Here is a 288,358-nt window from a genome sequence, read left to right on the forward strand (position 1 = left end):
CGCGCATTACTTGCTTTTAGAAATCTTAGTTGCAGCCTTGCAGGACCGCAGACTGTGTTCCTCAATAATTCAAATCCCTGGCCATTTCAGCCAAGGTTAAACGCTCTGAACCTTTCCATTCTTCAGTGAACAAAAGCAGTTTTATTGCTGCATTTGTGTACAGGGGAGTCCGGACTCCCTGTTAGAGCTCTATTCATATAAAGGCTTATGAAAAAGCTCACCTCAGCCCAGAAGGCCAAGAGGACTCAGTCTGCAGCCAGGAAAAGGAAGCAAATTCAATTAGAGATGTTATTCGCTGCACTAAGAGGACCAAGGAAGGGCTATCATGGGTGTGTCCCGCAAGGCTGAGGACTGATTTAACATCAGGGCTGAAATGACACCCGCTGGGGATGTCCAGCACTGAGGGGTTCATTTTGACAAATTGAGTTAAAGCGCTGAGTTGGTAATTATTTCCCAGCTCCTCTCCCCTCTGCCTTTTTGTGTAGAGGAATTAGATTGAATCCCCTAAGCTCTGGTGCACTTATTCTGCATGACGTCACAGCTGGGAGAAGAGTGGAACTGACTGCCCAGTAGGGGTAGCACAGTCTAGTTCAGTAGCCAGCTGATGAATCTCCACACTGTGGGCAGCTGTCAACCAGTTGAGGACAGTGTGGCAGATGCAAAATGCAGGAGGATAAGTGGTTTATTAGTGTGGAAAGCATTTCTACTGCAAACTCTGTAAGACTTTGCTGACATACTGTTCATAAGCCACAACCAGGGAACATTTGACTGACTTGCAAAATGACCAACCACAAATATTTTTATGTGCAAAAGCTTCAATAAAAACAGACTTGTAATAAAGACGTGTAATGAAGTGGTTGCACGGTTGGCAAACAAGCAAGCCTATCTTGGCCTGATTGTTGTCATGGTGTGCAGAGAGGGAAGTTGCATGCTCCTTGCTAGCATTTAGCTTGATAAATAATCATAGTGGTGCACAGAAGCCCACAATGAGAGGTGCGATGTCCCTTAGGAGGCCTGGGCTAAAAGGTTTGCTATGCTGTTTACATTTCAGAGCGGTCAGTGTCATAACTAAATAAATATAGGCATATTCTTGTAACGAGAATACAGATCTGGGAACAACCATTTTGGAATTTTGGTGGGAGATCTTTGGGATGCTGGGAGGAGTGAGGACACTGGGAGCAGGTTGTGGGGACACAGAGTTTTCCTTTTACTCTGAACACAACACAAATCACTCAGCTTTCCAGCCAGCATCCAAAATTAAAGAGCACATTCAGAGACTTTTCAGTCTTTGTTATTTCTCGAGCCACCACTGGTCTCCTTCTCTCTCTGGGCTCTGCCACCTACTGAGAAAAGACATGGCTATAAGTAGGCTGGCAGAAACAAGGCACAGGTGAATCTTATCAGCTATTCAGCCCGCTGGGTTGGCATGACTGGCTCTCCATCCTGCATGTGACGCTCAACCACGCCCCTTCCTCCACAGTTGACAGTCTAAGCTTGAAATGCCTAAACAATTCCAACCCCTCCTGAAAGTGGAGCTCAATGTAGAGAAAACAGTGTTTGTTGAAATGTCCACCTGACAACAGGCCTATATTTAGCACCCTGGATATGATATTTTGCCTGAAAGTCCCCCAAATAAGACTCCAATTAAGCATGTAGATGTTTTGCATCAGTGGAGAACATGTTAGCTGCAAGAGGTGCACTTTGGCCTCAGAAAACAGTGCTGGACAGGTTCTAAAAGTTAAAAGTGTGTCAGCAGTGGCTACATGTGGCCTCACAGTTGTGATGATAAGCCAGAGTAAATGTGATGGGAAAAGAACAGTCTGCTACAGTGCAAAAAATTATATTTCGGCAAGTAAAAATATCTTAAATCTAGTTAATATTTCTAATAATTATTAAGAGATAAGTTGTCAGAATATTATAATATATATTATATATTATATAATTTTTAATGTCTTATTCCACACAGATCATTTTGCTTGCTTCAGGCATTATTTCATGACACAAGTAAAATGCACTGCATTATTTCTTAAAACAAGTAAAATTATCTGCTAGTGGAATAAGACTAGATACAATTACTTAGTGAAAGTAACAAGTAAAAATGTCAAAAAAAGAGTGAATATTCTTATAATATTTTTACCAGTCTTATAATATTAGATAGATTAGATTAGATTGACTAAATGTAAGATGATTTTTTACCTTCTGAAGCCCTGTTTGGATGAGATTAGTTTTTTCATGGGGAGGTGAGGTAATGCCAGTTTACCTCAGCACATCTGTAGTGTTTCTGTGCGATTCGCACAGGATAAGAATTCTCATTATAAATGACAGCGATGGGAGCGGCTACGCAATTTACGAGCCACCTTCACTCCAAAAATAGAGGAAAAGATGTTAAAACATTTAATTTACCCTAATTACTTACCTTTCTGTCTGAATGCAGTGTATCATGAGCATCACAATTAACTAGGAATTCACAGCAAACAGTCAACTTCACAGCATAAAATCAAAGTTCATTTCTGTCATTTTTGCATGTTCTGAGTTGTACACATGAGACAGGACAATAAAGTTATATATCAACTTGATTTGTGCTTTTTCCAGTGCCTCCATACTTAAGAAACTCCATTTCCAATGTAACGGATATAGAGTATCCATACTGTAATGCATGCTAGGATAGCACAGTAGATTAATCTCTTTATGTCATCACTCTGTTTCCAGTATATATATAATTTTTTTTAAACGTGTTGGTGGGGCATGAAGACATACATGTGAGTGTGTGTGTGTATATATATATATATATATATATATATATATATATATATATATATATATATGTATATGGATGTATATACATCTTTGATTTTGTTGTGTCAGTTTTCCAACTGAGGTCAGATGGGTGGGAGGGAGATAGAGTTTGGGGGGAGCATTTATTTGTATTTTTATCTGTGTTTTTATCGTACATCTTGTACAGTATTAAAAATAAGAAGTAGATTTTCCGGTAGCGTTTGTACCGACATGATGATTCTGGATTAATATAACCTGAGGTTCTTTTTATGGCCCATTTTATAGAAGGTAAAAGGCACTGGAACTGGAGTCTGCAGTCCGTAAAAATGACTGACATGGTTGCATTCGGACGGGACTAAAATCTATTAAATACCCCACCTCTCCATATAAAACTAATCCTGTTCAAATAGGGCTTAAGATATCATTTTGTTCAGTGTACATTTGCAGACACTGTTTCACTATCTGGGGAGATGTTTTGCCTGTGTTTTTGGTTATACTTGGGCATTAAAACAGCAGAGACTGGAGGAATTTGAGGGCAGGATTAGAGGGAAAGCCTGTGGGCGTTGCCTTGTTAGCTGCACCATCCAGTATCAAAATAAGCGATCACGTCTGGTCCCATGAGAGCATGTTTACATAATTTTTCATATATATATATATATTTGATGTAATTATGATATGGTGTGTTTTTAAGAGCTGGAAAGAGGGCCTGCAGAGACTGTATTCACACAGAAATTTGTGGAAACATCTGCTTATTTTTGTGTATGTGGCTCTAACTGTCCTGGCCCGACCTAGTCCCACTGGTATAAACTGGTGGCAGCAATCTGCCCTAACCTAACCCCCCCTTTCCTCTCCTCTCTGTTCCAGTGGAGTGGTCAGGGAAATGCTGGTGGAAGTCAAGGCTCCTGCAATTCCCTCAAGACGCCTCCGTCGCCCTGAGTGTCCGAGCACCAGCCCAGAAGAAAGGAGCGGAGCCCGAGTCACAGCACTGGGGGAAAGCGAGGAGAAAAGTGAGACATCTCAGCGAAAGGTCACTCAAAACGTGTGCACACAATCGATCGAGCGGCACACACTCGGGACTTTTTCCATGAGAAAACGGAGAGCGTCTATTCTACTGCATGTCAAAGTGACTGTGTGTGAGTAGCCTTCTGTTTAAGAAAAAAAGTACAAGCAAACAAAACAGGAAGCCAGAATCTGCTTCCAGCTTTGTTTAAACTCTATTTGAGAGGTAAGTATTTTTGACATGGTCATGTTTTATGTATCTGTATAACACATTGTAATAACTCATTGATGTTTTGAGTGCAGTGCATGGGCTCTATTTTGTGTAATTTTGTTCTTACAGTGTAAATCGCCTATCATTCTGTATGAAAATACATCAGAAGTACAATAGCAAAGTCGTCTGTCCATGATTACTGTATATCAAAGTGAAGACCGGTGAAATGACCTGCTCTACACCTCAGAGACATCTCAGGTACTTATGAAAATACATAGTCACATAAGAAACAGGGCAAATAAAAGTCCTATTAAAATGCTGAAAAACATACAAGCTGAATACTTTGAAAGAACAAAATTCAGTAATATGCCATCATAACTCTAAACCCATAAACACCAAGAAAGAACATCATTTTAGATGCCATAAAGAAATATAATGAATAGATGAACAAGTGAGAACATGTCAAGTAAGCTTAAACAGGAATTCCACCAATTTTTCAAAATTAAGGTGTAAACAAAGTCATTGAAAGTGGTTTGGTGTGAAATGTTTCATTCTAAAGAGTAAGAATTGTTCCTAGTGGTGATGATAGGAACCAGACGTCCAGAGTTTTAACGTCTCTAAAAGCAGCTTCACAGACAGTTATGACATGAAATGATTACAAATATGCTGCCTGATTCCTGGTACATTGTTTTTCAGTAGTTTTGAGATGGTCTTGGTGTCAAATGTATGCTTTTTTAAATCTATTCATTGTGGACAGGTACATGCAGGGTACTGTATAGCAAAACAGTACCTGAAGAAAACTTGTGTGGTGTTGATGCATTTGTTACTCAGTGGTCTGGTGGACCCACAGCATTATTGTTTTTTTTTTTTTTAAATCAATACAGCCATAACAATTTATGTAAAAATGCCAGATGTTTAAAATATCACAAGTGGCCAGCGTAGGGTTCTCCTTTAGCAGCTGTAGCCAGTCAGCAGCCTGTCCATGTTGTCCACTTTCACACACACATATACAAACACACAGACACACATACACTAACAGCAGGCCATGTAGGAGGAGAACAGAGTGAAGGACACAGCACCTCCACACTTTTATTCCCCGCAGGTTCACCCAACACCACGTGTAATATAAATGTATAGGGGGGTGAACAGAGTGAAGACACTGAAAATGGGTTATTTATATAGTTATATGTTCTTCACTGAAAATGAGCAAAGGCCAAAGAATCTGAGGTTAACATAATAATAAATTGCATCATTGTTTCTTTTAGTAAACATTGAAAATGGGTCCCACAGACCCCAACACCACACAAGTGTTAAGACTTCTTCAGATTCTTCAGATTTAACACTTCTATCTACCACTTCTATTGGCGATCTAACATCACTAATATTACATATAAAACTCAGAACTTACTTGTAGGTTCACTGGTGGTTTTGCATAGTAATTAAAATGGTTATGTCTGTGTTGTTGATGTTGAAACCTCTGGTTCCTATCACCACCACTGTAAAGAAATCTGACTCTAGGTTTCTCTACAGTGCATCATTTTACTACAAGCCAGTCTGAATGACTCTCTTTAGATCTCAACAATGTATACAGAATATTTGGAAAAAGAAATTGTGGAATTCCCCTTTAAACACAATTGATTGAAGTAGACTTAAATCATCCTTCAATAATTGTTAATTCGTTAATAAATTTATTAAAATCCTTGTCATGGCTAGCTATCGACCACTGCCTGTTGCTGGAGGTTTGGTACAGCCGGGCAGTCAAAAATGTTTGGGCAGGAAAAAAATCAGAATCCACAACATTCACTTCCAACTTTGTATTTTCAGTTTTATTCGATTTCATATTAAGTTGTCTTATGATTAGATGTTTTTGCTGAACTTGAGACATCTGGTACTGAGGCAGGTCCCGTCCTGTTTTGAGATCAGTTCCGCAATGCTCTCACACCACTACACCCTTTAACCTCTGCGGTGCTCCCTCCTTTACCCTGACTGTCATCTGGAAACACATGATCAGACCCCCGACCACACACACCTGACGCCTGGGTCTTCTTCAAATCAACAGAGGGCTGAGGGGATGCCACTGAGAGTCTTGAAAGAAAAGAACAAATGCAATCTCCAACAAACGATGATTGATGGGCCTTTAATCAAAATCCTGCTGCACAAAGCTTTCCTGACGCATGGGGTGACACGGATTCAGATCCATGAGAGGAGTCGATGGTTTTAAAATAACATCAATCACGAGTATCAATCACACACCGAGTCAGCGGGAGCCGGCTGATGACGGCGGAGATCCTCCTGCCAGTAGACAGGTGGAGCTTGCAATTACTGACAGCATGTAGTGCAGCCTGATTAGCTTCAGCACACAAATTGCTGCCATCTAAATTCCTCAGGGCTTCCAAAGCACAATGTCATATAATCAACGCAGACAACGTTAATATAGTGGTTCAAACAAGGTTTGAACTTCTATACATGAAAATACTCAATGAGTTTAGCTGTTTTAGCATGTTCAGTGGCGAACCACGACTATTATAGCTAGGAGTTTTATGACAATGCTAATTTCTGCTAGCACCTCTATGGAACTTACAACAATATGTTTGCACAAAGCTAACTGGTTTTGCCTATTCTAGATTAAACACAGACATCTGAAGCTTGTAAATGACATCCCATATGTTTGATTTGAAGTTTGTAATAGACATTAACATATTTCACCTTGTATGTTGCAGTTTTACAGTGACTCAGTAAAGAGTCCTGGCGTACAGCTCCCACCATGTTTTCCTGTTCTAACAACTGACTGAAACCTGGTTAGTTTACGGCTCGTATTCACAGTCAGTGATATGTCTAAAACTTCCTGAAGGCCTGGAGCAGGGGTGCTCATTCCTGGTCCTGTATATATACCACCCTGGAGAGTTCAGATCCATCACACCTGGCTCTAATATACAGATGCCCCTGAAGGCCTTCATTACCTGGATCAGGTGTGCTAGATTTGGGTTAGAGCTAAACTCTTCAGGTTTGTGGATTTCCAGGACCAGGATTGAGCACCCCTGGCCTAGAGTGACTTTTTTTCTCACAAACTTGGTCTGACCAATTGGGAAAAACATGATTGGTTGATCTCTGTTAGTTCCTTTTTATGTTGTGATTCAAACAACAACATAATGATTCTTCGAAGGAAAGGTGAACTAAAGCTTACAGACACACATTTTTAGCTCCCAGGAGTCATTAGGCCTTCTCTGAGAGTCTACAAGGCCTGAGGGTTTCCTCTGGTAAATATCAAATGGGGTTAGCCGTTTTGAGTCAGTTAAATGAAGCTGACTGATCTCCAAATGGACAGAGTTTCCTTCAAATAATAACAACAATATAGCTAATTCAAATAACAATCTGGATACATTTCAAGATACATAAATATTGCTAACTTACATGATTTACACTGCTATGGTCACAATACAGCTGTCTGACCAAACAATATATTTTCTATAATCATTTATTAATTTTCTATGTCTACTCTCCTGTTCCCCTGCAGGACTCAGAGAATGTCTAATGATAATCAGAATCAGAATCAGAATCAAGCTTTATTGGCCAGGTTTGCTTACACATACAAGGAATTTGGTTTTGGTTACAGGAGCTCACAGTGCACAGTATCAGACAGACATTTACATGTAGTGAAGAAAATAAAATAAAATAAAATAAAATAAAATACAATAAAAAAATTAAATAAACATGCATTCCTACCATCACTCACTCACTCATACACACACACACACACAGTCATACATGTAAGCTGAATAATAAGCCTTGGTATGTAATAAGTCTGGGATATTAAGTGGTTAACCCCTTAATTGGCCTGGGCCCACCGATGGGCCTCAAGTTTTATTACACACTTCTGTAAGCTAAGAATAACTCAGCCTGTCCCTGTTGTCCCTATAGTTACTGTAGTATTTAATAAGCCTGGGATTTCAAGGGTTTTACTGTGTTTTGGTAATATATGAAACCCATGTTTGCTGCTTCATCAGCAAGACTAGTGTTACAGTTTTGACCAGCATTCTCACTGTTTGTTCAGCAGAGCAGTTTTAGCAGAGCAGTATTAGAGTGCTGCACAATCAGACTCTTACAGCTGATCAGTAACTGCCATCATGACAAATTTTCACCACAAACATAACCATTCACACAGGGTTTGTGGGTAAGACAACTTTTGTGAATGCTTTATTGATGATGGCTGAGTGACTCATTTTGCATAACTGGGCTGACCAGAGGGGTGACCACCCCTTGGCTATGCCCCTGCTCCTGTACATGTTAAGGAGTTCCAACTGCAAGCACCACTGGAGCTAAGCTAAGCTAGCGCTTCACCTCACGCGAGCCGTGGGCAGCCAGGCAGGGCGCTACGTTTCCAGTAAGCGCTCCCTAATAACTGCTTGAGATATGAATTATTTAGCAGAGGCATCTCTGTGAAGTGCAAAGCAGAGCCAAATATGTGCTCTCCTAGTTCGCCCACTGGAGCTGGTGTGTTGCTAGCGGAGCCAGTGGCCCTGTGGCCTATTTAGCACAGAGCCTGAGGGAGAGGAGGCCTGATCATACTTACGCTCAGCTCTCCCCACTCTGCCCTTTCATTTCATCCCATCTCTTCTCCTGCCTTAAAATGGATCAGTATGTGGAGTTGGAGCTTTCTGTGTGCTACCGTGTTCTCTATCACTGTATAGAAGCTCTATGCTGCCATTATTGTTGGGTGCGCTGCGGCTGTTTTCAAAGCGAGCCTGGGTGCGCACTCAGAATGCAACTTCATATCACTATGGAAACGCTTTTTATTGATTTGTTTCAGCAGAGTAACAATGAAGTGTGAAACATATTCCTATTATTTTGTATGCTTAGCCATAATGGTGGTTTGTGACACTCAACAGCCTTGAGAAATCGTTATTAAAGGGCTGATATCATGAAAAATTAAGTCACTTTTTTAAATAAAATGGTATGTAAAAATATATACCATTTACTAACCAGTCCATTTGGTTCATGTAGGAAAACTAAGCTGCAAAAAAAGCTTGTTTTGAATTCATTGTTTTTGTGATGTCACAAAAACGAATTGATTTACATATATCCACCTACTCAGCCTACAGCAGTATAGCCCCACCCATTTTCTCTGAAGTTAAGACTAAATTGCTTTTTTGAATGATTCACAATACAAAGTAGCCAATCAGACCAGAGTTTATTAATAGTTTTATTATCAGTCTTAAAGTCACAGTAGCAAAGAAAAGGAGCCTCTTTTATTTTAGGTTGGAAAATGGTCCATATGAATGGAATATTTTGTTTTGGAAAGTGAAATGTGCCAAAAAAAAAGTAGATTAAAATGCAGAAAAGGCCATTTTTGGCCTGGTATTAAAGCTTTAATGAAACACCCTATACCTACACGGGATTAAACTGTTCTCATTTATTGCCCCTTCCTAATGGGCTATAAATTAGCCTGTCTCTTCAATCAGTGCAGTCAGGCTGGCAGCAGTGTTTGAGGGACTCCCTTGAGGACAATACGCAGGAAGGTTCAGATATTTGAGCCTTTATGACCACATGGCCACAGGGAAAGTGGCCTTTGGCCTAGCGGGAAAGCATGAGGCCGGGCTTTGGATCCCCATCAGAGCTACTGCCGTATCTGATTTTGCAGTTGGCTGATTGATGGAAACAAATGATCCTGAATGGGAAAGCAGTGCACATCTGACAGCTGAGGATCCACAGGATTCACTGAAATTTGTGTGAAGCTGATTACTTGCCTGAAGCATTGCTCATTCGGTTGAATAATGTTTGCAGCTCTGTTTAATCCAGCTCAATGACAGTGAGTCCCATCAAGTCATTTCATTCTGCATCCTCAGTGAACCAGAAAAACAATACAGAACGATGCTGTGTGGGAGAGAAACATTCATAATTTCTGATAACTCTCCTCCTACACACCTGTTCAAAAGCATGTTATATTTGTCTTCTTCTTTTACAGATAATAATTATAGCAATGTTGTATAACATCTTTGTGTTTTTTGACTAATGAGTGTTTTTGTGCATGTATGTCATCGGTCAAAGGATCTGAAGACTTAAAGGGCCCATATCCTACATTTTTCTTGTGTTTTATTTTGCTTTTGGTGGTCTATTTATGACATTTGTGTGGGTTTATTTACTAAAAACAGATCATTTCTTTCACAATACCATTTTTCAAACAGGCTGTTTTTGTTGCTGTGCCTTTAAGGCTGATTTATGTAAAAGAGCTCTGTTCTGATTGCCTGCGCTGTAATGTGCTTCATTCAAAAAGGATAAATACTCCTTAGAACTTCAACATGATTGTCCAGGGCTAAACTATTATAGGATGAATAGACAAATATATGCAAATGTGTTGGTTTTGTGACATCACAAAAACAATGAATTGTTGTCCATATATATATGGAAATTGTCTAATTTCCATATATATATGGACTATACGGACCAAGAAGTGAACGGCATGCTTTGTTTACATGCTACGCACCACTGTTTTATTTCCAAAAAGTGAGAAAAATTCAGTTTTCTAAGAAATGAGCTCTTTAAGACGTAGTAATAAACTATGTTTTGATTTATTAATGCTGCAGACACTCATACCTGGAGTGACTAACAAACACACACTTGTTTCACAGCCATTTTCAGAGTCTCTTGTGCTTTCTGACTCTTTTACCTCAAGCACAGCTGATGATTATGTCATTTCTGTATGTCCCTATGGTTTAGGCTGACCTAAATGTCCACGTACGGTCATATTTAACAGGCCAGCGACTCTCGAAGCACTCTCGAGCCTCAGTCCTCATCTAGCACATATGTGCCAGTTAATCATGGTCTTCAGGAGCATCAGAATGTGTTAGATTGGGGTTTGAAGTGAACTCTGCAGGAGTCTGGATCTCCAGAAGCAGCTCAGGTGCCACTGGGTGACACTGTCAGATGCTTCAGTGTCAATCAGCTGGACAAACTGCTTCCCATAGCAACCGCCTGAATATGAACCATGTCCCTGTTTTATCATGATGTGTTGAGACAATTCATCATGATTTTAGGTCAAAAAAGCTTCCCACTGTTGCCGCACTGAGAGAAATCGCTCTTATTTGTGTTTGCATTGAAAATCAATAGTGATTCAATAGTGTAAGACATAATGAAGGGACTAATACATGACTGGAGGCTGAAGTTTTCTTCAAAGGTTTTTTAGTAATATATAGAACCATGACAACTCAAAGGACCCATGTAATGGTTAATGGTTCTTTGCTGTGATAGAAAACATGTTGCATATGGGTCTTTAAAGAACTTTTAACCCCTAAAATCCCAGTCTTAATATATACTAAGGCTTATTATGCAGTAATTACGTGGACTATAATGAAAACTGGTTCTTAGGTTATAGAAGTGTGTAATAAACCTTTGGGCCTGCCAGTGGGCCCTGACCATTTAAGTGGTTAAAAATGATTTGATATGGCACCAGAATTGGTTCCACAATGGTTCTTGGCATGTATGTACAGTTCTACGAAAAACAGCTTTAACTGGTATAGAGCTTTTACATTATGTGGGTATTTTTTATACTTTTAACCCCTTAAAATCTGAGGCTTATTACATAATTACTACATCTTATTATTCAGTAACTACATGGACTACAATGCAAACTGGCTGAACTATTCTTAGCTTATATGAGCACATTAAGGGGTTAAAAACATTCATCACACTCACTGACAGAAATGGTTCCTTAAAATTAACAATATAAATTAAAAGATTGTGGTTCCTCGACAGCATCAACCCAAATCACATGTTTTGGCACCTTTATTTCTAAGAATGTGGTACCAATAAAGGATTGGAGAGAACCATGAAGAGAATCAATCTTAGCTAAACGCTTCAAGGCTGTTTCTCAGACAGGGATTAAGCCAAGTCCTGGACTACACAGCATTCTGAATAGTGACTCTCCATTGAAAGGAAAATGTAATCCAGGACCAAACCCTTTAAGAAAAGGGGCTCCCCAAGGGTTCTTTAGTAAAGGCAGTGCTTATCTATATAGAACCATAACAACAAAAAATGTCTGAATGCCTAATTAGTTCTTTGCATGGTTAAATTATTATTCTTCCAAAGTGAATAACCTGCTCTATGTGGTTCTTTATAGGGGAATTCCTGATTTGTCTAAATCTCTGTTCAAGCTGTGCTCCACTTACTGTCTATGTTTTCTTAAAGGGGAACTGATTTTGCAAAATTACTTAATCATTCAATGGTTTAGATCATTCAGAGTGGTTCAGTGTGAAATGTATATTTAGTATAAACTATTACTCGAGGATCACTTCTGTGTTTCCTCTCAAAACCGCATTCTGAACTGAGATCAATGCGCTAAAGCTAACGTGCTTTTGTAGTTACTAGCCTGTAGCTAACGCCAGTGTTGTATTCGATTCAGTTCCCCCTTAAAATTCACATTCCCTTTGACAAATCAGATCCTCTGGCACGCGGATTCAGTACAAAAAGTATTTATCAGTATGATTGTTTACTGTTTACTCAAATTAAATATAATATTTATCACGGAATCTCAATTATGCCGTGTTATCTTGGGTGAATTTATACTGGGGACTGGGTGAAAACATGTGGCTCTCCATAGTTCCAGTGCTGCTTCGTGTTGTTCAGTGAATGCGGACGCCCAAGGACCTGATTTGTCAAAGGGAACATTCATTTTAAGGGGGAACTGAATCGGATACAACACCCACCGGTGCCGAAGCAAAAGAACCCAGGCAAGTGGAAATTGACAGTGTCAACAACAAACTACTTTCTACTCTGGTCACCAGTTTATGGGGCAGGACAGCGAGATGCAACTGTGATCTATCGCAGTTCCTCTGATGATTAACATCACATAAGCTCACATAAGAGTTTTACTGACACCGTGTGGCGCAACACCGCCAAACCAAACAATACAAAAGGTGTGCAGGGCTGAGAGGTACATGTACATGTAAGGCGTTGTAAGGAAAAAATAGTATTTTTTCAAATTTAACCCTATTTTACCTTTATCAGCATGACATGTAAAACTTTAAGTTCACTGGTCATTTTGAACAGCAGATAAAATGGTCATATTTATAGTTTAGACATACGGACGTCTGGTTCCTAGTACTATAATGGTGAACAACTTTGACTCAGCAAATATCTGTAGAAAGGCGCATTTCACACCAAACCACTCTGAATGATTTTGTTTATATCTAAACAGTTGAACGATTAAGCTATTTTGCAAAATCGGTGGAGTTCCCCTTTAATAGTGGTGTTGATAGGAACCAGGAGTATGCAAAGCTCTTACATTTTATTCACTATCCGAGCTGACACATGAGTTCTGAGTTTTTGTATATAATGTTAAAATAATACAATTTTAGTGGCATTAAACTCTTCAGACGTCTGGTTCCTATCACCACCACTGTGAACGATTCTGACTCTGTAAGTATCTCTAGAATGGCACATTTCACATGAAAACAATCGGAATCATCTTGTTTACATCTTAATCACTTAATTATCCAGAACTGCATAATTAGTGGAATAACCTTGTGAAGAACATGTATATAGCACTAAACAGAATTCTGCTAAAGTTCCAAGTCCTTCTTTGCCGTTCTTAACAACATATGAACATCATCCAGAGGACATAAGCCTTTTTCCAGGTCCATGTTTGAAGTCAGGCTGCAGCCCTATATCTCCCCAGCATGTAAACATAAGCAATTTTCACATATTACATACTTGTGCTTGTTTTGGACTTGTCTTTTGTAGTTTGGGGCACACTACTTCAATTCCTGAGGGTGACTCAGCTGGCTCAGTAACCAATTTAGGAAGCTACTGGTCTCAATTTTCAGACTTTTCTGCCCCATGCTGCTTTCTCTGTGATGCAGCACTTCAAAGTGGAAAACTGACATGCTGCAACTATATAGGCCACTTTCGCACCCAGTTTTATTAGCAGGCCTGCTTTTATGGAGGTTGTTAGAGCATTAGGGTATGATGCAGAAGAAAGAGGATTTAAGTCCTGCTTGTGAACAATGCTTCATTATGCATGCCTCCATCTCAGAAACATACTGGGTTGTAAAAGGAATGGAGGGAGATTTGTGAAAACTGGCCAAAATGGGTACATTACATCCAAACAGAGAAGAACGGTAAAAGCATTTAAAACCCTAATATTTTAATATTTCATTAAGGAGTGTGATGTAACAATCAGTCCTAATGCAAACTAATACCAGGCTTCATTCTAGTAGAAAGGCTTTTGAAACTGCGACAGTGGCGACGGCTGTTCAGTAAATGCCAACTTGGACACTATTTCCCTGGGTGTTCTGCTTAATTACTTTCATATTTCCCCTCTTACACCTCCAAATAAAAGGCTGTCAGTGTTGGTGAGGGTGCGCTAATGAGGGAATTATCCAATTAAGCCAGAAGAAATAATACTGTGGTTTTCTCTCTCAATATTTAATTGGCAAATCATTATTAAATTTCACATTATTGGAATAGATCCACCCACGTAATTGGAGCGTGCAAAGAAGACTCAACTGCATATAACATTTGCAAGGAATCGCAAAAGAGCAGCGGTAAGGGCGAATCTGCTAGCCATGTGTTTAGCATATGTCAGTGAGGTTCTTAGCTGAGAAGTGTGCATCAGTGAGTAAGTCTCCACTGGTGGTCTCTGGCTGTGGGAAGGAAATTAGCATGAAGAATCATTAATAAGTCTGCAATAGTGGCACATCATCACTGGCAGCATGCACTGCATATACAGGGGTGTACAAAATAATGAAACACCGTATGAAATCCTCATACTTACTGGCCAGTATATCAGAAACACCTACCATATAGGTGCACTTTGTAAATGTACAGTTTAAAAACAGATGTAGACCTGCTTTTGCTGAGAAAGTACATTAGGTGCAGAGGGAGTGTACAAAATTGGCCACTTTATTAGGTACACCTACCATATAGGTGCACTTTGCAGACTGTAGTCCATCTGCTGTTATCAGACCCCCACCCCCCACCCTGTCTTTCAATTAAAAAATGACCACCGTAAGACCACCACTGACCAGATGTTTTTCTACCATTCTCTGCACAGTGACACTGGCATGGTAACGGCATGGTAACAGGCCCATGCACAGGCATTTTGGGTGGCAGGGGCTCAATGTTAATAAAAAAGGGCAACCTGAGGGTGAATTCAACCTAATTTAATTTATGGCATATAACAAACACTTATCAAGAGAGACAGAGTGAACATGTTTCAGAGGAAAACAAATGTACAGTTGAGAGTCAACTATTAAACCCATATTCTTGTTTATATTTACTAGAATGCTGGGTTAATTTTACTCCAATAAATAGGTTGTTATTATCATAATCGCTCCTTACAGTGATTCCTAATAAAAGTATTATTTATATAAACTGTGCATGTTTAGGCTAACACAAACAAATATAGATATATCCACTCTTAATATGTTTATACTTAAGATGTGGTAATGCAAATCAAATATACATGCAATAATAAACGTATTTTAAATCTTTAAAGCTTTAGAGAAACTTTCAAAAAATATTTTATTTTTCATTCATATCTCAAAAAAAGACAAAAACTACAAAAATATCACGTGGCAACGCACTGGGCCATTGCCTATGGAAATTTATCTGGTTAGTCTCTCACCCTCTCTTTCTCTCTCTCTCTCTTTTTCTCTCTCCTCTCCTCACGGTCGGGCAAAATACTTTGAAAACATAGTGACGCCTGAATACTGAATACACTGTCATAACTGTATTCAATACATTAAAGATACATAAAAAGTAATATATTCACAATACATCTAGAATACATTTAGAATACATTTACAATAAATCTTGAAAAGACACCCTGGAAATCTTTTCGTTTTTAAATTCACACTGTTCCTGTTACTGGTTGTCAGTTTTCTTCATGTAATTATTCTGTTTCTTGAAATATGTTTCATGAAAATTGTTTAAATGAATTTCTGAAAATTCTTATTTTTTTAAGAATTAAATTCAGTGCTGCTCCCACAATCTCCTGAACAGAAGTCCAGTACAACACAGATGCTAAACTTATCGCTCACAAACATGTCCCAAACTGAGGAGATTATTTGTTCAACCTTCCTTGAAAAGAGCTCAGTAACACTGAGATTAATAACTGATCATCACATTGATTTATCAGTCTACTCAGGCTTTAGCAGAGCTCAGTAACACTGAGATTAATAACTGATCACACTGATTTATCAGTCTACTCAGGCTTTAGCAGAGCTCAGTAACACTGAGATTAATAACTGATCACACTGATTTATCAGTCTACTCAGGCTTTAGCAGAGCTCAGTAACACTGAGATTAATAACTGATCATCACATTGATTTATCAGTCTACTCAGGCTTTAGCAGAGCTCAGTGACACTGTGATTAATAACTGATCATTACATTGATTTATCAGTCTACTCAGGCTTTAGCAGAGCTCAGTAACACTGAGATTAATAACTGATCATTACATTGATTTATCAGTCTACTCAGGCTTTAGCAGAGCTCAGTAACGCTGAGATTAATAACTGATCATCACATTGATTTATCAGTCTACTCAGGCTTTAGCAGAGCTCAGTAACACTGAGATTAATAACTTATCACATTTATTAGAATACACTGTAACTGATCACATTTCAGAATACACTGTATTCCGAAAACTGAATACAGATATTTGATTCTGATTTGTATTCTATATTCCCGATAGTTGTATTCCAATGAAGTGACTTTATATTACTTAGTTACACTTACATACAACAGCGGTTCCAAACCTTTTGCTGCTGTATGTCGAAGTAAGATGAAGTCTTCTTGTGTTGCAGATGTGTCAGCGACTGAGTTGAAGTGATCCAGCAGCTGGGTAGCTACACCTGGCAGTACTAGAAGGGTTCTGTCTTATCTATATTGTCTCCACAAAGACTATTACTAAGTTTGACACAGGCACTAACCCATTCGTATTTTAACCAATGACCGGTCTCTTCATTTAGAATGTCTCTGGCTCAACCCAACCTGAACACACAATGTGATTTAAACACACAGTGCTATGTAAATGATCTGAACATCAGTGTGACTACTCTTTTTAGGAGCTCCACAGAGCTCTCTGTTATTGTCGGGTCAGAGTTACTAAGGCAAAATTTCCACAGGTGGTCAGTACTGCACCAGTGATGAAGCTCGTGAACCTCAAGCCGACCTGCTGGCCCTGTTCCTAGGATGTGGCGGAGCATTGCCTCGCTAAAACAGATCTTGAAAAATGTAGTACAATTATTATATGTGCTGATCAGTAGGACACTTGTACAGTCTGAGGGCAAACGGGCAGGGCCTCAAGGCCCCCTGGGGTTTATATCTGCTAGTGCCTGCATGGCAGTGTGTTGCACTGGCATGAGTATCAAGCTGTGTTGAGAACAGTCCACCCTCCAAATAATATTTGGTCAGTTGTGGTCCTGTGGTGGTCTCTTTCCTTACATTGATGGGGTAGAGTGAGGCTGATAAACTGTGCAGCAACAGATGGGCTACAGTCTGTACAGCTACATCTGTACATCATACATCTGTACTTCTTCACTCAGCGTCTTCTTCACTGCTCAGTCTTTGTTGATCAGGGCCTACATGCTACTGTTCAGCAGGAAGTGGAAAATCTCTGTGGAAAAAGCATTTCGTATCCAAATTGGCTCGGATTGCGTAACGTAATTTTGTTTGCAAACAACTGGTGGGAGGCTGTTTCCTCCAGCTCCTCTCAAACCTTCTGCTCTGCTACAGTGATGAGTTTGAGTAGTGCTGGAAACATTATGAAATGCTAAACAAGCAGCTCATCAGCTCCCTCATTAACATTCAGAGTAATCACTGTCATATTTTAGCGGACAGCTGAAAATGCGATTCGCAGGAACTTTAATTCACCTCAGGGAGACTCAAGAAACACACATACACCTACTTTCTGCTATGAATATTCACATTTCTAAACGCACACTGGCCTCGTTAGCTGTAGGCTCCTTCCTCACGCTGATATGGAGGTGGTGTTTTTTAAACAAGCTCAGTTTCTCTTAGCTCTGCACACCTTTTCATGCGGAGCTCCTGAGTAGTAACCTGGGGCCTCTTTGGCTTCTCTCACACTCATTGTGTTTTTAATGGGCCTTCATCACCGTGCCTGACTCTAGCCATCATTACAGCGCAGGATGGGGAAATGCAGCCCCGCGCGAGCTCTCGCCGCTAAATGGAGAGCAATAAGGCTCTATAAGGCTCATGTCTGCGCAGCTATGATTTACAACCCAGTGGGATTATGGGAAATTAGGCCTGTGCAGTTAGCACGCATCACTTAGTCAGAAAGCTCTATGAACGATTGGTCGCTTATCCAGCTCCGCCATCAGGGGATTTCACTCGCTCACGGTTAGCCAATAACTGCTATTAGCCGCTAACTGCAGCACTCATAGACAGAAACAATTAGGACTCCATCTCCTCTCTACGCACACTCGCAATACGCATGCTTGTTTTGCTGTTCTTTAGGACTGTCAAGATTACTCAGTTAAACTCAATCTATTACAAAAAAATCAGTGATTCAAATTAACCTCAGTTAATTCCAGCAAATCATTCTCAGGGAAATGTGCATGAATGTAATTTACAGTTTCAAATTCTGCAAAATTTAAAAGACAGAAACTGATGGAGCCATTTATATGTCTTTGGCCAGTTTAAGGGCAGTCTGGCCACTTTCTTTTTCTTCCATTATTTTAAAAGCATGACGGCTAAACACTACAGAGCACCTGTGAGTGAGCCCTCAGTGAATAGGGGTGAATGAAGCTAAATGGCTAAAAACTGATCATATATACCGGGACTTCCTTTAGTTTTAGAAAGTCGAAGGCTGCATTCCATTAAAAAATCAAATAAAACTTAACTGCATCTTTCTGTTTTTGTGGGTAAATGGGTTTTGGGTAGGAGGACAACAGCATTACTGGTACTGAGTGCTGACTGGTTGGCATTACTGCTACTGAGTGCTGATTGGCTGACATTACTGCTACTGAGTGCTGATTGGTTGGCATTACTGCTACTGAGTGCTGATTGGTTGGCATTACTGCTACTGAGTGCTGATTGGTTGGCATTACTGCTACTGAGTGCTGAGTTGGTTGGCATTACTGCTACTGAGTGCTGATTGGTTGGCATTACTGCTACTGTGTGCTGATTAGTTAGGATTACTGCTACTGAGTGCAGGTTGGTTGGCATTACTGCTACTGAGTGCTGATTGGTTGGCATTACTGCTACTGTGTGCTGATTGGTTGGCATTACTGCTACTGAGTGCTGATTGGTTGGCATTACTGCTACTGAGTGCTGATTGGTTGGCATTACTGCTACTGTGTGCTGATTGGTTGGCATTACTGCTACTGAGTGCAGGTTGGTTGGCATTACTGCTACTGAGTGCTGATTGGTTGGCATTACTGCTACTGAGTGCTGATTGGTTGGGATTACCACTACTGAATTGTTAGCTGTTAAAGCATGTACTTTATACTTTTATATACTTGACGCTGTTTAAATATGGAGACTTTCTGGCTTGTAGTCTCTTTCTGCATGCCCCTAGTGGCCATTCAACCTGTGAAATGGAAATTGACTCAGAATTTTTTTAGTAATAAAATCAAATGAAATATTTTTCCCTGTAACTTTGTCAGATTAATTAGGACACAGTTATGACTATTAGTTTATCTGCTAGTGTGCAATGAGGAGTGAGAACCCCCTGCTGTGAAAACAATGTTCACACCTGTCCACAAAGATGGCTATTCTGAGATTAAATGGACAGCGCAACTGCAGCTTTCTATCAACAATAGTGAAGTGCCACAAGAAAAACAGCATTTAAGGAGCAATATGTAAGATGATGCCACCTGTCAAATTCATACTCCACACAATCCCTCCTCCCTCTTCACTCCTCACCATGTTACCAGTCTAGAAGAAATGTTGCGAGTTCAGGATCAAACTTCATGCCTTTACTTGTCAAGAGCCTCAAGTGGTAGAAAGCAACACCAACATTAATTTTTGTTTCGCTTCTATTTATGTCGCTTCTCTTTTGTGTGGTTTCTATCAGAGCCAGTTTGTGAGGAGCCTGGCCTCATCCTATTTCCCTGTTACATCATGACTGCAAAAGGCCAGAGGGAACCCATGAGCGAGTCCTAAATGAATGGGGGTAGATAGAGCTAAATGGCTAAAAAATAAAAGTTAAAATAGTTTCTAATTTGTTTAGAAAGCAAAAGTTTGTATTTCACTGAAAAAGCAAAGAAAACTCACCTGTATGTTTCCATTTTTCTACAGCAAACAGGTTTTGGGCAGCCTTACTGAGTGCTCATTGGTTGGCAAGCGGAGCAGCTCAGCAGTCATGAACGTACTTGAAGCGTCGTTTTAAACTCCCATAACCCGAGTTCAAAAGCTCTTGAAAATCTAACAATGGTGTGAAAATGTTTTATGCTGTTCTTTGTTTAGGAAATTAATTTGTTCCATTATATTAGAAATGTTTAAGCATTTATAAACTACGATTTTGCTCAAATGCTCCATCTTAACCCATTAATTTTGGACTTGCTCAGGAGCGCCCTCTAGTGTGTGAGAAACCCAGAAGACATTACAGAGTGGTAACTCTCCTTACTACAAGGTCTCTGGGCTCTACTTCTTCATCCTCTCATGTTGGACTGATGGCAGACTCGACACCACAGTGACTCACTGTCACCTCCTGAGGTGTAAAGTGGTATTACAAGACAGGATGAGCTGGTTAGCATGCTAACTTCAATAGACATCTCTGCAACACAGCATATAAATGTCTTTGACACAACATTAGAACTGCTATTTCTTCACATTCTGTTGATGGTTTTTGTTAATTTTGGAATGTTTTAAACCAAGAATCTTATAAATTGCTCCTTTAAACCGCAATAAAACACTTTTGTAAATGTTGACTTGCTTGCTCAACAATGTAAATCTAGTTCATGGTTTTGTAAATAATTTTCATCAAAATATATTCTAACAACTGTGGTTTGAAGAAAAGAATTGTATCGTTGGGATTCCAGAACAGGCATAAATTGCATTTTATAGCCTCTGCAAAAAAGGTTAACTAAGACTGAGACACAGTACTCATACTTTCACTGAATTATAGTTTATCTGTTCTTTTCCACCCCTGCATAAATTAAATGTTAGTCCGAACCTTATCCAAAGCCTAAACCTGATCCTATGTATGACAAATTGTAAACCTAACCATACAGTAACCAAGTCTGACCGAACTCTAACTCTAACCTAACCCTGACCCAAAGTCTTCCCCTAAACCTAAACATAACGAAGCTGTATTCATTATTCCTGGCACTAAACTGACCCCTAACCTTAATCTCATTCACCCAAATATAAGGTACCTTGCATAGTGGAGACACCTTTAGAGTTACCTATTTATAGGTGTGTTTCTCTTTAAGATGAAGAACAAATTTGACGTAATGGAACCACGGAGAAAGATGCAGTTTTAATATTCCCCGAAAATGCCACAGCAATAATTCATGTAAGGCGGAATATAAAATGTCATGGCATGTTTATCCTGTGTGTCATTAATATTAAGGCAGCGAAGGAAAATTCAGGACGTTAGAGATAGAAGCGAAATACCTACACAGATTATGAAAAGAGATTATAGCTGATGAACGTGTCATTCAGGGCACAGTATGAGGCCATTGTCTCTTTAGTGAGGAATAGGAATCACAGTGGAGTTCAATTCAACTTCACAGCCTCATCTTATTCGTTTCTAATGAACGTACATGGACAGTACAGCTGTGGGGTGCAGCTGTAGCTCTCCTAAGTCATTAATAATATTTACTTGCACCAAACAGTGTAAATTTTAGCATTTGAGCATTTTCTCTCCAACAGTGAAGGGGTGGGAAGGGGAGGTGAAAAAAAGTACCACATTATTGGTTATAATAGCACAGTTAGGTCTGACCTCGCAATGTGATTGGCTGAGAGGAATTCTATGAGTGAGAATATTAGAGCTGGTTTAAGGGGAGCCACTTCCTATTTCTCCTGTTATATAAAAACATGACTGCAACAAGCTAGAGGGCGCCCGAGAGCATGTCCTCAATGAATGGTGCAAAAAAATGGAAAAAAAGAAAAATTAAACCTTATATGGGACCTTCCTTTAGCTGATTTTGTAAAGTAGAAGGATGCATTCAATTAAAAACATTAAAGGAAACCTACCTGCATATTTCAGTTTTTCTAAAGCAAACAGGTTTTAGACAGTAGGATGCTAGTTTTACTGCCACATTGCTGCTACTAAGTGCTAATTGGTTAGCATTACCACTATTGAGTGCTGATTGGCTTTACTGCGACTAAGTACTAATTGGTTAGCATTACCACTACTGAGTGCTGATTGGTTAGCATTACTATTACTGAATGCTGATTGGTTAGCAATACTACTATCTAGTGCTGACCATTTAGCATTACTGCCACTGAGTGCTAAATGGTTGGCATTACTGCCACTAAGTGCTGATTGGCTGGCATTACTGCTGATTAGTTAGCATTACTGTTACTGAGTGCTGATTAGTTAGCATTACTGCTACTGTGTGCTGATTGGCTGGCTTTACGGCTACTGAATACTGATTGGTTAGTATTACTGCTACCGAATGCTGATTAGTCAGGATTACTGCTACTGAGTGCTGATTGTTTAGCATTACTGCTTCTGAGTGCTGCTTGGTTGGTATTACTGCTACTAAGCGCTGATTGGTTATCATTGCTGGTACTAAGTGCTGATTGGTTAGTATTACTGCTACTGAGTGCTGATTGGTTGTCATTACTGCTATGGAGTGCTGATTTGTTGGCATTACTGCTACTGAGTGCTGATTGGTTGTCACTGCTATGGAGTGCTGATTTGTTGGCATTACTGCTACTGAGTGCTGATTGGTTGGCAATGAGCACTCAGTAGCAGTGATCAGCACATTGGCTTAGTGAAGCCATTTGCCCTCATTGACCTCATGGACATACATGAGACGCTGTTAGAAAGTCCCATAACTGGAGTTCAAAAGCACTTAGCAATATGACAGCAGTGCTGAGATGTGCTGCGCTTTGCTGTTCTGTGTTTATATAATAAAATGAGGTTTTCACCTCTGTGCTTTACAGACATCCGGTCTCTGGACTTTGTCCACATAAAGAGTTTACCATCAGTTTGAAGTTGTGCTAAAAGTGCACATTATATAAGATAAAGTCATGCATCCATAAAGCACTGAACCAAGGGAGCTCCAGTATGTAAATCTGGGACCTTTAGGAGTCACGAGTTTTGGAAATAATGAAAGAAAATGCTGCAACGTGCACACCAACCCTCTCTGATGTGTGTTAGTGACGCTGGCGTCAATGTACAGCATGAATATTCAAACACCAATGAAAGAGGAGAAAGTGGAGCGTTTGCTTTCCCACCGCGCCCCAAGGTACCAGACAGGAAGCTTCAGCTGTGATTAATTTTCTCGCTCAAATACAGCGTGAGCTCGGAGGGAAGGATCTGAGCTTTCTGTTCTCACAGTGTGTTCTTTACGACACGACGAAACGAGTGCTAAACAAGACTGTTCAAACAAGCAGACAAAATAACAAGCAGGTTGATTAAGAGATCCAAAAAAGACAGAACAGTATTATACACTATTATGACATTTTCAGGGCCAAATGAAAGAAATGCTCGCTAGATTATATTATATTAAAGTAGAAAAACAACTCACTACTGACAAAAGCCTGTCATTTGATTATAATTATTTCTCACTCATAGCATGTTGAGCATTAAAACTGTCAAAAGTGTGTATAATAACTTGATACTACCTTTGTGTTCGTAAGTTAGAGTTTCCACCCGTCGAAGGTTTTCCTGAATCACCCTGGATTTTAGTCGTCTATCCTGGAAAAAGGAATTTGATTACTGGACACAATGTCCCGGAATCAAGGCATCTTCATATGTTTGCATTCAAAGCGGAACCCTCAGGGATTCTAGGCCTTCAGAGATTTTTAGTTCATTTTTATTTAATTCAGTCATCATGCTTGTTGTATTTAAATTCTGCAAGTATTGTAGTAATCTTGAAATACCCAATGGCAAATTGTCCAATCAGGATTTCTTTTTCTCTGTTGTATCTAAGTAGATACAGCCAAGCTACACTGTTGGTTCTGTGCAGGTTCATTTTTTTGTTCATCAAGGTACAAACGGTATAAATGTACCCTAAAAAGTACAACAGTGGTTTTAAGGTCCAATTGTGCACCTTAAATTGCTTTTACCAGGTGAAAGGTATGTATTTGTACCTTTTCATAATGTTTTAAAACAGAACAATAAAATAAAAGCCTGGAGACGAGACGGGGTGTGTGGAGTCAGCACAACTTAGAAAACATCATTTCAATGGTTATGGTACAGTTACGTTCTCTGACTAAAGGTACTGAGATGTACCCTTGAGGGTACCACCCCAGTTACAAGAGGGGTACTGCCCCAGTGACAGTTTAGTGCCTTTATTTCTGAGAGTGTAGCTGTCCCATTGGAGCTGAAGTGAAGGCCTTAGAGGTCAGATTACTACTACCATAATAAGGAAGCAACCAATCACAGAAGAGAAAACATCACTCTAGGTCTTCTGGAAGTTCCAGATATGCCACTGACTGTGAATACAAGCTTTAGTCTAACCAGGTTTTATTAGTTGTTAGGATCAACAGCAGCTCTATGACAGGACAGGATTGTAAACTTGTAAAGCTTCAAATAAACCATGTGGAACGTCTAATGCAAGCTTCAAATGTCCATGTTTAATCTGGAATGGTCAAACATGTTCATGTGCAACAGCATTAGCTTAGAGCTAACTTACTATTAGAATCCCATAGGGGTGCTGACAGACTTTAGCATTATAGCTGACTAATTTGTCTAACTCAGAGCTTAACTATCATAACTATCTATGCACCAAATTTAGTAAGCATTACCACCAAATTAGGGGTGGTGATCAGGACAGTCATTTTGACTGAGGTGCATCCCTATTATATCTTACGGAGCCCCGCTGGTGACATCCTGTATAAATAAAAATAATGCGTGGCCACGACTTAGTAAGGTAGGGGAATGAGATCCTAATGCATGGCCACAACTTAGCAAGGCATGATCTCATTCCCATGCCCTACTAAGTCGTGGCCATGACTTAATTATCTCATTCCCACACCTTACTAAGTCATGGCCATGCATTAGGATCTCATCCCCAAGCCTTACTAAGTCGTGGCCATGACTTAATTATCTCATTCCCACACCTTACTAAGTCGTGGCCACGCATTATTTTAATTTATGTGGGATGTCACCAACAGGGTAATATCTTGTTTTAAGACAGAAAAAAACATCCTTTAAAAAAAGTTTACAGCTGCTGAAGCTCCTGCAGCGGTTTAGGAAAGTAGTGATGAAGATAACAGAGCATTTTAATATAAAACATATCAGTATCATGTTATATGCACGAGCCTTTAAAGGTGAATTTACGAAGATCTGCAAAAATTGAGAAAATGCCCTCGGACCCCAGAGGGTTAAAGGGCGCAGACATTACTAAAAGAAGCTTACAAAGGATCAGAAACAGAAACACGTATCTGCGGAAACTTTCACCCCATTGTTAAAGAGCTGGTGAGCAGCTCACATCTGTCTGAGGATGCTTTTAGAGAGAATGCAGACATCAGCAGAGCTGTCGTCGTGCCGCTGTAGGTCTATGCAGATTACAGCCCGCTGGATCTCATAAAGGAAGGCATGCTGTGTGTACAGCTATTTGAGGGAAATCTCAGGTTTGGGCTTGATCGTTCATGCGCAGGTGCTCGAGAGTGGATTCCAACCAGGTATAGGAGCCAAACTACACCCTCAGCGTGATCCTAAGGCTATAACACATAACTCTGTGTAACCTGCTCCCTTATTGGACTCAGTAATGCTGTGATTGTTATTCGTCTAATCTGTCATATTCCAATTAAAATGTGGAAAACAATTAATTAATTAAGAAGCAAGCAAGCTGTTGCCCATTAATGAAAATGCTACATGATAATTTCTAATGTTGTCATCACTGAGCACATTCGCACTGAAATAACAATGCGACCAGTGAGGCACAAAGCACAGGTGGACGATATGAAATCAAATTTTTATCTTGATATTTTTCACTATCTAGATTGTATCTAATAATAATATCTAATAATAACCATAATAATTTAACTGATAATAACATTAACTGATAATAAAATATATGGAGAAAAATATAATATATAATATATAATATAATTATAACAATAATGTGCATATAATGTTAAACAGTGTAATGCATTTTGTTTTAAGTGACATGTTTACTGTCTGTTAAAGCTCCATCAGAGAAAGTTCATAGTGAATATGCTGCCTGATTCCTGAGACATTGAGTGCATTTACATGCTCTCAATAATCCAATCATAATCGGATTTCTGCAGCTATCTGATTATTTAATTGGTCACACAAACAGCACAATCTGATTTCTAAGATTGGAGTATGGTCTAAAAATCTGATTAAGAAATCTGATAAAGAGAGTTGGATTGTAGCTCAGTAATCAGATTTCTCAGTGCATGTGAACTCTTACTCTGATTTCTTTCGGATTTCTCAATCTGTGCATGTGCAAAACAGACTGCTATACTGGAAATAAGCAAACAGCGGTGCTGCAAAATTCCAGCAAAACACTTTTGGAGTGACGCTGAAAGCAACTACATGCTTGACGAATTGAAGGATTTAATATTCTTCATCTTCTAGAAGATGTATATTCATATTTTCAGGTAAAGTGGCGCGATGTTTAAAAAAAAAAACTGCATCATGACGTTTTACATTATGTTTACTTCACATCTTCTTCTGTGAGTTTACTGGCTGGTTGCAAAGCAGAAGTCCGATTACTGCCTGACTAATGTAGACCCGGAGTTTCCCATTATCTGATTACTCAAGTGCATGTAAACTTATTGATCAGATTACTGACAAAATCTGATTTTCTGCATTTATCGGATTATTAATTGCATGTAAACGCACTCAGTGTTTGGTTTTGGAAGTATGGTTCTGGCCTACAACACATTTTTTAAAAATATGTTACATGAAGGGTGTAGATTTCTGACACTAAATAAAATGAAGAAATCTGAGCCTGTCAGTTTCTCTACAGTGAACCATTTTACATTGAACCACTCTGAATGACTCTGTTTACATCTCCATGATTGAATTGTGCAGAAATTTGAAAAGTCTGTGGAATTCTCCTTTATGCCATTTGCATTCATGGTTAATTTGTCTTGAAGGCGGGGCTTTTTGTGGTTTATGATATCCGCAATGTAGTAAAATCCAAATCATACGACAACATCATTAGTTGTGTTCTTTCCATGGCACTTTTCACGCTATGAATCATAAGTAAAACTTCTAGTAAAGTTAAGAAAACACTATTCAACACAGAAATAAGGCAAAAAATCTTGACAAAACAAAGATGTGAGGGCAAATATGCAAATGCGTCAGCACTCTAAAGAGACCACCAGGGACTAGAATGGCCTAAATTGATGGAGATGCCTGTCTTCCTTTGCCAGAGGATGCAGAACCCATGCATACAGTAGTGTACTTTATATTCATGCCTTTCTTTGTATTGAGAAAGTCACATAAGCTATTATTTCTAGTCACTTCAGCTCAGCAGAATGCATCGATATGCACATCCCAGTGTGTGAAGGACTGCCATTAGATAGAGCCGCTCTCCTTCTGAGAGTTAGCGAGAGGTAGAGAAGGCCATCACATCAGAAGGAATCAACATCAAGCTTTAAAAACACACACATTTCCAAACCTCATGTGGCCACAAACTGCATGATACTGGGACTCAGTTACATCATCAGTCTATACGAGCTTCACACTGAGGTGGTAACCGAACATCTCTACAGACGACGTGAGTACAGTCCTGACATGGGAACACATAGTGTAAATTCAATGTCACGGTTCACTTATGAAGGGTCCCGGTGGGATTCTAGTGCCTTTGCATCATGCTCTGCTGCATGGTACAGTGGACAGGCAGAGAGTACAGTAGGCTCATGTAGGACAGCGGCTCAGGGAGTTCGACATAACCAATTTATGAATCTTCCAACAGAATTGTCCACTGAATCACCTGTCTGAAGACTTTGGCAGGTATTGCTGGTCACAAAGAAGCTTGTCATTGGTGAACCATTGTTGATCAAGGCTAGGTTTTCCATTGGTCAACCAATACTGAGCTCAACAATTTTTTTTTTGTTGGTCAACAATCATCAAGTTTTTTCATTTGTTAAACATTGATGGTCACGGCAAAGTTTTGATTGGTCAGCCATCATTGGTTTTGACTAGGTTTTTCATTGGTCAACCAATACTAAACCCAGTGAAGGTTTTTGCCATCATCATTGGTCACTATGACAATTTTCATCTGTCAACTATTGTTGGTCATAACAAGGATTTTGAACCATCTCTGGTGATTAATAGATTTTTTAATTGGTCAACCAACACTGGTCACAATAAAGCTTTTCACTGGTCAAGCACTGCTGGTCACAACAAAGCTTTGGCTGGCCAACTGATATTGGGCATGACGCCATTTTCTATTGGTCAATCATGATTGGGCACAATGAAATTTCTCATTGGACAGTCATCATTGGTCATGACTAGGTTTTTCACTGGTCACAACAAAGTTTTTCATTTTTCAGTCATCACTAATCACAACGAAGTTTTTCACTGATCATTAAATAGCTTGTGACAGAATTGGTCAACCAACGCTGGTCACAACAAAGTTTTTCATTGGTCAACGATCACTGGTCACAATAAAGCTTTTCACTGGTCAAGCACTACTGGTCACAACAAAGCTTTTGTTGGCCAACTGATATTGGGCATGACACCATCTTTTATTGGTCAACCATCATTGGGCACAATGAAATTGGTCATGACTACATTTTTCAATGGTCAACCAACACTGGTCACAACAAAGTTTTTCATTTTTCAGTCATCACTGGTCACAATGAAGTTTTTCACTGATCAAACATTATTGGTTCCAACAAAGTTTTTATTGGTCAACCATCATTGGTAACAATGAAATTTCCCACTGGACAGTCATCATTGGACATGAATAGGTCATTCACTGATCAGCCAACACTGGACACAACAAAATGTTTCATTTGTCAGCCATCACTGGTCACAATAAGGTTTTTCATTGATTAAACATTATTGGTTCCAACAAAGTTTTTTATTGGTCAACCGTCTTTGGTCACAATTAAATTTTTCATCGGACAGTCATCATTGGTCATCATTGGACAATTGGACTAGGTTTCTGACTGGTCAACCAACACTGGTCCCAACGAAATCTTTCAGCTGTCACTGGTCACAATGAAGTTTTTCCTTGATCAAGCATTATTGTCTACAACCAGTTTTTTATTGGTCAACCATCATTGGTCATAGCAAGGTTTTTCATTTACCAACTATCACTGATTATGAGAAATGAATGAAATATCATTGGTCACAACAAAGTTTTTCACTGTAGCATTTAGCAACAATGCATTATGTTCTATGGGACGTTTGTAGGGTTGTATTGTCTCAAACTGAAAATGAGCATTTTGCACTAAATAGAAACGACAAATTACCTCAAGGTTCAGTTACCCCAAGTTAGCATTCAGCTATCATTAGCATGCTATAGTTACCATTCTAATATTTTTTAAATGCTGCATCACAAATGGCCTAATATAAATAATGTGTCCAAGTTAGCAGCTGGCATTAGCTAGCTAAAGTTAGCGATAGCCTAGCATTGCCAGTTACCAATCTAACTTTGGGAAACTGCCACATATAACACAAATAACAGACCTAGGTTAGCAAATAGCTATCAATAGGTAGCTAAAGGTAGCTATAAACTAACATGTCTGCTTACTATGTTATATTAACATTTTAAAATCTCTTGCTGCTTATTGCAAATATGCTAATGCAAATAATGTCGCAGAAATGCAGTTATTAGAAGAAAAGACTTCTAACTAATACAATTTGGGGAATGTCTACACATGGCAGCTCGTTTTCCCTGAGTGCAACGCTACACACTCCCTTTCTCAGCAGTTCTAGCATTTAATTTTCCAGTATGAACACACAACGTAAACCTAAAGTGTCTTTGCACTATGCACATTCTTTTAGGAGCACTTTGGTTCAGTTGCATTATGAGGCTGGTGCGGTGACTGAATTGGGCCACGGACATCACTACACTATTTACAGCTGAGCTGCCACTTCCTGTTAGTGGTGTAGAGTGTCCTGCGTAAACAGGCTCAGGCTCATCATGGGGTCAACAGCTCTCCAGCCTCTGACTCAGCTTTGAGATCTTAAGCATTACTCATATGCAGTATCCTGTCATAATGAAGTAGGGTAAGTTTAAGTTTGATGTCCTGGTTAATGTAAAATCTATAATGAGTATTTTTGATATTCAATTTTTGAAATGAATTCATTAAACAATTGCATTACGGTGTAACTGAGTTTTGGGTGCATAATGCAGATCATCATATGCATTATATAGCGTGCATAATCCAAATTAAAGTGAATAATTTAATCTTTTTTGAATCAATAATGTGGACGACAGCATGTGTCTAATTTGTGCTGACACTGTACCAGAGAACAGTGCTGTCGGGAGACTGTATTTTTTAGATGCATTTCATAGCCTCGTTTTTTTTTTTCTTTTGGATTGGACTGGTTTTGCAGTGTGCTACCCTCTACTGGTGAGCATTTCTAAAATAAATATCAAAAGCAAAGACTGCTCTGCTGGGAATAAACTATTTGGGTGAAGATTGCAACCTAGAAACCCAGAAACCTAAAACCCTAAAACTTCAGGACCAGTTTAATAATATATTTGCCCACATTCAGTATCACTGCAACATGCACTAGTGCTCTTAGTGTCGGTTAGTGTAGGCCTGGTTTTGTCTGTGGACGAAGCTGAAGTTGGCTTCTCATTTCAATTTTCCATTCCACCTTAAACAGTGCAGCAGTTTTGGCAGAAGAATGTAACTCCTGCACCATTTAAGGTGGAACGGAAAATTCAAATAAGAGTTTATGGCCGGAGAAAAGCAAGACAGTCCAGCAGACAGACTGACCCGATTCTCAAAAAGCCTCTGTCTGACCATTCCCTGCCACAGTTCCTCCTGTTTGATCTCCATTCTCCACTCTCTTACTTTTCCTGCTCTGTAAAGCAAAATTCCTGAATTTCCTGGCTTTTAAAACATGGCAGATGCATGATCTTAACGTTTTTAATGGATGATGTGATCTGTGGTAATGATCTTCTACTGCGTGGGGACGTGTCAGGACATCTGGAGACGATTAAGGCTCCACACACAGCGACAGCCTGTAAGGACCTGCCTCTGAAGATCATTCGGGCCGAGTCCCAGAAACAGCAAAGCATGGAATAACAAACAACCAGATGCCTCCGGAATTTCACCAGACTCTGTTTGTATCAGGCTGCACTTGGATGGCGCAGAACTTCTCCTAATTATCAGCGCTTAGAAAAGTGACTGGAAGGAAAAGGTTAGACGATCAGGATGCTTTTGAAACTCCTACCTCTGCTGCTGTTGCCCCTGGGCACTGGACAAGCTCAAAGAACGACCCAGGACGTGTTCATGATGCAATACTTTCAGAGGCGACTCCAGGAGCTGGAGGTAAGAGATTCAGACACAAGTGAGCAGCGTCTAAGGAGTGTCTGGTTTTTCAGCCAAAGCTTGTTCAGATTTTCAGTGGGAGCAAACTTGTAGTTAAATTTGCTCCAGCCTCGGTTTTAAATCCAGTTCCTTTACAAGATAAAATGTTTCCTTTCGGATTTGAGGTGTGTCTAAATCCCTAAAAACCGTTAATAAATTTCCATTTTATGTGCATGTGCATTCTATATACATTAACCGTGCATTAGAAACACCTACCTTGTACTTCCACTCACTGGCCACTATTTTGAAAAGACCTACCATGTACTTCTACTAACTGGCCACTTTATTAGAAATACCTATATTGTACTTCTGCATACTGACCACTGTATTAGAAACTCCTGCCTTGTATTTCCATTCACTGGCCACTTTATTATCTTGTGCTTCCACTCACTGGCCACTTTATTCGAGCCACCTACCTTGTACTTCTACTCACTGGCCACTTTATTCAAAACTCTTACCTTGCACTTCCACTCACTGGCCACTTTATTAGAAACACCTACCCTGTACTTCTATTAACTGGCCACTTTATTAGAAACACCTACCTTGTACTTCTACTCACTGGCCACTTTATTCAAAACTCTTACCTTGCACTTCCACTCACTGGCCACTTTATTAGAAACACCTACCCTGCTCTTCTATTAACTGGCCACTTTATTAGAAACACCTACCCTGTACTTCTATTAACTGGACACTTTATTCAAAACTCCTACCTTGCCCTTCCATTCACTGGCCACTTTATTAGAAACACCTACCCTGTACTTCTATTAACTGGCCACTTCATTCAAAACTCCTATCTTGCACGTCTATTAACTGGCCACTTCATTCAAAACTCCTATCTTGCACGTCTATTCACTGGCCACTTTATTAGAAACACATACCATGTACTTCTTTTAACTGGCCACTTTATTCAAAACTACTACCCACTCACTAGTCACTTTATTAGAAATACTTACCTTGTACTTCCACACAGTGGTATTTAAACACCTACTTTGCACATTGCTGCGCTGACCACTTTATTGGAAACTTCTACCTTGTGCTACCATTCATTTCCCAGATTATTAGAAACGTTTTGATCTGAATCAGACCACTGATGAAGGTGTAGAGGATGGCTAACACAAATTGTGCATTAAAAAAATGAGCTAAGAACAGACACTGCACTAAAGCGTATTTGTGTCTCACTCCTTTGGGACAGGAACGTCTTAACAAATGTGATCAGGACCTCCAGAACTTCAACCAGAAAGTGTATGACGTGTCCACTGAGATGCGCGGCCAGGTTCGCAGTGTAAACGTGCTTAAGTCGGAGATCCAAGGTCACGTGGACAGTCTGGCTTTGCGGGTGGACCGTGTGGAGAGAGATGTGGAGTACCTGCAGAACAAAATCCCAGACTCATCTGACGTGGAGATAGCAGAATCCGTGATAGAGCAACAGGTGAAAGAAGCTCAGCTGAAGAAGAAAGCTGCCGTCACGCAGGGCAAAGGTAAACAATTAACTAATACCCTGCTCTCAATTCAGGCCCTCAGCTCCTCCTGGTAATCAGATGAAGGACTTTACCCATGTCAGACAGAGATAATGCACAGATGCATAATTAGGGGATCACATATATCTCACAGATGCATTTAGACACACTAAGGACATCAAAAACAATCATATTCTAATGAAAGGTCACCCAGTGCAGAACTGATTTGAGTAAAATTTGTCCTGAGTGAAAAAAAAAATGTAATTTATAGAATTTTCCACTTACCTCAGATGTAGTCGTTCAGCCAAGACATGTTTGGTGTCTTCCTAAGTTGTGTGCTAATGTTGCTAACAAACACTAGAAGTCAGTAGTCACCAAAATAACCTCTATAAATATATCCCCAAAACTTCTCAAACCATTCATTAAGGTCACACAAACTTGTTGTTTAGAACACAGTATGACATGCTGTGCAGAGGTGGGGACAAGTCACTAAGTTGCAAGTAACAAGTAAGTCTCAGGTCTTGACACTCAAGTCCCGAGTCAAGTCCCAAATCAAGACAGCCGAGTCTCAATTCAAGTCCCGAGTCAGTGAAGGTGAGTCTCAAGTCGAGTTCCAAGTCAGTAGTCCTAATCTTCAAGTCCTAAACAAGTCAGTCTGCATTCTTCAGCTAATTTAAGGTCATAACTATGAATAATGGTAACAGTACTGTAGCCTCTTAATGACAGCATGTTAGCAGTGTATGGCTGTATATTAATTTTATTATTAATTTTAATTCATTTTTTACCCTTCCAACTAAAACACAAAAGCCATGGTACACAGATAATCATGACAGACATACTGGTATATACAAAGAATAGTGCAACTACACATGAGAAGAATTTTAGAAGTACTATTGAACTTAATTACAAAAAAAAAGACAATTTTTTGCAGATTTTTGGGAATATTGGGTGCATAGGATTTAAAAACAAACTAGCTGAGCACTAAAACTAGCTCAGCCAACTGAAAAGGACCGCTAGTTTGAATTGAATTTAGACAGCAACAGAAAACAGAGTATACAGAAAAGACAGCAAAATGATGGCGAACTTCTTTTTCTTATTCAAATTTTCTGCTCCACCTTAAATGGCGCAGAAGTTTTGTTCTGGCGCCTCACTGCTGCATCATTTAAGGTGGAACGACAAACTTCAATATGAAGCTGGCGAATAACAAGTCATCTTCAGCCTCATGGTGAATGTTGCGCTTGTTTTACCTGCAGAAACCGTTTAAATTTGTATACATTTTTATAAATTACAGGACGTTTTACTGTGTTGTAAAACTATTTCAAGTCTGTGCAACCGTAGTTAAGATCTGGATGTGGCTTGAAAACATTAAGAGATATTTTGGGGATGTACTTACAGAAAAGATTTGGGTGACTATTGACTTCCAATGTTTGCCTCGTAGCAAACTAAAAACGCAAAATTTGAATACTAAGCATGTTGTTTGATCACGTACCTTTGGGGTAATTGGAAAATTGTGTTTCCAAACTGATTTTTCACCAAATTATTATTTGTTCAACCCATTAAATTTGTTCGACTCGATTTGAAGTGACCATCATTTCACTTTTTATGCAATAAAGGGAGTTTATACAACAACATCCTGATATCTTTGCTCAGTCATTTAAATGAGCTTCTTCTGATTTTAATTTCACTTTTGCTCAGATTGCAACACTCATCTCTCTGGCATCAAGTCCCAGAAAATCGTCAAGAAAGCAGGCGATCTGACCGGCTCCTGGATGAAAGACTCCACCAAAGGCTCCTCCAGGATCTACTTCTTCAGCGGCTCCAGAAACAGCACGCTGTTGGAGTTTGTCTCTCTGAAGGCCTTCACTGACACCAACTGGACCAGGAAGGCCGAGATCATCTCACTGCCTCTCCCCTGGCAGGGGACGGGCCAAGTGGTCTACAACGGCTTCATCTACTACCACCACGCCAACACACGAAACGAAGTGCTGAAGGTGCACCTCCTCAACCGCACTGTGACTGACCGCATGCTGCTGCCCGGGGCTGGCCGTATGCCCACTTACAGCCTCTCCCCTCACACTCTGCTGGACCTGGCCGTGGACGAGCTGGGTCTATGGGCCATCCATGCTGACCCAGACTTTGGGGGGAACCTGGTAGTCACCAAGCTGGACTCCAACAGCCTGGCTGTGGAACACACCTGGGACACAAATTGCAAAAGTCACAATGCTGAAGGGGCCTTCATAATCTGCGGAACCATGTACGTGGTCTACAACTCGCACTCTGGAGGGCGCTCCAGCGTTAAATGCTTGTTCGACATCCATGATACCCTACAGACGGAGGAGATGCCAGTGATTTTCTTCCCGAAGCGCTACACCAGTCACACAGGCATGCACTACCACCCCAAAGAGAAGCAAGTCTACGCCTGGGACGATGGATACCAGACCATCTACAAACTGGACACCAAGAGGAAATTACAAGTCACCTAAATTTCCCCTTCACTTCAACTGTGGTCCTTCAGCCAAGGCATGTTCGGTGTCTGAGGTTTGCTTCTTTAGTTCTGCGCTGGAGCTACGAGGCTAATGTAGCTAAGAAGTAACAGGAGCTAATGGCCACTGATTAGCACTGTGCATAGTGAATACCTACATCATTGGTTTGAGGCAAGCGTGTGATGATTTAGGCTTGCAGCCATTGATTAGCATTACGCTAGAAGCTTCGATTACTTGTTAGCTACACTAGCTTCATAGCTCAGTGCAAAACTAAAGAAGCAGACTTAGTGTCTTGGCAGATCGACTACATGGTAACTATCTGAATTAGATTTTTTACTGACTTTTCGCTTTATTGCCTGCATTGCTCAAGTTTGCTAAGTGATACACTCATTTTTAGAACAGGTAGCCGTTACACTAGAAGTTTCAGAGTCCAGGCCTTCTCCAACATATCTGACCAATGTTTTGATGAGTTGCATTAGGTTTGTTAAAACAGCAATGAATTCCATGCTGGTCTAGGCTAGTCTAAGCTGGTCTAAGCTGGTCTGTGCTAGCCTGGTGCTGGTTTAGTTGTTCACCCAGCCTGGTCATGCTGGTTGACCAGCACCCCAGCATCCACAGCATATCCTGGTTTTGCTGGTGACCAGCCATGCTGGTCTGTGCTGGTTTTTCTAGTAGGAATATTCTGTGTGCTCTGCAGTTTAGACTACATTAATAGCCTCATTAGCCTTGGCACTATGTACCACTGGAATTATGGTACTGAATAGTGCGTTTGCACCCTTTATGGTTTTTACCAGGTGTAGTATGGCACACAGACACTTTTCATAATATTTTTTAAATATTATTGCTTCATACATACTAATCTTTCGTGATTATTATTCTGATATTACTTTAGAATAGCTTTATGCAAATTCAGAGCAGCCAACTGACATTGTTTTTACTTTAAACAACGGCTTAGTTGAAAGATGTGCTTTAACACTGATGTAGGGCCAACTTTGCTTCTAAACACTACTAACCAAAAAACAGGAAGGACTACAGTTTACTCGTCCTCCATCTGTTGCTTTTGCCTTTGCTGCCCTCTCCTGGTTAGTTAGTGTCGGTGCTGGAAATGGGACACTCACTAGGTCATCGAAGTTCAATCCCTGTTTATAATAAGTTTATCCTTATCAATGATATATGTAGGAAGTGTTTTGATGGAGTGATAAGTGAGACACTAGAGCATACAAATAAAAAGCATTCTTATAAGTGGTGTAGTGTGGTTATTGCTCTCTCTCTCTCTCTCTCTCTCTCTCTCTCTCTCTCATATTACTGATTGCTTACCGATTATTGGATCATTAATTAACTATGTTTTATTATTAGGTGCTGCAATCCGGCTGAAAAAGGACCATTGGAAACCATTAGGATTAAAACCAGGGAAATACTTTTCTTTGTTTGTTTGTTTGTTTGTTTGTTTGTTTGTTCCTAAGTTTGTTATTTGTTTGTAACCTTATTTGTAACCTTTGTTTGTTATTATTATTTATAAATATAAAGATTCTGCATAATTAGATGGAAGATATGGCCATTAAGAGCGGTTTGGTGTGAAATGCTCTGTTTTAGAGAATCTTAGAGTCAGGATTGTTCACAGTGGTGGTGATAGGAACCAGACGTCTGAAGAGCTTAATTCCTCTAACAATAGTCCCCTTTTTTGGATTTATCACTACTTTACTATTATCAGCATTACATATTTAAATCCAGATGACATGTGTAGGTTCACTGGTGATGTTGGTTGGTAAACTAAATGGCTATATTTGTGCTGTAGACATTGTGACCTCTGGTTCCTATCAACACCTCTGTAAAGAAATCTGAGTCTGTAAATTTCTCTACAATTGACCATTTCACATCAAATCACTCTGGATTACATTATTTACATCATCTCAACAATGAATTAACGAATTAGGCTTTTATTATGAAATGTGAATGGAATTCCCCTTTAATGTTGACGCGAAGACCTCAGCAGCCTGCTGTTCTGTAATGAAACACCAGATGGCGCTCAGACTGTTCACTCAAACTGCTCCCCTCACTCTGAGACAAAGGAGCGAGTTCAGCTCTTTTACACGCAAAACCACGTGTTGTAAAGACTCGTATAGAAAACATGAATTTCTTTCTTCTGACATTTATTTTTAATCTTATATCTTGGCCTTTATTTATTGATACAAACTTAGAGTTAGATTGATAAACATGATCACTATAAAGCATCTCTGCCCAATTTACCTGCCAGTGAGCATATTTTTAAATTATAAGATCAAATTATTGCAATAATAGAGATAAATAAAAGATTTGAGGCTCTTAAAAATGTTTCTTCAAGGGTTCTTCCTCTATTTAGAACCATAACTTCCATATAGTACCATTTCCTGCCTAAAAGGTTCTTTGCATGGTGAAATAGTTCTTCAGATTGATGGAGAGTGTGTTGCATAGGGTATAGAACCTGCCTGAAAATGGTTCTCTAGAGCACCAAAAAGGGTTCTTCTATTGTTACAAGCTTGACATCGTAACAGTATCAGGATGTAGAACCATTTTCGAAAAGGTTGCAAGGAACCATTTGAGCATGAAATGGGTCTATACAGAACTCAAAATCTTCTAAATAGACTAAAGAACCATCGAAGGACCATCTATTTTAAGAGTGTTAATTAATGAGTGCGAACGTGTTATACAGCTTTACAATAATACCGCAGTTTCTTTTCATTAAGTAACTGCAGTTTGGACAATAAGGCACTTTTCAGCCATTATAACAGATAATGCCTTTGTGCCACGCCCCTCAACAATCAGCGACACGCCCACTCACTGTCACGTGGAAAGGAGACACAAAAACACTAGAGCGAGAGCGCGTGCTGTGTGTACAGCTGCGGAGCTGCCGGAGATGAGCAGGTCAGTGCTTCATTCACTCGGACACAACTCTGTCCATCACTTTCAGCATGGATTTATCGCTCAGCTTTATATATATATATATATATATATATTTATATATACATATATATATATATATATACACACACACACACACACAACATATAGATAGATAGATAGATAGATATTGATCTGATAACTGCTGCTATTCATATCCTTTATGCATATGTTTCCTTGTCATTTTGCAGGCATTTGTTTGCTATTTGCATGCTTTTTTATGCTGCCTGCTGCTGATTTACACTCTAAACAGTGTATTTAAAGTCTTAAAAGTCTTATGATTTGCTTTGTAATGTTTGATGGGGTTTTATGCTCATGTTGTGCACAGCTGCTTTCTGTTGCTCGTCTTAGTTTGTCCGCTGTGGTGCACATTATATTTACACATTACATTTCCTGCTCCTGGTTTGCTTCTTATTCGCCACCTTCTTACTGGAACCCGCCTTTCGACCGGACAGTTCAAATAATAAGCTGGCCAATAGGAATCTTCAGCCTGCTTACTTTTAAACTCGTTTTTAGGAGATGGAAAAGCTCTTTGTTAGCACTATGATTGCAGAAGGATGAGCTGGAAGAGTCGTTCACAGCCAAGGGGAATTCCACCAAATTTCTGCATAATTCAGTGGCTGAGATGTGACAATGTCGTTCAGAGTGCTTTGATGTGAAATGGTTCATTTGTAGAGAAACTTACCCACTCAGATTTCTTTACAGTGGTGGTGATAGGAACCAGAGGTCTTGATGAAATATAGCCGTTTTATTTGCAATCCAAAACCACCAGAACCTACATGCGTCTTCTGAGTTTTTCTGTGTAATGTTGATGATGGTAAAATAGCGGTAAATCTGAAAAAATAAGTTTTCTTTGGGGACCGTTTTGCCTTAGAGCACCGTTTATGTATCCCTCCACCATGAGTAGATTCAAATAAGTCAATTAGACTATGTGTTAGACCATCATTTTAACACAGAACTACCATAAAAACGTCTCAGATATCAGGCTTCATAACCATTTCATGTCATAACTTTGTGTGAGGGAGCTTTAAGACATTAAACTCTTCAGACGTCTGGTTCCTGTAGCCACCACTGTGAACTATTCTGGCATGGTAAGTTTCTCTAGAATGCATTGCTCACCAAACCACTCTGAATGACTCCTTTTAGATATGCAGAAATTTTGAAAAATCGGTGAAGTTCCCCTTTACTGTCATTAATGACATAGTTTGTCGTTGGATGGAAGTTTCTCCAGCCCAGTAAGTCCTGTAATGTTATGTAGAGAAGCAAGTGGCAGTGAGTGGTGAGGTAGGACATGGTGTGCTGGTGTTGATGGCTAAAAGAGCCTCACATGCTCCTGCCAGCTCTCCTCACCGGCTGGTGAGTGCAGAACGGCAGGCTGGTGTGGAGCTTTCTCATGGTGAGGGGTCTGTGGAGCGAACAGGCCGTCTGTGAGGATCATGCGCCCGAGCACAGGATAAAGCCGTTTTTATTCTGCCTTTTTATTGTGCTTTGTGCTCTCCTCTCGCTGCTTGGGGAGACTGGGGTGAGACTGTGATGGGCCATCCCTCAGAGACTCGGGACCAATTCGGAAACAGATGTTTCACTTGTTTGACAGCTTCCCTTGAAAAAGGAGGCAGCTTAAGAATACAGAGCCCTAAATTTATATACACTTTGAACTGTATTCTGGCATTAATTTCACAAGTTTGGATCTTACTTGACATCTACGAAGCTGTACACTGATAATGCACCCTTGCTTTTTAGAGCTATGCCATAGGAGAATCACTTTGGTTCCCTAGAGAACCTTTTAATGAATGGTTCTTCAAAGAACCACAATTTTAATATAGGTGTGCGAGTTTGAAGTGGGCATGTCATGCATATATGATGGATGTAGTACATTAAAATTGTTAAAAGATTCAAAGCGTACCGTCTGCTTCCATCCATTCAGTCCATAGATAGAATGTAAGCAGATACATTTACATGTATCTGCTTATTTAACTTACAGCCCCACCCACTCACACTGATGTTATAAGGAGGGTTTCAGCTTGTACTGCTTTTTAAACGAGGCACAATACAGGATAGCCAATCAGGACAGAGCTCATTTACATGTATCAGTCTTAAAGGCACAGTAATAAAAGCAGTTTGTTTAATTCTAAGGGGAAAAGAGAGGTTGGAAAATTGAAATTGTTTTTGGGACATAAAACCACACGTCGTAAGTGGACCTTAAGTGGAAAAAAATACAATATAAATAAAAGTACAACAAAATGTGGGATATGGGCCCTTTAAAGAACCACATAATGTAAAGGTTCTATGTAATTAAAGTTTTCATTTCTAGACCATTTTATCCAAGTAAAGAACCATTTAGGAACTTTATTTCTGGGCAAAAACCCCTAAAAGTTACAAAAATGCTCCAGAAATTTAAAATGTGGGGCCGACAATGAATTCCAAATTGTTGCTGTGAGACCAAAATATAGCAAGATATTTACTTCCAAAAAAAAATTCAAACAACTTTTCAAAAGTTCCACATAATGGTTAAAATGTAAATAAAGTCATTCAGAGTGGTTGGGTGTGAAATGCTCCGTTAGAGAAACTTAACGAGTGGTGCTGATAGGAACCAGACGTCTGAAGCGTTTAATGCCTCTGAAAGATCCCTCACAGAAAGTTATTATGCAAAATGGTTATAAATACACTGCCTGGTGCCTAAACATTGTTTTACAATAGTTCTGTGATAAAGTTTTGGCCTAAAACGTCTTACTAATCCATTTATTTGAATCTGTTTATGGTGGAGGGGATACATGCAGGGTGTTGTGAGGCAAAATAGTCCCCAAAGAAAACTTTTTTTTTCAAATTTTACAGTATTTTACCATCCTGAACATATAAAAAGTCAGAAGACCTGTGTAGGTGGATTGGTGGTTTTGGATAGTAAATAAAATAACTATATTTGTGTTGTAAACATTGTGAACCCTGGTTCTCATCACCACCACTGTAAAGAAATCTGAGTCTATAAGTTTCTCTACAGCCAGCCATTTCAGCTCAAACCACTCTGAATGACTTTGTTTACATCTCAACTAAGGAATTATGCAGAAAATGTGAAAAATCGGTGGAGTTTCCCTTTAGGTAATTTTAGACCTTTTCTGTTGGTCCATTCATCATGAAATGTTCACACAATGTAAGAGGCAGTGTCTTCAGACCAGACTTCAGAAAACAAATAAGCAAAAAAGGACACTTTTCATGTGTAGAAACAATTTCTTCAAGAAGCTCAAAAAGCCCCTGAAAATGATTCAAATACAAATATATAATATGTGATAAATGTATTTATTTCTGTCACTGTCCAAAGAGGGACCCTGAGGAGATCAGTGAAGCAGCAGGCAAATGAAGTGGAAGAAGTGAAACGTGCTTTCAGTGCACCATGGTTACACGAGCATGGCCTGTCTCCGCTCATCAAGCGAAAACCGTCAGCCAGGTTTTTTGTGTTTGGAGTGGACACGGCACGTTAGAACTGAGCCGGACTGTTCCAGAGAATCTCAGCGGCAGGAGAGAACATCACTCTGCTGCTTCTGCGGACGTGTGAGAACACCCTTGGGCTTCTCATGTGTTTGGCCTGCTGAGGTGCGTGAGCACGGCCTGATGGACCGGTTCTCTGTCCCGCCCGTGTTTTTCCCAGGAGGATCCTTTAATGAGCTCAGCGATTCGCTCACTGCATGACAAAACACAGAAGTGACTTGTGCGGGCCCTCTAAACATCGCAGGAGTCTTTTTATGATCCAGTTTGTGCTTCCTGTGCTCCGAGGCTCACTGTACTGTGAAATGCAGTTTCATGAGCAGGCAGAGACGTCCTGTCAGCTGTCCCAGCTTAAGCTTCTAAACTATTTACAATAGTAGGTCCTCTTTCATTCATTTTAATGGGGTTTCAGTTACTCGTCTGTAGCTGTTTTGAAGGAATGTCCTGCATGCTGGTCGTGGTCATGCGCTTGCTACAGCAAGAACTGTTGGAAGGTGTTAGACAGTCATGCACAGTGAACCCTAACTGATTCGGTCAGCACAGAGATTTCTAGCAGAATTTAAGTCAACTTAAAGGGGAATTCCACCACTTTTTCAAAATTTCTGTATAATTAGACAGTTAAAATGTAAACGTACAGTATTGTCTGCAGGACACAAAGCCATTTATCAGGACAGTTTGTTCAAAAACACTGCTGAAAAAGATTTTGAACCTATGAAGCTATTTGATGTTACTATCTTCTACACCTTATGTCATGTTTTAGCACTGAGGCCTTCTGTACTCTGTGAACATGTGTTGTACGTGTAGCTATGCGAACATAATGTCAATGTTTTTAGCCACTGCTTGTCCTAAATTTCCCTCACGGATCAAATAAGTACAGCTGTCTGTCTGTTTGTGAGCACAGGCAACTGCACACTACAAAAAGGGAAGATAAAAAAAGTTCAATTACAGGGTAATTTCACCAGTTTTTGAAATTACTGCGAAAGTCTAAGATTGAGGTATTAACAAAGTCGTTCAGAGTGGTTTGGTGTGAAACGCTCCGTTCTACAGAAACCTCCCAACTAAGAATTGTTCACAGTGGTGGTGATAGGAACCAGATGTCTGAAGAGTTTAATGCCTCTAAAAGCTTCCTCACAGAAAGTTATTATATAAAACGGTTACAAATGCATTATGACAAATTGTTTTATGATAGTTTTGCCAGGTTTTGTCCTTAAACCTGGCAGAGAGGTACATGTTGAGCGTGGTAAGGCATTCACCATAATCAGCATTGCATATAAAAACTCAAAACATGCATTGGTTTAGTGGTCATTTTAGTAAGTAAAATATCCATATTTGTGTTATAGACATCACAACATCATGATTCGTATCACCACCACTGTCTCAGAGTCTGTAGGGTTCTCAGCGATGAGCCATTTCACACCAGACCTCTTTGAATGGCTTTGTTTACATCTCAACCTTAGAATTTTGCAGAAATTTGAACTTTTTTGTCTTTCCTTTTTGTAGTGTGCAGTTGCCTATGCTCACAAACATACAGACAGGTGTACTTAGTTCATCCGTGAGGGAAATTTAGGACACGCAGTGGCTAAAAATATTGACATTATGTACTCATAGCTACACGTACAACACATGTTCACTTAGACACAGAGTATAAAAGGCCTCACTGCAAAAACATGACATAAGGTGTAGAAGACAGTAACAGGGCCTCACAGCGAGAATGGCCTGGGTTCGATTCCCGGCCGGGTGACCAGGGTCGTTCCTGTGTGGAGTTTGCATGTTCTCCCCGTGTCTGCGTGGGTTCCCTCCGGGTACTCTGGTTTCCTCCCACCGTCCAAAGACATGCAGTTAAGCTAATTGGACACGCTAAATTGCCCCTAGATGTGAGTGAATGTGTATGTCTGTCTGTCTGCCCTGCGATGGACTGGCGACCTGTCCAGGGTGTATCCTGCCTTCCGCCCAATGACAGCTGGGATAGGCTCCAGCACCCCACCGCGACCCAGAAGGATAAGCGGTTTAGATGATGGATGTATGTAAGACAGTAACATCAAACAGCTTAATGGTGTTCAAAATCTTTTTCAGCAGTGTTTTTGAACAAGTTGTCCTGGTAATGGCTTTGTGTCCTGCAGACAATACTGTAAGACTGTTACCCTGTTACCTGGTGGACATTCACTTTGCTGTTGTGGACCTCTGGGACGAGAACATGATGCTGAGGTTCTGGTCTGTGAACGGGGCTTTCCTGCTTTTAAAGAGGCTGCTGACATTTCCCCAGGCTTTTGTACACACACACACACACACACACACACCCACACACACACTCCAGTGCACCTGCTCTGGACTGACATTTCCTCTGCTACTCTCACGGGGCGCCGTCTTACACCCAGCTGCCAGAGAATATCGGCCCGTCTGAGCTGGGCACGGGGTCGCCCCACAGTCGAACCGCCCCGGGCCGCCGGCTTCAGCCTACACTCAGATTTTGGAAATTATTGCAAAAGAATATTGCATTTTGAACAAGAAAGCAAGTGACTCACTCACCAAAACAAAGAGCCATTAAAGGAAAAATCAGTAGCCGTTTAGACTCATCAGAGCTCAGTGTGTTTATGGTCTGTTCGACAGACCATATAGACAACAAAATAAAGGCCCAATTCTTTGTTTCTTCTACAGATCGATCTTGCACACAGTTCTAATTTTTACAGTCTTGTGCAAAGGTTTTGGCACCCCCAGTCAAATTGCATGTTTAGTTGATTGTCTTAGTCAAAATAAGTTAGCACATCCTCTACAGAGAACACACGCCTATTTATTTGCTGAATATATAAATAGAAATTGCACTAAAATTTGCAGAAATAATTATTTTTAAATAATATATCATAATTAAGTTTGTGTTAACTTGTGTGTGTTATGTATTGACTTATTTTCCCTTGCAAGTATTTTCCCTGGGGGTGTCCAAACTTTCGCATGTGACTGTATGTTGTTGCTGTTGGAATGACGCCTCGTATCTCTGAAATGGAAACTTTACAGCAAAGTTAAAGGAACAGGAGCCGTTCAGACTCCATTCTGCTCCACCCACATTCTGCTCCATCCACAAAGCCTTTTATTTTATTCCAGGTAACTTTGGACTATTTCTGTTGGTCCATTCTTTGTGAAATGTCCGCACAGTGTAGGGGTTTCCAACCTTTTTGACAGCATGACCCAGACTGTAGCCCACCATAGTTTGATGGACCACTTGGGGAGCATTGTGGGAGGGTTTGAGGGGGACATTTTACTGTTGAAAAGGAATGTTTTGTCTCCAAATGGCAAAGTAATTGGACGGCTTCACAGCCTCACTACCTTCTCTCTGCATACAACAAACAATTGTTTCGCCACATTAGCATCCCGAGTAGCAATGAATCTGTGTTTTACGTAGCTGTCATTATATTTTACATTGAACTGTTATTGCTTCCGTTCAGAGCTTGTAATGTTTCTTCATTTTTCAACTTCTTTATTTATGCTTACTAAAAGAAAGCAGTAGCAACCTACACATAACATGATGTAGGCTAATATATTTACCATTGTGTAAAATTAGCTTATGAGCATTTTAATGAAAGGAATTATAAATAAAGAAGAGTGTTTATGATAATGTTAATAACATTAATGATAACAGTGAGCTTTTAGGCTGCCTACTCCTCCTTGCTCACTGCTGCATTATTGTGGCCCAGTCCACTGCCTGGGACCGGTCCATGGCCTGGTGGTCAGGAATCTCTGGTGTAAAGGACTGCTGGTATTTCCAAATGATGTAATAAGAACAGAAGAAAAGTTTATAGTTCCTGTAAAAAGGAGCACAGATTTGACCAGTTTTCAATCACGTACAAACTACTCTGCGTTTGACTCAGGAAACTTTCATACAGCATGTTTTTTCCCCAAATGATGAATCAGCTTCAGTGTTTAAAAATCAGTTGCCAGCCTCAACCAGCACCTCATTTCCATGAAGCACATCCTAATTCATGCAGATATTTTGGATGGGAGCCAATAAAACCACAGTAATCAGTGGCTCACAAGCCAATGGCTGTGCTCCTAGGTGGAGAGCACTGCTCCCCCTACTGTTCGATTTGTGTGATTTTAATGTTAAAATTATAACAACTGGACGAATCACGATAGAATGAAGTTTGTGTAGAGTGATTATTTTCCTAACATCACATATTTAAATGCTGTATTATTGCAGTGCATGAGATGCGTCTGCACTAGCTGTGTTCATAATAGTTGTGTTGTTTATTTTGTGGGCGGAGTCAGTAGTATAAAGCAGAAGCACAGTGTAATATGTCTTTAAATGGAACAGGGGCAGCATTATGTGCTCGTAAAATAAGCCCACCCTTTTTGCACTGGATTGCCGTGTGCACAGATTATTCATGTTACTGTTATTGTATATTTTATTCTTCTTATTGTTATTATAAATGATATGGACAATAGTTTTGGTTAGTTAACCACAAATCAGGCATTTTTATCAAGTTATTAACCCCCTTAAAATCCCAGGCTTATTACATACAAAGGTTTATTATCCAGTAACTACAGGGACTTCAATGCAAACTAGTTGAACTGTTCTTAGGTTATAGAAGTGTGTAATAAAGCCTGCCGGTGGGCCCTGGCCATTTAAGGGGTTTAACTTCTTAAAAAGAAGTGAGATGAAACTGTGGGTGAAAGTTGTGTGCGCTCATTTTACAGCCAGATTTGATGAAATGTATGCAACTTCGATGAACTTTGTTTAATACTGAATACTGGATTTATGCCAGTATATTGAGGCCAATGTTGTGGCACATAAACAAAAATACAGGAAGACTGACTGGTCAAATGAGCAGTGGTTCCCATCCCTGGTTCTGTTCCAACACACCCACTTCAGCTCAGGAAGAGCCTCTTAATTAGTTCATTAGTTGAATCAGGCAAAACATCCAGGGCTGGTTTCCTGGACAGGGACTAAGGCTGGTCCTGCACTATGTTTTCCTTTCAATGGCGAATCTCTATTCAGAATGCTGTGTAGTCCAAGATTAGGCTTAATCTGTGTCTGGAACACCCCAAATAAATGCAAGGCAGGGCTTTAAATTAAGATGCAGGGAAGTGATGTGATGTTTCATTGTATTTCCAGTTGTGTAGACGTGTAGTGTGAAGTGTTCCAAATACAGGTCCATTAGCCTCAATGTTAACACACTAAAAGAAGAATGATCATATTGGAAATCTAATATTGGTTTCTGTGATACTATTAATTATCATTAATGTTTGCTTTTTTGGTGGTTGTTTGTTTTGGGGAGCTTTGTCTGGGCCTGTAATGAATGTCTGTGCCTGTTCTGCTGTGCATTGTTGCTTTAAAGGAGCAGAAATGTTTCATTTCACTCGGCAGTCAAGTGATAAGTACCCATGGTGCAGTGCCCAGTGGCAAAGTCACGAGGCCTGAGCTGCAAGCGTGCAACTGAAACCTTATCCTGCTGTCATTTGAACTGGGTTTTATATGGTTGACTTAGCTTGTAGGTGAGGGACTGTGAAGGAGCAGCTCAGCAGCTCAGCACCGTCTTGCACTTTGAAGCAGATTGTTGTAGTTTTTGTTGACTTTTGGATTTGTGTTATGCTACTACGCCCCGGACAGAAGTCACATTGTCAGTCGCGACTGAGCACACGGCTTGCAGCCAGATAGGCAACAATGCGGCCTTGTGTGGGTGCAAGGCAGCGTCGCATCTGACCCACGTTACGCAACAGATCACCTTTCCTTGCTCTTTCCTGCAGGTGCCTTGCACTGCCCTGCATCTGTCTCCTTAGGTTAACACCACCATGAGGACGGAAACGCGAGGGGCGTAAATCTCTAACCTCACAACTATTCAGTTTATTGTGATTCTTTAGGATGAATGTCATGAAATCTTAGATTTCACCAAGATTTGATTTGATTATATTAGCATAATTATGGAATATTTTTACAAATATACTGAAGATGCATCACTAATTACCTAGTAGTGGAATATAAACAATAAAAGCAAGAAATAAGGCTTCTTTGGGGGTATTTTTTCCATTGGAAAAAAGCCATAGAATTTTAGGTACAACTTAATTTTAAAGGGTCCATATCATGGAAAAATGAATTTCACTCACTTTCTTGAAATAAAGGAGTTTGAAGCAATATGCATTGTTGCAATTTTATGCCTCAGTCCATACAGACCATATGCGGAAAGTAAGCTGCAGAAATTTTTAATTCACTGTTTTTGTGATGTCACAGAGACCAACTCATTCACACATATCCACCTATTCAGCCTACAGCAGTTTAGCCCCACCCAATATCACTGAAGTTCAACCCGGACTACTTTTTTGAATGAATTGCAACGCAGGGCAGCCAATCAGAACAGATTTACATACAGTAATTTACATACAGTATGTCAGTTTTAAAGACAGAGTAACAGAAGCAGCCTGTTTAATTCTAAGGGATAAAGAGAGATTGAAAAATGGTCATGTGAAAGTTTATTAAACCACGCAAATGTTATAATGAAAAAATTAAGATAAATGTAGGGCCTGCAAAGGAACACTTTTGGGGGGTTGGTAAAGCCCAGATTATATATATTTTAAATAGTTATTCATTATGCATTAAGCTTTATTCATTATGACCTATATTAGTTCATATTTGGAGGCCTGTTATGTGAAAATCATTAATATTACATAGTAAACCGTAACAATGCACAGTAAACACTTTAAGACATTGTTATGCAAATAGCTGAGCATGAAGTACTGATCAAAATTCTCATCTTGTTAGTGTATAATTGGTGCTGTAGGTTCTAGGTTGCATTAGTGAAGTATTAATGACTTATTCTCTTATTAGCAGCTCTTGTTAGCAACAATCTAAAGCAACTTCAGAAGTCAACTACAGGAATGTAGGAATTCAATTCTATCAGTTATAAGATGTGACTATAGATGAGCTTTTCATGCTCAGTAGTTGCATTATGATGTCTTAACAAACTGTTATTGTGCATTATTACAAATTGTAATGCAATTTGAATCATTTTCACATAACAGACTTCCAATTATGCACTAATACAGGTCGTAATAATGACAACTTAATATGTAGTGAATAAACCAAATAGAAATAACGAATTTGGGCTTTATATAAATGTTTCTTTAAACATAAATTGTTACCAAATTGTATTTTGACTAAAAATGAGCGCATACTTAATTGAGTGTTATTACAATCCATAATAATTGATCATAACATAACTTCACATTGATGCACCAGTGCATATTTACAGCCCTAGAAAACCGCAGAGAAAAGCAGGAGATGGTGGTTCTGTTATGATCTTCCATCCTGTCATTTGCACTATGAGCACACACACACACACATGGTGGGACGGTTTGGTGGGGGTGCTGAGTGGCACTGCTGTGGCTGCTCTGGAAGGCGCTTGTCTTTTGATGTTTCCTGTATTAAGCAGTGTTGACGTGCTGGCTTTATTGGCCTGACACCTCTTGCTGACGCTGCGCTCTCTCTGATCTGCTTCAGACCTGGATTCAGGTCTTTTCTAAGGGTTCATTAATGCATGCTTTAGATAAGTCTGTTTGTAAATGAAATCTTTCAAATAGACGGCATAAGAAGCTGTACTGAAGTGAAAAACGCTTGAAGGGGAATTCCACCGACTTTTCAGATTTTTTGCATAATTCAGTGCTTCAGTTGCAAAGAAAGTCATCAGAATGGTTTGATGTTAAATGGTTCACTGTACTTTTAGAGGTATTAAACTCCTGTCAGTGGTTCCTGTCATCACCACTGTGAACAATTCTTACTTTTTATGTTTTATGTACCAAAAATGTGTGTAATTTATTCTTACATAACCATTTTCTAACCTTTCTTACTGCCTGAGAATAAAACTGGCTGTTTTTGCTACTGTGCCTTTAATACTGATATATGTAAATGAGCTCTGTTCTGATTGGCTGCCCTGTACTTTCTGTCAGAAAAGCAGCCTGGGCCGAAACACTCCTAATAACGGCAGCATGAACGGGTGGGGCTAAACTCTCTAGGCTGAATAGGTGGATATAAGCATTGGTTTTTGTGACATCACAAAACCAGTGAATTCAAAACGGGCTGTTTTTTTGGGCTTATTTTCCATATATGGACTGTTTGGACTGGAAAGTAAACAGTACGTTTGAAACTTTAGCGTTTACACGCTACAACAAGCCATGAAAAATGGCTTTTCCCTAATATGAGCCCTTTAAGTGCTGCTTTTGTAACACAAAACGTGTCATGTGCTGTGCTTTGTGTCCTCTGTTGAGCTTCAGCATCACGGTTGATGTGAGCAGGAGAAGGCCATGTAATGACCATGGCCACACTTCACCTGGGTGATGCTGACATTTAGGATGACAGACTTCACAGTGGAACACTGAAGGGCCTTCAGGAGGGATTAAACAACAGAGCAGATTGAATTTCCCACACAATGTCAGTGGAGGGTTTAGTGGTTAAAAAGCTCATTAATGATTACTCACAGCCACTGCAGTAATGATTATACACAGAGCTGTTTGAGTTTCACCCCGAGGTTAATGGGCACAGTGTTCTCATGTTTGGTTCAATGGTAGCTTTGGGATGTACAATATATCACTGTTGTTGGAGCAAAACCTCACATCTCCAAAATGAGAACTTTACAGGAGAAGGAAAAAACATATTCTACTTTTAATGTAAGTCAATGGAACCAGACTTTTTTCCAAGTCATTTTGGGTCATTTCTGTTGGTCCATTCATCATGAACTTTACACATAATGTAAAGGATAATGTGTATTTTCAAATTATGTCAAGTTTATTATGTCATTTAGCTTATTTCTAGACTTTTATTTACCTGTTTAAAGTCATTTTATTAAGTAAAATTATCTCACTATACTGGCAGATAATTTAGCTTGGAAAAATGTTTGGAAATAAGTTAAATAATCTTAAAATAAGCCCACAACAATCTCAAGAGGAGAAATGTTGGATTTGCTGACTAGATTTAAGTTCATTTTACTTGACAAGATACTATTTTTTGCAGTGAAATTACTTCACTCTATAGACAATAATACTGCTAAGCTTAACATTTGCTGTGGAAAAGTGTCAAAACATACACAATCGCTGTACACAGTCTGTAAACACTGCCACTGCTGTAATGCTTTTCCTACTATACTGACTTCTGCTGTCAAATAGAGAAATGTGAAAAGGGCCCATAAAGTCTTTGGACAAGACCCCTAATGCTACTTTTGCCTACATTTGTAACATGATTAAACTGTAAATCACTCTGGATAAGAGCATCCACCTGTCAGTCAAATGTCCCCTCCCTGACGCACAAAATGCACGAGGCTCTCTCACAAAAGTCAGAAGTCTGGCTCACAAGACTAAGCTAAGGGTAACTCAGACTTTATAGCACCTTGCATTTTTTAGCCTGAGCCTGTGGACAGGCACATATCCATGGTAGAGTTCCCACAAGTTCACATAGGCCTTAAACCACACTGATATTATATCTGTTAGGCCCTTAGAAAAAGAAGATGTAGATAAAATCTCAGGCTGTATTTAAATAAAAAGGATTTTTGAGTCAGCAGTCTACGCTAGGCTGCAGGATGAACGAAAAACCAAAGATTGAAACAAACAAAGGCTGAGTTTAGTCCATGAACTTTGGACTGGGATCTAAAATATGTCTGTAACCTTGTGTATCATTATACTGGATTCAGTGTAGCGAGAATACATTTCTTACATAATTTAGTGTCATTGCTTTGAGCAAAAGTCACCTGTCATTTTCGTTCAGATTTGATTGGTTAAGAACCAGATTTTTCTCACCCGCTTGAGCTAAACCGCAGCATAAGCTGCCCTGGAGCAGGCCAGCTGTGGAGAGCAGCCTAAGCTGCTGTCATGATTAAGCTGGTTAGATATTGAGCCTGTGGATGACACCATTAAGCCTGAGTTCAACCCAAAGTTAGCTTGTTCAGCAGGTTTTGTAGCAGTGCCATTAAAGGGGAATTCCACCAATTTTTCAAAATTTCTGCATAACTCAATCGCTGAGATGTAAACAAAGTATATCTTGAGTATATTCTGAGATTTTTAAAGTGGAGAATCCACACAAATAAGTTATTTGGGTACTATTTTGTTTTACAACACCCTGCATGTACCTCTCAGTTAGAAATGTAAAAAAAATACACTATAGGTTTTCATAACTCATATTTAGAACCATTTCATTAAACTATTCAGACGTCTAGTGCCTATCACCTCCACTGTAAACTATTCTGAGTGATTAGGTTTTTCTAGAATGAAACATTTTACATCAAAGCCACTCTGTAGGAATTAATCTACATGTACTTAATTATGCAGTAATTTTGTCCTTTTTAACAAGGCCTCTGAACATGCGCACTGTTTTCACCGTCTCCCTGATAGACAGGCTTTTCCTGTTAACTTCTCAATTGCTCAGACTTGTCTGTCCTGTGTAAGAAATAAACACCACAAAGGGCCGTAACTCTACCTTCGATCAGTCAGCGCGTTGTCAGTGCGCTGTTCGGACGAATGAGGCTGCCTCTCAAATTGTTGGCGCGTCTGTAATAGAAGTCCACAGTGCTTAGTATGTAGGTTGGGGCATGAACAAGTGAAATGAATACTCACTTCTGAGAGCTTGTGGTGTAATGTAGCATCTGTGGCCGGGGGTCTTCTAGAGCGCACTTATCCCCTCTTATTAAGAGATCATTCACGTGTGGATCATAAATGGTGTGCGGGCTGCACAGAGTATCATTTGTTATTCATTATCGCAATGTGAGCTCTCCAAAGTTTGAATAGAATAATATCCAGCACACTGGGCGACCTTGAGATCCGGTTTAATTCGCTGAGCAAACAACTCCTGGAAAAATAATCCAGAAAGCTCTGACCATCTTAACCTCTTTGTTGTTGGGGAGAATTTGCTTTTTATGGCATATTTTTGCAGAAAGATAGTCTGTTATAAAAATAATCTGGATTTACAGTTGAATGGAGCAAAGTTAAAGCAATAATGTGGCACAGTAAGAGAACTCAGGGTATTTTACCGTCGTGGAATTGAGGAGAAATGCCCAGCTGGCCTACGAGTATTGGAAAGCATGCCCCATTAAATGCTTTCTGAAGGGAATCCCTGCTAGTAAATGGGGGAATATTCTATTAAAACTTTCATTGTTTAGGAATTCCTGTAAACTTTCAACCTTATCAGCTCCTCTGAAATGAATGATGTTGATCATGATGTGTGGAAACCATATCCAGGGAGCTGGAGCTCAGTAATGTGCTTACAACACTGTCCTACATGTGGCGTCCATTAATAAGCAGAAGTCTTTAATCATTTTACAGCAGTTGTCCAGCCCATTTTGTGCAGCAAGGAGCAGTTAAAGTGATACTTTAGTGAATAGTCAAGTTTTTCCCCCTACCTCAAATACAGTCATGTTTGGTGTCTCAGCTTTGCTTTGTTAGTTTTTCACTGGACAAAAGTGTAACTTATAGTTAAACCAGTAGAAGCAGCTACCTTGAATCTAGAAGTGGGCAATGTAATATAATATTAGTTATAGTTACTGTGATAATATGTCACGTTAGGCCGCAATATAATTTTCTAGCATATTGTGAGTATGCTCAATCCTTAAAGGGGAATTCCACCAATTTTTCCAAATTTCTGAGTAATTAAATCCCAAAGTTGTTAACAAACTCATTCAGAGTGGTTTGATGCGAAACGCACCATTCTAGACAAACTTGTTCATGGTGGCAGTGATAGGAAACAGCTATCTGAAGAGTTTAATGCCTCTAAAGGCTCCATCACAGAAAGTTAGTACATGAAATCGTTATGAATATGCCTCCTGAGGAGACACTGATAGGTTTGAGATACGATTTTGGCCTAAAGTGTATTTTCTAAAACCATGCAGGCCAAACAGTCCCCCAAAAAAACTTTTTTTTCAGTTTCTTCACTGTTTTACCACCATCAACATATATAAAACACATGCAAATATAATATAAAAGAAGACGCATGTAGGTTCACTGGGTGGATTTAGACCCCTGGTTCCAATCACCACCACTGTAGAGTAGGGGTGCAACGATTATTCGACTTAGTCGACTAAAATCGACGACCAAATTAGTTCGCAACTAATTTAGTAGTCGATTAGTTGGTAACGTCATTACGCGTCTTTCTCGCGCTCACTACGAGTGTTTTCACATTACCGCTTAGTGGAGACTTAACAGCAGCGCGATGGCAGCCTCAAGAACAAAATCCTCTAAAGTGTGGAGCTCAACTCAGGAAAAAGGTTCTCAGTTGTGCTATTTGTGTAGCCGACGTTAGCTGGCTGTGGGAGCTCATCCTCCGTACTGGAGTATCTGAAGAGGAAACTCTTCGGCTCAGTGGGTGAAGAAGATTAATCTCGGTAAGATACGCCGCGTCCCAAACCGCATACTAGCACACTAAATAGTGTGTACAAATAGCGCATATACCATTAGAAGTGCACTCATTAGTGTAGTATGTGAAGTGCAGAAGTGTGTGGTTTGGGACGCGGCGACAGTTGTGCTAGCGAGCTAGTTAGCTAATGCTAATGTTAAATTCCGTCTTCGTGTTGTGAACCGAGCTGTAACATCTATTTCGAAATGCTGTCCTCTGGAATCGTTAATGGAGCTGAAACAGAGAAGCATGTAACTATTATTCACAGCGACCCGGTTCACTTTCCAGGTAACGTTTACACTTTTAAACACTGCATCGGTGTCTTAACGTCGAGGCCGCCGGTGCGTTCATATTGGGCGAACACAGGAGAGCGTGAACGTTTAGCTCTACTCGCTAACAGTTTAAGGAGGTAGTTCTCCGTGAACACACAGGGCAGCTGGCCAAAGGGTTACCGCTGAAATGCAGCGTTTACACAAAACCTTTCAAATTTAACTGTTCAAACAGAACAAGTTCGCCACAAACATTCTCCACTTTCCCATCCGCTCCATCAGAGAGTCTCCTCTGCAGGTGAATATCCGCTCTCAGAGGAGGGCGAGACTCTCACAGGAGCACGGAGACAAACGGACTTTCCTCCGTTTCAGTAAAGACCTGTGATTGTAGGATGTAGTTTCAGCAGTGTGGACAGACAGCAGAACGCACAGAGCACAGACTGCACTGTTTAGATTTAACATTTAAATTTAGATTGATTTTTTATTTACTTGATTAAAGAAAAACTGATTTAGTTTTGTTCTATTTTATTGCTGCTACTTTGCACGTTCTTGGTTACAAATTTTGACATGAAAAATACTGGAGTTTTATTTTTTTATCTTCTGTTTTAGCAGGAAAGTTCATTAAAACAGTGAATTCTTAAATGTTGTTCGTCATTATTGTCTTCATTGTTAGTTAGCAAATGTATAAAACAACCTAAAGCTAAATTTTGGTATTGTAGTGATTCATAATCCGAATAATCGATTATTCGTTTCAGTAATCGATCGATTATTCGACTATCAAATTAGTCGTTTGTTGCAGCCCTACTGTAGAGCTGAAATCTGGTTTTGAGATTACTTAACAATTCAGTGCAGTTTGAGATGTGTGTGATGATTTAGATGTGCCGTTTGCATGATGCTAAGTGGTGGGGTGTGGCCTTCTATTACTGGCTAGCCTTGCAGGGGGGCTCGATTTGATGGGGGATGTGAGGGGAGGCCATTACCCTGGTAAAAAAAACAAAACAAAAAAAAGACAAAAATGTCCCCTTTATTAAATGACCACCCCCTCCCCCTCCATCCCCTTTGGATTAAAATGATAATGCTTTATATCTACCATCAATATTTCCTTCTCTCTCTACACACTATAGGGGTTCTTCATGCGCGATTAACAACTTGGGCTTCTGAGTGGTGCAACCGTCTAAGCATTAGTCCCTGTCGTTCGGAGATTGAGAGTTCGACCCCCAGTGATGCTACTGCCGTCCCTGGCCGGGGGTCCCCAAAAGAGCGCACTTGGCCTCGCTCTCTCTGGATGGGTAGGATGCCCCCCCCATCACTCAGCCCGATGTTAGCCAGTGCAGGCTTCTATTAGCCGATGTGCCAGAACTGTGCTCGTTCAGCTGCCCACTAACTTTGCGTCAGCGGCAGGTCGAAAAGATGTGGTGGCTTCACAGGACTCAGAGGAAGCTTGTGCTAGCCCTCAGCATCCTAGTCTCATGTGACTGGGGGAGACCTAACTAGTAGGTGGAGTTGGACATGACCAAACTGGGGAGAAAACTGGAAAAAATGCTAAAAGAAAAAAAAATGAACAAGTTTGTAGATTTGAAGTTAATAAAACAGAAAATTGGAGCTTCTACTCTTATTAATCTCTTAATTTTTAATTAAAAACATGTATAAATAATCACCAGGATAATAACTGCGTAGCTAACTTAGTGACAGTGCTGCCAGTTACGGTGATGAGTGTTATCATGTCTGATATTCTGAAAGTTACTGCAATGGAGAGTTTTGTTGAGGGGGAATAAAATGCTAATTATAGTAACATGTTGAAAGGCACCAATAAATGATCTACACTCTTAAAAAAGATGGTGCTTCAAGGGTTCTACAGTAAAGAAAATGGTTCTATATAGAACCATGAATGCACAAAGAATCCTTTGCATGATTAAAGGGTTCTTTGCATCATGAAATTGTTGTTCACATTGATGGAGAATGTACTGTAGTAAGGTACCTTTTTTGGAATCAAAAGGGTTCCTATGTTGTTATGGTGTCAAGCTTGTAACAATAGAAGAACCATTTTGGGTGCTATATAGAGCGCTTTTCAAAAAGGTTCTATATAGAACCTTTTATAGCACATTAATGCACATTTTTCATCAATCTGAAGAACGCTTTCATGATGAAAAGAACTCCTAATCCTACAAAGGGTTCTGTGAGTGTTCATGGTTCTATATAGAACCATGTAGAATGGTTCTATATAGAGCCATTTTCTCTACTAAAGAACCCTTGAAACCATCTTTAAGAGTGTAGAATTCAGTGAGCAGCGCTGAATCTTCAAATACACATCAGACAGGTGTAATAAAATGAATAAATTGTTATTACAGAAGTGGAAGATGTTATAATTTGTTATAAAGCACATACTTTGTATTGTTTATTAGAATAAGGGCAGTCGACAACTCGACTGCTGCTCCAGTGCAAAACTACTTAAGCAAACCTCAGACACCAAACATGTCTGAGCTGGCTGACTGCGTTTGGGTTAAGAGGGAAACTGTTTGATTTTAACTGATGAATCACCTTAAAGGTCAGGAACGCTCAAGATAACATATCGATCGTTTATGTGGGGCTTGTTTCAGAACTGAAGTCTGATTTAACCCAATGTTTCGAGGACAGAGACTTAGTGCTTGGTTGGTTTCTCGTGTGTCCTGAAGGAATCGACCTGTTCTTCATGGGCCACTTCACTTTCTGCCTGCCTTCCCTGAGAAGATGGTAAAGCTTTTTTCTTACTGCTGACCTCAAAAATGTTCTGGTTGTTGGCTCAGCATGGCCAAACCGGGGGATGCCTTAGTGTGTGTTTGCAGGATTTGGAGAAAAACTGCAGTTTGCTTTTCAGATATGTTCTCATTGTTCTGGCTCTGGTTTCTCTGCTGGCGAGTGCTGAGCTGTGTTGAGTTTCTGCTGGAAATGTGCTTTCGGTGCAGGAGGCTGCTTTAAGTCTGCGTCTCTCCGGCTAATCTGGACAATACCGGACGCAGGTGCAGCAGAATTTGAATGCAGGCTATTCCGCAGTGGTGAAATATAAGCTGACCCATAAAAGAGTTCTGCAAAAAACGATGGTTGGAGTGTTTCCCCAGACCGGAAAGCTATGAAATTAAGATGACTGGGGCTTGTTTAACTGTCACTGCAAATGTTTTTGTGGGCAGACGTGGTTCAAAAATTCCCCGCACTGTGGATATCTCGGTCAGATAAGACGGGGCTATTTGTGGGAAGGGGCGGTGGAGTGAAGCGGCCGTCTTTGGTGGTCTGAGCCTCTTTGTTGACAGCAGTAGCCTGCGGTGCGGTGCAGTGTCGCCCATTCTGCTGAGTGACACTGAGAGCGGCACAAGGTGTATTTCTGGACTGATCTGTTTCGCCTTCGCCACAGTCATTAAGCGAATAAGGTCAAAGGAAGAGGCGGCAGAACTTGTCGGGTTGGGTTTGAGTGGGAACCGAAACGTAGGGCGTGTCTCTTTCCCACGGTGTGACACACCACAAAGTAACAAACAGCAGGTAAATCTGTACTTTCACTGTACAGGACGCTGCATTTATAGACCGCAATCAATCATACAGCACTTCACAAAAGTCTTACACTACAATTAGAATAAATATGATGAAAAAATAAAAAAAACATTGTGATTTTACATTTTAACTGCTCTCTTTTCTGTATAATTCAATCTTTGAGTTGTAAAGTAAGTAATTCAGAGTGGTTTGATGTGAAATGGTTCATTGTAGAGAAGATTACAGACTCTCATTTCTTTACAGTGGTGGTGATAGGAACCAGGGGTCGCCATGTCTACGACACAGATATTGCTATTCAGAATCACCAGTGAACCTACACGTGTCTTCTAAGTTGATGATGGTAAAATAGTGGTAAATCTGAATCTTTCTTTGGGCTCTATTTGACTTTTTCACACCCTTCATGTATCCCTCCGCCATGAATGGAATGAAAAAAAAACTTTTGAGCCTGAGAAAGTTTATATCCAAGCTATCACAAAACAATGTCTCAGGCATCAGACAGCGCACTCATAACCATTCATGTAATAATTTCTGTGAGGTAATTGAAAAACTGAAAAAAAGTTTTCTTTAGGGGACTATTTGGCCTTATAACACCCTGCATGCACTTCTCAATAATGAATGTGTTTTAGAAAATACATTTTAGACCAAAATCTGATCTCAAAACCATTGTTAAACAAAATCTCAGGCATCTTACTCATAACCACTTTATTCGTATAACTTTCTGTGAGGGAGCCTTTAGAGGCATTCAACTCTTCAGACGTCTGGTTCCTGTCACCACCACTGCAAATAAATCTGACACAGTTCGATTATCTATAATGAACTACTCTGAATGACTGTGTTTGCATCTATTGGTGGAATTCCCTTATAACAAATCTCAAGTACATAGAGACGTCAGGAACCAAAGCTGTGTTTTAAATATCCATATTTATTCTCCTTTACAGGCACAACACACAATAAGGCAGGGAGCTAAATTAACATGGGTAATATAATAATAATGGGTGGCACTATCACTAATATGACACGTGTCGTATTGTTTCGGCCATCGGTCGGCAACGCCACATGCAGCTCTTTTACTGACCTGTTGTGGCTCCACAGCTGAATTAGATTTTTAGGATTAAGATTAAGATTTAGATTTAAGATTTAAGACAAACATAGATCATTTTGAGACGAATGGACTCGTTTGCATTTATAAGCACTCAGGTGGTTTCTTGACATGTTTAATCTGCAATGAGAAACTGTCAAACACTAAAAAGTCGTGAAGCTGAAGTCAGTTTCTCGTTCACCAACTACTTGTTTGAATTTTCCCGATCCACCTTAAATGGTGCAGCAGTTACATTCATTTTCATTCATACATACATTTAAGGTGTAAGAGGAAAATTCGAACAAGAAGCTGGCGAATGAGAAGCTGACTTCAGCCTCAGAGAAACTATTCTACTTCTGTGGAGAAGTTTCCTGCTGGAGATGTGAGAAAAGTGGCTATAGTCTGCATTTTCGTTTATATTATATTCTTTAGCCTATACTAGGACATCAGCACATTCTGAGACATTTTACAGCTAAGATGGTAAAATGTTACTTTAATAAAATGGACAATTTTGTGGCTCCCAAAGTGATTTGATTTTTGTGAAGAGGACAAAATAGCTCTTCTTATCATTTGGGTTGCTGAGCCCTGGTTTGGGCTCTAACCTGTCTTAGTAATTGCAAACCGACAAAAATGCTCATTTATATAAAAATGAAAAGCTGTGTCTTCTAATTGCATATCATATATTACTATAAATACACATATATTGTAGGAAAAATATTAGTTTTATCTGTTCGGATTTGAGTTCTTCAGACCAGACACAGTATGACACAAAGCGTGTGCACCCTCTCTCTTCTTGAATGTCACGGAGGGCTGTGTTCACAGTGCTGGGGGTTGAGCTGAATAACCCTGTGTCATTGTGGCATTAACGAAGGCATTAGGCTCTGTTAATGAACTGTGCCATGCTGTATCCGTCTCTTACTGCCATTTAACTAAAAGCTTTTATTTAGACCTTTCAGTTTGTGACTGTATTGCTACGGTTGGCTTTGTTGAGAGCAGAGAAGCTTCAGCAGCCATGAATGGAGCCTCGCTCTCGGTCAAGTGGAGCTAAATCCGACCGGATCATTAAAGCAGTGGTGCCTGTTATCTCTCTCTCTCTCTCTCTCTCACTCACTGTCATCAGTGCTCCATCTACAGCTCCACACTCATGTGCAGCTGTGTCACATTGAATTATAACGTTGGTTCCAGGTTGATCAAAATCTGCCAGTAGATGTTGGTTTTTGTTTTGCTAGGCAGTTTTTACACCATACCCGTGTGTCCATGCTGTATGGGTGGAGCTAGAAATGGTGCAGACTTTTGATTGGTCGAACGCAATCATCCCAAAATTGTCACGCATTGACATTCGATTAAAGAACCAGAACACTGGCTAGTCAAAATGTTTTCAATGTCTAAAATGGCCAGAGCCAAACAGCAGGCCCAATGCTTTAATGCACACTTCTATAACCTAAGAATAGCTCAGCCAAGTTACACTGAAGTCCCTGTAGTTACTGAATAATAAGCCTTAATAATGTAATAAGGGGTTAAGACATCCTCTCTAATTGTACAATTACAGTTTATTTGCTGTATTTATAGCAGTATATATATATATATATATATATTTATATATATATATATTATATATATATATATATATAAAGTAAGTAGCATTAATGAGTTTGGGGAAAAAGAACACACTAAAATAGAGCATGTGCTGCTGCATGTCGCCCTGTAAAGCCTGAAATAATAATTTAAGAGGTTTCGGGTTAGGTTTGGCGGGTGTTTTTCACGACGTCATACATTTTTACATGCTTTTACGTTTTTACACACATAAGTTTTTAATGTTACACGCAAAGGCTCATAAAAGAAGGTTTGGCTCAACGTTTAGGTCTCAAATGCATTATCAACATTATACTGATGAAGATATGAAGACAGTAGTAGATAATTCACCCACATACTCAGAAGAAACATCCTTCACCAAGTTTTGACTGAGTTCTCTTTGAATACTCTTTCACCTAATTCATTAAATTCAAGTTCATCCACTTGCGGGGGTCTGAAGCACTACCAATGTTACAAAATGTTCTTACGCACGTTGCATGCAATTACATATTTCTCCAAATCCCCAAATCCTACATAGTGTTGCTTTAACATGCTGGGCGGATAACATAAAATGTGTCCTATGCAGAGGTTTATATCAAAAATCTGCAGTTTTAGTTTCAGAAGAGTTAAATTTCACTGAGAAAATCAACAAAACATATAATTTCGCTGGTGGTGTTCAAACTTTTGCATGCAACTGTAAAACCAAATGCGAAGTGAAAGGTTAAAAGGTTGTTTGTGTTTACCATTTAAGAGGAATCCACAGATTTTTCAAATCATAATTCAGTTCTTAATTAAATTTACATGATTGTATAGTTAAGATGTAAACAAAGTCAATCATTGTGGTTTGGGGTGAAATGCTCCATTCTAGGGAAACTTAACAAGTAAGAACTGTTCACAGTGGTAGTGATAGGAACCAGACGTCTAAAGAGTTTAATGCCTCTATAAGCTCCCTCAAAGACAGTTACATGAAGTTGTGAATATGCTGCTGAGACATTGTTATATATATTTGAGACAAGATTTTGACCTTAAATGTATTTTCTGAAACACATTCATTGTGGAGACATACATGCGGGGAGATAAATAGTCCCTAAAGATTTTTTTCCATTTACACCACTACTTTACCATCATTCATTTATGCATTCAAGATCTTACATTTCAGTTCTCTAGATAGGATCCAGTAGACTGCAGTAGATGTTTCTGCATCCATCTCTACATACTAAGAATAAAGCTAAAGGCTGCATGTCAGAAGTATTTGTGTGTGGCCAGCGCGTGCTGTGAGGCAGCATGACAAAGGCTTGAAACTCTACCCTGGCAGGCCTAATTAATCTCAGGTTCCTCCTCTGCTGAGAGAGAGGAAGATGAAGAGAGGGATGACAGAGAAAGAAAGAGAGAGAGCTCATGTGCTCTGGGTAATTTCACAAGGCGAAAAGTTAGAGCTGGCTGAACAGCAGTACATGGTAGCCTTCAGGAGCCGGTTTGCTCAGACCAGCATGATGCACATGCAATATGATGTGCATGAAAAAAGTGTATGATATGCACTTTATACGAAGTGGTCTGTCTTTCTTTCTTTTCCAGCCGTTAGTTTGACGATGCCCTTGGAATGCAGCCCTGTGGGAAGGGCAAGAGTTTTATTTCATTAATTTAGCTGTAAATGCTGCCTGTCCCAAGGAAGAATATGTAAAGTGAAGTCATCATGATGACCGATGTACAGCAACTGTAGTATCACATATTCACTTGACCGCAACATACTGTGTTTTTATATATATATACATGTATACCGTTCATTTATATGCATTCATGTCTATTCATGTACAGTCATATGCACATGTTTGAATACCCTATAGACAATGACATGTTCTGTTGATTTTCTCCGTGAAAATAAGTTAACACATCCTCTACACAGAACACACAAATATGGCATTCTTCTGCAAAGTTTGGTGCAACCGTTTTATTTATTTGCTGAGTTTAACATATTGGAAAAATATTATTACTGTTAATGCATAAACTATTATTTTCTCTCAGGGATGCCCAAACTTTTACAACTTACAACTGTTATTTCATATGTATTTACACTAGGGATTAGGGAGTTGTGGGCTGATGCCATTATCCAATACTTGTTAATGCATTAATGACGTTCGTACATTGGGACAGAGAAATGCAATGCATGTGTGTGTGTATGTATTATATATATATATATATGTATATATGTGTATATATATATATATAAGGGCTGCAACAAACGACTAATTTGATAGTCGAATAATCGTTCGATTACTTAAACGAATAATCGATTATTCGGATTATGAATCACTACATTACCAAATAACTTTTATGTAGCTATTGGCTTTTAAATGTAGCTTTAGGTTGTTTTTTGCTAACTAACAATGAAGACAATAAAGATGAGCAACATTCAAGAATTCACTGTTTTAGTGAACTTTCCTGCTAAAACAAAAGATAAAAAAATAAAACTCCAACATTTTTTTCCTGTCAAAATTTGTAACCAAGAACGTGCAAAGTAGCAGCAATAAAATATAACAAAACTAAATCAGTTTTTCTTTAATCAAGTAAATAAAAAATCAATCTAAATTTAAATGTTAAATCTAAACAGTGCAGTCTGTGCTCTGTGCGTTCTGCTGTCTGTCCACACTGCTGAAACTACATCCTACAAGACAGAGAACAGCATTTCGAAATAGATGTTACAGCTCGGTTCACAACACGAAGACGGAATTTAACATTAGCATTAGCTAACTAGCTCGCTAGTACAACTGTCGCCGCGTCCCAAACCACACACTTCTGCACTTCACACACTACACTAATGAGTGCACTTCTAATGGTATATGCGCTATTTGTACACACTATCTAGTGTGCTAGTATGCGGTTTGGGACGCGGCGTATCTTACCGAGATTAATCTTCTTCACCCACTGAGCCGAAGAGTTTCCTCTTCAGATGCTCCATCATGGACGATGTGCTCTGTGCCAGCTAAGGTCGGCTTTACAAATAGCACAACTGAGAACCTTTTTCCTGAGTTTAGCTCCACGCTTTAGAGGATTTTGTTGTTGAGGCTGCCATCGCGCTGCTGTTAAGTCTCCACTAAGCGGTAATGTGAAAACACTCGTAGTGAGCGCGAGAAAGACGCGTAACAACGTCACCAACTAATCGACTACTAAATTAGTTGCCTCTTGTCACTGGGGAGGGACCCTCAAGGGTACATCTCAGTAGCTTTATTCAGGGAACATAATTGAACTATAATCCATTGAAATTACATTTTCTAAGGTGTATTGACTCCACACACCCCATCTCGTCTCCAGGCCTTTTATTTTATTGTTATGTTTTAAAAAAATAGGGTATGAAAATGTACAAATCTATACTTTTTCACTGGTACTCACGTTTCGCAGGCTACAGATTCTCCACTAGGGGGCACCATTAGCAGTCAAATAACCTTTGATACGTCATAAGAGCAGTACTCTTGCAGTGCACCAAAATGTGCTTGCATTTCTCTGTGCAGCTATTAGTATTTCATTGTTTTTTTTGCACAGTAGTGAAATGTGCTTTTGTATTTATGTATTTATTTTTTTGTATTTCATTTTGCAAGTTGCTCTTTGCTTCATGGGGAGGTTAGTGACATTTCTATCTCCCCCTTGCAGCACAAACAGTCAGAATCACATGAAACAGCTTCATCAAACATCGCATCTTATGTCCATGTCCTGCATCCCTAATGCTCAAAGTTACATTGTCTTTTTTTCAGGCTTCAACCAAACTACACACCCCATGCAGTAGTTCAGTAGTCATCAAGCAGAATGGCATCAGATGCGAGTCACATGTTGGAGGCAGCCTTGGAGCAGATGGACGACATTATCGCAGGTGAGTGTTTGCACACCATTGACCCACATTCAGAAGTGCCTCTTAACACCTGCATACCTGAGGGCTAAATTAACGTGCGGTATCAAAGATACTGAAGGCTACAGAACATGCGGCTTAAAGGAGAGTATGTAAACGTTCTCTTTAGCCCCACCCATTCATGTTGGAGTTATAAGGAGTGTTTCAGGCTGGATTACTTTTTGAATGATGCACAACAGAAAGCAGCCAATTAGAACAGATACACCAATCAGGCATAATATTATGACCGCCTCCTTGTTTCTACGCTCATTGTCCATTTTATCAGCTCCACTTACTATATAGGAGCACTTTGTAGTTCTACAGTTACAGACTGTAGTCCATCTGTTTCTCTGCATACTTTGTTAGCCCCCTTTTACCCTGTTCTTCAGTGGTCAGGTCCCCCATGGACCCTCACAGAGCAGGTACTATTTGGGTGGTGGATCATTCTCAGCACTGCAGTAACACTGATGTGGTGGTGGCATGTTAGTGTGTGTTGTGCTGGTCTGAGTGGATCAGACACAGCAGAGCTGCTGGAGTTATAAACACCTCAGTGTCACTGCTGGGCTGAGAATAGTCCACCAACCAAAAATAGCCAGCCAACAGCGTCCTGTGACCAGCGTCCTGTGACCACTGATGAAGGACTAGAGGATGACCAACACAAACTGTGCAGCAGCAGATGAGCTATCGTCTCTGACTTTACATCTACAAGGTGGACTGACAAGATAGGAGTGTCTCATAGAGTGGACAGTGAGTGGACACAGTGTTTAAAAACTCCAGCAGCACTGCTGTGTCTGATCCACTCAGGCCAGTGCAACACACACTAACACACCACCACCACGTCGGTGTTACTGCAGTGCTGAGAATGATCCACCACCCAAATAGTACCTGCTCTGTGAGGGTCCATGGGCGTTGTGACCACTGAAGAACAGGGTAAAAGGTGGCTAACAAAGTATGCAGAGAAACAGATGGACTACAGTCTGTAATTGTAGAACTACAAAGTCACCTATATAGTAAGTGGAGCTGATAAAATGGACAATGAGCGTAGAAACAAGGATAATGTTCTGTTATCATAATGTTATGCTTGATTGGTGTATATTTACATATATTAGTCTTAAACCTACAGTAACAAAAACACCCTGTTTAATTGTAAAGGATAAGGTTGGAAAATGTTCATGTAAAATTAACTAAGACTTCTTTTTCGTACATAAAACCACAGAAATGTTGTAAGTGGGCCTGAAGGAGAAAAATATAATGTAGGATGTGGGCCCTTTAATACAGATCTCCACTGATGTGTGCAATCGTATGTGTGCATAGTGTGTATTTTACAGCAGCTGTGAGCCTGCGCCAGTCAGACTTTACAGCCTGAACTATCCACTTAATAATGAAGCATTTAAATGCATGCTAACATCTGTAACAGAAAGGAACTGATGCACCGTAGATAAGGCCTGCGAATTAGAGTCAGTCGGTTAGAGCTTGAGGAACCCCCAGTGGTTTATGGGAACCCCCGCATAGTCCCTCAGGCTGTGCGGTTTCTTTGAGGGAAAAATCAGATAAGACAGTGTTCCTGTGCGCTGTTTTCTCGAGCTTATCTCCACATCAGCGTACGCTAGTTACATTCTCTCACACTCACACCTCCATGTGCTGAACAGATTATGCATGCTGTCAAGAAATATGTGGAAAACCTTATTTAGTCAGAATTAAGCAAAGGAGATACGGTAAAAGACAAAGACTGTGTCCAAAACTGCACAGTTCACTAAGTAGTACATTATTACAGAAGTCCTCCAGTTTGTAATGGTGGCTGAAAACAGTGGGAAACATCCAGTGCACTCTAACTGTGACACAGAGCACTGCAGTTGGTACTGTACAAACCATGTACCTTAGGGGACATAGAATACCCATAATGCTTTGTGGTATGTAACCCACTGACATTAGTTTATGAATTTGTTTACTTGAAATTGATTTTCCAGTATAGAGTGTAGTGAATAGGAGGCCATTTCTATATAGTGCTCCAGTATAGGGTATAGTGAATGGGGCCATTTCTGTCCCCTACAGTAGTGTTCTATGTAGTGCTCCAGTATAGGGTATAGTGAATGGGGCCATTTCTGTCCCCTACAGTAGTGTTCTATGTAGTGCTCCAGTATAGGGTATAGTGAATGGGGCCATTTCTGTTCCCTACAGTAGTGTTCTATGTAGTGCTCCAGTATAGGGTATAGTGATTAGGGGACCATTTCTGTTCCCTACAATAGTGTTCAATATAGTGCTCCAGTATAGAGTATAGTGATTAGGGGGCCATTTCTGTTCCCTATAATAGTGTTCTAAATAGTGCTTCAGTACAGGTGATTAGGGGACCATTTCTGTTCCCTATAATAATGTTCTATATAGTGCTCCAGTATAAAGTTTAGTGATTAGGGGGCCATTTCTGTTCCCTATAATGATGTTCTATATAGTGCTCCAGTATAGGGTATAGTGAATGGGGCCATTTCTGTCCCCTACAGTAGTGTTCTAAATAGTGCTCCAGTATAGGATATAGTGATCAGGGGACCATTTCTGTTCCCTATAATAGTGTTCTAAATAGTGCTTCAGTACAGGTGATTAGGGGGCCATTTCTGTTCTCTATAATGATGTTCTATATAGTGCTCCAGTATAGGGTATAGTGATTAGGGGACCATTTCTGTTCCCTATAATGATGTTCTATATAGTGCTCCAGTATAGGGTATAGTGAATGGGGCCATTTCTGTCCCCTACAGTACTGTTCTATATAGTGCTCCAGTATAGGTTATAGTGATTAGGGGCCATTTCTGTTACCTATAGTAATGTTCTATATAGTGCTCCGGTATAGGCAATAGTGATTAGGGGATCATTCGTGTTCCCTATAATAGTGTTCCATATAGTGCTCCAGTACAGGTGATTAGGGGACCATTTCTGTCCCCTACAGTAGTGTTCTATATAGTGCTCCAGTATAGGTTATAGTGATTAGGGGCCATTTCTGTTACCTATAGTAATGTTCTATATAGTGCTCCAGTATAGGGTATAGTGATTAGGGGACCATTTCTGTCCCCTACAGTAGTGTTCTATATAGTGCTCCAGTATAGGGTATAGTGATTAGGGGACCATTTCTGTTCCCTATAATAGTGTTCTATGTAGTGCTCCAGTATAGAGTGTAGTGATTAGGGGACCACTTCTGTTCCCTATTATTGTCTTCTATGCAGTGCTCCAGATTTTCCAGTGTAGGGATCAGTGATAGGAGACACTTTCGGACACAGCGAGAGTTTGTATTATTAGCTAAAGGAAGGAGGTTGTGTAGTCCACCCAGCAGCAGATTAGCTGGCTGTTAGCTGTTCCAAACAGGGCAGGGCCGGACGTGCGGGGGCTGTGTGTCCCCTCCAGCAAGCTCAGCAATTGCCAACACGATTGAACTAATAGAGAATGAATGCTTAATGCAGGTCAACAAATGAAGGCTGGGGGAGGTAGCAGAACGTGTCCATTATTGTTCAAGAGGAGGCAGCGGGCTGGACACTGAATTAGAATCAGCTATTTTAGGGTGTGTATATTATGCCTTCATGATATATTAGTATTGCTATTATGTTGCTATATTTTACAGTTGAAATATGCATTTTAGTGTCTTGAAAATATACTGGAGAACCAAAAATGTGGGATTAAAGAGGAATTTCAACAGTTTTTCAAATTTTCTGCATAATTCATAAAACAAAGTTATTCAGAGTTTCAGTGCTTCATTGTGAAGAAACATACCAGGTCAGATTTCTTTAATGTCTACAGCACAAATATAGCCTTTTTATTTGCTATCCGAAACCGCCAGGGACCCCACACGTGTCTTCTGTTTTATATGGTATGTTGATAATGATAAAATAGTGGTAAATACAAAAAAAGATGCATTCTCTTTGGGAACCATTTTACCTCACAACAGCCGCATGCATCCTTTCACCATGACTGTATTTTAAAAAGCATGATTTAGATTAAAACCTTTTATCAAAAGTATAATAAAACTGTTTATAGTGTCTCAGGCTTTAGACGACACATTCATGATTATTACGTGTAACATCATGCTGTGGGAGGTTTTAGAGGCATGAAACTCTTTGGTCTTCTGGCTCCTGTCACCACCAATGACTCTGCAGTTTTCAGTATAATAGCTCTTATTACATTTCTAGACATTTTTTACTTGTTTTAAGTAATTTTATCAAGTAAAATTATCTCACTATATTGACGTTTTAAGAAATGTGTTTGAAACTAGCAACATTATCTACCAGTATAGTGAGATGATTAATAGAATGACCTAAAACAAGTAAAACATTTCTGGAAATAAGCCAGATCATCTTATAATAAGTGCACAATCATCTCAAAATGGGAAATGTTAGATATTTCAACTAGATTTAAGATCATTTTTTTGCAGTGTAACAACAGAATTACAGTAAATTTTGAAGAATTGGTGGAATTCCCCTTTAAGGATCAGCTTGCTGTGTATATTTTGATCAAAATAATTTACTTTTGTTGGATGACTCACAGCACACAGTAAAAAAAAAAACACAAAAGAAGCATTAGGATCGGTTGGGGGCTCATTTTCATGCTGCACACCTTTTGTGATATCAGTATTACTATTATTAGGGTTAATATCTCAATAACGATGAACAAGTGATACATTGTGCAGCTCTAGTGCACAGGCATGTGTGTTTGTGTAAATGTTTGTGTGCATATGACAGTTGCAAAATTAAATTACACGTTTAATCGAGTTACATAATCCAAGGTCACACCACAGCTATTCTGGAGACAAAAGTCTGCTTTTATTTAATGCCAAAAGTCATCACTGTGGCATCTCCAGAATGTTGAAGGCACACAGCATATTGTTAATGCTGACCTGTGACATTTACACAGCAGAGAAATGTGAGTCAGTGCTTATTGTTAAACAGTTTTACTGCATGTAGGTTAACTGTATAGGGTTAATACAGTGGCAAACTAGCAGTATGTATATGTATATGCTCCTTTCTCATGTTCACATCAGCATGATTATGATGCGGATGGGTTCACGTTTCCAGGTCATCAAATTACAAAGAATTTTGTACGTCTTATTCTGTACGAGAGGCTTTAATGGTAATGTGTAGTGTCAATATCTGCCTGGATGTCAGGAGAGTGTGTACTGTTGGCACATTCTCAACAAAGATCTTTGTTCAGGGAAATTCCCAATGCATTTCGAAGGGCACCACCTGCTGGTGATGATTGGAATTGGTGTTTGGAAGGAAAGGGAACAGTCTAACATAAATACAGTTTTACTGTAGTAATAACGTTATTGTTAGGAGTGTCAGTCATACAGTGTGAACTAAAAATATTCTAGCAAAATATGGTCAAATACAGCGGAATAATATAAAGGCCTAGAAAGACAAAGGAATTGCTATTATAACAAATGGGTAAAAATCCATTCTGAAATTAATAACCAAGGCATGCAGTTTAGTGCATTCCCTGCTTTCACAATCAGATTCAACTCGTCATGGAGTTCAAGAGAATCATGTGCATCAATCTAGGCAAAATATTAATACTAATAACAGCTGAGTTAGACTAATAATAAAATGAAGGAATGCCTCTAAAACCCCAAAAGCTGCTTCATCTGCTTTTTTACCTTGGTAGGTCATATGCCTACTCATACTAAATATGATTCATCATATAATTTACAAAACAATATGTTCCTGTAAAAAATTACAGTTATTACTTGCCACTAGTTGCATTACATTCACAGTGATTTACTGAGAAATAGCAGCGCTAAACGGTGACTACACAGCCATCTGTACCACAGGATTACTGTGACGTAGCTGCATTCTGCTGCACACTTACAGTAATAAGCTGTATTAAAATACAGTAATCTGTATTTTTACTTAACAGCTGTAAAGGTAATACAAGTCAGCAACTAGTAATTTACTAGTAGTAGTAATTTACTGTCAATTTACATGTGAGAAAAAAAGACTTACTTTTAGCAGGTCTATAAATATGTCATATTTATATCACAGACAGTTTAGCTTTGCTTATAATTTGCACAAACATGACCAAAACTCTGGGAACCTGATAAACAGTGACATTTTTGCGAACACCTCAATGTTCCAGCATTAAATACATAAATAAACAGGTATAAAACAGTGTAAAAAAACTCTTTAAAACACCAAACCTGAATCATCACAATAAAAACACTTCAAATGTTTTTATTATTATTTTTAATGCCTTTTATACGTTTTTGTAGTCATGTCCCCTAATGTGTGCAGTGCAGTTCAACATTAATCTCACTGCAATTTAACGTTTTACTACACAAAATATGTTTAGATAAGAGTTTTGGAATAAAAGTGATGAGTACAGTGTTACATTGACTTTAATGAGTATTGAGGAGTATTGAATATTAATTAATATTAATTGAGTGTTAATGAATATTTCTAATCTTACTATTAATAAATTAAAATATACACAGTTTTCCCTTTCTGGTGATGATTTGAAATTGTGCTGGATGTTTGTGTATCTGTGCGTTAAGCTCTTTCCACAGCTGAGCGTTTTGTACGTGTAATGTTTTGTTTTGTTGTTACAGTAGAAGATAATATACTCTTATTCTCTCTGTTGGAGCTGCAGTGAAAGGGCTTTAGCCTGAGGCCGTGGTCCTGCGTTTTGTTCTGTAGTCTCTGCCCTAGAAAGCAATGAGGTCAGGACAAACTCTCAATACGCAAGATCTACTGTGCGTCTGATGTGGTGGTCAGCTGCTGAAGAGTTACATGTCCACAGGGTGTTTGTATTGTAGATCATATTTATGCTGCGGCCTCACGTTGACCTTGTTCTCTGTTTTGACTTCACGTCACTGCTTGACGTCTTGGCGCTGATTGCCGCTGCTCGCAGCTATGTGTCAATAACCAAGGCCTTCTGACATTTGTGAGAGGGGATGTTGAAGAACAAAGAAAGAAACTCTAGCAGTTCAAATTCAGTGCAGGGTTAAACATCTCACTTTATTACACGTTATACAACGGTTAGTTACGGCCACGCAAGCGTTCTAACTGTGCTGTTATTTCACCATGACATCACAGGTTTTTCACAAACGCTGTATCACTCCGCTAAGAACATTTTTACTTCTTACTTTGCCACAAACAGAAAATGGACACTTTTAAGATCACATTTGACCGACAGCCGATTTGATCAGACTCTGAAGATGAGACTACACTAAATTCCCCAACTGTCATCACCACTGAGCAGCTTTTCAGTCGGCAGCGGTGACAGAAGAAACTTGGAATCAGCCAGAAATTAAACGAATACTATTCGCCAAACGTGTAGCCTCATCTTCAGAGTCTGACCAAATTGGACTGCTCAGTGGTGATGACAGTCTCGGAATTTAGTTTAGTAACATCACGGCTGTGATGATCTACGGCGACCAAATCACAGCCGTGATGTTATTTCGTGATAACACACTCCCTCTCGTGCTCTATTGCTTAAGTAATCTGATATTAAGCATACTTACAGTAGATTATCTGTGTTATAATAACTAGGGGTGTGAATCTCTGACCTTATAAGGATTTAGTTGTGATTATTTAGGAAACAATTCAGTCAATCACAAAATCTGAAATTTGACCTGGATTCGGTTTGGTTATTTTGGTGCAATAAAAGAATTATTTGAAAAAAAAGATGCACTGAATGAAGTATGAATGGAGAAAGTAATTACACAAAAGTGGAATATAGACAGTAAAAACAAACATTTTGGTGGACTTTACACTGTAAAACTTTATTTATTTATTTCGACAAAAATAAGCTCACCCACAACATATTTTATGATTTATTTAGAATCGATGTTGAATTTGTTGATGAAAGTGAATTTCCACCTTCAGATCAATACATTATGCATTTTTCATTCATTATAATAATATTATCAGTTATGATTGATTCATTGTACATGTCTGTACATCATTCGGTATATGCAAAGATTTATTTTAGTGTCTTATGGAATGAGTGTGCACATGTTGAATATGAAAACATGCAGAAAGTCTACATCAATAAAACAGAGCTTCTGTGGCCTCCGCACATTGATATTTACACCTCCTGGCATTTAAAGGGGCATTCAATTCTCAGACTAGCATTTGATATGGTATTTGTTATGTTTTGTAATATTCTGCAGTGCAGCATTGCATCCCTCAGCCTCATCGGTTCGACAGTGTGTGTTCCATCAGTGCTCTCTCACTACAATACCCAGCATGCACTGCGCAAAGTACAACCATCGGGAATCCCCTCACAGAAATCCTGACTGCTAGTGTAGCTGGTGATGTAAAGGTTCATAAATACAGACTTGGTATTCAGCTTCTTAGCAGTGACATTAGCTGTCTGCGTTACCAAGCTAGAGGGGAGAAATATTCTAGCAGCCCACCTTTACATATCTGCAGTTGTAAAGTTCCTCCCACCTCCAACATACATCAACAACAGGCGGTTTCTGTCTTTGAACCAGAAAACCTTGTTCTAAAGTCTATTGCGGCACCATTGTAAGATGTGAGTAGGCAGGTTTACAACAGATGTAGCAACGGTTACATGACTCAGAAATTACTCAGTAACTGACGGCTACGGATGTAATACGTAAGTAACGTAGTAATGAAAGTGAGGAACTGAAGTGCCTAGACCAGGGGTCGGCAACCCAAATGTTAAGAAGAGCCATTTTGTCCTTTCAACAAAAATCAAACTACCTTGGGAGCCACATTTTATGTATGTTTTACCATCTTGGCTGTAAAATCAGTATGTGTTAATGTACTTAGTGTAGGCTAAAAATATAATATAAACGAAAACACAGACTTACTTTACTCTGCTTTAAGCTTTAGCTTAGCTATAGCTTTTCTCGCATCTCCGGCAGAAAACTTTTCCAAAAGTGGAATAATGTCTTGTAAAATGTCTGTCAATGTTCCACCTTAAATGGTGCCTGAGGCGCCAGAAGGTAACTGCTGCACCATTTAAGGTGGAACGGGAGAATTCGAACAAGAAGTTGGCGAACGAGAAGCTGACTTCAGCTTCGCTACTTTTTAGTGTTTGGCAGCTTCTTGTTGCAGATTAAACATATCAGGAAACCAGCTGGAGTGATTATAAATGCCAATAAGTCCATTTCGTCTCCAAATTATCAATGTTCATCTTAATTCTTTCCCTTTTCCTTCTCGTTAGCTACTAGCTAGGCGAGATTGTTGTCTGTGTTGCTGCGTTGTTATGTAACCAGCAGTCTGTGCACCACACTTCAAGGTCAAAGGTTGGTGAATTAGCAGTTATAGGCTACATTAACTCCAGTGTTTATGACCGTTTATTGCCAAAACGGTGTTAGAACGCCCAGCAGAGCTTTATTTTACTGCAAAGGAGGATTATTTTATTTATACCTAAAAATCTAACTCTGCTGTGGAGCCACAACAGGGCAGTAAAAGAGCCGCATGTTGCCGACCCCTGGCCTAGAGTTTAAGGAGTTGAACAATTTAGTGCTTTTTGATGTTGATCCACATCTGCAGCTCGACGAGAAACAATTACAAATTTTACTTACTGTTTAACCGTAGTAAAAAAAAAAAGATAGCTCAGTGTTGGTTGCCTACTCCTGTATTGCGTAGTAGGAAGTGATCATTTTATTTTCATGATATAGTTATGATGGAGCTCTCTACTGCTGGAATACACAATGCTAAGGCTTTAACAATCAAAATATGGGAAAACTTGGCTGATAACATCAGTGATCAACATAAACAACTATAATGCCCCTTTAAATGCCAGGAGGTGTAAGTATCAATGTGCTGTGGCCATAAAAGCTCTGTGTTATACTGATGTAGACTTTCTGTAGATTTTCATATTTAATGTGCACACAGATTGGACAAGATACTAAAACGTGTTTGAAAACAGAAAATAAGGGATGTAGAGTACTCATACTGTAATGCATGCTAGGGTAGGACAACATGTTAATCTCTTTGTGTTATCGCTCTCACTCTCCAAAATCTTGTGGAAATCTTCCCAGATGAATGGAAACTGTTATAGCTGCAGAGGGGGGATCAACTCCATATTAATGCCTATAGATTTAGAATGGGATGTTATAAAAGCTCCTGTAGGTGTAATGTGTAGGTGTCCCAATACTTTTGTCCACATAGTGTATGGATGTGTGTTTATACTAAGTTATCTTTGATTTATGGTGTTTATGTTGTATTTCTATATGAACATTGTTGTGTCGAACATACCAGCTGAGGGTGGATGAGTGGAGGGAGGCAGTTTGGGGGGAAAGCATTTATTTATATCTGTATTATGATTATACATCTAGTTTTCTGGTTAGTATTAAAATAAAAAAGTTAGAAAAAAGTGTAAAGGGTTAAAAAGAGCCAGTCTTTTGAAAACCAGTGTAACAAAAGCCATCGTTGTCCTTTTGGACTCTATGATGATTCTGGCTTCAGTAAGCAGAATCCTGGTGTCACTGTAGGCTTTCCACACTCTGTTATAGCATTTTAATACTCTCCAGATGTCTCTGCGCTGCTGTGGAATTATTAGCTTTTGTTCTATAGTATCCAGATGGAAGCGGTTGGAGCTGTGAGATGTGTTCACTGATGGAGATGAAACGTGGCCACTTGTGGTGGAGGGGGTGATGGGTAATATGACATGATGGTGGCTGACAGGTTGCCTCTCTCTCTCCCTCTCTCTGTTTCTTTCTTTATTTTTGGACTGTTGTGTACTTATTGTACTGTAGTTTAGTGCGGAGGCTCCCAAACACAAGGCCATGGACCAGGCTGCACCAGTGAGCAGGGGGTGTTAGTAGCCTTACTGCTGAAATCCTCCGTTTTATTGTTATCATTAGTGTAATTAGTGATTTAATTCACTATTTTTTATTTGACTCTTTCTTCCCAGTAAATGTTATGGAATTTGAAATGCATCAGCATCTAAGTTTGCAAGTTGCTATCAGCTGCTTTCAGCTGAAGGCTAGCATTAGTACATAAATACATCAATATAAATTGACAAAATTAACAAACATATCATCGGGGCTGCAAAGACTGAAAAACATTAATTGGAAAAAAAAACAATATGATATCAAAATAAAAAGAGCAGCGTTCAGTAGAAAATATGATGACAGAGCACCCAACAGTAAAGTAATATAATTAAAATATGGGGTCAGAGATCTACGGTTAATCTGTCCAAAGGGAAAGCAATAGATGAGCCACTGTTACAGCAAAACATTGCCAAATATCCACCAATTTAGGAAATGTCTGCTTAATTATCTTCCAACATGTAATCTTTAACACAAGGTATGTGCGGCAACCAGCTCAGCAACCAGCTCAGCAGCGCTATTTAGTTTCACTTAGTGGGGCCTGATGAACCGTAGTAAGTTGTACTGTCTTGTATGTAGCACTGAGGCTCTGGAAGAACATTTCTTTGTTCCACTTTATGCAGCACATGGATGGGATGACTTCTTCACTTAACCCTCTCTTTCTTTCTCTCTCTCTCTCTCTCTCTCTCTCTCTCTCCAGGCTCCAAGGCCGTGGTGGAGTTCAGTAACGGCCTGTATGATCTTGGCTCTCCGGTCAGCGTGGGTCCTCTGCAGGTGCTGCAGCTGGCCGAGGAGCTGCGTGTGGCTCTGGAGCTTCAGGCCGGAGATGAAGGCCAAGAGACGCTGCGCTCCCAGCTTCCGTGCTCCACCGCGCGGACCCTGCTGGACTGGCTGGAGAGAGGAACGGTCAGTACCAGCTCTGTGTTTTTATTTCATTTTTATAGGCAGTGAATAATTATTCAGAAATAATTCTACATAAAAATAAATTGTTTTAGGTATTTCTTTCAAAACTGCCTATTTGCTTGAGCTAGACACCAGGCATCTTTTCTTTTTGTGTAACCGCTGGCCCATAGATTGTTGTTGGGGTAAATTTCACTCTGTGAAATTGAGCATTTAGCGTTCTCCTCCATTCCGATAGTCAAGTCCATGCAGGTAAGATTGGTGATCGATCTGAGAGTTTATGTGGAGATTATTTATGGCTGCTGTACTGGGAGAGGATATTTCTGTATTTAGATTAGCAGAAAAATGGCTTAAACAAGTCATGTAGCCTTGTAAACTGTACACTACAGTAAAGTGTCACCTTTTTTTTTGTTTGTTTTTTTTTGTCAGTAGTTCTATTTCATTTTAGCTTTGCTGCGGTTAAGTCATATAGTCATTTTAGTAATAGTTTTGGTCAACTATAATAACCCTGCCGTGATGCACATTGCCACATTTTTGCGTCACAATATCTTGCACACACAGCTTGTACGCACATTTGTTTAAATTCCATTTAAAATAGCCAGTAAGGAGAAGTTATTCATCTTTCAGGAGATATTTCTGAGGAAAATAAATCTAATCCACCTGCATGAGGAAGGAGAAAGTCAAAGCTAAATAAGTGTTAAAAAATAGCAGTTTCCAAAACGAGTAAAAGCTACAGAGAAATGTGGGACTTACAACAGCTTGAGTTACTATTAGTTATAGCTATATGTAATAATAGTATGTCTAATAAGTATTGATCATATGTGAGTACTTGCGTGTAATAATATGCAAACGCAATGCATTGTCAGTACTACAATATCATGATGCACTTTAACACCCCTATTGCTTATTAACATCTGGGTTTTAGCAATGGTACTTTTACTGTCAGCTGATTTTATTGGCCAAACTGGGCCTTACGCCATAGCATGATGGTTTTCACATCTGCAAAGCCCTATCAAGTCCAGATGAAAGACTTTTTGAGGGAATTACATAAGCAGCACTGCGTAAGTGTCTTTTATAACAGTGTGGAGAGTTGAGCGAGTCATTAGCTCTCTGTAGTAGGTCTCGAGTGCAGACGCCTGATTCTGGGATCATGAGTCTTTCCTGCTCTGCCTCGCAGGCAGTTTTTGGCTGTGTGTGTGTGTGTGTGTGTGTGTGTGTGTAGCCTGGCCGTGTTTAAAAGAGTTTGGGTTCTCCTCAGAGACACTGTTAGGGGCTGTGCTGAACTTCCTGCCTCCCTCTTTCCCCTCTTCTTCTCTGTCTCTCTCAACACACTCCCTTATTCCCTCCATTCTCTCTCACTCTCTCTCTCTCCGCTCTACACTGTTTTGGTCACTCATGGCCGAGTGTGGACCTTGACGTCTCAAGGGTAAGTCCATGACTGACCTCATAAGCGATTTGGGACATTAGTTTACAGCTGAGGTTCTTCTGCTGCAAACAGATTTGTTGTTGTTGTTTGTTGTTGGCACCTAGTTGGGAGAAAACTTTTTTGTTTTGTTTTGTAATTTTTTAGTTTTTTTTTCCTCTTCTTAATCCGTCACAGGACTTGGGGTCATCATGCATTTTGTTGTAATTTTATTTCCAGTGTTCAGTGCGTGTGCATAATTGGCCTCAGCTGGCTGTGTTTGCGTTTGTTGTTGATGATGGAGAGGCGCCGTGGAGGGGAGGGAGCCAAAGTAAACAACCTGTTGGGAGGGCAAGTGAACCAATCAGAAAGCCTCGTTTCTGAGGGAAGGAAGTTGGAGCTCGAACACACAGCTTATACGCATAAGCTTGCACACATGTAGTCTACACTTACCATTTAGGAGCACTTTGTAGTTCTACAATTACAGCCTGTTGTCCATCTGTTTCTCTGCATACTTCACAATCCTTTTACCCTTGTTCCTCAATAGTCAGGACTCCCACAGACCCCCATGGACCACTACAGAGCAGGTATTATTTGGGTGGTGGATCATTCTCAGCACTGCAGTGCAGTTAGTGTGTGTTGCGCTGGTACGAGTGGATCAGACACAGCAGTGCTGCTGGAGTTTTTAAACACCTCAGTGTCACTCCTGGACTGAGAATAGTCCATTAACCAAATGTATCCAGTCGGACAGTGTCCTGGGGACTGATGAAGGACTAGAGGATGACCAACACAAACTGTGCAGCAGCAGATGAGCTATCGTCTCTGACTTTACATCTACAAGGTGGACCGACAAGGTAGGAGTGTCTAATAGAGTGGACAGTGAGTGGGCACTGTAGCCACTTGTACCAGCGCAACACACACTAACACACCACCACCACATCTTCATCAGTGGTCACAGGATGGTGGTCGCAGGACACTGTTGGCTGGAGATTTTTGGTTCTCAGCCCAGCAGTGACACTGAGGTGTAAAAAAACTCCAGCAGCGCTGCTGTGTCTGATCCACACGTGCCAGCACAACACACACTAACACACCACCACCACGTCAGTGTTACTGCAGTGCTGAGAATGATCCACCACCAAAATAATCTGCGGTGGCCCTGTGGGGGTCCTGACCATTAAAGAACAGGTTAAAGAGGGTGCAGAGAAACAGATGGACTACAGTCTGTAACTGTAAAACTACAAAGTGCACCTGTATGGTCAGTGGAGCTGATAAAGTGGACAGTGTATATGTGCATGTATATGTATATACATATTCATATAAACATATATATATGTCCCATGTATATATATGGGACATACTGTTATTACATATAGGTATTACATTCGACACCACATCCTGACGAAAAAAACAAACCCGTTTGTGTGTGTTTGTGTGTGTGAATGGGAGGGATAGTGCTGGAGGCTGTGGTCAGGAGATAAGGCCGGACAGAGCTGTAGATTTTAGTGCTGTTTGTGAGGTCACTGATTCGGAAGTGTGTATTGTAAACATTTAAAGGGTTCTGTTTAACTCAGCTATTTTTGGTGTGCATGCGTATATATGTGTGTGTGTGTTTGTGTGTTTTTATTTTGTGTGTGTGTGTGTGTGTGTGTGTGTGTGTGTGTTGTTTATCCAGTAGAAGCAGCTGTGTGTATCTGAAGGCCTGTCAGGTGCTGCTCGGCTCTGTAAGCTAGTAATAAGCTGCAATCTGCTCTGACGGCTCCGTCCACTCAGCCTCATCTCTAAAGCCCCTAACACCACTTAATAACTCCTGCCATAGCACTGCACTTTAGAGCAGGCCAGGATTTCTGCTGGGCTGCTGCTGTAGCCCAGAAAGATGTGGCTGGAAGAAAATGATGAACGCATTGGCTGGAAAGAGAGGGAAAGACAGAGAAAGAGAGAGAGGTCAGGAGGGACATTCCAGGCTTGATCCAGCTACAGCCTGCAAAAGGACATGACAGTGCTCCTCTTTGTGGTCACAACACCTACATAACCCCACACTAACACCCACAGGCACTACAGGTACAACAAACAAGGGGTGGTACACCTGTTTTTAAGACACAGAGATTGCATATTGAGTTTCTGCAGTTCAAAAAACTCCCCTTCTCTTCACCCTGAAACAATTTAAACTTTGTGTATTTAAATTAATTTTCTAATTTATATATAATATGTATAACAGACAAACACAGTCTGAGACCACTGTTGATCATGGTTCTACAGGTGCCTAAAACTTATACGAAAGCATTCGTATCAAATTGCTGCATATCGGTTAATAATAGTTTTGAATATAAAGAGGTTTGAAGAGAACAACAAACAAAAAATATGTTTTTATTTCTCAAGTAAAGATGATATTAATTATACTATAGCACTGATATTTCTTGCATATGAAAAGCCCAACAGCTTGTATTGTGACACTCAAAGAAAATGAATGAACACATTTAGAACAAAACCCATTTTATATGTAAATATACATAAATATATATAAAATATATATATATATATATATATAAATATATTATATATATATATAATGTGGGAGACCACTAAAAGAGCCATATTCCCTGGGCCAGCAAATATATATATATATATAGTCATACTGGGGTCCATTGAATATGGACAGAATATGGCTCTTTTAGTGGTTGAGTTTGGCCCCCCTGAGGATCTCTGTGGTGTGCAACCGCCCCCCCACCCCCCCCCACCCCCCCTCACTCGTGGTGTTCCTCTCTCCGCCTTCCTCGCCGGGCTTCGTCCCCACTCGGAGCTCAGGCCCCGCCTTCTTGCCGGTTCTCGCAGCCGCCATCGGGGCCCGGGGGATGAGCGCATGCCACAATCTCTTATGCACACTGTGTCAACAGATGGGCTACAGTGTCTAACTGTACACCAGCCAGGCAGAGCTACAATAGAGGGGTTTCTGACAGTGAGTGGTCACAGTCGGTCTGTGCGTCGTTGCGTGTCAGTGTGGAAACAAAAGCTTCAGCCTAATTAGTTCCAGTCTGGAGTGAAAGCGCCAGTGCTCCCGGAGAATGGAGAGAGTGTGACTTTAAACACACGAGTGAGTGAGAGAGAGAGTGTTTGTGTCCCTCTCTTTCCGTCTTGTCCAGCCCACAGCCACCAGCCTGCTTCAGCTCAGAGCTGCATTGTGACTTTAACTTAATTGGGAGAGGGGAAACCCAGAGAGAGAGTAAGAGAGAGGGAAAGAGAAACTGAGAAGAAAGAGAGTGAGAAAGAGGAGTACAACTGCGAAAGAGAGGGGGAAGAGAGAAGGATTAATAGAGGAGGGAGAGAGAAACTGAGAAGAAAGAGAGAAAGGAAAAGAGAGTAATAGAAGAGAGAGGAGAGAGAGTTTGTGTGTGCAAAACCAAAAGAGGGGAAGAGAAAGGGGGAGTAAGAGAGTAGAGAGAGAAGAGAGTGTGGGAAGAAGGGAGAGAGAAGAAAAAAGAGTAAAACACGAGGGAGGGGGGAGTCAAACTGAGAAAGAGGGAAAGAGAGAGAGCGAGAGAAAAAGAATGAGACAGAAAAGGAGAGTAAGAGAAAAAAGTAGAGAAAAAAACAGAAAAGGGGAAAGAGAGGACAATGAGAGAGAGAAAGAGAGTAAAGTGTGTACAGCTGCATGAAAGTAAGAAACTATAGCCTTTTTAGGAGGAGGGTGAGAGACACTGAAAATATGTGTAAAGAGAGAGAGAGGGAGAGAGAGAGATTGTTTATGAGTGTGTAACAGAGAGCAGGAGTTGGCGCGGTGTGTGGTGTGTCTAACACACAGACACACAGGCGGGTGGGTCGGGGGCAGACCACTGCTCAGGCCAGGGCGTTTATGCAGTTGCCGGCTGGAATGGATAGCAAAGGAGCAGCAGCAGGAGGAGGAGGAGGAGGAGGAGTGAGCTCCATAAAGCACCGTAAAGCAGACAGCACTCGGCACTCCGGCACAGAGTAAAGAGCTCTCTCCTTCTGTCTCTCACTCATTCTCATGGGCAGACATGGGCCTTCAGCATGGAGCAGGATATTGACTTTTACAGACATTTCCCCTGGCTTAAGAAGGTAAGCGCTGGAGCTTTCGCCAGCACTGCTTGATGCTGTTGGCTTTTCTCTGTAAGCTTGGAAACTTTTCTTTGCTGTTCTTTTCTATGGGGCTGAATACGAATAGCTGTAACATTAACTGTGACATTGGACTGTACTGTAATAATGTCAGTTTCAGTGTTCACTAGTTAGACTTTGAATACATGTAGCATGTGTATGCATAAACAATGAACACCTCCAGACAACTCCAGACAGTCTGACTCAACGTGTGACAGCAGACATTTCGGAGCTCGTGTTTATACTATATCCTTGTTTCCTCAGCCAGGCTGCAAACAGCTCTTGTGAAAGAGCAACATCTGAAGCCTAATTATAGTTCAGCGCGCTGGTTTAGGTGCTGTGCTGTTCTGTTGTGGCCTGTTTGTGAGTGGTCTTGTGATTTTACTCGAGCACAAAAGAACTTTTTTCTCCCTCGCCGTCTTCACCGGACAGAGTGGTTTCAGCCTTGTGCTTGTAACTGTGTCCGATTGGGAGTCGTAAGTTTTGCTTTACTGTAGCTGTAAAGCGTAGACTGTCACCACTCTCACTGTGAGGGACTGTTACTTTACACTGTCGAGTACTGCGCTGTGTATTGCATGTGTACTGCTGTACTGTGTAATTATGAATGAAACAGTGCTAGAATGTGGCGAGAAATGATGCTATGCACATATTAAGTTACACTTAATACCGCCACCCAATCAGATTGTTGAATGCTGTACCTTTACCCCTTTAAAATTAAATATATATTAAGTTATGGAAGTACGTATTAAAACTTTGGCCCTGCTGGTGGCCCCTGGCCATTTAAGGGGTTAACTGACTGCATGACTGCATTACAGTAGACATGTTCCAACACTTGAACGAATTAATATATTCAAAACACAGCATTACTATGTTAGATGTTAAAAAAACAGTGTTAGGCCACTTTGGGGCTCAGAACTGACCGACAGCTCTGCACTTTTCCCCTTTGTACTTTCTGTAATGAAAATGCAGAGTTATCATAAACAGCGCATGGCTAAACTAAGCATAGATAGGCCTTAACTAGCACACATTTTTAAAAATATATCAGATTTTTAATCAATTATTAATTTGTATTATTATTTATACTTACTATTAAATTATTTTATGGTATTATTTTTCATCAGAATCAGTTAAACAGTGTCGAAATATGAGGGTGCTGCAGCACCCCCATGCCCCTGCTCCAGCCTGCCCAATGTGTACTGGTCTTATACTGTCCAATATTACACTGTGTGTCCAGCCACTGCTCTTTGCACTTTTGTATTTTGCTAATGTCTGGATTTTTCATTAAAACAGCCATTATGTACAAGTTGTTCATTGAAGATGATCAATAAACTCTTAACAGAGTATCAGTAACACATCAACACCATATCGGTGAAGTATCAGTAGTGAAGTTTCTGAACACATTGAGGTAAATATCTTGTAGATGTACTGCTGATACTTACATTACGTAGATGTATTGTTGATATGTTACATGAAGTAACTTAACATGTTACTTCCATTACGCAAAAACTAACTATACAGAACCTGACCCAAAACCTAACACTGGCCTTAATCCTAACCCTAACCCTAACCTCAACCCAAAACCTAACACTGGCCCTAATCCTAACCCTAACCCTAACCCCAACCCAAAACCTAATCCTACCCCTCACCCTGGCCCTAATCCTATCACTAATCTTAAAATCAACACAAAACCTAATCCTAAACCTCACCCTGGCCCCAAACCTAACCCTAACCTCAACCTTAACCCAAAACCTAATCCTAATACCCTGCCCCTAATTCTAACCCTGATCTTAACCAGACCCTAATCCAGTGAAGCTCCAGGTACAGAATGGTGTCAGCGTGTTGAGGATGTTGATGGTCTGTATTAAACCTGTTAGATGTTCAGTTCCTCTCATGTTAAACATCTACAGATCTGAACTTGGAGACCAAATAAAGTGAAAAACGACTGAATTCAGCAGATTATGAACAAATTTTGTTTACACAGTTAATTAAAAGTCTCTTGATAATCTACTGAATGTATTCACTGCTGCTACATCATTGATGTGTTGTTGATGTTACTGAGAGTCTGTTAAGTGTTTGTTTCATCTTTAAAGGAGCCCTCATTAAAGTGTCACCCCCCCCCCCTCAAAGATTTGGAAGCTTTAAGTGGTGTCTGACTTTCTTCTTCCTTATCCAAGTGGATTATTTTGTCTAATCCTCAGAAATGTCTCCTGAAGAATGAATAATGTGTACTGAATGGCAGTTTTAACTGGAAATTAAATAAATGAAAGGTGGTCTCTGACTTTTGCACAGTGTATAATATAGTATTACATTATTTATACATACTATATGTACATATATACTCACTGAGCACTTTAGTAGGTACACCTACCTTCTATGTCCATTTTATCAGCTCCACTTACCATATAGGAGCACTTTGTGGTTCTACACTTACAGACTGTAGTCCGTCTGTTTCTCTGCATACTTTGTTAGCCTGTTCTTCAATGGTCAGGACCCCCACAGGACCACCGTAGAGCAGGTGTTATTTGGGTGGTGGATCATTCTCAGCACTGCAGTGACACTGACGTGGTGGTGGTGTGTTAGTGTTTGTTGTGCTGGTCTGAGTGGATCAGACACAGCAGTGTTGCTGGAGTTTTTAAACACCTTAGTGTTGCTGCTGGACTGAGAATCAAAAATAACCAGCCAACAGCGTCCTGTGGGCAGCGTCCTGTGGGCAGCTTCCTGTGACCACTGATGAAGGACTAGAGGATGACCAACACAAACTGTGCAGCAGTAGATGAGCTATCGTCTCTGACTTTACATCGACAAAGACCAACAAAGTAGGAGTGTCTAATAGAGTGGACAGTGAGTGGACACAGTGTTTAAAAACTCCAGCAGCACTGCTGTGTCTGATCCACTCGTACCAGCACAACACACACTAACACACCACTGGTCCTGTGGGGGTCCTGACCACTGAAGAACAGGGTGAAAGGGGGCGTTACGCAGAGCAATAGATGGACTACAGTCTGTAACTGTAGAACTACAAAGTGCTCCTATGGTCAGTGGAGCTGTTAAAATGGACAAGGAGTGTAGATACACGGTAGGTGTACCTAATAAAATGCTCAGTGAATGTTTACATGTATATTTATTCTGCTCTTCTGAAACTGATGTTGAAATCAATTGAATTTGACCTCAGAATGTTGCAACTCAGAAAACAGGCTGCATGGGAATGTTGAAGTGTCGACACCTGTTCTGGAGTTTAGAGAGGGCTGCATGTCTCACTGTGGCTCATGTTGATTTATATGGTTCTGTGGTTTTGAAGTAACTGGGATATAGTTGGACTATAGTGGAATAAATTAGCGAGACGCACCATTAGTCCTGAATGGGCACTGCAACACAAAACCATTACGTTCATGTGGGGAAAAACAATTATTGATTCACAGCCAACAAAATGTAAACTCTGCCGTGCCGTCGTGCGAGCAGTGTGAGCAAGAACTGCCGCCTGACTGTCGTTACAGGGAGGAGTGCATTACAACACGTTCAGCTCATACATTCTTGAACAGTGGGATAATAATCATGTCCTCTGAGTTTCTGTTGAGCTGTAAGTCAGTGTGTGATTTAGACTCTGTAAGTTACCAGGGGATCAGAAAACTGGGGGAATCCCAGAGTTATACTGCGTCAAACAGTACATCTGTCTCTCTCTCTCTCTCTTTCTCTCTCTCTCTCTCTCTCTCTCTCTCTCTCTCTCTCTCTCTCTCTCAGTCTCCTCTCACTAACTCTTTGTCTTTCTCTTATTCTCTTTCTCTGTCTCTCTTACGCTGTCTCTGTCTGCTTTTCTTTCTCCTCTTTCTCCTCTCGGCCTTTCTCTTTTTCCTCTCTCTCTCTCCCTACCTCTCTCTCTGTTTCTCTCTCTCTCCCTCTGTCTCACTCACTATCCTCTTGCTAGCTCTTTGTCTTTCTCTTCTCTTTCTCCGTCTCTCTCTTCTTCTCTCTCTGCTTCCCTCTCCCCTTTCTCTTCTCGTTCTTTCTTTTCCTTCTCCCTCTCTTCTCTCTCGCTCTCTTACTTCCTCTCTCTCTCTCTGTCTGTCTGTATCTCTTTCTCTCTTTCTTTCTTTCTTTCTTTCTTTCTTTCTATTTCTGTTGTTCTTTTTTCTCCGCTCTCTTTCTCTTTATTTCTAGTTCTTTCTCTTTCCCTTGTTCTTTTTTGCCTCTCTTTTTCCACTTCTCTCTCTTTTTTCTCTTTCTTACTTTCTGCTTTTCCTTCTATTTCTTCTCTCTCTCTCTCTCTCTCTCTCTCTCTCTCTCTCTCTCTTTCTCTGTCTCTCTCTCTCTCTCTCTCTCTGTAGGGTAATAAATTAGACTCTCTCTCTCTGCTCTTGTACATACTCTGTGGAGGTGACTCTACCGAGAGGTCAGCAGGAAGTGCTCCCTCATGTCAGTAATTCTGTCAGTTCTGTTCATGAAATGCTGAAATCAGCATGCGCTTCATCTACAACACTGTAAAAGCACAAAAAACTAAAAGAGGCATAAACAGAGTTTTAGATGTCATTTTTCATGTTATGTGTAGCGCAGTGGTCACCAATAAAATCGTTCCACACGGCTCCGTTTTTCCACTGTTTTTCTGCTGCTGCTCAGACTGTTTGAACATGTCTGCCCTGTTCTAATCACTGTTTTTCATATTTCTGCATTATCTTCGAATATTTTGTTAAGCAATAGATTTTCTCATCATTATAAGCCAATATACATACATACATATATACATCGCTGCTGTTGGAACAAAACCTTGTATTTCCATTTTTGTTGTTTTTCAGTTTTTGTCATCTTTTGAAAATGTCTGTTGCCCTTTATCTCGTGTGTAAATTTCATGTTGAATGGACCAAAAGAAACGGCCAGAAATAACTTGGAAGAAAGGTCTGGTTCCATTGACTTACATTCAAAGTAAAGTATGTTTGTTCCATCTCCTTGTTCTGACAACAGCGAAATATATATATATATATATATATATATATATATATATATAAATACATATAAGGCTGAAAAAAGTATGCATATAATGTTTTATATATACCATTTATGTGTATGTGCATTTGCATGTGCATCCTGAGTAGTTAGTGTACAGAGCAAGTGACAAAAAAAGAAAAAAATGCATGGAATCTATCTTAACTGCTCAACTGTGCCCAGAAATCAGATTTTAATCAGATTCTACACCAAATGTAAATGTTGCTTGAATTTGATTAGATAAAGCTGCCATTCAGGCTGCCAGATTTGATCTGTCTGAAAGCCTTAAGCAGGACGTATACTACACGACTCTAAACGGAGAGCATTACAGTCTTTCACAAAATTTCTTGTCTTTTTGCTGTCAGGGTGCACACACTAGACAAAAAACAAAAAAGGTTTTAGCTACAGAAAATCACTTTTTACATCATCTCATTACACCGTACAAACAGAGCTAAACTGGGCCGGACCTGTTCATGTTTTATGCGTAGGCAGAATGCAAACTGAGGGTGAATATGTGGATGAGAAACACTACAGTATCACAGTGAGAGCTGGAGAATCTCACTACATACTGGCAGCTGACATCAAACTGTAAAGTATACCTGTTACAGTCCATACATTCTAAAGAGTATAAAGGCCTTATTTGTCAGAGTTCAACAAGCAGCTCCTCTGTCTCCGCAGGCTGCTGTATGAAAAGCCTGCATATACATCTCATCACCTTTTTTTCTCCACTCTCCTAGCTCTCTCATTGGCTGTTACCTGAATTACTCGTTCAGTTACATCGCTAGACAGTCACACTAGTCACACTGACTGCTTATAGATGCAAAACTCAAACATGTTTGAAAATAGAAGACCAGAAGACTAAAGACTGCCTCTTTGCCTCTTTGGAAAATTGCTTCAGATTGCAAAAATGTGTCAGAAGGGGTTAATCAGGGTTAAAATCTGGCTAAAAATCAGTAAAGTAGGCCCAACTTTACTAACATGAAGAGCCCTCAAGGCTCAAAGATCAAATCTGAGTGAACGTAGTCTCCTAAGATCTTAAGCACCACATTGTAATTCTCCATGAGCCCAGAGAAGAGCCGGGGTCTTCCTCCAGACCTCCTCCTCCTCTCAGCGGCCCGTGGACAGCTTTGTCCGAGAGCGCTGACAGGCCCCAGCTCAGCACCGCTTTTTAAAGAGATTATCTACAAGACAAATGTTAGCACCGCTAGCTTAGCGCTAGTGCCGCTAGCTTAGCACTGACAAGCGAGGGGTTTCTCCGGATGTGGCCTGCTGTGACATTCTCAGTGACAGCAGCAGTGTGGCAATCCCTCTGCAGCTGGGAGGAGAGGCCATTTACTGGCTTAGCTAAATAACATCACGGCACGGATGTCATGGGTGACTCGCTAAGTTCCTAATAAGTCAGGGTTACAGCAGGTAAAGCCCCCAGACTTCTCCCAGACCTGTCAGTGTGATGTCAGAGAGGACCTGTCTTCTGCTTTTGGAGGATCATGGTCTTCAGCTGTTTGATATGATTCTGTTAACCTTTCATCTACTTTCATAAGCTGCGGTTACTGTATTCTGTATACCGTCAGATGCAAAACTATTACACTAACATTGTAATATTTTATTTTTAGTCATTTCTGTTGGTCCATTCCTCATGAATAGTTTACACTGTGTGAAGGGCAGCTTGGTCCCACTGTATTTGGACAGCCTTCACACAGGCTAGGTTTAGGTTTATTAGATATGTACTTAAATGTAAGTTAAGAGCAATGTAAGTGTCTCTAATACATCTACACTGAGCTGTCCATGTTTAGAAATTATGTAAAGAACTACAAGTTTTAATGTGTGTAGTTCACTGTTAGAAATAAACGTTCTGTACATTTTTCATTCATCAAGATACAAACAATGTAAATGTTCCCTCAAAGGTACAACAGTAGTTTTAGAGTCCAGTTGTGAACCTTAAATAAGTTTTTAACAGGTGAAAAGTTTGTATTTGTAACTTTTCGTATCCTAAAGTTTTAAAACAGAGCGATAAAATAAAAGCCTGGAGACGCGATGGGGTGTATGAGATGTACCCTTGATACTCAGTGACAGATTCGTACCTTGTTTCTGAGAGTGAACAGCAAACCGATAAACAGTTTACATTTCTTTGCTTCATCCAGTGTTTTCTCTGTTTAAATTAGTGATGCACAGAAATGAAAATTCTTAGCTGAAACAAAAACTAAAATTCAGGTCATAGTAGGTCAAAAACCAAAACTGAAAGCCTAGAAAAGAAGCTCACTTTTTGTTCCCATTTTTATTTATGGTTTTGAATTAACCTCTAATGTAACAAGGAAAAAAGACCTCTGTTATCGATTAAGTCGGTCTTTTCAGTAGGACAAGGCTGAGCTGAAAATAAATAAAAACACTCAACATGCGCAACTCATGATTGCAGTACAAATCGATGTGCTTTGCGATCTCTGAGTGTAATGCTACGAGCATGGACCAAGTGTACCCAAACCTAACCTGTTTAAGATAAAGTCAGAACCCAGTTGTGCTTAAACTGAAGCGCTGACAGCTATATTTAACTAGACTAACTGGCTGATTAGCTAGCTGACAGGCTAAAAGATAGCTAACAGGCTAAAAGACAGCTAACAGGCTAAAAGATAGCTAACAGGCTAAAAGATAGCTAACAGGCTAAAAGACAGCTAACAGGCTAAAAGATAGCTAGCAGGCTAAAAGACAGATAACAGGCTAAACAACACCTCCATTAATATCACAGGCTCACATTAAACTATGTAAGGAACGGAGAGCTAATTGAGACTGTGGGATGTACAACATGTTAGCTTGGTGCTAAATAAGACTGGAAATTGCATAGATGTGCTAGCATTGTTTCAGTGGCAATTTAAGTAGCAAAAACTATAAACTATATATAAGTAGCAAAACAACTCATAAAGTGAAGGTTTTTGTATTAAACATAACTATTATTTTTATTATTATATGACAAAAAGTTAAAAAGTTCATGAAATGACTACAATATGCAACGATGGACGAATGTTCTTGTCCTCATTCACTCACTCTATGGTTGCTTGGCAACCATAAAGGAACTACTTTTCTTGGCGGAGTATTTGTTCATCTCAGGTATTACTATTAATAAAGTATTTATTGAAAAATTGTGGGGTTTTTTTTGCCATATTTATATTCTATATTCTACTCTTTTATAAAAGCAGTGAGCCAATTGAGGCCATGCATTACAGCATTTCATGGCTTATTGCTCTGTCTTTTTGGTCAATTTTCACCACATCCCTAATATAATTTATTTCCTTGTTACTTTGTCTGGCTTAAATTGGAAAAAGGAAAAACATATTCCTTAAAAGCAACATTATTATCCTTGGTCAGTAACACCGTTTCTGATTTTTTTCACAATGTCAGTTACATTTTTCTCACCTCTCATCTTTCATGCTTTTATTAGTATTGTTGATCTTACAATACATTGTGCTACTTATCAGTTCCTGTGCTCTGTGTTGATACTGTGTGAATATACTTACTCATTCAGATCTCATTAAATGTGCCAGTTTTGTGTGCCGTTCAACACCTCTGTGACACTGAACAGCAGCGTTTGGCTGTGACTGTAAGGCTTTCTTTCTTTGTTGTAGTGTGTGCTCTTTGGCACCGAGCCAGCGGTTCTCAGTAAGTGGACAAGCTGGTTGGCTCTTCCTTCCTGACCGCCCCTGCATTAACACTCCTGTTCTCTTTCTGTGTGTGTGCCGCAGGTCAACCTCCAGTCCCCGCCGAACAATGAGACGTATCAGCAGCGGTTGGAGAGATTAGAGGGGGATAAAGAGTCTCTGGTTCTGCAGGTGAGCTCCGCCCCCTTTGCCCCGGGCTCAGCACACCTCCACACAATAGCTTTACATGTCAACAGGAGGGGCCGAACACAGAACAAGCCCAGAGGTCAAACCAGGAGAGTATGAGGTGTCAGTGACCGATAGAGACAGAGGTTTAAAGATCTGACCTCATAATGATTTGATGGCGAATTTTAGGACACGATTCAGTGCATTAAGAAATCGCAAATACAAAATTAAAATTTTTTATAAATACATTGAATACACTGACAGACTGTTATTATAAAGGATTATCAAGTAGAATTTATTACAATATTCCAAAATCACTGAATCACCACCTTCAGATTGATCAGCGCATGTTAGTGGCATTTTTAAATGTTTTCAAAATCTCTTGAGCTTCTTTTGTGTAGTTATCTACAAAGCACTGTGCACAGCGCCTGTGGAGAGATTGACCCAAACTGAATATGAAAAAAGAGTTTCATATTTATTATTATATATGTCAGTAGGGGTGCACAAAGTACAATATGGCTGAGTAAAGGTAGAAATGAAGTGTTCCAAAATGTTTTATGTCCCCCAACAATTTTGGATATAATAGGTTTCTCAAAAGAATAACAATATAATGGAAAAACCTTTACTCCTCTAATCAAGATGGTATTAATCATAACATTGCATTATTGCTTATTGTGTATCTTTGCTGCCAAAAAAATTGTTTCTCCATTTTTGCTGATTTTTATTTTTCTACATCATTTGAACACACAGCTGTCATTTACACTGTGTGCAAATTTCATGATGCATGGACCAATAGAAATGCTCCAAAATGGCTTGGAATACAACATCTTTACATCAACTTGCATTAAAAGTTTGGACCATTTTTACCATCTCCTGTAAAGTTACTATTTTGGAGATATTTGTTTTTTTCTGGACAGTGATTATATTTCTTATATGTGTAAAGCCCACTCCAAACAGCGTACATCATGAAAAAGAGAACATGTTTGAAAGTGGTGTGTAATAAGTTTTGAAATAAAACCCTTGAAATACTCTTGGTAAAATATTACTTGAGTAAACGTACTCTGAGTATGAGTGAGTGTAAGTAAATATTATTGCAGATATATACAGTTACAGCTGTAATAACTGTAAGTACTTTTACTTTTGATACTTCACCAGGTACATTCAAGTACTTTTGTACTCACATAGGAGTATCAGTAAAATACTTTTGCATACAATATTGTATTTCTACTCACTTCTACTTTACTTAAGTACTGAAATGTTGTACTTTGTCCACTGCTCTATGTCAGTTGCGAAATGTTTATTGCTCGTCTCAAACACTGTCTCACGTATACCTACATTTCCCAACTAAGAAGTGCATCCTGCTTCTTTCGCCTCACGTTCAAAAAGGCCTCGTCCAAATGACCCCTTATTCTTCTAATAGACCCATGTGACACCTAGGTGGCCCGTCCTGTACGCTACAGGGAAGCTGTAAATTACACAGTGGCAGGGTCTGCTGAGAGTTTAGAAGGACGGTGTTATTGTGTGAAAGCACCTTTCATCAACTCATCCCAAACAGGTGCTTCTATTGCCTTTTCTATTTACTGTAAACTGGACAACTCCGGTCTGTTTAGAGATTTTTTCCACAGATTAGCTCAAGACCTCTCTTTAACCTTCCTACGTCCCATACAGTGTATACACCTTAAAACACCTGTTTTGTTTAATTAATTCTTATTCATAGCTCACTGAAACAATTGTTTTGAAAATGCAGATTCCAAATTTTAAAGCAATATTTGTGTTTTTAAGTAGAATATTTTATGATGGTTTGAAAAGTTATTAAGCAAAGAATACTGTGCTTCACATTTGATAACAAATAAAAAAGTGTGTACTCAAACTTGTAGAGGCAGAATGTACATTGAATGTAAATACAATGTAACGACTGTGTAATTAATTGCACAATTGTGTAGTTACATATGAACAACGTATGTGAATTGAAAGTATAGCAAAACAGCAGTAACTCTTAGACTTGACTAGTGTTTGCCAATATAATTTGGCCTTTGTAAAAGCTGTAAGTTGTGACAGGTAAATGAAAACGGTCTTGCAGTAGCACCCCCTCTGAAAGAGCAGGTCTACACGTGGTGCCTCCTGTTGCATTCCTCAAGCCTCTCCACTGATTGGTAGAAGGCTTCATGCTCTGAGTCACTGATAAATCGGACTGGCTCCAAACACCCCCTCAGTTCTCACTTCCTCTTTTTACCTGTCCCGCAGTGGGTGGGCCGTCCTTATAAGACGAAACAGCACGTTCAGCTCAGAGGTTACACAGCACTGTTGGACGCTCTGTGTCGGCTGCGTGTAGGTGATCGTCTAGCAGTTGCTCTTTGGAAGTGTCCTCCTTGCCCAGGCTTATAAAGACGGTAGCGAAACTAGCAGTGTTAGAGGTCACGGGTGTCGCAATAACAGTAAGAGGGAGTGACAGAGAAGTGAAACAGAGTGACAGACTGTGGTCAGACGAGGTTTGGAGTTTGTCTGGGTGAATATTCGGCAGTAGGTAAGTGTCTTGTGTGGATCTAGGTGAATGGAACTGATTGAAGCTTGTCTGTTAGCATACATACTGAGGCTGAAACCTGGTCTTTCCATGTTTGTCGTTTTTTCATTTTTTTAATTCGGTGCTCTTTACATTGTGTCGTAACGAATGTACCCATTGCAAAGGCTTAACATTACTTCTACAGTGTAAACTATAAACATTGACTTTTTAAAAAAGCTGTAGAAACCAATTGCCTCACATTACAGATTGGTAAACTGCAAATTCTGATGTAAAGTAGTACATATATCCTGAGGTTCAGGCACAAAGTTAGTATTTCTAAGCAATATTTGCTGGAGATTTGCTATTTTGTTACATGAAAATGTAAATTATTGAGGTAAAATGATCATTTGAGGAACAAAACCAGTCTAAAAATGGTCAGATCAACCTTAAAGGAATACTTCTTCCATTAACAAGCAGTTTAACTCTTATATATGACCAAAATTTATATAACACATTTAGTGTAGATGAACAAAAGCAATATTGTATATCAATTCAGACTTCAAAAACACTTCAAATCACATTCAAATTACAGTCTATGTAAATGTGCTTATAACTGTGTAGTAAAGTATATAGTTATCATTACCCTGTATTACTTCCTTTGTGAAATGCCATTACAGTAGCTTCAACATATATACACTATGCCATATATTAGTTTCCACTCCTGTAAAATAACCATGACAGTTTGGTCTGACAGCAACTTTATGTGGATGTGTGAAGCAAAACAACGACAGACTTCCAAAGGTTAACAATGTCATTTGGTCATGTTTTTATAACATGTTGGAAAGTTGTCATTAGCTTATTCTCAGCTGTTTTTGTGGATGTATGAATTGAATGTTGTACAGTGTGTAGATGTGGATCTTCTATGTGTCAGATAAGTGATGGTATCTGAGTGAATGTTTAATTCAGGGATGTGGGAAGTGGGGGAGCAAAGACTCATGTGCTTGTTTTGGAGAGGGGTTTGCATTTTCTTTTTTTGTGTATATATTTTCAAAATCTGCAGTAGCTGCTCTGTTTAAGTTAACGCTGTGTTTTTATTGTCAAATCGCTTTCCTCGCCAACATCTAGGTGCTTTAGGGGAGAGTGGCTAAAACACACCAGGTTGAGGTTCAAAGAGACAGAGGCCTGTTCTGAACCCCAAAGCAGCCTAATACAGTTTTTAAACTTAAAAAAAATCTTCTAACAAAAAAATTCAACCGTTATTTCTCGCGCTCAGTGAGAATTCCAGTGATAAATCTCACTGTATGGCTGTGGCCACATATCAACAATCTGATTGGTCGCCACTCAATTCATTTGCATAAAGTTTGTCCAGAATGAGAGAGCAGAGCGAGGACGTGCATCAGCTGTTTAATGTGTTAGTTACATGTATATATTGTTGTCTCTCGCCTCATTATAGTGCAGTATGACATATTCTGTTTGATGTAAAGTATTAAAAAATTTAAATGGAAAAAGGCAAATCATTTAGCATGATGTCATCATTCGTGTCACATATATGCTGCTTAATATTTCGGCACCCCAACTGAAAACACCTTCCCGCGTCCCTGGTTTTAATGTTTTGGTGCTGCTGTGAGTAAAGACTGATTTATGTGTGGCTGTAGGTGAGCGTCCTGACGGAGCAGGTGGAGGCGCAGGGAGAGAAGATCAGAGATCTGGAGGCCTCTCTGGAGGAGCACCACCACAAACTCATCTCCACTGAGGAAATGCTCCAGCAGGTACTGGCACGCTTTCTCCATGCGCACTGCAACAGCTTAAAGAGAGCAGCAGTCACTCATTAACAGAGCAGTTAGAAATGTACAGCCCTTAAAGGGGAATTCCACAGGTTTTTCTACATTTCTGCATAATTAAATGGTAAAGACATTCAGAGTGGTTTGATCTGAAATGCAGCATTCTAGAGAAACGTGTGGTGCTGATAGGAACCAGACGGCTGAGGAGTTTAAAGGGCAGAAAACTCTATTTTAATAAAAGAGTTTGTCACTCCTCAGTCCATATAGTCCATTTATGTCCATTTATTTTGAATCTCTGTTTTGTGATGTCACAAAAAACAACTGTCAGCCCATTCAGTCTACAACAGTTAAGCTCCACCCACGTATGCTGAAGGACTGCTTTTTGAATGAGGCACAACACAGGGCAGGCAATCAGGATAGAGCTTACATATATCAGTCTTAAAGGCACAGTAACTAAAGCAGCCTGTTTACATTTATGGATAGAGGTGGTCATGTAAATATTCATTATGCTGTTTTTGATACATGAAAGTATTCAAATGTCAAAAAGTGAATCTGAAAATAAAATAGAAAAACAAGTACAATAAAGGCCCTTTAATGACTCTCAAAGCCGCCTCACAGAAGCTGTTATAAGACAGGGTTTTAAAGACGCTGCCTGATGACTGACACAGTGTTTACTGGCAGTTTTGGAAAGATTTTGGCTTAAAGGTTTTTTAAGCCAAGCGGTTCTTTGCATCATGAAAGTGTTCTTCAGAGTGAGGGAGAATGTTTTATATGGTTCTATATAGCACCAAATAGGGTTCTTTGAGTTTTCGTGATTCTATATAGAACCATTTTCTTCACTAAAGAGCCTTTGAAGAGTGTACTTTTACATCTACTCGAGTGTGACAGTGAGTAAAGGAATCTACACTCTTATATGAGATGGTTCTTCAAGGGTTGTTTAATAAAGACAATGGTTCTATATAGAACCAAAGGCCATTTGCATGCTTAAAGGGTTCTTGCATAGTGAAATGGTTCTTCAGTTTGCTGGAGAATCTGTTGTATATAGTTCTATACAGCACCAAACAGAGTTCTTCTGTTGTTACAAGCTCAACAACGTAACAATAGAAGAACCCTTTTTGGTGCTATATAGAACTCTTTTCAAAAAGGTTCCATATAGAACCATTTAAAGCATGTTCTCCATCAATCTGAAGAACTATTTAAGAATGAAAAAAACCCTTTAATCATGCAAAGGGTTCTTTGTGTGTTCATGATTCCACACAGAATCATTTTCTTTACTAAAGAACCCTTGAAGAACCATCATTTTTAAGAGTGTATAACACACTTTTATCTATATAAATGACTACTTTAATTTGCTTCTTTCCATGTTTAAAGACAACGATGTGTCATACAGTGTCATAAGCCACATACACAAGTCTGTTAGAGATCACTGAACAACTGGCTGCAGTATGTGATGCAAGTTAAACATTCACAGTCAGTTTTCCAGATGTGGATTAAGTCCCAGTCTTGGACTAAATTGCAGTTTCAGTGGTGATTCTTTAATAAAAATCCTTTTTAGTATAGACTTACAGTCGTATGCAAAGTAAAACAGGGGCCGTGTTACAGAGACGTCCTATCTTTTTGTCTTAAGCTAAGATCTGACAGGTCAAGATGAGATTTTTCACAAATTTGTATTAGAGAAGCAAATCTTATCTTGAATCTGATCTTACAGCATCTTATCTCAAGTTAAGAAATGTTAACTTACTCGATCGAATTCGACAATCATCTGTCATGTCTGTTGCCTAGTAACCGACCATAAGCGCACAGCTGAAGCATAAACACGTAATCAAAGTAGTGAAGCTAGTTAGCCAGACAGCTAACGATCACCACCATTACTGATGTAAGAAAGGTCTAAAGTGTGATGAACTGAAAGTTAGTAATATTGTGTCAGCGCTTCGTCCTGTCAGTGTCGCCGCTCTCAGTTTCAGTTTCAGTTTCCCAGACGCTTTAGCTGACCACGCTAATGCTATTCCTCCTAATAAACAGACACACGTTCAGCTTCGTCATCCTCATTATTCACCACCATCACTGTAATATTTTATCATCAACATTAACACATGAAGGTAATAAGAAGGGACAAAGCACCGTTTTCAGTGTAGATAAATGTGACGTCATTATGCTGGTTATAGTGAACTATACTGCCTGTCACTGCATGAAACAATAGAAACAGATACTCTGGGTTTGTCTTAAAGTTAGGACAGTATTTAGGAGATTTAGGGTGTGTCTCAAAACCTAGTGAGCTCTCTAAGTAGCTGCTGTCTACATAGACAGCTGTCTAAGTAGGCAGCGTTCCAACCGTCATCTATCCTTATAAGACAGATAAATGAGACGCTCTAGTTAGACAGCAGTGACGTCGCCGCTTGTTCCCGCCCACTGCACGAGACCAGCGTTTACTTACCTCAGCCGTCAGAATCACAGTTAGCCAACATGGATCTGCTCTGGCAGTTTATATAGCGATTTTAACTGTATTTGCTCTGAATGAAACAGCAGAATAGACAATAGTTGTGGTCAAACGCAGAGAGTATAGGCTATTTGTGCACCTTTATGACTAGAAAACAGATAAATCAGAATAATTTACATTTGAAGATGACGCCGCTGCTCGGCGAAGCACTTCTACCCGCCATTATCAAACAAAAGTTGCGCCGCGCTGCATCGCGGGATTGCCTCAGCGGCTGAGGAAACATCTGATGCTCTCTCGATATTGGGCCAAAATGAGGTACCTCAGTAGGCAGCGTATTTGAGATATCTAAGAATTGGGACAGCCTTCTTGTCGGGAGCGCGCATATTGTGACGTAAAATGCTGTCTATGTAGAGAGCTCACTAAGTTTTGAGACACACCCTTAGTCTAGTTAGGGTGTTTGTGTGATACTGTTCTCTGATCTGGATGTTAATGGATAAGATGATGAACTTGAAGACCTGTTGTTCTGTATTAGCTTCTGTCCTAAATTCAGTCCTTGCTGAAGTTGTCATGGTGACTAAGCAGATAAGATAAGATTTCAGACTTAAGAAGTTTCTGTAATACAGCTCCAGGAGTTTAACTCTTAATTGTGTTAATGTGTGACTCATCTGATTGCAGTTCATGTGTCATAGACAGTTTTGCAGTTTGGTTGCTGTAGTAAGCAGTCAGATTACAGAGTTCCTCGGTTTAAGGCTGGCGTGAGCGTTCTGCTGACTCCAGTGCGCTGTGTGATGATGAGGAGGACGTTTCGAGATTGATGAGTGTGGCTTGTCAGTTTTTCTGTTCAGTCCCGCCATAATTATACCCGCAGACGCAGCACAGCGGACAGCCGTGTAGAGCAGAGCAGCGTGTCATCTCAGAAACATGGCTCTGTTGAGGAAATGTTCCCTTACAGTCAGCATTACTGCAGACAAGGAACTGCAAAAAAAATTAACTTCAGATAAATAACGTTCGTTAAAGAACCCGGATCCTACATTGTTCTCATATTTGTGTGGTTTTATGTACAGGGAGTTCATACAGGGAAGTTTTAGTGCACATTTTCTGTTTATTATATACATATTAGAAACAAACAAAACAGAAATAAACAGTAATTGTGCTTTAAAATGTGCAGAGCTGCGTTCTCTGTAGAGGACGTAAAGCTTATTATCACTTAGAAAATCGACAGAACGTCATTTGATTCTTTGATTTCTTTCTTTCATTCCAAGAACAATGACCATCAGTCATCTCCTCATGACTTAACTGACCGAGCTGCTTTCTGTTAGTGACCTGTGAGTTAATGTTGACAGAGTTTTTAATGATTAATGTTTTAAATGAGACCTGCAGCTTTATAGTGACAAACACAGAGCCTGGACTGTTCAACACTGCAACCTACCTACTTACCTACCTACCTACCTACCTTTCTTTCTTTCTTTCTTTCTTTTTCTTTGTTTTTTCTTTCTTCAATTCTTCCTTTTTTCCTTTCTTTTTTTTTTCTTTCTTTTTTTTCTTTCTTTCTTTTATTTTTTTGTTTTATTCTTTCATTTCTTCCTTTTTTCGTTTTTCTTTTTGTTTCTTCCTTTCTTCCTACTTTCCTTCCTTACTTACTTTCATTAATTCATTCCTTCTTTCTTTCTTTTGTTTATTCTTTGTTTTATTCTTTCTTCATTTCTTCCATTTTCTATCTTTCTTTTTGTTTCTTTCTTTCTTCCAAATTTCCTTCCTTCCTTTTTTTCATTAATTCTTTCTTTCTTTCTTTCTTTCTGATCATGGTGTGCTGAGTGCCGAGTGCTGGTGTGCGTGTATCGTTGTGTGTCAGCAGTCTGTGGTCTCGTGAATGGTTTCTTGTTAAATTGGATTTGTCCACTCTGCGTGACCGATGGCTCTCATGCCCGAGACATGAAGACTCCATCATTTGTTGAATTTCCCAGATTGAATGTAGCGCTGAGGGCTGTACCTGTCTGATCTGTTTCCTGAAGTTATCTCAGACTTTGATACACTCTGAAAAACTTTGAATCACAAACAAATCTGTGCCCATTCTTGGCGCGTGCCAAAGACGAAGGTCCAGGGGCTCCAGTCAGATGAGCCAGCATCAGTCTAAATATGGCTTCAAATGCATGTACCGGACATGCACACGCTCATTTGCTGTGAAACCGTGTCTCAGTAGGGAAAACGGTCGGGGAACTGCACCATGATAACGGATATTATGTGTGTGGATGCTTTCGCCAAAACAAGAGCTCAGATATAGAAGACTGCCATGGCGATAATCAGATTCAGATGGAATGTGAGGAATCAGGGAGGGAGGCAGGAATAGAGAGAGACAGAGAGATAGAGAGTCCTCATGGCTTCCTCTGCCTGCCTGTACATGAGCAGTCTGGTTTGGTATCTTTCAGCGCTCTGCAATGTTTGACCCAAGAGTCCTTCCTCATATAAATACTGAGGGAATCCGCTTTGATTCTTGCTGGTTTCATAAAGTTCTGTCTGCAGGGACTGTCACATGTGTTTGAACTGGGTTAAAATTAGAGGGAAATTGGGAAAATAACATGGATTAACAATGCATTAATTAAATGCAGAGTTAATTATTGTGGAATTATGGTAGTTCATCGAGTTCAACTGTGCAAATACAAGTCACATCCAGATATTGTACTGTTTTCTAAATATTTTGACAGATTTGTTCATAATCTGTTGCTTAACAGACCAAGAGGTCATTTTATCACTGCTATTGTTAACTTACAGAAATAGAATGTAAATTATCACATTTCACAGGCATTTATATTTATTGTCATGGTTGTTTCCATTATTATTATGGTAAAATACTGTAAATACTGAATATAAAACTACTTGAACGAGTGAAACTGTTGAATTTGAACAAACGGCTCTCACAGCAGTCAGAACATCCCATCAACAAAGTCAGTTAAAGGCAAAAACAAGTTGATTCGTTTGGTTGCAAACAATGATGATTTTCACATATTAACCTTTTTACTCACCTTTCAAAAGCTATTAAAGACAAAATTTAACATGCAGAAATTAAACAGTCTTCACTGTTTACGAAAGTTTCACTTTTCATTCATTTTATCTCAGTTCTGATTAACCAGTTAAATACTGAATCTGTGGGTGGGCTGATTAATGACTGTGAGCTGCTGCTGTGCTGTCTAATGAACACTGCTGTTATGATGCACTAATGTCTCTGTTAATGCTAATTTGGTGTACGAGTAGAAGTACAGTTCTGGGGCCGTATTACAAAACGTCCTTTCTTTTTGTCTTAACTTCAGTTCTGACAGGTCAGGACAAGATTTTTTACAAATTCGTATTACAGAAGCAAATCTTATCTTTATTTAGGAATCTTATCTTGTCTTACAGCATCTTATCTCATGTTAAGAAATCTTAACTTACTCGATCGAAGTCGACAAGTCAAATGTCATGTCTGTTACCTAGCAACCGACCATAAGTGCACAGCTGAAACGTAAACACATAATCAAAGTATTTGAGTTAGTGAGCCAGGCAGCTAACTACCGTTACTGTTGTACAAAAAGGTCAAACAAAACTAAAGTGTGATAAACTGAAAGTTAAATGTACTGTGTCAGCACTTTGTGCTGTTTATCAGAGCCGCTCCCCAGTTTCAGTTTCAGTTTCCCAAACGCTTTAGCCGAGCGCTCTAATGTTATTCCTCCTAATAAACACACACACGTTCAGCTCTGTCTCCTCTTTATTCACCACCATCACTGTAATATTTTATCTGATGAGTTTTCATCAACATTCACACACAAAGGTAATAAGAGGTGTGGTGGAGATCGTGTCTGCAGTGTCTCGGGTTTTAAAACACTGTTTGAAAAAAACGCTCACAAGTCAAAGCGCCGTTTTCAGTGTTGATAAATGTAATTTCATCATGCTGGTTATAATGAACTATACTGCCTGTCACCGCATTAAACAATAGAAACAGACCGTTAAAACAGAAGTTAAGACGCTCTGGGGTTTATCCTAAAGTTAGGACAGTATTTAGGCGATTTAGTCTAGTTAGGCTGTTTCTGTAATACTGTTTTCTTGTCTTGATGTTAATGGATAAGATTATGAACTTAAGAACTGTTGTTCTGTAATAGCCTCTGCCCTAAATTCAGTCCTAACTAAAGTTGTCATGGTGACTAAACAGATAAGATTTCAGACTTAAGAAGTTTCTGTAATACGGCACCCTTTAACTCAGATTCAGTGGTGTAGGTCTGCTAACATCAGTTTCTATATTTTGGTTTCATGTTTTTTTCCAACGCTGTGCCTGTTGAAGCCTGTATGTTCTCAATTCTGAAAACATGTTTCTCTCCAGTTGTGGTTAATAGGGTATTACTTTAACTGTCTCTTGCCTAACACCTTAAACAACAAGTCATTTCCAGCAGTTACTGAATAATACGGCTTAAGATGAATAGCTGAATAATAAGCCTACAGTGGAGGGGTTTATCCGGCGAATCCTAAATCTTCTCTGCTGGCTTATCGGGTGCTATGGTATGTCTGAGACACTGTATACACAGCGTGTAGGTCTGATAAGCTAAACTGAGATGCACCTCTTGATAAGTTCAAAGTTGTTCCGTCGCCCCTCCCTCCTTTGAAGTAACAGCCGGATCCGATTTCAGGAGCGTATAATAACGGATCTCGGCTTAGGCCTCTAATGATGCGGGTGTTTAGACTGGATTTTGTTCTGCTCTTGTAGCTCTGATCACTTACGTGTTGTGGACTCGGTCAGTTTTTGTTTGTATTAAGGATAATAGGCTTTTCTTATTATGATTATGTCCGTGGGGATTTAGCAGATCAGTTTTTAGATGACAAACAGGAAGCAGAAAGCAGAAGTGTCTTTTTCTTGGAATGGAAACCAGTGGTTATGAAATATAGAGGGCACTGACTCAGGGTTGTCTGGTGTAACTCTGCAGCTATAATTGTATGCAGTGTAGATTGTTGTAATGTATTAGGGTGGGTTTCAGTTGTTGTGTGTAGGAAGTGCTCAGTCAACCACATCTGTGTTCACCAATGATCTCAAGTCAAGCTTACTGATGTTAGATCAGAGTCTAGATTACTTTATTTAACCATTTTAGCCAGCAACACCAAACTGAGATTGAAAATCTCTCTTAGAGGAGACAGGCAGGGCCTGATTAGAGGGGCGATGCCATTTCCAGTCAAAAAGAAATGATAAAAATCATCCACTTGCCCCCTTTTTTACATCTCCTTTGCGTTAATGTTAAATATGATATCATCTATCATTGATATTGTCACTGTCCAAAGTAAAAAACAAGTATCTCCAAAATAGTAACTTTACAGGAGAGAGCAGAGGTTTTATTCCAAGAGATTTTAGAGCATTTCTATTGGTCCATTCATCGAAAATGAAGATACATGGTTTTCTTTGGACAGCGACAACATTTTAATTCCATTCCAGATTTTTAAGCACTGAACGACACAGAGTCGCTGTAATTTTGTCAGAAACTGTTTATACTAACCACAGATTTTAACCCAGAATGGGCTCTAATAGCGTGATATTAAAAAATCTAATCTTATCACTATATAAAATAAAAGATATCTGAAAAGGCTTTCTTTCACGTGCTGAAAAATTAAGCATCTGTACTAGAGATGGCATCGATCCATTACTGGGTATCAGTATCAGACTGATGTCACCAGAAGACTGAGGATCAGACATCGTCGGGAAAAAAGCATGAATGTGATCCAATTCAGTCACAAGTGGAGCCTAAATATAGCACAGAATTGCTTGAAGTGTCATAAACCGGAAACCGAATTCAAGCAAGTCATTTTGTGACATTGTTATTGTACATTGCTGTGTCTGATCCACTTGCACCAGCGCAACACACACTAACATGCCACCACTACATCAGTGTCACTGCAGTGCTGCGAACGATCCACCACCCAAATAATATCTGCTCTGTCTGGTCCTATGGGGGTTCTGACCACTGAAGAACAGGGTGAAAGGGGGATAACAAAGTATGCAGAGAAACAGATGGACTACAGTCTGTAACTGTAGAACTACAAAGTGCTCCTTTCTGGTGAGTGGAGCTGATAAAATAGACAAAGAGTGTAGATACAGTGGTCGCTCAGTGTATTTGCACATATCACAGCATGTCGGCGCAAAACCTCGCTTATCCAAAATGCTAACTGTACAGGAGAAGGAAAAAACATACTCTACTTTTAATGTAAGTCAATGGAACCTTTTTCCAAGTAATTTTGGCCCGTTTTCTTTTGGTCCATTCATCTTGAAATTTACACACAATAAAAAGGACAGTAAGTATTTTTAAATTATGTCACAAACTGAAAAATGTCAAAAATGGAGATATGAGGTTTTGCTCTGACAGCAGCGATATATATGTCAGTTTATTAGAATATATGCTCATATGTTGATTAAATATATGTAATAGTGTTTAAAAAATATATGTAAATATATTACAAACTGTTCTGTCCGTGTGTGTATTTGTGTCAGTATGATGTTAAAGGTAAAACCATTGCAAGTCAGTGCTTGTACTGTGAGGAGCTTGGATTCTGAGACTAACTGTCTGTCCTCAGCTGGAGTCTGAGAGTGCTGCTGAGTTTAGCTCTTAGGCAGAGGAATTCAGAGAAAAGCCTGATCCCCCTCACTCTCTTTCTCTTTTCTCATACTCACACGCGCGTGCTGGGGAGACAGAGGAGTAAAAATAGCGCTCACTGCGTGGGTATATTTAGCAGTGCTGGCTCTGATCCAGACGATGGAGAACTTGTTGCCCAGTAGATCAACGGCAGCTCACATCGTGTTCAGCAGCGGAAACTGTATACAGTACAGAGAGTGAGTGTGTGCCGACGTGTTCTCACACTGTGTGTGTGTGTGGTGTGTGTGTGTGTGTGTGTGCAGGAGCTCCTGAGTCGAACCTCGTTAGAGACACAGAAGCTGGATCTGATAGATGAAGTTTCATATCTGAAGCTGAAGCTGGTCAGTATGGAGGAGGAACACGGACACACAGACGGAGACGACAAACAGCACAAAGCTGAGGTACTGTCACTACATCACTCCATCATTCTACACCTCTGTCCCCTTCATCACTTTATACCTCTATCAGTCTCACTATATACCTCGATTACTGTATACTTCTGTCACTCTGTGACTGTATCACTTTATAACTCTATCACTGTGTCACTCTGTGACTGTATACCTTCACCACTGTATCACTCTGTACCCTTATGACTGTATCACTTTATCACTCTGTCACTGTATACCTTTATCACTGTATCACTCTGTGCCTTTATCACTATATCACTGTGTCACTCTGTCACTGTATACCTTTACCACTGTATCACTCTGTACCTTTATCACTGTATCACCTTATCACTCTGTCACTATATCACTCTGTTACTATATACCTTTACTACTGTTTTACTCTATACCTCTATCTGTAAGTCACTTTATCACTCTATTACTATATCACTCTATCACTATCTTACTCTACTATCAGTATACCACTCTATACCACTATAACTAAATCACTCTATCACTCCGTCACGGTATGCCTTCACCACTGTATCACTCTATACCTTTATCAGTAAGTAACTTCATCACTCTTTCACTATATCACTTTATCACTCTATCACTATATCACTTTATCTCTCCATCACTTTATACCTCTATGCCTCCATACCTCTGTTACTCTGCCTCTACCTATCTGTCACTCTGCCTCTACTCTATCTCTGTATCTCTATCACTCTATACCTCTATGTCACTGTCCCACTATCGCAAACAACATAAGGCTGAGGTACTATCACTTTATCACTCTATATCTCTATCACTCTATACTTCTGTCACTCTATCTCTCTATGTCTACAACACTACTGCTTTTATAACGCTATACCTCTGTCACTCTGATCACTAATCACTCCATCACTCCATCCCGAACAGCTGAGGCACTGTCACTCTATTTTTCTATCACTCTTTCACTCTATCACTTGATTAATTATACTTTTGTCACTCTGTTACTCTGTACCTTTATTGCTAATTGCTCTGTCGTTCTCTCACTCTCCCACACACAGCACATAGCGAGGTACCATCACTATATCATTCTACCACTCTGTCTCTTTTTTCCTGTATCACTCTCTATACCTTTATCACTATCACTCCATCAATACATCACTAAATCACTCTATCATTCTCTTAGTGTATCATCCCTCTCTTCCTCTATGCCTCTATTCCTCTGTATCTCTTTCCTTCCATCACTCTTAGCAGAAAGACCTTTTGGTGATATATTGAACAATTTTTAAGTGGTTCTTTAAAGAACCGTGTGCAGCAGGTTGTCCCTCATAGAGAAGAACCATATGACCATTCAGGGATCCAGGGATCCAGCATTCAGACATTTCTTTGAATTGTCATGGTTCTATATGTAGCCAATGCCTTTACTAAAGAAGATCTGATGCACTCATTTTAAAGGGGTTGTCTCTCTATCAATCCCTTTATCACTATTTCCATCACCCCCTCCCCCTCTGTCCATCTACCACTTTATATCTTAATCACTCTTTCAGTCTATCCATTATCATTCTACCCATCTGTCCCTGTAATTCTGTACAGCTCCCAGTTTAGCTTCCTTTAATCACTACACGTTGCTGTATAATCAGTTTGTCTCTTTACTACACTTTCTACTATACAATCTGTAAGTGTATCCCTTTTTCACTCTCTTGCTCTGCCACTGTGTTCACTCTATTCCTCAACTACTTTTTCCCTCTGTAAGTTTATCTTTCTGTCACTCTATAGCTCTGCCAGTCTCTCCGTTTATCCCCCTCTCCTCCTCCACTACAGGCCAGAGGTCTTGCTGAGATGTCTGTGGTTTTTCTGCATTTTGGTGGTTTGTCTTATGGTTTAGTTCTGCCACAGCTACAATACTGTCACTCTCTCTGTCTCTCTCTCTCTCCATTTAAGGTCTGTTTGGCCTAGTTCATGAGCAGCTGTGTTTATTTACTGTTGTGTTCATGTGGATCATTATTCCCACAAACCGATGGCGCTGAATTGCTCTGTTTGTGGGTTTAAGGAGTTGCTCCTCTGAAGCTCTGAGAAAAAGTCGTTAGGTCCATGTTAGTGCTGTAAATTAACCCAGGAGGATTTGTGTAGGGAGTCTTTGGGCCTGAGCTGCTGGATTAAATGAGATTTTTAGGCTGAAACACCATTAACTGTGAATTTTAGTCCAAGACTAGACCTAATCTCTGTCCAGGAATTGACCCTATATGTCTATATGTGGGCCCACACGTCAATTCCTCACTCTCAGAACTACATTATTACTTATTAGTTACTAATAGGTTTGATAGTAGTTACTGAGTAATAGATCCTGAGCTTAATAGGTCAGTAATAAGCCTGCTGTATAAGGTAATAAGTAAAATGGTGTAAATAGCTTGTTCCCACAAAAGAATGTAGGATTGAAACATCACCAGGCCGTAATGACAGCACTCGTCTGGAGCTTTGGAATTCTAGCCATCCACATTTCTGGCCTCTACCCCCACGGAGTCGCCCTTTAGGGGGTCTGCAGCCTCTCAGCACAGAGAGATCAAACGCTACCCCAAAGTGAGCTTTAGAAGGGCTCCATAAAACTCCTCAAAGAAACATCTGACCTCAGCTTAGGTGGCCACTAAACAAACATCTCCTAAAGAGTGTGCTCTCTGCAGAGCACTGCAGACCAGTTCTTTGGTTATGATCCCTCAGCAGCCTTTTGCCTAAAGAACAGTTATACAGGATAATACAGGACTTTTCAATTACTATTTCACGTATTTAGAGTCGAATCACAGGTTATGGTCCATCACATATTTTACAATTTATCTTTAAATCTGCAGCTAAATATTTTACTTAAGGTGAACTATATGAAATCAGTTTAGGTTGATGATTACGTTGTTAAAAGCAAAAGTGGAGCCCTGCATTCAAGAAGAATCATTTAAGTGAGAATACAACAAAGCATTAACACTGAACAGATATAGCTGCGATTTATCTATAACTAGCTTAGCTATTGTTCTAATTCAGACCAATAGTTAGTCAAACCTGCCTTTGTGGATTCGTTCTGGTTCTGACGTAGCAGCCATCATTCAATAAATGTCAAACCATCTGTCTAACTAACTGTGTAACTGCCTAACTAACCGGTTAGCTTTAAGCATGATCTCAGCTCTACTCACCACACAACGTGTTTGATTCCGGCTAAATAAAGCACCAACACTAGTTTACGTTGTTTGAGTGGCTGGCTTAATGGGGAAAAAAAGTTAAATTAAACTTCTGTGGAGTTTGGATCTGTATCCTGATAGGCTAACTTGATGTTAGCTTGCTGCTATTAAGTTTTTTGAAGTTTTTTCCTGGCTCTTCCTGGACGTTTTTCTCCTTTGTCTATCAGCATCCCACACCACCAAGCAGTGACCCCTTAAAAATATAAACAGGTGAGATTAGAGGTGGCCTATATGGCAAAAATGTAATATAACGGTACTTCAAGAAGTTTTCACGATATGCATTATGTCCCGATAATTATTTTAACTGAAATCTGATAGGTTTGAACAGACAAAGTAGTGGCTTATTTTAAAAAACAGCATAAGGACTATGAATCCAGTTATTTGTGTTCAATATTTCACATACTATGCTATACTAAATCTAATTAAACAGGATTAATTATGCTCTCTGTTTAACCAATCATGCAGTTGGGAGGTGTTTAAGTACTAACAATATCCACAATAAACTCAGAAAAGCATATTGTAATAATGTGACTATTTTTTTAATGATAAATATTGTCATATTGCCCAGTCCTAGGTGTGTTTATTTATTCCATTCAGACGTGGAATCGATGGAATTTGATATATCATAATCTTGAAATAATGGCATAATTTTTAAATACCTGTAGTATCTTATTACTGTTATACCACTCAACTCTACTGAGAACACAGATACACTTCGCTGGACAAAAATAGTATTGTGTATTGTAAAGAGTGGATGGACTTGCGGTCAGATTCAAGCTGTATTCTTTGCACTCTTCTGGGTGTGGTAAGTGTTAATCATGCTGATATAACGGGAAGTTTGCTGATGGTAGTGCCTCCATTTCCTGTCCAATTCATGAGCAGGCCGAGTTCCGGCTAATTACAGGACGCATTAGCTCATGCAATATCGTTAAATCACTCTGCACACATCCGAAAATTTTATTATATCATAGATAGGTCGCTTACCTCTATCCAGGTTTATTACACCGGAGATAAATCTTCGACTACATTGCAAGTAACTTAGAGGATCTAAAAGAGTTCCACTGTGTCACGGTGACTCAGTGGGTCTTCAGCATGACTGAATCTCCAGCTTGTTTAAATAAACAGTTTATTTAAATAAGAACACACTACAGCCCGCATTTCACAAGTGCTCTCGTGCCCGAAGGCCGATGTTCACTGATAAGGGAGGGCGGAAATTGCCGGAGACACAAAAGCGCGGGCACGTTTAGAGTGAGTGTGTGAGACAGACAGAGCGGCATGAGAAATGATGGCACACACAAACACTCACCGCTGGAAATCACTCTCACTCCCCAGATCTAATATGAATGCCATCATGAAAAATGTATGTAACATCATTTATGATTTTAAAACAATAGTTTTACACATTTTCCTCTACATAGTTTTCCTTTTATCACTCTTACAAATATAGTCCGTCAGCAAAGACCTGCTTGATGTCCAAAATTTGCCTTTTTAAATTGGCGCTGCATGTTGCCGACCCCTGGCCTAGGCTAAACCCCTCCCCTAGATACCAAATGTCTAATCATTAGGGATGAGCGATACCACTGATTTTCTTTTTGATCCAATTCCTAGTAATACCAAGGCTAATATCCTGTTATCAGTAAGAAGGAAAAGTAGTTGCTATCCTGCACATTTATGTTTTATGACCATTTTTTTACTTTTTCACCATGACTTTAATAATAATGATGCATATTCAGTTTATTGCTTAAAGAAAACACCTAGTATTGATATTTTCATGTGAGGATTGATTCATAAAAATATTTCAGTATTGATCTGCCCATCCCTACTACTACTACAACAACTGTACCTGTGCATGGCCACCTCAGAACGACAAGTACTTTTAAAATGTTTTAAAAAAGTCTGGTAGTTTGGAGAAGCCCATTACAATCTCAGTGTCCCCCATATCAAAGTTCAACAGGAAAACACTATTTCTCACTCTACTGCAAAAGTGTGAAAATCTCTAGAGACTCTCGTGAGACACGTGTGCTTGTACGCTCCCTCTCAGATCTTCTGAAGTTAAAGGCATTGGCTACCTTTTGCTATTTTAACTGTGTAGATTGTAACTGAAGTAGCTTGATGATGACTGTTAACCTGATGAACTAACAGCACAGACGAGCATGGAATTCATAAACAATGCTGGTGCTAATTTAGCTAGTTGACCAGCATACACAGCATATCATGTTTTTGCTGGTGACTAGCCATGGTAGTTACTCAATGCTGCTTTTTCTAGCAGTGAACAGAAAATTAAGGAAAACATACCTAACATTAGAGACATGCTAAAAAAGTTGGATATTTTTTAGATTTGAAGGGAAATTACACCATGAATGTAGCAGGTATTTATGATGCTAGCTAGATGAGTTTATTAGTTCCCCTACTAGCTAGCACTGTGTGCCACAAAGGCCAATCTGTCCAACAGCTCCTCACTGTATACCCACTACTTCTGAGTAGACTTCACCACTGATATTCTAATATCTGTGAAATTATCTATAAAAATACACAAAAGTATGCTTCACAGCTAAAACAGCAACCATTTTGAATGCTGAATTGTATCTGTACTTATAGATAACACTATAATCATGCAGTGTCAAAAATCACTTAAGCAAGTCTGTCTGATAATACTTAAAAACTGGAGTGCAACAGATTATAAGCTTCTACCTTTGAGCTGCATTAGCTCTGTCACTCCAGTGCAGAATTAAAAAAAAAAAATGTTAGTCGCTAAACACTCTTTAGCTGGTCTTCTACATTTGGGGTAAGAATTTGGCCTTTTTTTTCTTAAGAATCTTGGCAAAAGTCCAGAAATGGCCAGTTTCTACCAAGGCAGGGAAACATAGTAACACCTACTGACGTCTTTGAGGTAGCTTTGCTAATGGGTTAACCTCAGAGGTCATGCTTTCTGGGCCATAAATCTGTACCATCTATAGAGCAGCACCATACGATCTCGGCGCCGTGGTAAACTAACCCGCCCTGCATGTGTTGCTTCAACAAACACCATTCCTGCACGCAACAGCTGCAAGCACCCCCTTCAACGCCGTGGAACGGCAGAAATCCGCTCAGAACATGCCACATGCTCACACACTTTCACCGCAGACATGTGTCCCAGCCGCTAGCTGGTGAGTGCGTAGCCTAAATATAGGCGTGGAACGTGGGCCTTATCATCAGCTTTAACATCAACAGGAGATATCATATCCTCTGCTCGGGGGTCCAGGCATGCCCGTCAGGGACCTCTAATGCAGATCAGTCACTCCTGTGAAATGTTAAGTGGGAAAACCAACCTGAACATTAGCATCCTCAGTGCTAAGCTCCTGTCTTCTGATGTCCAGTTAGTGTAGTAATTGGCCTGCGAATGCTGCTGCTCTCATAGTTGCTGTAACTAAAAACAAGTAGCTCAGTAACGTATTTACCCCGGAAAACAAGGGGTTGCCACAGTGCAAATCCATCCACTTAATAGCTCCCCTGGCATTTACAACCAGGAGTATTTTCTTTAAGGTTGTAAAGGGCTGAAATGTAGGAGCCATGCTCAGATGTCTTGTTGACAGCAGTGTAGGAGTGAAGCGAACCATGAGCGGATCTGCGGCTAATGAAGCCCTTCTAAATTCTCAGTGAAAGGCAATACAATTATGAAATATATGGGAAAAAAAGTGACTGTATAGTTGCATATTTTTTGCATAGATGCATAGTTTTGATCAGTGTCATTGGTTTATATGAAATATAACGAAAGACCACTTAAACAGGACACTCCAGCCAAAATAAAAAAATTAACCATTGCAACAACTGTCATTAACATGCTTACTTGCATCCTACAGCACCGCTGCGGGAGACTCTACAGTCCATGTGTTAAACACAAGGCCCACAGGCCTATGCATATAAAGATAGGATCACTGTTTTCATTATATTTTAGCTCGACAAAGAAAGTGCAAGTTGAACTGATTCTGGCTTTGTTGTATTTATTAGCCTATAAATCTGAGGCTAGGCTAGCAGTAAGGACTGGTCGACACCACAGAGATTCCTAATGGTTTAACAATGTATTTGCGTTATGCATGCTGGGTATTGTAGTGAGAAGACAATGATGAATGAAAACTTGAAAGCGATATTGAAACTTGTGAATTCTGTCATATATACACAGTTGAGGGATATAATGTTGCACTACAGAATGCTGAATAACAACAAATAACACTGGTAGTCATTTATAGGCCAGAATATCCATTTACATCCTATTTTTTTCCATTTTTGCAACTGTATTGAAATCTTTGAGTGCTGACGAGTGCTGACCTCCCAGTAACCATATCAAATACGTAGGATTTTGTCATTATTTTTATAGACACAGTTTTTGCAAAGAAAAATTGCAAGATTTAAACAACTTTCTGATTAATATGTGAAGTGATAGCCAACCAAAAACTGGATTTGTGGCGAAAGAAATCTACCCTCACTCTCTGTGCAAAGCAACATGCTTATTAAATGTATGAGGGAACAAAACTAATCCTCCACTCATCTCTTCCTGAATCCACCCTACTACAGTTCACCACCATCTTTCTTGTATTTTTCCACCTCCTCATCCTCATCTTTTTCATCCTTTTTGTTTCTTTTTTTGTTGTCGTTGTTATTTTTTGTCTGTCAGTGTGTGGTTAATGTAATTAGCGAGCTCCAGGAGCAGATGCGTAAGTTCCAGCAGGAGATCACCACGCGCATCCAGGAGCAGCGGGCCCTCGAGGCTCAGGGAGAGGGGGCGTCCCAGCAGGAGCGCGACCGCAGCCCTGACGTGGGCTTGGGCTCATCAGACGCCGAGGACTGCAGCTGCCGCTGTAGAGCTGCAGGAGAGAACGTAGGCCGGCTTCTCTTCTGCCATGGAGCTCACTGCACGTCTTCTTCTCCCTCTCTCTCTCTCTCTCTCTCTACACTCATTTACCCTCAGACTGTAACGGTTTCTTCTCCTGATCCCTTCCCTCCCAGGATCCCAGCACTAACATTAACAGGCTCTTCTCACAGGGTGTCCCGAGCAAAGACTGTTGCCATGGGGAGATTCTCGGGGTTTACTAGCGTGTCTTCAAACTCAGTGCAGAGATGCTTGACTCGTTATTAGGCATTCCTGCATGATGGACCTGTTGATGGTTTACGCTCCTCTATTGACCTGCACTGACATGCATGCAAACTGTATGAACAACGAATACATAGCCACTTTATTGGAAAACTCTTTTTGGCTTCATATCACTAGTGTACACAGACTGTAGCTCATCTGTTATACAATCTCTAGCCTTTCATCAGTGGTCAGTTTCTGACCACAGAGCTGCTCTTGGCTGGATATTTTCAATGGTAGATCACTGACAGCGGTTGAGGGCAGAAAAATCGTGCATGGCAGCAGATCTGCTGCAGTCAGTAAGTGTACACTTATGTAGTTGGTCTACAGTACTGTGAAAAAGTAAAAAATGAAGTACAAGTCATTCATTGTTCAGGAGATAATTCATAAAATGTGATTACTTTGGTTTTGAGAGGCAAAAAATGCAACCAACTTCTAAGACTGAACATTGGAGATGTAGAAACAAGTGTCCTGAGAAGAGTGGAAGGGGTAATAAAGACTATGGCCCAGTTCCATTTCTTATTTTTACCCCTACCCCTTGTTTTCGGGTGTCATCTTGCCCCTTAGAACTGAGTTACAAGGGGTAGTGGTTGAAATCTTCCCCTACGAAATTGGACCCTCAAATAAAGAAGAGCATTACTTCACTAGCAGGCTATTGTCTCGACCCTGCCAGTCTGCAGTGACAGCAGAGGAGGTAAAGTTCAGCAACCTCGCTGCTGGGCTTTAGTTACATTTAGGGCATCATATGCCTTTAAAGCGCGATAATTATTTATCATCAACCACCCCGATTCCTTGGCGATATGAAGCGGAAGTCAGCTATTCGCCAGCTGCTTGTTTGAATTTTCCGTTCCACCTTAAATGGAGCAGCAGTTACATTCTGGTGACTCTGGTGACTATTTAAGGTGATTGGGCCTAAGTGTGGACATGTTATTTACTGACAAAATGTGTATTATATTTAGTTGTCGAGGCTTCTGCGTAATTTTCTGTCAAATATCTGTTTTCTGCTTTTTTCCTGACAATGAAAAATGAATAACTTATACATAAAGACCATTTTGACTGGAAATGAAATAAAGTGAAGAGTGGTCTTTAACTTTTGCACAGTACTGTATACAGTGAACCTATAAGGTAGGTGGACCTCATACAACCATTAGTGAGTGGACAAGCAAGATGTTTCAAATAAAGTGGAAAGTGAGTTTATGAAAACAAGCTAAATCAAATCTCTTTTAGCATCCAGTGCATTTATATCTACAGTCGGTTTATGTTGGAGGAGCCTGAGCTATCACATCAGATTTGGGCTACTGACTTAACTGACCATGGAAAAGGTTTTTCCAGTGTTTCAGGACTTCAGAACCTCATGCATTAACTGCACGGTGTGGTGTGGGCTCAAGGGGGCGCTGTCCTGACATTTCCACCCCCTCCCATTGGATTTGTTTCTGTGAACTGTCTGTTTTGGATGTGCATTTCATGTTATTAGGCTTAGGCTTTTGTGGACCTTGGTGGAAGTGTCTAATAACTCCTGAGGTGGTGGCGTCCTATGATGATCAGCTGTCCAATCTGAATGTCAACACTTGATAACAGCTTAATTTGACTAACTGCTGTGAAGCCCAAGAGACTTTTTAATGCTTTTTTGCATTCTTGCACCTCCCTGCAGATGTTTGATGAGGGTTTCTCTGTGTTTTGCCATCAGCAGGCTCTCCAGCAGGAGCTGCGTGTGTTGAAGACTAAAGTAGACGAGCTGGAGAGTGAGAAATCTCAGTATGAGAGGAAGCTGAAGGCCACCAAGGTAACGTCAGTCTTTCCCTGCCCCCTCCCCCTCGCTGACAGATCACTGCCAAACTTCCTGACCCTCTGCTTAACTCAGGCATAAACTAATACAGCGCTTCTCTGCCGCCTCGCTTTAATCACCACTGCAAGCTGTAGGTATGAAAGCCTCTTAAGTGATTACTTTAAAGCAGTAGCTCCCACCTCTTTAACTTGTTTTCTGTCGTACGCACGCGGCTCATGTTCTGCCTCCTCAAGATTTGGGGGGGGGGTCTGCTGCCTTCTGTCAGCTTACTCCTCCCCTCTCTCTCTCTCACTTTCTCTCTCTCTCTCTTTCTTTCTCTCTAACTCTCTCTCTCTTTCTCTCTCTCCCTTTTTTCTCTCTCTTCTCTTTTTCTCTCTCTCTCTCTCTTCTCTTTCTCTCTTTCTCTTTTTTACTCTCTTTCTCTCTGTCTTTCTCTCTCTCTCCCTTTCTCTCTCGCTCCCTTTTCTCCCTTTCTCTCTCTAATTCTCTCTCTTTCTCTCTCCCCCTTTTTTCTCTCTCTCTTCTCTTTCTCTCTCTCTCTTTCTCTCTTCTCTTTTTTCTCTTTCTCACTCTAACTCTCTCTCTTTCTCTCTCCTCTCTCTCTCTCTCTCTTTTTCTCTCTCTTTCTCTCAGTCTACTTTTCTCCTCCACATTCTCTTTCTTCACTTTATCTCTTCATCTCTATATTTCTCTCTCTTCCATTATTATCTCCTCCTCTGGATTACTCTCCTCATTCTTTGTCTTCATCTCTCTCTCTCTCTCTCTCTCTCCCTGCTTCTTTCTTCACCTCTAGCTTGCTCTATCTATCTATCTATCTATCTATGTATCTATTTTTCACTTTAGTTTTCCCCCTCTCTCCTTCACTCTTTCTTCAGTCTTTTTCTCTCCCTCTTTCTCTTGTCCTCTCTCCCTTTAGCTCTCACTCTCTTTTTATCGCCTTCTGTATCTCTCTCTCTCCCTCTCTTACTCCCTTTATTTCCCCTCTGTCTCTCCCTCTATCTACACATTTCTCACTCTCCAACTTCCCCCAATCTCTATCTCTCTCACTCTCTCTCTGTCATTTTCTCCTTCTCTAGCTCTCTCTTTTGTTCTGCCTCTATTTTTATATCTCTCTCACTCTTTCTCTCTTTATCTTTTTCTCTCCCTCTATCTCTATCTCTTTATCCTCTCCCATCTTTATATTTCTATCTTTTTCCATCTCTCTCTTTCTCTCTCTTTCTCTCTCTCTCTCTCTCTCTCTTTCTCTCTCTCTCTCTCTCTCTCTCTCCCTTTCTCACTCTCTGTCTTCGTCTTTTTCTCTCCCTCTAGCTCTCTATCTCTTACTCTCTTCATGTGTGTTACCAGTCGCTCATGACCAAGCTGTCCAGCCTGAAGCTCATGGTTGAGCACACTCAGGTTGAGAAGCAGCGCTGTGAGGAGCGCTGGCGGAACGCTCAGGTGCTTACTCCTCTTCCTCGGCCTCTAACCTTCATCAGCGGGGAGTATAACATGAAGGACAGGACTGGACAACATCAGTTGTCTTACTGCTAGTCCAGCCACTGATCTATAGGCTTATAAATACAACAAAGCCAGCATCTGTTCAACTTCTACTTTCGTTGTCAAACTGAAATATAATGAAAACAGTGATTAGAATCACTAATTGCATTAAGCATTTGAGTCAAATCGCAAGCTGTGAGATTCAGCCAAACTTTAATTTGTGCAGTGATGTATTTTACATATACTCATATATACTACTGTCCACTTTATTAGAAACATGTAGATTTGGAAACCCCTTTGATAATATAATGTCAGTAATAATGTACGAATACACTACTTGGTGAAAAGTATGTGGACACTCAAACAAAACATCCGTATCTGCTTGTTGAACATCTCATTCCAAAACCATGGACGTTCCACTAGGTTTTGGAATATGGCTGCAAGGGTTTGCTTCCATTCAGCCACATGAGGATTAATAAGGTTGCAGTCAGCTTTCCAGTTCATCTAAAAGATGCTGGATGGGTCAGGGCTTTGTGCAGCCCCATCAGTTCGGCCACAACAAACACAGCAAACTGTTTTTTATGGATCTCATCTTTGTGCATGGAAGCACTGTAATGCTGAATCAGGGAAGGGCCTTCTCCGAAAGTAATGCCACAAAGCTGAAAGCACACAATTCTCTACAAAGTCACTGTGTACTGTAGTATTTTTTTTTCTTTAATTTTCATTTAATTTCATTAAGTTTTCCTTTCACTGGAACTAAGGGGTCTGTACCCCAGACCATTATTCCCCCTCAACCAAACTTTACAGTTAGCACTCTACATGCAGAAAGGCAGCGTTCTCTTGGCAACCGTCAAAGCCATATTCATCCTTCAGAGTGTCAGATAGTGAGACATGATTGATCACTCCAGAGAACATTTTCACTGCTGTGTCCAATGGGAGTGTACTTTACACCCTTCCACCTGACACTTTGCCGTGTACATGGTGATCTTAGGCTTGTGTGTGGCTGCTTGGCCATCAAATCCAATTCATGAAGCGTCTAATTTGGCTAATTAGCTACTTAACTTGCTAGTTAGCTTAATTTATTGGCTGACTTGAAATGATATACTGCCCTGGTCCTTGACAGGGCTTAACATTTATAGCTTAACATTTCTACAATTACATAGAATCATGAGTAGAGTCAAGCATAAAACTAGTCAAGCAAAAATATCGTTATTTGTCAAGTGTAAAAATATGAACATATCGCTGTTGTCGGAAGAAAACCTTGTATCTCCATTTTTGACGTTTTTGAGTTTTTGACTTAATATGAAAAAGCCTGTTACCCTTTATATTGTGTGTAAATTTCATGATGAATGGACTAAAAGAAACGACCCAAAATGACGTGGAAAAAAGTCTGGTTTCATTGACTTACATTAAAAGTAAAGTAGGTTGTTTCCTTCTCCTGTAAAGTTACCATTTTGGAGATACGAGGTTTTCTTCTGACAGCAGCGATATGCTAAGCTCTTCAGTACTCATTCTACTGCTAGTGTTTGTCTGCGTGAGACTGAAACTAAGCCAAACTCACTAATTAAAAGTGGTGTCCACAGACTTGTAGTGTATTTGCTGCACAGAGTTTTGGTTGCTACAAAGTCCTCTCCTTCAGGTTTTATGCTCCTCCCCCTGCTCCTGCTCCTCCTGCTCCTGCTGTTCTTCCTTGTGTTGTATCTCCATGTACTGTTCATACTCAACAGTCCAGATGTTCTTTTTTATGCTGGTATAATGTACCTTTTAGGGCATTTTGGGTAAGGTGATCTAGTTTGCTCGATTTTTAGTCATAATAATGTGTACGCGTGTTTGGTCCATTGTTAAACATTCCTTGTGGTTTCATGGAAGACAGAATCTGTCATGCTTCAAAGCTAAGAAACAGGTTTCTTGATGTATTCTCAGTGTTTGGTATATATAGTTTGCTGTTTATTAATTATGGACGGCTGTTTGTGCTCCAGGAGCTCTATCTCTTATTAAAAGCCTGCACAGTGTAGAAATGACCAGGCACTGCTGCGTCCATCTATGCATTTGTCTTTCATCAGTGGACAACAAGAGTGTGAATGTGCATGTTGAGACTCTGACCTACAACAGCTTGTCTCGTATCCATCTGGCCTCAGGGGGCAGCTCCATGTTAAAGGCTTCAACCTGGATTTTAAGCAGTGTGTCAGCAGACCAGTTGGTCTGTGTGCAGTCTGTGGTGGGGGCAGCATGAGTGGACCACTCTTAAAAAAGCGATAGTTCGGCACAAGATTTACACCAATGTAGTCAGGCAGAGAAGGAGGGTTTAAGTTCTAAAGTTCTTTAGTTTTGCGCTGGAGCTGTCAAGCAATGGAAGCTTATGCCCACCAATTTTATTTATTTCACTCTCCTGAAGTTCACATATAACTTTTAAGTAGTTTTATGTGAATTATAATTCATTTTATATGACTAGTCTTTCTTTATCTTTTAGAATTATACATGCTGCTTTTGTTACTGTGCCTTTAAGACTGATATATATAAACAAGCGCTTTTCTGATTGGCTGCCCAGGGATGTGCCTCCTTCAAAAAGCAGTCTAGGCTGAAACACTTCTTATAACTTTAACCAAAAAAACAACAAATTCTGATTTCTCATTAAAAAGTCATTATGTGGTCTTATATACAACTCCTTAAGTGATTTTATATAAGCTTACTTATGCGACTTTTATGCTGTATGACTTTCTGTTATCTATAACAGTGGACATTATATATAGTATATTGCATTGCTAAAAATAGTTGTTTCAGCCTTATTAAAGTCAAATTTAGAATTTTTAGCACATTTTTAGAGGGTCTGATGTACTAAGAGAATGTTTCAACTGCTCCAGTGTCCAACAGTGGTGTGCTTTTCATCAGTCCAGCTGATGCTTTGCATTGTGATGGCTTGTATACAGCTGCTTGCAGATCCAGTGCTAGATGCTTTAAGACTAGGTGATTCTGTTCTGCAAGCATGTGTCACAGACTGCTTTATGGCTGAGCTGTTGCTCCTAGCCATTTCCACTTTACAATAACAGCACTTACAGTTGACCAGGGCAGCTCTAGCATCCTGTGCATTTTATTACAGTGCCGCATTGAAGGTCATTTAATTGCCAGTGCTTGTCTATGGATCGTGCAGTTATGCATGAAATCTTTGTGGTATTGTCTTGAGTGTGTTGTTGGGAGATTCAGCAGCTTGAGGGAGTCTAGCCTTTTAACCCTTTGTTTCATGAGTGCGCGGCTTGTGTTAACTTTAGTAAATCCTTAGGTTCAGTAAATCATCCTATGCACAGTTAGCTTCAGCTGCATTTTGCCAGTAATGGGAACATTGTGAAAATGTGAATTTTCACCAAACTATTGCTTTGATGCCATTTAATTCCAGCTCTCCAGTGGCAGCCTGGTCTCGTTTAAAACAGGCCGGCATGGATCTGAGCTTTTGTTCTTAGCATACTCCCGAAGTTTCACCTACTCCGAAACTTGCTTTATGACAGTTATTGCTTGTACAGCTTCTCAGCGTTTGTTACATTCTAGCTAAAGTCTTTATTCACAGTTCAATTAAATTAGTTATTCACAGTTTAATTAAGTCTTTGTCAGCGAAAGCATGGACCCGCACCAGCCGTGCTCTATTGTGGTGTCTTCTCCTCATCTTCCATGGCGTACAGTTTCTTTTTAAAGGGAACTTTCACTGATTTTTCAAAAATTCTATATTCAGTCACTGAGATGGAAACAAAGTCGTTCTAAGAGTTTCTATAGAGAAATTTGCTGACTGAACCAGGGGTTTTGATGTCTATATTGCAAATATGGCCATTTTATTTACTACAGAAAACCACCAGTCAACCTACACATCATATGTAATGCTGATGATGGTAAAATAGTAGTAAATCTAAAGGAATATGTTTTTGGGGGCCTATTTTGCCTTACAACTCCCTGCCTGTACCTCTCCACCATGAATATATTTTAAAGATGACAAAACAAAAACAAGTAACACATTTCTGTAATGCTTTTAGAGGCACTGAATGCTTTGGATATCTGGTTCCTATCACCACCACTGTGAACAATTCTGACTCTGTAAGTTTCTCTAGAACGGAGCGTTTCACACCAAACCACTCTGAATGACTGTGTTTACATCTTAACCATTTAATTATGCAGAAATTTAGAAAATCGGCGGAGTTCCTCTTTAAGAGTAATAGCTTGTAGGCAATGAAGGATAGAACTGTGCTATAATAACACTGATCCAAGAACAGCACGCATGGGTGTCCTCTCATCTTTTGAACATGTGACTAACCTGTGTTTTGCTGTCACATTCAGTGTCAGTGTCCTGTGTTCCTCCTAGACATGTCAGATGTGTCCTGATATGTCAGATCCAGTTGTAATCACTGATCCCCCCAGTGCCACATTAGGGCATTGATGTATGCCCTGAGTGTCTTTCTCCTCTGTATCCACACCTCTGACCCCAGTGACCTGTGGCTGTTTGCTTATAATGGAATTGCTAAGTTTTAGATGTTCTTGTTTTTTTGCTAATGACTACAGTTTTGCCATTTTGCAGGCTGAAATCTCTGAGCTTCAGCAGCTACTGGCCTCTAAAGATGCTGAAATCGAGAGTCTCCAGAACCAGCTTCTGTCCAAAGGAAACATCAGCAATGACAGCATAGAAAGAGGTAACTTCATTTCATCTATAATGTTATTGAAATAATACACATTCCCTCACTGCACACTTAATTGGAAAGTAGTAAATCTGTTGTGTTAGCCTTCATCAGAGGCCAGTTTCTGACCACAGAGCTGCTCTTTTTTGGGATTTTTTGGCTGGTCGTCCACTCTAAACCTAGCAGTGACTCTGACATGTGTAAAATCTCCAGCACCACCGCTGTGTCTGCTACACTCACACCAGCACCACACACACTACCATGTCAGTGTCACTGCTGAGCTGAGAATAGACAACCACCCAAATAATATCTGAACAACAGTGGTCCTGTGGTCAGAAACTGACCAGTGATGAGTAGGATAGAGGGGCTAGCAAATTGCACAGCAACATATGAGCTACAGTCTGTAACTGTACACTTATTGGTTCTATAAGGTAGGAGAAGTTCATAAAGGGCTAGTTAGTGGAAGTACAATGTAGGTGTTTCCTACATTGAGATTGTGGACAGGGAGTGTAAATCTTTGCCTGCACACACATTAAATCTCAGTTCAGGAATTGCGGAAAGTAGATTGCCCTGGGATTCTTTTTAGGCCAAGACTGTGATACAGCTGAATCGTGTTCAGGTGTTTGAAGCACTGTTGTGTAATAATAATAATAATAATCATATAATGGTCACACTTTATTTTGATGGTCCCCTATAGATGATCTACAGATACTTCAACCATTAACAAACTTTCTGGTGATACTCAGTTGATTATTAATAACATTATGGGTAAGGTTAGGATTAGGAGTGGGTTTAGGTTTTGTCTTGAGTTTAGGATTCAACACTCAACTTCAAGTTCAGTTGCAGTTAATAGATATTTAGTTAATAGAATGTTACTTAAATATACTAAGCATCTAAAAAGCATCTACAGTGGACCATCCAAATAAAGTGTTACCATCATAATAATAATAATAATAAGAGTAATTATAAGAAGTTAAAGCTAAAACATTACACTGTTTATGCAAATCTAATGAGTAAAATATAAGTACAAGTGACTTTGGCGCTAGCCTAAATAGGTTTTTACCATCGCTGGGAGCTGTTACTGCAGTAATTTGGTTAACTGGGCACAGGCCTACTCGCTAAAACATAAAGTCATATTTTTATATGTCTCATTAAGCACAATTTGTAATGTCATTTAAAAGACAATATTCTTTTTTTTTTTTAACTATAACAGTGTGAACTCTGTTATAACAGAATGAGCATTACATCTATGTTTCCACCTTTTACATGTTTTTTTTTATTACATCATTGTGCACCAGAGAAAAATAATATTAACCAGTAATATCATGCTTGCCACCACCCCCACCTATCGAGAGAAACCCTCAGCTAGCACTCTGATACCGAATGTCCTATGATTTATTCATGTTGACTTCAAAAAGACCTATTTACATTGCATTTCTAATATTCTCCGGAACACTAATCCAGAGAACAGAAGGCCTCTGTGGGCGCTGTACTAACAACTGACCAAACGTTTAACCTTAAAAGGGAATTCCACTGATTTCTCAACATTTTTGCACAATTCAGTAATTGAGATGTAAAGAAAATCATTCTGAATGGTTTGATGTGAAATGCACCATTTTAGACACCTAAGGAGTCTGAATTGTTCACAGTGGTTATCATAGTAACCAGACATCTGAAGAGTTTAATGCCTCTAAGCGCTCCCTCATGGAACGCTTGTGTATGAAATGGGACACTGCTTCATTGTAAGTTTGAGAAGGTTTTAGCCTAAAACATTTTAAATCTATTTATAGCAGAGAGGTAAATGTTTTAAGGCAAAGAATACATAGCTTTTCAGATTTTTTACCATTATCAACATTATATATAAAAACTACATATATAGAAGACACGTGTAGATTCACTGGTGGCTTTGGATAGTAAATAAACTGGCTATATTTGTGTCATCATGACCCCTGGTTCCTATCACCACCACTGTAAAGACATCTTAGTCTGCAAGTTTCTCTACAAGGAAACATTTCCCACTCTGAATGACTTTCTTTACATCTCACGATAGAATTACACAGAAATTCTGAAATATCAGTGGAATTCCCCTTTAACAGTGATTCCTGATTTGAGCTTTAAGTGAGGATAATGTAGTGCAGCATGGAAGGGATGGGATGAGGCAGAGCCGGTCATTAACCTGTGACTTTTTCTCTTTGTGGCTTCTGTGGTGTCTCTTTCCCTCTGCTCTTTGTCGCCCCCTGTTGTAGAGGAGGCGTACAGGAGGAAGCTGAAAGACAAATGTAAGCAAACGGCTGACAAATGCTTCAGATGCGCATCTTGGTGCTGCACTGCTGCGATGCCTAATTCACACTGACTCGCTGTCAGGCTTGTCACACCCATCTCATCAACTGCTGTGTGTGTGTGTTTGTGTGTGTGTGGGAAGACTGATTCATCCACACTGTCACACCCTGCAGCACACACACATCCACTCATTGCTTTTCCATTAGCTGTGTGTGCTAATTCTTCACCCTGTACTCTGCTAATACTGGTGCTGCAGACATGCAGGCTTTTCATCAGTAAATCTGTATTGAGATGCCTACTGAATGGGGTGGGCATTTCAGTCAAATTTTATATTCAAAATTCTTAAAAAAAACAACCCCCCAATGGAAAAATGCCAAAATGCTACCACATGCTGGGCATATTAGGCCAAAACAAAGCACTGCTGAGTATCTTATTATCACTGTACTATACCGAACCCAGACTATAAATCCGTAGTAGCTGCAAGATGGGGAATTCCACCAATTTTAAAAAAATTCTGCATAATTCAGTCATTGAGATGTAAATAAAATCAAGTGATTTGTTGTGAAGTTTCAGTGCAGAAACGTACCGACACACATTTCTTTACAGTTTTCTTTAAAAACTTGTTTTCAGATGTCATTTGACTGGACATGTTCAAACTTTTGAGTACGACTGTATATCTCAGACACGTTTAACATTTGATACCTCACAGTTCATACGCTGCATTCGGTGGGTTTCGTTCATGGAAATTCCAGTCTGTGACCGAGCTCTGAACAGGAAAGTGTGTTTATGTTCTCATGCGTATGCATTCCTGACCTTACAGAAAAGCATCTGACCTTCTGGCATTTTAAACCTGGGGGAATGTTCACCACCCACAAACCCAGTCTGTCCTGAAGCCTGTAGGAATGAAAGAGTGTAAACCCTCAGTGTGCATTGTGCTCTTTTTGTGTTCCAGATGTAGAACTGCAGAGAATGAAAATCGGGATGGAGTCACTGCTAGCAGCGAATGATGAAAAGGTACGAGCACTATAAGATAGATAGATAGATAGATAGACAGAACTTTATTGATCCCGAAGGGAAATTGCAGTGTTTCAGTAGCAAGACATATTTAATAATTGCACATAAACGTACATATACTCTGCAGAAAACAAAAAATAGAAATAAACCTAGACATAAGTTAAAGTACAAGCAAAATAAAACAAAAGTATATCTATTTGCATGTTTACATGGCATATGAGACAGATTTGTTGTATTTACATGATAACAGGTGCTGAGTAGTATGAGGTAAACTAAAAGCACAATGATTATAGACATAACTAACTCGGAGTTGCATCAATATTACAGTGTAAAGTGCATAGTGAAAGTGTCATTACAGTAGTAGTTATGATATACTGCACAGTGTGTATAATCAGAGAGGAGATACAGTGATGTGGTTCAGCACAGTTCAGCACAGCAGGAGATCAGTACCATCTCTGCAGTAAGGAGACTCGTTGTAGAGCCTTATAGACATGGGTAAGAAAGATTTATAGCAGTGGGTAAGGGCAGTACATACTGGTTTTTTGCTTAGTTCATCATAGAATTTTTCTGTTTTTGGCTCAGTATGTGCTGAAAGAATCAGACAGCACAAGCACTGTTTCAATTAAATGTTACTTTAATGCTCTCAAGACAGCACAGACACATTCTGACAAAACATAAGATTAATTCGTAATGTTGAAATGGTAAAATATTACACTGTTTATTAAAATGAAATGAGTGAAATATAAGTAAAATTTACTCTTGCGCTAGCCTAAAGTTTTTACCATCACCGCGCTTAGGCCTAGTCCCTAAAAACATAAAGTCACACTGAGCACGATTTGTAATGCGTTTTAAAAGACAAAATTCTGTTTTTATGCATAAAATTGTTTAGTCTGTAAATGTAATTCACAGCAGGGGGTTCTCACTCCTCCCCTTTCACCCATAATTGCTCATTAGCAGCTCAACACAGAGTCAAAACAAAGAGACAGCAGTGTCCTGTTTAACCCCTTAAAATCCCAGGTTTGTTACCTACTAAGGCTTATTATTCGGTAACTACAGGGACTTCATTGCAAACTAGTTGAGCTGTTCTAGAAGGCTCTGAGGTTATAGAAGTGTGTAATAAAATGTTGCATTTTATGAGCATTTAAAAAGTTTAACTGATAGCAGAGTTATGCTGAAAAAATGTTATATTTGACTATATTGATTAAACATACCTGAGTTGATTTCCATTCCTTCCACTATGGGGGTGGAGTGCAGAATGAGATTACACAAGTTCTGTATGATTTTTTCCATATTTGTAACTGTCTTTTTGAGGATCCTGCACTTTAAATGTCTCATCTACATGGTGTTTAGTCCATTCAAGGGACTGAGTATGTGTTCTGCTTCTGTCCTGCCCAGGATCGTCACATAGAGGAGCTCACAGCACTCCTGGCCCAGTACAGGAAAGCCAAAGATATTATGGCCTTCTCTCAAGGTAACACACTCAGATCTCAACACACATTTAAAAACTAGTAATCTCAAGTAGACTCTCTGAGTGGTGCACCTGCAGTATGATACACGCTTATCTCTCTTTCTCACTATAGTGCACTCAAATCCTCTCATTTACTCTCATCTATGATCTCTCTCAGTATGGTTGGCCATCATCGCTCTGAACAGTACATTGTATCATCATCTGTAATATGTAACAAGCTATTATGTCAGATAAACTGTCACATAACATAATTTGTATTGCAGAAGCAGGATTCACCAGACAGATGCACATTTTTTTTTTTTTTGCATGGCGGATGACATAGTTTCTTTACCTCTGAGCTGCCTCTCTCTCTCTCTCTCTCTCTCTCTCTCTCTCTCAGTAGTGTGTGGTGATCGTTTGCTGTGTGGCAGCAGTGAGGAGGACCTGAGTGGGGCCCTGAGACTGCGACCTTTGGCCCATAAAGCTCATTCTGACATTGTGCGATCTGACCTGCAGGTTCTTGTCCACCCTACCTGTCCTACCCAGCACTGATGACCATTGCTTTATGCAGGCTTGTATAGAGATCAAACAATGCCTACCTTAAGTCAAGCTGAATCAGCTACTTTGGTCATTATTTAGAATTGACACTGGCCTTAGGATATATGATAAGGGGTGACCAGGGCCCCAACCCCAGTCATGCAAAGAGAGACAGTCAGCAACCATCGATAGAGCAGTCACCAGAGAAATGATCTCCTACCTACTCAGTGTGAATGTTTACACTTTACAGTGAAATCTGCCATCAGGAGAGTTACCAATATGTTATAAGAGTCAGACGATGCTGCACTCAGTAATCGGCCAGTCATTGCTCTGATAGGCTACTTTGCTGAGCAAACAGATGAGTGAATGCTGGTCAAAGCTTTAACATCAGCTTTGTTCATTGTTTGTTTGTTATTTTATAATTTTATTTTTTTCCCGAGTAGTTTGCCACATAGGGCTGAGCAATATAGAGATATTTTATTATCATGCTAAATTACATCACAGTATGCGTTTCTGAGCATATTGGGGACATTGTCAGCACTTACAGGGCACCCACTGCATGCTTCATTACAAAGAGAGCATAATTAGCCCTGCACAGTTGGATTTAATGAATAAAAATGAATTCATACAATCAGAATCAGGCTTTATTGGCCAGCTATGCTACCCCAATTCCAAAAAAGTTGGGATGCTGTGTAAAATGTAAATAAATGTAAATAAAAACAGAATGCAATGATATGGAAATCTCATAGAGCCATATTTTATTCACATTTAGAACATAGAAAACATGTCAGTTGTTATAAATGAGACATTTTACCGTTTCATGAAAAACATTAACTCATTTAGAACATGATGGCAGCAACACACCTCAAAAAAGTTGGGACAGGGCCGTGTGTAGCATCCCCTCTTCTTTTAACAACAGTCTGTAAACGTCTGGGAAGTGAGGCGACCAATTGCTGGAGTTTTGGGAGAGGAATGTTGTCCCGTTTTTGTCTGATGTAGGATTCTAGCTGCTCAGCAGTCCTGGGATTTTTTGTTTCATGAAGCGCCAAATGTTTTCTATTGCTGAAAGGTCTGGACTGCAGGCAGGCCAGTTCAGCACCCGGACTCTTCTTCTGTGAAGCCATGCTGTGGTGATGGATGCAGTATGTGGTTTAGCATTGTTTCGCTGAAATATGCAAGGCCTTCCCTGAAAGAGACGCTGTCTGGGTGGGAGCATATGTTGTTCTAAAACCTCTATATACTGTTCAGCATAGATAGAGCCTTTCCAGATGTGTAAGCTGCCTACACCATAGGCACTAATGCAACCCCAAACCATCAGAGATTCAGGCTTTTGAACTGTGCGCTGATAACAAGCTGAATGGTCCCTCTCCTATGGAGTCTGCAGGACACGGCGTCTGTGATTTACAAAAACAATTTCAAATTTTGATTCTTCTGACCACAGAACAGTTTTCCATTTTTCCTCAGTCCATTTTAAATTAGCTTTGGCTCAGAGAAGATGGCGGCGTTTCTGGATCGTGTTGACATATGGCTTCTTCTTTGCATGATACAGCTTTAACTTGTAATTGTGGATTGCACTACGAACTGTGTTCACAGACAGTGATTTCTGAAAGTGCTCCTGAGCCAATGCAGTTTCCAGTACAGAATCATGCCTGTTTTCAATGCAGTGCCGCCTGAGGGCCTGAAGATCACGACTATCCAGTATTGACCGTCAATTTCTCCAGATTCTCTGAATCTTTTGATGATATTTTGTACTGTAGATGGTGGGATATCCAAAGCCTTTGCAATTTTACGCTGAGGAGCATTTTTCTGAAATTGTTCCACGATTTTTAGATGCAGTTTTTCACAGATTGTTGAACCCGTCTTTGCTTCTGAGAGACTCTACCTCTCTAAAAAGCTCTTTTTATACCCAGTCATGTGAGTTAGTTACAAATTGCTCCTCCAGCTGTTTTTTTATTAGTACCACTTACTTTTCCAGCCTTTTGTTGCCCCTGTCACAACTTTTTTGAGATGCGTTGCTGCCATCAAGTTCTAAATGAGTTAATGTTTTTCATGAAATGGTAAAATGTCTCACTTTCAACATCTGATAAGTGCTCTGTGTTCTATTGTGAATGAAATATGGGTCTATGAGATTTGCAAATCATTGCATTCTGTTTTTATTTACATTTATTTACATTTTACGCAGCGTCCCAACTTTTTTGGAATTGGGGTTGTAGTTTACATAGTAATGTTTAAACACATTACTGGTTCTTTTTTTGTTTGTTCCAACCCATCAAAAAATGGAATATTGTGATACAAATCATGTATTATGCTAATGTCTTCAATTATTGTTATATTGAATTTTTGCCATATCACATGCCCCTATTGCCACCCCACGAAAATCACTGGGTCTAAAATTGACACCCCTCTGAAAATGTTCTGGCTATACCCCTGCTTCCGTCCAGCTGTAATTTAGATTTCTGACTTTATGCTGATATAACAAGGGAAAAACAAAGATACGTTAGGTTCCCACACTTAAATTTAAGATGTGAGCATATAGAGTATGCGGTACTGTTTATATGAATGTATTTTTGTTTATGTAAAGCAGTTATAATTAAGTTACAATTTACAGTTAATACCATAACCACTTCTGTTCAGTGAGGACACTGAATAGGCAGAAAGTAGTCCTGAAATAAACTAAAGTTACATACAAAAGCTCTTCAGGCTAAATATGTGCACAGTAATAGCTTTTAATACCAGATTAAAATCTGTACACTGTGTTATGGAGTGTTTTTTTTTTTTTATTCGTAGATGTCGACACCTCGAGGACCTTCTCCGTTCCTACTGCCTCCAGTGTGTCTACAGAAAGACCTGGAGTCCAAGTGAGGATCACCTACACACACACAAACACACAATAACGTGTCAGAACCTGTATGTAATTATAATATGTCCTGTATGTATTATACAGAGGTAAATAGAGTGGTCTAAACCCAAAATAAAAGAAAAATAATGTTACTTCTGTGAAATACTGACTCGAGTAGCAGTAAAAGTACCTTTCCAAAAAGCATGAGTCAAAACCACTACAGTAACTAGTTACTACCCACCTGGCCTATTAAATACATAAGCCTATATGCCTATATGTACATCAGTGCCTTGCTCAGGTTGGCAGGTGATCATATTTTGGCTCATTGGCATCTGTATAAATACATATGTAGAAAAGGACATTTTGCTGGTGCTGTTGGCCCTGTTTGTCTCTAGTTTTACTACAAAATCAGAACATTTTTGTCCTGAAAAATGTACAAGTGCACACACACACACAGGGAGCAGCTGGGATCGGAGATCTCTGGAGGGAGGACGACTGAAACGTGTCTCAAAACACACATTTTCTTTGGAAAACAAGCATTTTCTCCTGCGCCTCCTGCACAGCTCCGTGTCCCGACCACTCACCCTGAGTTAACATGGCAGTTCATGCTCTCTTTCCTCCTTTCTCCTCCATTTCCACCTTCCTAATTCTGTTTCTCTCTCTCACTTGTTCTTGATGTATCCCAGCTGTCACGGTATGCAGACCTCCATGGAGAATTCTGTGCTATGCCCTGGTGACACAGCCTTTCACAACGGACAGCGGTAAGTAGAGTTGATTTGTGTGTGTGTGTGTGTGTGTGTGTGTGTGTGTGTGTGTGTGTGTGTATGTGTGTGTTTGTGCTGATAATTGATATCACTGAATATCACTTCAGTTCTCTTTCATGCGCCACATGATTTTTAAACTGCTTTGCCTTTACTATTTATTTTGTTCAATATTTCAAATTTATGGTCAGTTCAAAAATGTACACGATAGAAACGCCTGCACTTACAAACAAGGCCTGTACTAACAGAACATTAACTACACAGCCGTAAGCTCAAGTGGGCTTTTATGTTGCTACTTTAAAGACCCCAGATCGATCGCTTTTTCCTGAGGGCTGGCTGTGATCACTGTCTCTGTCTACAGGTCAACGCAGAGGATGCTGTCTACTAGTTTAGAGGAGTTACAGAGTGGATCCAAGCTGAGGGTTTGTAATATAATGCCTTTAATCGAAAATCCCCTGTTTATTTGACACATGAACTCCTTTTCTTGGTTGTGATGTAGTGCAAAACCTGTTTGTAACTTGGACTCAAATGAACACAGCTGATATTCATGTAGTAGTCATGTATGAAAGAGGAAGTATTGTTGAAGCACTAACCCCTTTGAACAACCCATATAACACCACTCACTTAACTCAGCTTAACTCAGCATAACTTTCAGGTTTAAACTTTTTAAACAATTTCATAACAAATGAAACTTTTTAGACAATTTCATAACAAATGTAACTATTAACCAGACTGTATCTGCGCTTTACATAGTAAACTAACTGTGTGTGTGTGCATGTTTTTTTCCTTGTCTGTGTCTCTTTCCTTACCCAAGCATGTAATGGGCCAACCAGTAGAGCCTGTTCTAAAGGTACTGCCTCAAACAAATATTAACTCCTAACGTCTAACAAACTAAAGCTCAAGAAATAAACGCATTAAATGCCTCTTTATATTCCAGCCTGTGTTCATTTCCCTGATAGCTTTTTTACCAGCTCAGTCCTTCACGCCGCAGGCTACACTTTCACTCTGATTTGATGTGTTAGTTAACTGTTTAAACCAGGCATGTCAAACTGGGGACCGTCTGGGCTGTGATCACTGTTTAAACACATTTGTGTTAAAACTTCAGACAGTTTGGCTTTTGTAATGTGAAAGCAAATTAATTTATAATAAACTGAAGTGCAAATAAATTAGTTAAACGTAACATGCTGCTGGTTGCATAGACAAGAAAAACGGCTGAGAAGAAAACACTGAGAGTGGCATTTTAATTGTTTTCCCCCTCTTGTGTATGTAATAGAATCGGCATGTTTCGGACAGCAGTAAGTACCGGACACTGCCCGGGGAAGTTTTCTCGTCCGGAGCAGAATGGAGAGAGGGATCAGTACCCTTCTCCACTCCAGCTATCACCCGATGAGAGTGAGGACAGCGAGGTCAACCTGAGTAAGTGCTTATTTAAACAAGACAGTGACGCTGCTTCTGTGCACAGGTTTATTCCTGTAAAAATACAGACTGGGACTGTGTGAGGATTAAACTGAGTGCCTCTGAACTAACTACAGCTTTGCTAAAATAAGCACTCACAATAGCATCTTTGTAATCCTGCAAACTCCCTGAATGTCTATTCAGTATGGATTAGGTAAACCTGAGGAGGGAATGTGATGTAAATCATTATCATTGAGACCTGTAGTTTTATTCTGGCCTGAGTCTGCAGCGTGTGTAGCTTTTGCAGACTGACAGTAATTGGGGGGTAATTTTAATCCCGTATGAATTTGTACTTTGTGTAGAGTTTACAGTCTGACGGTAATAATTGTGGAGTGTTTTTAGTCCAGTATGAATCTGCAGTGTGTGTAGTTTTACAGTCTGACGGTAATAATTGTGGAGTGATTTTAATCCAGTATGAATCTGAAGTGTGTGTAGTTTTTACAGTCTGACAGTAATGATTGTGGAACCTTGAGCTCCATCAGTAATAGTACCCTTACGGCCATACTGCACATTGTTGTTATGGAGTGTGTCCTTTGGAGTAATGCTGACATCTGGGCTTTGTCATTTTAATCTGGCGTATCTGTGGAAATTTGGGACAATTACAAGGATACTTCATGAACCGGTGGGGTTACATTACACAACCTCTTCTAGTAAAATTCAAACATGCTTTAATCTTTCATGTATGTGACTGTACAGAGTTTAAATCCCAAGAACTGAATTAACCGCTGCATGTCTAACATCAGTTATTTATACTTAAAGAAAACTGTATATAAGCGCAGACTTGCTTATGACTTGCTTTTCCTATTACCTTTACTCTCCCGTTTCTAAAGCTTCTTTGGTTTTGCATGGGCTTCTCTTGCTTTTCTCTCTCACTCTCTGTCTCTAATCCTTCTCTCCGTGGCTGTGGCTGTCTCTCCTCTCCTCTCCTGGCTGCTGTGTGCTTGCTGGGTGTGAAGGCCGTTGCAGGAGTGCCAGCGCTCCAGCGTTAGGTATCGTACTCTCGCTCTAACACTCACAGCGGCTGTAAGGCACTCTGGTTTTGTCACGGTGGATTTAAGCCCTCCTCTCTCTGCTGTGTTTGTTGGGGGTGGGGGTGAAAGAGCGGAGCTCAGAGGGAAAATGTAGGCAGTGCAGATTAGGACTGGCTCACTGCTGCCATGCGAGGAGCCAGAAACAGGAGAGTCTCAATGAGTCATAGACAAATTTGACATAGACAAATTGTTTTATACAAGTGCCACCAGCTTTGTAATTACTGACTCTGTAAACATGTTACGTCAGTATGAGTTATCACTGATAGCCTTCATTTAATTGACATTTACTTACTTGAGTTTTAAGCCCTTAAGCTCTACAGGCTTATATACAGATAGGCCTTAGTTCGGACTCTGATTAGCACATATTTTCAAATTAGGTTCATAATAATTACTGTATAATGTATAGTGGTAACAAAATAGTAAGTCTTAAGATTAATATTTGCATAATAAACCTGCAGTCAAAGGCTAACTGCATATGACTTGGACCTCTGACATGTCACTTACGTGGCATAATATCAGTTTTCCAGGAGACACATATACTTCTATCAGAATAAAGCAGGCTCTGTTAAACAGCTGCAGCTATCTCTTCACTCTTCACATCAGGGGAAGCACAAGGTCTTTGCAGCCAGTAGGTACAGATTATATCACTTGAATCAGGGGATCAGAGCCACGAGTCTGCATAGTTTAGAGCCTTTACTGAAAATATGCTTGCTTTGAATTTACTTGATTCAAATATGCACTTAATTTCTACATAAATGACATGCCCAATAAAATTCATGCCAAAAGTAAATTAAGCAGTAGTTGTGTTGATGTAATGTATTTCATTCACATGGAACCAATGTATACACTCTTTAAAAAGACGGTTCTTCAGGGGTTCTTTAGTAAAGAAAATGGTTCTGTGTAGCTCCATGAACAATCAAAGATGAGAAGGGTTCTTTTCATCAAGAAAGTGTTCTTCAGATTGACGAAGAATCTTTTGTATATGGTTCTATATAGAACCTTTTTGAAAACCAAAAGGTTTCCTTCAACTGTTATGATGTCAGGCTTGTAACAACAGAAGAACTCTTTTTTTGGTGATATACAGAACCCTTTTCAAAAGGGTTCTATACAGAACCATCTAAAGCACATTCTCCATTAATCATTTCACGATGCAAAGAAACTTTAAACATTCAAAGGGTTCTTTGAGTGTTCATTGTTCTATATATAACCATTTATTTACTAAAGAACCCTTGAAGAACCATCTTTTTAAAATCTGACACATTAAATTCAAATCAGCATTTTTTTAGAGTTCCCTGCATCAACTCAGCCAATATAGCTCATCTGTTCAGCTCAGCAGTTCCCCCTCTTTCTCCAAGTGTAGTAAATCAGTCGAGTTTGATGTCTGAAGTTGGCTTCTTTAGTTTTGTACTGGAGCTATGAGGCTAGTGTTGCTAACAAGTAATGGAAGCTTGTGCTCCACCAGCTAGCACTGTGTAGACGTAATGCGTAAATCAGGGCTCGGCACCATGCAGCTCCAGAGCCGTATGCGGCTCTTTTACTGCCCTGTTGCGGCTCCACAGCAGAATTAGATTTTTAGGTAAAAAAATAAAATAATCCTCCTTTGCAGTAAAATAAAGCTCTGCTGATCGTTGGACTTATTTGCATTTATAATCACTCCAGCTGGTTTCCTGACACGTTTAATCTGCAATGAGAAACTGTCAAAAACTAAAAACTAAAAATTCTGATTTCTCTATAGCCGAATTATCCAATGGCCATTTTTTTGGCTAATGTAACCCATTTAAAACCTGAAGCTCTCAATATGTGGACGAACTGAATACTTGAAACACGCTAGCACATTTCCTGTTCTTTCTATTAACCAAAGTCTTAATATAACAATGTTATTTGCTTTTTAATGGGCCAAACTGGCATTTTAAATTTAAAATTCCAGTTGTGCATCTCTAATAAAAATGGACAAAAGTACATGTAGTTCAGTTCATCTCATGCTTTGGGGTGTAAGCTTCCATTACCTGTTAGCTACATTAACCTCACAGCTCCAGTGCAAAACTAAAGAAGCCAACTGACTACATTTGTGGTACGGGGGGGGAAAACTGTGTACATAGGATTGTTGCTGAACTATCACTTTAAGCCCCTCATGACGTGTATAATAGCAGCAAAAGCGCTAAGCTGGATTCATCTGATTTAGCTTAGTCAACAAAATGTGTTTAACTGTGTTTGTAATGCAGTTGCTTCCTCCTTTTTTAGGAAAAACAGAGAAGGCTGATGAGTCCACGCTGTCTGACCTGTCGCCCATGTCATCAGGCATTGACTCAGGCCATCAGTCGCCAGTTTCTCCGGAGCATAAGAAGAACCAGAAAGGCATCCGGAAGCTGTGGGGAAAGTAAGGAGTGCATTCCTGCTGTAGACTAACACCCAGACCTGTTTCCGTGAATTTGTCTCTAACGCAGATTCTCTGTCTTAATGCTTTTGGATTGTTGTGTCTTTGTGTCGTAGCAAATTTGCATTAATTTAGACACTGTGAGAAGATTTATGCATATGATTGCAAATCTATGCAAATAATTCACAGCCTTAATACAAGTACAAGTATGCAAGTGTGAATATTATACAGTGTGCAATGTAGTATAATATGAAATATGTGCATAATTATACAGTATGCAGTATAGTATTAAGATTTTGTCACATGAAAGAGATTAAAAAAAAGGAATTTTGCATAATATTATTATTTAATAAACTTATTTGAATTTGAAAATATTTGATAATATCAGTTTTCAGGCCGGGGCTTTCCCAAGTTAGTAATGAGTAATTTGATAATTTGACTTATTTTTAAGTATTATTTATGTATTTTTCATACTGTATTGAGTATTATTTTTGCTTATTAGTAATATTTTTCTTGCTTTTAAACCAGCACCACTTATTACACACACACTAGAGACGTCTCTGGTAGCACCTGGCTGTCAGTCTGAGATGATGTTGTTATGGCTCTCAGTCCAGTTTGTGGCATTGCCACTCAAATCCAGCTTCATTTCCGCCCCTCTTTACACACCTGACCATCAGAAACCCACCAGCAGTTCCATCTGTCACTGCAGCTTCACCTTTAGTTCCACCTGTCAGTGCTACTGACCCTGAACACTAATTAACCCCACCAGCCCACCGTCAGAACACAGGACTTACTCTCTGATCTCTAATTAGACTGATCGTCAGACCTGTCATATACAATCCACTTACTTCATCATTTGTACAGTACTATTATATTCGGGAGCAATTATTAAATAGTATGCAGTATATTCATTATATAATAGTGTTTCAATGATTATTAGGCCTATGTATTATGAAGAATATTAATAGCATGATAAGAGAATATTAGAAGACAAGATATTCTGGAGAAACACTGTCTATGTGGTCGCCAGGTGTCTGAATCAACTTGATTGCACTTAATAATAACAGTTGCGTGCAGGATAGTAATTATGTGATAAGATATACATTTACTGCCTTGTGGTTGTAAAGGTAGGTTAACTTTCACATATATGTGTCCCTCCGTCAGGATCAGAAGGACTCAGTCCGGCAGTCTCCCTGCGGACAGTGTGGACAGTGCTGATTTCAGGAGGGGAGGCTTCAGAGCCACCACAGGACCTCGGCTGGCCTGCGTGGGCAGCACAGACACTGCAAGGTACAACTACAGCACACTTAAACACACAGTCAGGCTACAGCACTTTCAAAGGGGTCCATATCCTACATTATGACATTTGCGTGGTTTTATTTATCAAATAGATAAATAGATTAGTCATAAATGAGTTTTACATGACCGTTTTCAGTCTCTCTTTGTCCCCTAGAATTAAACAGCCTGTTTCTGTTAGTGTACTTTTAAGACTGATATACGTTCTGATTGGCTGCACTGAACTGGGCTTCATTCTAAAGAAAGAGTCCTTATAACTTCAGTGTGAATGTGCAGGCTAAACTGCTGTAGGCTGAATAGGTGGGATATGTGTAAATGTTTGTTTTCATGACATCATAAAACACACTGAATTCAAAACCAGTTGTTTTTACATATCTGGACTGTTTGGACTGAGGGGTGAACATTACTTTTTGAAAAAATGTTTACATGCATCAAACGCAGTACAGTTTTCAGTGATATGTGCCCTTAATGTTTGGGTTTATGTCCCAAAAACAGTCATAATTCATTTTTATATGACCATTTTTCATCCTTAAAAGTATAGTTTGGTTATAGCTTAAAACAGATTGTAATTCTTGTATTTCTGTTCTAATCCTCAGCGATGTGAACACTCCCTTCTCAAAGTGGTCATGCGATCAGGTGTGCACATGGCTGGACGATTATGGACTGGGACAGTACGTCCCCATGGCCAAACAGTGGGTCAGCAGCGGGCAGACTCTTCTCTCGGCCTCCCTACATGACTTCGAAAAGGTACAGAACACTGCTTGGCCAGACTGAAAATCTACATTATAATCTTTCCAAGTGGTGTGTCTCAGTATGTGTATGTGTATATGTGTAGGTAATTATCTAATGTGCTGCTTGTATAGCCTATTATTAGTACAGTATTTTGTATTGTATACATTTGTCAATCAATCATAGATTAGAATTGTTAGATTATAGAAGAAAAGAACATTATTGTGTTAAGAGTTTGGTTAAATAAAGGCTAAGCAATAAAAAATTAATGTGTAAAAAGAACAAAAGAAAGATAATTTGCGTAATATTTGCACTTATTTGAATTCAACAATATTCGATAATATCGGTTTCCCCAAATTAGTAATAGGTACTCCAATCAAAAGGTTTGCTAGTATTGTTTAGAATTATTAGTAGTCGGTTTGAAATTGACTAATTTGTAAATATTATTTATGTATATTTTGATTTTGCATGTGGAATAATAACACTTACTAAGTATTATTTTGATATATTAGAAATATTGATGTTTTTTGTGCCCACATTATTATTACCAGCACCTCTCATTACACACACACTAGAGACGTCTCTGGCAGCACCTGGCTGTCAGTCTGAGATGATGTTCTTATGGCTCTCAGTCCAGTTTGTGGCATTGCCACTCAAATCCAGCTTCATTTCTGCCCCTCTTTACACACCTGACCATCAGAAACCCACCAGCAGCTCCGTCTGTCACTGCAGCTTCACCTTCAGTTCCACCTGTCAGTGCTGCTGACCCTGAACACTAATTAAACCCACCGGCCCACCGTCAGAACACAGGAGTTACTCTCTGATCTCTAATCAGACTGATGATCATTTCCTCTTACTTCAATTGTTTACTTGATCATATGTGGATAATTATACAGTGTATTATATTTGAATGCTACAGTATGGAGAATAGCAGTAATAGCATTATTATTAAATTATTGTACAATAAATTAGTATTATAATAAATTAAAATGTATGTGAATGTGTTCAGACTATTAATAATAATGTGATGATGTGAATAATTATTGTTCATTAAGTATAGTAACACATGATGGCACGATTACATGTAGCAAATGATCAGACAGTGGGGGGTGGAAAATACATGACAATACCAAAACACAAGTAATTCTGCTTTATTTCTATACTTAGGAAGATTTGGCTTTTAACTATTGTTAAGCATTATTTTAGAAGATTTGACTTTAACTATACTTAAGCATTATTTTAGAGGATTTGACTTTTTAACTATACTTAAGCATTATTTTAGAAGATTTGACTTTAACTATACTTAAGCATTATTTTAGAGGATGCGACCTTTTAACTAAAGCATTATTTTGGATGTTTTTACTTTTTAACTATACTTAAGCATTATTTTGGAAGATTTGACTTTTAAACCACACTTAAACATTATTTTAGAACATTTGATTTGTTAACTATACTTAAGCATTATTTTGGACGTTTTTACTTTTTAAGTATACTTAAGCATTATTTTAGAGGATTTGACTTTTTAACTATATTTAAGCATTAATTTAGAGGATTTGAACTTTTAACTATAGTTAAGCATTATTTTGGAAGATTTGGCTTTTTACTTTCATGGCATTTGGCAGATGCCCTTGTCCAGAGCGACGTACAATTTGATTTACACAGGTAGTACGAGGGTAGCATTAGGAGTCTTGCCCAAGGGCTCTTATTGGTGTAGTGTAGAGTGTTTGCCCAGTATACAGTGTAGAAGGCGGAGGTGTTACCCACTTGAGTATATCCACTTTTACTTAAGTAAAATTTTGATCCATACTTCCACTCAGATACAGTTTTTTACCCCTGACAAATGCACTTCACTGCAGTTGCTCTTGGAAAAGCTTCAAGGCTCCAGCATCACCAATCAGCACTGTTTTTAGGATGTATGATGATTTTAACAGTAGAGCTGCTGTGTTGAACCCAGACTGAGTGTTATGTGTGTTTATCAGGAGCTGGGGATGAAGCACCCACTGCACAGGAAGAAGCTGCAGCTGGCCTTGCACTCCTTCACCACCAGACTGGAGGAGAAATCCGCAGAACTGGACTATGTCTGGGTCACACGTGAGTTATTTAATGGTGTTTCCACATTGAACATTTAGTCCTATGCGGGACAATGAATAAATAGTAGAAGGGCGTTGGTAGCTGCACTCATTTTGCATGAGGACCATGAATGTCAAATATATTTATATATCTATATTTATATACACAACAAACCTCTCAGGAGATCTTACCTTAAAATTTTGAATTTTAAAGCATAAATAGTAATTTAACAGTTTTCAGACTTTTGATAGGCTGAGTTTCATGATGTATACTGTATTATGATATATAGTTTAGTCTCAGTACTTTGTGTACATGTTGTGGTTACACACTGATGTTTTCACAGGATGGCTGGATGATATTGGTTTGCCGCAGTATAAAGACCAGTTCCATGAAGGCCGTGTGGACGGGCGGATGCTACAGTACCTGACCGTGGTAAAGACCACAGACCACTGACTTCCACAGCTATAAGCCAAGCTTTTCATTGCATGCAGTGTCCAAATGACTCTGTTTGATTGTTTTCAGAATGACCTGCTGCTTCTGAAAGTGAGCAGTCAGCTCCATCACCTCAGTATCAAATGTGCCATCCATGTGCTTCACATCAACAAGTTCAACCCCAACTGCCTGAAGAGGAGGCCAGGAGACGAGGTGAGCTTCAAGAGAGCCTGAGATGGGAGTGCACTTGTGTGTGTCTTAGTTAGAGCTTCACTACCATTCAAAAGTTTGGAAACACTGTTTTCATTCATCTAAAATATGATTTAATATGTTAAAATGTATCATATTAAATATGATAAAATGTGATCATTAATATGAAAAATATATATATTGAGATTTAATCTCCATTTTTAAAATATGATGTAGTATGCATATTAATATTTAGTAATATTATTAGTATATATGTATAGTGGAAAAGTGGAGATTAAATCTCAAGGCATATAACTTATCAAGACATTACTGTACATTTATTACTTATTACAGTTATTTATTATTGAAGACCTTCTAATGGTTCCCAAACATTGCAATAACTCTGGCTCATAGTACACATAATACACACTGTGTATGTCATTATTGAATGATATAACAACAATTATCAATACAATAGGTGATTCCAATCTTTTCAATGATACTGTTATACTAGCTGACCCTTTTCTGTTTGTTTCCATGTCAACCGAAAAAAGACATCACAAAAGTAAAGAAATTGTATTACAACAAGGATCTGCACTGAATATCTCGCATTTTCAATGAGCTACAAGTGACAACTGCAATTCTAAAGGTTAAAATCCCCTTCTACTCAGTGTGTGCTCGTTACTAATGCTCTTTCTGTGTGTTTCTGGCAGGCACAGATGCAAATGTCCCCCTCAGAGGTGATGCAGTGGTCTAATCACCGTGTGATGGAGTGGCTACGGTCAGTGGACCTGGCTGAATACGCACCCAACCTGCGGGGCAGCGGTGTTCATGGTGGACTCATAGTGAGTAACATAATGCACACTTATGACTGGAAATCTAAGATAATTTTTTTCTGTTCAATTAAAGAGGGCTTTTATTTTGTAGCATAATATGGCTTTACGTGTAGTCACAAAGCTCCACTGTGCTGAATATTTTCCCTGCAGTGCAGTGCAGGAATCTGCTGATTCCCAAGCACTGATCTGAGCCACGTTTTTAGCATCATGACCTTCAATGTGCATATTTTGTTATAACAACTATAATCAACCACATGAATCTTTGTTTGATTATCATCTGCTAAACTATATAGAGAAAAAGGCACAACATGAACTAACCTGTAGTGCTTGAGTTTACATAGTCTTAGTTATACATTAGAATTAATACAACTGGCCACTTTATTAGAAACCCCCAGCTTGTAGCTCTGCCTTCCTGGTTTGCAAATAGAGATTGCAGCTGTTGATGCACAGTTTGTGTAAGCCATCGTCTAAACCTTCATCAGTGGTCAGTTTCTAACCACTGAGCCACTCTTGACTGGATATTTTTGGGTGTTGACCACTCTGAACTACACTTGTACCTGCATCACACACACTACCATGTCAGTGTCACTGCTGTGCTGTGAATGATCCACCAGCCAAATAATATCTGGACAATGATGAATAAGGTCGGGGGGACTAATAAATTCTGCAGATGAGCTACAGTCTGTAATTGCACAGTGGACCTAAAAGGTAGAAGGACCTCATAAAGTGGACAGTAGCCACGTTTACATGCATCCTAACAATCCATTCATAATTGGACTAATAGCTCAATTGGAATAGAATACGTCCATGTAAACCCCTCAGTCGGAATAGGCTAGTCTGATTGAGGCCATTCAGAACACAGTTTCTATCCGTCTGATCGAGGTGGGTAATCCTGTAAATAATCAGTTAAATAGAAGAATAATAACCATGTAAATGCCTGTATCTGATTACATTCCCAATCGGAAAGTTTAAGTCCGTTTTGATCATGTTCGTCACGTCATAGTGAAAGTTTATACTGTTCAACGTGGCGGAGCAGAAACTGGTCTGCAGAGGAGACGAAGTTTATGCTCTGATCTTTAAAAGACGGTGGTGGGACGGACGTCCAGCTCATGTGTCTCAGAACACGACGTCTTCCTCTCGGCCTTCTTTAATAAAAACATATGAAGGACGTTTTCCTGAGTCTGACATCATTTTAAAGTAATTAAAAACACAAGCACTGCTCACTGCTGCTCATCTCACACTGACTGGACTCACGCGATGCTCGCTGTCATGGTAACGTTTACTCTAAATGGTTCTCTACACGTGTGTAATTTTGGATTGGATCACTTGTAATGTACATTTAAACAGAGATTTTCATCAGATTGTTGAGTAGAGTGACTATATAAACACTGCAGTCTTAATCTATGACCGGAATGTATTCAATCGGATTGGAGGTTGCAGGTAAACACAGCCAGTGAATGTGTGTTATATGAGATGTTTTCCTTTTCTTTTTTAATCAGATTTTGGAGCCGCGCTTTAACTCAGACACGCTGGCGATGCTGCTGAATATCCCTCCCCAGAAGACCCTGCTGAGGAGGCACCTTGCCACCAACTTCGGCTCTCTGGTGGGATCCCAGGCTCAGCTGGATAAACGCGAGAACATGGAGTCACCAGGATACACACCGCTCTCCACCACAGCTAAAGTTCGGGTACTGTAGCCTTCAGCTCCACTCAGCCTTGTTTAAATAGCGACTTTAAAAGCATCAGAAGGCAGCTTTGCGTAATATAAAAGAGTAAATAAAGAGTGGAAAATCTCTATGAAAGCTGTAAAAGCTCCTAAAAGCTCTCTTTGGTCCATGTATTATACTGCAGATGGGTGTGAATGCACGTGTTGGTCACTTTATAAATTTAAAGTAATACTTGTTGAATTTAAAGGAATAGTTCACACAATTTTCCCCTTATCCTGAATGTAGTTGATTAGCAGTAGTTTGGCGTATACACTGCGTGCGACTGCATACCCTCCAAATAGAGTTAATGCTAACTGCATGCCTCAAATTGTGTTGAGTTGTTAAATAATCATATAGACTTGCATATATGGTTTCTGATACTCTATGACATCTCAAAGCCTAAATTTTGTCTGTACTTTTATCCATGTTTATAGACAACAGTAGTATCAGAAACCTGTTTGAAGTTACTTAACAACTTGAGGCAAATGCGTGACAATTTGTCCATTGCTCATTAGCTGCTTTAGCCTCGTAGCTCCAGTGCAAAACTTCAGACACCAAACATGTCTTGGCTGATCAAATACGTTTGGGTTAAAGGGACACTCCAGCAAACAATGTCACCATAGCTACTTCTGTTTGTACACTGGCCACTTCGGGTTAAAACACTAGGAAACCCCTCATAAATCTGATGATGCATACTGAAGGTGGGAGGAAGCTTTGAAAAACTACAAGTGCTTTGGAACAAAAATCGAACGTGGACAATTTCAAATGATTTTTTTTCCACCACTAACCGGCTCATACAGAAGGAAGCCAGACAGCTAAAGTTACTGATAGGAAGCCGAATAGCATGTCTGTATTAATTAGCCTCTACATCAGTGGCTATGCTAGCAGTCAGGATTTCTTTATCACCATGAGGGGGATTCCCAGTGGTTGTGTGATGTAGAGCTGGGCAATCTGACAACATTTACCATGATTGTGATAAATTATGCCACAATATGTCACAATATGCTTTTTGAGCCTGACCAACTGCATGTTTGATTACCCAGAGAGCATAATTAGTCCTGTTTAATTGGGAGCTGAACAGTGTATGAAATGTTGAATACAAATCACTTCATTCAGTTTTCGTTAGTGTTTTTTAAATGTGATGCTGCTCTGTCTGTTCCAACTAATCAGATGTCAGAAAGAAATATATTGTGACATATTGTGTATCGTGAAAACGTATTGAAGTATCATGATATAAGATTTTTGCCATATCGCCCGGCACTAGTGTGACGTATTTTTATAACGCCTGCTGGGTTTTGTAGTTAGAGAACACTGGTGGAAGAAAACACAAAAAGGATACAAAAATGTGAATTCTGTCAAAGTGATGAACCTGAGGGATGCAGTGCTGCCCTGCAGAATGTTAAGTGCTAGTTTTAGGAATGCCCCTTTAAGGAGAAAATTGTGTACATTAGATTTTTTGCCAAACTATCACTTGAATTGACTTGAAAGCAAGACATCTGCCCCCTGGAGGTAGCGCAGGTACAGGCTCTGCTGAACGAGACCCAGCAGCCCTACACGGGCTTCGGGGGTCTCAGCCCCATCCTGGACCGGGACCCTGAGAGGCGGGAGCAGGTGGGGCCTCCACTCGGCTGAAGCTAAGCTAGCCAGCCCCCTCGAGCTTACTGCCAATTCCTTACCATTCCCCAGTCAGCTGAGCCAACTGCCACCCCCCCCTCTTTCCGTGCCATCATGTAATATCCAGCATCCCTCACTCACTATTTTACCGTACAACACCCTACACGTACCCCTCCACCAAAATTGGAAGACCTTTTAGCTCAAAACGTGAAAAAGGTTTTAGAGGCATTTAACTCTTCAGATGTCTGGCTCACCACCACTGTGGACAATTCTGACTTGTCACTGCATTTTTTTCTAAGAGATAAAAAGATATAGGTGCCTGTTTTTATGCATAAAAGGCAGCCCAAGAAGTAGTGAACCATTAGAGTCTCTTGAATTTAACCAGTTTCTGTTTTCGCTTTACAGCCAAAGAAGCTGGGTTTTTCCAATTTCGGCCACCTGCGCAAGAAGCGACCAGATGACTCCATGGACTACCTATGTCCCCTGGAGGCAGCGCAGGCACAGGCTCTGCTGAACGGGACCCAGCGGCCCTACACGGGCTTCAGGGGTCTCAGCCCCATCCTGGACCGGGACCCTGAGAGGCGGGAGCAGGTGGGGCCTCCACTCAGCTGAAGCTAAGCTAGCCAGCCCCCTCGAGCTTGCTGCCAATTCCTTACCATTCCCCAGTCAGCTGAACCAACTGCCACCCCCCCTCATTCCGTGCCATCATCTAATATCCAGCATCCCTCACTCACGGCCACGTGACATGTTACTGAGTGACAGCTAAACAGAGACATTTACACACGGCCATGTCGTTCGAACTGTGGATTTGAGGCTATTTACGTCCGAGTCTCTCTTGTGCCACTATTTATATTATTTTATGTGACGGAAAAATAAATGGCACATATCACATTAGATAAACTAACACTATTCCATTTTTACAGCCTCAACAAATTACTATCATTCTGTGCTGTAAGGACAGAGGGTTAATTAACTTGTGCAACATTTGCACATTTTAGGGATTTATTTAATATTTAAGGTGGTGAATTTTAGCATGCAAACAGATGATTTTTAACACATTTGGTAACAGTGTATATTTGCAATAGATGTTTCATACATTACAACATATTTTTATAGGTAGATAGATGTGCTGCTTCATGTAAAGAAACACTTTGTCCTCAAATTGTAAATATATATCACATAAGCCATGAGAAATAATGATCAATAAACCTCCTCCATCACTGTGATACTGTGTTTCCTTCAATGTGCAGAAACTGGCGTCTAGCAGACTCGATGTATTCTACATTTTCTACATTTTAACAAAATGTAGAAAAATGTACAAAACCTTTCCCTGTACTTTATAAAAACAAAAATCTGTTAACACAAAATTGACTTATAAAGGAAGCCAAAGACTTTCAGCAAAAGTGCTGATACAACTGCCTTCCATTACAGTTGTGTTTTAGTGACCAGCTTTTTTTTTCAATGTACAGGAAAAAAACACACAAATATTCCAGAATATTTGTCCAAAATTACTGCATAATTCAGTTGTTGAGATGTACACAGAGTCATTCAGAGTGGTTTGAAAACTTACATATATTGAAACTTACAGACTCTGATTTCTTTACAGTGGTGCTGATAGGAACCAGGAGTCGCCATGTCTACAACACAAACATAGCCATTTTATTTACTATCCGAAACCACCAGTGAACCTACATGTGTCTTCTGAGTTTTATATGTAATGTTGATGATGATAAAATACTGGTAAATGCAGAAAATTACAATTTTTGGGTACTATTTTACCTCACAACACCCTGCAGGTACCCCTCCACCAAGACTGGAAGATCTTTTAGCCTAAAAAGTGAAACATTTAAAGTTTAAACTATCATGAAACAATGTTTTAGCCATCAGGTAACTTAGAAATCAGGTTATTTAGAATCATTTTATGTAACGACTTTCTGTGAGGGAGCTTTTAGAGGCATTTAACTCTTCAGATGTCTGGTTCCCGTCTCCACCACTGAACAATTCTGTTTTGTCAAGTTTCTCTAGAACAGAGCATTTCACATCAGACCACTCTACATGACTGTTTACCTGTTAATAATTATTTTCTCCAAGAGATAAAGACATACAGGTGCCTGTTCTGATACATAAAACACACAAATGTTATAAGTGGACTTCAGAGAAAAACTAAAAAACGCTAAAAAGGTTGAATATGACCCCTTTAATATTGCTTTATTGATAAGTTGACTCAGTTATTGTCATTATTGAAGAACATTAGGAAGATATTGCTTGACATGCATGATTAACAAGCCTCATTCACTAACCTACTCTTACCAACGGATCCCCAAAAGCCAATTTTACCCAAGGTGGAGAAGTGCATGCTGGGAAAGGAGCATCATGCATCTTAGGGGAGGGGCTTCCATCTCCAGGTACATTTAGATACCTAGATGACATCATTTTTGCTTTCATTCATTGCCTGAGTTAATGAGACCTTCCACTGCTCGTGCTTAAGCAGTAATAACTCACCCTGTATGCCCTTAATACAGTTATGATGATGTGTTTTGTAGCTTTTATTGTTTGATGAATGGCTTGACTTTCCAGATGCTGATAACTAAAGGAGCAGTGATGCAGATAGAAGCTTTATCAGAAGGCATTAACCACCTCACAGTAAGTGCTCCTCTCCCGTCTGCTCTACTCTCTATGTAAATGATGCCTCATTAACGCCCTAATAGAGTTCATTTGTCGCATATTGGGCTAAACGTCTAAACCCTCTTATGTAATCCTACTTTGTGTGGTCACTAAATTAATCCACTAAGACTCAGAGGTCTGAAGTGACACAAGAAAGACTCTAACAAATTGTTGTGTTCGAAGTGGGTTCTCTCTCCTCACAGCAGCTGGATCCCAAAAGTTGTGTTATGTTAAAGGGGGATTCCACTGATTTTTCAAAATTTCGGTGTAATTCAGTCTTGAGATGTAAACAAAGTCTTTCAGAGGGTTTTGATGTGAAATGGTTCATTGTAATTGAAACAAAGGTTTTGTTTTGTTTTGTTTTGTTCAAAGTATTTAATTGCAATGAATAAAGCCAGTTAAATTGCTAACACATGAATTCGTTTTTGCAAGCATGCAACAATTAAACTCAATGTACATAATAATAATAATAAGAATAATAATAATAATAAAAGCAATAATATTTTTTATTGTTTTTTTTCTAGCACTTTTATGCCAGTGGCAGCTCAAAGTGCTTTACAGACAGGTGATAAAGCTTAACAGTAATATAAGAAATTATAAGTATTAATTTAGAATCATATAAGAAAATGACACAGACCAAATTAAAAGATAAATTGCTTGAGATGTAGAGTTTCAATTAAATTCTAAGAGACACGTTTTTAGATGCTTTTTGAAAGTGAGCACTGAGCTTGACTGTCTAATAAAAGGTGAATTGAGTTCCACAGTTTAGAAGCAGAATAACTGAAAGAGTCTCTCCGTGTTTTCTGTATTTTACAGAAGGTGTTTGTAGAAGGTCAGTATCTACAGATCTAAGGTTACGTTCTGGAACATAAGATATTCATAGACATTCTTTGATGTAAGCAGTGGTTTAAGGTCATTTGGAGCCTTAAAAACTAGTAGCATAACTTTAAAATCTATCCTTTATTAATATAATTACTTAGAAATGAGAGGCAGTTACTCAGATGTTTTAGTTCACACAGCCCTAACTCACTAATTTCTGTCTAAGAATGAAAAAAGGGGAAGGCCATCTCAGTCTAACTAGAAGTGGGGTTCAACATTTATTTAGTGGACCAACATTAAGTGCCCAATATCAAGCCCCTACCCAGCTTGGCTAAATGTTTATCCCTGCCCTGGAGTCCTCTGAGGACGTGCTGTAATTTAATAGTCATGTCCAAATAAGAAACTCTGGGTCAGTTTTTGTCTATTAGAGAAATATATAAACATTCCTCTGAATTATGAGGTCATTATAGAGACAAAATATATTATTAAATGCAACTCTGTATTGAACTGACATCATAAGGCTGGTGACCTGTTTAATGTGTTTTAAGTTGCTTTGACAGTTGTGTGTAATAGTGTTAAAGTACAGTAGTAGATTTAATTTCATGTGACGTTGTTTCAAAGCACAGGATAAGTGAAAGAAAACATTGGTTTTTTTACAGTATTGATTAGCATATCTACGTTGCTATTTATTGTGGCAAATATGAAAAATATGATTTCATTTGGTACTATTTTGCTTACAGCAAACCAGTACCTCTTCTTCAAAAAACAAATTTAACCCAGTAGTTTCTGTCAAAACTGTTAGAAAACAACGCCTCAGGCATCAGGCAGTGTATTCATAATCATACAGTGTAACAGCCTACTGTGAGGCAGCTTTTAGAGGCATTAAATGGTTTGGATGCCTGGTTCCTATCACCACCACTGTGAACAATTCTGATTTTGAAAAATCTTCTGAAGATTTCACCTCAAAGCACTTGGAATGATTTTGTTTACAGCTTAACGGTTTAATTATACAGAAATTTTGAAAAATCAGTTCCCCTTTAAAGGAAAACAACTGAACAAATGTGATTTTAGATCAAAACAAACAGGACAGACAACATCTTACTGTGTTAGTTATGAGTGAATTTAGCAGCATAAAAAGGAAAGAAACAATTCGGATATGATTATTTTTATCTTTTCTTTCAGCTCGTTTATTTGTTCAGCTCGGCTCTCGTTGGTTAACGTTCTTTCATGTATGACATCAGCGCAGCGTTTCTTATAATCAAATTTGTTTTACAGGATGTCGAGTCGTAAACACTTCAAAATCAGTCACGACTGGACTGTGAGTAGATTATACTCAAATTTGGACTCTACACACCAAACACCACTGTAATATCTGGGAAGATATTTCAGGAAGTCCTTCCTGAAATCTGGACACCTTTTGTGATTTCCGCAAAATCGGCCCGGATATTATCGTGGGCTTGGCATTAGATGACTACAAATGATGCATGACATCAGAGGTTTATAGCCCTGTTCCAATTTCCAAATAAGGCCTTAGCCTTAATTTCTACCTTGCATCATGAGCTACTACATTTCACATAGCTCCCTACTCCCTATGTAGTGCACTTCCCAATAAGTGCCTTCTCTGTACAGATGCCTTCTCTGCATTCGTGCTAAAGCAAGCTATTTCTGGTGGGCCGCTGTGAGGGGAGAACACCAGTAGGTTTACCCACTCAGTAGGCCTGTCACATTATATAATCCAGTGGTGAAAAGTGGCCATTACAGCTAGGCTCTCAATTCAGGCCATGAATGTCAAAACTGAAAAAACACCTCTACGATAATGCTAATTTCTGCTAGCGTCCCTATGGAATTCTAGTAGTTAGTTAGCACTAAGCTAACAATGATTCGCATGATCATTTTCTTTGGCCATCTTAGACTAAACACAGATATTTGAAGCTTCTAAAAGACATTCCGTGTTTTACTTTTAGCAGGTGTCAGACAAATGACCATATATTTACCACACTGTTTCACACCACTGTTTCACAGTGACCCTTTCAGCAGAGAACTGTAGAGCTGCTGCCACTGTTTTCCATTTCTAACAACCCATTAATTAGGCTGCCGCTCGTATTCACGATCAGCAACGTACCTGGAACTTCCAGAAAGTTAATCCCACCTAATGTAAATCAACACGCGATTGGTTGATTCCTCTGTCTCTCCGTAATTATGCTGATTATTAATCTAACATTTAAGGCCTTCAGTTCAGCTCTTGAAGTCCTAACCAATAGGAGAGCTTGCTCAGCTTTATTTACTTAGATTTACTTAGATCCCAGAGAGAAAAACAATTCCTGATTGGACAGTTTTCCACTGGGTGTTTCAAGAATTTAACGCTTTTATCCAGTGAAACAAGAGTAGTAACTGCAATACTTGTAGAGTATGAATGCAAGCATGATTCTGTTTAATAAAAAATGAATCTGATACGATCGCCTGATAACAACTATTTGAGATAATTGCGATTACTTAACCTGAAAGAAATTATTTTTCTCAGTCCTTAGATTTCACAATGATATTGCATCGCGACAAGCATAAGCCATGAGCCAAATTAATGTAAATAACAGAAAAAATCACTTCTTTCCTCTAACTATTCTAATATTAACTTAATGTTCTTTTAACTGTGTTTATATGGAATGTTTGTTAACTCGGTAGCAAGCATAGCTAATGCTAAGTTTATCCTTTTAAAGAAAAGCTTTTTTGCTCACATTTTCAGTTTCAAGAGAAAATTGTAAGCTTTGGTTGACTGTAACTGTAGACACTGTTACACACACGACAGTGCAGTGTATCATCTGTTAGCTGCAAAGTAAAAGCAAGAAAGGAAGACAGCTAATAAGCTAATTTAGCTGCTTTAGAATCTACTTTAACAGTTGCACAAAATGAACAAAACAGACCGTAAAACGCTAAACCCAGTTATTTATACGGCACTAAATCAGCTAAAATCTCATAGTGACAGGCCTACCGCTCGACCTCACTCGTTCTCTGTGCGTGTGTGTTTGTGTGTGCTAACATTTCCATTTACAGCATTTAGCAGACGCTCTTATCCACTTGTAAGTCTGCTAACACTGGGCCTCACCTTCCCCCTCTCGCTTCCAGCACTTACTGAGCCGAGACGAGCTGCTGAGGGGAATGAGACGCAGCCACACAGCCATAGTGTGAGCGAGCTAACACCGCTAGCAACCCTGATCAACCACTAGCAACTCCCTGAGCCTAACCCAGCACACCCTCACCCCCAGCGGAGAGCACACAGCGCAGAGACTGTAAGGCCCAGAGACTCGGACACCCTCCCTGCAGAGATCAAGCACAAATCTGATGGATCTGGCAACCGCATTGCCTCGTCCTGCTCATGTTTAATGTGGAGTGAAGTGTGTAATTGCAGTAGGCTTTTTTTATTTTATTTTATTTGATATTTTTTAGGAATACGTGCCATTTATGATGCGTAATGAAAGCTAGTTTTAGAATTTTAGAATAGACTTTGAACATAAAATTATTTTTAATGTGTTTATTTTCATAAACAGGGTGTTTTTGTCTCAGCGATTTGGCTGGCACATTATCTTACAGCTGGGCCAGGTTTTATTAATCTTAATGATAAAATACCTCACTTCTATAGATTCCAGCAATCAAGTAAATCCTCTAGTAATTGTTTCCCCTGTATAGATATTATTTTATTACTTTATGGACTGATGCTTTTTACAGTTTGTACATGTTTTTGTACCTATCAGTGGTAGAGAGACCAGTAAAAAGCTCTTAAGTTTATTTTATAAAGACTTTAAGTATTACTAGTAGTGCTAGTAATCCTGCACTGCCCAAGCAAACATAAAAGTACTGCCAAAAAAGGTGCACAAATCTACACATAATCATTTTCTTTCTACTACAGGTATGCTAGTTATTTATGATTGGTGCTTATTTGCGAGCACAGTGACTTATAAACCTGTGTAATACTTAAAGCGCTGCATTACCTGAACCAGGCACACCCCGGGTTTGTTGCTTTTGTTTCATACCCCTTTAAAGACTAAAATGGACTCAAAGTTGGACAGGCAGCTTAAGGGTCATAAAGGATGAGAAGGATGAGCCAAAGGTAAACTCTCCCACTCATCTCCAGAGGACACTCCCACGCAGGAGATGGACATTCTTTGCTTTTGGGAGGGTCCAGGGTTGTGACTTTACCTTAAAGCACACATATTTTGATAGGAGTCCAGAGAGGAGAAGAGAGAGCCAGCCGGAGTTTCTCTTTCCCCCAACATCAAGGAAAGACTGATACTGGTGAGTTGCACTGCAGTGGAATTGATTTTTGCACAGGGGATATTTGCCCTGGAGTTGTAAGGATAATACACGTAACAAGTGATGGATGCCACTAGCTGGCGTTGTGGCAGAGCTGGCATTGTGTTGTTAAATAATCCCACATAGTCTTGCTTATGTGGTTTCTGACACTGCACAGTGGTACTTGAAAGTTTGTGAACCCTTTCAAATTTCCTATATTTCTTCATAAATTAATTTTCCTCGATAAATAGCTGACCAATAAATGACCAAGTCAAATATTTTGTCTCGTTTGTTTAATTTGGTTCTTTTTATCTACTATCAGTGAAAATCTGATGAAGTTTTAGGCCAAATGTAGACAGAAATATAGAAAATTCTAAAGGGTTCACAAACTTTCAAGCACCACTGTATGTCATCCTGATTCTATAAGAATGCACAACGGTACAGACACATTTCAGGCTTGTGTATATCTGCTACTGCTGTTTTAGCTATGCAACATTCTTTTATCCATTTTTATATAGTACATCATACTGTGTCAAAAACCACCCATTTACTTAAAGGGGAGCTCCACGTTTTTCAAAATTTCTACATAATTATATGGTTAGGATGTAAACAGTAATTCAGGGTGGTTTGGCGTGAAATGCTCCGTTGTAGAGAACCTTACTGAGTTGTTCACAGCAGTGTGATAGGAACCAGACGTCTGAAGTCTGAGTTTAATGCCTCACAGAAAATGGTTATAAATACACTGCCGGATGCCTGAGACATTGTTTTATGATAGCTTGTGAAGATTTGGCCTAAAATGTCTTGTTAATGAATTTATTTTAATCCATCCAAGACTGCATTGTAAGACAAATAGTCCCCAAAGAAAACATATTTTTTCAGATTTCCCATTATTTTACCATCAGCAACACTATTCACAGAAACATAGGAGACACATGTAGGTTCACTGGTGGTTTTGGACAGTAAATAAAATAGCTCTAGTTGTGTTGTAGACATCGTGACCCCTGGTTCCTATCACCACCACTGTAAAGAAATTTGAGTCTGCAACTTTCTGTGCAATGAGCCATTTTACATCAAACCACTCTGAATGACTTAGTTTACATTGCAACAACAGAATTATGCAAAAATTTAGAAAGAATTGGTGGAACAACGACACATTCTGAGGAAATGTCTGGTTTAGGCATGCACTTAACACCATGCTGATTGTCATAGGCTTCCATTTGTTGTTAGCTACATTAGCCTCACAGCTCCAAGACAAAACTAAAGAAGCAAACTTGAAACACCAAACATCAGCACCACAAAAATGATCTGACCACTGTATCTAATATTTCTCATGTTGAGATTGTACGTATGTCATCTAAGCCTTTGAGTGAAATTGTCTTATTCTATTGTCAGATAATTGTGCTTGTGTTAAGCATTATTTCTTGAAATAGGCAGAATTATCTGCACTGTCTTGCAAGAAGCTAATAATTCTAATAATAGAATAAGATTTCTGTAGATAAATTAAAACAAGTAAAACATCTATAAATAAATTTATCTTATAATATTATTGCAGCAGTTTACTAATGAGAAGTATTAGATAAAGTTGTATGCAAACATTTGAACACCCCAAGGTCAAATTACATGTTTTATTGATTTAAAAAGTAAGTCAACACATCCTCCACAGGAAACTTAAATATCACATTTTATACAAATAGTGTACAAAATCTATTTGTTTGAGTTTAACATATTGGAAAAAAACAAAACATACAATATATATATATATCGCTGTTGTCAGAAGAAAACCTTGTATCTCCATTTTTGTCATTTTTCAGTTTTTGACATAATTTGAAAATACCTGTTGCCCTTGACATGGTTTGTAAATTTCATGATGAATGAAAATGAGTTATCATTTTGGAGATACAAGGTTTTCTTCCGACAACAGCGATATATATATATATATATATATATATTAGATTTTTTTGAGGGGGGGTGTGAGTGGGCAACTTATTGCTTTAGCACTTCTGTCATTTGACAGAATTGGAACTAATGTTTATTAAACTCCTTTAGTCATTTAATATAGGATGAGGTTTCAGGTATCAGGGCCACTGCAGCATATGTAGGATGGTTATGGACAGTACTTTAAATGCTATGAGTTTCTCTTGAGTAAAATCACTCCAATTATATCTTGCAGTGCATTAGAGAAACAACTCTTTAACCAGGACCAACCAAGATGAACCAAATGGAGAACCGAGCCAAAGCTAAATCCAGGATATTCAGATCCCTGTGGTCAAGTTCCAGTAACGCTTCAGCCACATCTCTGTTTAGTGACTGCATTCGTGTGGCCACATCCAGGACCCTTGAGTACCTTCTCTTCTCCGACCCAGAAAACAAGTTCCAACCAAGTCCTGCAGCCCTCTGCGAGATCTTCCTCATGACTTACATCCAGCGCAGCAACCAGCTAAACCTTACAGATACCTTGAACTACACGGTCATGACCCAGGAGCAGAGGGTCATTCTGGGGGCAGACTGGGTCTGGGCACTTCTGGACCTGCCCAGCAAAAACCCTAGAATCCAAATCGCTGTTCAGGTCCTGCATCCTCCAGAGAAAATGAAGGAGAACGTTGAGGAACGTTCCTCAGATGCCTACATGGAGGTCTTGCATATGGCTGGCATGGAGCCCAGTGAGAAAACTCAAGCTGAGAGAATGGTGGAGTTCTGCTCTGCCATTGGAAGGACCTGCTTTGCTCTTTTCCTCTTCTTCGGCCACAAGAATGACCCGGCAAACATCTATGGGCTGTTGAGCAACAATCTACACGTGGCTGTTGGGAGGTGTGTTCGAATTGACCAGGCTTTTATAGAGAATTTCTTCAGAGGGGCCAGACACTTAGCTAGTCCAGCTGGAATGTTGCAAGCGGTGCTGAATAAGGAGGATAACGACCCCCTGACCATGCTCGTCAAGTTCACCTAACGTTCTTGTTTATAATCAACAGCTACTCGCATTAATTGCAAGCGACCAAATTGATGGTTTATTAGAATGGACGACCTTAGCCTGGTTTGCTTCTGTCATCTTTATGGCAAGCAAAGACTGTGGTCAGTGCCTGGCATTCATGTATTAGCAATAGACTCTTATTAACATATAACTAGATGTGTTTCCACAGCTGGATTTGATGATGCATTGTGCATAATTTTTGCACCAACACCAGCAAATAATACCTTGTCAGTAATTGTTTGTTGCCACTGCCATTTATTTAAACATATAACTACTCTTGGAACAAAACCCTGTACCTCTAAAACGGCACCTTTACAGGGCAAGCAAAAACACGCAACTTTGAAAGGAAGTTAATGAAACTAGATTTACTTTAAAGCAGTTTTGGAGCTTTTCTATTGGTCCTTTCAACATGAAATTTTGGCACGTTATAAAGGGCAGCTGGCATTTTCAAACTCTTCAAAAAGTACAAAATGACAGCAGTGATACATTTCTGCATAAATCAATCATTACGCAACAAAACAAGGTCATTCAGAGTGTTTTAGTGTGAAGTGCTCTGTTACAAAGAAGCTTACTGAGTCAGAATTGTTCACAGTGGTGGTGATGGGAACCAGACGTCTGAAGCTTCTAAGAGCTACCTCATTAAAATGTACACTCATCGTCAAAAAAACAGTTTCACCCGCAAGGAAGTGTCACATTGCAATGCTATTCGGAAGGAAGATAACGGTTACCAGGAACAATAAATGATTAAAAATTTAGACTGATGTGGACAATATTTATTAAGATACACACAGAAGCAGTGCCTCTCAGTTTGGCGTCGGGCCGCCATGTTTGCCAGCGCAACATGCCAGACGTAGAGTTGTAGAGGTTCCTAATGGTGTCCTGTGATAATTCATCCCATGCAGCTTGAATATTCTCACCCAGTTCCTGCAGATTTTGCGGTAGGGATGGAGTGTTGATAGCACGTCCAATAGCATCCCACACATTTTTAATCGGGGATAGGTCTGGCGATGCGGCTGGCCATGGCACAGTATCTGTGTCTTCAAGGCGAGCTCTTGAGACGGCAGCAGTATGCGGACAAGCGTTGTCCTGGTCGGAGGGCCACTGGTTGCAGGACCTCGTTAACATAACGCTGGGCTGTCAAAGTGCCTGTAATGAAGACCAAAGGTGATCAGGCATTGTACGAAATTGCACCGCACACCATGAAACCAGGCCTTCTGGACATGTGATGCGTGACAACAAACCATTCATTTTGGTGCTGACCATGGAGATGTTGGTCATCTCCACCAAGACAAAAGCAGGACTTGTTACTGAAGCCGTCTGCCAATGGTGCTGGCACTAACAGAAAGACTCATGGAGGATATAACTGCTCACTGCTAACTGAATGTCCGCAATTGTGGCTGTTGGGTCACTCAGCGCATGTCAGACAGTCCGTCAGTTCTCCCTCTCTGTGGTTCCCAGAACCTTCATGTCACTGGTGCATGCCTTCTTCTATCCACTGCCGCCAACAGCATGCTATGATAATATCCGCACGACTGGTCGATAAGACCATCCCGCTTTCCAGAGCCCTGTGATGTGACCCCTCTCGAACTCTTCCAACTGCTCTAATTGCTTTTGAACTCTTCTCCGAGGCAGACTTCACTTGCGAAGGATGCTACCAAAACAACAGCACAAGTCAGAGTGGAAAGCACGCACAGCGGGGCGACCTTATATAATCAGTCAGGCCCAGCGATAAGGCCCACCCGTGCTTACATCACATGATGCACAGTTGAGCGTGAAACTTGAATCATTGAGTCTGTAAGTTTCCATATAATGGAATAAACCTTTTCACATTAAACCACTCTGAATGACTTTGTTTACATCTCAACCATTGAATCATTGAGACGTTTTGTGGAATTTCCCCGTTGTGGGATTAATAAAGGATTATCTTATCTTATCTTATCTGAATTCCACCTTAAAGGCAAGACAGTACAGGCAGAAATTATGATTTTGGTACCATCAATCATATTTCCGATCTTTGGATAAGTTGCATCCATACAATGTCTTTTCTTAAACTGTATTCAAAAATGTCAAAGCTCTACAGAAATATGTTTATTTCAACATTTTGTCCATTCATGTTCACTCTTGTCTAACTGCTTTGCTTTTATTATAACGCAGAATGTTAACAAATCGTGCATGTTTTTTTGAGATCTCACTGAGTGATGCAGTTCTGAGACTAATCTCCAAATCAGCTCGACTTCAAGAAAATTTAACATGTTGACTCTGAACCATATTCTGAAGGATATTACAGAAAGAATTACCAATATATTACTAATAGCTGGGTTTGTGCTGCTCTTTTTGTACTACACAGTGACCTACAAAACAATTTACAATAACTGTGCATAGTGTTTTCCTGATTAAACAATAAAACAATGAGAAAAGATTCTGTAAAATCCATTATTTCATCATCCATAGGCTAAAAGGATTTTGGCTTTTAAAGTTATGCAAATGTATGCATATTTAATTTTGCATATCTAAATGGTTTTTTTTTTTGGGAAAACCTCAAATACAATAAGCACTTGTATGATTATCAGTAATCAACTGGCTGAGTCAGTGAGGTTGCTTTTAAAAAATGACCCTGTTGACCTGTAGTGTCTCGCCTTAAAGATTCTTCACTCACTGTAAAGCCATATTTTGAAATGAAAGCAGCTGTGAAAGATAACAAACATTCATTTTGTTGAACTGTGATTATGTGGGAGTGAGATGCAAGAAAATAAATAATATTTTTGTGCTGACTGCTTTCGTGTTGTTTCATCCTCTCTGAAGTCTATATAATAGTGAAAGCATGTCTGGGTTAACAAGCATCATATTAAGTATGTAAAGTCTTTAAACTGTAAAGATGAAGCCTGGAAAAGTGATTCGTACAGAAAATCAGTCAAAACTAGAAGAGGAACGCTTGTGAACGAACTTTTAGCTGGCTTGACAAAACCTTTGCTATGAAATCCTAGGTGGTTGCTAGGGTGTTGCTAAGCCATTGCTATGGAATCCCAGCTGGTTGCTAAGGTGCTTCTAGGCCATTGGTATGGTATCCCAGGTAGTTGCTAAGGTGCTACTAGGCCATTGGTATGGTATCCCAGGCGGTTGCTAAGGTGTTACTAGGCCATTGTATGGTATCCCAGGTGGTTGCTAAGGTGTTATTAAGCCATTACTATGGTATCCCAGGTGGTTGGTAAGATGTTGCTAAGCCATTGCTATGGTATCCCCAATAGTTGGTAAGGTGTTGCTAGGCCTTTGCTGTGTTATCCCAGGTGGTTGCTAAGGTGTTACTAGGCCATTGGTGTGGTATCCCAGGTGGTTGTTAAGGTGTTGCTAGGCCATTGGTATCGTATCCCAAGTGGTTGCTAAGATGTTGCTTGCCCATTGCTATGGTATCTCCAATGGTTGATAAGGTGTTGCTAGGCCTTTGCTGTGTTATCCCAGGTGCTTGCTAAGGTGTCACTAGGTCATTGGTGTAATATCTTAGGTTGCTGCTAAGGTGTTACTAGGTCATTGCATTGGTGTGTTATCTTAGGTGGTTGCTAAGGTGATACTAGGCCATTGGTGTGGTATCCCAAGTGGTTGCTAAGCTGTTACTAGGCCATTGCTGTGGTATCCCAGGTGGTTGTTAAGGTGTTGCTGTGGCGTTGATATGGTATCCTTGGTGGTTGCTAAGGTGTTACTAGGCCGTTACTGTGGTATCCCACATGGTTGTTAAGGTGTTGCTATGCCATTGATATGATACCTTAGGCAGTTGCTAAGGTGTTGCTAGGCCATTACTATGGTATCCCAGGTGGTTGCTAATATTTATGTATATAAATATATGTGTGTGCTAGTATGTATGTGAGTCTTCATGTAATGTGTATGAAGGGCAGTGTGAGAGACGTTCTTTGTGACATCATTTGTGGACGTTAGATTTCAGCTTTCTCAACGCTCCATTTATTTCTGATGGGAAAAAAACGTGTTTGAACGAATGCTGTGTAAAAACTGCAGCCCTTGAAAACAGTTAAAAAATGTAGAATAATAAAACAAAGCAAAGTTAATTGGCTCTGTCAAGCCAACGTAATTACACCAAATGTTTTCATTTCAGTGCGTGTGCTCAACAATATCAACAATAAGATCTCCAACACAGTACATTCTACTCTGAACACTGAATTTAGCTAAATTACTACACATTACATTTGTGCTTTATATGAACACATCTGATGGTCTTAGTATGCAAAAATGTTTTCTTCTTTGTAGCCCAGCTTAGTGAGGTTAGGCAGGCAGGCGTTCTGGATCATGGGGGGCGGGCCACACAGCACAATCAGCACGTCATTGGCTGGAGGGGGAAGGTGCTCTTTTATCATTGCGGCGTCAACGAATCCTGTGCTGTATTTCCAGCCTGTTGAAAGAGGAGAGTTGTCTGACTATTTCACAGATAAGAATCTGCATGAGGAATCTCATGTGATCATAGACATTTTTAAATGAAATATTTTGCCAAAAGCAATACTGATTATACAACACACTGTACATTATAACAAACACGAATACAGTACAAAGTAACAAAACTTACTTCTATAGCCACTATTATATCAAAATCTTGTATTGCTTTTCTTACAGCTTTAGAAAATTCCTGCTGCCCTTTACACTGTATGAAGATTTTTTGACAAATGGACCAACGGATGTGGTCCAAAATGGTCCAGAATAAAACTCATTACATCGTTGTGCATTAACAGGCCCACTTATAATGTTTGTATGATGTTGTTTTATGTCTCAAAAACAGGTCTAATTCATTTTTAAATTACTATTTTTCAACCCTCCTTAATCTGTTAGGATAAAAAAGTTTGGGACTGTGCATTAGAGACTGATATATGTAAATGAGCACTGTTCTGACTGGCTGCCTTCTGGGCTGAAGCACTCCAGTGTGGGTGGGTGTGGCTAAACTGCTGTATAGCTGGATAAAGGTAGATATGTTATGAAATGTGTTGTGTTTCGTGACCTCACAAAAACAATGAACTCAAAACAGCTGTTTGAGCAGCCAAGCCTCCATGGACTGCGGAGTGAATAGCATGTTTTAAAAGTTTTTGACATTTATCAAACTTTTTTGTTGAAAAACAAAAAGGAACATTCAGTTTTCCCTGATATGGGCCCTTAAAAGGACAAAGTATGTTACCTTGTGGTGGTTTGTCCAGTGTGTACCACAGGTTGAGTTTATCAGGGTGGTTCTTCAGAACCTCATCGAGCTCCTTCCTTAGCAAAATATCCTTCTCGGTCTGTGAACAGAGTTTAATGTCTGTAAATAAAGCCTTTGTTTTAATACTGGAATAATGGTGGTCATTTAAAACTCTGGCCTGTCATAGTATGTGTCTCTGAAGGTGTCAAAGTAAACATTTGTCAGTGAGAGTTTACTTACTGTCCAGCTATAGACATAGTCTATTATAGTAGATCTATACTATGACGTCATTTCAAGTATAACTTACCTGGTTAGCGAAAATAAGGGAGCACTTGGTGTTATCTGTAGGATCTGCTGTTATACAGCGGATGAGCTGCAACATTGGTGTAACGCCTGCAAACAGGACACATGATGGACAACATGAATGCCAAGAGACAGTTCCTGAATGAGTATGCATGGATAGTTCATTTATATATGTATTCACCTGTGCCACCTGCGATCATGCCCACGTGTCTGAACTTCCGCACCCTGGCATCGGACTTTTTATCAGGCCGAATAGCAAACTGACCTTTCAGAAGATTTCAAAACACATTGAACGCATTTAATACACAACATAAAGCAATTCCCAGCATATTACGCTGACCTCATTATGAAATCTACTGCAATTAGGTATCATTACAGTTTCAAACGTTAATACATGCTGCCCTCTAGTGGTTATGTATAGTACTGCCTTCTTTAAAAACGTTCATTCTCTTTGTAACATAAGCTGTGAAGTCATGCTGCAATTTAAATATGCTTGTCTTTAAAAGAAAGATCATTTGCAAAATCATTCTGAGTTCTTTACTCATTGATCTGAACTGTCTTACCGTTTCCGTTGTACACCAGCAGGCCGTTTGGCCCTCGGAAGTCAATGGTGTCGCCAATCTTCATGTCGTTCAGGTACTGGGACATCTTGCCGCCCTCAGGGTAGTTTGGGTGGGTGTTTTTGAAATAGACCTGGTGAGAAGAAGTACAGTGTATGTCATTCTGAGGGAAGCTCACAGAAGACAAGTTTAATTGCAGTCATACTTGAGTAAAGTACAAATTTCCAAAAACAAAACTTAAGTAGGCCTATAGTAGTGAATTACAGTAACACTGTAAAATTATGCAATGTTTCAGCTTTAAAAAGAAAGTAACCTGGTTACCTTAAAATACTGAGTTCAATAAACTTTAAATTATAGGTTAACAGAAAGTGAAACACAGATTATTGTTCTGTTAACTTACTATTAGAAGTCCAATGTTCCAAATCGTCAGGCAACCAGCTCACTAACTTTATGTATTGAAAACACTGCATCATTTTTACAGTGTACTTAAGTACATTTAACCCTTGTTAACTGAACACTGAGAAGCTGTTCACACTTTCGTTTTCAGTTATCTCATGTCCAAAATGTCCTCTGGGCAGTAGTAGAACTGACCACTGCCACTGCAGGACAAAGCCTAACAGAAATGAATGTGTTGATGTGTTTTTTACACGGGAAAGTCAAATCAGATCTGATGTGGACACACTGAGGATGCATTTTAGTGTAAATGAAGAATAAATTAAATCGGCCAAAGTAAATCAAGATAAAATCCTGACCTGAAACACATGTTAGTGCAGTGTACAAACAAGCTGTAATTGACAGATGATGCAGTGTTTCTCACTTTCACTACTAGTTCCACAAAGCCCTGGTCCTCGTCACTGGAGACTGGCGTGTAGGCCCGGATCACTAAATTCCCATTGACTTTAGCAGACAGGTACACATGCTGACCTGTGGAAATACAGGAGATTGCAATATGGTTATAAACGCAGTGGTACCGTGTATGAGATAAGGGTGTAGATAAGAGTTCATACCGACTGGAAGACCAAGCACATGAGCAGAGGAGGGGAGGCCGAAGCGGAATCTCTTAGTGTCATGCGTAATTTCCTGTCACAACAGCAAATGAAAGTACAGAGTTAAACAGAAGTTCTGCTCTAATCACCTGATACAGAAATATTTATTTTCCATATAGTGGAACTGAAACACCCAACAATGTGTTTGTGTTTTTGTGATTTTGTCAGTTCATTTTTATTTAATTCAATTTAATTTTTTTCTTTGAGGGCCTTTTTGGGCCTTTTTTACTTTCCTTGCCCATTCTCTTTTTTTATTTGTTCACAATGATTTTGGTCACACTGAGCTTTCTTTATTTTATCTTATTGTAAACAAGAGTTATATGCAACAGTTTGGCCCTCCCTGGTCAAATGACATGTTTTGTTGATTTTCTGAAAAAAAGATCAACACATTGATAAATGGAGTCACATGTTTTTCTTTAAACAGCAATGATATACACTCACCAAGCACCACATCAACCATCAGAATGGGGAAAAAATGTGATTTTGTAATTTTATGATTCAGTGATTTTGACCGTGGCATGATTGTTGGTGCCAGACGAGCTGGTTTGAGTATTTCTATAACTGCTGATCTCCTGGGATTTTCACACACAATAAGGTCAACAGAGAATGGCCAGACTGGTTTGAGTTGACAGAAAGGCTATGACAGATAACCACTCTGAGCAGAAAAGCATCTCAGAAAGTCCAACACATCAAACTTTTAGGCAGATGGGCTACAACAGCAGAAGAGCATGTTGGGTTGCTTCTGTCAACCAAGAACAGAAAGCTGTGGCTGCAGTGGGCACAGACTCACCAAAACTGGACAGCTGAAGACTGGAAAGACATAGACTGATGAATCTCGATTTCGATGGGAGGATCAGAATTTGGCGCTAACAGCATGAATCCATGAACCCAACCTGCCTTGTGTCAACAGTCCAGGCTGGTGGAGGTGGTGTAATGGTGTGAGGAATGTTTTCTTGCCACACTTTGGGCTCATTAATACGAATCAATCATTGCTTGAATGCCACAGCCTATTAGAGTATTGTTGCTGACCATGTGCATCCCTTCATGAACACTATTTACCATCTTCTAATGGCTATCTCCAGCATGATAATGCACCATGTCACAAAGCAAAAGTCTCAAACGGTTTTCATTAACAACGCAGTGAGTTCAGTGTTCTTCAGTGGCCTTTCTAGTCACCGGATCTGAATCCAACAGAACACCTTTGAGATGTGGTAGAGCAGGAGAGTCACAGCATTAAAGTGCACCTGAAAGATCTGCAGGAACTGCATGATACAATCATGTCAACATGGAACAGAACATAAAGGAAAGTTTTCAACATCTTATGGAATCCATGCATCTAAGAGTTGAGGCTGTTTTGGGAACAAAGGGAGGTTTTACCCAGTATTAGTCTAGTGTTCCTAATAAAGTACTCAGTGAGTCTATAAGTGTGTTCTCTGTAGAGGACATGTTCACATATTTTCACTCAGAAAATCAACAAGACATGCAATTTGACTGGGGAAGTTCAAAGTCTTGCATACGACTATATATCAGAAATGCAACAACAGTCCAGTAACACTGAAAGCTGTCATCAGTTTGCTATGTGACTGACTGACCTCCTTCTCCACGAGTGGCAGCGGGTATTTAACAGTAGTGTCCTGCAGGGTTCTGGGGAATTTGCTCTGTTTCTTTCTCCCGCTGGAGGATCCTGATTTCAGGAGGAAGAAGAGTGCAGTGGCTAACACTGCTAACAGTCCAATCACCACCGGCAGCGTCTGAAACAGATGTACATCCAATTACATGTAAATACGTTTAGGCATTCCCTCATCTGCACACCTCATGCTGCAATGTATACGCTTATGCATGAAATATTGTGTATATTATTGCATGCATAATGAGGGCAAAGTTTCCGTTTTCTTGCATTAAATAGATAACTATTCAAATCAGAATCAATTTTTAAGAAATCATTTGAAGGAAAGAAATGATACAGAGTGACACAGAGTGTCACATGGAAACCGAACTGGAATAAAACATTTAGAGAGAAAAGGAAAAACACTTTCATTTTTATTTTCAGTGTAACCATGTTACCATGATGCTACACTGTATATATATTATATATATACATATATATATATATATATTCATTGTCCATTTTATCAGCTCCACTCACCATGTAGGTGCACTTTGTAGTTCTACAATTACAGACTGTAGTCCATCTGTTTCTCTGCATACTTTGCTATCCCCCTGTTCTGTTTACCCTGTTCTTCAATGGTCACCACCACAGAGCAGGTGTTATTTGGGTGGTGGATCACTCTCAGCACTGCAGTGACACTAACGGTGGTGGTGTGTTAGTGTGTGTTGTGCTGGTACGAATGGATCAGACACAGCAGTGCTGCTGGAGTTTTTAAACCCCCGTCCACTCACTGTCCACTCTATTAGACACTCCTACCTTCTACCTTGTTGGTCCTCCTTGTAGGTGTAACATTAAAAATGATAGCTTATCTGTTCATCTGTTACTGCAGAGTTCGTGTTAGTCATTCTCTAGTCCTTCATCAGTGGCCATTGTCTGGTCGCAGGACGCTGTTGGCTGGATATTTTTTGATTGGTGGACTGTTCTCAGTCCAGCAGTGACAACGAGGTGTTTAAAAACTCCAGCAGCACTGCTGTGTCTTATCCACTCGTACCAGTGCAGCACACACTAACACACCACCCACATCAGTGTCACTGCAGTGCTGAGAATGATCCACCACCCAAATAATACCTGCTCTGTGAGGGTCCATGGGGGTCCTGACCACTGAAGAACAGGGTAAAAGGGGGCTAACAAAGTATGCAGAGAAACAGATGGACTACAGTCTGTAACTGTAGAACTACAATGTGAACCTCTATAGTAAGAGGAGCTGATAAAATGGACAAAGCATGTAGACACAAGGAGTTGCTTTTAATGTTGTGGCTGGTCTCTTGTTCTCCTCAGAACTTAGGCTTACTTTCATTGGAGGACTTCATAAGCAGTTCTTACAAAATAAAACAATGACAAAACAACATTAAGAGTGTTTTGAGCTGTTAAAGTGTGTGTGTGATCTTTAGGATCCCAAACAGTTCATGAGGAGCATACAAATCCACAGCATTGTGCATGAGAGCAGATATGAGCAGTAATTAGTGAAAACTGGAGCTACTGTCTGCGCTTGTCTGTGTCACCTTTGCTCAGCTGTAATCACTGCACCGTAACCAAGAGGGAAAAGTGAGAAACGACAGTGCAAAAAAACCGAGGGAGCAATAACTTTTCACACTGGAGGAGAAAAACGAAAGAAGAAAATAAAAGACAACAGCAGATGAAAGACAGAAGGAATGTGTAAGTAAATGGAGAAGAGAGAAGATTCCCTCTTACCAGAATCTGCTCCATGCTGTCCTCTCTGAACGGGGCAGTGTGCACGTTCACTTCGTCTCTCTCCGCGTTCAGACCTTTGCACTGAAGCCACTTCAAACGGGGAGAGCGGGGAGTAGAACGGGCGGGGTCAACAAGGCTCACCCAATCAGAATACGCAGATCGTAAAGATCGATCGATGCGAACGCTGCTGTCACCGACGCCAGCCAATGAGAAGCGATTATTCAAATGAGCAGGCTGTGAGGGAGCTGTGCCTATAGCGGTGAGTGGAATCACCCCACTGCCTCATGCAATAGTGAAGCAGGCGGAGTAACACAGGGGGGAATTTAAGGAGGAGATAGACTTCTGGAGGATTTGAAAAGAAGAAGAAAAGTTATATATTTTTTAATTTTTGTTGTAAAAAACTTTTAATACTTGTTTAATAAACTTCTGAAGTTCTAATAATAGCAGTAATAAAAGGTTCACTTTTTAAAAACAACAGGAGACCTGAACAACCTTCTCAGTTGGCAAATATTGGTTGGACCGACTGTGAATATCCACTGTGCAGTAATTTACAGCCAAAAATTTGTTCAAAACTACAGCTGAATGCAAAAGTTTGGGCACCTTCCTTCCACTTTGGGCACATCTTCTCCAGAGAACACTCTTCTGTACATTGCAATGCACAATAACTGTTTACTGGTTGAATTGAACATATTGGAAACAAAAATAAAACATAAAATGTGGCTTGTGTGAGTTTTTTTTTCTCCAATATGCTAAACTCTGTAAATAGATCAGTTGGGCACCCAGGTCTGTTCCCTGTAAAGGATGTGTCAACTTATTTTCACTTAGAAAAACAAAAAACGTTATTTGTCCAGGGGTGCCCAAACTTTTGATACATGCCTAATAGTACTCGTCACCTTTTCATAGATCTCTTTCTCATTGTAACACTGATAGGCCTCTAACGGTCATCAGTTATCACTGGTTAATCTAGAGTGATTTGTATTCAATAGTTTATATTAATTGTAAAATCCTAATATGCAAAACTCTGTAAATAGATAAATTGGGCACACAGGTTTGTTCCCTGTAAAGGATGTGACAACTTATTCTCACTTAAAAAACAAAACACGTTATTTGTCCAGGGGTGCCCAAACTTTTGCATAAAACTGTATTTGTCTGGGCAGTATGTGTGTACTTTCCCTGGGGGGCTTCTTCCCCCAAGTTACCCTTCACTGTTAGAAATAAAGGTTCTGTGCAGGTACATTTTTTGTTCATTAAGCTACAAACAGTGTAAATGTTCCCTCAAAGGTACAACAGTGGATTTAAGGTCCAGTTGTGCACCTTAAATAAGTTTTTTTCCAGGTGAAAAGTATGTATTTGTACCTTTTCATAACCTGATCTTTCAAAACAGAACAATAAAATAAAAAGCCTGAAAATATTATTTCAATGGATTATGGTACAGTTATGTTCCCTGACTAAAGGTGCTGAGATGTACCCTTGAAGGTACCACCCCAGTGATAGTTTCGTACCTTTGTTCTGAGACTGTACATATCATGTTCATCTTCTGGATCTTTTGAAGCCTGGGTATCTTCACAAGAGAGTTCAAATGCTTTACATGAGCTGATAATCATACAATAAATTAGGGCACTATGTGTGTATTTGTTGCAGTACATTGTACAAGATTGTAATACATTTAAGCAAACATTAATAATGTTAATTATTAACTTAATTTAAAGCTTATTAAAATTATTTTAAGGTATGTTGTGAGACAGTAAGAAGAACGCAGGTGTGCTCCTCTTTCACCCGTGCAGCTAAAATCAAGTAAGGAAAATGATATCATTGTCATCCCATTCTCTATTCATATTGCTCATGTTGTGTTGTTGTTTGCTATCCGGAGTCGACCAGAGGAAGATGGCTTCCCTTTTAAGTCTTGGTTCCTCTCAAGGTTCCTCCTGTTGCTCTGAGGGAGTTGTCTTGGTGCTGTTGCTCCTGGCTTGTTCATTTGGGACTCAGACCCGGATTTTCTTTAAAGCTGCTTTGTGACCTCAGCTGTTGTAACAAAAGCTGTATAAATTACTCTTGACTTACTATTAAAACAGGCTTTTTTGCCTCATGTCTCAGGGTGGGGGGGGGATTTCTTATCCTAAAGGTCTTCACCTTTTCACTTCCAAAGAAGATTTTTTCTTCTCAACATCAAAAATATTACTTTCCACTAAATCCTGTTAAATTATGTATTTTTAACAGCATTTTGTGTACAACTTAATACAAATGCATAGATCACTATCATTCTATAACAAAACAACAGATCACCTGACCATAAAGATGTTGTCAGAGGAATAAACCACAGGAATGAAGTGATCCAGATGAAATGTCAGAAGAATTAGACCATTGCTTTTCTGTAAATGTGTGAAGATTAAATTTGGCCCCATCATTTGATCAGGAGAGAAAATAAGATGGGGCATCTTTCCCTGGTGGGCTTCCTACCCCAAGTTACCCCACACTGTTAGAAATAAAGGTTCTGTGCAGGTACATTTTTGGTTCATTAAGCTACAAACAACGTAAATGTTCCCTCAAAGGTACAACAGTGGTTTTAAGGTCCAGTTGTGAACCTTAAATAAGTTTGTCCAGGTGAAAATTTCATATTTGTACTTTTTCATAATCTAATGTTTTAAAACAGAACAATAAAATAAAAGCCTGGAGACGAGACGGGGTGTGTGGAGTCAGTACAGCTTAGAAAATATCATTTCAGTGAATTATGGTACAGTTATGTTCCCTGACTAAAGGTACTGAGATGTACCCTTGAGGGTACCACCCCAGTGACAAAAGGGGTCCTGCCCCCGTTACAGTTTCATACCTTTATTTCTGAAAGTGTACATATCACGCTCACCTTTTGGATCTTTTGAAGCCAGGGTGCCTTCACAGGAGCATTCAAGTGCTTTACATGAGCTGAGTAACACACGATAAATTAGAACAATCTGTTCTTTCCCTGCAGATCAATCATGTCTAAATATATAACCCAAACTTTCTCATCTTCCTCCAGTTATCTGCTGCTTCCATTCATTATACAGATTAGCTGTGTTCATTTAAACTGAGCTCTCTCCAGCAGCCTGGTTGAAGATGCCTGTACTGACTGAGTGCCATCTGCATGTTGTGTGGTATGTAATCTATCTGTGACACACAAGTGTGGAAATGTAATCGAGGTGTAAAACTGAATTAAACATGCAAACCTGTGTCCAATCTCTGAGATGTTAACTGGGCATGGAGCCATACCAGCTGAGGCCCAGCCCTCAGGAGAGATACGGACCAGCAGTTCAGACACATAGTCCTTAAATTAGATACTAACAATTCTTCACAGAAACAAACGATACTATGTGTTCCAGCGCTTCAGTTCAGTTCTCTGTGTACAAATGAATGGGAAAATAAACCGTGCAGTAAATACACAGCATATTTTTCCATGTGTGTGCTGAGATTTGAGAGTTTCTCCTGCAGCTGTAGTGAGATAGAGGATTTATTTGACTCCCGTCAGAACACAGATTCAACACCTGCAGTCAGAGTTTCTCCTAAATGATGATTATCACTGGCTACACTGCATAACAGAGGTTTAACCCCTTAAATCCCAGACTTTTTACATACTAAGCCTTGTTATTTAGTAATTACAGGGACTTTAACACACACTTGTTGAGCTATTCCTAGGTTATAGATGTGTATAATAAAACTTTGGGCCTGCAAGGGGGCCCTGGCCATTTAAGGGGTTAATAATGCACAGAGAGATTAGAAAAACATGACGCATGGCTTATGAAGGTGCAAGGCTATTTCTTTAAAGCGATTCAGACAAATGTATCATTTTCCCCATTAGCCAAGACATGTTTGGTGTCTGAGGTTTGCTTCTTCAGTTTTCTCCTGGTGCCACGAGACCTGGTAGCTAACAAGTAATGGAAGCTTGTAGTCCTGTGCAAAAGTTTTGGCACCCCCAGTCAAATTCCGTTTTGTTGATTTGAAGTGAAAATAAGTTAACAGATCCTCTACAGGCAAAAAAAAACCCCACATAAATATTGCATTTCCTGCTCATTTTAGTGCACAATTTCTATTTGCTTAGTTAAGCATATTGGGAAATAAACAGTAATTGTGCAGTAAAATGTGCAGATCTCTACAGAGAACATCTTCACTTGGAAAATTAACAGAACATGTTGTTTGACTGGGCATGCCCAAACATTTGCATGTGATTGTATGTACACCAGATAACATTGTGCAAACTGCATGCTTAAATCATCACACACAAGCAGACTTGTGCAAACAGACTTGCTTTCATGGTTTCTGAGACTGGATGACAGTTCTGAACCCTATTTTTAAACCCTTGTGTAAAATGTAATTATTTTATAACTAAAGTTTAGGGAGAGGAACATGCCTGAAACTCCTCCTTCTTCCAGCCTAAGACCCTATAAATCCACACCCTCACTTTCCGTTACCCTGACGAAGTGTTTGCAATTCCCACCGCCACCCCATCTCATTAGCACTCCTCAGTCCTGCATCAGTCCTACTACAGCTATGAGGGGGGTCCGGCCTTCTAGCTACAGGCAGAAGCTGCCCAGACCTCCATTCCAAGTTCTCAGAGTTTTCCCCCCTCCCTCAATCAGACTTCTCTCATATTACCGCCACATGTTGAAGGCATGATCTGAACAAAATCCACTTATTATGTAGTAACTAGTATAAATTATTCAGTTATTTTTAAAGTACTATAAATGGGTTAAGCAGTTATGAAATTTGGGAATAGTGCAGGGTCACATACAGGTAAAACACGCAGATATTTTACATTGCAGGTAAAATGCAACCAAGAACCTGGTTGTCATTTCCAAGTGCTGCCACTAGAGTGCAGCATGACTGCATGCATTCCAATGTGCTGCACTGTGGGGTCTCTCGTGGCCTGGGTGCAGTTCCCACACACAGAGGAGGATCCCCAGAGGTTCCCCACCATGCTGGCCTGCTCTGTCTCATATCTAGCACACAGCATGGTGGAATGGCACTGCCCACATTCTGAACGATTCAGCAGAGACCATTCAAGGGAGAGAACGTTAAAGAGTGATCATACATCCTAATGTATTAGCACAGTCATAGACTGCCAATAAGCTTTCGCTCATTGGCCAAAGACCATCCACTATCACTGTATAAAGTCCATATCTACCCCCCACACACAGGCAGATACAGCACTGCGCAGAAGCACCAGAGCACATATAAAAAAAAATTATTTATTTTGGCAGTAATTGTGTTTTTGCTTGTGAAAAAATATGATATAACATTAGAATGCATGCAAACAAACACTAATACAGTCCCCTTGATGCCCCCAGCCATCACACACATTTCTTCAGATCAGCAGATGAAAGAAGTACTGATTAGCCAAACCAGGTGTTGGGTGATAACTACTATTAATACTAAGCTGCCATGAGAAGAGGTTTGGAAATGAATGAACCCACTGACATGCAGTACTGTGTAAAAGTTTTAGGCACCTGAAGAAATTCAATTTTAAAAGCTATTTGTTTGGTCTGTAAGCATGCATTAATAATAAATGACTAATAATAGAATAAATACAAATCATATTACTATAATAAATACACTCTTTAAAAAAAGACGGTTTTTCAAGGGTTCTAAAGTAAAGATAATAGTCCTATTCAGAACAATGAGATCTATAGAGAACCATTCTACATAGCACCAAAAAGGGTTCTGCTATCATTACGAGCTTGAGATCGTATCAATGGAACAATGGATTTAGTGCTATATAGAACCATTTTTAAAAAGCTTCCATATAGAACCATGTACAACACATTCTCCCTCAATCTGAAGAACTGTTTCACCATGCAAAGAACCATTTAAGTGTGAAAGGTTCTATATAGAACTCACGGTTCCAAATAGAGTGCAGAAAAATTTTGTTCTTCAAATTAGCTCACAGGATATTATTTACTGTTTTTAAAATAAGAACTTTTTTATTGTATCTATTTTAATTTGCATTTATTCTAATGTTATGTACTGTTTTAACAGCCAAACACACTTTTTGCCAAGATAAATGGTTTTACACAATGTGTTTAGGTGCCTTTACAATTATTCTAATATTACTTTTTTTCTTTTAACAAATAAATGCTTACTGCCCAGATAAACAGCTTTGTGTGTCTTTTTTTATTTTCTTGAATTTTGCCTGGAATTATATACCTTTTAGCATAAAACAAAATATATAGTTAATTATATATACTTTATTCCTGTGAATTGACCATTTTGGAGATACTTGTGGTTTTTTGTTTGTTTGTTTTTTTCTGGACAGCAACTACATAGTAATATAGTACATATATAGTATAATATAGTACATATATTTGGATATATACAGTGTATTATATTGTCTTATTCTAATTTAAACAGTATAAATAGACTGCTCTTTGCAAGCTGTGCCAAACAATCACAGGATTCAGGGAGCAGAGTAAACACAGCGTGGTCCTCGTGATAGCAGCAGAAGGGAAGAATACTAAAAAGAAAGAATGTCCATTTAATACATTCCATGGTACATACAGTAAAGTCAAAAGTACCATTTATTTAGCCATAGACTCAGACATAAATCATAGCCGCTGATGATGTGAAAGTTAAGGGTGCTGTTCTTTACTTCTGCCTGTTTTATTGACATGTTTTGTTGGTTTTCTAAGTGAAGATAAGTGAACACGTCCTCTACAGAGACTAACACAATTCTGCACATTTTAATACACAATTATTGGGGTTTTTTGCTGAATTTAACACACTGGGGGAAAAAATAAAAGATAAAAAGCAAAAAAATAGAAATTGTGCACTAAAATTAGCAGAAAAATGTCATGTTTGAGCATGTTCTCCGTAGAGGATGTGTTCCCTTTTTTCACTTAGAAAATCAACAAAGCGTGTAATTTGCTGTGGGTGTGAGCTTTTTTAAGTAACTGTTGAGCACCAGGCTAAGTGCCCTCGCTGACCCAGTCCTTATGGAGTTCAATGGTAAAAACACAGTTACGGATGCAGACATGCAGGACTGAAGGATTTATAGTTGCTGGTCATTGCTGTACTGATTACTGCACTGACAGATTACAGTGCAGATTGCAGTGTGTGTTATGCAAATGGATTAAACCTCTCATTGCATTTTGGCAAAGTGAGATGAGAAATTAAAGAAATTAAGTAAAGCTCAAGCAGTGGTGCGCCGTCAGCTGGCTGCCAACAGAGCTGTGAATTCACATGTTTATTCATTACACACACACAAACACACAAACACACAGGTCCTGCAGTGTCCGCGGTTTTGTGTGACCGAATGCCAGACTATTTTGCTCTGTCTGAGAAACTGTTGGGTAAACGAACGCTTGGCACACTTGTTAGACCACTCTGGACCAGATCCCAGCAAAGAGAGAGAGAGAGAGAGAGAGAGAGAGAGAGAGAGAGAGAGAGAGAGAGAGAGAGAGGACAAGAGAGGGTGAGAGGATGAGAGAGAGAGACAGAGTGAGACAGAAGAGAGAGAGAGGATGAGAGAGAGACAGAGTGAGACAGAGAGTGGAGAGAGACAAAGAGAGAAAAAGAGAAAGCGTGAGAGAGGAGAAAGAGAGAGGTTAAGAGTGAGACAGTGAGAGAGGAGAGGGAGAGATGAAGAGAGAGAAAGAGAGAGAGTGGAGAGAGACAAAGAGAGGATGAGAGAGAGAGGAGTGAGAGAAAGAAAGCGTGTGAGAGGAGAGCGAGAGAGGATGAGAGAGAGAGAGAGAAAGAGAGGAGTGAGAGAAAGAGAAAGCATGAGATGAGAGCAAGACAGAGTGAGCGAGGAGAGCGAGAGAGGATGAGACAGAGAGAGACAAAGATAGGATGAGAGAGAGAGAGGACAAGAGACAAAAAGAGAGAGACAGTAAGACAGGAGAGAGAGAGGATGAAAGAGAGAAGTGAGAAAAAGAGAAAGCGTGAAAGAGGAGAGAGAGAGAGAGAGAGAGGATGAGAGCAAGTCAATAAGAGGGGAGAGCGAGAGAGGATGAGAGAGAGAGGAGTGAGAGAAAGAGAAACCATGAGAGAGGAGAGACAGAGAGAGAGAGGATAAGAGAGGATGAGAGAGAGAGAGATGCTTCCATTTCACAATCATAGCACTTTTAGTTGACCAAGGCAGATCAACCTGGGCAGAATTATCACAAACTGACTTAAGGCAGAGGCGGCATCCTCTGACAGCGCTACGTTTAAAGTCACTGAGCTCATCAATACGACACATTCTACTGCCAGCGTTTGTCTATTGAGATCACATGACTGTGTGCTTGATTTTATACACCTGTTAGCAATGGGTGTGGCTGAAACACCTGAACTTAATAATTAGCAAGGGTGTCCACAAACTTTTGGCCATATAGTATAGCTGAACTAACTCATTAGAAGAGCTGTCCGGATACTTTTGGACACATTGTGTTTATTACCTCATCTACTGCCGTGAATAAACTTTATTATTTATTTCTATTTATTTGAAAAGTTTAACATTTTGGGGAAAAAATATAGAAAATGCGCCACGTTTATATATATATATTTTTTTTTACAGCATATAAACTATTATTGTGCATTAAAACTACATGCCAAATTACATGCTTGTCTACAGAGAACACACTTAAATATGACATTTTTCTGCTAATTTTAGTGCAGAAATTTATTTGCTTTTTGTGTTTATTTTTTCCCCAACATGTTAAATTCATCAAATAAACAGTAATTGTGCATTAAAATGTGCAGTGTACCCTGTAGAGGATGTGTCAGCTTCATTTAAAAAGTCAACAAGGTGTAATTTGACCAGGGTGCCCAAACTTTATAACTTTACTCTCTGAGACTGAGGCTCTTCCACTCCCTCTCTCCTCCACAGGCCTCCGGCTCAGAGCCGGCAAAGCCATGAGGCATTCCACATACAACTGAGAGGGAGCAGAGAGAGCTGCATTAACCAGTCTGTCTGAATATCAGTGTCCAGGAACAGTGGTCATGGACAGGGCCTGGTCATCAAAACTGAATTCTAGCGTCTGTGTTGAATGTCTTTTGAAAATTGCTATTAGATCAGACCTACAGCTTCCAGAACTTTACTGACTGATTTCTAGAAGACTCTGTGGAGAAGCATCCATTGATTTGCATTCTGGTTTGTCCTGTTTGTCTTGCAGCTGTCACGTCTGAGTGTCTGTTCTGAGATTTGAGGCTGTTGAATACACAGATCTCACACACTGAGATCTGCTCTTTGTTACACTATTACTTGCTACACTTACCATACAGGTGCTCTTTGTACTGACTGTTGTTCATCTGTTCCAGCACAGTTTACCACCCCCTCCCTCTACCTGTCCATTAATAGAAAGAAACCACCAGAGGACCATCGCTGACCAGATATTGTTTTGTTGGTGGACTATGCTCTACACATAAATAATAATACAGAAAAAAAATGTATGAATTATTTATTGATTGATTGGTTTTTATTTATTTTTTCACTGTAGCAAATGAATGTCATTTTTATTTCCGGTGCTGAGGGAGAGGAACAAAGAGAGAGAGAAAAAGAGTGTAGTAGATAGTGAGAAAGAGAGAGAGTGGGAGAGCAAAAGAGAGGGGTAGAGCATGCACAAGAGAGAGTGTATGAGAAGGAGAAGGCGAGAGAGTGGAAGGAGAGTGTATTAGAATGGTAGTGAGAGAGAGTGGAAGGAGAGTGAATTGGAAGAAGTGAGAGAAGGGAGGGAGAGTGAATTAGAATGAGAGAGCAGAGGGAGATAGTGTGTGTGTGTGAGAGAGAGAGTTTATTAGAATGATAGAGAGAGAGAAAGAGTGAATTAGAATAAGAGTGAGAGAGAAAGAGTGACAGGGAGAGTGAATTATGAGGAGAGCGAGAGGGAATTTCAATGAGAATGGGAAAGGGTGGAGGGAGAGCACATTATAATAAGAGTGAGAGAGAGTCAGAGTGAGAGTGAATTGTAACAAGAATGAGAGTGAGTGAGAGGGAGTACGAATTATAATCAGAATGAGAGAGTGAGAGGGAGAGTGAATTAGAATGAGAGAGGGAGAGTGAATTAGATTGAATAAGAAAAAAGTGAGAGGGAGGGTGAATTAGGATAAGTGAGAGAAGAGTGAGAGGGAGAGAGTGAATTAGAATGAGAGTAAGAGAGGAGTGAGAGGGAGAGAGTGAATTAGAATGAGAGTGAGAGGGAGAGTGAATTAGAATGAGAGTGAGAGAAGAGTGAGAGTGAGAGAGTGGATTAGAATGAGAGTGAGAGGGAGAGTGAATTAGAATGAGAGTGAGAGAGGAGTGAGAGGGAGAGAGTGAATTAGAATGAGAGTGAGAGGGAGATTGAATTAGAATGAGAGTGAGAGAAGAGTGAGAGTGAATTAGAATGAGAGTGAGAGAAGAGTGAGAGGGACAGTGAATTAGAATGAGATTGAGAGAAGAGTGAGAGAGAACAGAGGAATCGGAATGAGAGGGAGAGAGAGAGAGCAAGAAAGTGAGAAAAACGGTTACATTTCTGTAACTTCATTATGCGATTAGTGTAATATTTACGCTTGTTTATTGTGATTTTGTTCATGTTTAGTTATTAATTAACCCTCAGAGATGAATAACACTTATTCAGTGTGGCAGCAGTGGAGACTGTCTCATCACTGTGTGATGAGAAAAGGTAAAGAGACAGACAGACAGACAGACAGACAGACCAGACCAGTCTGAGCGGTAAAGAGAAGCTCTCAGAGCAGCGACACTTTCACCTGCTCCTCTGAGTCTGTTCACCAACACACAACAGACTGATCACACCAGCCCAAACAATCAGCTCATCATTTAACACACGCCTGACACTTTTACTGCTGTCAGAGTCACAGGAGCTCACACACACCACGTTCTCCTTCCTCCTTACACACATTTACAGACATCAGCTTTACAGTCGACTGTTCAAAAGAAGCACTCATCATATTAATGATTGTTATTTTATTCAATTATAAGTAAACGTATAGCACGGTCAGACTCCCCTTATTACATTTCCTATCAAAATGACCATTAAGAGCAAGTTATGCATTTTTCATAATATAATCCACTTGTATAAGAAAGAAGAAAGTCAAAGCAAAACACGTAAAAAACAGGGGTTTGAGACACCTGCAAGACCTGGTAGACTGCCCCCAACAACAGTACTGAAAGGTGTTTCGGTCCATCCTTCCACTGTGAGAAAACTCAACACTGTGGGTCTGAAAGGATGTGTACACTGCAAAAAACAGCCTCCTGTCAAGTGAAATGATCTTAATCCTAGTCGATATATCTAATATTCCTTATTTTGAGATTGTTGTGATCTTATTTTAAGATTATTTAACCTATTTCTAGACATTTTTACCTGTGTTAAGTAGCTTTAGTAAGTCAAATTATCTCACTAGACTGGCAGATAAATTAGCTTGTTTCGAGCACATTTCTTAAAACACGCAAAATTATCTGCCAATGTAGTGAGATCATTTTACTTAACAAAATTACTTAAAACAAGTAAAAATGTTTGGAAATAAGTTAAATAATCTTAAATTAAGCTTCAACATCGGCAGGAGAAATTGGAAATTTGATTTATTGACTAGATTTAGAATTTTACTTAACAAGAAACCATTTTTTGCAGTGTAACTGTCAGAAAGCCCTCACTGAGAAAAGCAAACAGACACATCATACTAAAAAGCTGCTGGAGTTCGCAGAACAATGGGCTGACCACCCCAGAATCCAGACCTCAGCGTCACTGAGTGTGTTTGGGATTATTTGGATCGTGAGATAATGAAAATGCAACCAACTCCTAAAACTGAACTTTGGAGGTGTGGAAAAATATCCCCAGTGAGTCTCCTGAAAAGAACGGGAGCTGTAATAAAGGTAAAGAGTGAACACACTAAACATATACTTAGACGTGGAGGTTCTGTGTCATTTTCTCTTGATGAGAAGACGTGTTTTTGGTTTGACATAAGGATTTAAAAATGGTTTTTTTTTTTCGTCTTAACTTCATTGTTCTGCACAACAAAGTGATTCAGTGTGATTTCAGATGACAATTAGGCTCTTAGTTTTACGAGGAAAAAAGTCAACTATAGTCATAAAACACTAAAATCAAGAAATGTAGGCCAAAGTGCTGCTCAATCAATTAAATAATACATATATATATATATATATATATATATATATATATATATATATATATATATTAACTGTCAATGCAAAGATAATATGTAACTAAAATAGTGCCAGAGGAAATACATGAAGGAGAAAAAACACAACAACACATTAAAATAAGTTTAAACGTAAAACAGAAAACACAAAAATGACATAAAAAGTCTCAGATCTTACACAGGGGTACAGGCCATGAGGAAAAGATGGGCCTTCAGAGGGGATTTAACACAAAACAAACACACAAGTTCCACCCAGAAACACTTTTTCATTTGACACACAGGAGGAGCCTCTAAGCATTAGACACAGGTGTGCTACATACTTAAAAAAGATGGTTCTTCAAGGGTTTTTTAGTACAGAAAATAGTTCTATATAGAGCTATGAACACTCAAAGAATCCTTTGCATGATTAAAGGGTTCCTAGCATTATGAAAGGGTTCTTCAAATTGATGGCGAATGCGTTTTATATGGTTCTATATAGAGTTCTATGTGGCACCAAAAAGAGTTTCTCTACTGTTACAAGCTTGACAGCATAACAGTAGTAGAACCCTTTTTGGTGCTATAAAGAACCCTTTTCAAAAAGGTTCTATAGAGAACCATACCCAACAATCTGATGACCTTTTCACAATACAAAGAACCCTTTAATAATGCACAGGGTTCTTTAAGTGTTCATGGTTCTATATAGTACCATCTTTTTTACTAAAGAACCCATGAAGAACCATCCTTTTTAAGAGTGCAGGGTTAGGAAACTTTGGTCAACAAATGCACAGGTGGGGATCCAGAAACCCTCAGCTTTCCGAAAAGGAAGTGTTTTTCGAACCCAAGCCAGTCCGACAACAGCAGAGATGCTTGATCTGCAGCTTCATTAGTGCACAAAACCCATCAGACAGGCTCTGCTGAATTCCCCACTGAAATGCCCTGCATAATCTGCTCTCTCTATAATCTCCACCTCAGAAATCTGTGGACACATAGACCACATACAGCACATCAGCGATGATGCATTTCAATGGACTGTCACACTCCTCTCACTGCAGACTCACTGGTAATACACTGCAGTTCAAACGTTTAGAATCATTCAATCATCGTTTTCATTAATATGAAGCCAGTTTTGCTGCAGGAATGTGTATAAATGGCTCAAATATGATGTTACTACTCAGTTTTATATGTTTCAAATGCTTCGGAGGAAGCTGAACAAAAGGAAGGAATGTTAGATGGTCCTATACAGACTGAGAAAGCTGTAAAGCATTGAAATTATGTTTAATTATGAAAAACATTCATATTTGAAAAGTGGTGATCAAACCTCAAAGTGGAAGACAAGAAATTACCATAAATTAATAATTAAAGTATTTTTATTACTTCATACATTCTTGTTGTTCATAAAAATTGAAATGTTGAATAAAACGTTTCAAAAAATCTCCTGCCACCTAGTTACAGTGTTTTTTATCAGTGACGAACCACTGCAAAAAAAAGGTACCTTTTCAAGTAATATAATCTTAAATCTAGTCGTTAAATCTAATATTTCTCCTGTTCAGATTGTTGTAATCTTATTTTAAGATGATTTCTCTTATTTCCAAACATTTTTACTCATTTTAAGTGATTTTATTACATAAAATTATCTCACTATTTTGGCAGATAACTTCACTTGTCTTAAAACAGTTAAGAATGTCGAGAAATAGGTTAAATAATCTTAAAATAAGCTCACAACGATGTAAACATAAGGAATATTAGATATATCAACTAGAATTAAGATTTAACTTGACAATGTACTGTTCTCGGACTGTATTACAGCCAAAGCTGATTTCTGCTACCATCCCTGTGGAATTTCTAGCAGTACGTTAGTGCTAAGCTAATGCTGGAGCACGTGAATATTTTTTGGCAGTTCTTGATTAAGACCTATTAACATATATTTTGCCTCGTAGTGGTTTCACAGCGACCCTCTTAGGAAAGTTTCCTGGCATAGTTCTAGAATGCATCTAGAACATCCAGAGGGCCTAGAGTGACAAAATTGGCCCCACCTTTGGGAAATCAAAATGTGATTGGTTGATTCCTTTGTCACTAATTATGCTGATGGTTAATCTAACACATCAGGCCTTCTCTTCAGCTCCTGAAGTCCTCAAGAGACCAATAGGAGAGCTTGCTTAGCTATATCTACATATCGTCGCTGTCCAATAAAAAACAGGTATCTTCAAAATAGTAACTTTACAGGAGAAGGCATAAAACACTCTTACCTTTCAATGCAAGTTAATGTAAAGACGTTTTATTCCAAGTGATTTTTTTGAGCATTTCTACTGGTCCCTTGATCATGAAATTTTCACACAACATAAAGCACAGCTGGTGTGTTGAAATGAAGTAGAAAAATAAAAATCGATAAAAATGGAGATACATGGTTTTTGTTGGACAGCGATGATATACGAAAGACAAACAGTTCGTGATTGGCCAGTTTTCTGCAGGGCATTTTAAGAATTTAACACTTTTGTTTTTATCCAAATCTTAACAATGGAACAAGAATAACACTGCAATACGTACAGATTTTAAAAGCAAGATTATATTACATAAAAGTGAACTAAAAATACATTTTTTAGTTCCTAGAAATCATGAGGCCCTCTCTGAAGGCCTAGAAGGCCCTGAGAATTTCCCTCAGATCATTACAGAATATAGTTCTTGTTGTTCATTAAAACTTGATCAATGGAATAAAACACTACCATACACTACATACAGTATAGGTTATAACTGAATAAAATAACTGTAAAGATTAATACGACAAGTGATTCCAAACCTTGGAGCAGTGACGTATGTGTATGCATGTGTATGTTTGTGTGTGTAATTTGTGTTTTCAGTGTAATATGAGCACTGTGGCCGTGCGTGTTTGTTGTCTGTTGATGTTCTCACCTGTTTTGCTGATAAATGAGAGTGTCGCATTGAAGCCTCGGGCAGACACACTGCTGTCACTGCGGAACTGCACCAGCATCACACGACTATAGCTCAATACGGGGGGAGGGACGCCATGACCACACAGCACCACTTTAACCACACAGACGCACAGCAGAGATCCACATTACCCGTGATGCAACCATGCAATTTCATGTCAAATGATACTGCAGTGCAGACCTTCACTGAAAGGTCACAGTGCAGTTTCCCTGCTCTGATCAGACTCATTCAACTCATCAGCTCATCAGAAAGACCTTCAAGAGCTGAAGCAGGTGCTACTTTCAGAGGAGAGTAGAGCAGCTTAGACCCATGCTAATATAAAACACTGTCAGTTTAGTAAATCTGAAAAATGACTTACAGGGGAATTCCATACATTTTCCAAAATTTCAACATAAACCACAGGTTGAGATGTAAACAAAGTCAGAGTGGTTTGACTTGAAATTGTGCATTATAGAGAAACTTACTGACTTCTTTGCAGTGGTGATGATAGGAACCAGGGGTCACGATGTCTACCTGTAGCCATTTTACTTACTATCCAAAACCACCAGTGAACCTACTTAACATTGCTGTCATGCAAAAATCTTGTATCTCCATTTTTGTTGGTTTTTACTTCTATGCATAACTTGAAAACTCAAGTTACCCTTTACATTGTGTTAAAATTTCATGTTGAACAAACTGAAACAGTCCAGTATTTCCAGATTTGGAAAAAAATCTAAAATTAAGTTAAATTAACTTCCGTTACAAGTAAAAAAAAAATGTCATTCTTCTGAAAAGTTAATAGGTTGGGGCTATGAGGTTTTGTGCCAACTGCGATGACATACAGTTTCATATCTAATATGAAGTTTTTAGATGTAATGTTGATGATTGTAATATAGTGGTAAATCGAAAAAAAAAATACTTCTTCTTTTGAAGAAGTAAAAACACATTTTAGGCATCAAGCAATTATCTGTAACCATTTCCTGAGGAAGCTGTTAGAGACATTAAACTCTCTCGTCTGGTTCCCATCACCACCACTGTGAACAATTCTGACTCAGTAAGTTTCTCTAGAATGGAGCATTTCACACCAAACCACTCTGAATGACTTTGCTTACATCTTAACCGTTTAATTAATTATGCAGAGAGTAGCAGATCAAAAACTACTCAAAGAAATGCATCACAAATCAAATTTACGCAGTTTTACCCTTCACTCGAAATATAGTTGAACAGAGAAGACATGTTTAGTGTCTGCATTTGGTTTCTTTAGTTATGCTGGAGTTATGAAGCTACTGTAGCTAACAAACTATAGACTTCTTTTACATTAACTTCACAGATCCAGCAAAACTAAAGTAAGAAAGAAGTTCTGTAAAATTCTATGAGGAACCTTTGTTGGATCTCTATAGAAACATTTTTAAAAGTAGGCCATAAATAACAGGTTCTCCTTTAAAAACCATTTAACCATGCAAAGAACGATTTCAGCATTCATTTCATGGTTGTCTATAAACCCATTTCCTTTAATAAAGAGTCCTTGAAGAACCTGTTAACCTACTTTTACACAGTAGAGAGAATTCAAAGAGGGTGTTGTTAATATGCTACAGTGTGGTATTTTATGATATTTAACTGTAAAAGATGATTGTTTGAAATGTATTAAACAATCCGCCTATAGCAGCAACAAAAAAGGTTATGAGAAAGCTACAAAAGAGTTTGACCGGCTCAAAGGAATGAATTGCTCACAATTTCTAGCGTTAATAAACTGAGCAGTGAGTGGCGTTTTTCAGGGAGAAGGACTTTCGTCAGCTTACCGATTTCCTCTCTTGCTTCAGTGTCCCCAAACACAGCCAGCGAGTCGTACTCACACCTCTCTGAGTGCTCCAGGTCAAAGTCAACAAACTCAAGCTGCAAAGAAAAAGAGAGAAAAACATTCCACAATGCATTAGAACCCCATGCACTGGTGTGTAGGCCCACAGAAATATCTGCTTAGTCATGCCACGTAAAAAAACACTTACATTACAAACACAATACTGCCACTCTTATGAACAACGTAGATGATGAGTGGACATATTCTGTATTTGTGCCAACACTAGTGAACTACTTATGTCCTTTAAAAAAGCCTAACTGTTTGTAACACATTAAGGCCTTAACTTGGAGACTCATTATTCAGTTACAAAATGTAAGACTTGCTGTTTGGTGACTACAATAAATAATTCAATAACTACTACTAAACCAATATTTAGTTCTTGAAGTGTGGAACTACATATGCAGTTTAAGTTAGATGTGTCGGAAGTTTTTCAGACCATGTCATTAGTCTTTGTGTAATACCATCACCCACACAGGCTCAAAAAGAAGGTCAAATGGAAAATCAACATCATACTGATGAAGATGTGATAATTCACTCACATTCTCGGAAGAAATGTTCTTTACACGTTTTTGACTGAGTCCTCTTTGAGTGCTCTTTCAACACATTTGCGGTCATCGGACTCATCCACTCAGGGAAGGGTTCTGAAGCACAACCCATATTAGAATGTACTTTTACACGTTATGTGCAGTTACACATTTCCACCAGAGGGGTCCCCAAACCCCCAAATCGTACATAGTTTAAGTAAACTAAAGTAGGTCATGTAATAATGTTATTAGCAGTACACTAGAATTACAAGTCCTTTATTTTGCTTTTACTTTAATTTTGCACATATTTGCACTGTAAATGAAATTTCTGACTTGTTAAAATTGCTTTAACAGTTAAACAGTTAAACTTTAACAGTTATTACATAAAATGGTCATGAATATGCTGCCCGATGCCTGACACACTGTTTATTGGAAGTTTAGAGAAAATATTGGCCTAAAACTTCTTTTTATATATATATTCATAGCAGAGAGCTACATGCAGGGCACTGTGAGGCATAAGAGTGCCCAAAGGGGAAGTCGTGGGCTGGAAGTTAGCGTACCAGTCCAAGCAGTATTGGTCAATGCTTCCAAAGAATTGTATAAAAAGACACATGTAGGTTCACTTGTTGGCAGGAATAGTAAATATGGGTGAAAAGCGTTGAAAACACGACCCCTGGTTTCTATCACTACCACTGTTAAGAAATTGAGTTGGCAATTGAGGTTTTTCCCAATGACTTTTTTTTCTCAGTGATGGAAATCTGCAGAAATTTTGGAAAACTGGTCAACCTCCCCTTTGAGTAAAGTGATTTTAAAAAAGGTTACTAGTTTTAAAGAAAAATAAAATATCAGCTGATCAGAAAAGAAAAAGAGCCAGAATATCATTCCATCTCTAACTCTAATCTTTAGGGGTCCTATGTGTTTAGACTGTAATAATTACAGTCGGTGGGCTGCTGTTCACTGTAATGTGGGGGGTGAATTGCTGTGACGTGGTTTTAACGTAAGTGAGTATCGTGTTGTCTCTGGCAGTGAAACCGATCAGGAGAGAGACTCCACTCTCGCTGCATATTCAAACAGTCGATTAATGCATTCATGAGGCGGCGTCCAGCGAGGAGCTGACCAGGCCAGGCCAGGCCAGGCCGCAGATTTCATTACCTTGACGATGTGACCCTGCGGGGCGTGGATGATCCAGCGGCACTGGGTGCTGTTGCCATAGCGCTGGGGGTAGTTAGGGCTCTGCAGGACCCCCTGGGATTCAAACTGTGCCACTGTGCCGCAGCCCGGCCCTGAGCAAACACAAAAGGGAGGCACTGGTGGAGCCAAGCATGCTTGAACACACCACACACACACCCATATACACACTCACACACTGTCTAATCTCCCTGCGGACAATGCCGGCTTCCCTGAAACACAAACACGGCTTCGTTCCGGCGGCTGTATCGTGTTTCTATCAGCCAGGGGTCATGTGGAGGAGAACGACAATGCTGGTGTTTTAATCCTGACTGCTGATACTTATAATATAAATGTTCATAATATACATCTATACGGCTCAAATCTTTAACTGTATATACTGTAACTATATGCATTTTGAATAGTAATGTAAGTGTGAAAAAGTCAGGGGACACCTTTCATTTATTCAATTTTCACTTAAAATGAATTGAGGTACAAATTCATTTTTCAGCATCAGGAAAAAGCAGCGGCTTATTTAGCTAAATATGAAAATTTTCAGTTGTAGTGTTTCCACCATTTGCTTTTATTGCAGCTTCTATTCTTTACAGGAGACTTGCTTTCGGCTTTTCAAGGAAATCTGCAGGAATATTTTTCCACACCTCCAAAGTTCAGATTCAGTGATGTTCAGGTCTGGACTCTGGAGTGGTCGGTCCATTGTTCAGCTTCTTTGTTTGATGTGTCCGTCTCCTTTTCTCAGTGAGGTTCTTTTTGACAGCTACACATCCTTTCAGACCCATAGCGCTGAGTCGTCTTCTCACAGTGGAAGGATGGACAGAAACACCTGTGGATGTTTTCAGATCTGAAGCAGCTTGATTTTCTCCTCTCTCTCAAAGATGAAAGCTTTAAGTTCTGTTTATCTGATGGGGCCAGTTTTGATGGTCTACCAGGTCTTGCATGGTTGTTATGAGTCTCATTTTCTCTGTAGCTTGTAATCTTTTTTTGTTTTGAAAGCTCATCTTTTTGATTTATTTTCAGTTGCATTTCCTCTGTTTTATGCAATTGGATTATCTTCTGTCTAATATCAACATAAATAGCTCCTGAAAAATTAATAACAGGTGCTTAATAGCCGTTTGAATGGCAGCCCTGACAAAAAAATTATACTTAAAATTCAATTTATTAAGTGAACGTAAGCAAAGTTCAAGTATATTTCCCAAGTATATTTTATGTAGTAAGTATAATTATATCAAAGTTCTAGTAGTATACTTATAAGTGTAGTATTTCAATACTTTTTGGGACTAAATTGGCCCACTTTTTAGTTTATAAAAGTATATATTTTTAATATGTTTATGTGTAAAAGTAGTAAACTTTAATAACACTACTAGTTTACATCTGAGGTCTATTTTGCACTTCAACTATACTGTGAAATACACTATAAGTGAACTTATATATACTAGTTATATACTTCTAGCCTACTTTTTTTTAGTTTATGAAGGTATATTTTATATTATACATTTTATATTTATATTATATAAGTATAATTACAACACAAGCATATACAGGTATATGAATAAGTACATACAAGTATGTGTATAAATACAATTATAGGCCAAATATACTTAAACTTTTCTGCATACTTGCCAGTATCAGCCAAGTTTCCTTATATATAATTTTGTCTAAAATATCTTTGATAAATATATAAAAAGTAAACCGAGAGCACACTCACTTGAATAAACATCTTTTCTGTAAGGGTGTATATATTGTGGTTTTGCTTTTGCTGTTTTTTAATCTATGTTGGCCCCTGGACCAAATTTGTTGTACATCTTGTACGAATCAAAAGGATTGTAATTGTAACCTGATTATAAACTCTTCTATGTCTATCTCTTGGCGATCCGGTTGTTATGGACACACCCCCTCTGAGGGACACTCAAGGGGCCCGCCTGAGCTCTGGCAGCATAAAGGGACAACATATGACAAACTCTAAGGGGACCCAGGTCCCCCCCCAACACACAAACACATACACCTGTCCAGAGAGCTAAACACGCCCAGCCAGCCTGCTGATGAAAAACACTCCAGTAAGACAGGTTGGGCTACCAGCATGAAGCTCATTAAACCTAGAGATGAGATCATGTGATGGAAATGTGGGGATACAGGGACAGGAAAATGAGAGACTGTTTGGATGTTTATCTCTCTGTGTATGCACCTGTGGCTTTGTTTACCATGTAGTGCATGTTTGGCGTCTTCTTTAGAGACTAACATTGCAAATAAACACTAGAAGTCAATAGTCACCCAAATTTTCCATAAATACATCCCCAAAACTTCTTTCAACCTACTCAAACAAATCCAGGTCTTCTTTGAGGTCATGCATGTGTTTTAGGACGCAGCACGACTTCCAATGGACTATAAAACTTATTTTAGACTAAATTTTAGACAACAGGTGATTTATGTTGCTTCTTTCTTATAAATAACTTGGATTTTTGAACTAAAGATGTATGTTTATGATTAGAAACAACAGGAATGACAAATGTAATCTAGTGTCCATTTGCTTGTGTGACATCTGTGCATGCAAAGAGGAGTCAGAATTCAACATAACACCCCTGTTTTAAATGCCCACAGTGTTAAGCTACACTATGAAGTTTTCTTCATTTTTGTTGTTCACAGTAAGTCAAACTGTGAGTTTTGGAACATTTTAGTTAATGTTGCACTTTTATTATTCTTTTTATTTATTTTATTAGCAATTTTCACTTTATAGCTACTGCCAATTTATTGTTTTACATCTTATATTTCTTTATTACATTAACTTGTCGTTGCAATTTTAATGGTTTATTGATTTTTTAACATTTTTTACTATTACATTTACTATTATGATTATTATGGCTGTTTTTAGCATTTGATATGTTTTCACAATCCATTTTTTTCAAATCCTGTTTACTGTATTGGCTCGGCTACATTGTGAATGAGGGTCTCCCTCAATGCACTCCAAGTTTAAGTAAAGGTTGATTGATTGTTTGACAAGTCTATGTGAATCCTTTTAGTCCTGGATTTGGTTTGAGTGGGTTGAGAGAAGTTTTGGGGATGTATTTATGAAAAAATTTGGGTGACTATTGACTTCTAGTGTTCGTTAGCAACATTAAACTTGTAGCCCCTGCACAAAACAAAATAAACAAAATTTGGGCATCAAAAATGTCTTGGCTGCTCAACTACGTGTTTGATAAGTGGAGAATTTTATAAATTAGAAATTCACAAAACTATTCCTTTAAGCTTCTTTGTTTTCTCATACGCTTTAAAACGTGATGCGCTGACTTGACTTGAATAAAGGCCACATGAACAAAGAGCCATTACATCAACACAATTACTTCTAAAAGTAAGTAAACTAAACATTTGTTTGCTGCAATATGTTTTATTAATGTAGAAACAATTAAGACTCAATGCACTTATTTTTTCTAAGGCTTATTATTCAGCAACTACAAGGAAATCAATGCAAAATAACTTATTTATTACTAAGTTATAAAATGCAACTTAACAATAGCTCACTGACAAGCTGCAAATATCAAAAGGTTTGAGGGCAAAAACGTTATGTTTCAAATGCGTGCACACACATGCATGCAATGCACGTACTTAAAAGTTCCGGGTGCATACTTTCACTTATAAAAATGTTGTACGTCTGTCATGATCCCACACACAAGGTTAAGAATGAAGCCCCAAACTTCTGTGAAGTCATTGGTTCCATTCATCACTGTCACTAAAACATCAAGCAGGCTTTTTCTAACAACAGGAATCAACTGACTTGCCCTGTCGCCCATTCTTTTATGTAAGCCTTACTGAGAAGCAGCTTTGCAGTGGTCTGACTGGTTTGAACATTTTCCCTTCAGCTCACCCAAAGTGTAGTCAACCTCCACGGCTCGGAACCGGACAGAGAAGCCAGACCCTGTTATGCTGAAATCGGACATGAACTGGACCGTGGAAGTGCTGGAGGGGATGAGCAGCGGAGGAGGGGGCACACTGCCACAGAAATGGCCTGCGTGGGGAACGGCAGGAAGAATACAGCTCAGAAACACTGATAAACAGTCTCCTTCTCATATACGTACATAACTCATATATTTTATTTATGAAAAGTATCTCAAGTTGTGCTTTTAAAGTGTGCACATCTCCCAATGTCTGAAACACTGCTCAAGATTCTCATCCTGCTGACTGACACATGTGAGCTCAAATGTTTGGATGTATTTTTATTTTTTACCCAATTTTCTCCCTAATTCAGGGAATCCCACCTACTAGCTAAGTTTAAGCCTTTACCCTCTAGACGTGAGGGTAAAGGCTAGCTTGTGACACATAAAGCGCCACAGCCATTGCAAAGTCACTGGACAGCTCAACACCCCTGGAGGAGAATGCTAACTGCTAATTCTGTTCCCCCTGTCACACAATGCTACCAAGCTGGGCTAGTAGCCTGCTAGCATGCTACCATGTCTTCCAAGTCCAAGGAGGGGGCAGTGAGGAACAGATTATTCATTTAATAGAATTCATATAATGTAATGTACTCACCCTCAGCAGGTGAGCCTCACTGTGCTTATCGGCCAGCCATGCAAACTTTGCAAAAACTTTCTGTGAGGGAGCTCTTTGTGGCATTAAACTCTTCAGACGTCTGGTTCCTATCACCACCACTGTGAACAATTCTGACTTGGTAAATTTCTCTAGATGAGAGATTCCACATCAGACCACTCTGAACGACTTTGTTTCCATCTTATCCAAGATTTTGATATAATGGTGGAATTCCCCTGTATTATAAAGTATTATAAAGTAGTTTACTGCTACGGCTTACGCACCTTTTCTGTCATTATTTTTGTGTGAGAAAAGGGAAATGTGTCAGCTCACAATGATTTCTGTGATGATTTCGCAATGATTTCATTTCCTGAGGGAAATGTTGAGGCCCAGTAGATGGTGTTAAAACTGTTGCTGAAATGGACAGGAGGGGTTTGGCCTTCTAGCATAAAGCAGAAGCTAACAGAACTTCAGCACAAGTTCCCAAATGTCTCTCCCGCCTACACTCACACAGTGTCTCCTCATACTGCCAGCATATATTGAAGATGTCATCTGGACTTGCTAATGGTTTATGAAACCCCTAAAATCACAGACTTATTACATCCAAGCTTATTATTCGGTGACTACATGGCCTAAAATATAAACTGGCTGAGTTTTTCTTAAATTATACAATTGTGTAATAGGAGTTTGGGCCTGCCAGCGAGTCCTGGCCATTTAACCTCCTAAAATCCCAGGCTTACTACATACTAAGGCTTATTATTCAGTAACAGGGAGTTCAGCGTAAACTGGTTGAGCTATTCTTAGGCTATAGAAGCGTCTTATAAAACTTTGGGCCCACTGGCAGGCCCTGGCCATTTAAGAGGTTAAGGGTCCAAAGTGTGAAGCACTGTTGAAGAGTGCTGTCCCATAAATTTATATATAGTCAACACAGTTTGTTCACAGTACAGAATTATGCAGTCTCAGCACAGCAAATCATGTTGGAACACTAGATGAGCTGTTTTCTGTCTGCTTCCAGTTTTCCTTGTTCTAATAATCCGATTTAAATCATCAGTTAAAGTTGGAGCAGGTAAAGAACTGCAGAGGTTAGAAGTGTATGTTCATATTAAAAGCTGAAGTAGTGTCTCTGTTTGCACACTGGCATCACCCTGACCTAGAGGCATGCTTTCATCAGCAAACACAGTGAGGTGGTCACTGTAGCACAGAGAGTCGTTCTCCAGGTCAAACTCCAGGAATTCCAGAAGGATGTTTTTGCCTTCTGGCACACTGATGAACCAGGAACACACCCTGCCCAAAAACAACAATATTCCAGGTTCAGTCATTCTGAAACTACCAGTAACTACCAAACTATCAGTACTGGAGTTAAGAGCCCTTAATCTGTGGAGTACATAGTACATACTACATTGTATCTTGTTGACTTAACAGAGTCAGTTTAAATAAAATGCAGCTAGCCTGGATTGACTGCCTTGTTTACTGTGTATGTCCTCAAAGGACATTTCCTATACAATTTAAAAAGAGTTCTGCACTTGTACGTAATAAATTGCATAGCTGTTGCATAATGAGTTACATTTAAATTCGGTTTGCAGATTTGAGTCTGCATGTTAAACCTTTTCCATTAGTTTCTATTAGTTGATGTCAAAGATTAATTAAAAAACATGTAGGGGGAGCAGTATGACAATATTTATAACTGTTGTGGTATATTACGTAACAATACAGTCATATGCAAAAGTTTGTGCACCCCTGTTCAAATTATATGTTGTGTTGAAGTGAAAATAAGTTAACACACCCTCTACAGAGAAAACACGTGCACATTTTAATGCACAATTTTGCACAATGTTTTTTTTTAATAGAAATTTGTGCTAAAATTTACAGGAAATGCCATTTGCAAGGTCCCTGTAGAGAATGAGTTCATTTATTTTTAAATCAACAAAAATGCTGGTTGACCAGGGGTGCTCAAACTTTTGCATATGACTGCTTTTCTGAGCTTGTTGTGAACAGTGCCAGTGCTTAAAGAACACCGACCACCTGCTTGTTTCATTACTAAAGACAGTATAAATAGACCTGTGTAACTGGATTTAGAGCAGCATGTGAAATGCTGAGTGAAAATCTTTGCACTTTCAGTTCTTGATTGTGTTTTTTAAATGTGGCACTGCTGGCTGTGTTATTTTTTTTTACCAGATGTCAGAAATACAAAATATTGAAATGCATACTTCTCAAAGTATCATGATATTATATTGTTGCCATATCGCTCACTCCTAAGAACATGGCAAAAATGGAAAGGATGTTTTTCTTTCTGCAAAAAAATGTACTCTCTACAATAAACAATCATCAAAAACCTTGATAAAATATTAAATTAATACAATATTAATTTGTATTAATTAAAGGGATTTTAAATGTCTGGCAGATGAGTATGACACTGCTGTAATGACTCACTCGTTATTGCTGTAGTTCAGGCCGGGATGAGCTGGGTTTCGGATGATGACATCAGAGCCTGTTAGAACTCCGTCTCCCACACTGCACTGGGAGCCTGCTGTTCCTGCGATAAGTCACATCAGAGTTGACAGCTTTATTCCAAAGAACAATATGGATCAAATGGCAACCCTCATGTTTAGATTATTAAAAGTGCTATATAAGAAAGCACAAACATTACTGTAGTAAAAAAAACAAAAACAAAACAAAAAAACAGCCTTGTATCTTCAAAATGGAAACTCTCTAAGAGAAGGCAAAAGATAAGAGGGATATTCCATCCTAAAACTTTATTTTTTATTTTTATTATTAATGATTTTAATATGTAGTTTGTCTACAATACCCATCATGCATTACAGAAATACACCACACAACCATTGGGAATTTCTCGTGTCAGCCGATCCTTACTGCTAGCCTAGCCACTGATCTACAGGCTAATAAATACAGCTAAGTGTAACTCTCACCTCAGTTGTACAGAAAGCAGTGATTCTGTCTTTGTTCAGCACAAAATGGACACCAGAGTCAAGTTTTTATCCTTTCAGTCAAGGAAATGAAGCCAAACTGAGGTAATGTGTTTAGTTAGCCAGCCAATTTGCTACCTTTAGCTTTTAGCTGGTTGTCCTCTTCATTTGACGAGTCATTTTTGTGTTGTTTGAGTAATCTGTTCTGTCCATTGTGATGACGGTTTAAAGACCGTTGCTACAGTTGCACGGCTGCAATAACACAGCTTTCTAACAGTAACATTATGTATCTCAGCAGATTTCTTCCTTTTGCCAATGTAGTTTTTCAAAGGTTCCTCCCACCTTCAAGATACACCATCAGAGATGAGGTTTCCTAGTCTTTAATTTGGAAAATCTCACTCTAATGACTACTGCGGCTCCACTGTAGGATGGGAAGAAGCATGTTTACAACAAATGGATCCATTTCTCATTTTGGCCAGAGTGCACCTTTAATGTTAATGTATATTAATGTAATTAGAGCAGTTTGGGACCATTTCTATTCGCCCATTCATTATGAAATATTCACACAGTGTAAAGAACAGCTCGTAACCATTGCCCATGGTTATGTAGGCTCCATTGAGTTCCATTGAGTATTTCTTAGTGTAATGGCGGACTCTCGCCACAGAGGGCTGTTTTCAAATGGTGTAAAAGTAAAAAAAAATGGAATAATAAGGTTTTGGTATCACATTGACGCCAATCCAGAGACAAGCAAACCTTTTCTGAGCAGCCACTTGAGGAACAGTGGGACATTAGTAAACACTGCAGGTGAGCCTTGTGCAGTCCGAGGTTTCATCCTGTTGTTGATCCAGCTGCGGCCGCACCCTTTTCCCCAAGAAGTGACTCCAGCCACCACCCACTGTCCATCTGCCCGGGGGCAAAGCAGAGGACCACCCGAGTCCCCCTGACATACAAACATACAGAGTGGAGTGTAAGCCAGCCCCCAATTTCAGTACCGAGGACCTGATTTACCCAAAACCCCACTGAAAACCAATCAGTTTAGCATGTTGGAGCGAGTATCAGTCTGAATTCTCCCTCTAAAGGAGCAGATTCCATTAGAGCAGGGCCTTTACTCTAGAGAGATTCGTCAAAGACTACGTTATGTTCATGGTAGCTTTGGAGTATCCCACTGGGGGCCTAGATTAGCTAATAGAGGTGAGATTTGTACCTGGCAGGCGTCTTTCCCTCCTTCCTCTGGTCCAGCACACAGCACTGTGAAGTGCTCTTGTCCCAGTCTAAGCATCTGCAGGACGTGCTGGCACACAGCTGACTCCACCAGATCCAACTCCACCTCATGAAGAACTGGAGTTAAGGGACCCCCTGAGAACAAAGAAAACCACCAAACACTCAGCACCATCCAAATATTCCAACCCCCCCCAAATATTATCTGTCAGCTGAGATCTGATTGGCGTCTGACATTTGCTTCTGTAATTTTGCACTGGAGCTACGAGGCTAATGTAGCTAAAAAAAGGCAAACTGCATACCTGAATAATCACACATTTGCCTCAAACTGTGCTAAGTAATCCCAAATATATTTGTTTTACGGTTTCTGACACTGTACGAAAACAGACAAAATACAGACAAAGTTCAGGCTTCAAAATGGCGGCTCCTGTGTTTAGCAATGTAACATACTTTTGTTCGTCTTTACAGATAACAGAATGTCAAACGATCTGAGAAACCACACAAATTACTGTATATTTTGGAGACTTCTCTGGTGAAAATGTGTAATCGCACACAACGTGCTGAAGAATGTTTTGTAAGGTTGGTTCCCTGCTGAAAAAACAGGGCAGACCAGCAAGCATTTCATGCTAGTCTAAGCTGGTCTATACTGGTCTAAGCTGGTTTATACAGGTGTAGTGCTGATCTGGTTCTGGTTTAGCTGGTCACCCCAGCATGGTCATGCTGGCTGACCGGTGTGCTAACATTCAAAACACAACATATGCTGGTTTTGCTGGTGACCAGCCATGCTGGTCTAAACTGGTTTTCTAGTAGGGTTGTGTTTCGGTCCCTCTTCCTGAGCGGAAGCCTCTTTGTGAACATGGTGAGGGATGTTTCTTCTGAGGATGAGAGTGAATTATCTATTATTGTCATCATATCTTCATTAGCATAATGTTGATTTTGCACTTGAGACCTGAACATCGAGCCAGACCTTCTTTTTGAGCCTCTGCGTGTGACGTTAATATGTAAACATGTTAGACAGAGGCCATATTTTAGCATATTTTTTCTCCTGGCTCAGAAACAACTACTTCTTTCACTTTTAACAAAAAATCTTGTATGGTAATGCTTGATACTTTTTACTGAGCAAATCTTTACATTAGGTGGAACTGAACAATGTGTGGATAAACCTATGCCGCATATGGCTAAGCATGTAGTGGCTTCTCTGGGCCTGGCAAAAATGGTGCCAAATGTTGTTTAACATGTAAATTTGTGTCTGGACATTACATATGGACATTACAATATGGACATTACATCGATGGTTCCTTTCATTTTACTCTCTTATGTTTGCTGCCTCAAGAACAAACTGGACTAAGCATATGCAAATGAGCACAAAAACATTCAGACAAACTATAACTGTTACATTCATGTGTATACGTATAATAATTTAGGGGTTAAACCAGCAGCCCCCACCTCAAGTGGTGTAGCCCTGGTTTGCTGACTGTAACTGAGTCTTGTACAGTGGACAGAGATCAGACGCCTCTACAGGCGCTGCACTATTTAAGGTGGAACAGTTCAAATAAAAAGGTAACAACAGCATTGAGAGATTATCAGTTAAAAAAGTTCATTACCGCTTTTTGCATTACCAGTATAGTAGCTTTCATAGGTGAATCATGTGTAGATGGTGGCAAGATGGCACTGAGACGACAAGAATGAAAAGCTACTTAATAAGGATGAGGACATATCCGAGCAGGCGGGCAGTGAGAAATGCTGAGCTCAACTTACTTAGCTTAGCATTTGCAGCAGCACATTGACTGTCATGATTGTGTCATATTTTAGATAAAAGATTTTGCCAATTTTTGTCTGGCCACCTTGGTTATCTCAGTGTAGCGCATAAATAACAAATGCGAGTATTTCAGCATGGTCTTCTGTGTGGAGAGGTGAATTGTTTTTGCAGTAGGAGGTTCTCACCCCTTCCCTTTCCCCACTCATTGCTCGCTAGCAGCTCAACACAGAATCACAGCTTTTCACATACAGAGATAACAATGTCCTAGTTCATCTGATAACAGAGCTACACTGAAAAAAGTGTATTTGATTATATTAATCAAAAATATCCAAGATGGTTTCCACTCCTTCTGCAGAACGGCCACTAGAAGGCCTGCAGAAAGAAGATATTGTCCACTATGTGGAAGCTTTTCACTGAAGGAATTCCTTTAAAGCATAGGCCAGCAGTTGAGCAGTAACCACATCTGTTTCTCAACAACCCAGATGTGGGTACCCTGTTTAATCAACTTACTCTCTTTTGTCCGTCCCCATCCAGCAACGAGACACGTGGTCTTTGGAGGAAAGATCTCACCGGGAAGAGGAAGACATGCCGGCTGGACGAATTCACCTGTCAATGAAATGCACTGATGAGCGTATGATATGCCTTACAGAGCTGTGATTGTGAGCGTGGTCAGACACGTTTACTCACTGCTGAGCAAATGTTTACTCTGTGTTTACTCACAAGATTTATTCCTCTGGTAAAACATACCTGGAAACTTTTCAAATACAGCCTCAGAGATTTACCTTTTCCTTTTAATGAAATTCTTTTTTTTTTTAAACCTCAAAATATGTCATAAAGCTCAATGTGAGTTTAAAATATGCAGTACAGTGCAAATAAACTCAGGCCATGTTGTGAGTGTATTACAGGCTTTCACAGTAGAGAGTATGTGAGCAACTTGCTGAATTGGATGGTTCCCTGAAGCTCCAGTAGAGCGATGTCGTAGCTCATGGGAACGGTGGGTTGGTACTGCTCATGAAGCTTTACGCTCTTCACCCGAAACCTCCGTTCCCCTCGGTCCATCACCCTCTGGTCATGCTCGCCCACCACGGCCTCCACGCTGCACAGGAAATCCCTGCAGGGCAACCAGCAGGTAGCAGAACACTTAGGAGCACATAAGACTTTTCCTTTATTAAATATTATGTATACTAAGCAGCACTTTTGGGCAACAATTGTAGTTGAAAGTGCTATGCATGTTACTAAACTTATGGACAAACTGCAGAGCTGTTCTTTGGTAACCTCTAAAGGTCCACGAACAGGGTCACACTCTAGTTCTCACTTTTGTAACAGAATAGCTTACATGCTTTATAGGAGTTATTGAAGAGTTAATGGAAGTTACTGACTATCATTATTACTCCTTTTTTATTTATATTTAAAAGGTCCATATCCTACATTTGTATTTTGTTTTTTCCCCAGCAGTCAACTTATCACATTAGTGTAGGTTAGCAATAGCAGCTGTACTTCATTTTTACATGACATCTCTTCATCCCTGAATTTTTGTTTTTGCTACTGTGCCTTAAAACTGCTATATGTAAATTTACTCTGTTCTGATTGGCTGCCCTGTTTTGTGCCACATTCAAAAAGAAATCCAGACTGAAACACTTTGTAACTTCAGTAAGAGTGGGTGGAGCTAAACTGCTGTGACTAGGAGGAATATATGTAAATACACTTGATTTTGTGAAATCACAAAAATAATGAATTCCTGATTTTTTTGTAGCTTAAATTATGTATATGAACCATATGGACTGAATGAATGGTATATTTCGAAACTTTAACAGTGTTTATATAGTAAATCTAAGCTTCTTATTTTAAAAAATGAGGAAAGTTCTGTTTTCCATGATATGGGCCCTTTAATCTTGATTAATGTGTTTTAAGACCAGTAACAAGGTCTGTGTTGTTCATTTTAAGGCTTATCACTATTACTACTATTATTACTATTAATATTAGTAGAATAATAATTTTGTACGTAGTTTGACCCCATGTGAGCCTTGGTTCCTCCCAAGGTTTCTTCCTCAGCTCTGAGGGAGTTTTTCCTGGCCACTGTCGCCCCTGGCTTGCTCACCTGGAGGATTTACATTTCATGTTGAAACTTTGTCCTAAACGGATTTCTGTGAAGCTGCTTTGTGACAACATCAGTTGTAAAAAGCGCTGTACAAATAAATTTGATTTGATTTGATTTGATTTATCATTTAGTAACTATAATGAAACTAATTTGCAATGTAAGGAAGGTGAGTTCCTGAAGTTTAGGGGTTAAAAATAAAGGATGAAAATCTATTATTATTATTATTATTATTATTATTATCATCAATATACTATTTATTATTACTGTTAGTAGTTATAGTAGTAGCGGTAGTGTTGCTGTTGGTGGTTGTATTGTAGTTGTCTTTAGTTGTTCTTGTTGGTGTTTATTGTTGTTGTTGTTGTTGTTGTTGTTGTTGTTTTCTTAGAGTGAAAGGATGAAACAGGAGAGCCTACTCTGAGGAATCTGAGAAGCAGTGAGCTGCAGTCAGGAGCCAGCGGTCAGCAAGGATGGCAGCTCCGCAGAAATGAGAACCCCTGAACCTCAGAGATACCTGAGTAAATCCACACAGCTGAGGTTATTCATCTATAACCACAGAATGTCACAGTAGAGCATAAAACTTCCACATCACTCTGTTCTACTGTATTTACTGCAGAGCCTACAGATACAATCCAAACAGGTACGTGCCAGCCATGGGTGAGAACCGTAAGACACCTCTGACCCTCCAACGACCCTCAAAGAACGATCAACCGTCCTTATCTGTGGAGAGCCACACTTCATTCCTGAATGACAAACAGTTCATCTCATTTACTTTTATTGACATACAAACTTACCATCATATCAAAATGACCAATAATGTAATGTAATGGACAAAGTAATGTATATAGAAATGTATGTATAGAAATATTCCAGAATTACTTAATAATATAAAATTAGGAATAAAAGTTTTCATTTCAGGCACTTCATGAAGGGGAATTTTACTAATTTTCAAAAATTTCTTTATGCTTCAATTATTGAGATGTAAACAAAGTCATTCAGAGTGGTTTGATGTGAGATGATTAATTAACCAGCTGTTAAAATGTACCTTTTTGAATTTCTTTACAGTGATGGTGATAGGAACCATGCCATTTATTTACTATCTAAGATGACTGGTGAAGAAGATGTGTCTTCTGATGTAATGTCTTCAGATTTATCATGGTAAAATAGTGATAAGTATGAAAAAATATGTTTCCTTTGGTGCTATTTTGCCTTACTACACCCTGCATGTACCCTTCCACCATGAATAGACTTTTAAGAGGACATTTTAGGCCAAAACACTGATGTCTCAGACATTATTCAACTTATTAATAATCATTTCATGTAGCAACTTTCTGTGAAGGAGCTTTTAGAGGCATTAAATGCTTGGACATCTGGTTCGTATCACCACCACTGTGAACAACTGTCACTCTGACTCTCTAGAACACAGCATTTCACATCAACATCAAACCACTCTGAATGACTTTGTTTTCACTTTAGTCGTGTAATTTTGCCGAAATTTTGAAAACTCGCTGGATTTTCCCTTTTTAGCACTTTATTTGTATGGTACACTTCAGATGCTTCGTAGATACTTAATTTACTTTCAAGTTATATTCAACTAAATATCTACTAAATTCACTCTAATTTTCGACTCTAAGCCTGGCTCTAATCCTGACCCTAACCTTGACCTCAACCCAAAATCTAAACCCAACCTTCACGCTGCTCCTAGCCCTAATCCCGGTCCAAATCCTAACCCTAACCCCACTGTTTAGAATCTGTTTAGAGTTTTAACACATAGTTTGTTAACAATGTAAACATCTGTAGATAATCTGTCGGGGACTATAGTGGACAATCCAAATAAAGTGAGACCTTCCCCTTTAACACTGGATCAATCTACATGACTTACATTACATACACACTGTCTGTTGGAGCCAATGTGCTCAATTTGGCTATAACGTAGCTAAGAATTAGACTCGGGGAGTAAATGGTTTCAAAAATCTTTTACGGCATCAAAAGAACCTAAATAGTACCTCTATTTTCAAGACTGTGAACAATGACACTAAAAAGTATCCCATTCAATTGAATCATACAAAACCATGACCTGCTTCAGTTACAGTGCAGTTGAAATGTTAATGTGATCAGTGCAGTATATCCTTACCATTGAGAAGAGCAGTGTTGTCAGTATGTGAGTGGTACACCAGACAGAGGACAACTGCAGTGGTCATAAGAGATGAGCTGGCCATCCTTCAGTCTCTGCTGCCACTTCAGCCTGGAGCATTTATATAGGAGTTTTGGGGGGGGGGGTGTCACAAAGGCAAATGACTGGGTTGTTATTAACTACATTAAAGGGGCCATGTTCTACATTGTTCTTGCATTTTTAATCTTAACAATATTATTATTATCTTTTTTTAAAAGAACACTTTTAATTAAGCAATTCATTTAGTAATTTATTAACTGGAAATTAACAGGCTGGGAATAATATATGTATGCAAACTCTGTTCTCATAGGCTACTGTGTCCTGAACCTCCTTCAAAAAATGGACTGGAAATTGGAATAAACTATTCAATTCAAACTCATATCACCAGGAAATTGGGAAATGGTACTCATATTGGGTGTGTGGATCTTTTGGAAGGCTACAGTAATGTATTTGCCTTCTGACAGCCAGGAACAGCAGAACGTTTAAAGGGCCCATATCATGGAAACCTGACTTTTCCTCACTTTCTTGAAATAAGTGTTTGATGTTGTATTTAAACACTGTTAAAGTTTGAAAATGTACTGTTATAAGTGGACCTCAGGGGAAAAATAAAGTAAAAATGTAGGATATGGGCCCTTTAATCATTTTCCACTTCATTTATTTTCCACTTTAACTTTTATAGACTGTAGTAACACCACCACTTCAGTGGGAATGGGCAGGGCTAAACTGCTGTAGGCCGAAAGGACGGAGCACATATGTAAATGTGTTCATGGTTGTGACATCACAACTATGACAAACTCAAAACAGGCTGTTTTCACAGCTAAGTAACCAGATACAGTATGAGCTTTAAGTCTGTTTTTCACAAAATGGGTCTTTTAAAACGTACAACATGGAACTTGAAAGAGGTGGAGGGAAGCAGTTGAACTTGACAGACAGTCTAATGTTCTGAAGTAAGATTCAGGTCTATGAGCCACTCTCAGCTCAACTCAGCAGGCCTTTCAGTCAAAACACCATTCTTTCAGTTCCTAAGAGGAAATTTAATGCTGAAACAGTTAATTTGGCACTGCTGGGTTTACAGTGCACTGGTCATTCAACCAACAGGAAGCTGTCTCTGCCCATTAAAGTCTGACAAAACACATGCGGCTGAGAAAAGCACTGGGAAACAGTCTCAAAGCCCGAACATGGCAGGAGAGATATTCATGAAGGTCAAAGATGTAACATTATCTGCTTTGGATTTAAGTGCTGTGAATAGCTTGTTTCACTCATCCAATAAAATACAAGCTAAATGGGCTGAGAAGAGTCAGATTTTTACTGCAATTTGTGATTCAGCTGAGAGAAGAAAGCTTCCCAATCCGCAGACTTTTCCACCCAGTGTCAGCGATGACCTTTTAATCAAAAGGTTTAATTCCGTTTGATGCTTTTTATTGGTACAGAGCTGCTCAGTTGTTGTGTTCAGGGACGTCTTCCTGAGAAGCTGTTTAAGAGACTTAACTTAGAAACTAATAAAACAATGAGCCAAAAGGGGATCATGCATTACACTCATTTTACAACAGTTAAAAGGGAATTCCATCCAATTTTTTCAGAATTTCTACATAATTAAAGTGTTGAGATGTCAACAACATCATTTACACTGTTAGAAATAAAGGTTCTGTGGTACATTTTTTGTTCATCAAGATACAAACAATGTAAATGTTCCCTCAAAGGTACAACAGTGGTTTTAGGGTTCAATTGTGTACCTGAGAGTTTTTCCCAGGTGAAAAGTACATATTTGAACCTTTTCATGACCTAATGTTTTAAAACAGAACAATAAAATAAAAAGCCTGGAGTCGAGACGGGGTGTGTGGAGTCAACACAGCTTAGAAAATATAATTTCAATGGATTACGGTACAGTTATGTTCGCTCACTACAGTTACTGATATGTACCATCGAGGGTACCACCCCAATGACAGTTTACTACCTTTTTTTCTGAAAGTGTGGAGTGGTTTGATGTGAAAAGGCTCATTATAGAGAAACTTACTGACTCCCATTCCTTTAAAGTGGTGGTGATAGGAACCAGAGGTCTTGAACTTTACAACACAAATATGCCCGTATTATTTACCATGCAAAACCATCAGTGAGTCTACACGCGTCTTCTGAGGCTTTATATGTAATGTTAAAATGTAACAGAAAAATCCAAAAAAGTCTGTATATATGCAATGTTAATAATGGAAAAATCCCCCAAAAAACTCTGTTTTCTTTAGAAACTTATTTTACCTTACAGAGCCCTGTATGTACCCTCCACTATGAATAAATTTTAAAAGTTTTATGCCAAAATCTTATTTCAAAACTATTGTAAAACAGTGTCTTAGGCAACAGACAACATATTTAAAAACTCTTCATATAATTACATTCTGAGAAGGAGCTTTTAGAGGCATTAAACTCTTCAGATATCTAGTTCCTGTCACCACTACTGTAAACAATTCTGACTGGTAAGTTTCTCCAGAATGGAACATTTTACACCAAACCACTCTGATTGACTTTGTTTAGATCACTTTTTAATTACGCAGAAATTTTGAAACATTGGTGGAATTGCCCTTTGAGTGGTATTATAAGACCCAACACAAAGTACCTTCTGTAAAAACATTGTTCCTCCAAGCGATGTGATTTGTTAACGGTTGGCTATAGTTAAAGAGCATAACAGTCACAGATTACTTTATGTACAGCACAGTAGTTAACCTGTACTGTACTATAGAATGTACTTAATATGTGCAAGCAAATAAGTCTATATCAAGTATTTAGAATGGCTTTAAATGTGACTCAGCCAATCAGATTGTGACAGCGCCAGTTAAACCTCTATTAAAGAGACACCACTGGACATAAACCCTTAACCATCTGTATTGAAGCAAATGCAGAAGTATCTAAAAGAGAGATAGGGGACGTACCGAAGTATGACGAGAAGACAGACCCCCAGTTCCAAGAAAAGCTGTGCTGATCTGCCCAGAAACAAGTAGAAACTCAGGCCTTTTATCCTCTTACTGACTGTCAAATGAAATAAAGTTTCCACTGTAGGTACAGAGTGGTCACTTATAAGTTCTTCATGTACAAGTTCAGATACTGCAGATGAGACCCGCTGTTTTGTGAGTTCTGACCTTCAAATGTAGCATCAATGCAGCAATCATCTGCACTGCTGTTATTTACGTACAAGTTGTCCCATCACTTTCATGAACATCTATGAACATTTAAGGAGCACAAGAAAGCATTTTATAAGCATAAAAAATACACATTTTGGAGTTTGTGCATTTAATAAATTTAATAATGTGTGCATTTTGATTTTGTCTGTGAGCTCTGTTCAGAAATGAGGAGCGATAACTTACACTTGAATAAAAGGAACGCAATTTTTAGATGTGTTACCCAGCTATGTTAGTTTATATGAGACTGCCAATAAGAATAAGCGATGGATGACTGAGAAAGTGTGCAGCACCAGATGGGCTATGGTTTGTAATTGTGCATCTATGTAGGGTACCATGGTTACACTACACCCATTTCCACGATTACGCTACACGCATTTACATGGTTGCATTCCATTCATTTCCACAGTTGCACTACACCCATTTCCATGGTTACCCTACACCTATTTCCATGGTTATATTACACCCATTTCCATGGTTGCACTACACTCATTTCCATGGTTATGCTACACACATTTCCATGGTTGCACTACACCCATTTCCATGGTTACCCTACACCTATTTCCATGGTTATATTACACCCATTTCCATGGTTGCACTACACTCATTTCTATAGTTGCACTACACTCATTTCCATAGTTATGCTACACCCATTTCCATGGTTGCACTATAGTTATTTCTATGGTTACACTACATCCATTTTCATTGTTATGCTACACCTATGTTTATAATTAAGGTGTGCTTCTATGGTTATTATACACCCACTTCCATGGTTTCGATACGCCCATTTTTATGGTTATGCTGCTCAAATTTCCATGGTAACGCTACCTCCATTCTGGTGGTTACACTCAGTTGACTTCATGGCATCCAAGCCACTTCTGAAAGTAATTTTGTGCCAAAACGATGGTAATCACAGAGAGGTGGCATGCTGAATGCAGTCAGCAGACAGTTTCAGATAAAGTCACTTCAGGTCATTTCCTGCTGTAGGCTCCACAGCTCCAGAGAGGGAGAATTATACAGGCAGAGAAGCTGGGGCTGTAAACAGTGGGGTGTCCAGCCCTACACAAAGGCCATCAGCACCAGCAAGACAATACGAGGCTGCCCACAGTCGACGCCATGCCAACCCTGGACAGCATGACTCACAACAACAACATGTACAGGTCGATGTCAGAGAAACAACTGCGTCATGTAGCAAACTAAAAGAAAACTATAATAATGTTTAGGTCATAGAAGTGGCTGAGTGGCAGAAGGAAAGCAAAAAGGGGAGATCGAGAGAAAGATAAAGGCAGAGGTGAGAGGGAGTGAGAGAGAAAGAGAAAGGCAGATGAGAGAAAAGTGAGAGAGAGGAGAAGACCAAGAACGACAGAGAGAGAAGGAGACGTAGAGAGAGAGAGAGACAGAGAGAGAGGGGAGGGTGTCAAACTGTAAGACTTTATTTGACATTGGCTCAGTTCCTGTTGAGGTTGAGTGTCTCTTGCTCCAGTGCACAGCAGCACTCAGTTAAACTACTGTGTGCTGTTCACACCTCGATCACACCCAGACTGCTGGCCTGGAACACTGGCAGACTGCCTCACAGAGAGAGAGAGAGAGAGAGAGAGAGACAGAGAGAGACAGAGAGAGAGAGAGAGAGAGAGAGAGGGAGAGAGTACAGGGTTGTAGCAGCGTAGCATAAAGTATAAAGTCACTGATTGATCGTAGTATAAAGTATAAAGTCACAGAGAACGAATGTCATTAACAGGTGCTGTAACTACCAGCACAGCTTGGCTCTGTCTGCGTTAAAGAAGAGTCTGCTGTTAAAATATTGACCCGCTCAACTCTCCACTTTAGCCGACCGTGGCATTAACTGCTGTAGGAGTAAAATAATAATCCACCTGATTGTGCAACCAAAATCCAAGTGCAATCTCCTGGGCGATGTTACCTGGCAACCTGGTCTGTGAACCACCGTACTGGTAATTATGGGCTTCCAGAAAAACCTGAAATTCTCAGTTAAGCTCTGAATGGGAGGGGCAGAGGCGGGAAGGGGATTGGGGTGTTGCACATTTTAGCAGCAGATAGTTATACATATATGGAACAAATAGGCTACAGTACCGTGGAAAAGCCTCAGGCAGGCAAGAACTGATTTGTATATCAGCAGTCAGAGATTTTTTGCCAGTAAAAACACTGTTTCACATTAGAATATATGCGAGTAAACATGGATACAGTAAAACATAATGATAATTTCTTGTTATTAAGTTAGATGAATACAGTTAGAAGAGGATTTGTTCCGACCTCTCTTTAGCCCCTAGAATTAGAGTTGTTTTTCCCTTACTGCACATTTAAGGCTGATATATGTAAATAAGCTCTGTTCTGATTGGCTGTATTGCACCTCAATAAATAAATATTGAAACACTTTATAATTTCAGTGGGTGGGGTTAAACTGCTGTAAGCAGAATTTATGTAAATGTGTTTTTTGTGACATCACAAACAATTTTTTCATTTTACATCAAAATCTTTTATTTCAGCAAGGAAATTTAGATCTTCTTTATTTGTGTGCTGTTTTAGTTTTTTGCCCCTGACTCACCACAAACATTACACCTTGGCCCCCAAAGACAAAAAGACTGGGCAACACTGCCAAAGAGGAGAAAATATCAATTAAAATAACTAATAAAAAAATCTCAATTTAAGGAAATACATTCGGTAATGTTCAAAGTATTCGTTGTTCGTAGTTCTGTATTAATGGAATTCTGTAATTATAGAGACATGGTGATGATTTTTAAGAAGGTGTGGCCACAAATTACTATATTGAGGCCATGAAAGTTTCTCATAACTCATAGTCTCAATATGGTAATTTGTGACCTCAATATATTAATTTGTGGCCTCAATATAGTTATGTGTGGCCACTATATAGTTATTTGTGGCCTCAATGTAGCTATTTGTGGCCTCAGTATATTGATTTGTGACCTCAATATATTAATTTGTGTGCACAATATAGTTATTTATGGCCTCAATGTGTTAATTTGTGAACTCAATTTGTGTAAATGTGCTGTTCGTTGGGACATCGCAAACATTTTAAAGCATTAACAGTGTTTTAATTTCAGCAAGGAAATTTAGATTTTTCATGATATGGTCCCTAAAAAGGTTTATTTGAAATATAACTATGGTGGAATCCTTTTAGGTGCTATATCTAAAAGGTTCTTTAGTATATGAATGTACATATCATATGCCAACAATGCACAAAAGGTTCTCCATCATAGAGAAGAAGCACTTAAGCATGCAAAAAAACAATAGTTAAATATTTAAATGTTTTTTGAGTTGTCACTGTTGTGTATGTAAATCTTACTATAGAATCCATGTAGAACCCACCGTTTGGTGTAGAAAGAAATGGGAATATATTCAAAATCTGTGCAAATGCAGAGTTTGTTTAATGAGCAGTCCAACATAACGTATGGAAAATCCCATTTGACCTCATTTACGGCCATAACTGGATTGTGTATGGTGAGGAAAATGCCAAAGAGCTTGTTCTGATTGGTCTAAAGTGCTGAATTTTTGTATTATTGTATTTTAGATGAAAAAAAAATCTAACATTCCCCTTTTGAACTTTTTTGATAAATGTAATTTTCACACTTTTGTTCAGAATCATTTTTTTATTTTTTATTGTTTGGTTAAAAAAAGTCATTCTATGTGACCAAAAAAAACGTTGACTGGACTCCCTTTGTAGCCACATGTGGTCAAAAATCAAGCATCAAATTTCAGAGATGGATGTTAATGATTATCAGTGGCTGTGATGAGACAGTTAAATCCGCCCAGTGCGTTTATAATGCGTCTAGATTATGGAGTAATAGCTCGCAAATCTCAGCTCCTTCTCAATCATCTGTTCCGGCCTAAGTAAGCCTAAAGAGAGATCCCACGGAGAGACAGGCCAAGTAAATGACCTTACTCACAGTCAGATAGCACACAGCTGCTGACCATCGGGGAGAGTGACCTTTACCATAAACTGGGATGAACTCTTGGATTGTAGAGCAGCAGATTAGTGAAATGGATATAGTGAAATATCCTGGCATATGTTTGAGGAATATGCACTATGATTAGACATGTGCTCAGTTCACTTCACACTAAAGTACAGAAGACAGTGTACAGTGTCTTATAGCAGCATATAGGGAGCTATATTAGGTACATTTTTCTATTTTCATTAAAAATATTGTCAAATATACTTTCAGCCCATTTAATCTACTATAGAGCAAAAAGCATAATATAAGAGTTACTTATGTGTAAATAATACAGCGCTTTACAATGTTGAATATTGTCATATTTTGTCTCTATCTCACATTCTTGTGTGTTCATCTGCCTCTGTTTCTTACTGTAAAGGGCAGATATGCATATCATCATGTGAACTGCCGACTAATCACTGCCAGTTCATTGAGAAATAAATCATAAATGGTAATTTAAAAACAAAAAATTGAGTCATCGAGGTGTAGATCTAGTTATTTGTAAATAGCATGGAGTTTTGCAAGGTTAGGCAACCCAACATCATTTTCCCCCTTTCTAAATCTTTATTGGAAAAATAGAAAAAATATTTCATTTATTAAATTTCTCGTAACTCATGGCCTCAATATAGGAATACACAATACTGTTATTTGTGGACTCAATCCATTAATTTGTGGCCTCTATATATTAATTTGTGGCCTCAATGTATTAGTTTGTGGCCTCAATATAGTAATGTGTGGCCTCAATATTGTTATTTGTTGCCTAAATGTATTAAGTTGTGGCTTCAATATAGTTATTTGTGGCCTATATACAGTATTTTGTAGTCTCAATATATTAATTTGTGGCCTTAATATAGTTATTTGTGGCCACAATATAATAATTTGCTGCCTCAATATAGTTATTTGTCTCCTCAATATATTAATGTGTGGCTTCTATATAGTAATTTGTGGCCTCAATATAGTTATTTGTGGCCTCAGTATATAAATTTGTGGCTTCAAAATAGTAATTTGTGGCCTCAATATATTATTTGTGGCCTTAATGTAGTAACTCATGGCCTCAATATAGTAATTTGTGGCCAAACCTTATTAAAAAATAATCGCCATGCCATCTCAGGGTCTCCGTATGTAACGACGAGCGATTTAGGTACGAAAAGCATTTTTTTAATCTCCTGTTCGTGGGTCGTGACGTCAGAGCGCGGTGGGATTTCATCAGGAGCTGGCAACCCGCGCTTCAGCGGCGTTTCCTGTTCAGTGGATCCTCAGAGTGGGTGAATGTAAATGCGGCGGGCAGCAGCGCTGCTGGTCAACTCTACTCCACGGACTGTAGCCAGCAAAAGCAGAGGAGGACGGACGTTCGGCACGTATCTCAGGTGAGCCGCGGCTTGTTTGAAGGCTCCGCTCTTGTTAGTGTGTTTTTTATTTTTCTTGGCTTTTCTGGTTTAAATGTGGTTGTGGTTCAAAGTGGATGCTAGCTGAAGTGTTAGCTGTAGCGCGCGCTCTCTCTCTCTCTTTCTCTCTCTCACGCACAGGCTGAAGCCAGTTTCTTTTTCGAATTTTTCCGTTCCACCTTAAATGGTGCAGCAGTTACATTCTGGCGCCTCAGGCGCCAGAATGTAACTGCTGCACCATTTAAGGTGGAACGGAAAAATTCGAACAAGAAGCTGACTCCGGCTTTCTGTCAGCCTGGCACACTGCAGAAGCCCTGCAGGCTTTTTCTCTTCTACAGATTTATTTGAACGTGTTTACTTTTAACTCTGTTGTATGCTGGACAAGTGAATAAGGGTAAAAACTACTTTTAAATACGACTGCAATACTACTTTAAAATACTACTGCAACTCTGTTACTTATGTAACTTTTCTTTCATTTCTGAGCTGTACATGCATTGCTAGTCTATAACTAGGTTTGTACTCAAAGCTGCTTGTTTGTTTATTGCTGTGCTGCTCCTGTTCCCTCCACTCTTACACAGTAACTCGATAACCCTGTGTGACTTTCTAATATTAATAAACTCTGGGCTGCCAAGCATTAGATAATACTGTAATACTGTCTATAACTGTGTACTATTAATAAACCCTGTGCTGTAGGGAGTTCGATAATACTCTCTATAACTATGTTACGCTAATAAACTCTGAACAGTAAGTCATTACATAATACTGTACATAACTGAATAACATTACACGCGCTATTGGCATTCAGGCATTCTACAGGAGCTCCCTCTGCTGGATGGGGCATGAAGTGCAGTGGAAGCGCCATGTAAAACTCTTTTGGCTTTAAAGGGCCGATATCCTACATTTTTCTTGAGTTTTATCTTGCTTACGATTTTATTTGTGTGGTTCTGTATACGTCAGTTAGCCGCTTTCTAACCCCTGTTTACCCCATTAGAAGTAAACTGTGTTTTCGTGACTGCGGCTTTAAGAGTGTTATGTAAATGAGCTTGTTCTGATTGGCTGCCTTGTATTGTGTCTCGTTCAAAAAGGAGTCCAAGCTGAAACGCTTCTTACAGCGTCAGTGTGAATGGGCGCAGTAGATATGACTCGGCAGATATATGCAAATGTGGTCACCTTTGTGACATCACAAAAACACTGGATTCAAAACAGACAGCTTAGTTAACGTATATGGACTGTGTGAACTGAGAAGTGAAACTTTAACGATGTTTACACACTGCGTCAAACTTTTTCAAAATAAAAGTGAGGAAAACTGATATTTCCATAATATGGGCCGTTTAAAGCTTTGTGTGTGGCTCTTTTCCTCTCGCATGCCTTCATCCCTTGTGCCGTGTGGTTATGTGTGGTAGGTACTCTCCCCTCTGCTGCCTGTCTAATAAGGATCACAAGATGTCACAGCTGTGCGTTACCAATTTCCTGTCCTGACTGAGCCGGCCAGCGTTTCTTCAGTGATCTCAGTCAATACTATAAGTTGTATGCTGGCTTGTTTCCTCCCACACACTTAAAGTAGCAGAAAGCATCTCTGCTGTGCACCGGCAGACCTTTATTCTAGCCCTTTCTGCAAGTTTTCAAGTGATGAAATACTTTTCCAGCACCTTTTCTTTTTCTTCTTATCTCGTCCTGTCGGTTATAAACAGTCTCCAATCCCCATGTGCCTCCTTTCAAGGCGGTATGCATATGGTGCATCAATTATTCAAGCTGAGGATGTGGAATCCGGGGCCCATTTGCATCTGCTGGACGTGAAAGGGACCTAATGTGGCAAAGCCCGCGCGTGTAGGATGCGGCGCTATGCAGGCAGAGCCTGTATCGGTCAGGGATCGGGCAGCGATGCGTTCTGAAGGTCGGACAACAGTACGCAAACGCCCACCTCTCATGCAGTGTCCTGCAGAAGTAATAGCTCGCCGTCTCGCTGCTCCTTTCTCCAGTTTTCCCTGAGTTAAGTGTCCGTTTAATGCTGGTGTCACTGCGGAGGCTGCTTTCCCTCCTCACTCTCAGAAATGCTGAGTAGCTTTTGGATGAGAATCACACTGCACAACACTATGGGACAATTCTCTGGACGCAGCCTCGACTCGGACTTACTTCAGATCTTCTACGAGATCGCTTTTAGGCTCCAGTTTGTAAACAGGGGTAGACATTGCCTATTGCCCAGTGCCCTGGCCACATTTGATATTTTGGCCACTAAAAATGCAGAGCTTGTGGCCTGAGTGGTCATTTGCCTTGCCTTGGTTGGTCAAACATGAAACTAAATGGGCAAATTAGATTTTGTCTTTCTTCACTAAGTAAAATGTGATGTTTGATCTGTGGGAAAGTTCCAGACACCTGAGAAAATTGACCTTAAAAAGCTTTTGATCTGGTCAGTAAGTGTTTATTTGCTCAGAAAAAGGAAAAAAAAACTTGATTGTGCAGAGAACAGGTACAGAGCCAATGAAATGCAGCTAGCAACTAAACAGAAGTGCAAAATACACTATTATTTACATGTAAAGTGCAGTCATGTATGTGTGTTATGTATGTTAATGTCTTCATTTAACCATTTCCAAACCTCTCCTCAAGGAAGCCCAGTATTTATTGTAATTATCATCCAATCCTGGTATCAAATCATTGCTTCAGTAAATTAAAGTGGAATTCTGTCCATTTTTCAAAATCTCTACATAATTCAAGTCAAAATGTATTAGTATAGCGCTTTTTACAACAGGCATGGTCACAAAGCAGCTTTACAGAAAATCCAGGTCCAAGCAACAGTGAGCAAGCCAAGGTGGACAGTGGCAAGAAAAACTCCCTCAGAACAAGAGGAAGAAGTCTTAAGGAACCAAGACCTAAAATGGGAACCCATTGCACTCTGGTTACTTCAGTTTTTGAGATGTAAACAAAGTCAGAGTGGTTTGATGTGAAGTGGTTCATTGTACTACTACAAGTACTACAAGTAATCAGGCATCATGATGACAACAACACAAATATAGCCGTTTTATTTGCTTTCTAAAGCCGCCAGTGAACCTACACGAGTCTTCTGAGTTTTTATATATGATACCGATGATGCTAAAATAGTGCTAAATCTGGAAAAAAAATTTTCCAGTCCCTTTTTTGGGGGACTGTTTTGCCTTACAACACCCTGCATACACCTCTCCACCTTGCATGTATTTTAAAAATATATTTTAGCCCAAAATCTGATTTCGGAGCTATCGTAAAATCATTTCTTGTAATAACTTTACTTTCTGTGAGGGAGCTTTTAGAGGCATTAAATGCTTCAGGCGTCTGGTTCCTATCACCACCACTGTGAACAATTCTGACTAAGCAAGTTTCTCTAGAACAGAGCGTTTCACACCAAACCACTCTGAATGACCGCTTACATCTTAGTCATTTAATTATACAGAAATGTTGAAAAATTAGTGGAATTTTCCTTTTAATCAGATGTGCTAATAATAGAATTTTACAAATCTGACTTGCTCAAAAGAGATCAGCTACTTTATTGATAGTGATTCTTGTTACTGTTTTACTGTATTTTAGTTAGTTTGCATTTATTGTAATGTTGTAAGGTGTTTTTACAAGCACAGATGCACTAATAGCCAAGATATATGGTTTTAAACAATGCGCTTTAATACTTAAGACTTTTGCGCAGTAATGTACATAATAACTCATGTTAAACTATTTCAGATTAAACTCTTAAAATAGCTGCAAACATTTACTTAAGTTCTCTATGCTTGTGAAGGCTGCACCGACCGAAGAGTGATATGGATGCACTGACATCGGAATTGTGGGCCGATGCTGATATCCGTCATTTTTCACGTACATGTGTGTGTATATCGTGTCGATGTTGATGCATAAATGCTTATAGACTGTAGAAATTTGTCCTCAATCTACCTGGATTAGCTTTACAAAGAAACATAACTTCGCAATGCTTATTTCTATAGGATTACAAATGCAGCACAATTAATAAAATGCAGATATTTTATTGCAGTAGACCAGCATCAAGTATCAAACATCAGTTTGAGATATGGGTCAAATCTAAACATCTGTCCGATGCACATTTTTTAAAAGCTGAGTCCAATGTTTTATTATGCGTCCCAGTATTTCATTATGCAGTCAGTGGCGGCTGTGAGTGTTGATGCTAACGGTCCTCAGCTTGTTCACAAACAGGGAGCCAAATCAGAAATCTGCCATTGTTTTGCATACAGATACAGCAAATTATAAAAATGAGTGCTTTGATACAGCAGAGCGTTGTTACAGGAAATGTTTCAGAGGTGTAACAGTGATTGCGTCTGATAAAGTGTACCCGGCGTGCGTAAGGCAGCCATCCATCCGCCGAAGAGAGTGCAGGTGGCCGAGTTACAACAGCATTGCATGTTCAGGGACGGAAATTGCACTCAGCTTTTCAGCCTTAAGGTGGCGTTTCACTTACGTCTAACGACGATATGCCTCGTTGTCTTCCGAGCGTCTCTCATTTGCCATCTTTCGTGGAAATTGCTGTCGCTGACGAAAACTAGGCATCTTCATTCATCCTGTCAGAGTAAAGTTGTCAATGGATGGGGTGGGACTTGGAGGGGGTTGGGCTGTGGACACACCCACACTCAAATGACTGGGATTTTTATAAAGAGTGCTGGTGAAAACTTTTTTTTTTTTTAATTTGAGAATATTTCATTTATCTTAGTTACTCCCCATGCTGAACTTCTGCTGTGGATGCTGTTGAGCCAGGTGAGCTCAGTTTTACACAATTTGTAGAAAACCATATTTTCAAGACGCTATTAAAAAGTGTTTCCATATTTTTTGACTTTTTGGTTCATGTTTGACCCTGCACTGCTGTCTCCATCATTTGCATTTTCTTTTAATGAAGAGATGTAACTAGAGGAGCACCAGTCATTTTTACAGCTGAATCCTGTTGATTGGCCAATTTTTAAACCAAGAGCCCAACCTGAAACACGCCAGCGCATTTCTAATGCTTTTTATCAACTTAAAGTTGCAATGTAAATAACACTCTTTGCTTGTTAAATAAAATGAGTTGTCTACCTAAATAATATGAATCATATGAAGTGCTACACTGAAAGTAAGGGGTCACAGGCTGTTGAGCGCAATGAGTCATTTATTCAAAGCATTCAAATACAGAGCAAGTAACCTAACCTGAGTCATGTTATTTATATTCAAAAATTGCAACACAGATCAGCCAGAATAAAATAATAAATTGGCTGATTGCTGATTCTGATCTTGGTTGATTGAGTGTGTATCTCAATGTGTTCCTCGATGTAACGTTAGATGCGCGTTAAGCCAAATAATAGATATGATTCAATGCCAACTATTTTTATTGTCGATGTTACTGATTTTTGGCACAGTGGATAGGGTTGTTGCCTCACAGCAAGAAGGGCCTGGGTTTGGTTCTCTCAGTGGGTGCTTCGGTTTTCTCCCACAGTCCAAGGACATGCGGTCAGGCCAATTGAAGATGCTAAATTGGCCTAAGGTGTGTGAATGTGTATGTCTGTGTGTTTGCCCTCTGATGGATTGGCGGCCTGTCCAGGGTGTTTCCTGCCTTCCACCCAATGAACGCTCCAGCCCCCCCCCCACGACCCAGGAAGATAAGCATCTTAGAAAGTGTGTGTGTGTGTTGTAGCCCAACATTAAATATAAGAAACCGAATTGAATCCTCAGAAATCATCTACACCCCTAATGTTATTGCTGAAGTTCTCTAATTTCTCATCTCTGTCTTTCTAGGCTAATCAGCAAAAACAAAAGACTATTAAAAGACGAATCTCATAGAATGAATGAAGGAATTAATGAATTAATTATTGAAATGTCAGATATGCATAGGATCTAGTTTACATTAGGCATGTAGTCCAGATGGACCGACAGGCATGCTTTATTTTTATCATGCTGAATCTTAGTCATCATTCAAAAGCTGGGTTTTCGGTCTGTTTTCTGTTTCATGTTCTTTCAGCTGTTCTTTGAGCTCTAAAACCACAATGACACCAATAATGTAGATTCAGTCTTACGGCCTAAAGCTCTATAAAGCTGATGGTTCCTGAGCAAACATGCTCACCCATGTCCACTATATAAGAACTGCAGAATGTTTACTAGTAAATGTGTTTTAGTTGCTGGTTTGAAAGCACAGGTTTGAAAAATGAAAGTGGATATGATCACCAGAGCCCCACACTGCTCCAGTGTTGTGCAGTAAACAGTCTAACTGCTGTGTCGACTAAAAGGACGTTGCTAAAGCAGCACATATACAGCAGGCCTGTGGAACCTGTTTTACCCAGAATGCTTTGTGTCTGCCGTGCACCTGGTATGAAAAAGATTTCTTGGCAAATTCCAGCTTCTTCATAGTTGGAAAGCCAAAGATTGCATTTCTGTGTCTAACTGTAAGATGAAAGTGAAGGTAAAACTATGTTCATAAATGTGGTAAAACTGAACATCCTGTCTGATGAAAAACAATTTTAAATTATGATACGTTGTTGTACTCTTTAAGCGCAGAATGTTTAAGCGATGCTGGGCAAAAATGTGCAGTTTATTCATTTTACTGCTTTTGTTACCCAACAGAAATACAGTCGCATGTGAAAGTTTGAGCACCCTGGGTCAAATTTCATGCTTAGGTTATTTTTTTTTTACTATTATTTTTTTTTTTAAGTAAAAAATTTATTAACACATCCTCTACAGAGGAAAAAAATACCTAAATATGGCATTTTTCTGCAATTATTAGTGCACAACTCCATTGACTTACATTAAAAGTAAAATAGGTTTTTTGCTTCTCCTGTAAAGTTACCATTTTGGAGATACAAGGTTTATATAGTGGTACGAGATACGAAATACACCGATCAGGCATAACATTATAACCACCTCCTTGTTTCTACGCTCATTGTCCATTTTATCAGCTCCACTTACTATATAGGTGCACTTTGTAGTTCTACAGTTACAGACTGTAGTTCATCTGTTTCTCTGCATACTTTGTTAGCCCACTTTTTCTCTGTTCTTCAATGGTCAGGACCCCCATGGACCCTCACAGAGCAGGTACTATTTGGGAGATGGATCATTCTCAGCACTGTGGTGGTGGTGTGTTAGTGTGTGTTGCACTGGTACGAGTGGATCATACACAGCAGTGCTGCTGGAGTTTTTAAGTAAATAGTATATATAATATAAAATTTCTGATATTGGCATTGGCCAAGAATCCCATAACCCACAACTGATTTGAATTGAAGTTTATCATAAACAATGTTCTCAGTGACCATGAAACAAGACTTGGGATGCACTACTATGGAAATTATGGACTGATGGTAATATCGGATATTCTTCATGTATGGATCTATGCCAATACATAAACATTAATAAAATGTAGAAATTGGGACTAGATCTACCTGGATTAGCACTACAGAGAAATAGAACATTTATTTCTATAGAGTTACAAATGCAATAAAATGAATCCCCCTAAACATTCAACTCTTCCAGGGTGTAATAAATACTTCCTCAAATATCGACCAAATCTAAACAACTGTCTGATGCTGATCATTCTATTTTTAAGCAATTCTCTTCCAATACCAGTATGATTCTGAAATTATTGTGCATCCCTTCAGAATTAGCAGTGTAAAACTCAGGATGACTTCAGTGAACTTTTGTTGTTTTTCTGTTGACGTTTGTATTATTCTGATTTCAATACATCATGCATTGAAGATAATTACAAAGTGTTGATTCTCACAGATAACTAATTGCACAATATAGTTGGTCCAGATATAAGCATCTTTTAAACCAGTGTTGCAGTACGAACAGCCTACCATTTTGGGCTAATGGTCACTTTTTAATGCTCATGTAGCCTGGTCTGTTAGAGGAGAGGCTTTGTGTGTGTTTGATCAGGACTGACCTTGATAAGCCTTGGGCACTGGGAGAGATTAGATTAAGCCACAGTCTGACTGCATGGCTGGCTGAATGGGCTGTATTGGTTTACTGTCAGCAAATAAGAGGCATGAGCCGAGAACCTGCAGAGAAAGCCATTAAACCACTGAATCGGACAAGCTAGTTTAACTAACGGACTTCTTTTTGTCTTTGTAACTGGGTTTTACTTTGTGCTGTCTTTTTAAGAATCTGTTTCTTCCACCTGACTGTAGCTTTTCCCTTTGGAAGATGTCATGCGTGCAGTAAAGCGTAGGCCTGCTGTATCTAGGGAGCAGCGTGGTCCGATTTCATCATTTCCAGTGCCGGAGGAAGTTCACACAATCAAATATTTAACTCACACTAACGAAACAAGCTTACAAGCACACATGGTTTCTTAACTCTTTCTAACATTTCTCCTTTTAGAAGTTCCATTGGGTGGGAGTGACTCACTTCACAGAACTTGTGGACAGATAACAGGAGGGTGATAATTGTTACTTAGAGCCACAATCACGCTGCTTAAAGGAAGCCAGGGGTTCCCATTGTGGACAACTCTTGAGCCACTTTTTTAGCACCGCAAAAGCACATGCTGAACATTTTAGGATGTCCAGTCTTGTAGTACTGCTTCAAGGCATATATTGTTGCAGAGCCACCAGTCTAAAGAAGCCATTGGATGTATGTATTTATTGTAAATACTGCAGATAAAAACTGACCGCACAGCTTTGCTGAGGCATTTGTGTGAATATCATAATAGACATGGGGAGAAATATATTGCCAAACACAGTGATTATACGTGTCTAAAGGCCCATTTCATGGAAAAGTGTTTTTGGATATGAGTGTAGTATTTTATTGATGTTACCACCACTGTAAAGAAATCTGAGTCTGTACGTTTCTCTACAATGCACCATTTCGCATCACACCACTCTGAATGACTTTGTTTACAGCATGCTGAAATTTTGAAAAATCAGTGAAATTCCCCTTTAATTCTTGGTAGTTTTGACGAGAAACCAACAGCAAAGTTCGTTTATGTACTATAGCAGTTTAGCTCAACCGATTCATTTTAAAGTTATAAGGAGTTTTTGCTGAGTGCCTTTCGGATGAGGCACAATACAAGGCAGCCATTCAGAACATTTTAGTGAAATGGTCTTATTTATCTCAGTCATAAAATCACAGTCGCCAAAACAGCCTGTTTAACGCTAAGGGACAAAGAGAGGTTAGAGAGACTATGGTCATGTAAAAATTATGACCATTTTTGGTACATAAAACCAAACAAATGTTATAAGTGGGCCTCAAGGGAAAAACTAAAATCCAAGAAAAATGTAGGCAGGGGGTCCTCTAAAAATACACTAAATACACAAGTGTGACCAGGAGGGACTGTTATGTTGTAGTGGAATATAGACCTTGTTCCAAAGTTCTTGTTGCAGTTTTTTTACGTTTGACAGTAATCCAGAGCAAACTCAGTTGAATCACAGTTCTTCAGTTTGATGCTTCATAATGCATCAGTGCAGTTTTACACCCCTAGTTACAGTGACCTGCTGTTTACGGCGACTCATGTTTCCTGCGATTTCCTCTCATGGGACTGATTTTCTCACTGCTCTTGTTTCAGGGGTGTGATTGAGGAGGGCTCAGGATGGTCACTATTCCGGAGTACTACACAGGAAAGAATGTGCTTATCACAGGGGCGACGGGCTTCATGGGGAAAGTTCTGCTGGAGAAGCTGCTGCGCTCTTGCCCGGGGGTCAAAGCTGCGTATGTCCTGGTCCGTCCAAAAGCAAGCCAGTCCCCCAGCGCCCGCATCGCAGACATGGTCAACTGCAGGGTGAGTTCAGGACCACTGTCACTGGGTTTAGGCTGGGGATGGGCGATTCTGCTGATTTCTTTTAATACGCAGTATCCTGTTTCCAATACCGATGCATTTAAAAGTCCACTTGTGCACATGAAAGGCAAATGCAGACATTAGTAATGCAGATGTTAGTTTAAAATATAGCAAAAAGTCTTTGCATTACTCTTAACCAAATTGTCTAATGCATATGTGCCTAACCACTGTGAAAGTTTGCTGTTAAATATGCTGAATTACAGATGGAAAATGATTTGAAAAAACCTATAACTGGGCCTATCGTTTTCTACCTGGATATGTTTGAGTATATGTTCCCATTCCACACCTTTGGTTTGCCTTCTCTCTTTGTTTTTCAGCATCTATTACACATTCATTGTCTATCAAAAGTACTGATTGGCTGATGTATATAATACAGCCCTATTTCCAAAAAGGTTGAGACGCTGTGCAAAATGTAAATAAAAACAAAATTCAATGATGTGCAAATCATTTAAACCCTATATTTCATTGAAAATAGTACAAAGACAACAAATCAAATGTTGAAAGTGAGAAATTTTATTGTTTGTTGAAAAATATATGCCCATTTTTAATTTGATGACAAAAACATGTTTCAGAAAAGTTGGGACGGGGGCCTGTTTACCACTGTGTTTCATAACCTCTTCTTTTATCAACACTCTGTAAGCGTTTGGGAACTGAGGAGACACTGTTGTAGTTTGGAAAGTGAAAAGTTTTCCTGTTCTTGTTTGATACAGGATTTCAGCTGCTCAACAGTTCAGGGTCTCATTTCCTGTATTTTTCATTTCATAATGCCCCAAATGTTTTCAGTGGTCACAGGTCTGGACTGCAGGCAGGCCAGTTAGGTGCCCGAACTCTTTTAATACGGAGCAATGCTGTTGTAATACATGCAGAATGAGGTTTGGTATTGTCTTGCTGAAATAAGCAAATCCTTCCCTGAAAAAGACGTCATCTGGATGGCAGCATATGTTGCCAAAACATGTATATATTGTTCAGCATCAATGGTGCCTTTACATATGTGCACGTCACCCATGCCATGTACACTAGTGCCCCCCCATCATGAATACTGGCTTTTGAGCTGTGCCATGATAACAAGCTCAGTGGTCTTTAGCCCGGAGGACACAGTGTCCATGATTTCCAAAAAGAATTTCAAATGTTAATTTGTTGGACCACAGGACTTTCCACTTCGCCTCAGTCCATTTAAATGAGCTCGGGCCCAGAGAAGATGGCAGTGTTTCTGGATCCTGTTTATATTTGGTTTCTTCTTTGCATTTTAGAGTTTTATCTTGCGTTTGTGGATGCAGTGATGAACTGTTTGCATAGACAGTGTTTTTCAGAGGTGTTTCCGAGCCCATGCAGTGATTTTTCGACCGCAGAATCATGTCTGTTTTAATGCAGTGCCACCTGAGGGCCTGAAGATCACGGCCAACAAATACTGGTTCTTGGCCTTGTCCCTTGCATGCAGAGATTTCTCCAGCTTCTTTGAATCTTTTAATGTTATTCTGTACCGTAGGTGATGAAAAGCAAAAGTTCTTTGCTATTTTATGTTGAGAAACGTTATTCTTGAATTGTTGAACTATTTGATCATGCAGTCTTTCCCTCCTCATCTTTACTTCTGAAAGGCTCAGTCTCTCTGGTATGTTCTTTTTTTCAACCATTTTTTTATTATTATTTTTTTACCATTACACAACTTTACCAGCCCCGTCTCAACTTTTTTGAAACATGTTGTTGGCATCAAATTCAAAATGGGCATATATTTTTCTAAAAACAATAAAATTTCTCAGTTTCAACATTTGATTTCTTGTCTTTGTACTATTTTCAATGAAATATAGGTTTTAAATGATTTGCACATCATTGCATTTTGTTTTTATTTACATTTTGCACAGCGTCCGAACTTTTTTGGAAATAGGGTTGTATTTTATCGATTCCAAGTGTACACACACACACGCACATATGTGTGTGTGCATGTGTAAAGATTCTTTCACATAAGGAGCCCCCTGGATCCTCATTCCTCATTGGTGTTTCCAGAAGGTTCTACAGTAGGCGTCAGAATCATGTAATTAAGAGTAATTAAAGGCAATTAAGCTCACTTTGAAGTGTGATTATTGAAGTTTCCTGCATTAGTATTGCTGCCTTGCAGGTTATGATAAAATGACTTACTTTCAGTGTAATGTGTTGTTACAACTTATCCACTTAAAGGGGGAATAAAGTTAATGGGCCTTATTCAGCAGCCACTCCTAAGAAGAAATTTCTTCTTAAAACCCATTTACACAGTTTTCATGAAGATTCTGACATTCACCAGTGTTTTCTTGTTCGGGATTTGTTCTTTGGTAAGATCTACACACTCAAGAGCACAAAGGTGCAAACAGTTCTGTGGTTCAGCATTACTTCAAGAATGCTTCATAGCTCAGTGCCAACGTTGCTTCATAGCTTGCAGAATGACAGATCTTTTAATCAAGACTTCAAGGCTGTGTCTCTTATCTGTGTTTATAAAGAGTCTAAAGATGAAATCTGATGTGTAAATATTCTCCCTTTTACGTACGTGCCTCAGCTCTTCGACAGATTGAGAGAAGACCAGCCGGACTTTGCGGAGAAGATTGTGGCAGTGGACAGTGACCTGACCCAGCCGGACCTGGACCTCAGCAAGAAAGATGAGGACACTCTAACGGACTGCATCAACATAGTCTTCCACTGTGCTGCCACCGTCCGCTTCAACGAGCCCCTTAAGTAAGATATGATCAAGGAATGTGTCAGTAACAGAATCCTTTTGTTTGGGTAGCTGTGTGTTAAATAGCCATGTTAAACAGGGTAAACCGGGACTTTTATACGGTTGTATATTTAAACGTCTGGTCAGATTACATGTTTGGTTGATTTTCTAAGTGAAAATAAGTTAACACATCCTCCGCAGAGAACACAAGAAAACATGTAATTTGACCAGGGGTGTTCAAACTTTTGCATATGGCTGTATTTCCACAAAGCATTTACACACCCTGCTAATTTGAAGCTTAATTTTTATGTGCTGAAAGAATGTTACAATAGTGCAGTTTAGTATAAGGCCTAATGCCTTTTGTCCAGTTGTACATGAGCTGAGACATGGGCCCAATCCCATTTCTTATTTTTCCCCCTACCCCTTGTTTTCGAGTGTCACCTTGACCCCTGGGACCTGAGTTACAAGTTGTAGTGGTTGAAATCTTTTCCTTCGAAATGGGACCCTCAAATAAAAAAGCACATTACTTCATTAACAGCTACTAGCGGTGCTCTGTAGGCGACCCTGCCAGTCTGCAGTGATAGTAGAGCAGCGGTAAAGTTCAGCTCCTCACTGCTGGGCTTTACTTACATTTAGGGAATCATATGCCTTCATAATTATTTATCATCGCCCACCCCTAATTCTCTGGTAATATGAAGCTGAAGTCAGCTATTCGCCAGCTTCTTGTTAGAATTTTCCTGTTCCACCTTAAATGGAGCAGTATTTCCGATGCCTGAGGCACCAGAATGTAACTGCTGCACCATGTATGGTGGAACAGGAAATTTAGCTAGCTAGCTACCGAGACATCAGCTTACTTTTATGGTTCTTATGAAGAAAACGACTATAATACGTTAAAATGACATTACAATGATATTACAAAGATATTACAATGGTTATTTGGTCGATTCTTCTTTTTTTCTCATAACACTCTGTTTGTACTGTGCCTCTGAAAAACCTCTGTTTGGAGGGTCATGTAGCAACACTTGTAGTAGTAACACTTCACCCTACCCCTCTATCTCAACAAAAATCAGGGCACCTTACCCCTAGACATGAAGGCGCAAAATGGAGGGGTAAGGGCTAAGTGGTTGGGGCGAGGGGTGAAATTGGGATTGGGTCATGGTAGTGTCGAGACCTGAAGCTGTTTATTCAGCCAGCGCAGCTCAACAGCGGTGTTTCTGGAACATCTCGTTCATGTTAAGTACAGTAAATACAGTATTAATGTAGGACCTCACATCACCCAGCATGTTTAAAAGTTAATTTATGCTCACATCTAGGAATATTAGTGTCTTACTATGTTTTGCATGGTTTGCTTATGGTTTGAAATGAATCAATAAATGAAGGACTATGCAACACTTAAATACCCTGGCAAAAATACCAAACATGGCTAAATTGGTTCAACAACCAAAACATGGCAATGAACTCATGTGACTTTGGTGCAGTCTTACAGTCTTGCATGCCTTAAACATTTTCAGTAGTGTTTTCAGACACAAATAGCAACAAGCTAAACAATTAAACAACTGGGAAAAAAAACTGACAGGCTGATGAAATGTTGTCTTTCAGTGCACTTAGCAAAATTTGGCTCACCATTGATAGTGAAAGTCAGTCTGCCAAATTAGAGAAATATTGTCCAGTTGCCTAAAATATGCCTAGATCAGAACAGGACATCCCTAAATAAAACCCACCGGGGAGTTGCTGAATTCTGTGCATAAATGTTACAAATATGTAATATATTTCTACATAATATGAATATATGAATAGATTATAGTCTTAAAAAAGACTTCAAAGGTTCTTTAGTAAAGGAAATAGTTTTATATAGAACCACGAACACTCAAAGAACCCTTTGCATGATCAAAGGGATTTTTTGCATTGTGAAAGGGTTCTTCAGATTGATGGAGTATGTTGTCTCTTTAAAAAAGGGTTCTTTATAGCACCAGAACGGGCTTTTCTATTGTTACAAGCTTGACATCATAATAATAGAAGAAGCCTTTCAAAAAGGTTCTATACTGAACTATATAAAACACATTCTCCATCAGTCTGAGGAACCATTTCATGATGCAAAGAACCCTTTGATCATGCAGAGTTCTGAGTGTTCATGGTTATATATAGAACCATTTTCTTTACTAAAGAACCTGTGAAGAACCATCTTTTTTAAGAGTTTATATAATATGAATTAAAAACTATAACAGTCATGAGTTGAGACATGAAAATGTCCAATTTCTGTACATTAGAGCAACAGAATTAACCAAATTATGCTAGTATTTCCACAAAGTTCCACCCTCTGTAGATCTAGACCCATCACTGAAAGAACAGTTTACAATATCTTTGGCTAAAGAATTCATTTGTTCTTCCAAAACACACTGACGATATTCAGCAACTGCCCCAGTGATTTTGATTAGATGTTTCCATTTCTTTTCTAAAGCATTAGAAAAGTGCATTGAAATAATTGTTAGTAGTAATGAACTATACACTACAGATGCAGCAGATAAAGATTAGGTTGAAAAACACTGATGTATTCCTTTAATTTATCTGGCTAATTGAGAAATCCTGCTTTGTGAAATATCCCGAGGTCCTGCAGGTATGTTGGGGACTGGCTAGGGCTACCTGAAGACGCTGACACACCTGATTCAGCATGTAAAAAGCTTGATATTAAGCTGCTGACTTGAGTCATCAGTGGTGAAACAGGAAATCACTAATGTCTAAAGAGCTGCGGCCCTTTTAGAAAGCAAATTTAGAGCTCAGCATGCCTCTGACTGCAAAAACGACTGCATGGGGTTTTGTCTTTCCCACAGTCTGAAATGTGGTTGTGGCTTAGGCTCGGTTAGCTGGCTTTCGATATGATCAATAGCTGAGTCATTAGCTGCTCTGCAGGTTTGGCAGTGACACTTGTGAATGGGTGTGTTCATCAGGGACGCCATGCAGCTGAACGTGCTGGCCACGCAGAAGATGGTGAGTCTGGCCCACAGGATGAAGCATTTGGAGGTGTTCATCCACGTCTCCACGGCTTACGCCCACTGCGACCGTGAGCTGATCGAGGAGGTGGTTTACCCACCGCCTGTAGACTACAGGAAGCTCATAGACACACTAGAGTAAGTCATTTGAAATGAGTTACAGCCACCATGTCCTTCATGAAAGAAACAGTTTGACAAAAAATCTAACTTAAATTTGCCCTTAGGCCAAATATAGTCAATAGCTTCCAGCCAAGGCAAGGCAAGTTTATTTATATAGCACTTTTCTTACACTGCTGTCATTCGAAGTGCTTTACAAAGGAGGAAATTCAGTCAGAAAATAGTTGTTTTAAAAAAAAAACAAGCATAGATATTAAAAAAATGTTAAAACAATAGATTTAAAAGAGAAAATCACAAAATTAAAAATCAAATTCTAAGTTATATTAGGTTAAAAAATCAAATTAAACATTAAAAGTTAGATTAGGATAAAAAAGAAAAGTGCCCTTACAGAGGAAAAGGGGCTAGAAGCGCTGACAGTGTTTTAAACTGCACTGAAAGCTGCTCAAATAGGAACATTTTGAGCCTGGATTTAAAAGTTTCCCGTGTCTGCTCTTCGAATGCTCTCTGTCAGCTGGTTCCAGCAGCATGGTACCTAAACGCTGCTTCTCCATGTCTAGTCTTCACCTTCAGCAGGACTAACTGACTGGTCCCTAATGATCTGAGAGTTCTGCTTGGCTGTTATTGCTGCAGCGTATGAAATACATATGCTGGTTCTGCACCATTGAGTGAAAAGAAGTGAAAAGAACATTTTAACACTTCAGAAAGTTTGCCAGTGTAGCCTATGGAAACAGAAACTGTAATGTTTTACTTTTTTCCATTCATATGTAGTGAGAAAATTGTTTTCTTTCCCCCACTGGAAAAACCTGTTTATATAGTTATATAATCTCAAATAGACAAACAATCCAACAGTTATGTACATAAAAATAGACATGCTAATGTGGTTTCTGACGATACGTGACATAATGTCATCTACAAAAATTGTACATTGGAGGGAGTTTTCTTTGCCCCGGTCGCCCTTAGCTTGCTCATGCAAGATTTGGACATGACTTTCTATAAAGCTGCTTTTATATATGGCAGTGAAAAGCGTGATACTTGAATTGAAGCTAAAAACAACAGTAGCTATCCCAAAGCTTGAATTTTGTCTGTACTTTTGTCCATTTTTATAGAAAGCATTATGTTATAAAGTGTCAGAATCCACATAAGCAAGTCTGTTTGTATGTATTTAATCATTATATATAAGTATGCATTTACAAAATAACTATAATCCAGGCAAAGAGGAAAGAAGACTGTAATCAGATTAGAGATATATTTGAAAATTATATTCAAGGATTATATTAATGTTTTACCTCCAGTATGGTTGTGTTTTCATTGCATTTTCATATTTGTCAGTATATGACCTTTAAATGAATTAAAAAAAATGTCAAATTATTGATGGAGTGTCATCCAATACTGAGACTGTCAGTACACTGCTGAGATTATATAATCACTTAGATTAATTGTTCAGTACATTTTAGTCTATTTAACCTTTTCTATCTATGCATCTCTGAATCTGTTTATTTGTCTCTGTCTATTTTGAAAGCTTTGACCTTTATGTTGAGCCTGAGTCTGTTGTCTGGTCCTGTCCAGGTGGATGGACGATAAGCTGGTTAGTTTGATGACCCCTAAATTGATCGGGGAGCGACCCAACACATACACATATACCAAAGCCCTGGCGGAGTACCTGGTGCAGCAGGAGTGTGGCAACCTCAACATGGCCATCATCCGACCTTCAATAGTGGGCGCCAGCTGGAAGGAACCCTTCCCTGTAAATATCGCTGACCTTTCTGTAATCACATCCCAAACATCACAAGTGTTCACAAGTGTAATAGAGTCTGTTAATCAACCAATTCTTCTATGCCTAGGGCTGGATAGACAACTTCAATGGACCTAGTGGAATATTTATTGCTGTAAGTGCTTCTTTTTGTTATCATTAAAATTAGATAAAGTTAGATAAGTGTTAGCAATAATATTGCTACACATATGATTCTCAGTAGATTGTGTAGGATTAACTGAACTCAGTAGATTGTGTAGGATTAACTAAACTCAGTAGATTGTGTCGTATTGTGAGGCCAGTGGATTCTCTTGTGTGTTTCTGCAGGCAGGGAAGGGCATCTTGCGTACCATGAGGGCATCCAACAGTGCTATCGCTGACCTTGTGCCAGTAGATGTGGTCATAAACACAACTCTGGCTGCCGCTTGGTACTCTGGCTCCCAGAGACACACTAGGTCAGTCTGACACATACACTTGCACATGTGATGCCCAAGCTCTGTAAAGAAAAGCTACATTTAGCCATATATAGGCAGGCCTATATGGTCGTATGCAAAAGTTTGAGTACCCCTGGTCAGATTACACGTTTTCTTGATTTTCACATCCTCTACAGGGAGCACACTTAAACATGACATTTTTTCTGCCGATTTTACAATTTACAGTTACAATAGGACTGCCCTTATCAAGGGTTTATGAATGGTTTAAAATGACTTTATTAGTGCTTCTAACACACCTATAAAAGGGCAACAGTGAGCTGTTGTATCTGATGAATATGAATACCTGATTAATCTGACAAGTTTAATGCTGACTGTTGGAGAAGTAAGATCAGTAACCAGCAAGATCTGAGCTTTAACAGTATAGATGAATGTGTGCCCACTATTTGGCAAGTAGCAGGTTACTGTTGCCCTTTTATTTATGTATTATATCTATCAGTGATGTTTATGCCCTAATTAATAACCATGAATAAAATATCTCTATATAATGTGTACAGAAGGACTGGAGGAACTCTGAACATACATCTAAACACACAAATCCAGTCAAGAAGAAAAGCAAAAATGGATTTTAAACATAACAGCCTTAACACAGGCAGTAAATGCAGTGATTTTATTTATTTTACTTTTTTATTGCAGGCCAAAAAGCATGTTGGTGTACAACTGCACGACGGGCGCAATCAATCCTTTTCACTGGGGTGAAGTCGGTATGAATCATTCTTTCATCATAAGTCAGTGTTCAGTTGTATTGACGTAAATCAGCCCTCATAAAGGAGGACAATGCCCCACATTTTTCTTTCATAAATGGAGAAAAGAATTCTTCCAATCTGATGTAAAATGCTTCTCTATAGAGAAAGGGCTGCATGTCAGAGAATGGTGAATATGCAGGACAAAAACAAGGCAAAAAGAAACCAAAGCCTTACTCATGTCCTTGGATTTCTTGTTAAGACATCTGAGGATTCATGATTACTGTTATAATGATTTAGTTTAGGGCTTGTTTGAGCAGGTTGGAGCTGCCCTAGCCCCAGGCTTGGACAATAAAAGAGTAATGGTAATTATTGAAATAAAACTTTTTTTTTTCTCAATTGATCACATAGCGTTTGAGAGATTTTTCAATGACTGTTCCTTTTTACAGTGTTGAAAAATTGTACAATTGCTGCTTCGGAACACTATCTAAAGGCAGGTTTCGCCTTTTACCACTATGTGGGGAGGGACAAGAAATCTAGCCATTCATTCGGAACAGCACGGTCAGTTAGCAGAGTTAGCTAGGAAGCTGTTTTCAGTGTTGAAATAATGGAAGAGCAAGAAGACAGTGTAGCAAAAAAGTCTGCATGTCTGCTACAATTTCTATTTGGTTTTCTTAAATTAGAATACGCCTTTTGTTTACGTCAAAAATCAGAATAACCTTCACATTTGAAATTGTGCAATCTCGTGAATAATAATTGGCGATAATAATTATCCGTATCAAATGATATGAACAAATATTTGGAAAAAATATTTTTGGCTCTACTTCCCAGCCCTGCTCTGCTCTTACCTGCTGGCTGTTTGTGCAGGGCGTTAGCTGCAGTCCATGAAGTCCTCATTCTGTGTGCAAGAGTAAGAAGTGAAGTGTGCCCTGATTTTAGAGCTGAGAGAGCAGAAGTGTCTCTCCGGGGAAGTGCTTCCCTTTATTCTCGTGTGCTCGGTCCTCAGCTACACTACTGTTGCTGTCAAACGTGCATTATAAATGAATAGAATAGAAGGAGGTGAAGATGTGCTGCAGTGACGACCTGCAGAAGTGCTATTGTGTTACCATTGTCTGTAGCATTTTTCTCCGTAAAGTGATTGATTGGATTGGGGTGTTAAAATCTGAGCACTTGAAAGCAAGCACAGGCCTTAGGATCCCAGCCAAGTCTGTCACATATGCTGAATGCATTGCTAACTGTAGTGCACTGAGCTGGATGATGCAGTGTCTTCCTTGGATGTAAAAATCTGTGACCATTTAATTTGTGGAACTAATCCCTGTCAGCTGTTGTTTTTTTTAGTGTCAGATGTGTAGTGTGATGTTTAAGATGCTTTTGCATGCTTGAGCACCTGTAACAGGATGAAGTCGCACTCAGAAGGTTCTGCCTTTTGGTTAGACTGATGTCATTGTCTTTGTAGTCTTGTTTGTTTTAAACTATGCTATATGTATTGAGCGTAATTAACTTGTGTTAACTATGGTGGTAAATGTTTTACCTGAATGAACAATAGTTCGTTAGATCAGTTTACCCCTAAATTTTTGGTGATGTGATAAGGCCGACGTGTTTGCTAAGCTGTTTTAACAGCTTTATTCATAGTGTAATTTAAAGGGCCTGATCAATTTGAGAATTTTGTCACTGATACTGAACATTTCGGAAATTGTTAGCATTGGATGAAACAAATGGTCAAATTCTAAAAAGATGATATATATATATATATATATATATATATATATATATATATATATATATATATATATATATACAAATAATATATACAAATATAAATGTATATACAAGCTCCGCCTAGTTTATAATCTCCTCGTACAGACTTTACATGCACAGAGCCTTTTATTTTAGAAAATAAAGTTGAGCGAAAATAAACCTGAGAGAAAAAAATAATGACTAGGCCTGATATGAAATGTCATATAGAAAATGTTGTTGCTGACACTGTGCTGGATTAAAATTATTTTCTGAACTAATTTACAAAGGATAACTAAAGAAAGTAAGGAAGGAAAAATAAGTAAATTGGACTGTGAGTGGAAAATGACTGATAAGTGAAATTTTGCCTAATACTTTGTTTAACCACCGGTGTGCTGCCCAGAAAACACTAAGCAAAACGCCAGTGGACCACTAGCTTTGTCATCAGCAGGCGAACAGTGGCCCACTGTCCTCTTGCTATCAGGGCTGCTTTAATAGTGACCAAGTGATGTCGTGGGATGTTTTTAACAATTCTGACTATTTTACAGTAGAAATGAAAGCTAATAATATGTGCAGCATCATAGTTTTGACTGTGTTTGAGCCACATTTCATCAAAAAGCTGGCACATAAAATGTTTGTGAGATGCTGTTATGCTTTCAATATGCTGTTATGCATATTTACTTTCAGCCACAGCTGCGAGGAGCATGCCACCAGAAACATACAAAACAGGCTGCCACAGTTTCCACTTGCGAGTCATGGCTGAGAGAAAACAATTGTTGCGATTAGGTTCTAGTTTACCGCAAGGAATTTAACAGCATTTAACTCTAAAGCCAAAGAAAGGAGCAGCTACTGTGCGTGTATTAGAGCTGAAATCATAACATAATCATAATCATTATAATCTGAAATCATAGTTTATTCACAACACTATAAAATGATTATCAGAAATGAGCATGTAACTCAAGAGTGCATGTTACTATGCACATAAAATATGCAGAATATTAAAGTGGCAGCAAAATCATCAGGTAGGTCAATCAGGTTTGATCCTCAGTCAGTATTAAACACATTGTAAGATAGTAATTTATAAAAATGTAGATCGGATCGGAAAAACAAACGATCAGGTGGGTATCGGACAGTACTCAACATTAAAGTAGTGGGATCAGATAGGATTGATGGGCAAAAACACTGGATCAGGACATTTCTATTCAGGTCTCAACACTAATTTTAATACTTTAGGGAAAATGTGGCAGTATGATGATCTGTTTTAAATCAGTGCATCGAATATCGATAAGCCTGAGACCCCTAGTGTAAACACCATTGGATTTGTCATTGAGTGGACTTTGGCAATGCTGTGCGAGGTTTACTCTGTTGAACTCCCCCTTTTGTCTCTTAGAGTACCATGTTATATCCACTTTCAAGAGGAACCCCCTCGAGCAGGCTTTCAGACGGCCCAATGTAAATCTCACATCCAATCACCTAATCAATCAGTACTGGATTGCTGTGAGCCACAAGGCGCCAGCATTCCTCTATGATCTGTGCCTCAGGATAACGGGACGGGAGCCCAGGTAAATCGCACCGTGTTTCGGCAGCCCCTCCCGCACCCCCTCTCCGTGCTCAGTCTAGCCCCACGTGACGTGTTGTGACGTTGCTTAGTGCTGAAGGGGGAGAGTGCATAAGCCAGGCTGCTGGGTTCTGCACTCTCGCTCGTATCCTCTCTCTCTTTCTCTCTCTCCTCTCTCTCTCTCTCTCTCTCTCTCTTCTCTCTCTCTCTCTCTCTCTCCCCATCCCATTCATGCTGCTTTTAGTCCTGTTTAAAGCTGTGTGTGTGTCTATGCTTGTGTATTCCTCCCCGCAGAGAACTGTATAAACATGACCTTCAAGACCAACCCATTAGAGCAGGCCTTCAGACGGCCCAATGTTAACCTGCGTTCCAACCCCTTTACCAATCAGTACTGGACAACAGTGAGCCATACCATTCCTGCCCTGCTCTACGACGCCTATCTGTGGCTGACGGGGCAGAAGCCTCGGTAAGGTCTCCGCAGCCCTCCCTTCTTCCCCTCAGTAGACCTATCCTTGCTCTGCCCACATTTTCCACCCTTTTTTGTAGCTACTACTGCAAGGTTGGACAAGCTTTACATCGCGTTAGTCATGAGAAATTGTAGAGCACAACTCATTTTCAGTTACACATTTTAAGTATATTATTCATTTCAAATGTATTAAAGGGTAATTCCACCAATTTTTGCAGAATTCAGTTGTTGAGATGTACATTGAGTGATTTGATGTGAATGCTCCATTCTAGAGAAACTTCAGTCAGCATTGCTCACAGTGGTGGTGATAGGAACCAGAAATAGACTAAAAAAGCCTTCCTCACAAAGTTATTCGATGGTTACAAATACATAATCTGGTGCCTGAGACATTGTTTTACAAGAGGTTTGAGAAGGACATAGGTTATTGTAAGGCAAAATAGTGCCCAAATATTTTTTACATTACATATAAAAAACCCATGTAGGTTCACTGGTCATTTTGGATAGCAAATAAAATGGCTATATTTCAGTTGTAGACATTGTGACCTCTGGTTCCTATTACCACCACTGTAAAGACATCTGTCTCTGTAATGAACCGTTTCACATCAAATCTCTGAATAACTTAATAATTGAAATAATAAATAAATAAAAAGAGTGGAAAATTAATTAATTATTATTTAAAATTCACACACTGGTCACATTTATTAGAAACCTTTTCCTTACTGGTATACACTCACAGACTGTAGCCCATCTGTTCATGCACACAGACACTTCGTTATTGGTCAGTTTCTGGGCTGGATATTTGTGGGTAGTGGTCAACTATAAACCTAGCAGTGACACTGATGTGTGTAAAAACTCCAGCAACACCACTGTGTCTGATGCACTTGTACCAGCACCACACACACTACCATGCCACTGTCACTGCTGTGCTGAGCACAGAGAATAGACGGCCACCCAAATAATATCAGGGGTTTGACACATGATGAATGGTGTAGATGGGGCTTGATGAAATGCATCAGCAAATGGGCTACAGTGTGTAACTGTAGGCTTATGTAATGGACCTATAGAAGAAGTGGAGCTCATAAAGTGACCAGAGAGTTCAAGGTAGTCTGTAAAGTAGATGGTGAGCGCATTATGACATTTTAAAGATTTATTTTGTATGCGTGTGAAAGGTCACACTGTTTGGACTGACATGCCTAACATTGCGAGCCTTCACACCTATACAATATAAATATCAATTGAAATGAACAATGCACAAATTTACATATATTGGCAAAAATTGTGTTGTGCGCTACAGTTTAATTGGAATTTTTGCCTGTAAATTATGTCCACCCTCATGATGGTAGATACAAAAGTATGCAACTGTGGGTGGAGCATGGATACGTGATTCAGGTGCTGGCTGACTGCGTGGTGTGCCGTGGCATGGGTTGCTGAACCGTTTGGAAAGGATGAGCGTCCAGCTCGGCTGTCTGCTGGACTTCATGGCATCGGAGCGATGCTGCTGGCAGACGTCCGCGCCGGGACGTGCATGGGGTCCTGAACAAGCATGCCTGATTCAGTTTTTGATTTGATTGTTTTTTGTTCTCTTTAGGGCTGTCACACTTGTTTTATTCAATTCAGTTACTCAGTTTTAGAAGATCATCAATTAAATGGTGCTTTTCAGTGGCGCAGGAGTTTGTATGATAATAGTGCATATTTGAATTTCTCCTACTGATCTTTTTCTCTTGCAATAAGAAACGGAGCACGTTCGGTCCACTTTTATACATAGTGCTTATATATATAATATATATTTTAAGTCTTTTTAAAGGCTTACTTATTTATCTTTTTTCAGTTAAGTATTTTTTGGAAAGCAGTGCACAGTGACTGTTCACTTAAGTCCATTTTTATTGCTTGGGCCTTTAAAACTGATTACTCGATTAATTGTCAGTAGATTACTGACAATTAATTGAGTAGATTACTCAATTACAGATTAGATTGGTAGTGACTGCCCTAATTCCCTTTAGCGTTTGAATTAAACTGCAGTTGGTTTTTTTGTTTGTTTGTTTGTTTATTTGTTTTTAGTTTGTTTTTATCAGTGAATGGATCCATCCATACCATGTTTTGTTTGTGTTCTTTTGTGATCCATACTGTCAAATCATCTGAAAATGATATTTATGTTTGCTCCTCAAGCAAATTAATTTGTGAATGTAGTTCTGACCACTACCAGATACCAATTCCGTCAGAGATGATGAACAGCCATTATTAACTGGACAGCCTGAACATCATCCGATGCAGGCTCTCTCTCATGTAGGCTATAGAGACATCATGGCCTCATGCTTCCTCAACCTTTTGGAACATAGAAGACCATATTTTTGCTGATCTTAGGTTAATACATTTTGGTATCTCATCCATTATAAATCTGATTCAGCCCCTGTTTAAATACATATAGCTGTTATGATGCCAGTCAATATAGCTAAAACTGAGTTTACCAAATTTGCACCTTTCTTCTGGTCTGAAAAGCCTCCAGTTTAAGCTGAAAGTTTTTTTTTTTGTTCTTTACATGGATATTTAAGTGAGTGTTTCATGAGACATTTTTGCTGCTGTTTGTTTGTTCATTTTGTCTCTTTGTTCCCATTTTGGAGGATTGATTTGTCCTGCATGGTTGATATTGATGTTATTTTTTTCTTTAGTAGATCTTGGAGGGAATCTGGGTACAGTACATTTGCTTAACCCATTTGTGGAAATGCATCCACATTGAGAACCATTTTTTTATTCTGATGTATTAAACAATGTAAAAATACAGGCATTCTTTAGTTACACCCTGATGTGAGGCCTTATTTGGGAAATCCTCCTGGCTCAGATGCCCTCCAAGGCCAGCCATCCTGTGTTCCTAATATCCAATGAACTGTAAACTCAATCAGTGATGCTATCATATTACCTGTTCATGTTTTCCTCTGTGTGTGTGACTGGATTCATTAATAGTGGGATTTTTTGTTAACTAAGCAAATCAGTTACTGAATGATCGGGGAACGTGTAACCTAATGTACTGTTAACCACTTATTTTAATAGTAACATCGTACTTGAGCAGTTCAACAGCGCTTTGAATTGGTGTGATGCCTAGTTTATGTTATATTATTGTGTGGAGTTTCATCGTGTGTTCATTTGTCTGGAGCCTGTTCAGTTCAATTCAGTTCAAACCTTTAGTTACACTGAAGGAGAGCCCTCATTTTCAGTGTGGCCAAGTACAAGAATGAATGAATCAAGGGCAAAAAAAAAAATAAGATAATTGAAAACAATACTTAAGATATAAAAAAATATTTGAGACACATAAAAAAGAAAAGTGAACAAAACAATTGAAAGACCAAACAAGGCCTCCATTGCATTTTCTCAGTCCTATGCACCAGTTCAAAGTGCTTGTCGCTGCTCGTTTTTGATCTTTGCCACTAACTCATAGATATCAGATGTGCCAAGCTGGCATTTAGCACATTCGGAAGGTGTGATGATTGAAAAGCTCCTGCATGCAGATCTGATCTCCTTCTAAAACTGCTCTTTCTCTCTCTCATATCTTGCTCCTGTTGCCGTTTCCGTGGCGACGCAGGATGATGAAGACGATCACGCGGCTCCACAAGGCCATGATGGTGCTGGAGTACTTCACCAGCCACTCGTGGGTTTGGAACACGGACAACGTCACCATGCTTCTAAACCAGCTGGGACCCGAGGACAGGAAGGTGCGGGCCACACGCTCACAGAATCAGTCATGAGTCAGTCACGGGCTCGATTCATTTGGCTGCACATGGCACGTCAGTGGCAGCCTGTGTGTGTGTGTGTGCGTGTGTGTTTGTACAGTGTTTGATTGTAAGGCTGAATGTCGGTGGTTGAATCAGGCGTGAATGGAGTCTTTATGCACAGAGATTCTAGATGTCATGATTGGAATTCCAATAAGAAAAGTGCCCTGTCTCACTGTTAGACTGCTGTCTGTACTGGATCTGCAGATACAGTTTTATGGGACAACCTGAATTTAGTGATTTTATGTGTTTCTTTGTGTGCAGGTGTTCAACTTCGACGTCAGACAGTTGCACTGGGCTGAATATATGGAGAACTACTGCATGGGCACGAAGAAGTATGTGCTGAACGAGGAGTTATCAGGCCTTCCAGCGGCACGTAAACATCTCAACAAGTGAGTGTCTCCTGCTGTAGAAAGACTGAAGAGAAATACAGTGTATGTTGGTGGCCAGGCTGCCATTAGGTACTGCTACAGTACTCTTAAAAAGTCAGAGACCACCCTTCATTTAATTCATTTCCAGTCAAAAGATCAAAGTTATTAATCTTTTAGAAGATACTTCGGAGCAGATTACATTAAAGATAATTCACTTGCACAAGGAAGGGGAGTGTTAAAGTAAAATAAGTAAAAATAAATAAATAAATAATAAAATTAAACCAAACGTCTAGCACTTTGTAGTTCTACAATTACAGACTGTAGTCCATCTGTTTCTCTACATACTTTGTTGGCCCCCTTTTACCCTGTTCTTCAGTGGTCAGGACCCCCACAGAACCACCACAGAGCAGGTACTATTTGGGTGGTGGATCATTCTCAGCACTGTAGTGACAGTGACGTGGTGGCGATGTGTATATTTTTGGTTGGTGGGCTACTCTCAGACCAGCAGTGACACTGAGGTGTTTAAAAACTCCAGCACCACGTCAGTGTTACTGAGAATGATCCACCACCCAAATAGTACCTGCTCTGTAAGGGTCCATGGGGGTCCTGACCACTGAAGAACAGGAGGCTAACAAAGTATGCAGAGAAACAGATGGACTACAGTCTGTAACTGTAGAACTACAAAGTGCTCCTATATAGTAAATGGAGCTGATAAAAGGGACAATGAGCATAGAAACAAGATGTTCCTAATAAAGTGCTCAGTGAGTGTAAACACTTACTTATTCTCGCATTACTTTGTTTCTATTTCTCTGTTCATAATATCGACACACTAAGTTGTCCGTAGGTGTGAGTGTGTGTGTGAATGTATGTCTGTCTGTCTGCCCTGCGATGGACTGGCCACCTGTTCAGGGTGTTTCCTGCCTTCCACCCAGTGACAGCTGGGATAGGCTCCCCCCCGCAACCCAGAAGGATAAGCGGCTTAGAAAGTGTGTGCGTGTGTTCATAATGACCTGGACTCAATAAAGTGTTGTCACTGAAATGTATTTGTGAATGTGACTAATACAGCTGAAGCATAAACTGAGTGAGCTCTTTATTAGGTGCACCTTCCATTTCCACTTAAGGCTACTAAGACACTGATGTCATTGTTTTAGGTGGATTTGAGCTTCACGGTTGAGTATATGACCAACTCAACAAGTATCGTCGTATGCAAAAGTTTGAACACCCCCAGTCAAATGACGTGTTGGATTTTGTTACTGAAAATAAGTGAGCACATCTTCTACATGGAGCCAACTTAAATACAGTGTTCTGCAAATATTAGTGCATAATTTCTATTTGCTGAGTTTAACATATTGGAAGATATATAATGTTCATTTTTGAATGTTTTACATTTGTGTTATGTTTAGCAGATAAACCATAACTGTGCATTAAAATGTGCAGAAGTGTGTTCACAAACTTATTTTCACTTAGAAAATCAACTAAACATGTAATTTGACCAGGGGATCCAACCTTTTGCATACAACTGTATATTTATTTTATAGACACAGCTTTAACTTCCTGTCTAATAGCGAACTCCTCCTGGCACATACCACAGTTCCGCTTTAGTACGTTATAATGCTGCCTCTTATTTCTTTTCCCTCATCTCTGCAGGTTGCGGAACATCCGCTACACGTTCAACACGGTCCTGGTGATCCTGATCTGGCGCATCTTCATCGCCCGCTCTCAGATGGCCCGCAACATCTGGTACTTCGTGGTCAGCCTGTGCTTCAAGTTCCTCTCCTACTTCAGGGCCTCCAGCACCTTGAGATACTGAATCTCTCCCTTTATTCCTTATCTCCTTCCCTCATTCCCCCTCTCTCCTTCTCTCTTTCCTACAATAGCTATGCATATGCTACAGCTCTGCAAAGCTCTGGACTCCAGAGCGCCCCCGCCAGGCCTCCAGGTGAAGTGCAAGCCGTCTCTTGGCTCCGCCTTTGCTTTGGCTGGGGGGGCCGCTGCACCCGACTGCTTTGTAGAAAGCATGAAGCATCAGGGCTTGAGGCGTGTGAGGCTCTTTGGGCTGGAACATTCTCCCCAAGCCTGTCCGAGCACTTACCTGTACCCACGGCACCTCCTGACCGCGGGGGGGGCGGCCGGTTGTTCTCCATGGTCACGGTTTACAGTCGTTCCCATCCTTACTCCGTCAAGCACAAGGTGGGAGATTAGGGATGTGATGGCTTGTTCACTGCTTTGTGCCTAAAAAAATTGAATAACTACACCTGGATCATGAAAGATGTAGTCGTGCTCTTCATTAGATGACCTTTCCCAGTACAACAGCCATCCTTCTTCTCTTTTACTTTCCTTCATTTTCTTTTTCTGTCTTTCTCCTAGTTATTTACCACTAAGATCGATTTTAAAAGCAGGTCTAATAATGGTATTGTTGTGCTAACAGTTATTGGGTTCTGTAGGTTGAGTTGTCTTGAGCCTTTTCACGTTACGATTTGATTAACACACTAACTTTGTCAGAGGTGCTTTGCTTTGTCACTTATGATCTAGTTGATGTGGTTGAGGATGAAAATGTGTGAATGAGATTCTCGTCTGGAGGTCATGAGTTTTTTTTTTTTTGGTGGACTCTCTCAGTTGCTCTTGAGGAATAGCAGCCTATGAGAGTTTGGGGTTTTCTTGTTCTCTCTAAAGTCTGTTCTGTTGCCTTTTTTAAAATTAATCGCCTTTTCTTGCTCTAACTTATTGTTTCGTACTTTGGTCATGTAAATAAGTGGTAATTAGTTGGTCCTTTTCGCTTTTCGTTTCCTTTCTGCTCAAGCGGACGTTTTCTTCCAGGTCCCATAGCTGTGAATGAGAACTGTGACTCTGGTCACTTCACAAAAAAAAATGTGAACACTCTGCAACAGATACAGGCTGAATCCATATCATAGGAGCATTCAGACCAGTCATTTATCCATAATAAGGCCACGTTTGTGAACTGTGCCTGAATGTTGATAACATTTTTGGAAGGGGAAAAAAAAAAGCAATTCTGTTTTTTCTAATCCATTTGTGTACAACATAACAGAAAAGTAACACTGCTGTTTCATTACAGAGCATTTTCATGCTTTAATAAATATAGAGAGGCTATTTATTTATGAAGGAAATAGACTTTAGGAGATATACTGTATAATGTATTTTATTCTCCTACGGTCACATGCGCATCGTGTTACTGTTATTTCTACTGTGCTCATGTTTCTCTGAATGTACGTCTGTTACACCAGCCTAGACAGCGTAAAATCATACCTAGAAGTGCTAATGATGGGTGTAGTTTACCATCTAGTGAAGTGATGGAGCAGCCTGTCCTCTCTAATAACACAGTGTCAGTGCTGATATCGATATTACTGCTTCTTCTGGAATGTCTTTTAAAACATGGGAGATGGGGAAAAGAGTGGTACAGTGCTAATAAGCTTGACTGTTCTGGGTATTCAGGGTTTCTAAAGGGGAATTCCGCCCAAATGCAGATTTTTTAAATGTGTGCAGGTATTCATAACTATTTTTAATACAAAAACAGTGGTGACTGAAGCCTATGCAGGAAAACCCAACTAATACCAAAGCTACATTTGCAGGGGCCCTGCTGTACATTACAAATATTAAAATGCACAAAAATACTTAATGCAAAAATGCATTAATAAAAAAAGAGAACAACAAAAATCAGGCCTACAAATGTACTGAAGCAGTGGATTGAGGAAATTTGAGGGTGGAGGGCATCATATGGTGCAATGTGGTCACTCAGTGTCATTTAAATACACCAGAACAGGCAAAAAATTTAGAAGGACTTCAAAAATTTTTGAAAATCATTTCTAATATGTATCAGGATGAAGTGCTATTGGTGGGAAGGGTTACATCACAGGAGCAAGAAGCCAATGCATTTGAATTAAGGCAAATAAATGTAAATGTCTAAGCATCAGCAGAGATATAAGGAGAATATTAAAGCTTCAAGCAGCAATGCATGTCTGTAAATGTTACCAGAACTTTCTTTATACGATTTATGTCCACAAGTATTCAGACAGCCCTTGTAATTAGTAACTTAAGCTACTTTAAAGGAGATTCTATTGATTTTTCAAAGTCTCCAGAATTCAGTCACTGAGATGTAAAGTCATTCAGAGTGGTTTAAAGTGAAATGGTACACAGTAGTGATTCCAGTGGTGGTGATAGGAACCAGGGGTCACAATGTCTACAACACAAATACAGCCATTTTATTTACTATAAAAAAATCACCAGTGAACTTACGTGTCTTCTGATTGTATATGTAATGCAGATGGTGGATAAATAGTGATAAATCTGAAAAAAAAAAAATAAAGGTTTTGTTTGGGCACTGATTTGCCTTACAATGGTCTGCATTTATCCACTGTGAATGTATGTTTTTACTGACATAAAACAATGTCTTACATGCATTCGTGATCATTTCATGTAATAACTTACTGTGAGGAAGCTTTTAGGAGCATTAAACTCCTCAGATATCTGGTTCCTATCACCACCACTGTGAACAGTTCTGTGAAAGCTTTTCTCAAACAGCGTTTTACATCAGACCATTCTGAGTGACTTGGTTTGCACTGTTATTAATTTAATTATGCGTGAATTTTGAGTTCACCCTTTAAGACGCACCCATTGCTGACACAAAGCGCACAGCTTGTATAATCTCCACAGAAAGACACTGACCACTGGAATGCGACGCTCTGGATCAGCCTTAATGCCAGGCGTCGACTAGAGGGTAAAGCCCCCCAGCACGGGGCTGTGAAGTAGTGGAACTTTGGAGTGATGGAGCTCCATTCGATACCTTTGGGATTGGTTGGTGATCCAGAACATCAGTAACCTGACCTCACTCACGCTTTTGTGGCTGAATGACCTGAATGACAAACCTCCTATTAGTACTACTACAGAACCACTGGATTAGCAGGTAGCTACAAACTTTTGGATGTATATTGTGCCTTTCCATGTCAAGCCTCACTCACTCCTGTACAGAAAACTGTTTCATTCTGAATTTTGTTTTCCTTGGCTAAATATTCACATGCCAGCTTGTCAGTTCAGAAAGCCATATATTTGGGATCATTCGCAAGACTATTCTTGTACCATCAATTAATGAGGCCGCCTCATTCCTATATAATCAGTACAGGTCTAAATATAGATCTGTATGTGAGGTCGTTTCTAAAACCCACCACATTTTATTCTGTTGAAATAATAATTTAAAAAAATCTACTTTTGGGTGAAATTCCTCTTATGTAACAAATGATAGAAGTTTTTTGTGCTTCTTCTAAACTCATTCCATTTGTACGCTTCCTTTGACACACTGTTGAATGTTGCTTTGGGGTCATGATGTCACTGACCATGTCCTCACTTCAAAGGGCATTTCACAGCTGCGATTATTCCCAGGGTTTTTGTCCTACTGCTATAGCAGGTGTGATCTGATGCTGAGGCCTTGACAAAGCCAATAGAGTCATTGTCCTTTTTGCTGTTTGTCTGCCTTATCTGGATGTTATCTGGTTCCCCTGAAATTAATATCACCGTCGTAAATGAATCGTGTTCCCAAAAACGATCCAATGAGTAAGTTTCTTAACAATTTACTGCAAGTCTTTGTCAGGCCGTAGGAGGTTTTTGTGGAGGATGTTTATTGCCACAGTCAATGTCAATAGGAAAATCAATGGGTGCCTTGTGGTTGTAAACCAAAAAAAAAGGAATAAACTATGTGAAATTAACTTTGAGTTGTCTATGTGTGGATAAATCTGTGCTTTATAAACTGTGTAAAAGCACTGCAGTCGTGATTCTTGAATGCGTGAAGAACTGAATGAATACAGTAATGCCAGACTAGAATAGGTACTTATGATGAGTCACTCAGTAATGTTTAGTAATGTCACATGCCTTACTGGGATTCAGTCCAGGTCAAACGGCCATTAATGAGTCCACTTAGTGCATGCTCTGTGCTTTTCAAATGATTGTATGCTGCCATCTAGTGTTCATGTAAACACTCTACAACGGGGGGTGTTCAATCTTATCCACAAAGGGCCGGCGTGGCTGCAGGTTTTCATTCCAGCAAAGCAGGAGCTCACATGATCAGCAGTTTGGAGACTGAAGCCAGATTGAAAAGTGGAACCAGGTGTGCTCCAGCTTTGCTGGAATGAAAACCTGTAGCCACACCGCCCCTTTGCGACTAAAACTGGACACCCCTGCTCTACAAGTACACCTTTAGATATCAGTAATTTAACATTTTATTTCAGTTTAGCCCTTGTGTGGTGTTGGGGTCTGTGGGACCCATTTTCAATGATTACCAAAATAAAAAATGATGCAATTTATTATTATTTCAACCTCAGATTTCTTGGCCTTTGCTCATTTTCTGTGAAGAATATATAAAATAACACATTTTCAGTGTCTTCACTCTGTTCACCCCCCACACATTTATATTACACATGGTGTTGGGTGAACCTGCGGGGAATAAAAGTGTGGAGGTGTTGTGTCCTTCACTCTGTTCTCCTCCTACATGGCCTGCTGTTAGTGTGTGTGTGTGTGTGTCTATGTGTGTCTATGTGTGTATGTGTTTGTGTGAGAGGGTGGACAACATGGACAGGCTGCTGACTGGCTACAGCTGCTAAAGGAGAACCCTACGCTGGCCACTTGTGATATTTTAAACCTTTGGTGTTTAACATAAATCGTTATGGCTGTATTCATTTACATAACCAATAATGTGGTGGGTCCACCAGACCACTGAGTAACAAACACATCAACACCACACAAGGGTTAAATCCCTTCATAACTGACCCAGAAAAAGTGCATCTGCGCATATTACTTCTGGCACTAAACCCCTATTCAAAAGAAAAAAAAGTCATCAAAGCTTTTGAGTCTTAAAAAAATCTAGTCATCTGGAGTTACATAACAGGCATTTAATCATATCTTGGAGTCTATATGGTTCCAACATTTATAAATATTTATATCAAACTCAATTACAATGTTATATAAATTGTAATATTCACATAAAACACTACAAAAAGAACCTTTTAAAAGCAAAATCCCATTAAATGTATTGCTGAGAGCCATTGTCTGGCCTTTTACCAGTTACTGGAAACCATTCATTCTCCTCTCCCAGATGAGCTCCTCTGGTTCACACACTTGGATTCCTGGCTATAACAGAAAAACATGCAAGTAAAATTTCAGTACACATTTTATCATTGTTGTTGCTGTTGGAACAAAAAAACAAAACAAAGTAGCTTTACAGGACAAGAAAAAAAACATTCTTAACATTAAATAGAAGTTAATGCAGTAAGATCTTTTTCTAAGACATACTGAACCATTAGTGTCGGTCCATTCAAGAAATTTTAACACTAAGGCCCAATCCCATTTCACCCCTCGCCCCTACCACTTAACCCTCACCCCTCTGTTTTACACGATTACGTGTAGGGGTACGGTGTCCTGATTTTTGTTGAGATAGAGGGGTAGGGTGAAGTGTTAGGGCTACATAGCCCTCGAAACTGAGGTTTTTCAGAATCACACTCCAAAAAGAGTACTGTGGGGAAAAAAGAAAAAAACAGCGAGATGTGAGTATTTTCTTTGTTAAAAATTACAATAACCATTGTATTGTCTTAGTTTAATGTTGTTTCAATGTATTATGGTCCTTTTCTAAATTTCCTGTTCCACACTAAATGGTGCAGCAGTTACATTCTGGTGCCTCAGCTGTCAGAACTGCTGCACCATTTAAGGTGGAACGGGAAAATTCAAAGAAGCAGCTGGTGAATATCTGACTTCAGCTTCATATCACTGAAGAATTAGGGGTGGGCGATAATGAATAACTGTCACATCCCCCCTCTTTGAAAGCACATGATTCCCTAAATTTAACTAAAGACCAGCAGTGAGGTTGCTGAACTTTACCCTCCTCTGGCAGGGTCGTCTACAGAGCACCGCTAGTAGCCTGTTAATGAAGTAATGTTCTTTTTTATTTGAGGTGAAGATTTCAACCACTACCCCTTTTAACTCCAAGGGGCAAGGTGACACTCGAAAACAAGGGGTAGGGGTAAAAATAAGAAATGGGATTGGACCAATGTAAAGTGCAACTGCTGTTTTCAAGTGTGGAAATATGAAAAAAAAAGGAAAAATGGTTTTGTTTCTACAGCAATGATATACTGATAAAACTGCATACTTGGTCCAATAAGATTTTATGTATAGGATATTTTCAGGTACACTTTCTCAAATATGGGCTTGAATTAATGTCAAGTAGAAGCAATTAAACCAAAATGTGTTACTGATAAGCAGTACAGGACACAGAAATGCCCAAACTTTGTAGTAAAACTAGAGAAAACAAAGCTAACTTAACCTACTCATATATATATATATATATATATATAGGTACTCATATATATATATATATATATATACATACAGTATATATTGTCATTAAATATAGGTACAAACGTGTTTATGTAGACGTACCCCACTGGTTGGCACTGCAGGCCTGTAGCACATGGGCAGTGCTCACAAGGAGCTTCCTCGTCCCACAGCAGCAGCTCCAGCAGCTGATTTGGTTGCTCATGACAACCCTGACCCTGCTGAGGCCTCGGCCGACACACCGGGAAGAGCAGAGCTGTTCAGAGGGAAAGAGAACAAGAGAAGGGTTCTAATGAGCCAAATGACCTTTCCATTAGAATTAGAGGGAGAAAGAGAGACAGACGGGGAGTGATATTTAGATCAGGACCAAAGGGTTCTACACTCAATTTTCGTCTAATGACCTAAATCATACCAGAATGACTACAAGAATAAGGGCAGGGGAGCTGATAATAGCTCAGCACTCTTATCCTGACCCCTTGAGACGTTTTTCACTTTTTATGTGGTGAGTGAAAAGAGGGGCAAATCACAAGAGACCCCACATTACTATATTATTATACACCGATCAGGCATAACATTATGACCACCTCCTCGTTTCTACGCTCATTGTCCATTTTATCAGCTCCTCTTACTATATAGGTGCACTTTGTAGTTCTACAGTTACAGACTGTAGTCCATCTGTTTCTCTGCATACTTTGTTAGCCCCCTTTTACCCTGTTCTTCAGTGGTCAGGACCCCCATGGACCCTCACAGAGCAGTGGATCATGGTGGTGGATCATTCTCAGCACTGCAGTAACACTGATGTGGTGGTGGTGTGTTGGTGTGTGTTGTGCTGGTACGAGTGGATCAGACACAGCAGTGCTGCTGGAGTTTTTAAACACTGTCCACTCACTGTCCACTCTATTAGACACTCCTACCTTGTTGGTCCACCTTGTAGATGTATCTGCTGCTCATCTGCTGCTGCACAGTTTGTGTTGGTCATCCTCTAGTCCTTCATCAGTGCCCACAGGACGCTGTTGGCTGGATATTTTTGGTTGGTGGACTATTCTCAGTCCAGCAGCGACACTGAGGTGTTTAAAAACTCCAGCAGCACTGCTGTGTCTGATCCACTCAGACCAGCACAACACACACTAACACACCACCACCACCACCACATCAGTGTTACTGCAGTGCTGAGAATGATCCACCACCCAAATAGTACCTGCTCTGTGAGGGTCCATGAGGGTCCTGACCACTGAAGAACAGGGTAAAAGGAGGCTAACAAAGTATGCAGAGAAACAGATGGACTACAGTCTGTAACTGTAGAACTACAAAGTGCACCTATATAGTAAGTGGAGCTGATAAAATGGACAATGAGCGTAGAAACAAGGAGGTGGTCATAATGTTATGCCTGATCGGTGTACAATACTACAACACAGTATTATATTGAGCCACAATACGAGTCAACTTTAAAGACTTCTGCTATGTTTTGTTAAGAGATTTATCACATTAGACTGCAAAGAAGCAGGGAAAAAAACGGCGCCACCAAGTGGATTAATAAAATAGTGGTCTCCCATTAGTCCATGGGCTTAATATGCATTAAAAATACTAATAATTTTAAAAAAGGTGAATGCTTGGGCATCTATGTTTTTCATCTAAAATATTGCAGCACTATAAACTATTGATTTTTTCCTCCTTTCTCTCTATTATTGAATGCAATGCTATTAGAAAGATGGAGCACATCTTAAATCAGCACTTTCACTGTGACATAATGAGGCGAGGTAAGAGAGTTAAAACAGCAGAAGGAGAAGAGAAGATGGTCACTGAAGAAAGAAAAGCCAAGAGACTGTGGACGGGGCCAGTGAGTGCGGCTGAGAGAAATGAGGGGGTGGAGAAGGCACGCAGGAAAGCAGAAGAGAGTGCAGTAGAAGAGAGGAGAGGACAGACGATCTGGAACCTGGAGAGATTTGCAGCTATCTGTGTGTGGTTTTGTGGCTGCAGCTCTGGGCTGCACTGAGAATGAGCTCAATAGCCTTATTCCCTCTGCACAGCGCTCACGATTTACATATCTGTCATGGGAAAATACTACAGCTGGCAAATGAAAATGATTTGTGTAGAGCTTGAACTTGGAATGTAGAACTGCGGAGTGTTCTTGTTTCTTCCCCAGACAACATTTTTTTCATTTTAAGGAGAAAAAAAATAAAATTACCCTTTGACCAGATTAAATTACTTTTGGGCAGTTTTTGAGTTTTTCAGTGCAAAATCATTCCTGGTATTTTTGCTGAAGGATGAATCAAGTCACAGTATTTTGTATCAAACTATGTTACATAACTCACCCTTTCAGTTTTATAGTGGTGAAATTATGAAGTGATAAACAAATCTATCCATAAATACATGCATACATTCAGAAAAAGTGCTGCGTTTAATGTAGTTAAATCAGAGGTGTACATCGTTTCCACAAAGAAAACACTTTACATCAACATAATTTCATCTTTCAGATGACTTTTGGCAGTAATTATGTTTATGTAATATATTTTCTAAATATATTCAAATCTAAATATATCAAATCTATTAATCTAATTACTCATATATCTCTCTATCTATCTATCTATCTATCTATCTAATTACCTGTCTTCTATCAATCAATTTCCCTATCTATCCATCCTTCCATCCATCCATGTCTGTCTGTAAACCAGTCCATCAACATGTCCCTCTATTGACCTATCAATCTATCTATCCATCCATCCATATGTCTGTCTGTGTACCTGTCTGTCAACCTGTCCCTCTGTCTATCCATCCAGTCATATGTCTGTCCGTCTGTGTAACTGGCCGTCTACCTGTCCCTCTATCTATCTTTCTATGTGTCTATCTACCTATCGTTTTATCCATCCATCCATATGTCTGTCTGTGTAGCTGTCCATCTACCTGTCCCTCTATCTACCTATCAATCAATCAATCTATCTCTATCTATCTATCCATCTATCTATCTATCCATCCATCCATCCATCCATCCGTATGTCTGTCTGTCTGTGTACCTATCCTTCAACCTGTCCCTCTATCTATCTATGTCTGTCCATCTGTGTACCTATCCTTCAACCTGTCCCTCTATCTATCTATCTATCTATCTATCTATCTATATGTCTGTCTTTCTGTATACCTGTCTGATTGTTCATCCATCCATCCATCCATCCATATTTCTGTGTATTTGTTGGTCAACCTGTCCCTCTACCTACCCTATCTATTTATCAATATCTGTCTACTTGTCTATGTCCATCTATCTGTCTAACAATCATTCTGTCTGTTGGAAGTTCACTGACAAGTTAATTATAAAGTTATAGACAATCTTATAGGCACTGTAACTCAAAGACCTCTGTAAGACTGTACAACATGCTCGCTAATAGCCCAGTTGATTTCAGCGCTACAGTGATTTTGGAATGTTTCTGAAGGTGCTGTGAATGGCGCTGCGATCCAGTGACCGTTACCTTTGTGAAAGGCGCAGCAGTGCTGCGGGCTGCAGTCGCTCTGGGCCTGGCAGATTGTGCCCGACTGTCCTCTGGTTTTGTTCTGTGCACAGAGACCCCACACACACAGCTGCTCTCCGCAACACTCCTCATCCTTCACACACTCCTGTAAGCAGACATGTGGGCGGAGACAGAGCGTAAATTCCATGAGAAACGGGACGCTGCGTTTCGGATTTGGAAAATCACTCACCGTGCTGGTGGACTTGCAGGGAATGCACTTGGAGCTGCTAATGTTGTACAGACAATAGCTGTCCTGCCCACAGTCTTCATCAATTAGGCACTCCTACAGAGACACAATACACACACTGTGGTCAAACTAGTACGGACGCCTTTGTTCTGGTGCTGCATAACTAATTATCACTTCATATAATGAGAGAGGCTAAGAAAAAAAGGGTATGGAAACCAACATGGACAGACGCAGAACCTGAGCATTATTTGTGTGCATGTTCTAGCCTACACTCCCATGTCAGGAAATTCCAAACTAGCATTTCTCCACCCAAACGAAACTCTAGAGGGACTCACAATCAGAACAACAGCCCACCTACATTAACAGAAAAACACTTTACTCCCCCTAAAGAAACCAAGAGCCGCCTCACTTGGCATCTTGCCATGTCTAGTACAATTTCACAGTAAAAGCCTTATTTTTACACTCTGAAGTGCAGAAAAGTAGGAAAGTATTGGAAACAGTTTAGTGAGCCATTTCTTCAACCTGTGAAGACTTAAAAAAGCTCAATGTCAGTCAATGTTTGGCAGAAATGTATGAGACACTTGTAGTGCAGGCTGTGTGTTCACAGTGGAAAATGAAGCAGAATGTAGTTTATATGGAATGTAGTTAATACCCAGACAATGTACTAGAACTGCTGAAAAAGGCGCTGAGCACCCACAGGCTGCCATACGTAGTGCGGGAAAGCTGCAGTTTGAAATTTTCAAGATGGCAAGACGAAGTAAGACCACTGATAAACATTTGGAGCAAAAAGTTTAGGACAAACTAATTTTTGATATGAAAATTGGTGGTTGTTTACACAGATGTTCTCCATGCGCAGCGTGATTTGTTAGCATTCAAGTATCTGAGACGATACTATGCTATAAAAATCCAGTCACTCGCTACATGATGAAATGCGTAGGATAGGGAACTTAAGGATGAAGGGTAGTTTGCACTGTGGACCACTTCTCAAACTCTAGTTTTTGCCCCTCCTCCCACTTTCAAAGTTAGCTAGAGGTTCAGGAGAAACTGATACATAGCGCAGGTCTCCTCTTACTGTCTTAATCTGATGACAGAAACAGAATTTTAACATGGGTTGAGTAGTTCGTCTGAACACCCATTTCCACGGTAATGCTACCCATTTCCATTGTTACGCTACCCCAGGGGTACAGAACTCCGGTCCTGGAGGGCCAGCACAATTTGGTAGATTCTCTACTCAAACACAGCCCTAGCATAAACAGTTTGCACCATTTGGCTGTAATAACTCATCAAAATATTTTCTCAGCTTGTTCTGGCTGCTGCGGATGTGCATATCTCAACAACAAGGGGGAGTTTTTCCTGCTTGTGACTTTACCAACAAGCTGACTGGCAGCTTTTTTTACTGAAAGGCAAGACTTTCCACGTAAACAGACGCCATGTTGAGTGTTAGGAGATTTCCCATTCACTTTTAAACAAGTGACCTGTCTACCCCCTTATAATGTCTCTGGATACACCCATTTCCATGGTTACCGTACACCCATTTGCATGGTTATTATTAGGGATGCACCAATATAGGAAATGTCAACAACTGCCACTTTATATGTACATATCTGTACCAACAATCATAAACATTGATAAAATGTAGAAATTGGGATCCACCTTAGAAATTTGGGTTACAAAAGCAGTAAAATGGATAAAGTGCAGACATTTTAGCATAATAGTCCAGCATCACCCAAGCATTCTACTCTTCCAGAGTACAATAATAATAAGCCAATTGTGTGGCAACAGTGCAGTGCATAATGCAGATAGGGCGCCAGCAGTTTCAGGTAATGTTCACATCCACCATCAGAATGGGGAAAAAATGTGATCTCGGTGATTTTGACCGTGGCATGATTGTTGGTGCCAGGCTGGTCTGAGTATTTCTATAACTGCTGATCTCCTCAGATTTTCAAGCACAACTGTCTCTAGAGTTACTCACAATTATGCAATAAATAAAAAACATCCAGTAAGCATCAGTTCGGCAGATAGAAACACCTTGTTGATGAGAGAGATCAACAGAGACTGGCCAGACAGGTCACGCTGACAGGAAGGCTACAGTAACGCAGATAACCACTCTGAGCAGAAAAGCATCTCAGGAAGCACAGCATGTCAAACTTTTAGGTGGATGGGCTACAACAGCAGAAGACCATGTCTGGCTCCACTTCTGTCAACCAAGAACAGAAAACTGAGGCTACAGTGGGCAGACTCACCAAAACTGGACAGTTAAAGACTGGAAAAACGTAGCCTGGTCTGATGAATCTTGATTTCTGCTGAGGCAGATGGTAGGGTCAGAATTTGGCACCAACAGCATGAATCCATGGACACAACCCTGTCAACAGTCCAGGCTGGTGGAGGTGGTGTAGTGGTGTGGGGAATGTTTTCTTGGCACACTTTGGGCTCGTTAATACCAATCAATCATCTCTTGAATGCCACAGTCTATTAGAGTATTGTTGCTGACCATGTGCATCATTTTATGGCCACAATTTACCATCTTCTAATGGCTACTTCCAGCATGGTAATGTTCGATATTACAAGGCAAAAGTCGTCTCAAACTGGCCTCATGAACATCTGTCCAGTGCAGGTATTTTTAAGCAAATAATCTGCCAATACTGATATGATCATGATATCACTATGTATTCTTAGTTATTATACACCCATTCCCATGCTTATATTATACCACTTTTCCATGGTTACGCAACATCCATTTCCATGGTTAACACTGAATTGACATCCAACCCTAATTTAACATGGAAATATCTGAATATTAGAGTCAGGTGGGTCAGATTACTGTTGTAACTAAATTCTAATCTCTTCATGAGGACCCACGCTTGAGCATTTCCCCAAGCCAACACAACTGATTTAGCTCCTCAGTTTACTAAGTCAAACCAGGTGTGCTGAAACAGTCTCCTCACTGTTTTCCCCAGCTGCATAAGAACTCCACCAATCTAATCTAAATAATACCACAATACACAGTTGTTGGTAGTCTGAAAGAGTTTCCTTTGTGCTTTTTCAGCTGCGTGGAGATCTTATCACATCTACTAGAATCACCTCAACACTGCCTAAGCCAGAACGTGCTGGGATATAATGATACACTGTGTATATAATTTATATACCGTGGTTTGTGAGCTGTTACAGGGAGGTACCATGCCACCACACGACTGAGATCAAAGCTGCCTCTACAGTTACAGAGTCTAGACTGGTGTGGGAGGCTTTTCCAAATGAGTCATTTGAAGAAAAACTGCAGCCTGGCAAATGTTTCCTACACATCCCGACCCCATCAATCACAACCCTGTTAACAGAGCGAACAAAACAGCAACTACAAAGCTCAACTGCAACTTTTAGCTCCGGTTCAGAAGGTTCAGAATTAAAAAGAGTGAGTTAAATGACTCATCGAGACAGTAGTAATTTACACCAACACAAAATTAGTCACGTTGCGCTAGTTTTCATCAACTCACTGTGAACTAATGTTTCACTAATTTTACTGTAGTGCAGTTTGAATTTAATTACTAAAAGCTATGTTTCAGTTATCATAGTAGAGTTTAAAGCAAGCAAACATTACATGGCCACAATATACTGAACAAATGACTAGAATATGGGGATTAGATGAAGATTTGTTCTTATCATGCATGCAAGGCAAGTTTAAAGGCTAATTCCAATACTTTTCTTACCATCTTTCATCTCAAACCTTAAAGGGCAACTCCACCAATTTTTTTTAAAAATTCTACATAATCAAATCTTTAAGATGAAGACAAAGTCATTCAGAGTGTTTTGATGCTCCATTCTAGAAAAAAAAGGGTTTAATGCCTCTTAAAGCTACCTAATATAAAGTTATTACACAAAATGGTTACTTGTGTCATCAATGTTTTTATGATAGTTCTGAAAGCAGGTTTTGGCCTAAAACATATTTTTAAAGAAAAAATTTATTCATGGTGGAGGGGTACATGCAGGGCATTGTAAGGCAAAATAGTCCACAAGAAAATGAGTGCATTTACATGCATGTAATAATCCAATAACTGCAGAAAATCTGATTTTGTCAGTAATACGATCAAGGTGTTTATATGCATTTGAGTTATCAGATAATGATGAACTCCAGGTCTACATGATTCAAATAATAATCGGATTTCTGCTTTGCAACCAGCCAATAAACTCACAGAAGAAGACGTGACCTAAATGTAATGTAAAACTTCATGCTGCAGCTTTTTTCCTTCAATTCGTCATGCATGTAGTTGGTTTTAGCATCGCCCCAAAAACTGTTTTGCTGCCCTCTTGTGGCAACGCTGCTCGCTTATTTCCGGTACAGCAGTCTGTTCCGCACATTCGCCGACTGAGGAATCCGAAAGAAAGTAAGAGTTTACATGCACTGAGAAATCTGATTACTGAGCTAAAATCCAGCTCTCTTTATCGGATTTCTTAATCGGATTTCTAGATCGGAGTATGGTGTTGACATGATTGAATATTCGGATAACTGCAGAAATCCGATTATGATCGGATTATTGAGTGCACGTAAACAATGAATTCAATGAATTTTTTCAGATTTACTACAATTTTACCATAAACAACATTACATATAAATACTCAGAAAACATGTGTGGGTTCATTGGGCATTTTGGATAATAAATAAAATGATATTTGCATTGAAGACGTCATACCGCCTGGTTCCTATCACCACCACTGTAAAGAATTCTGAGTTGGTAAGTTTCCATGAACCATTTCACATCCAACAACTCTGAACGACTACTTACATATCAATAATTGCATAACAGGAACTGTATAAAAAAAAATAAATATGTGGAATTGGCCTTTAATCCTGAGATTTTTTTTTACAAATTTACAGTAAATGTTCAAGGAAGAAACCAATGATCCTGTAACAAAGATCTTATTCTAAATTAACCTCCTCCATTATTTAACCCACTCAGTCATTCCAATTTGATGCTGTAGCAGTGGAAAAGGAAAAGCAAACATTGATGAAAATAATGAATTCAATAAAATACTAAGGATTTCTTTGTAATGCAATGCTAGCAGATTCTCAGAGAATGGCATCACGGCAGAGCTATTAGTGCCACGAGTCCTAACCACACTCATTCAGCCTGAGCTTTCCATGCATTCCTTCCAGTCTATCTAATCCCACCATGCTCTGTCCCGCTGCCAGCGGACACACCACAACACGGCCACTGAAAGCGCTAACAGCACTGCCAGCTGTGGAATAAAACCATTTTGCTGCCGCGCTCACTGGCAGTGTACGGCATCACATTACTGCTTCCTTCACTGTGTCGCACTTTACAGCACACGGAACTGGGAACTTTCATTTCATATACCTGCTACAAAGCTGACTCTGCATGAAGTGTTTCAAAAGTGTCAGAACATGCAAGAACAATTAGAACAACTCGGTTTTGAAGTCGTGGCAGTGACTTTCCTCCTGTAGTCTCAAAAATACACGTCCCCAGCCTAATAAACCTCTTCAGAGTTTACAAGCAGAGACGCAGCCCTGGGTAGGAGACGTATGTAGGGGTAAACGTTGAATCATGCAGCATGTGAGTCACGCTTGGAAAGTGTTTGTGTGCTGACAGCAGAGAGCAAAAAGGCCGGACATCTACCATCTGCCCTTCGGCGGCTCAGTCCAGAGGTCTACAGCTTCTCGCAGCATGTACACGTTTTATGAGCCAGTATTAGCAGCTTAGTGAATGTCCATTCATATACAGAGACTCATAGCTCAAAACACTTACGTCAGCTCCCCTTATGGAAAGAGAATGACCACTGCATTTTGCCACTGTCGGAACAAAACCTTAGACTATAACAGCAACGTTACAGAAGAGTGACAGTAAGTACTCAACTTTAAAGCACCCCTCAGTCATGGAAAACTGAACTTACTATGTACCATTTATTACCCAGTCCACACAATCTATATGCAGAAACTAAGCAGCAAAAACAGCCTGTTATAATTCATCAACACACTTATGGATCCGCAAATAAATACATACATACATACACACATACATACATAGATACATACGAACAAAACCTCGTATTTCCAAAATGGTAACCTTACAGGAGAAGGAAAAAACATACTTTACTTTTAATGTAAGTCAATGGAACCAGACTTTTTCAGAGTAATTTTGGGCCGTTTCTTTTGGTCCTTTCATCATGAGATTTCCACACAATGTAAAGGGGAACAGGCATTTTCAAATCATGTCAAAAACTGAATGACAAGTATGAACACTCAATAACTGAAAACAGCTTGTTTAATTCTAAGGGTTAAAAAGGAGGTTGGAAAATGTCCATTGAAAAAATGAATTATGACTGTTTTTAGTATATAAAACCATACAAATATCATAATAAAACACAAGAAAAAGGTAGAATATGGGTCTTTCAATATAACAATATTTAATTCCAAGTGCTGTGATGTGGCAACAATTCAGTATCATCACTTTCGATACTTTTAGTTCTTTATTTAAAGAAGTTAGTGCCAGGTTGACATTGTTTTTGGTCTACTTTCATATAAAAAAACTGCTAGAAAGGGTTCTTACATGAGAACTTTTACTGTCCAAAAGAATCTTCTGATATGATCGAGATGATATCTTTGAAATGGCAATATATAAAAGCAGGTCATGAGATGTCTTGGTAACGGCCTTTAAAACACTACACTCTACAAACTTAAAGTAATGACTGTTTTACAGGCCAGTGACTCCCATCTGTTAATATTGATCTCATAATGTTAATTAACCGCATCAAATAACAACATAACATCAATAAAAACATCTCATTTCCTGAACAAATCCAGATGTTTCTTTGTGGCTGAGAAGCTATGACTAAGATCGCACTGTTTTGGGTTCGTGCTAAAGATGTTGTAACTGTGAATATGTACTCACATGGTCCACCTCGTTCCAGCGTCCTTCCTGAAAGAGGGTTCTGGAGAAGGTCTGACCGTCTGTTTCCTTGAGTGGACAAAACCAGGTGCGATCAGCAAAGAAACCAAAGCAACTACACTAATAACTTACAGATGTCCGTTATGGACTGAACCAGTCTGACAGACGTCTATTGAGCCCCGAGCTAAATTACACTGGAGTTAATCTGTGCACAGGGAATTGTTACTATGTGTTTTAAAAGCATATGGCAAATTTACCGGCCCCTACACAGACACTCATAAATGTGATGCAAATTATAATCTAAAATTTTAAAGGGGAAGTCCATGGATTTTTTAAAAATTTCTGCCTAATTCAATTGTTGAGATGTAAATAAAGTCTTTCAGATTGTTTTGATGTGAAATGGTTCACTGTAAAGAAATTGCCCACTGTGATTTTAGGTGGTGGTGATAGGAACCAGGGGTCATAATGTCTACAACACAGTCATTTCATTCACTATCCAAAATCACCAGTGAACCAATATGTGTCTTGTAAGTCTTTATATGTGATGATTATGGTAAAAAGTGGTCCTATAAAAAAATCCATGGCCAAAACCTTCTCAAAAATCTTGTATAACCATGTTTCAGGCATCAGGCAGCAGATCCGTAACATTATCATTATCATTATGTAACAACTGTCTGTGATTTAGCTTTCAGAGGCAGACGTCTGGTCCCAATCACCACCACTGTAAACAATTCTGAATCGGAAAGTTTCCCTATAATGGATCATTTTGAATCAAACCACTCTGAAAGGCAATGAATAACAATGTATATCTTAACCGTTTAATTATGCAATTAAATGTAAATTTAAAACACGGGTGGAATTCCCCTCAAGTAAGTAATCCTTATATATAAGACAACAGTATCAGTATGTAAGTGTGAAAGCCCACCTGGACTCCTGTTGTGTTCTGGTTCTGGTAGCTGGACAGCAGATTGTAACCATACAAATCCCTGGACGTCTCATTCTCCATCTGAACATGGAGTGACCAGTGAGGACAAAGCAGCAGTTTAGCTGAAGCAGCTACGTTTATTTTGTAAACTGATATAAACCAAGTAGAGCTCTATCTGCCAAGATTTTAAAAAAGGTAGTGAAAAATAGAGACTAATTAGGACATTTTCACTAATGATTATTTAAAATAAAAAAGACTGATCACTGACTTTCGCTGGCACTACTTAGAATTACCATTATTATCTAAAATCATAAAGAATAAACTACACATATTAAATACTGAGACAAAGTGCACACTCCCTGTGACCGGGATGGGAACCAATACTTTTTTCTGACCACTTTAATGACCATTAAAGAGAATCTAACTGTATAGTTTAATTCTTAGAGCTCAAATGTGCTCTGCCCCTGCTGAAAAAGGACCATTGCAATCCATTAGAATTAAAACCTAATGATTTTGCTTTCTAATGGGAACTGATTTCCAACAGAGACCACCGGTTCCCTGTGGAACACCTTCACATTGCATTAGGAAACCATCAAATGCACTTAGAATCAGCCACTGGTCACCTGGTACACCATTAGGATCCTTTACATAGTGATATCAACCCATTAAAAAAGCCAAAACACATTACAAAACTATTATAAACCAGCAGAAACACTTAATGGTTACTATAGGTTTTTCCAGCAGGGCCCTTTGAGCTGCTATGCTGGTGCTCCTCTTCCTACCTGATGAACAGCCTCCTCTAGTTTGTGCTGCGTGTCCTCCATCAGCTGCTCCACTTCTTTCAGCATGTCGTTTAAGGAGATCTGACCCCGGGTCACACTGACCCTCAGCCCCAAAGGGTCAGCTTCGGCCACCAAGCCAAGCCAGAGCGACAGAAAGGCGAAGAGCAGGCTGCGTTTACCGTGCCTTTCCATCCTGCCCTGCCTCACAAGACCCAGCCCGCACTCGTTTATTTGGAAACTGACGAAGGAGAGAAAAAAAGGACCGGAAAAAGACTTTTGGCTTCCACCATTAGGTCGGAATGGCCACATTATTAAAGAGACAGAGCACAATTCCGGACTCTGTAACTGAAACAGGAGCCTTACAACCCCGAATGTTAAATAGTGCTCAGTTTGTTTACTCACTTTAGCAGCCGTGCTAATATTACTGCCTCTGACTGTGGTTTCCTTCTTTTTAATAAATACACAGTTTTATTGTCGTCATCTGTTCATATTTCATATCCATTTCGTCATATGATAATAATCTGAGCTCTGATTAAACTGATCGTAAAAAAATAACTCGAACTCATAGACCGTCTTTATTAAACAGGCACGTCTCCTTTTTGTCCAGTAGATGGCGCCAGTGTACAAGTTCGGTTAGCTTTCAAATCCTCTCTAACGCAGAGCCTTGTAAAGGGGGATTCCACCGACTTCTCAAAATTTCTCTATGAATTAGTTGTTGAGATGTAAAATAAATGTTTATGTTTTTGAGATTTGAATTGAATTTATTAAATGTTTTGTGCAGTACACTCAGTCCACTCTCACACCTACTTATTACTTAGAAACCCCTATATTGCGACTTTACCTTGCTTATTGAGAAAGGCCCACTACCTATACAATATCTGGTCAGCAGACACCCTGTTATCAGAAACTGACCAAGCAGAGAGTGACTGACAAATTGTGTGGCAGCAGTAACCCTTAACCTCCTAGCACTGGTAGTATCGTGTGATGGGGAGAGACCTAACTAGTGGGTGGTGCTGAACACAAATAAAATTGTGGGGAAATTTCGGGAATAATTAATAAACTAATTACTTTTTTAAGTAAATAAAGAAATAAATGTGTGCAACAACAGCTGGGCTGCATTCTGTAAATTTACATTTACATAGTGGACCTATAAGGTAAGTGGAGCTCATAAAGTGGACAGTGAGTGGACATACAGTGTAGGTGTTTCTAGTAAATTAGTTTTTATTTATGGAGGATGAGGTCTAAGTGTGTGTTGTCACTCCATAAGCTTGTCCTTTCTCAGAAGGAAGTGTTTTTGGAACCCGAAGCTCTTCTGTGACAGCTGGTGAGTAGCAATAAAACCTGAGCTGTAGAGGACTCCCCCCTTCTTTGTGTGTGTGCTACACAAAGCGCTTCCTACTGTAGTGCATGGCAAACTTTTACAACTATAATCACTAAATTTCATTTTTCATTTAGTGCTACTCCTTTCTAAGCTTTAACTTAACTAGCTTTTATTGAAGTTTATGCTATTATTGCCTTTTAATAACTAGTAACATTTACTCATTTACACAAGAACAATTTTTGATGATTTGTACTTTTCTAACCAGTCTCAAATGACTCATAATTCTGCATAGTTCAATCATTAAGATGTAAACAAAGTCACTATGGCATGCACTCTGTCCCGCGCTCACTCATGGTTCTCTCCCAGCCGTCCTTGCTGGGCTTTGTCCTCGCTCGAAGTTCAGGTCCCGCCTCCCTGTCGGCTCTCGCGGTCGTCGTCGGAGCCTGGGGGACAGGCGCATGCCATAGTCACTTAGAGTGGTTTGATGTGAAGTGATGTATTGTAGAGAAACTTACTGACTCAGATTTCTTTACAGTGGTGGTGATAGGAACCAGGGGTTGTGAATTTAAGTAAATCCAGAAAAACTGTATTTTCTTTGGAGACTATTTTGTCTTACGGTGCCCTGTATGTACCCCTTCCATGTGAATGTTTTTAATACCTTTTTAAGCCAAAACTATATTTCACAACTATCATAAAACAAAGATTTGTATTTGCAACAATTTTTTGTAATTATACTCCATGAGGTAGCTTTTAGAGGCATTTTTTTAGAGGCAAAAGTTGTGCATAATTAAATGGTTAAAGGCATTCAGAGTGGTTTGGTGTGAAATACTCCATTCTAGAGAAAATTATTAACTCAGAATTGTTCACAGATAGGTGATAGGAACCAGACGTCTGAAGTTTAATGCCTCTAAAAGCTCCCCCACAATAAAGTTATTACATGAAATAGTTATAAATATACTGCCTGATGCCTGAGACACTGTTCTACGATAGTTTTGAAACGAGATGTTGGCCTAAAACACATATTTTAAATCAGTTAATGGCAGAAAGGTTTATGCAGGATGTTGTAAAGAATTTTTTTAAAGATTTACCTTTATTTCACCATCATGAACATCACATATAAAAACTCAGAAGACTTGTGAAGGTTCACTGGCAGTTTTTGATAGTAAATAAAATGGCTAAATTTGTGTTGTAGACATTGTGACTCCTGGTTCCTATCACCACCACTGTAAAGAAATCTGAGTCTGTAAATTTCTCTAAAATTAACCATTTCACACCAAACTACTCTTAATGACTTTGTTTACATCTCAGTGACTGAATTATGCAGACATTTTATGAAACTGGTGGAATTCCCCTTTAACACTTCAGATGTCTGGTCCCTGTCACCACCACTGTGAACAATTCTGACTGGATATGTTTCTCTAAAATTGAGCATTTCACATTTAATCACTCTGATTGACTGTTTACATTTTTACCATTTAATTATGTAGGAATTTAGAGAAATCAGTGGAATTCCTCTTTAAGTATATTAGTGAGGAAAGGAATCTCTTTTTTGTTCCAACAGACTTCAGCTCCTGTGCTGATAGATGCTGGGTGTGCTGAGAAGATCACAGCATGTCACATTTTTCACTTGAGAAACATTGCTCATGTTAGACCATATGTTAGTCTGAGTTATGCTAAGAAATTGACAGATGCTTTTATTTCCTCATGACTTGACTGCTGTAACTGGTTTACTTGTTTACCAATAAAGATGTCTGATCAGTTACAGTTTGTCCAGAACACTGCAGCCAGTGTGTTAACAGCAACAGCAGCATATCACACCAATTCTAGCTTCATCCCACTGGCTTCAGGTCTCTTTCAGGATAGATTTTAATGTAGTACTGCTGATTTTCAAAGGGTTACATGGATTAGCACCATCATACCCAAAGGACTGCCTGTTCTAAATCGTTCTTTAAGGTCAAGTAATGTAGGCTTGCTTACAGTCCCAAAAGTTAACAAGAAAAGAAGTGTTGAGGCAGCCTTTTGTTTTTATGCACCACAAAATGGAACGTATTTTACCCACTTTGTTTTTTATGATTCCATAATTTTTACTCACTTTTAATATTCATATTACTGCAATTATTGTTTACATTTGTGACAATAGTTTATTAATATTTTGAATTTTTCTAAATTCTTCTTTATTTAAAATTTCTATTATAATTGCTGATATTTTTTAATTTATGTTTTAAGTTTTTGTTTTTTCCCCTACTTTTATATGTGATCTTATTTAAATGTATACCTGTATCTCTTTTGAGTATATATATATATATATATATATATATATAGATAGATAGATAGATAGATAGATACAGGTATACATTTAAATATATGTATACATGTATGCATATATACATGTATGTATAATATAATGTATACATATATAATATGTATCTCTTTTGTCTTTTAATCTTCTGTGAAGCACTTTGAGCTGCATTTATGTATGAAAAATGCTGGACAAATAAATTATTATTATTATTATTAATTTTTTTTTAATTTATTTATTTATTTTTTTTATTGTATGAGTTACTCAGTACGACTGGCGACCTGTCCAGGGTGTTTCCTGCCTGCCGCCCGATGATAGCTGGGATAGGCTCCGGCACCCCACCATGACCCAGAAGGATAAGCGGTTTAGATGATGTGTGTGTGTGTGTGTGTGAGTTACTCAGTGCTTAACACCAAGTAGTTTTTGGCCTGCTGCTTTTGTTCTTCCATCTTTTGTCGTGTTTTTATTATTATAATTATTATTATTATCAATGTCACTCTTACAAAAAAGTGTTCTGTTCAAAACCAAATCTAAGTCTCAAAAACTCACTTGAGTGGTAGACATTACTGATCACCTTATAGTGAACTTTTTTAACTTCGGCACAGGTTGGGGGGCGGTGAAATAACATGAAAGTGATGGCTGTCTACCTATTCTACCCTCTCCTAATCATTTCCTTATAAACTAAGGCCTTCATTGCATGTTTTCTACACATTCTGCCACATTAGCTAGCCCTGCTTTGGAACATAACAGTGTCGATGGTGTCTGGGAATAAAGAAATGACTTACTGTGTATCCGCCTGCCATTTCAATATACATATAAACAAATGTTAAACAATAAGAAAAGTAGTTCATCTCATTTCTTCACTGGATTAGCCACGTTTTAACCAAGCCGACAAACCATTTAAGGCAGCCCTCACTTCTGATTGGCTGCCGTTCCGCCAAAGCCCCGCCCTCCACTATAAGTGTTGTGGAGGCTCACGCGCTGTGGTCGAACGCGGTAGCAACGGCTGAGGGAACGAGAGAAGGAGTCACTGAGAAACAAATACTTGAGTTGTTTTTATTTCAGACTAGTTTCCTTTGAGAAATACATTTTAAAGGTTGGAATAAAGTTCACGGATATACACAAATATACGACAACCGGCGAAGGGAAGCCTGTGGGCTGCAGCAGCTGTCGCAGAAAGTCAGACAGACGGTGGTAAGTTGGCAGGACTTGTGTGAGTTAACGTTACTTGGTATGTGCTGGTCAGTCAGCCGTTAGCGTTACTACATTGAGTTATCATCGTTTTGGAGCGAGTAACTCATAACGTGCTCATTTGTTTCACCACCCAGGACTATGGTAATGAAAGCTGACCACAGACGGTGTCGTTACGCTATCAGATACCTGCTCAGGTGTCTTATTCCACCATCTGTAGCCTGTGGTATCAAGTGCAGTGTTGAATATTTCAGCGAAGCTGGTGACTGTTTGATTTTTCCTTTCACAGCTTTCAGCCAGAGGTGCTTATATTTGACATTTCTGGCCATTTGAGCCTGTCTGAGGCTTGGTCAGGTCATTCTGAGCAGGTTTACGTTCATTGTAGTGTAATGTCTTCACCTGGGCGGCCTTCAGTCATGAGTTCAGGGAGATCAGGTGGCTGTTCAAATACATATACAGTAGTCTGCATGTGGGCAAATGTTGGAGTTAATGTTTCTGTTTCTGCCTTCACAGCTGGGTGTAATCTAGTAATTTTACTTTCTTAGATATACTTGAGTACAGTGTAAGTACAATTTTGATGGCTTTACTCTTCACTGAGTGATTTTAAAGGGTAAGAAGCCTACTTTTACTTCTGCTTCATTTGCTTCGCAAATGTACGCTTAGCTATATCTGTAAGGAAAGGAATCTGTTTCTTCCCACTTCCATTTTAGCTATTTTAGTCCTCAGACTTTTTGAGTAATTCCTCTTTCTTAATAGGTGTAATGTCATTCTGTTCTGTTGGTTCTGCTCCTGGACTGCTTTGCTGTTGCTCACACAGCTTGATCATTTTATTCCAGCCCAAAGGGATCTCAAAAACAGAAGTCGAACAAACTTCAGTTCCTGTTCTGATAGATGCTGGATGTATGAAGCTCCTCTGCAGTGCATGGAGTGGTTGGACCTGATGTGTTACGTGTTGTTTTTCTATGTGTACTTAATTGAAATAGCAGTTATTTCACCTGAGTATAGTTTTAGGCTCCTCTGCTCACCTCTGCTTCTTTTCTTGACCCTTTAAAAGTATTGTTACTTTCGAATGAGTTGTATGCTGCTTGTCAGATGACCGTATAAAATGAATAGCCTTCCAGGCTGTGGCACATGTTCATCATTGACAGCTTATTAGCTCCCTTGTGCAGGATTATTGTTTATTGTTTTGGCTCTTATGATAATCCACGGAGGATCAAATGCTTAGGCCGCTGGCTGCAGCTGAAAGGGACATGAATGTTGAGTGTTCCACCTTTTAATAAGTCATCATCGCTTGTTCATATGTTAAGGGATCAGTGCAAATTCTCTCTGTTGCCATTTATGATGTTTACAGGCAATAACTGAGTAAGGAAACATGTTTGGGTTAAAAACAAGCATAAACCTTTGAGGGTTTTTTTTTTTTTTCAACCTAACAAATAAAGGCCCAAGATGTAAATAGGGGTTGCTGGAATCATATATGAAATGTTTTTGGGAAATTATCAATAGAAACGGTTCCTGTTGACACATTGACCTCAATAAAACGTTCATTTTTTGTGCTTTTCTTTTTAATGTTTGTGTGCATTGTTAAGACCTGAGTATACCTGTAAAATCCCTTTTTATTGACTATGCAAACTAGGCAGATTCAACCCACAAGTTCCCTGAAGAGCCATTGTGTTTTTATTCTTACCACATTAAGAACATTCCTGCCTCATTTTTCTTTGTGAACTTTTCAGCGTACCTTTACTGTCCTCTCCTGTGGAGGCACAGTTACAGAACTAGCTCTTCCCTGGCCTGTGCTGCTGACTTATAAGGGCTGTACTGAGTCCTGGTGGAGAGGATGACAAAAATACACCAGCGGAGTGGCCTCGCCGTCCCGTCCAGTGTAGATCTGTCAGAGCAGTAGCAACATTTAACCACAGCCACGAGAAGGGACTCGCAGTAACATGCCGAGGAAGAGCTTTGGCTCTGCTCTGAAGGCCGCAATTAGAATATTAGTCCACTGTGGAAAGCTATAAGCTCCTGTGGGAGCCCCACAGCTTCTTTAATGGGATAATGGTGAATGAAGCCACTCTGCTTTTGCCCAGTCATTTCTCAGTCCCTCGTTAATGTCTGTACAGGAGAGCTTTTAATTATAAAGATCAACTGAGACAAGGAATAAAATAGTTTTGAACAACAGCTTCCATCATATCACTGCAGAGGAAATTCTTCACTGAGAAAAATCATTATGGCAATAATGGCAGCTTATCTTATTGTGGTTACATAACAAAACCTCATGTCTGCAAAATGGTAACTGGAGGAGAGAGATTTGTAACTTTAATATGCAGATTTTGGTATGACAGTGGTTTGTTGTAGAACAGTGCTATTGAGTAAAAGTTGTAACCAGAGTGACTTTGTGTTCAGTGCTGTGCGTGCTGTGTGAGTGTACTCAGTGCCCTGCAGCTTGCAGCACTGATCTGCTTTTGGCACCAACAGAGCTTTTAGCTATACAGCAGCTAATCGTCCCCAAACCTGAGCAGGGCTGGAATTGGTTCATTTAGGCTACACGTGTACGCTGTACCAAATAGGGATGCGCTGATTATGAATTTTTATTCTGTTTCTTTACAGCCAACTACGTTGAGGTAGAGTAGGTGATGTATTTCAGAAACATTTTTTGTTATATTTCTTGAAATACTCTTTACATCCTGATAGCAATCAATAAATCAAATGCTCTGACAAAAAAAAGAAAAATCCTTATCTGTGGAGGCCACACTACTGTAAAAAATGTATGAAATGATTGGATGGCCTGCCTACATGTTTACGCCTTGCAAGTGTACTCATTTGCACGTGTACAGAGTCCGTCCTTCGCCTCTGCACACAGCCGAAAGGTGGCGAGCTAGGTTCACGAGAAAGGCAGAGAAAGTTACGCGGGTACCTACAACAGCTTGTACTGCTGAAGAAAGAAAAAAAAAAGACAGAAGTAGAAAAGCCTTCGAGCAGAAAGATGTTGGATAAAGCAAGAGGTCAAACCAGAGTGAAATCAGTGTAGCTTTCCAGTAGTGGAAAAACTGAAGGGAGTTGAAAGGCCTGGAATGCAATGCCAAGGTTGCTATTTTTCTGTTGGACAGGTAATTATTTGGTTTGCTTTGTTTATGGAAGATTTTTCCTGAATTATATAGCCAGCATAGCTAGCTACTTCTGTAGCTATATTATGAATTATTCCAACACTAATGTTATCTAAGCTGTAGATGTAAGCTAGCTAGCCTTGTTAATATTGTATGTAATCTGTGTGTGTATATGTTCGAAGGCCATGCATGTTCATGTGTTTTGGGGGAGTGGCTTTGAAAGGAGGGCTGAAAGTAAGGGGTGGGATTTTTTCGGTTGGATTTTTAAAAAATGACAGCTTACTCTTCCTTGTTTGTACAAAATTCACCTATTCCAGTTTTAACCTTTTAACTAAAAACTCCCACTGTGTGGACTAAATGAACACATGAAACACACTAGCACATTTTCCATTTTTTTATTAGCCAAAGCTGCAACATAAATAACATTATTTGCTCCTTAATAAGTGACATTTTAATTTTGTAACCAAAAAATCAGTTTCATATTTAAATAACAGGAATCAAATAAAATTCTACATCATAATGCAAGACTGGCTATTTAGCTCAATGAGTCGTGCGTAATTATGCATAGTTGTGCTTGGATATTTTGGTACCGGTGTAGCAGCATCATTTGAATACAGCGCACGTGCCTATTCTAGTTCATTGTTTACGTTATCAAATTTGCAACACAAAGTAGCCAAAATCAAAATAATAAATTGGATGATTGGTGATCACATTTCTAGTACCAATCTTTTTTAATGGTGTGGAAGAGGGGCTCCCAACACACTCGTTCATTTTTACATCATTTTACATTCATATTACATTGTCTTACTAATCTCAGTATTATTAGTTTTTCATTTTTGTATGCTGTGGGAGGATAAAGACTCGAGCCAGTTTGAATAATTACACATTTTAATTAATTAGTCTTGTCCTGCTGTCATGAATTGCAAGATTCTCTTTTGTCTCAGATGTGCATGTGTACTTTGTAGAAATGGCACTGATCTGATGCTGGATATGGTACTGGGGGTGAATCGGATGCAATCCTGAAATGGCACTCACACTGTGTGATGTTAGCTGTGTAGTTCTGACTGTAGGGTAATAGAGTGATTTGAATAGTTTGAGCGTGATGACCTGGTTTTAGATCCTTCACTTTAAAATAGTTTATTTTAAGGCTTAAGTGGAAATATCAGATAAATGCTGAAAAGAACGAAAGTTCTGACTTCTGACTGGTGCAGTAACACTTTCAGGGCAGCTGTGAGTAATGCAGGTTTATTTGATGTTCATGTTAACAGCACCTTAAGAGGTTGGTGGTAAGTAATGTTTGTTTATTTTAGCTCAAGCTGTTTCTGGCATCAGTTGGAGCTGCTACGTGTCAATGGCAAGGAAGCAGGAACAGCTAATTAGCCAATTTGATTTCATGTTAGAGTGGCCAAAGCAGCAGAAGAAACATCAGTGCTTTATTTTTAACAGATTCCTTTCAGTATTCATGAAGGAGCTGAATCTTTTCTTGCAAGACTATGTCTTATGTTCAGTTTGAGTTGTTTACCGTCAGTCAGTTTATATGCAGTTTCTCTAAAAACTCCTTGATCACACGCCACTGTCCAAGACCACCACAGCTCCAATCCATTCTAACCCTACCAGGTTTATAGTGTAGAATCAGCAGTGACAGTTTAGACTGTTCCAACATCCCGGAAATACCCAATCCCAAAGTAAACAAACATTGCGTTTTTGTTTGCATATGCTCCCTTCAAGCTGAAAGACACGTTGCTGTAAGTAGTAAAGTTAGGATCAGAACCACATTCATAATTCTCTGCCTCTGAAAAGGAAAGAATGTAAATACAGTGCCAGGGAGTTCCGTTAACTGGGAAATTGCTTATCATGCGGAGTTTTATCAGCAAGATAAGCAGATAGAGTGGCTAAAGACTGTAATGATGTCTGACGAGAAATGTGCCATTTTGAGAAACATATCTGCTGCTGTAGATCTGCATCTATCCGAGAGAGAGTTCTTATATAGATGCATCGTTAATACATGAAGTTCCTTTTGTATTACTGTTAGAAACTGAAACATTTTTTCCTATTTTGCTTTGAGTATATACCATCAGTCTTCGTTAGGATGAAGCAATGGCCTTGCCCCAAACCTTCTGTAGGCCGGTGGACAGCTATACGATCACACCCTGCTGGAAGCTGAAATGTGAAACCTGGCTATTCTGAGCTGTGAGACCATCTGAACACTCCTGGAAAAACTCAGACTCGCAGAACTGAGTGCTAAGACATGCTGAAGGCCAATATATACCTTGAAGACCCTATCAGAAGTGAATGAAACGGTGACATGACTGCATCGAGATTAGCTCTGTGTTTATTCACAGAGGGTGCAGTATATAGGTCTATGTATATATCTTTTAGTTGGGGTGGTGGTGCTATGCCTCTTGGGCTAAAACCTAACCTGCCGGTTGCTTATTCCAGACTGTGATGCTTTAACTTTTGTCTTATGTGATTTTTAATGCCTTATGTTTAGGAGTAACTAAAGAGGAATATTTGAAAGCACTGTACAGTACCTCGGTTTTTGTGATCATTAGTGCTGTCTACTAGAGGTACACATTATCGTGTACAAAAAAATCAAAATCATGTCAGTATTGAAAGGTAATTGCTCAAAAAAAGTAATTGGCATGGACAGATTTTGATATTTCAAACCGATATTTGATGTATTTATTGTACTCCAGGAGAGCTGAATGCTTAAGTGAGGCTGGGTAGTGTGTTAATGTCTGCATCTTATTCATTGTACTGCATGTGTTATCCTATACATAAGTGAATGTGACATTTCTCTGTGATGCTAATCCAACTAAATCTAAATCTAGTGCCACTTTCTACATTATATAAATGTTTATGTATCTGCATTGGCAGACATGTCCATGAAAAATATCAAATCAATATCAGCATCAGCCCAGAATTCCCATATCTGTGCATCCCTGTATCCTACCAGTGATTTTGATAATTGTGTAATCGGAATGGACTTGTTTAATGATAATATGCAAGGAAGCTTGATAAAATATTTGGCAAAAATGCATATAAATAGATTTGCCTCTCAGGCTTTATATCTTTCTGCAAGAGACCGTAAGAATTTGAAATATGCACGATTATCATACAATCTCCCAACTAATCATTACTGATTTATTGAGAAAGTATATATATATTTATTTTTAAAATCATGTAATTGTGGCAGTGCTAAGATCAGATGCTGAGTCCTTCTGAAGTTTTGGAAGTCCTCTTGAAGCTTTAGGGTGAGGTGTGCCTTGCATAGCGATAACCGCCAATAACGGTCATGTTCAAGCTCCAGTTGAAACACTTCATTTTAGTCTCTGTTCCTCCTCCAGGCTCCAGGAAGCTGTCCATTGGACTTCCTTTGGGGAGCCAGAGGGAGATGCTGATGAAGCACTGATGTAAAGGAAATTTCAGTGAAACATGGGTGTTGTCCAGTTTAACTGCCACTGGACCAGATCTCAGCAGAAGATGGTGCTCTAGAGAAGTCATTATGGCCAGTTATGGGTGTAAACATGACCTACATTCCACCCCCATTAAGCATAACGTATGAGAGGTCATACTGTAGTGTTTGTTAAGAATGGAGGGAGTAGATGCCACTCTGAGCGTCTGTGAAAGGCTACGATTGTTTGTTAGTGTTTTTCTCTAGACAGAGCATTGTTTAGATGGGTTAGGTTCCTCTGATGGACAGGGCATCCAGAATTCAGTGAAACATGCACTGATAGGTGTCATTTTTGCTACTTTGGCAACAGGAAATTTTATAACTCTTGTATGCAATAACAAACCAGGACTAAAATTATTTCATACCACAGAATCTTTAAAGCACACAAACAGGGAGACATTTCTGGCTTTGGCGCTTTTAACTTGTTTTGGGAGCCCTGTTCCATGAAAACATAGTTTAAGAGATCATTCCTCATAACACTTGAACTCAGTTATGTGGAAAGCTACTTATTTATGTTCATACCAGGGCTTAATTTGTGCTGGAAGGAGCTGGATCCAGATCCTGCTACGTTGACGTGACTGGACCTGTTGAAGCCGGATCTGGCCCATCCCAAATTGGATCTGGCACCTCAGATAACCACATTAAACACATTAATGTGGTTATCTGTAGAGACGTATCAAGAAAATGTATGTTTTGTACAAGCAACTTTCTGTGTACACTACTGTGCAAAGATCTTAAGCACATTGTTTAAAACCATTTACCTTGGCGAAAAGTGTTTTTGCCAGTAAAAACTCTGTATATTATTAAAATAGATGCAAATAAACAGTAAATTGTTTTCAGAAAAATGGTTGATCTCTTGTGAGCTAGTTTGAAGAACAAAGTTTGGTTCTAGATGTCTGCTGGAAGCCCCAGCTGTCACATAGATTGGTTAAATTCCATCAGCAGCACACTTTGGTGTGCTGTTGATCAGCCAAGCCAGGTGTTGGGTGATAACTACAAATAATACTGGGCTGCCATGAAGGGAGGATTTGAAATGGTACATACATAAAATCACTGCTTGTTTTAATGTTTGTATTCATTCTAGTATTAGCGGTTTTCTGGGCGGATAAGTACTAACTACCCAGATTTTTACACAGCCTTTTGAAATGTAGTTTTCTCAAGTGCCTAAAACTTTTACACAGTGCTGTATAACATAAGAAAATGTGTAAAAACTAAAAAGAAGCATGCTGTGTCACTTATATATGCTTTTTTGTTTAAATCCTGTTTAGGGATGCACAATAACAGAAACAGTAATAAAACCAACATGCCATGACACTAAGTGGCACAACATGCTACTTGTTAGTTTTTCCACATTTTCTTATGTTATACAGCTCTGTGCAAAGGTTTTAGGCACTTGAGAAAATTATTTATCACTCGCAACTGCACCACATTTGTGCAACCACTGGCTTGTGACATTGATTTGTTAGCTACCCATGCGTGCGAAACTCGTTTGTTTTGGCAAACCTATTTATAAGAGAGCATTCAGTACTTATCATGATTCAGTATTTTGGGACCTCATCATTTGCAAATTAAGCCCTGCTTCATGTACTGTATGAAAACTGATACAGTGCATTCACTTGCAATGCAATGCTTATGCATGAACATGCACGTTTTCCTCTCATTAAATATTGTTTTGAAAATGCAAGACTTCTCATTTAAACAGTTCTGTTGGCTGCATAGTGTGTTTTAGTGTCCCTGTAGTGAAGCGTCTCTTGGGTGCTGAGCTCTCCTTCTTTGATCTTCCTGTTTTTCTCAGGTGTTCCTGGCTCACAGCTCAGGCACTTGTCAGCATTCCTCCTTTCACGCTGGGAGAACTTTCTGTTTCAAATTCTTCTCTTTCCTTCCTCTGTCTCGTTTTCTGGGCAGCTGTTTCTGGCCATAGCATTGTTTTTTTGCAGATTATTACAGAAATACACTGCTTTGAATTAGTTTGCATGACCAGTTGTTCTTTTCAGTAGTGCAGTGAGCACCTGTCCTGGAATTGTTAAAGCAAAAGACTTAATACAGTTCTTACAGTTCTTGTGAGTGATGCCATAGATTAACTGCATTTCCCCTCCTAAAGAAGCTTTCAGAACCGTTTCTGTAAAAGAGAATAGTGTGATGCATTCTGCATTCCTGTGTGTGACCTTGGTGTTATGAAAATAGTTAGTTTCCAAATTCCTCTCTGTGACAAAGATTGAACATACTCTGCTTCCAGGGCAGTCAGCTATCTATTACTGGCAGCAGGCTATGTTGATGTAATCTAACTCCTTTTTCCCTTCCAGAACAGCACACTTGAGCATGTTATTCTCAGGTTACCTTTTTTTCATCTCATTCACCAGGTCTTTCACTTCAGGCAGTTCTCTTCCAGCTTGTATTTATTTAATCTCAAAACATCCAAAGGACGGGCCCAGCTTGCAGACACCTTAGCCTCTTATTCTAATATGCTGCAGCTGCTTATGCACTACAGGTCTCTGATGGCTGTACTTAAATGTGTGGTTCTATTACTGTGTTTTGAGGTCTCAGAGTTTGCCCATGTGAATTCCAGGCTGAAGTGGACTTGGTGCCATATCCACTACTCTTTCCACTAGAACATGCACATAGCTCTCTTGGTGAAACCTCTAAGTACAGACAACTATATTAAAAAAAGATCTTGAAAGGCCAAGAGTGAAAGATTGCTAAGCTGTTGAATGAAGCTGTCAAGGGCATTTTATCCGTGGGTCATTTCTGAATTTGGTGTGTGCTGAGAATGAGAGAATTCCCAGCAACAGGCAAAAACATACTGCTAAAAACTGGTGAAGTACTAGAAGAAGCTAAAAGGAAAGGACAACAATGCAAAAAATGGTTCCTTGCAGGTGAATACATCTTAAATGTAGACAATATGTCTGTTTTTTTTTTCATTATGACTGTTGTAGGAATATTAGAAGAATATCCAACCAATTTCTAGACATTCTTACTTACTTGATGTCATTTAAGTGAAATTCTTAACGTACTGGAAGATACAGTTTAGCTACATTTAGCTTGTTTGCCAGAAATAACGTTGCCGGTTTGACAAGATTTCACTTGATAAGATCAATTTGTTCAATTTATTTGTAAACATTTCATTTACAATCTTATATTCCTACAACAATCTCATGGGAAATATTAGATCTGCTGTCTACAGTTAATGTTTCACAAGTGTAGACACCTAAAACAGCGTAAAACCTTTATCCTTAAGTATAAAAATAAGAATTGGGCATTTTATGATCATTTAAGGTAGATCATTTTTCCTCTAGACTCAGATTAAGGCTAGTTTTTGGCTACTAAAGGAATATCAAGGTACTAGACACCCTATATTATGCCCCTGAAATAGGCCTACATGCTGGCAGCCATTGCAGCAACAGGTTTCAAGTATGTGGGTTACTGCCCATGGCTTCTAATGTTGTCTTTCTTAAGTACAGCCATACGTGCAGCAGGCAGAGACAGATTGTGGCTGTAATCTTGCCTGGTGGTTCCTGCTGCTTTAGGCAAAGTCCCACAGTGCCATTTTCAGTGTATGATTAAATATAGCAGAGAGTACTTTCCCAGGCCAGACTGATTAAAGTCATTTCTGCATTTATGGGTCCTCTGTGAATTCAAGGGCAAAGGACTTGGGTCCAGTTGCATTTGTTATGATTCAAAAAAGAGAGAGACGGAGAAGAAATCTAGATGAAAAGATAACGTGTGAGTGAAACCAACAGTGCTTGGACATAGAGGGGTGCAGCTGTCTGTATATTGGCCTCTGGCTGCTAGATGAGATGTCCCTGCTTAGTTGCCAGCGTTGATTAAGCAGCCCCCCTCAGGACCACTATAGCAGCAAACTGAGGAGCTACTGTAGAGCTACATATCTCTGCTAGCCTTTTCACTCATCCTTCCGCACACACCCATCCAAATGAGTCACACATCCATGGTCTCCTTTTTCAAATCTGCTCTCTACAGGGATCGAGAGGGCATTTAGCCAAGACTGATTGCTTTTTGTCCAGTTAACCATGGTAAATCTTCTTAATGTGACCTTAATACTGTATATATGGAATAATTTCTGACCGGTCTAATTAGGAACCAGTCTTCATTTTGTGAGCTATGTTTGTAATTTTAGTTTCAGAACATGTTGTAATGCAAAAAAAAAGTCAGAGTTTGTGAGTGAAAATATTTATTTCCCATACTTTGGACACCATTTAAGCGAATTCTTGGGCTGAAAAATTCCTTTGTTCTGGTTTCTGGGCTTTGCACTACATGCAGTAATCCTATCAAGCACTTCATGCCTCTAAATTGATGTGACTGGACCCAGTGAAGAAATGCAGTCTGTGACCTATTTTAGCACACATGCTGAACTTCTTGTACTGTTGTTGAGCTTGAGAAATGCAGAATGGCCCTAAGTTACTTTAATCTCATGTCTGAATGCACTGTGAGATATAAAACTTTGACGTTTGAAGAAAAAGGTTATTTTTTCCTTTAGGTTAGTTGTGCTTGATCAGCTTTGGGTGGTTAGCTCAATTGATTACCGTAGTGTTGAGTTTAAAATGGTACACTACGGAGTTGGACTATGGTTTTGTAACTAATCAAAGTAACAGCGAATTTGCCACCCATGCTGTCATGTGCACGATTACACACAAACAACTACACTCAATCTATCCTGAAGGTCAGAGCACAGCATTCAAAATAATTATAATTTAAGGTAAATGACACATTCTACATTCTTTGACCAAAATTGTTAGGCGATGCAGTTTCTCATAAGGTTGAATGGTATTTTTGCCAGCATTCTGTAAAGCATGTCCAATGTGGCAACAGTTGCCAACAACAGGCTCATCATTTGTGGGCAAAGCACTAAAATCATTTCCGCCTTAAAACTAAACCCTTAAAAGCTACAACTTCTTTTAGACCTGCTAATTTCCACTTGCCCTGTAGGTCTGTGTTTTCCAGACTAAATAAAACAGCCTCTTCAATTTATTTTCTTCCAGCATTGGCCCGAAATGCCAGCAGCAGCCTTTCGCTGAACTCATTCCCTGTGTGACGGAGGGAGAGAGCAAAGGAGCAAGGCAGTGAGGGCAAAGAGGAGTGATGGGGGAGACGGAGGATGAGAGGAATTCTCAGGCTAGCCAGCTCTTTGAGAACTTTGTGCAGGCCTCCACGTGTAAAGGCACCCTCCAGGCCTTCAGTGTCCTGTGCAGGCAGCTGGAACTGGACCCGGCTGACCACCAAGGCTTCTACAGCAGCCTCAAAACAGCAGTCACCTCCTGGAAGGCCAAGGCCCTCTGGACCAAGCTGGACAAAAGAGCCAGCCACAAGGAGTACAAGAAAGGCCAAGCATGCGCAGACACCAGGGTATGTCACTAGTACTTGTTTTTAAAGAACAAGAGCTTATAATCTAACGTCTTGATCGAATAAGTTGCATAGATCTATTTTAGAAGTAACATAACCTAGTATCTCAAACTGTAACTTTATAAGAGAAGGAGGAAAAAGTATTCTTAACTTTAATGTACCAGATTTATTCTGAACATTTTTGGACCTTCTTTGTTTGTCATGGTCATGAAATGTTCACACAGTATAAAAGACAGCTCGTATTAAAAATAATGTAAAAATGTGTTTCTAGAGTATTTCTGCATCTAGATAAAAGTAACTGCTTAGAGTGCATTTAATGATAAGGTAAAATAGAATGATTTCAGAGATAATGGAGACAACGACATTGTTTTCTTCTGTATAACTCATTTCATAACAAAAATTGACAAAGAACCAACGGTTCAATTTAAGCATGCAGTGTACTCCAGCTACTTTTGCGTTACATATTTTCTGCACTGTAAACTGATCTAATGTTTACTTTAACTTTAAGCCATGACAAATGCAGAAAGAAAATCTGGAAAATCCCCCCCCCTCCCAATACCCCCATGATATGCTGTGTGTTGTCCACTTTTCAAATAAGCTGATAGCACTGTAATCTGACCTCCTGTCATCCAATCTCTCCGACCTAAACACACCTTCTCTCATCACAACAACTTTCCCCAGAGAGTGATGCTTTGTGTTGGACCAGGTCATGCTACTCCAAACCACATGTATAGCCATGGCCTACATATTGAATGCTATTAATGAGAACTATGTTGTGTATACTGGAATTCCTGCATAGATTATTGTGGGAGCAGTTCTTCTCCATCAAAAGGGAGATTACACATCAGCGTGGATTCATTGTATGCTGTCCAGTATGTTTTCTTTACCCAGAATAGTTCACTTTCTCTAGACTGCTGCTTTAGCCCTTACTCTGCGTCGTTAAATTCATAAAGGCATTAAATTCATAAACAGTAATTTGTAATACTATAGTAAGCTATCTACACGTTACAATCAGAATGACAATAAATAATAGTGAATGCTCTGTGTATATATAGACCATCAAAGCCTTTAAACTTTTACATGTACATAAAATATTTTCATGAAATCTTGCATATTTTCCATTCATGTTATAGAATTTTAAATAGTTATTTTTTTCCATTAAACTGTAAACTTTTAAGATGGACATCAGCTCTCAAAGTTCATAGCAAGATGTGATACTGTACCATAAAATGTAATGGTATTTGTAATTGTACTGTAAATTACAGCAGTGTACAGTGCAATATCTTTCACTGCTCTGTCACAGATAAGTAATAATACTTTCAGTCTATGTGTTAAGAGGACTGAGCATTCTTACTTTAACCAGAGCTCTTTACAAACATCGCTCTTGTGAAATACTTACAGCGTAAGAAGGTAGTTAGATAAGAGAGTTTTAGTCAAATAAGCACTCATTTCCATGTTGTCTTTTGTTAGTCAAATCAGTTTGGTGGGATTCAGCTGATCTACACGCTGGATTGCTTTCTGTTTCTCTTTTGTGGACATAGCCGGTAGAAATGAGTGCTGTTCCAGATTCTGTCGGGTCACTTTGGGCTGCTATTACCCCTTAAGTGACCTCTGAACTGGTCAGAGGTCAGAAAGTCAAGGCACTGTTGTAAGAGCTAATAAATTGCTTAAAATAATGATTGGCACTACACATTGGATTAGCATCTTATTTTTTGTATATGTACCTTTTCATATGCTTTCTTGGTAATACTGGACACCACACATTGGTCTTTTGATTGTCAAATGATGTCGTGGATCCACTAAGTAGCATGCACCAAAGTTCATCGCTGAAATTTCGAGTTTTTAATGTAAATGGGAGGAGCTAAACTGCTATAGGCTGAATAGGCGGATATATTTAAGTGTGATTTTGTGAATTCTTAGAAACAATTAGTTAAAATCATATCATAAAATCATTGTAGCATATTTTCAATATACTTTACTATCATAAATGTATATATACTTTAATTCCCTTATTTTTGGTATAACGCTTGGCTACACTTAAATGTGGGTCATCCTCAATATTGTCAGAGTTTAAATAAAGGTTGGTTGATTTAAGGGCTTATTAATTAGGCCAGTTGACAGATCTGAGGTGTGTTGGAGCGGACACAACACTGAAGTGTGCACTGTTGGGGTGATCTAGGTCAGGATTAAGATCAGGAAACACTCTCAGAACATTCAGTGCTTAAATGAACATTGAAACTGTGGCAAAAATGATGTAATCTCCTTTTTTGTGCATGATCAAGACTGTAAACTAGTTCACATTCTGGTATTTACACTCAGCTGCTACCTTCTGATGTACAACAACAAGCTACTCTATTCAAATCCTAAACAACCAGCTAATGTTATATAAAATAATACTACATGCTTACAAATCACTTGATTGACTATAAATGCTGCGGTTCTGTGTTGTAGTGTTTGTATGACTTCAGTTTTCCCAGAGGCTTTGATAACAAGTTGATAGAAGGCCATAAAGGAAGGAAAGCACAGTTGGACTGCTGAGAGAGAGTACATAGTGAAGTTTTATTGCTCCATAGTGTAATTATTATTTCAGTACTGAGTCAGTGTTCAGTTCATCAGTGTAGTAAATTAGTTTAAGTACAGGTTGTTCTGGTATTATTGCATTATACAATAGTTCTTCATAGCTTTTCTTTGTCTGTGAATACCTGAATGCCCACATGTCCATGCCTGTCTGTGTTTATCTGGATTAAACATGTTTAACCTTGCTCAAGCAAACAAAGTGGAGTTGTTTGTCAATATAAGTCGATGTAAAGTATTTTTTAACCTTCAGCATGGGCTTGTATTTTGTGCATGTTTTTAGAAACATGATCAGAATAGTTTTTGTGTTCTAAGAGCATATTGCTTGTCCCTGTTGTAGGTTATATATCTCATTTATAGCTTGATTTAGGGCCATCGTAGTTATGCAGTTAAACTCGGTTATTCCAAAATTAATTATTAATTTAAAATCGACCTTCACAACAGTGATTAGGTTAGCAATCAAACATCAGACCCCTGTTCCACTAAGCCATTTAAATTCCATCACCCGGATTCTTATCTTGGCCCTTTTTCTGTTTCTGAACACCTGGTAGTCTCCTAGGCCTGAGGAAGCTTAAGCTTAATCCTTTAGCCTGGCTCTGTGGGTCTGGGTCAGGGTCAGGCTCTGTTAGCATTTCTGTATAAAGCTCTCCTAAATGCCTTCCAGCCTGGAGAGAAACAAACATTAGCAGCCTTTAGAGGGGAGGAGTGCTTCCTCCAGTGTGGATGCCCAACAGTGCAGGAAACTGACAGACTCATATCCGCCTGCACCTCACAGGAAGCCTTCCACATCATGCCAATGCAGAGATACAGACATAGCACAGACATCTGGGCAAAACTGCTGTACCGAGATATGAAGTAGCTTGAAAGTGAGCTGGGGTTGTTATGATATGCGTAGTAATATTCTTTCAGTATAGGGGTTGAAAGACAAAACATGCTCTAAAAGGAATGCAGATGTTATGCTGTAGAAAGTATAGACATAATGGTATAATTTGCAATGGTTTCCACTGTTCTGTTAAAAACATTGTGTTTTTCCTAGATAACCGCAAAATTATTGAGAAAAACTGCCCTACAAACACTCATTGTGTGTTTAAGCTTATGTCTTAAAATTACTTGTGTAAGTTATGCTTAATTGTAACCTAATAAGAAATCTTCATAAATTTGCAAGGTAGTGCAAGATATATAGACTCACCAAGCACTTTATTAGGAGCGCTATACTTATACTGAATACTGGGCCTCGCTGTGCTCTCGGAACAGACTCAATTCTTTGTGGCATGGATTCCACAAGTTGTTGGAAACATTCCTTTGAGATTCTGGTCCAGAATTTTCAGGTGCACTTTCATGCTGCATATCTTCTGTTCTACCACATCCCAAAGGTGTTCTGTTGGATTCAGATCCGGTGATGGGGAAGGCCTCTGAGGAACACTGAATTCATTGTCATGGTCTTGAAACCAGTTTGAGACAATTTTTGTTTTGTGACATGGTGCATTATCATGCTGGAAGTAGCCATTATAAAATGGGTCAATTGTGGAAATGAAGAGATGCCTATGTTCAGCACAATACTAAAATAGGCTGTGACTTTCAAGCGATGATTGATTGATTGATATTAACAGGCCCAAGAAGACAAGTGTGGCAAGATGACATTTCCCACACCATTACACCACCTCCACCAGCCTGGACTGTTGACACAAGGCAGGTTGGGTCCATGGATTTATGTTGGTGCCAAATTCTGACCCTACCCTTTTCTTTTTTTTATTGTTTCGAAATGTATAGCATCATGCTGCAGAAACTCTATCATATGAAATTTGTGCATCGTATCGTTACACCTGAATTCATAACATTAGACAAATAAAATATTTTGTCTATGCTATGTGGTTTTTGGAACGTGGTGATATTGCGAATGGTGATGTGTTTCTTTGTGTACTGTGAAACTGCTCTTTCAGGCCTGAATTTCAGTTGTGTACACTGTGGAAGTTGTCTGAACATTCACTCTGTTAACACAGCAATAAACTTGTTTATTTGTGCATGTTCTCAGGAGCAAAGACTGCTGACCTATATGGACATAAATGGTCAATAATTTAAGAACAAGCAAAGGTCTTTTAACATATTTAGTAGTCACAGGTTTTACAGCTGTGTGTGTATGTACACTTCCTTTTTTGGTTTGCTAGTGAAGCATCTTGCTAGTCTTCCACGCCCACCCAATCATATCCCAATAACATGAAGTAATAAAATGTTGCCTCACCGACTCAGACAGTTCAATAAAAGCCTTTTATGGAGCGAAGCAGCTGCTGTATTGTGCCAGGTAAACACCACTTATGACAGTAACTCTGACTCATTTGTCTATTGTACAACAGCAGACTGTATGTAGAGGAGACCTCTGTGATCGCTTAATCCAAACCACATCTGTAGCTTCCATGCAGCTGTTAGTGCTCTGTGGAGACAGATCCCTCATCTGTGAGAGCAGTCAGTCAATCTGTTGTGTCTTGCTTGGTCATCATGGACCGTTTAAAGCTTGCATGCAAGGCTTAAATCCTCTTGAGAGCACTGTAGTTGATACTGTGAACTTGTTTGGATTTGCCAATGGATTTTACAAGTGATAAACTTGAGGAATTATTTGGTCATCACCACAGAGTGTTGACAAAGATTAGTCCAGAAGCGAATGAACTCATTTATATTGTTTGACAGTGTGTACACACACACAGGCTAACCCAGCACAACCTCTTGATGATCTACATGTGCTTAACTGAGTTGGTTTAAGTTCAGGGTTCATTCATCATATTTTTCTTTGTATTTTGGTAAGTCTCCAGGAAGTACATAACACACAGGTTTTTTTATAACAAAGTATGTTTTGTGGCATGTTCCTTCTCCAGTGTTGTGCCAGTGTTCATACTTGCTTATATTGCATCATCCATCTGTTTCTACAGTGTCTCATCATCGGTAGTGGTCCTTGTGGATTGCGTACAGCCATAGAGCTGGCCCTGCTGGGAGCCAAGGTTGTGGTGATTGAGAAGAGAGACACCTTCTCCAGGAATAATGTTCTCCACCTTTGGCCTTTCACTATCCATGACCTCAGGAACCTCGGAGCTAAGAAATTCTATGGGAAATTCTGTGCTGGAGCCATAGACCATATCAGTAAGTGTAAATCATCCTGTTTCTCTTTACATTTAAAGTACAGTTAATCCGAGCCTAATCATTTTCACAAATTTAAGTATCCATGTACCTAAACCTCAGATTACATGTGCCATCTGGTGTTGGTGTTGTTGGTGCTCTTGTTGGTGTTTTGGCGTCCTTGTGGGTGTTAATTGGTGGTGTTCTTGCTCTTCTGTGATCAGGTATTCGTCAGCTGCAGCTGATCCTCCTGAAGGTGAGTCTGATCGTGGGGGTGGAGGTGCACGTCAATGTCGAGTTCCTCAGTCTCTTGGAGCCATCTGAAGAACAGGGCAGTGATGGTGAGCAGCTCAAACATTTTCACTTTTATTTATTTCCTTAATATCTTGACTTTCCAGTCAGCTTAAATTACAGCACTGCAATAGATGTGCCTTATGACTTCCTAGTGGCTGAAGTCGTACGCTTTAATGATGTCCCCCCAGCCCACCAGCTGGAGAAGCGTAGTTCCCTGACAACTGTATGGGATCATAGTCTTAGAATCTTACCCACACCCGTTGCATGGCAAGTGTTGATACCGTATCAGTCTCTATTGCTCTTTCACGTCAACCAGTTCATAGTTCAGATGTTGCTGTCCATTTGATACAGGCTGCTGACTACTATCTCACTCCCCTAACTCTTGTACTCGGGTCTATTCACCCCCACATTCTGGCACTCTCTGTTCCCACATCTTGTGCCTTTTTTAGTACAAGTACGACGACCGAAACGTGCAGCATAAGTTAATGTTAAATGCAGCTCTTGATGGCATCCATCTAAGGCTGCAGTATCTACAGATACATTCAGGTTTAAAAGTATTTGGACATTGCCACACTTTTTGTAATTTTGCCTCTGTACGCAGCCACAATGGATTTGAAATGGAGCAGTCAAGATGTGATTGGACATTAGACCTTCAGCTTTAATTCAAGGGGTTTAAAAATACTGTTTTAACCATTTAGTAATTGCATCTGTTTTTGTACATAGTCCCTCAATTTTCATAGGCTAGAAAGTAATTGGACCGTTGACTGATAAGCAGTTTCATGGCCTGGTACGTCCTGTACCCTCATTATTTCATGACAGATTAAAGAAGTAAAAGGTCTGGAGTTGATTCCAGTTCTCCATATGCGGTCCAAAGAGGCATTGATGCAAGTGAAGGGGGCCATTACTATGGTGCAAAAAAAAAACAAAACAAACCGATCAGAGATACTTTTAGGAGTGGCCAAGTTGACAATTTGGTACACTCTTAGTGTGATGGTACTCTAAAGTGGATGATGGCAAAACTGGGGAAAAACCCCTTCACAACATCTGCTCAAGTTAAGGATGTTCTAGAGGAGGTTGGCATAGCATTGTCAAAGTCTGCGTTCAAGAGACGCCTTCATGAATGTAAATACAGAGGGTTTAACTCAAGATGCAAACCACTGGTAACACTCAACAACAGAAAGTCCAGATTATACTTTGTCAGGAAACAACTAAACAAGCCTGCCCAGTTCTAGAATAATATAGATTCTTTGGACAGATGAAAACAAGATTAACTTGTACCAAAATGATGAGAGAGAAATTAAGGGCTCATGATCACATCTGTCAGACATGGTGGAGGTAGTGTTATGGCATGGGCATGTATAGCTGCCAATGAAACTCAGTCACTGGTGTTTATTGATGATGTTAATGCTGATAGAAGTAGCAGTATGAATTCTGAAGTGTATAGAACTATACTTTCTGCTCAGATTCAATCAAATTCAGTCAAATGCGGCAAAACTGATAGAATGGTGCTTCATAGTACAGATGGATAATGACCCCAAACATACCATGAAAGCAACCCAGAGCTTCTTAAAGCAAAGAAATGGGCTGTTTTTAAATGCTTGAGTCAGTCACCTGACCTCAACCCAACTGAGCATGCTTTTCTCTTACTGAGGACAAAAATACCCACAAACAGGCAGCAGTTGAAGGCGGCTGCAATATAGGCCTGGCAAAGCATCTTAACTGAACTCAGCCTTGGGTGATGTCCATGGGTTTCAGAATTCAGGCAGTCATTGATTGCAAAGGATTTGCATCCGAGTACTTTTCAGCTGGTGACATGATGGAGGGGCTATAGTAAAAATGACTAATTGCTGAACATTTAATGCAGTATTTTTGTTGTTAAAGCTGAAAGCCTACACTTAAATCACATCTTGACTGCTTCATTTCAAATCCATTGTGATGGTGTACAGAGGCAAAATTCACTGTCCAAATACTTATGGACCTGGCTGTATTTGTTTCCAAACATCTCAGCACATTATGTTCACTGTTAAGAAGCTGTGCTCCATATTGAAAAAAAAAGGTGGTGTGCAGGGTTGGAGCAAATTCCTCTTGACCCTGCAACCTTTGAAGGATTAAGCTGAGTAATCTTAGTCTGTGGCTCTCTTAAGAAGGCTTGGACTTCTTCTTGGGTCTTGTCACCATGTAAACATTTCACAGACAGGCTGCTGAAAATAAACATACTCATGAGAAACAGATTTGTCACATCTAGCATTGCTTTGTTCATGCTTCAGCATGGAGAAGAAATTCAGTTCTCGAAAGGCAGAGAGGATATTTAGTTGGAAATCATCACCTTACAAATCACACACACAAATGCTCATGCAGAGACAGCGGCTTGCATGTGGTTTGAGAATGACATCATACGCCAACAATGTTTGTATGAGGCACATGCAGCCAATACTCCAGTTTGCTCTATTTGCTTTGTTTTAGTAGCTCCTGTAATATAAGAAATGAAAATTCAGAGTAAATACTTTGAGGAAATCCCAGAGGATCCATGTAATACTAGCAGTAAGGATGAATGATTTTGTTCCAGCTGATCAGTAAAGTACTCATGTTTAACTGATTAATGTTTCAGTTCTGACACTGAGTTGAGTGTCCATCTGTTTAATATTCGAAACATTGAACCGTTATTGAGTGTGTTGGGAGTGTGAATGATCCCATTATGATTCTGTAGGAAATATATATTTTTTTTTAAATCCCTTTTTTTCCTTCAAATTAGTTTAGACTGCTAGCTGGGTCTTACAGTGCTTCCAAGAGGATGTGTGAAAGCTAGCATGTGCTTCCTCCATGACACATGTACTGCCACATCTTTACAAACTGCTGCTAACACAATGTCTTGAGCAGCTTAAAACACTCTGAATACCGACTACCGTTTCTGTTCTGTCGCTAACAGAAACCAGCATTACGCTGAGTGACAAGGGGAGAGGAAGGTCCATCCAACCACCCAGAGAGAGAGAGGGGACAATTATGCTCTCTTGGACTCCTGGCCATGGATAGCTGTGGCTTCACCTGGGATTGAACTCACGATGTCCCGACGATAGCGCCAAATATAATAGATTCTAACATTTCATTTTTAAATCCCTAGTGTATGTGAGTCCCAGCACCTCCCCCTAACCCCCACAGTGAAGTTTCATAAAGGCTCCATGGAATCATGGTCTTACATTTTTACCTAAACCCGCTGCATGGCAAACGATGATACCGAGAAGGTTTCCGTTGCTCTTTAGCGTCATTGCCACTCACTGCTTGCACATTGTACAAATGATAAGCTTTCAGCTCCACTCTATATATAGACTGAGGGCCATCAGGGTCCATACAGCACCTCTTTAGCTATGCAGCTCTCAACAGCGGAAGCCTGTGGAGCTTATGCCACATTACAAAGGTGATGTACACCGGTGGGATTCTAAGCCTGTATTTTCCAGTAATCTGATGCTGCTGTGTTGACGAGCATCATGATGAACGTTCCCTTTGAGCTTTCCATGCTGTCCGTTACGTGTTCTATGTGCTGTGTATCGCAGATGAAATCTGTGTAAATTTAATGCAAGTTTTTGTTGTTCTCATTTTTTGCTTTAATTGTTCTGCTCTTCTTTTATGCCTTATTCTTCTGTTTAATCTGTTAAATGCAGGGCTTGGATGGAGGGCAGAAATCCGTCCTGCTAGTCACCCCATCTCCGACTATGAGTTTGATGTGTTAATAGGAGCAGATGGACGGAGAAGCACACTAGATGGTGAGCTACACAGCTTTCAATAAAATTCCAACAACATGAAGTGTATGTAAAACCTGTAGAGGCTGTTTACACCTTGCATTAACATGTTTCATGTCTGGATCATATCTGGATATGCTTTGGCTGGATTTCATTTACGCTTCGCACTGAAATGTGTCCCCTGTGTGACCCAAATGAGATCTGATTGGACTTTCATGTGTATAAAAAAATAAATAAATAAATACACCAACACATGTTGTTTACATTTTACATTTACGCTTAACTTCTGTTTACTTTTTCCTCCTTTTATACTAATAGACAAACTTGACTTTGATGCTTTCATTGGCCCAGAGTGCTAGAAGGCACTTGTTGTGGCTATAGCTCCAGCCTTGTGTATCCTCCGTCTTGCGTTCCTTGTTTATCCACCCACCTACTGGTCAGCACTGGGCAGACGCAATTCTGCCTAATTTTATGTTAGTACCATAACCACATTCCTTTTACACTTGAGATTAATGTGATCTATAATTAACCACCTCTGAATGTGGTTTAACTGATCTGATCGTAACCCATTTAGAATGCATCCTAACTTGGCTTTTCATCAGTCAAGTGAAATCCAAACATGAACCAGTCACTGAAAATGCATTTTGATGTCAGCTGGCTCTAAAACCTGATTGGCTGAGTCACGTTTAAAGCCATTGCAAAGTACTTGATGTTAAAGTTACGTCACACATCAGCTCAATTCTGTATTAATACAGTAAACCATCATGCTGTGCATGGAATAATCTTTGACTGTGATGTTGCTTGCCAGCCACTGTTAACAAACTGGAAGAGCTGTTTAGGGCAATTATTTTTTTTATTAATAATAATAATAATAATAATAATAATAAAATACACCAATGTTAAGTGATTTAACTTATCATATATATTGTCACCATTTTCTAAACTCAGTATGCTGATTCTGTTGTCACATTGCGATTGATAAATCACTGCAATGTATGATTTTGATTGGCTTATTGCTTTAACTAACCACCACAAAGGTCTGTGTCCTGCGGCTCCAATATCTGCCAATCCCCCCCCACAGTTCTGTCACAGTTGGTCTTTCAGAGCCTCTCCAACTTATTAAATATAAGAGTCTAGATTAATTTTGTCGGAGTAAGGCCAGCACACTCCATTCTTTATCTTATCACAGTACACACACCCCAGCTTGGCTCTGCATATTTAGTCAGTTGTATTGGTCAGTGCGTTTTTTGGGTCAAGTCTAGGACAGTGAACAAAACGCATAATGTAATTCACAGAACCTGACATTTTAACCTAGATATATTTATTGTTCCCTGTCGCATTAGCCCTGTATATTGAGAAAGACAGGAAGTGGCCATTTGGTGAATGAACTGGTCCCAGCTGTACATACAGAAGATTTATTTAAGGATGTTCCTAAATAAACTAAACCCTCCCGTTCCAAATGCGTATTTCCTCCTGAACTCGAAATGGATCTGGTCATAGATGAGTTTCCTGTCTGAGGAGTATTCCAGTGTAATTACAGTTCCAGGAACTACAAAAGGAAGATTGTATACTTCAGCATTTCAGTGTTTGCTGGAGAAGTGTTTGCTCCACTTGTCAAATTATAGCATGTGTGGCCGTTTCTCAATTCAGGAACGTTAAACGCCTTTACTGGAAGTTCAGTTGCAGCCCTTTGTCTCCTCTTGAGCCCGTGGCCAAAATTAATCTGCTCCAGAAGAGCGGAAAATGCTGAACAAGCTAGAGGTGCCTAAACAAGACCATGCAAGACTGAACAGAAACATACGGTGGTGTCATAACAAAACTGGTACCCATGATGGTAATCGCATAGGAAAAGGAAAAACGTTTTTCATTATAATGTAAATTAATGCAGTGTTGGACCGTTTCTGTTCATCATGATCATTCATGAAATAATCACACAGCTGCTGTTTTCAAATGATGATAAATAAAACAAAAAAAGATTTTGATGACAGCAATGATACAGTGAATTTCTTTCTCTTCATCCAGGCACTCCCTTAATTTTATTTTCATTTTATAAGTACTATTCTTAAAATCCTTTCCTAATAGTTCATCAGAGTCGACAGATTTTTGTTCCAGACGAGAAAGCTGTATTGGAAATGGGTCAATGTGTTTTATATGTTGATTTATGCTGTCTGAGCTTTGGGTTTAAAATAAAGACTAATAAAAATAGCACAAAAATTGTCCATCTGCAAGTTTGGCTGTAAAGAAATTTGAATCGGGACATGAAACTTCATGATCAGTGCATCCACAGTGAGTAGGTTGCTGTTGATCATTTTTTCTGTGCTTTAGCTCGAAAAAGCGTCCTGGTTAAAACTCTTGGTCTCCACCCAGTACAGAGGGATGACCTAGCGTCTCAAACTCATCCAAACAATCTGTCCCATATTTGACTGTCAAACCCCCGCTCAGCTCTTTGTCTGTGGTAGGAAGTGTGTCTGCCAGCCCTGTCCCAGCCAGCATGGTGCTCCTTTCAGCTTGTCTAGTGCTTCCTGTTGACACAGATATGCTTTCACTCGCATTCCATTAATTCAGCATGAGCTTGTCTGTGTTTCACTCAAGAAACCTTTTGACCGAATGGGGCCAATTATGACCTACACTAAAAAAAAAAGTGCAATTGAAGTGAATTGAATTTACTGATTTTGAATGTGTACATAATTTCTGCATGAATGCAGTGTATTGCATTAACCTATTTGTATTTTGGGTTATGTGGTTTTGGCAATAATTATGATGTAATATATATTTTAGTCATGTGGAAGTTCTTCAAATTTCAATCAAGTAAATTCAGTGTGCATGGGGAGCTCATCGTATCCAAAAAGACTCCTTTTTAACATATTGATTCCTGGTAATGATGTTAGTTTGATATAATGTTAATTTACTGAAACCTTCCCCTCCTCCTTCAAATTCAAGCTTGGTGCATTTCAATCTCAGTACTATATAAACATGCCTTTAAAAGGCAAATGTTCTAGCAAGGCTGGCTTTATTGCAGTAAATGGCATTACTAATGGCATTTACCCCCTATGTTTGGTAATGCATGTCCAGCCTTTAAAGCCTTTTGTTCAAAGAAAAGTCATGTGACTGAGGGACAGAGGTTGGCGATGACTGCTGTGTGTATGATTGTGACCATTAAAGGAGATGAACATAGTTTTATCATTCACTCTAGAAAGATCAAAGATCGCTTGGCTTGATTACTGAGTAAACAGTTCATTAGTGCAGGTGTCACTGGGGTGTTACTGCCCACTCACGGAACTTCGGACGTGTGCTCCAAATGTCAGTCTTATTATGCTCTTACTAATCTTATCTGAACACTGTGCCTGCTGTTATTAGATAAGATGAGTATGTTTAGAGCTCAAATTTGTACTCATTAATATAAGTGTGTTTTAAAAATGCATTCACATGAATGGTTGAAATAAAGATTTTAAAGAAAATAAGAAATTGCCTTATTAGCTACAGTAGCATTCTTTTAATACTCTTTTAATAAATAGATATCACTGCTGTCGAAACAAAACCTGGTGTCGCCAAAATGATAACTTTACAGGAGAAGGAAAAAACCTACTTTACTTTTAATGTAAGTCAATGGAACCAGACTTTTTTTTGGGATGTTTCTTTTGGTCCATTCAAACTGAAAAACAGCAAAAATGGAGATACAAGGTTTTCTTCCGACAGCAGTGAGATATATTTCGAGACTTTATTCGTTTAAGCTGTTTTTCAAAAAAACAGAATTCCTTTTATCCGACTGTGCATAGTACGGATTTTAAAAAACACTGTTAATTAACTTTTGATTAACGTTTTTGTTTATTTGTTTGTTTGCTCTAGGCTTTAGGAGAAAAGAGTTCCGAGGTAAGCTGGCTATTGCCATCACAGCCAACTTTGTAAACCGTAACACAACTGCGGAGGCTAAAGTAGAAGAGATTAGTGGGGTGGCCTTCATCTTTAACCAGAAGTTCTTCCTGGAGCTGAAGGAGGAGACTGGTGAGCTCTCATTTTGTTTAACTCATCCACTAACTTGTAGTTTTACCCTCAACACATGCTGCATTATGGAGTGTGATACAGTAAAGAATTTGTGCCATCTTCTCATTTTAAATTGGCGTTTCAGCCTAAACTAGCATTTAATGTTATCTGTAGTGGATCATTGCATCCTTCAGCCTCGCTGATTTTACAGAGTTCACTACTTCATATTCTTTGAGTTTTCTTCTGGGAAAATCTAGAGACTGTTGAGGTACTGCTATAAGAACAGAGCAGGCATGTAAACAACAGATGTAGTTAAATTTTTCAGTTTGGCTGGAGGACCCCATTAATCTGACTTTAACCTTTATTTGTTCACTGATTTGACTTCACATGTCTGTGACAATGATTTAAAATGTTTAAAATAAATCACCTGCTATAGAACTGTGTCATATTACTTAGATTTATTGTGTCATATTACTTAGATTTCACACCTCATAGCATTTGCACTTGCTCTTGCAAACGTTTGTTAATAATACTCTTAATAATCTAAGGCCATTGTTCATATGTACTGTATTCAGCTTGTGAGTGTTCTGATCTCAGATTCACTGCACACATGGCAAATTGCGGTGATTCCTAAGTATGCAGATTTGCATTGCAAACATTATTGGTGTTGCATTACACCCAGTGCTTACAACAGCTGAATGCAGGAGTCTCAGGAATTAAATTGTCAAATCTCTGGCTGCCTTCTGTGCAGATTATAAAGTACACATATCGCTCAGTTGCTAAAAAGCTATCAGATATTAGCAAGTATTTTTATACAATCCTGAAGTATAATTGTAGCAGAGTAAGGAGATTGTTGCTTTTGTTTATTAATGGTCAGCAACTGCATGTTCTGTGTGTTTGGTAACAGTATTATCCCAAAACTCCTGGACTGAAATGTACTAGGCCATAGCTAAGGTAGCTTTAACTATTCAAATGGTCATTTTCTATTTTCAAATGTGTACTTTCTTATTGAATTTGACAAATATTCTAATTTTATGTTGCTTACTACAAATATTTGTAAAGTGACTTCATTGTTACTTTTTGCCATTAACAGATTAGAGTATATTCAGATTATCCGAATCATGGTCAGTGCTAATCCTGTTTTATAATTATGCTTTGCGTACATGAGCCGATGTTTTCTCTTTCTTTGTGACATTCATTTTATGAGTGTCTGTTTCCGAATAGACTTTCGTTCTCCCTGGTGTTAAATGTTTGCATGTATTCAGCTAAACCTGGAAGTCAAATGGGGCAACACCTTCTTAATAACAAAGACTTGCAAGAAATAGCTTGTTATTATAGGACTGACACACAAGTAGTAATTAGATGGGAAATTATCCAGTGCTAAAGTAGGTGCTATGAGTCAAGATCATGGTATTCTTACCACAATATTATGACTGTATATTTATACCTTGTGTTTATATAATTTATAGCCCTTATGCGCATCAAAGCTAATAAGACAGCTGCTCTGTGTGTTTGTCTGTGTGATCTCACAGCCAACTGACAGCGCTCTGTTAAAGGGCCCGTATCAAGAGAGCCCAGAGCAGAGCGTATTTACATATCGGTCTTACAGACACAGCAATGAAACAGCCTGTTTAATTCTAAAGGATAAAGAGAGGTTGGAAAATGGTTGTGTAAAAATCAGTGAATTATTTTTTGGTGCTAAACCACACAAACATCATAAGTACACGAGTTCAAGAGAAAAAAATACAAGGGAAAAAAATAGAATATGGGATGAAACAGTCATTTGTTATTAATTTCAAGCCCCTGACTTTAGCACATAAGCACAAATGAACTCAATGTGTGGCTTTTTTTTTTTTACAGGGATTGATTTGGAGAACATTGTGTATTATAAGGACAACACACACTATTTCGTCATGACTGCAAAGAAACAGAGTTTGTTGGACAAGGGTGTTATCATTCATGTAAGTAGTGGGATATCTTCACTTTCACATAACACTACAGCACAGTCTGCATTATCTGTCCTTTGTGCCTTTGAGCTAAGTATAGAGTGCCATTAATGCCCATGGGCTATTGTGGAGATGACATGCATGGGAGAGTAATGTTCAAGCATGCAGAAACGTGTTGCTAGGTAAAGAGGGGGATTGCATTTTTCTTCAGTAGTGGTCCAGCTCTTTACGTATGGTGAACAGTGGCAGCTATGGCCACATTTTATAGACTCCCCTCAGAGAGGCATCACTCACACTTAAGCATGTAAAATGGTCAGTGGATTTCTCTCCATAGTGTTTTGTTCTCAGAACGGATTAGTGGGTGATGAGGAAGTTTTATTATTAAATGAAACCCTATCAGTATCAGTATGAGGAAGTCCACCATTACACTAGCTCAGACAAAAAGCCTTCAGCTGCGTCGTTCAGTTAGATGAAGTGAAGTGAATGCTGAACCAAACTATTCATTCAAGAGAACCGTAAGTCATAGGTGGTATGACTATGATGATTTTATTAGCAGTAAAGTTTGCAGGATTTATGAGAGGGTGTCCGCAACTGATTATGTCCATAGAAGGAAATGTTACATTTTAACATTTTTTACAAAGATTTTTGTTAATTATTTATAGGTTTAGTATTTTTACTTATTTATTAAATTGTAAATTGTCTAAATGAAAATCTTAAAATATGTCTTTCTAGCATCAACCAGCCTTTCTTGACTTATAGCCTTATTCTCACCACTGTGGTATCACCAGTCTTAATTTATATTTTTGTAGTGAAATTAGTGTAGATTAATTTGACACAGTATAGAAAACACCTTCGTATTCTAAATCTGAATGCGGTGCCTTTCAACTGAACTCCCTGTTCCTCTCCTATTGCAGGATTACATAGAGACAGAGCGACTCCTTCACAGTGACAACGTGAACCAGGAGGCTCTGCTCTCGTATGCTCGTGAGGCCGCCGACTTCGGCACCAACTACCAGCTGCCCTCGCTGGACTATGCCATCAACCACTACGGGCAGCCTGACGTTGCCATGTTCGACTTCACCTGCATGTACGCCTCAGAGAACGCAGCACTGGTCAGAGAGAAGAGCAGCCATCAGCTGCTGGTGGCTCTGGTTGGAGACAGCCTGCTAGAGGTTGGTTGAAACACTGCTGTCTTTGGAGAGATGTAGGTCACCAGTACAGTAGGATTGTTTGTTTTTGATTATTTATTTATTTTTATCTGTACATTTGCATTCTTGGCTCATATGTCTGAACTCTTTACATGTATAATATTTTTATTAGGCTGGCTTGACCTAGAACTATGAAACTTTGCACAGTCGTAGAGCCTATACAATGACAGTTTGTTTGTGCTTTTGTGACCAGGTGCACCTATGGTCGATCAAACCCTTTTTTTATCCCTAGAGGAAATTAATGGTAGAATGTTGGGGAAAGTTACTGTATCCTTAGAAATCTAGAAAGTGGGACTTTTTTTTTCCTCATGAATGGACCCAGCTACTTGGACTTATGTTATATATTTCGTTAGAGTGATTTGAAATAATTTCATAACTGCCGCAAATGATATCACAAAGGACATCACTCACAGTGACCTTCATAGACATTACATACAGCCTCATAGCAACCACCTGGGATAACATGGCAATGCCCTAGCAACAGTGTCTTTGCAACTACCTGGGATACTATAGCACCATAGCAACAGCCAAGCAGCGCATTAGCATGCACCAGGAAAAACAGCCACAGCCTAGCAACACCTTGGCAACCACCTGGGATAACAAAGCAAAGGCCTTGCAAAATCTTGGCAACCACCTGGGATACCTTAGCAATGGCCTAGCAACACATTAGCAACCACCTATTTTGTTCACAAGCTTTCCCTTCTAATTACTTATGTATTTGTTTTATATTGGGTACTTGCATTTATTTCTTATCTGTTTACTTTCTTATGGCTTTGTAAGAAAGAATTCCAGGTAGTGGTTACATATGGCAATAAAGTTATAGACTGAATTGTTTACAACAATCTTGTATCTTATGAAGTTGCTACATACTTAGAAAGTGGGACTTTTTTCCCCGCATGAAAGGAATGATTGTACCCAGCTACTTGTACTTATGTTATATATTTAATTAGAGTTATTTTATATATTTCAGTGTGATTAACTCTTTGCTTCCTTTGTGAATATATTTCTTAAAATGCTTTTTGTTACGTTTGGGAGACTTTTGCAGAGTGTTTGCTGGAGTATAGGGAAGTTTCATTGATGGACGGTACTAACAAACCAGAAGTGCAGTTTAGTATCTTCTTTTGTAATGTTTAAATTCTAGCACGCAGCAGAGTTCAAAGCTGTGTTCATAACGTGCTTCTTTGTGTTCAGCATCTGAGCAGGAAAAGATTAAATTCCTTTCCTTGTCAGATGGCTGTTTGTCAGTTTGATCTGGTGGTAGCTTCTTAATTCCCTTTGAAGCCCCCCTTATGGAACTTGTATAGATGGAGCATAAAACCTGAAACTGATGCTTGTGTCCCCCTATGAAGTATATAATTCCCATGCAAGGTTAAACATTGATTTATTTGTTTAATCTCCAATATGAGATATTTGCTCATTAAACAAAAGGAAAGGTTAAAATGCTATGTTGTCTGTTTGTCAGCCCTTTTGGCCCATGGGAACAGGATGTGCTCGGGGCTTCCTGGCTGCATTTGACACAGCGTGGATGGTGCAGGGTTGGGCTCAGGGCAAAGAGCCTCTGGAGATCCTGTCTGAGAGGTCAGAATAAACCCCCTAACTATCATTTGTGGTGAAAATGGACTGTGTCTTTAAATTAGTAACTTTACTGGGTTACAGTTATGATGAAATATTGTGTTTAGCTCTCCCAAGAGAAGATAAGGGA

General features: G+C 39.4%; 9 protein-coding genes across 13 annotated transcripts in view; 6 read left to right on the forward strand and 3 right to left on the reverse strand.

The window, feature by feature from the left end:
* syt9b (synaptotagmin IXb) overlaps positions 1–4,161 on the forward strand; it is a 60,831-nt gene extending 56,670 nt beyond the window's left edge. Inside the window, 1 exon segment of the mRNA XM_036568119.1 lies at positions 3,640–4,161. Within this exon segment, the coding sequence (XP_036424012.1) occupies positions 3,640–3,711 (72 nt within the window). The 3' untranslated portion in view covers positions 3,712–4,161.
* Positions 4,162–31,054: 26,893 nt separating this feature from the next.
* On the forward strand, positions 31,055–36,781 carry olfml1 (olfactomedin-like 1). Its single transcript, XM_036568120.1, has 3 exons — positions 31,055–31,566; positions 32,798–33,083; positions 34,758–36,781. Exons 1-3 carry the CDS (start codon positions 31,450–31,452, stop codon positions 35,543–35,545), a joined length of 1,191 nt encoding a protein of 396 aa, XP_036424013.1. The 5' UTR covers positions 31,055–31,449; the 3' UTR covers positions 35,546–36,781.
* A 20,413-nt stretch (positions 36,782–57,194) lies between these two features.
* On the forward strand, positions 57,195–143,861 carry ppfibp2b (PPFIA binding protein 2b). Its single transcript, XM_036568121.1, is given in 27 exon segments — positions 57,195–57,310; positions 64,496–64,611; positions 76,104–76,309; positions 90,518–90,604; positions 94,754–94,867; positions 104,218–104,355; positions 112,198–112,401; positions 114,344–114,436; positions 120,471–120,582; positions 123,800–123,861; positions 125,257–125,332; positions 125,712–125,824; positions 128,633–128,703; positions 129,371–129,445; positions 129,807–129,867; positions 130,260–130,295; positions 130,719–130,757; positions 130,759–130,861; positions 134,173–134,308; positions 135,470–135,595; positions 136,198–136,348; positions 138,310–138,421; positions 138,744–138,832; positions 138,923–139,045; positions 139,735–139,866; positions 141,357–141,545; positions 143,583–143,861. Coding segments are annotated over 26 exon segments (2,919 nt in total). The 5' UTR covers positions 57,195–57,310; positions 64,496–64,547; the 3' UTR covers positions 143,790–143,861.
* rep15 (RAB15 effector protein) lies at positions 143,153–156,833 on the forward strand. The gene is made up of 4 exons (XM_036568122.1): positions 143,153–143,174; positions 145,755–145,820; positions 149,781–150,947; positions 153,115–156,833. Exon 4 carries the CDS (start codon positions 153,154–153,156, stop codon positions 153,889–153,891), a length of 738 nt encoding a protein of 245 aa, XP_036424015.1. The 5' UTR covers positions 143,153–143,174; positions 145,755–145,820; positions 149,781–150,947; positions 153,115–153,153; the 3' UTR covers positions 153,892–156,833.
* A 1,007-nt stretch (positions 156,834–157,840) lies between these two features.
* Positions 157,841–164,474, reverse strand: LOC118806632 (NADH-cytochrome b5 reductase 2). Its single transcript, XM_036568123.1, has 9 exons — positions 164,350–164,474; positions 162,581–162,739; positions 160,950–161,022; positions 160,760–160,866; positions 159,946–160,075; positions 159,564–159,647; positions 159,387–159,472; positions 159,080–159,179; positions 157,841–158,308 (listed from the first exon to the last, which is right to left on the reverse strand). Exons 1-9 carry the CDS (start codon positions 164,362–164,364, stop codon positions 158,136–158,138), a joined length of 927 nt encoding a protein of 308 aa, XP_036424016.1. The 5' UTR covers positions 164,365–164,474; the 3' UTR covers positions 157,841–158,135.
* A 92-nt stretch (positions 164,475–164,566) lies between these two features.
* LOC118806503 (ovochymase-2) lies at positions 164,567–196,171 on the reverse strand. Its single transcript, XM_036567933.1, has 13 exons — positions 196,079–196,171; positions 195,847–195,944; positions 194,274–194,446; positions 193,846–193,941; positions 191,563–191,714; positions 191,112–191,298; positions 189,865–189,967; positions 188,585–188,718; positions 186,776–186,916; positions 182,887–183,017; positions 181,155–181,248; positions 179,338–179,469; positions 164,567–164,691 (listed from the first exon to the last, which is right to left on the reverse strand). The coding sequence occupies exons 1-13, from the start codon at positions 196,169–196,171 to the stop codon at positions 164,567–164,569; spliced, it is 1,659 nt and encodes a 552-aa protein (XP_036423826.1).
* A 9,803-nt stretch (positions 196,172–205,974) lies between these two features.
* On the forward strand, positions 205,975–238,195 carry far1 (fatty acyl CoA reductase 1). 2 transcript variants are annotated; one of them, XM_036568124.1, is made up of 12 exons: positions 205,975–206,099; positions 215,614–215,826; positions 218,408–218,583; positions 221,509–221,688; positions 223,234–223,411; positions 223,509–223,553; positions 223,745–223,872; positions 224,545–224,612; positions 227,716–227,887; positions 231,924–232,053; positions 232,375–232,502; positions 234,129–238,195. In XM_036568124.1, exons 2-12 carry the CDS (start codon positions 215,638–215,640, stop codon positions 234,289–234,291), a joined length of 1,557 nt encoding a protein of 518 aa, XP_036424017.1. In that variant the 5' UTR covers positions 205,975–206,099; positions 215,614–215,637; the 3' UTR covers positions 234,292–238,195. The 2 variants fall into 2 exon arrangements, with proteins under 2 accessions (XP_036424017.1, XP_036424019.1); XM_036568126.1 differs by lacking the exon at positions 227,716–227,887 and adding an exon at positions 228,178–228,349 and having other exon boundaries at positions 234,129–234,454.
* A 1,159-nt stretch (positions 238,196–239,354) lies between these two features.
* dkk3b (dickkopf WNT signaling pathway inhibitor 3b) lies at positions 239,355–253,349 on the reverse strand. The gene is made up of 7 exons (XM_036568127.1): positions 253,097–253,349; positions 252,315–252,395; positions 251,393–251,458; positions 244,497–244,589; positions 244,268–244,412; positions 240,915–241,065; positions 239,355–239,612 (listed from the first exon to the last, which is right to left on the reverse strand). The coding sequence occupies exons 1-7, from the start codon at positions 253,286–253,288 to the stop codon at positions 239,561–239,563; spliced, it is 780 nt and encodes a 259-aa protein (XP_036424020.1). The 5' UTR covers positions 253,289–253,349; the 3' UTR covers positions 239,355–239,560.
* Positions 253,350–257,697: 4,348 nt separating this feature from the next.
* mical2b (microtubule associated monooxygenase, calponin and LIM domain containing 2b) overlaps positions 257,698–288,358 on the forward strand; it is an 82,411-nt gene continuing 51,750 nt past the window's right edge. For all 4 annotated transcript variants that reach the window (XM_036568128.1, XM_036568129.1, XM_036568131.1 and 1 more), the window contains exons 1-9: positions 257,698–257,910; positions 269,454–269,817; positions 275,310–275,517; positions 275,718–275,834; positions 279,444–279,545; positions 283,368–283,523; positions 285,363–285,463; positions 286,363–286,620; positions 288,119–288,234. In XM_036568128.1, the coding sequence (XP_036424021.1) occupies positions 269,554–269,817; positions 275,310–275,517; positions 275,718–275,834; positions 279,444–279,545; positions 283,368–283,523; positions 285,363–285,463; positions 286,363–286,620; positions 288,119–288,234 (1,322 nt within the window). In that variant the 5' untranslated portion in view covers positions 257,698–257,910; positions 269,454–269,553. The remainder of the gene's footprint in view (positions 257,911–269,453; positions 269,818–275,309; positions 275,518–275,717; positions 275,835–279,443; positions 279,546–283,367; positions 283,524–285,362; positions 285,464–286,362; positions 286,621–288,118; positions 288,235–288,358) is intronic.

This window comes from Colossoma macropomum, unplaced genomic scaffold (genome assembly GCF_904425465.1).
Source record: "Colossoma macropomum unplaced genomic scaffold, Colossoma_macropomum, whole genome shotgun sequence".
Lineage (NCBI taxonomy): Eukaryota > Metazoa > Chordata > Actinopteri > Characiformes > Serrasalmidae > Colossoma > Colossoma macropomum.

Excerpts from the sequence above, each read along its gene's own strand:
- olfml1 (XM_036568120.1), top strand. The coding sequence starts at position 31,450 with ATGCTTTTGAAACTCCTACCTCTGCTGCTGTTGCCCCTGGGCACTGGA. Across the intron at positions 31,567-32,797 it reads GGCGACTCCAGGAGCTGGAG|GAACGTCTTAACAAATGTGA; the intron begins GTAAGAGATTCA and ends CCTTTGGGACAG. Across the intron at positions 33,084-34,757 it reads TGCCGTCACGCAGGGCAAAG|ATTGCAACACTCATCTCTCT; the intron begins GTAAACAATTAA and ends ACTTTTGCTCAG.
- rep15 (XM_036568122.1), top strand. The coding sequence starts at position 153,154 with ATGAACCAAATGGAGAACCGAGCCAAAGCTAAATCCAGGATATTCAGA.
- LOC118806632 (XM_036568123.1), bottom strand. Across the intron at positions 160,867-160,949 it reads TGTGCTTGGTCTTCCAGTCG|GTCAGCATGTGTACCTGTCT; the intron begins GTATGAACTCTT and ends GTATTTCCACAG. Across the intron at positions 159,648-159,945 it reads GCTGGTGTACAACGGAAACG|GTCAGTTTGCTATTCGGCCT; the intron begins GTAAGACAGTTC and ends ATCTTCTGAAAG.
- LOC118806503 (XM_036567933.1), bottom strand. The coding sequence starts at position 196,171 with ATGAAGTGTGGCTCTCCACAGATAAGGACGGTTGATCGTTCTTTGAGG. Across the intron at positions 188,719-189,864 it reads CTGAACTACAGCAATAACGA|GGTGTGTTCCTGGTTCATCA; the intron begins GTGAGTCATTAC and ends GTTTTTGGGCAG. Across the intron at positions 179,470-181,154 it reads TGAAGCAAGAGAGGAAATCG|TGGTGCTGTGTGGTCATGGC; the intron begins GTAAGCTGACGA and ends GTGTGGTTAAAG.
- far1 (XM_036568124.1), top strand. The coding sequence starts at position 215,638 with ATGGTCACTATTCCGGAGTACTACACAGGAAAGAATGTGCTTATCACA. Across the intron at positions 221,689-223,233 it reads AAGCTCATAGACACACTAGA|GTGGATGGACGATAAGCTGG; the intron begins GTAAGTCATTTG and ends GGTCCTGTCCAG. Across the intron at positions 227,888-231,923 it reads ATAACGGGACGGGAGCCCAG|GATGATGAAGACGATCACGC; the intron begins GTAAATCGCACC and ends GTGGCGACGCAG.
- dkk3b (XM_036568127.1), bottom strand. The coding sequence starts at position 253,288 with ATGGAAAGGCACGGTAAACGCAGCCTGCTCTTCGCCTTTCTGTCGCTC. Across the intron at positions 251,459-252,314 it reads AGAACACAACAGGAGTCCAG|GAAACAGACGGTCAGACCTT; the intron begins GTGGGCTTTCAC and ends TGTCCACTCAAG. Across the intron at positions 244,413-244,496 it reads CCTGCAAGTCCACCAGCACG|GAGTGTGTGAAGGATGAGGA; the intron begins GTGAGTGATTTT and ends GTCTGCTTACAG.